This window comes from Bos mutus, chromosome X (assembly GCF_027580195.1).
Source record: "Bos mutus isolate GX-2022 chromosome X, NWIPB_WYAK_1.1, whole genome shotgun sequence".
Lineage (NCBI taxonomy): Eukaryota > Metazoa > Chordata > Mammalia > Artiodactyla > Bovidae > Bos > Bos mutus.
This window is the reverse complement of record NC_091646.1, coordinates 30,077,870-30,366,227: the sequence shown is the minus strand read 5'-3', so window position 1 is coordinate 30,366,227 and position 288,358 is coordinate 30,077,870. Positions and strand designations below refer to the sequence as shown.

Here is a 288,358-nt window from a genome sequence, read left to right as displayed (position 1 = left end):
AAAGTCCATTGGGTCACAAAGAGTTGGACACGACAGAGCAACTGAACCGAACTGAACTGACCAGTGGCATCACCATTACCTAGAAACTTGTAAGAAATGCAAAATTTTGCCCTCTGTCCTAGACTTACTGAGTCAGAATCTCTGGGGTGGCACCCAGAAGTTTGTATTGTAACAAGCCCTTGGATGATTCTGATGCATGCTCACATTTGAGAACTGCCCTCACAGACATTTGTGTAAGAAGTGCTTACAACATGTCAGGCACCACACTCAATGCTGGTCATACTCTCTTGGTGTTACAGCTGTTTTTTGAAAGCCTCCATGGGACCATGTAGGAGATTCAGGGACTCCCAGAGTGGTGATCAGTATGGCATGAACTAAGCAAAGGGAACTGAATTTAACTGAACAGAAGCAAAGGAAAAGAAAGAGCAACATATATGTGACTGACAGGGCTGAAGCAAAGAGTCAGTCAGTCAGTCCAGTTGCTCAGCCATGTCCGACTTCTTTGCTACCCCATAGATGGCAGCATGACAGGCTTCCCTGTTCATCGCCAACTCCCAGAGCTTGCTCAAATTCATGTCCATCTAGTCGATGATACCATCCAACTATCTCATCCTCTGTTGTCCCCTCTCCTCCTGACTTCAGTCTTTCCCAGCTTCAGGGTCTTTCCCAATGAGTCAGTTCTTCACATCAGGTGGCCAAAGTATTGGAGTTTGAGCTTCAGCATCAGTCCTTCCAATGAATAGTCAGGACTGATTTCCTTTAGGATGGACTGGTTGGATCTCCTTGCAGTCCAAGGGACTCTCAAGAGTCTTCTCCAACTCCACAGTTCAAAAGCATTGATTCTTTGGCACTCAGCTTTCTTTATAGTCCAACTCTCAAATCCATACATGACTACTGGAAAAACCATAGCTTTGGCTAGACGGACCTTTGTTGGCAAAGTAATGTCTCTGATTTTTAATATGCTGTCTAGGTTGGTCCAAAGAAGGCAATGGCACCCCACTCCAGTACTTTTGCCTTGAAAATCCCATGGATGGAGGAGCCTGGTAGGCTGCAGTCCATAGGGTCGCTAGAGTCGGACATGACTGAGCGACTTCACTTTCACTTTTCACTTTCATGCATTGGAGAAGGAAATGGCAACCCACTCCAGTGTTCTTGCCTGGAGAATCCCAGGGATGTGAAGCCTGGTTGGCTGCCGTCTATGGGGTCACACAGAGTCGGACACGACTGAAGCGATGCAGCAGCAGCAGCAGCAGGTAGGTTGATCATAGCTTTTCTTCCAAGGAGCAAGCGTCTTTTAATTTCATGATTGCAGTCACCATCTGCAGTGATTTTGGAGCCCAAAAGAATAAAGTATGTCACTGAAGCAAAGAGTATAAGAGAGGAAAGAGAAGGACTATTAGTGGTACTTGTCCAGAGCCGGGTAACAGATGTAATGGTTGTAGACTGTCTAAGATCAATAAACAGAGTCCTACAGGGGCTGGAAATCTTCTCAGATAAATACTTTTAGCCCCTGAAGCCTGGTGCTGGAGAGGTAACGGAAGAGGCAGAGAGGGTGTTATACATTTGCTGATACCAAGTGAAGTTGAATTGTGTCAGGACTATATCCATGCTGAGTAATTCCTCTTGACAAACAGTAGTTCAGCAATGGACCAATGCAGAAGGCATTTGCTGAGCTTCTCTCTGAGGATGCAGAAATGAAGTGTCCATGGTCCCTTCCCATCAACAGCTCCTGGTTACATGGGGGCAGACACAGAACCAGTGCCTATGGAGCAATGCAGCCACACACTCTAAGAGAAAGTCGTGGGGGCCCCAGGGGAAGGCTTTTGAGATATTTGAAGGATGGCTGAGAATCACCAGGCAGAAAAGAGCTTGCCAAGCAGAGGGGACAGCTTGTGTGACAATATATATAGGAGGGGGGTGAAAGGAAAAAAACATAAGGTTTGGGATGGCTGATGTGTGAAAGTAGGTATCAGTGAACATCAAGAGAAAAGGCAGGAGGCAGGTGGGATTGTAATGGGTTGTGGCATTGGGTTTCATCCTGTAGCGGGGGGAGTCACTAAATACTAAAGAGCAGAGAGGCGATGTGGCAGACTTACTGGGTTACCAAGATCATGTTGAGGACTGCAGAGACAGTGGCCCTGAGATTGGAGGCAGGGAGGCCAGGAAGCTCATGGGGAGGCTGTTTCAATAGTCCTGAAGAAAGCTGATATGGATCCGAGCAGGGTCATTGGCCCCAGCACAGAATGAAGGGAATGGATGTGAGAGTTCCTGTCAGGACCAGGTTCTGTGCAAGGCTCTGGGGTCACATCAGGTGAAGCAAATACATCCCCTCCTCCTTCCTTTAGGAGCTTAGCATGCAGGAGGAAGCCAAAGACAAGGGACATCATGCAAGAGAAATTGACTTCTTTCTCCTTGTGTGATGTACTACTTTCCTGTAACAAATCATCACCAACCAAGTGACTTAAAACAACATGAATGCATTATCTTACAGTTATGGAGGGCAGAAGCTTGAAATGAGTTGGTGGTGCTGTCTTCCTTATGGAGGTTCTAGGGGAGAATCCAATTATTTGCCTTTTCCAATTTCTAGAGGCCCCACAACATGGGACTTGACTCATGGCCCCACATCATTCTTACCTCCGCTTCTTTCGTCACAGTACTTTCTTTGACTCTGACCCTCCTGCATCCCTCTTATAAGGACCCTTGGATGATTAGGGTCAATCCAGAAAATCCGGGATGATCTCCCCATCTCAAGATCCTTAAGTCAATCACATTTGCAAAGTCCCTTTTGCCATCCCAGGTAACGTATTCACAGGTCCTGACGATTAGGACGTGGACAACAGTGGGAGGCCATTACTTAACCAACCACATATGAGAAGGATTCTTATGTTTTCATGAATAAATAATGAAAAGACAATGGTCCACTCTGCTGGGGGGCTTGCTATCTGCTGTCCATTTTCACATTTCATTCTCACAGGGACTCTAAGAGGCTGTGTTCTATTCTTATCCTTCCAGTTGCCAAAACAACCCAACTAGCACGTGTCAGGTTGAGGGAGTTCCTATTCTTGGGGCTCTACGTTCCGCCTCCAACAGTTCATTTCAGTCACTCAGTCGTGTCCAAATCTTTGTGATCCCATGAACTACAGCATTCCAGGCCTCCCTGTCCACCACCAACTCCCGGAGTTTACCCAAACTCATGTCCATCAAGTCGGTGATGCCATTCAACCATCTCATCCTCTGTCATCCCCTCTCCTCCTGCCCTCAATCTTTCCCAGCATCAGGGTCTTTTCAAATGAGTCAGCTCTTCACATGAGGTGGCCAAAGTATTGGAGTTTGAGCTTCAACATCAGTCCTTCCAATGAACACCCAGGACTGATGTCCTTTAGGATGGACTGGTTGGATCTCCTTGCAGTCCAAGGGGCTCACAAGAGTCTTCTCCAACACCACAGTTCAAAAGTATCAATTCTTTGGCACTCAGCTTTCTTTATAGTCAACTCTCACATCCATACATGAGTACTGGAAAAATCATAGCCTTGACTAGACGGACCTTTGTTATCAAAGTAATGTCTCTGCATTTTAATGTGCTCTCTAGGTTGGTCAAAGCTTTCCTTTCAATGAGTAAGCATCTTTTAATTTCATGGCTGCAGTCACCATCTGAAGTGATTTTGGAGCCCCCAAAAGTGAAATCAGCCACTGTTTCCCCATCTATTTCCCATGAAGTGATGGGACCAGATGCCATGATCTTCATTTTCTGAATGTTGAGCTTTAAGCCAACTTTTTCACTCTCCTCTTTCACTTTCATCTAGAGGCTTTTTAATTCCTCTTCACTTTCTGCCATAAGGGTGGTGTCATCTGCATATCTGAAGTTACTGATATTTCTCCCGGCAATCTTGATTCCAGCTTGTTCTTCGTCCAGCACAGCATTTCTCATGATGTACTCTGCATATAAGTTAAATAAGCAGGGTGACAATATACAGCCTTGATGTACTCCTTTCCCTATATGGAACCAGTCTGTTGTTCTATGTCCAGTTCTAACTGTTGCTTCCTGACCTGCATAGAGGTTTCTCAGGAGGCAGGTCAGGTGGTCTGGTATTCCCATCTCTTGAAGAATTTTCCACAGTTTATTGTGATCCACACAGTCAAAGGGTTTGGCATAGTCAATAAAGTAGAAATAGATATTTTTCTGGAACTCTCTTGCTTTTTCAATGATCCAGCAGATGTTGGCAATTTGATCTCTGGTCCTCTGCCTTTTCTAAAACCAGCTTGAACATCTGGAAGTTCACAGGTCATGTATTGCTGAAGCCTGGCTTGGAGAATTTTGAGCATTACTTTACTAGCATGTGAGATGAGTGCAATTGTGCAGTAGTTTGAGCATTCTTTGGCATTGGCTTTCTTTGGGATTGGAATGAAAACTGACCTTTTCCAGTCCTGTGGCCACTGCTGAGTTTCCCAAATTTGCTGGCACATTGAGTGTAGCACTTTCACAGCATCATCTTTTAGGATTTGAAATAGCTCAACTGGAATTCCATAGCCTCCACTAGCTTTGTTCGTAGTGATATTTTTGAAGGCCTACTTGACTTCACATTCCAGGATATCTGGCTCTAGGTAAGTGATCACACCATTGTGATTATCTGGGTCATGAAGATCTTTTTTGTACATTCTTCTGTGTATTCTTGCCACTTCTTCTTAATATCTTCTGCTTCTGTTAGGTCCATACCATTTCTATCCTTTATCGAGCCCATCTTCACATGAAATGTTCCCTTGGTATCTCTAATTTTCTTGAAGGGATCTCTAGTCTTTCCCATTCTGTTGTTTTCCTCTATTTCTTTGCACTGATTGCTGAAGAAGGCTTTCTTATCTCTCCTTGCTATTCTTTGGAACTCTGCATTCAAATGGGTATATCTTTCCTTTTCTCCTTTGCTTTTCACTTCTCTTCTTTTCACAGCTATTTGTAAGGCCTCCTCAGACAGTCATTTTGCTTTTTTGCATTTCTTTTTCTTAGGGATGATCTTGATCCCTGTCTCCTGTACAATGCCTCCATATCTGGTCCTAAACAACCAACCACTGTGGTTACAAAGCTTCGTGCTAATGTTTCATCTTCTACTTTTCTATTTTTGAAAATAGCTTTATCTTTTTTGCAGAAAAAAAAGATACATGCCATTTAAAAACAGCAAACAATACTGAAAGTACAAAAAATAAAAAATAAAAATCACACCCAGATCTCATTTTCCAAGGATAGTTATTCTTAACATTTGGTATACATACTCCAGACTGCTGTGTATGCATCATAGATATTGTTCTAGAAAGCATTTTATCTCCATTCTACATCATGAATATCTTCCTATATCAATACTTGTAAAGTCCTCAAAATGGGCTTGTTGGGTCAAAGGCTGTGCACATGATACTGCTGATATACATTGCCCAATAGCCCTCAAAAATGCATGAATTTATACTACCAGAAGTGCAAGAAATTCATCAGTTTAGTCAAGACTTTAAACTTTTGGCAATTTGATAGGTGAAAAATAAGATATTTTCTTGGCACTGCTTTGATTATTGGTGATAATATCCTTCCACATATTTATTGACCATCTGTACTTAATCTCTTGGGGAATGGTGTTTTCTGGGCCTTTGCCTGTTTTTCTTTGGGATGTTTGTTCTCTGCCTTATGGATTTCTAAGAGCTTTTTGTAGGAAGGACTTTAAATCCTGTGCCATATCTATTCGAAATATTTTTGTCGCATTGAGATATGACATATGTATTTAATACATTAATACATAGAATAGTCTATGTAGCATATAGCATAAAGATACATACTTAAAATACAAATGCATTACATGTAATATATTACATATGTATATAATATTTATATTTCATATAACATATCACATTTATAATAAATATGATAAATTATAAATATTACATATTGTTTATGGCATTTTTCCCTAAAAGATTTTTATTTATATGTAGTCAAATTGGTAACCTTTTTCTATATGACTTCAAGGTGTTTTTTTAAGCTTTTTATTTTGTATTGGAGTATCAGTTCATATCAGTTCAGTCACTTGGTCGTGTCTGACTCTTTGCGACCCTATGGACTGCAACATGCCAGGCTTCCCTGTCCATCACCAACTCCTGGAGCCTAATCAAATTCATGTCTATCGCTTCAGTGATGCCATCCAACTATCTCACCCTCTGTCATCCCCTTCTCCTCCCACCTTCAATCTTTCCCAGCATCAGGGTCTTTTCCAATGAGTGAGTTCTTCACATCAGGTTGCCAAAGTACTGGAGTTTCAGCTTCAGCATCAGTCCTTCCAATGAATATTCAGACCGATTTCCTTTAGGATGGACTGGTTGGATCTCCTTGCAATCCAAGAGACTCTCAAGAGTCTTCTCCAACACCACAGTTCAAAAGCATCAATTCGTCAGTGCTTGGCTTTCTTTATAGTCCAATTTCACTATTGGAATATAGCCTATTAACACTGTTATGATAGTTTCAGGTGGACAGCAGAGGGACTCAGCCATACATACACATGTATTCATTCTCCCCCATACTCCCCTCCCAACCCGGCTGCCACATAACATTGAGCAGAGTTTCCTGTGCTGAAATCTGCGATACAGTAGGACCTTGTTGGTTATCCATTTTAAGTATAGCAGTGTGTACATGTCCATCCCAAATTCCCTAACTATCCCTTCCCCCATTCTTCCCCCCTGTGACATCAAGGCTTTATGTCATCTTTGGAAAAGCCTCCCCAAACCCCAAAATATAACTTATATAATATGAGAAGAGTTAATATAACTTATATAATGAAAATTTGTGGCTTCCCTCATAGCTCAGTCGGTAAAGAACCTGCCTTCAGTGCATGAGACCTGGGTTCGATTCCTGGGTCAGGAAGATTCCCTAGAGAAGGAAATGGCAACCCACCCCATTATTCTTTCCTGGAGAATCCCATGGACAGAGGAGCCTGGCAGGCTATAGGCCACTTGGTCACAAGAGTCAGACATGACTTAGCAACTAAACCACCACCAGTGAGAAAAACTCTGTGATGTGATGTGACTTATAATTTTCTATGTGAAGTGAAAGTCACTGAGTCATGTCTGACTCTTCGCTACCGTACCATGGACTATACAGTCCATGGAATCCTCCAGGCCAGAATACTGTAGTGGGTAGACTTTCCCCTTCTCCATGGGATCTTCCCAACCCAGGGATCAAACCCAGGTCTCCCACTGTGCAGGCGGATTCTTTACCAGCTGAACCATAAGGGAAGCCCAACAATACTGGAGTAGGTAGCCTGTCCCTTCTCCAGGGGATCTTCCTAAACCAGAAATCAAACCGGGATCTCCTGCATTGCAGGCAGATTCTTTACCAACTGAGCAATCAGGGAAGCCTTATTTTCTATGTAGCCATTTTGAAATGGCCATCAGCCACTTATGGAATAATGTGGCCTTTCAACACTGATTTGAAATATCAACTTCATCATATACTAAATTTGCATATATATTTGGGTATATATGGGGACATTATGCTTTAATCAATTGATCTGTTGGGTGTTTTCTCTGTGTAAGAACTTTACAATATGCTTCTCTATCCAACATGGAGAATTTGTCCTCATTGCCTTTCTTTCTGAATATTCTTGCCATGTACTTTTTCTTCTAGATGATCTTTTGAATAACTTTATCCAGTTTCAAGAATGCTTCTAGAAGTTTTGAGATTTTATTGAATGTATAGATCAATTTTTAACAATTGATGTATTTTCAAGATTGAATCTTCATATCTAAAAACAAGGCATGTTTCTCTATATACCAGGCCTCCCTTTATGCCCCCTAATGGAGCTTTGTATTTCCTATTTTTGTTGGGAAAGATTGAAGGTAAAAAGAGAAGAGGGTGGCAGAGGCTGAAATGATTAGATAGTGTCACCAACTCAATGAACATGAACTTGAGCAAACTCCAGGAGATAGTGAAGTTCAGGCAAGCCTGGCATGCTGCATTCCATGGAGTCACAAAGAGTCGGACATGACTTAGCAACTGAACAACAGCAACAAGTTTCCCAAGGTCTGTAAGACTACCCAATAAAATGCTGCAGGCCCTTGACTGAGGTGTATTCCTAGGTGCCAACCCCATGCTCACCTGCTGCCATCCACCATCAGCAGATACACCAAACTGCTTTTGATTCACTGTCCCCATGGGTGCTCTGAAAATGAAGTGAAGTCGCTCAGTCATGTGTGACTCTTTGCAACCCCATAGACTGTACTCTACCATAGACTGTAGCCTACAGCCTTCTCCGTCTATGGGATTTTCCAGGCAAGAGTACCGGAATGGATTGCCATTTCCTTCTCCAAGGGATCTTCCCAACCCAGGGATTAAACCTGGGTCTCCCAAATTGCAGGCAGATGCTTTACCCTTTGAGACACCAGGGAAGCTCCAATGGGTGCTCTGTCTGTGTGCAAAGCACACATTTGACCAGTTCACTCTGTGGAAAGTCATGGCTTCTGTTACCCACCTAGTGGAGAACTGTCCCTTGCATCTTTCATTCACCTCCTCAGGACCAGACCAAGCCTCTCCAGGGCAAAGTGAATCAAGCAGCAAGCCTTCAAGGGCTCAGGACAGTGACTATTCCGTGGTCATTGGTCCATGACTAAAATCCAAGAAGCCGGAGCTAGTACAACCTCATCATTCTTCAGATGGGGAAACTGAGGCCCAGTTCAGTTCAGTTCAGTTGCTCAGTAGTGTCCGACTCTTTGCGACCCCATGAATCGCAGCACACCAGGCCTCCCTGTCCATCACCAACTCCCGGAGTTTACTCAGGCTCACGTCCATTGAGTCAGTGATGCCATCCAGCCATCTCATCCTCTGTCATCCCCTTCTCCTCCTGCCCCCAATCCCTCCCAGCATCAGAGTCTTTTTCAATGAGTCAACTCTTCACATGAGGTGGCCAAAGTACTGGAGTTTCAGCTTTAGCATTATTCCTTCCAAAGAAATCCCAGGGCTGATCTCCTTCAGAATGGACTGGTTGGATCTCCTTGCAGTCCAAGGGACTCTCAAGAGTCTTCTCCAACACCACAGTTCAAAAGCATCAATTCTTCGGTGCTCAGCCTTCTTCACAGTCCAACTCTCACATCTGTACATGACCACAGGAAAAACCATAGCCTTGACTAGACGGACCTTTGTTGGCAAAGTAATGTCTCTGCTTTTGAATATGCTATGTAAGTTGGTCATAACTTTCCTTCCAAGGAGTAAGCGTCTTTTAATTTCATGGCTGCAGTCACCATCTGCAGTGATTTTGGAGCCCCAAAAAATAAAGTCTGACACTGTTTCCACTGTTTCCCCATCTATTTTCCATGAAGTGATGGGACTGGATGCCATGATCTTCGTTTTCTGAATGTTGAGCTTTAAGCCAACTTTTTCACTCTCCACTATCACTTTCATCAAGAGGCTTTTTAGTTCCTCTTCACTTTCTGCCATAAGGGTGGTGTCGTCTGCATATCTGAGGTTATTGATATTTCTCCCGGCAATCTTGATTCCAGCTTGTGCTTCTTCCAGCCCAGCGTTTCTCATGATGTACTCTGCATATAAGTTAAATAAGCAGAGTGACAATATACAGCCTTGACATACTCCTTTTCAGGAAGGTCATATCTCCAATCACCAGCAGGGTTGAATCTAAGTCTTTTGATCCCCTGCACCCTCCACCCCACCAGCCTTCCCCAGCATCCCTCTCTCAAAATCGCCTTGACAAAAACTCAGGTTGCAACTAACAGCCCCATTAGTGGTACAAACGTGGCAGTTAAGGGGGGGCTGACAGGAGGGTGTCAGCTTATTACAGTGGGGCTCAGAGCCAACGGGTGCAGGCCTCGGAGGCCTGGACGCCCACACCAATGGTAGCAGAGGCAGACTTACCCTGGGAGTCCTGCATCATCAGAAGGGACTCCAGTAGGAGAGTATGTTTCTATCCTTTGAGAAGAGAAGGGGCTGTGTAGGTGTGGCCATGGGGAGCTACCGTGTTGAAAAGTGCCTCTCAAGTCTGCACCCCTGGGGCCCTTCCAGAACTGGGGGACAGAAGTTTTCTGGGTCTGGAGCTAAAACATGGCTCTAGCAGGAAAGCTTAGTACGAACTTCCTTGCTCTTCTAAAGCCCAAGCAACCTGTGCACAGGGAGCAGCTGAGCTAAGATGAAGACTCCTCAGGCCCCAAGCAGACTGTGCTGCCATGATCTTGCCATATCCTGATATTAGGGGCCCCTTGCTCCCATGGTCCCAAGGCAGGACCAAGCCGCAGTGGTGGCTCCTGAGCTGCACACAGAGTGTGAGAGCCAAGAGGACAGTGTCAGCATTTTCCCTTTTCCGTCAATGTCATTGTCATCATTGTAAACAACACCCTCCCTGCAAATGCCTGTCTGCCATCCAGTGCCTGCTATGGGCTGAGAACATTGTAAACATTCACTCCCACATTGATTCTCATAACTACCCTGCGAAATGGGTATTCTATTAGTTCCACTGTACAGATAAGGAAAGCAATGCTCAGAGTGGTGAAGCTACTCACCAAAGTCTTGGGGCTTGTAAACAAGAATGACAGCTGGCTCTTATTCTGGAAACATTGCCCATCACATCTAGAGGCGTAGTGGATAGAAATGGAATCCATGCTCCCTTCCGGGAGTTGATAGGAACTCCCATGTACTGAATGTATACTACGTTCCAGGAACTTAACATGCCTTTTCCCCTTAAATCCTCACAACAGCCCCATGAAGATGGTACTATGATCATCTCCATTTTAGGGGTCAGAAAATGAAGCTTCTAGGAATTAACCAACTTGACCAAGGTATCACAGCTAATAAAAGCAGAGCTGAGATTTGAAAGACTAAAGCTAATAGTTCTGAAACGGTCTGAAATTGGTCTCAGACCCATTTGTACTCTTAAAACTTACTGAGAGTAAATCCACTGAGACAGAAAGTGGATTAGTGGTTGCCAGGGGCCAGTAGGAAGATGAAAAGGCAAGTGACTGCCTAATGGGTACGGATTTCCTTTCAGGGTGAGGAAAATGTTCTGGACCCAGACAGAGGTGTAGTTACACAGTCCTGTCAATGTACAAAACACCAATGAATTGTATGCCTTAAATAATACTATGTCATGTGAATGTCACCTTAAAAAAAAAAAAAAAGCAGTGTAACAGTGATTTAAATGTTGATTTACAATGAGGTAAATGAGGGCTTCCCTGATAGCTCAGTTGGTAATCGCCTGCAATGCAGGAGATCCCGGTTTGATTTCTGGTTCAGGAAGATCCTCTGGAGAAAGGATAGGCTACCTACTCCAGTATTGTTGGGCTTCCCTTATGGCTCAGCTGGTAAAGAATCCACCTGCAATGCGGGAGACCTGAGTTCAGTCCCTGGGTTGGGAAGATCCCCTGGAGAAGGGAAAGGCTACTCACTCCAGTATTCTGGCCTGGAGAGTTCCATGGACTATATAGTACATGGGTTCACAAAGAGTCAGACATGACTCAGTGACTTTCACTTCACTTACAATGAAGTAAATGAACAACATCAACAAAGTTTGTTGAGGACTCCAAAGAGCTTTTGTTTATGTGGCTTTTAGCTCATCATGTTACCATACTCAAAATAAGATTGTTAAAGTATTTATTTATTAATAGGATATTACAATAATAAAGTGATTTCATGTATAAATATAAATAATGGAATTAAAATAAGTGTATTTTTCCAAACAAAAAGGTGTGTTGAAGAAATTTGCATTCCTTACATTTTTTTAAATTTCTCTAGTATCTAGCTTGATATAAGACAACTAGAGTCTCCCATGTCCTTTTCTATTCAGTTATTATGGTTGTTTCGGTTGAAATATATGAAGGAAATCTGTCCTCATAAAGATATGTAACTAGAAAAAGGAGGATTAAGGACTTCTCTGGCTTCCAGTGGTTAAGACTCCATGCTCCCAATGCAGGGGTCCCAGGTTCGATCCCAGGTCCAGGATCCCACATAGTATGTGGCGTGGCCAAAAAGAAAAAAGGAATATTTCAGTCGACATTTCATGTACTTGTGGACATTCTTCTTTGGTATGAGACAAAAACTCAGCCAGTGGTTGTTTCTTCCAGGTTAAGTGCAGTGTAGAGTGTGAAACCATATTAATGAAACTTCCACTGTTGACCCCACCGAGCCAAGTCTCTTATCCTCTGAATGGATCAGGAGCATCATGCACTGGTCACTGGAAAGTGGTAGTCCCTTGACTTGGACAGACCTTCCGTGTGTTGACACATTTCATTCTACATCAGAACATCACATTTGTTACTCTCACCACCCATCTCATTGGAAAAAGTCATTAAGTATTGGAAAGCTCTCAAGTTCAAAGTAGTGCCTTTTCAAAATTCTTAATGTTGCTTGAAATCTTAAATGTGAGCATTGGCAAAAATACTGTCAGTTGTTTTCCTTGAAGTGATGAGCTCACTTCGTTCATTTACAAGAAAATGTCTGCCAGATCTCCAAAACGGAATAACATTAGTTAGTCATTCTTTCAAGTAAATATGATGTTCTCTGAAAAATCAGCCAGTTCAGCTCACAACTCAGAATTGTCGCCAGAGTGCTCTGCCTTGACTCAAACTTGCACTTGAGTTTCTAGCAGAAAGTTTCTAAGTGTATTTCCCATTTTGTCACAAAGGATTTTTAAAATATGGGTACTCAAGGGTCAATATTTATAAAGTTAATTATTACTGCTTCTCTAACAACCTTTTTATGTGAGTCCAGCTTTTTGTTTCTCCACTGCAAGCTCGTGCTGATGAAGGATCCATCAATGGCTAGGAAGATCTGATGCCACCATTGTTATTTGTGCTCAGACCCCTTCTGTCTCACCCACCACTGCTTTTGCACCATTGGTGCTAATGTCAACCTGGTGGAAAAGTCCAAGAACATTTTAGCGGTGCTGTGACATCAAAGAGTTTTGATGTCATGCATCTCCTAAAAGGGTGTTAGGGGCCTCCATGGTTCCTCAGGTCTCACTCTGAGAACAGCTGCACGATGCTCTGCATATATCTGCTCATGCCACCTCCATTAATCATGACCTTGGATGGCTTCCGATTGTCTGCAGAATCAGGCCTGACCTCGACTCAGGATGACTGCACAGGACACAGTGTTCCAGCCAAGTGGGTCACTCGCCATTTTCCCAGATTGTCCTTCCATGCCCTGGCAAATGCTCTCCTCTCATAGAGAATACCTTCCTCGCCAACTCCTCACCAATACCTTCCTGACCATTGCCGTACTCTTACTTTTCAAGGTCCAGATCAATTACTGCCTCTTCCAGGAAGACCATCAAGGTTTTTAAGTGCAAACCATCCTGTTTTCCTCTGAGCTTCCTGAACCCACTCTCAGAACATCCTCTTTAGCACTTAGCCAGCTGAGTGTTCTGCGAGGAAGTATTTCCTTGTCTGTGAGCTCCCCAAAGGCAGTCACCAAGTCTTTCCTTTTCCCCACAGTGTAGCCATGTTCATCCCAGGCGTGGGGGATGTTAGTTGAATTGCACTGGGTCATGTGGCCAGCACCCACAATCTCCAACTGGAAAATGCTGGGTGGCTACAGCTGTGCCTGCTCAAAGCTAATAGAGCACATTCTGACATTTGTGAGTCTCCATGGAATGCTTCCATTGGTATTGATATTTGTCCATGCTTCTTAAAAATGATCTTATTTCAGGGATAAGAAAAATGGGCAACACTTCCAAACCACTGCAACTCCAGGAATCACCACTCATTGAGCTAGGAAAAATTCTTAAAGGAGAAAAAGCCCCCTAACTTCAGGCTTCACTAAAAATGCTATGTCTCTTGCCCCCCATTTTACAGATGCCCCTGTGGGAAGGTTGTGTGCTGTGCCATAGGGAGGCCCTGATGCCCCCCTCCTGGTTTCCATCAATGGCTTGCAATCCAAACTGGTTCCTGCTAATGGCATCCATAGATCAGCCAATCCTCTGCACCCATGTGCCCAGTCCAAACTGGGCTGAAGGACTTTATCTCATTTAAGGGCTCATTTTGGAAGGTTGCAAGATCATAGTTGATGCCTGCGGAGATGCACTTGTTTGTTTCAAAGGCCGATTTAATTTTGATGCCTTTGGCCTTGATAGTTGTTTCTTGATTTCCAGGAATTGTTCTCAATTTAGCGGTTGCCAGCTCATGGCTCCGTGCACCAATGCTTTGCTCGCCTGCTGTGCTCTAACTTTACTCAGTAATCATGTTGGCCTGCAGAGGCTGAAGCAGGGCTCAGTTGGAAGAGGGGACCTAGGCAGTGGAGACCAGGCAACTCTGAACTAGGGCCCAGAAAACACAGGGAAAGACATGGAGATGGGCAAGAAGAGTCAACTGCTCATCATGAATTGGTGTCACAAAGGAGGAGCCAGATAGACAATCAGGGCCCTGGGCCGTATCAACAGAGGCAAAGTATTCAGAGCAAGGGAGGTGAGTGTGCTGCTCCCCTCTGCAATTTAGTGTGTAAGGCATGGGCTCTAGAACAATGTGGTCTGATTAGACTTTTGACTCTACTGCTTATTATCTTTGTGACTTTTGGGAAATGACTTGACACCTCTGAGACACAGATGGCCTTTTTCATCTTTTCAATGATTGTGTGCATGCTCAATCACTTCAGTCATGTCCGACTTTTTGCAACCCTATGGACTTCAGCCTGCCAGGCACCTCTGTCCATGGGATTCTGCAGGCAAAAAATACTAGAGTGGGTTGCGAAGCCCTCCAGGGCATCTTCCCGACCTAGAGATCAAACCCATTTCTCTTATGTCTCCTGCATTGGCAGGTGGGTTTTTGACCACTAGCTCCACCTGGGAAGCCTAGGCCTAGCAGGATTCAATGCGATACTAGGTTTCAAATGTCTGGCAGTATCTGATGTGTACGGCTTGCCTTGGCTCTGCTCTGCTTTCACACAAACCAGATATTCTGGCTATTTCTTGGACCCATACTCAGAAGGACCTGACAAAGTGGAGCATATCTGGAGGAGAGAAGGCTGGGTGCCCACTGGGAGACAGGGCATCTCCTGATGTGGCTGGTAGCTTCTTTGAGGACAGGGATGGAGGTACCAGAAGTGACTGAGATGCAGCTTCCCATGCCATGGAGGGACTAAGACATCTCCAAAAGTCAGTCATACTAGTACTGGTTGCTTCAGAAGGAAGGAAGGTAGGTTTCTGCTGGTGGAGGCCTACCAGAGGGTGAGGCAGCCACAGGACAGAAGTGTTAGAGGATAGCAGGGTGTGGAGCAGCACCCAAGCCCAGGCCTCTGGGCTGTATGGAGCTTACCTCAGTCCTGTTTGTACCCTGGCTGCCACTCTGAAAGCTTTCTGCCCTGGTTTGGCTCACTGTGAGAGGAACATTCTTTCCTATGGACACTCGAGTCCCAGGCCAGCCAAGGGCATACCTGTTGGAATTGCGAAGGGGATGCCACCAGTGTATTCGCTCTTGACAACCTGAGTTCTCTGGATCCTGGAGCTGCCCTCCACCCAGCTGATCACAGCCCTCCCAGAAGCAATGGTCCCCATGGCCTCCTGAGCAGCCATGGCCTTTGGAGCCTAGAGAAGCCCCTGAGATCCTTCTCTAGTCCTCTCCTGTCAAGCTGAGGGAATAAGGCTTCCCAATGCCACACCAAGCCATAGAAGTAGAGTCACCTTGTGCCAGGGAGCCCATAGGCTTGCGCCCCTTGCAGGTGCCCATGCTGTGTGAAAGAGTTGGTCCTGGCCCTGAGAGCAGCAGGCTTATCCAGGCCATAGGAGCCTAGGGCTCAGGGTAGCAAGTCCCTGCTCTGCCCCTCACTTACCAGGGGACCTGAGGCCTCAGCTACTTCACTTCTGAGAAGGTGGCAGCTGGTCTCATCAATGGTCCCTCTGCCCTGACAACCAGACTCCTAGGAAGTCAGTGAGCTGTGATCCATTGGTGGGGATGGATGGAGTGGGGTGAATGGTGGCCCACAAAGAGATCTAGTCAAGCCCTAATGTCCAGATCCTGTGAACAGGACCTTACTTGGAAAAAGGTCTTTTCAGATGTGGTGAAATTCATCATCTTGAGATAGGGTCATCCTGGGTTATCCTGAGGGACCAGAAATTCAATGACGAGCGTCCTCACAAGAGACAAGAAGAGAAGACACAGAGCAGAAAAGAAGCCATGTGAAGAAGGAGGAAAAGATTTAAGTGATTCAGCCACCAGCCAAGGAATTTCTCTGATGCCAGAAACTACCAAAAGCTAGGAAAACAAGGATAGATCTCTGTCTGGAAAGTGCAGAGAGAGAACGATGCTGCCAACACCTGTATTTCCAACTTCTGGCCACCAGAACAATGAGACAATAAATTTCTGTTCTTTTAAGTCCAAGCCTTTGTGGTGAACTGTTACAATGACAGCCCCAGGAAATTCATCAGTGGGTTATGCTGCTCCAGAAACCCTGAACCCATTGACCATCCAAGGCCTGTGTGCTCTTGACTTTTTACTTGATTACTTTAAGGTGAGGTCAGCATATGAAACCTGTGACTAGATTATAATTCAATTCGTAAAAACAAAGCTGCGCAGCACCAGGGCCCTCACTGGGTGTGGAGCTCTCAGCTCTTCCTGATGCCTCTGCCCCTGCTGCTGGACTGGGGCTTTGGGCTAACGTGTGTTTGAGGAGCAGAAATTCACTAGGGTTACTATTAGTAATTTACCTTCATCTCCACTCTCCCTGGTTGACATAGGTTGAATGTTTGCATTCCCCCAAATCACAAGCTGAAACTCTATCCCCCATTGTGATGATATTTGGACATGGGACCTTTGGGAAGTAATGAGGGTTAGATGGGGTCCCCATGATGGGATCAGTGTCCTTATAAGAAGAGATACCAGAGCAGTGGCTTCTGTCTCCATGCACATGCACCCAGGAAACACCAAGAGAGGACACAGTAGGGAGGTGACTGTTACCAACCAGGCAGGAAGTTGCCCTCACCTGGAACCAGATCTGCAGGCAACTTGATCTTGGACTTCTGCCTCCAGAACTGTGAGAAATAAATGTCTGTTGTTTAAGCCAGCAGGGTAGCCCCAGTGAATAAAGACACTGGCCCAGAGGTTGCTTCAAGACAGCTAACTGAGTTCAAAAAGCAGGCACTGCCATCACTGTGTAGCCATCAGAGTTTCCAGGAGCAGAAAGCAAGCTGGCCTGGGGCCAGGCCTCCCTGGGGATCCTCAGCTTTGAATTTCCTGCAGGCCTGGGCTATGGGTGGGGGGTGGGTGGCATTGACAAGGCTATGGTCTGTGGTCTTGGGTTCTCCAAGTGGCCCTCCTCCTATCCTAGCCTCAGCCTCCTCCTCTTCAGATGGGATGATAACCCTTCTCCAGACTGGTTGGAGTTCAAACACACAAACTGGGCCAGCATTCTGTAAGCCCGAACACTCCAGACAAGGCAGGGTTCTGGGCCTGAAGGGAGTGATGCGGAGGAGGAAGAGACAAAAGAAAGATGATCCCCATCTTGGGCCTTTGGGAACAAAGTGATTCTCTCTTGAGAGAGGAAATTCCAGCAGTCCAGGGAATTTTGATTAGGATGCAGATTCCCTGGATGTCAGGCCACCTCCCAGGAAGACACTGGTAGAAGAGGCAGGTCCCAGCAAGACAAAGGCTGGGTCAGGCACCACAGCACTCACTGACAATGGCTGGCAGCCACCATGCTCACAGCACCGACCTGCACCTCTGCCTCCTGGCTTCTGTGTTGCCATGATGCCAGCCCAAGGTGTAGTGATACAGACATTATCCAGGGACCCTTGCCTGGCCCCACTCGTGTCCTCCGCCCAAGGCCACCTACCCAGTGTGTAGCAGGGAGTACCCAGCAGCTAAGCCAGGCCCTGGCTGCGACAGTGACACCCACCACTGTGTGTCCATGAGCCACTGATTTCTTGGTGTTCCCTGTAAGGGGGAAGAAAGCCAGAGAGGGTCAGACCACAGGCAGCAGGTGGCAAACCAGAGCTGCCAAAGAGCTCGTGGGACAGCTTCAGACCAGCTGGGCTCAGAAAATGACAGCTCTGACCCCTGGCGGCCCAGGCACACTGGTGCCTGGAATTCCATCTGAGAGCCTACCAATAACAAAAACCACTGGCATTTGATGCTGTACCTAGGTAGTCAGGGAAGGAAAAACCACAGAGGTTTCCCTTCGCCCTCAGAGTAAGGTCTTACCACCTCTTCTCATGTAGTCTTGAAATCCTGATTATATTATTGACAGCTCTTCTTTTGCTTTTTATTTCTGAGCCTTCAGAGGCTCCTACAGAAGCAGAAGTGGCAGAAAGATACATGTGGGGAGGTCATTCCTTGTGCTAAAGGAATAACATCCAGCATAGGGTCACCTTGAGTGGGGCCCAGGTAAAACTCACTGTGACTAACTTCCCCAGTTCATTTTGTGTTGTCTAGATGCTTTCTGAGAAATGTCTTCTCAAGGGTGGCAGGAAAAGGAAGCCACCCTTCTGACCTCTCAGGTCAGGTGCCTCCGGCCTCAGGGTCTCAGGACTGACATGTGCGGATCCCTGGGAGGGCTGACAGGAGAATGAACAGCGTTGAGCTCCCAGACAGCCTGGGTCCCCGGGAATGGGAAGCCATCTTGTAAAGCTGCTGGAAATCGGGGGTCCTGGCCTTCGAGGGCCCGTCAGGCGGCATCTGGAGTACAGCCTGAGACCAGGGACACATTTCCTAGGCCACTCACTGAAGAGCAGAGCCTGAGTGTGAGGACAGGGAGGCGGGCTCCAGCTGCTGCTTCCCCCAGGAGACAAGACTGCCTTTTCCTGCCTTCTGTGTGATTGCTCTTGTCTCTAGCCTCTAAATATGTTTGTCACATAACGAGACCCTGGGGTTCAAAGGGAGCTCTGAAAGGAGCTTTTGTCTGCTAGTTTTAGACTTTTATGAGTCACAAGCAGTAATGAGCTTCCCTCCACCAACCCAGAGGCACATGGAGCCAGGCAAGGCTCCTGGGGAGCAGGCTTCCCCCTGAAAGCATGGTGAGTACAGCCCGCAGGTGTCCAGTAGGCAGGGGTGGCCTGACTCAGGGGGTCAAGGTCCAAAGCTAAGGCAGGAGTGAGGCGTGGGAGCAGGGATACAGCCCCCTCCACTTCACAGAAGCCAGGGAAGCCCTATTTGGATAGCTTGACAAGTTGACCTACTGTATACAATTCCCTTCGGCACTAAGCAATCTGCTGCTGTAAAACATTTACAAGCAGCTGCTTTCATCCAGCTCTGCTGTTGAGCAATGGGGACACTGAGGCCCAGGGGAGGGGAAGGACCTTGCTCAGGGTCAGCATCCAGCCCTCCTCACTGGAGGCCACTGGCCTCGGCAGACCACGCTTGTGTGGCCTGCTCCAGAAAGGGGCGGAACAGGTTTGAGTCCATGGAGGGGGTTGGGGGCGGGCAGGGACCGGACGCAGGCTGGGAGCATGGTACACAGCTGTGGGTTCCCCAAGGGTGCTCACATTTCCCACACGTGGCAATGGCTGCCACATGCCTGTCCAGCCAAACCTCTTCCCTCACTTTCCACTGTATGTGGCTGGAAGAGGCAGAGACAGACACAGAGAGGGACAGAAGGAGATTGATTTTTAAGGAGATGGCTCATGATATTCTAGGGACTATTAGGTTCAAACTGTGGAGGGCAGGCCGGTGGAATGCAGGTTCCGGCAGGTGTTTACATTGCTCTCTTAAGTCTGACAGCTGGAGACTCAAGCAGGACTTCTACATCACAGTCTGGGGTCAGAATTCCTCCTTTGGGGAACCTCAGTCTTTGCTGTTAAGGCCTTCAACTGATTGGATGAGGCCCACCTACATTACGGAGGCTGATCTGCTTTGCTCAAAGTCAACTGATAACAAATGCTCATCACATCTAAAAACTACTTTTACAGCCCCATCTAGAGTTGTATTTGACCAAACAACTGGACAACCATGACTTGGCCAAATTGACACATAGAGCTCAGCATCATGTCCACTGTTCTTTCTGCACCAGCTCAGGTTGGCTTTGGCCAACAGATTGTGAGCCAGGGCCAGGATGCGGGTAGAGGGTGGCAGTGCCAGGAGGGCTGAGAAGCAGGAGGTCAGCTGATGGGGGCTGCAGCCTGGTGGACTTGGAGGCTCAGCAAGAGGGCAGACTCCATGGGGGTGTGTTCAGGGAACAGGGTACCTTGGCAGTGGATCTAGCTAATTCTCAGCAGTGAGCCATCAGGGAGGGGTCCTAAAGCCTGAAATGTAGAGGTGCCCAAGGAACCAAGACTCTTCCCGGGCCAGGGGAGGGGACTGGGGGGTATGAGGATCCTGACAGCAGATGACTTGCTCCACATTTGGTTTGAAGGGATTTGCTGGATGACCTCCAGGGGTCCTGCACACCAGGGCCGGGAGCGACCAAAAGCCCCAGGTGTAGGTTGTAAACCAGAGATGGAGAAAAACAGAAGGTGCTACTGGGTGGTGGCCTGCTGGTGTGGGGAGATAGCCTTGACGGGTCTGGGTAGCTTGAGGCACTCTGGAAGCTGCTTCTTCATCTCCCTACCTTCCACAGCTGCCCTTGGCCTCACACAATCGCCTCCTCCCAGGGCTCAGCATCCCAGGAGGCAGGCTAGGTATCGGTAATGTCACCTCAGAATCCAGGCTTGGCTCGGGGCTTGGCCTAACTCTGTCTTCTCCCCTGGGGATCCTGGTCCTTGCAACTCAGCCCTGCCTCCACCCAGTCAGTAGTGGCCACACTTGGATTCCAGCCCACAGCCTGACCTCTCATGAAGAGGAGGGAGCAGGCCAAGGCCAGGCAAGCATGGTTATTCAGGAGGGGGGGCACCAGATTTGTGCAAATACTCCCCCTTTCCCGCTTGCTGACAGTCTGCTCAGTGCCCCCAGGGATCCGCCCCCTTCTTGCTGTCCCCGGCGGTGAAGTTCTCTCTGCATGCCCTGGTCTTCTATGTACCCCCTTGGCACCAGCTAAGAAGGGTTCTCAGCAAGCTGCTTCTTCTTCCTACTCACTGCCCCTGCCCCCTCATGCCTGTGCCTGGGAGTGTGTTCTCTCCAGCCTTCCTCTCAGCAATTCTTGGTGGAGTTCTCTTCCCAGGGGCCTGACCTCAAGCCAGCAGGTCTAGTGGGGTTTCTCTTCTGCCATGAAGGACAAGGCCAGGAGGAAGGCTACAGAGTCTCCCTGGGAGAGGCCTGGAGCTGGGCTCTCTCTGCAGCCTCCCATTTAAGGTCAAGGCAGGTGACAATCATATCCCCATTTCACAGAGGAGCAGACTGAGTCTTCAGGAGGGTGAACAACTTGCCCAGGGTGGTGCAGAGGGGAAAGATGGGCTGAGAATTCAGAGCCTTGCGCTGGCCACCTCGGGGTCGAGCCAGCCAGTCCCTCTCCAGCACACAGCCCCAGTGGAGTAGGCATATTCCCTGCTTTGAACAGAAGCCCAGCAGGCTCGTCGGAAGCCCCAGCTCAGGTCTCAAGCCCCTGAGACCATCCCAAATTGGGAAGCAGTGTCTTTGGGTGCAGACTGCTGAATGGGGCAACCCCAGGAGGAGGGACTCAGAGGGACTTCAGACCCTCCCCAGTGCTGCTGCCTTGGGCTCCTAGAGCTCTACTCCCAGCAGCCTGTGCTTCTGGACCCATCCTGGCTCCCCAGGGACAACAAGGTCAGGGCAGGCTCCTGAGCTACTCAAAAACCATCCCCCACCCCCACCCCTAAATTCCCCTCCAGTTCTTGAGGTCCTCCAGACTATGGCCATGACCCCCTCATATTCGAGAACTTTCCTTTTCCTTCCACAGTACAATTCCCACCAGGCTTCTCATACTTGCCTGCACCCCCAGCCCCTGCCCTTCTCAATGCAGGGCCATAAGCTGCCTTCATCTCTGTAGTGACTTTCCCAGTGTATTGCTCTAAGTCCAACAGTGCCCCCACCTCGGCTTCCCCCGTGTGCACATCTGGAGGGGTTTTTCCATGTCCCCCTGCCTGCCAGACACCCTGGGTTTGCATCTGGGGGGGTTCCAGTCCTTATCGCAGTGTGTGTGGCTTAGAGGGGAAGTGTCCCAGGTGGCAGAGGGTCTTGGGCTTCCTTCCCTCCACTTCTGGGTACCCTCTAGGGGCCTGGCCCAGATGAGGTGCTCAAGGAAAAGAAAGTGAGCTGGCCTTTCCTTCCAGAAGTTTCTTGGAACTTGTGGTGGAAAGACATTATAGTATCCTAGAATTGAAAGCCTGGGGCAATGGACAGGGCCCCCAAAGCAGCTCTGGTGGGGCCTCCAAGCCAGAATGGGCACCCTGGGCACAGGGGCTGCTGGTGAAAATGCAGGTTCCCGGGCCCTGTGCCAGAGCTCTGAAATCAGCATCTCCCTGTGGGTGGGAGAGAGGGTGATAGCCAGCTGCATTTTTAAGAGTTCTACAGGTGGTTCTGACTAGTTCTACAGACTGGGGAGGCCAGAGCCCAGCTCACATGGCAAATCATCACAGACTAGAACCGGAACTGTGGCTCCCACCTCCCACCCCAGGGCTCTCTCCCCTGTGTCATCAGGCCCAGCCAGCTGCCAAGGCTGAGGAGCTGCATCCATGATTCACTGGCAGACAACAGCCATCCTGCCTGATGGCATGAGTCATGACAGGCCATGCTGACGATGGGCAACTACAAAGATGTCAACAGGAGACATCCAGGACTACCTGTCTGTTTTGCTGCCCTGGTTCTGTGGCTTGGAGTGACAACAGTCTGTGGGGGTGGGGGGGCACACTGTCTGTGTCCCTTGGACAGGAGTGCCTGTCTGTTGGCAAGAAGCCTGCATGTCCTTCAGTCCTTCAGTCCAGCCTTCATTCTGCTGCTTCAGACCCAGATGTACTGTTTGTCCAGCACTCAGCTGGATGCTGGAGATGTGGTGAACGCCATCATCAGGACACTGCAAGAAGCAGGAAGCCCATCACCTGGGTAAGGTGTGATGCAAATCTGTACCTGGGTTCCACAGAAGGCCCAGTGCAGCCCTGGGTGCTCCCACAGTACAATGCCTCATATAGATGGACACTCTACCCTGTCCCAAGGCTCTGTCCCACTTGTCTCTTTCCCAATTCTGATCATGCAACCAGTCTGGAACGTAGCCAGGATGCTGAATTTTGTCCCATTTTCCACACCAAAGGGCCAAAGTTTGGAAATAAGAAGTGAATTGGCTGATGTCACTCAGTCCTAAATTTTCTGCTACCTTTCACTGCTATTTCAGGGTCCTTTCCTATGAGGGGAACCTCAGGCAGAGGTTCCCCTAAGACTCCTAAGATGAAAGCCCCCTCTACTGGCCCCCAAGCCTTACCTGGCAGCTTCCCAAGCTACCTCCTGGCCCCCAGGAAGAGCGCTACCAGGTTGGAGCAGCACAGGTAAGTGTCAACCACTAATTTAAGCCAGGACCATGGGGGCCAAAACCTCCATAAAACTGTGAAAAATGTAATTAAGGGTTATAGTCAGTGCCCTAGGAATGCCCACAGAGTAATCTCCTGGCTCAGTCAGGGTTCTCCAGAGAAACAGACCAATAGGAGATGAGATAGATGAATAGATAGATAGATGATAGATAGATAATGATAAACTCATCAATAGGTAGATAGTAAATTATGACAGATAGATGACAGATGGATAGAGATAGGTGAGTAGGTGGATAGATAGATAGTACATGGATGGATAGATTGAGCAATTAATTGTTAAGGAACTGACTAGCTCAACTGTGGGCTCTGGCAAGTCCAAAATCTATAGGACAGGCCTGCAGACTAGAAACAGGCAGGGGTTATAATGCAGTCTGGAGGCAGAATTTCTTCTTCTTTGGGAAACTTCAGTCTTTCCTCTTATGACCTTCAACTGATTAGATGAGACCCCTCCACATTATCAAGGGTTAGTAGTCTTCTTTAATTAGAGTCAACTGATTATAGATGTCAAGTAACCACAACTACAAAAAACCTTCACAGCAACATTCACATGAATGTTTTGTTTTCATAATTTTGTTTATTTATTTACTTTTGGCTGTGCTGAGTCTTTATTGCTGTGCACAGGCTTTTCTCTAGTTGCAGCGAGCAGGGGCTACTCTCTACTTGTGGGGCATGGGCTTCTCATTACAGTGGCTTCTTTTGTTGCAGAGCATGGGCTCTAGGGCACAGGGGCTTCAGTGGTTGCAGGGCTCATTAGCTGAGGTTTCCAAGCTCTAGAGCATAAGATCAGTAGTTGTGGTGCATGGGTTCTGCTGCTTTGCAGCATGTGGTATCTTCTCTGACCAGGGATCAAACCCATGTCTTCTGCACTGGCAAGTGGATTCTTAACCACTGAGCCACCAGGGAAGCCCTCAGATGAATGTTTGATTGAATAACTTGGGACTATAGCCCAGGGCACAATGGCCAAGGTCAGGCCTTACTAGCTTCTTTGGCCACTTGAATCCTCTGTAATTACCCTTCTGCTTCCCTAACCAGGAAGGCCTAAGTCAGGTTCTCAGTGAAGAAGGACCTTGAGCCCCAGAGCTCAGTATCTGACTCTTTAGCTGTGTCATAGTGAAAAAGAGGGAGAAAACATAGCCCCCTCAGAGAGGAAGCCATTTTGAAGCAGGCTACCAGCACAAACCCCTAAAACCCCCACAGTGTCCTGGAGCTTAAGGACTGGCTGAATGCCCTGGAAGCATCTATAACTGTTTAAACTGCAACTTGTTACCCATATGTGGTTGTCCTAAAATTGAGTTAGCAAGTCTCAACAGAGGCTTGAGTTAGCAAGTCTCTGCATATATTTGGAAACATGAAACAGAATAAAAAGGAGATAATACAAAACATCCAAGTACACTGTCTTTCTTGTAACAGAAATACCATAGATTGAGTGGCTTAAACAGCAACATCTCAGTTCTGTAAGCTAGGAAATCCAAGATCAAGGCACCAACAGTTTGGTGTCTAGTGAGGTTCACAGATGTCTTCCTGGTGGATAGATGGCCATGTTCTACATGTGACTTCATCTGGCAGAAATGTTGAGGGAGTTCTGTGGGGTTTCTTGATAAGGGCACTAATCCCTTTCATGAGAACTCCACCCTCACGACCTCATCACTTCTCAAAGGCCTCACTCCTAATACCATCACATTGGGGATTAGATTTCAACATATGAATCCTGGGGGAGGGGACACAAACATTTAGTCTATAGAACTCTATCCTTGGACCCTCAAAATTCATATCCCTCTCATATACAAAGTACATTTCATTCCATTCAATAGCCCCAAAAGTCTTAAACTTTTCCAGCATTAACTAAACTCTTAGTCCAAAGTCTCATCTTAGTTCAGTCTCTCAGCCGTGTCCAATTCTTTGTGATCCCATGGATTACAGCACACCAGGCTTCCCTGTCCATCACCAACTCCCAGAGTTTATTCAAACTCATGTCCATCATGTCAGTGATGCCATCTAACCATCTCATCCTCTGTCACCCCCTTCTCCTCCCACCTTCAATCTTTCCCAGCATTAGGATTTTTTCCAATGATTCAGTTCTTTGCATCAGGTGGCCAAAGTATTGGAGTTTCAGCTTCAGCATCAGCCCTTCCAAAGAATATTCAGGACTGATTTCCTTTAGGATGGACTGGTTGGATCTCCTTGCAGTCCAAGGGACTCTCAAGAGTCTTCTCCAACATCACAGTTCAAAAGCATCAAAAGTTCAGGTGTCATCTAAATATCATATAAATCTAAATCAAATATGGGTTAGACTTGAGGTACTTGTACCTCAAGCTGGAGGAAAATTATCCAGCTATAAACTGTAAAACGAAATAAGTTATATGCTTCCAAAATCCAGTGGTGGGGGGCAGACATGGCATAGACATTCCCATTCCAAAAAGGAGAAATCAGAAAGAAGCAAGGGTTAGATAGGTCCCAAGTAAGTCCAAAACCTAACAGAGCAAACAACATTAAATCTTAAGGCTCAAGAATACAGTAAGTCCTGTACATATGAACCGTCAAAGATTCAAACGTGCAAACTTTCAAAGATGCAAACGTGCATCTGATTCCAGCAAGGAACCTGAACCTGTGCCATCCATGTCAGGTGTGAGTGAAATTGCAGCTTGCCCTCAGTCTCCTACTGCTGACAACCCCTCAGGTCTACCATCTCCCACCTCCTCCCTTCTCCAGTCAGTAACTCTTCTTGCCTGTTCACTCTATGCCAGCCCCTGTATGTCAGCTGTTGTACCATACTACTGTACTTTTCAAGCACTGTACTGTAAGATTAAAAATGTTTTCTTTATTTTTCTCATTTTTAACATATTATTTTTTTGAAAAGTATTAAAACCTATTACAGTACAGTACTATATAGCCAATTGTGTTAGTTTGGTACCTAGGCTAACTTTGTTGGACTTCCAAATGCACTCTCAGAATGGAACTCTTGCTTATGAAGGGGACTTACTGTAACCCTCTTTGGTGCCATGCTTTGCCTTTCAGACCCATTGGGATGCCGCTCTTCCAGGACTTGCTCCATGACAGCTCTTTGCTGGTGCCCTGAAGCTCTCCTGGGCTGGAGTCTCAAGCTCACAGCTTTGCTTGGTCACTCTGTCCTTTAGAACCTAGGTGGAGGCAGCCATGCCCACAGGCCAGTACACTCTGAGCCTGGGATAAGAGTAGCAGCCCTAATAACCTCTCCATCCCCTCTTGGGTCCTTCTTCGCTTGTTTTGAGGAATAGGGTATGTTCACAGCTGAATAGCTCTATGGTCCAGTCCTGTCAGGTCAAAGAAGTCAGCATTCTTCCTTTATTTTGCTCTATTTTCTCTGTTTCCTTTAGTCCCAGCTGGCAGTGTTTCAGCTGGCATAATCTTATCTCTATTCCTAGCTTTTGTAGAGAAAGTTGATAAGTCTGGAGTTTACATCTATACTAATTTCCCTATGAAACAGGCATCTGGCCACATCATTGGTATTCTCACTTTTTTGCAATATAAAGAGGCTGAGAATTTTCCAAATCTTTAAGTTCTGCTTCCTTTTTGCTTAGCAATTCCATCTGTAAGTTATTTCTCTCTTCTCACATTTTACTATAAGCAGTCAGGAGAAGCCAACCATACCTTCAACACTGCTTAGAAATTGCTTCATCCAATTTCATCACTTGAAAGTTCTTCCTTCCATAAACTACTAGGACTTGGACCCAACTTAGTCAGCTTCTTTTCCACTTTTAACAAGGATCACTTTTCCTCCAGTTTCCAATGACATGTTCCTCTTTCCCATCTGAGACCCCATGCCATCATTCTGTTCATTAATATTAGTTATTCTCTAAGAAGATTGAGGTTCTCTGTGAGCTCTCACCAGAACCCTCTTTAAAGATCTGTTCATGCAGTGTAGGTTTTTTTCTAGTCTGCATCTCAAAAGTCATCCACCCCTCTACCCATTACCCAAATCCACTTCCACACCCCGACTTCACAGTAACAATGTCTTAGTCTATCCAGGCTGCTGTAATAGAATACCAAGGATCAGGTGGCTTACCCAGCAAACATTTATTTCTCACAGTTCCGGAGGCTGGGAACTTCAAGATCAAGGCGCCAGCTATTTCACTGTCTGCTGAAGCCTGACTTCCTTGTTCATAGAAAGTCATCTTTTTGTTGTGACCTCACATGCAGAAGGGACAAAGAACTCTCTGGGGTCTCTTTTATAAGGGCACTAATCTCATTCATAAGGGTTCCACCCTCATGATCTAATCACTTCCTAAAGTCCAAATACCATCACACTGAGGATTAGGTTTTAACATACAAGTTTCAGAAGGATACAGACATTCATTCTGTAGAAGCATCTTATGTGGTAATGGTAAGTATTGGTTATTGAAACTTTCATTGTCCTGTATATTGATTTGTATGGGTATCTGTATTGAGTCTTGATACAAAATATATTTCTTACTATAAATATATTTGAAAGTCACCATTGTATCCAAACAAGACTTTGCAGATGAGGAGAGTGGGCCCTAAATTAGGGATGGTACATGTGTAAGGTGTTGTAATGAGAAAGGAGAGACAAGGATGTGAGTTCAAGTTGTCTCCTGACCAGAGCCCATGGGCTCCACCTCAGCTGCTGGGCAGTGGCAGCAGCCACCCAGGGCTCCAAGACTTGATACTACCAGGGAAGTTCAAGATCCCCAAACAAGCCTAAATACATGTTAGAGAAGCAAACAGAAATGGTTGCTTTTTATTGTGGGTTGGGCTCTTTCAAGTGCATTCAACTATACAATAGGGTACCGGGGAACATTTTACAATATATACATGTGTCAAAACAGCAAGCTGTGGATCTCAAGAATATATAATTATTATTTATCAATTAAACCTCAATAAAGCTGAAGACAAAAAGTCACCAAAGGAAAAAAATGCATTCACCTTTGAGTTGCAGTTGTATTAAATATATGCCAAGTGATTTTGCTCCTTAGAGGATGCTGGCTTTTGGTATGTTTCTGCCTGCTCATCATCCACTCCCCTGGTTTCTAACTTTTCTTTCTCTTGAGGTGTTTCTGCACCATCCAGGGTTCAGTTAGAGAAGTTAAGCAGTCAATGTGAGGTAGAACACGAGGATTATCATGGGAATGGGACCCGCTTCCTGTGCGGACTGGAAGGGTCTGCACATCGGGTATTGAGCCTGAAATTGCCCAAACCAACTATCAGCAGGGAAATGGGCCAAGGGCAAGTGCAAGAACAAAGAAGCAGCCCATCTGTCTCTGGCCACCTCCAACCTCAATACCATGAGTGACCTGCAAAGGAACTGGTCTCCATTACCAAGAGCTGCACCCACAGCTGGAGGAGGATATCTGGTGAGAATTGGGGGAGTGGCAGGGCCAGGGCTGCCCCACAACAACAAAAGGAGCTGGCTGATCAGGGACACTACCTGAGCTGCCATGGCACTGGCTTCTTGCTTTTCTTATGTCTTCCAAAGTCATCTGATTCTCATGTGGCTCCCATTAGCCCAGAACCAAACAGGGAAGGGAATTCAAGGCACTGAAACTCTAGTTTCACTCCAAAGCTATGGTTTTTAGCCATTTTTAGCTCTTTGAATAAATACAGTGCCTAAGTGAAGAAACAGTAGGGGCTAAAAATCTTGAATACCCCAACATCCTGAGACTGGTGAGTATTCTTCAGTACATGGCCTGATGGGAGCAAGGCATGGCAGCGGCTCTGTACCCTGACACTTCCTCTGCCCAGAATTTACAAGACCCTGTCATCTGCAGGTTCAGGGCCTCACCTGCCCGCAGATACAGGATCCTCAGAACACTAACAAGCCCCTGTTATGCATTGAGTGTTTGTGCCTCCCCCAAAGCCCTGACTCCCAATGGGATGGTATTTGGAGGTAAGGCCTTTAGGAGGTGATTTGGTTTTAATGAGGTCATGAGTTGAGCCCCTGTGATGGGATTAGTGCCCTCATAAGAACAGGAAGGGACCAAAGTTTTTTCTCTACCACATAAGGACATAGCAAGATGGCAGCTGTCAACCAGGAAGGGCTTCTCCCCAGGAACTGAATTTGCCAAATAAATATGTATTGTTTAAGCCACTCAGTCTGTGATATTTTGTTATAGCAGCTCCCATTGACTCATACAAGTATTTCTAGGAATCCCCAGAGAAGCTCTTGTTAGTGTTCACCATCACGTCTGTCTACTTCTTTCTTTCTTCCTCTTCAGAATCCATGACCGTTTGTTGACATCTGTTATCCAGGAAGTCCCTGACAGAAACCATGCTGCTAGTTGGTCAAAGGCCTTGCCAAGGATCCCAAACTGCCTAAGCTTTCTGGTGACAGAAGTGGAGGGGCTCTAGTGGGAAAAGGAAGAACAATCTTGACTCTCTATCTTGGGCATGTTTTGTGCTCTGAGAAGCAAGACGCTTTGGACCCAGAGCCTGTGGGTTTCTCAACAGAGCTTTAACTCAGGCTTCTTTGGATGAAGTGGTTGCGCTGGGATTCCCAGTTCCAGCCACTTAACTTCTGGGATGCCTCTGGGCATGTCTGGAAAGTTCTGTGGGCTGTTTGCAAGTCCTCAGGCTGAGCCCTTTGGCAATTCACCTGGAGTTTGAGTATTAGCCTACTCCCTTATTCTCCTTTCCTGATCTCAACCCCCAGTAGGAAAAAATGTCTCTCTGCTCCATCCTCAAAAGTAAACTAACTGGTCCTGATTTCTTCCCATCACTGGATGGTGCTCAGTCCGGGCACTCAGGAGGACAGCCCACTCCCAACACTGTTCATTCTTTACCAGATTAGGAAACATAGACATTCCAGCTAGCTCTTTACATTTCAACCATGTGCCTGGCTATCCTTATAACTTTCTGAAAACTTCCATTTAGAAGTGGAAAAATCTGCTAGGATAATGCAGACTATGTGGAGTGGTATCCACAAGTTGGTCCCATGTGAGCACTCCATATAGTGTGATAACAAACATAGGGATTGTCATAGTTAAGATGGGTGTCATGCAGCTTAGTGTGGGGCCCTGGTCTCCGGACCTTGTGAGAGATCACCAGTGGGGGAGGGAATGGAGCAGTTCACAAAATAGCAGCCCTTCTTGGAACAGCATTTCCTTGGAGTTTAAAGAAACAGGGATGCCTCTTTCCATCACAAGCAAACATTATTGAGACACATAACTATCAATGCAGCCCATCTCTTGGGCTATCTGCATCCCAGTCCATGTTGCCATTGGCTGTCATGATTATCCCTTTTAAACCTGACCTCAGTTCAGAAAGGAGAACGGGCTATTCCAAGCAGAACATCTGTTAGTATACAGGTCAGCAGCACTCACTTACACGAAGCTGTGGATCCAAGTGAGTTCAAGGCCCCACTCGACTTTTGGTCATGATATGCACTTAGATGGGTGCTGGGAAAGGAAGCCAGCCTTCTAGGTTCCCATTGGGCAGATATCTTGAGTGAGGAATCTGGCTGCTGAGAATATGAGAATCATGAACGTCTTGCAAGGACTCGAGGAACCTGCCTCCTTTGGGGACTGGAGGAGGTTGCCCCTTCCTTGGCCAGCTCCTGCCGTATGGAACGCTCATGTGGCAGAAGGGGATGGCTGGGACAGGCACCCACCTCTCAGGGCTCTGGGCTGACAGTGACCTCCAAGGTAGTGGCCACCTCTACTTGAAGAGTGCCAGCCCCCAACCTGGTGTTCTGTGACAACCTAGAGGAGTGGGATGAAGAGGGAGGTGGGAGGGAGGTTCAAAAGGGAAGGGACATATGTATACCTATGGCTGATTTGTGCTGACATATGGCAGAAACCGGCACAATATTGTAAAGCAATTATCCTCCAATTAAAAATAAATGTTTAAAAAAGAGCGCCAGCTTCAGGTAGCATCCTGAGCAGCCTCAGAAGGGTGGGGGTTTGTGGGGGATCCTTACCTGAATGAGTTCTGACTGCACAGCTAAAGGTGTTCCTAGGACCTGGTTTTAGGTCCTCACTAGAAATTTCAGCAAGACCCTCTCATCCTCTTTGCCACATGCTCTCTCGTGCCCCTCAGGCCCAGGAGGCTGAGTCCTGGGAACAGTAGTGGTGATCATTGTCACAGTAGCCCAAGTTGCTTACGTAAATAGGTGTGGTGTTTCATAGTCCAAGGAAGGCTTTCACCACCTTATTCCATGGTGGCCCTCCCAGATGTACAAGCTCTTCCTCTAACCTCCTCTAACCTGCCCTTCTGTCTGTTGTTGTTGTTCAGTCTTTTAGTCGTGTCTGACTCTTTGTGACCCCATGGACTGCAGCATGACAAGCGTCCCTGTCTGTCACTATCTCCCAGAGTTTGGTCAAATTCATGACCATTGAGTCGGTGATGCCAACCTACCATCTCATCCTCTGTTGTCCTCTTCTCCTCCTGCCCTCAATCTTTCCCAGAATCAGGGCCTTTTCCAGTGAGTCAGCTCTTGGCATCAGGTGGCCAAAGTATTGGAGCCTCAGCCTCAGCATCAGTCCTTCCAATGAATATTCAGGGTTGATTTTCTTTAGGATTGACTGGTTTGATCTCCTTGCAGTTTAAGGGACTCTCAAGAGTCTTCTCCAACATCACAGTTCAAAAGCATCAATTCTTTGGCGCTCAGCCTTCTTTATGGTCCATCTCTCACATCCATACCTGACTACTGGAAAACCATAGCTTGGACTATGGACCTTTGTTCACAAAGTAATGTCTCTGCTTTTTAATACTTTGTCTAAGTTTGTCATACTTTTCCTTCCAAGGAGCAAGTGTCTTTTAATTTCATGGCTGCAGTCACTGTCCACAGTGATTTTGGAGCCCAAGAAAAGAAAATCTGTCACTGTTTCCACTTTTCCCCCTTCTGTTTGCCATGAAGTGATGGGACCGAATGTCATTTTCTTAGTTTCTTTAATGTTGAGTTTTAAGCCAGCCTTTTCACTCTCAGCCAGCCTTTTCACTCTCCTCTTTCACCCTCATCAAGAGACTCTTTAGTTCCTTTTCACTTTCTGCCTTTAGGGTGGCATCATCTGCATATCTGAGGTTGTTGATGTCTACTTCACCAATTAATGGAGAAGTATACAAGTGGCTACATGGGTAGTCTATCTGGTGCCAGCTAAGGCTGTGGTCATGGCCTGAAGCCCCAGCTTGTTCTCTCCTAGAGGACTCAGCAGTGGAAGGAGTGGTACTATTAGCACACATATGAAATTATCCAGGGCCACTGTGCCACACAGCTCAAGCAGGTGATACCCACATTGTGTTCTAGGCATAACTGTGGGTGGCCTTTGTCCTGCGGTCAACCAGGACCAAGCTGTACTCCCAGCAGGCTTCCCAGAGGTACTGTCTGAGGCTTGGGAGCTACATAACTGCCCCAGGTTACAAATAAGAGCCCCTAAAACTTGGGTTGGATGACACAATGGCTCCAGAACCAACAGTCCTTCTTTTCATGCTCTGCTGGCTTTGCCCTGTAGGGCAACACTTCTTGAGAGAGTCCCTCTAATTCCAGCAGCCAGACCTCCCCTGAGTGCCTGCTCTGAGATGGGCCCTGTGCTGGGGCTTTTTTTCCTAGTTTTATTGGGGTATAATAGACAAAATTATAATGTAAAGTATACAATTGGATGTTTTGATATATATATATATATGCATTGTGAAAGGATTCCCACAATTTAGTTAATTAACACATTCATCACCTCACATATTTACTTTTTTTTGAGAGCACGATTTCTACTCCTCTAGCAAATTTCAGCTATACCATGCAGTGTTATCTAGTCACCATGCTTAGATTAGATCCTCAGACCTTATTCACCTTATAACTGAGAGTTTGTACTCTTTTACCAACCTCTTCCTATTTCCCCTACCCCTCAGCCCCTGGAAACCACTTTTCTACTTGACTTTTTTTTTTCAGATTCCACATGTGAGATTATGCAGTATGTCTTTCTCTGTCTGACTTCTTCCACTTAGCATAATGCTCTCAAATTTCATTTATGTTGTCTCAAATGGCAGGATTTCTTTCCTTTTTAAAGGTTTTTTAATCCTGTGTGTGAGTGTGTGTGTATCACATTTTCTTCATCCCTTCATCCCTCAGCTGACACTTAGGTTGTTTCCATATGTTGACCATCGTGAATAATGCAGTGATAAACATACGAGTACAGATATCTCTTTAAGATCCTGATTACATTTATTTTGGATATATGTATATCCAAAAGTGAGACTGCTGGATCATATGGTAGTTCTATTTTTATTTTCTTGAGGAATCTCCATACTGCTTTCCATAGTAGCTACACCAATTTACATTCCCACCAATAGTGCACAAGGGTTCCCTTTTCTCCACATCCTCTCCAGCGTTTGTTATTGCTTGTCTTGTTGATGAGAGCCACATCTTAACAGGTGTGGGGTGATCTCTTCTTGTGGTTTTGATTTGCATTTCCCTGATGATTACTGATGTTGATCATTTTTTCATGTGTCTTGGCCATCTGTATAACTTGTTAGGAAAACATGTTTATTCAGAGCCTTTACTTAATTTTTTAATCAGGGTTGCTTGGGGTTTTTTGTTTCTTTTTTATTTTACATGAGTTATATGTGCTCCTTTTATATTTGGATATTAACCCCTCATTGGATATGTGATTTGCAAGTATTTTCTCCCATTCCATAGGTAGGTTGAATTTTCATTTTGTTAATGGTTTTCTTGGCTGTGCAGAAACTTTTTAGTTTTATGTCACTCCACTTTTTTTTTTTAATTTTATTTTATTTTTAAACTTCACATAATTGTATTAGTTTTGCCAAATATCAAAATGAATCTGCCACAGGTATACATGTGTTCCCCATCCTGAACCCTCCTCCCTCCTCCCTCCCCATACCATCCCTCTGGGTCGTCCCAGTGCACCAGCCCCAAGCATCCAGTATTTCTGCCTTTGCTTTTGGTGTCAAATCCAAAAACTTCTTACCAAGACCAATCTCAAATCCCCATATTTTCTCCCAGAATTTTTCTGGTTTCAGGTCTTACATTCAAGCCTAATTCATTTTGAGTTCATTTTTGTGTACAAGATGGGGTCAGCCTCATAGTTTTCCATGTGGATATCCTGGTTTTCCCAGTACCTCTTATTGAGGAGACTATCTTTCCTTTAATGGGGATAGTTTTAACTGTTCAAAATGACCCCTTAGGGGCCCTCACATAGATGGCTGTAATTAAATCTTTTTTATTGTGTAATACAACACACACAGGAAAGTAATTCATACATAAATGCCCACCTTAAATTGTTGTCAATTCTTGTGTAACCATTACCCAGATGAAAACATATACCTTTGCCAGCCCCCCAGAAGCCCCCCACATGCTCTTCCAGTCACAATCACAGCTTTCATTCACACCCCTGACTTCTGTGATGATCATTTCCTTGCTATTGATTATACATTACTCTGCAAGGGTGCATCGTGGAACACCATGGATTACTTTTTTGAAGTTTTTAAAAATGGAATAATACCATACATACTTTTTAATCATATTTTAAAACTTCTTGTTTTAAAATCATTATAAATACGCAGTAAGTAGCAAAAAGAGTACAGGGAGGTCCTATGCACACTTCTCCTAGTTTCTCCCATTGGTATTATCACTCAGGACACTGACATTGGTACAATCCACTGACCTTAGAGTTCACTGCTCATTTGTGTATATACATGTGTATATTCTTCTGTGTCTCATCCACATTCTTTCTTTTCTGAACTCTTTCACTTAACATTGTACTTTTGAGTTTCCACAATATTTATTTTCATAGTATACTTTTCCTCTGAGTGCACCACACTCTATTTACCAATTCTACTGCAATGGGCTATTCGGTGGTTCCATGGTTTGGACATGTGAACATGGTCATCCATGTCTCCTGATACACATGTGTATTCATTTTCCTTGTGTATATAACTAGGAGTGGAATTACTGGGGCACTGGCTGTGGCTTTACTTGATAACATAAACTTTTTCCAAAGTGCCTATTCCATTGTACACTCCCCTTAGTGATGCATGAGTGTTCCAGGGCTCTACATCCTTACCGACACTTGTTAATTGTAGCTTTCAGGTAGGTAAGCAGTGAATTTCATTGTGGGTTTCATTTGCACTTCTCTTGTTACTAGGAAATCAAGCAGCATTTCACACATATATTGGCCATTTGGATTTCCTGGTTTGTAAATGACTTGTTAAGTCTTTTGCCAATTTTCCTATTGGGTCATCTGTCTTTTTGTTAGTAATTTGTAGAATTTGTAAAAAACATTCTAGCTTCAAGCCTTGTGTCGGTTTTATATGTTCCAGATACCTTTTCCCAATTTGTGTTTTTTTTTTTTTCATTCTGTTCATCAGTCTATTTATCTAGTCTTACACCAAAACCACAGCAGGCAGACGTCTCTCAACAACTACTGGCTCAGGCTGTGCTCATTAGGGATTAGAAGACTAAAAGTTAGGTATAGCCAGATTAGTAAGGATCTTGAAAATCAACGGAAAGGCTTGGACTTGACCCAGGGAGCAAAGGAGTTCCCCAGTATGTCAGGGAGCATGAGAGAGAGATTCTGAATAAGCGTTTTAGGAAGATAAATCCAGGAGTCAAGTTTCAGCACAAGAGCATGGAGCCAAGAAAAGAATGTGGAGGTTATTGAAGAGGTCCAAGGCTGAGATCCCAGGGGCTCGGAGGAAGGAGGTAGCAACAGAAACAGAAAGGAAGAGATGCATCCAAGAGACATTTAGAAGAGAAAGTTAGAATGATGGCACTTTGTTATGAGTCAGTGGAAGAGAGGGAGTTGGAGACTGAATAAATGATGCCAAGCTTTTCAGCCCGGAAACTGAGGGCTGCTTCTGCTTTGATGAAAGACACTCATAAAGTAGTCGGGGGAGTGTGCTTTCCACCACTCAATTCTGAAAGTTCAATTCATGTTCCAGAGAATCAATCAGAGGAGTCCTGACTGTACACAGATTTGCTCAGCCTGGCTATTGAGCAGTCACCCTTGGCTTCAGACTTTGGGGAGTTGAAGCGAGACTTAGAGCCCTGTTCAGGCCCCTTGGGCATTGTTGATTGAATCTGCTTTGCAGTCTGAACTCAGTTGGATCATAAGAACATTCTCAAGCATGCCACCTGATAATTCTGATGGCAAAGGTCACCCAGACTAAAACCAGTAGTGAAAATAGAGATGAAAACCCAAGGGAAAACTAACTTTTAAAAAAAAGCAACAGGTACTCTAGACTAACCCATGGTAGACTATAAAACATGTGTAGAAGGTACATTGAATACTTGTGAATACTTGTAAATGTGCTCTTTTCTGTTGGCCTGGTAATGTTTAAATGTATGTAGCACCCTCCCTTTCAATCTCCTTCCCCTATAGATATGTGCCAAAGCATTCAGGTCTAATATTCCTGAAAAGCCAAAAGCATATGTACAGAGACTGAATGTGTCTAAAGAGCAGATAAATCAAACCTCTTGAGAAAACAAAGTCCCGTAGCAGATTATGTTATGAAAAGATGAAAATAGTGCTCATTACTTGATAACGCCACCAACTGGGTTTTTAAAAAGAGGTCATTCACATGTTAGGTCATAAAGTCATTCCCTTAATCCCTGAAACATCAAATAAAATTAAGATTTTAGATAAATTCACTTGATTAGAATTGATATGAAAATCTTCAGCAAATAATTAAAAGGGATTTGGTAACATAATAACCAGCTAATTCCAGCACATATTTAATAAAGAATGGATTATGGGAGGAGTTGGTGTTTACTTTTTTTTTTTTTTGGCTATCAGAAAATGCAAAAGTATTTGTAGTACTACTAATGTTTGCAGAGGAAAGCAAAGGTGCTCTGAGAGCATGATGCCCTGGGTACAAGGTACCAAGTCAGGAATGCTAGATCCCTGGAGGTGCCTTCCCCTGAAAGACAGCCAGAACCCACAGTTGGATGAGGCTGAAGTGTGGTCTGGGCCATGAAGTTAATCTCTGGAAACTCTGTAGCCACTGCTCATTTGTTCTGTGGTATGAGAGCCAGTGCTGACTCTTCTCCTGGCTCTCTGAAATCCTGTGCTCAAGCCTGTCAACTTTAAAATGTAGAAGCCTTGTTTCAGAAAAGCCAAACACACATGTGTTCTGAGCCTGCATACTCACTTATCCATCCACTCACTAAGTCATTCACTCACTCATCCATCCACTCAGTCAGTCAGTCTCACTCAATTCATAAGCATTTCTTGAGTGTTTGCTGTATGCCTGGTGCTGAGGGGGGCTGCAGAACAGGCTAGTATTTGGTCCTGACTCTCAAGGAGCTCACCTTCTAGTGAGAGAGAGAAGTACAAAGTAACCACATGCGTGCTAAGTCACTTCAGTCATGTTCGGCTCTTTGTGACCCCATGGGCTGTAGCCCGCCAGGCTCCTCTGTTCATGGGATTCTCCAGGCAATAATACTGAAGTGGGTTGTCATGCCCTTCTCCAGGGGATCTTCCCAACTCAGGAATAAAACCTATGATTTTTTATGTCTCCTGCATTGGCAGCCTGGTTCTTTACCACTAGTACCACCTGGAAAGCCCCACAAAGTAACCAGAGCACAGGGCAAAGGAAAATAAGGGCAGCATGGAGGAATGAAGATGCATGGAGTGCAAGAGAAGTTCCACGGCTCACTTCTACACGGTTTACTTGTCTTGTTTTTTGTCTCTCTCCCCCACTAGACTATGAGCTCCAGGAGGGCAGAGATTTCTATCTGTCTCGTTCATTCCTGCATCCTCTGTGCCTAGAACAGTGCCTGGCACATGGTGGGCACCCATTAAGAAATCTGTTGAATAAATGAGTGACTCATGGGAAAAGAGAGTGAGTTGATGGAGCTGTCTTTGGAAAGGCTTCACAGAGGAAAGAATCCTGGAGACAGGCTTTACCAAAAGCGAAGACTCTCAGAGCACAGCAGAATTAAACAGCATCTTGCTTGGAGGGAACAGCTGGAGTAACAGCCTGGGGGTGGGAAATTGCCTGGTGTGTTCAAGGAACAGATGTGATTGGCAGAAATGAATAGAGGACACCAGGTGAGAATGATGCCAGAGAAGACTGGGACCAGATCACTGAGAGCATTGAAAGCCAGGTGGAGGTGCTCTGTGTTCTCCTGTAAGTGTTGGGAGTCTCTAGAGAAAGAAATTGCACAGGAATGCCAGACAGCCTGGCTTGCAACCCGGAAGATGGCAGAAGAGCTCTGGTCCTTTTATCCAGGACCTATGGAGCACCCATTGGGTCTGCGAGAAAAGACTAACACTGTGGAAGGAATGAGCAGCAGAAGGTGGAGCACGAAGGGCCCTGGCAGGGAAGGAGGGAAAGGGGTAGGCCTCAAGCTGGGCCTTCCATGCTGGCTGTCAATCCTGTGATGGGGATGAGCCAGCTGATCCCAAGGGCCCCTGCAGCCCTGACATTCTGGCACTCTAATTATAGAAGTGAAAGCTTCATTCCAGATAGCTGGGGAAATCCTTAGGTGCCATGTCACCTCCCAGTGCTGGGAGTTGAGCTGGCACTAAGGCAGTTAAAAAGGAGTGGAATGGACATGTGGAGAGCCTGTGTCAGCCTTGTGGTGGTTCAGTAAACTTTTAGCTTCTAGATGTCAGCAGCTCTTTCAGGAATGCACAACAGCAGCATCTGCACAGGCAAGGGTCTACAGGTTGGGCTGGTTTCTGATCTTTTCTTTCTGCTTTAGAAAGAGGATGGGTCCCCTAGGCCAAGAAAAAACCAAAGACCAGGTTCCTTCCAAACTTGGCTTTCAAAAAAGCCAGTAAGAGAGGTGGCACTGTACTCCAAAGGACCAGAGGGACACTCTTGCCATAAACAAGTCTCAGTTTTCACAGAAGTCTGTCCCCCAGGCAGCTGAGAGGAAAGCCCCCAGTCCAAAAGACTCAGCTGGGCTGCCCTGCCTCGGTCTGAACAGATAGGGCCCGTGGCAAGCCAGACGTGTTGGGCATCATTCCTAACACAGAAGTCGGGCCTGCACAGAGCAACCAGCTTAGGGAAAAGAGCTATGACCTGTCAAACAACTGGTTATTACACAATCACCAGAACCAGTCACTGAAAAGCAAAATAAATATACACCTCAAATAAACTCTAATTGGTCATTTCTCTGGTGTGACTGAATTCCACTGTCTGGGAAGTGTGAGTAGAATATGGTCTGAGCTGAACCCCAACACCACGGAGGCCCAGCAAAGCCACCCACAGTGTATTTAAGGTTGACAAGGAAAGGCCACCCAGGAACACAGAGAGAGGATGTGGGCAGGTGGGGAGGCCAAGATCCAGGAAGGGTTCCGCCTTGGCCCCTGGCACCAGTGGCATCATCGATAGATGGGGAGCTGCTCTGGGGTCCAGGTGGGAAATGAAAGGTCCAACTGGAGTCCAGTAAGATCCAGGAGCCCATGTACCACCCTTGGGGAGGGGCAGGAAAAGAGGTGGGAGTTCAGGTGGACACTACGGAGCTGCCTTGCACTGAGAGGCCTCTGTGTGGACAGCACACACTGAAGTTCAAGTTTGCCCACAGCCAACTGGATAAGCTTCAGGCATCTGCAGGGGGATGTGTCCAGCAAGCTTTTGGATGCACAATCCTGGCACGGAGGGGAGAACGATGGTCGGGGAGCCTGTGCTGGGAGCCCGAGGGAGTGATGGCCCCTCTCCCAGCCTCACCCTCTCCTTAGTCGCTGCGGCCACCGGGTCCCCTCTGCCATTTCTGGTTTAATTAGACCCCTCAGGATCCTGGGCCCTTCGGGTCCCTCACTGCCCTGGGTGGGGCTTCTCTGGGGGCTGCACTGCCTGCCCTGGAGGGGGCATCCCAGCGCTGGCCTCTTTTGCCCCCCTGCCTTCATCCTCAGGCCCATCCTGTGGGCATCTCACACGCCCACAACTGTCCTCTGCCCCGGGGCTGCCACACCCCCCTGGTTCTCCGTGATGGCCAGGTGGGAGCCCGTGGGGAGGAGAGGTGGGCACTGCCAGCTGTGTCACCGTGTCCTGTTCTACCTTGTGGGGACAAAGCCATCCCGGTGGCATAGGGGGGATGCCCCTTGGGAAGCTGGTCAGCCGCACAGGGACCTATGTGGGACCAGGACGGCTGCTTCTGAGACGCATCCTGACCTTTTAGGGACTGTGACCTCAGCAGATGCCACCTTCAGTAGGTGACCAAAGTTGCCCAGACTGGGCCCGGAGTCTCTGAGGAGAAAACCTCCCACCAGGTCCCAGCATTAGACCAGCCCCTCCTGGTGATCACGTATGGAGCTGCCGAAGCTTCCACAGTCCATGGGCACCTGGGGAGGCCCTGCCAAGGCCCTGGCCCAGGACACAGGGACCCCATGGTGCCCTGACTTGCGTGTGACCTTGGGCACAGCCCTGCCCCTGTGGGCCTGGTCTCCCCACCTGTCAGTAGGTTGGGTGGTGTGGGGGGAGGGGTGCTGGCTGACCTGAAGGGCCCTGCCTGTCCCACCCATAGGCCCCCGGGGACTGGGACCAACCTGTTCAGGGCTCCAGGTGTGCCAGGACCTGCCCCCTGGGCCAACCTGGTCGGTTCTGACTGCCTGCTGCCCTAGAACGGGAGGCCGCACCAGCCTGGGCCCCTCTGTGTCCCCCTTCAGTCCCACCACAGTTCTAAGGACAGGGTGCTCCCTCCCATCATAAGGGTGATCAAGAATGCTATCCCCAGTTTCTCCCCTCACCCCAACAAGTGACACCAGTCTGGGCACACCTCAGAGAACCCAGGGAGACCAAGGCCCCTCCCGGACTAGCCCAGGTGGGCTCCTGGGGCTGAGGATTGGTCCTTGGGCAGACGGTGTCCTTCGCTTGGGTGGCAGCTGCTTGCTTCCTGTCTCTTGTTTATTTTATTTTTAGCCCACTATGCCAGCCTTTCTCGGCCTTGGCAGAAGGGGAGCGTGCCCAGGGAAAGTGGTGGGCACATTAGCGAGGCGGGCAGCCAGGCTGGTCTACCGAGAGACTGGGAAACCAGCTGAGAAATTGTTTGCTTAGCTTCATCTACTTATTAGTGCGCTTAGAAATTGCTATTTATATTTTAACCCTCTGGGGACAGCTGTGGTTCTTTAAAAAAAAAAGTTTGTGTATCTCCAGCCCTAAAAGGAAGAAATAATCAGTAGTCACAGACATTACCAAGACTGCCAGGGTCAGAGGCTGTCGCCATGAGATGCTCGGGGAATAGCTGCCAGGGACTGAGGGCATCACCCATCATCATCAGCTTGTGAGTTCTGCGTTCTCAGATGTGAATTGGGGCTGTTGGCAATGAGGATCAATAAAAGCAAAGGACATAAAAAGCCTGGGAAAAATGTGGCAGGCAGTCGTGAAAGGGTTTCACACCTGCGGAAAGGGAAACTCCTCCCGGACCTCTACCCCGCAGCTACAGAAGGTGTAGGAGCAGAGTAGAGGCTGGCAGAGCTGGGGCCCAGGGTTGCTTCCCTCTATTCAGGAAGCTGGCATTCAAGGAGGTTGGTGAGCCCCCTCCTTTGCCCCAGGCCCCATAAGCATCTGCTCTGAGCAGGTGCCGACCACCCTGGCCCAGCTCCCTATGTGCAGCTGCCAGGCCCAGGCTGGCTGGGTCTGAGCCTCAGAGGTCCCTGTGGCATTGGTGTGGGAAGGGGGGATGAAAGGGCCTTTCTTTGAGGGAGGGCCATTCCAGCTCAGATCCACCCTGATTCTGCCACTGCCTCCCAGAGGGGCTGACAGGTGGGAGTGAGTCCCCATGGGTCAGGCTAGGGGTGGATGGTAGGTTTGGGGGACCAGGAATGCCTACTCCTGCCAACAGCCCAGCCCCAGCTGGGGGCTGTCATCAAATATCTGAACCTAAGTCTTTGCAAGCAAACGGAGAATCTTCCTAATACTAAGCTGTTTCCTCTGTAAGCTGTTAGTGTCTCAGATGCCCTTGTATCTAGTCTGTTATAAAGCAGCAGCTTATTGATAAGCACTTTAACAAATCGCCATGCCTCCTTGTGGTTTTTGGAACAAGGACTGCCATTTTTGCAACTACCGAACAAGACACAGTTTAAGGATGGGTGTAGACAGAACTGAGTTCTTCCAGAGCCAAGTTTAGCTTATAGACACCTTACAACTTCACCTGAGCATAGTTCTCCAGGTCTAGTGATTCACCCAGGAGATCTCTTTGCTTTGCTAATGGAACCAACAAGGTGAATTTCAATTCCTGGCAGAGTAGGGGCGGGGTGTGGGTTTCTATGGAATCTGATGGTTCTGACAGTCGCATTTGCCATGCATATGGCATCCCTCCTACTCCGCCTAGTCCAAGAGAGGTGACAGAAGTTCCCAACCGCTGCCCCAGCCCCATGGCTGCCCCAGCCTGATCAGATCAGCTAGCTCTCAGCTTAGCTCAATTAACATCTCAAACCCACAGTTTAGGGCTAAATCTACATACATCATTATATAAAAGCAGACATTTGCCTTTGATAGCTCTAATGTATGCATAAAATTAGTTTACTGTTCAGGAAATGGCAACCCACTCCAGGATTCTTCCCTGAGAAATCTCATGGACAGAGGAGCCTGGAGTGCTACAGTTCACGGGGACGCCAAGAGTCGGACACGACTTAGTGACTAAGCAGAACACATCTAAATTACTATTTTTTTAATTGTCTCAAGGCAGAAACTGAGTTTTATATCACATTCTACAACTTATTTTTTGTGTCTTTTTTTTTAATGCAAAACATCTGGAAACTTTATGTTTAAACCTTTCATGCTCATAAAACAAGCTGAATGAAAATGTGGCTAATTTGTATAGAATGGGGTTTTTTCCCCTTTTTTTGGTCTGGTTACATACATTAGCAAATAAATGGTGAGAGCAGGAATACCACCAGACAAAAAAGTGAATTCAATTCCAATCTGTAAAATATTCAAGGAGCTTTAGCACCCTAGGAAATGGTTCATATTCCAATAAAAAAGTTCAGTTAACACAATGCCAAATAGGGGCATCTTTCTTCCTGCAGCCTTAATTTCAGTAAGTATTCACTTGAGGGGGCCCCTTTGGCCTAGCACAGTTGGGTGAGGGCCCTGCAGCCAAGGAACCTCGGTCCCAGGTCATCGGTGCTGTGGAACCAGCACCTTCCTGCCCCAAGCCTCCCTTCTCCTCGCTGCTACTGCTGCTAAGTCACTTCAGTCGTGTCCGACTCTGTGCGACCCCATAGACGGCAGCCCACCAGGCTTCCCCGTCCCTGGGATTCTCCAGGCAAGAACACTGGAGTGGGTTGCCATTTCCTTCTCCAATGCATGAAAGTGAAAAGTGAAAGTGAAGTCGCTCAGTCATATCCAACTCTTTGCGACCCCATGGACTGCAGCCTACCAGGCTCCTCTGTCCATGGGATTTTCCAGGCAAGAGTACTGGAGTGGGGTGCCATTGCCTTCTCTGCTTCTCCTTGCTAACCTCCTGCTAGCTGCCTAGTGAGGCTGCCTTTCTCCTCAGCATCCCTGCCTTGACCAACCACTTAGCCAAGACAGGGCTTGTCTGCTGCCTTCAGTTGGCCCCTGAAGAAGCCACGAGACAATCTGAGAGGTGCCTGACTCCAGATCCTTGACTTCTGGCTTCTGTGACCCAAGGAAAAGCCCCTCAGATCTCAGTCTTTTTTTCAGCCTTGAGCTTCAAAATCCTTGAAGCATCTTGGAGAGGGTGCTGGAGGCAGAGGAAGGCAGGTTCCGGTCCAGGCACATCTTCAGCTTTGCAGAAGATCTCAATTTGGTAAACTTTGCCGCCCTCCGCTGTCTCCTGAGCCCCAGCCCTATCAGTCCCCACTCCCAGTCTGGGCCAGGGATCCAAATCCCAAGAAACAAAGAAGTTACTGAGATGCAAATATCCCTGATGAATAAAGAAAGGAGAGTCACTGGTCTAAGCCATTTCTCCTCAACCAGCACAGCAGCCCAGGGACCTGCAATGGATGCCCAGGGGATGCACTTGTTCAAAAGCCTGTCTTCAGAATCCCCCGTGGAACCAGTATCTGTAAGGAGGAATAGAGTAGCAAATTACAAATTATTACCCTGTGTGCTAAGTTGCTTCAGTCATGCCCAACTCTTTGTGACACCAAGGACTGTACCCCACCAGGCTCCTTTGTCCATGGAATTCTCCAGGCAAGAATACTGGAGTGGATTGCCATTTCCTCCTCCAGGAGCTCTTCCTGACCCAGGAAAGGAACCCAGGTCTCCTGCATTGTGAGTAGATTCTCTACTGTCTAAACCACCAGGGAAGCCCTAGGAGCAGCTGGTCAGGGTTCAGGTTAATTGGAAGATGCCCTGGGCTTGAAGTCCTGGTACTCTTCTAGTCTGGCTTAGAAAAAGGCTGTGATGGGCTTCAATTCTTCACCTGACATTCTTACTTCTTCTCCAGAATTAAAATGTTTTGCAGAGTCCATATGACAGCAGCTATCAATATTTTATCATCTCTCCATCAAGGAACACAAAAGGACAAATAGTCATATAGATGTGGAAGACACATTTGTCTATAGACAGACCTTGGTGTACACTTGGATCTGTGAACGCTCAGCGATCATGCCTTCACTTACTCACTCAGCCGACATTGACTGAGTACTCAGGTATGGTCTTCAAGAAAGTCAGTGTCACTGGGTTGAAATCTAAGTGTCGGCAGTGTCGTGCTCCCTCTCTCTGCAGGCTCTAGGGGAGGAGCCTCTTTTGTCTCCTCCAGCTTCTGGTGGCTCCAGGTGTCCCTTAACTCTTGGCTCCTTCCATCTCATCTCTGCCTCTGTCTTCATGTGACCTTCTCTACATTTCTCCTCCTCTGAGGACACTTGTCATTTAATTTAGGGGCTACCCAGATGAATCAGAATGATCTGAACTTGAAATCTTTAACTTGATGACATCTGCAAAGACCTTTGTCCCACAAGGTTACATTCATAGGTTCCAGGGAGGATATTTCTTTGGGGGCCACCATTCAGCACCCTACAGTATGAACACTGGGAATTCTGGGTGAGTGAACAAATGGATGCTGGAAATACAATCTTAAAGACAGTGTCCAGTGGCCTAAGTCTTCCCAGGGAGCAAAGAGGTCCCTTGGACTGCAAGGAGACCAAATCAGTCAATCCTAAAGGAAATCAATCCTGAATGTTCAATGGAACAGCTAATGCTGAATCTGAAACTTCAGTCCTTTGGCCACCTGATGCAATGAGCAGACTCATTGGAAAAGACCCTGATGCTGTGAAAGATTGAGGGCAGGAGGAGAAGGGAAACACAGAGGACAAGATGGTTGGATGGCATCACTGACTCAATGGATGTGAGTTTGAGAAAACTCTGGAAGATAGTGAAGGACAGGGAAGCCTGGCATGCTGCAGTCCGTGAGGTTGCAAAGAGTTGGACATGACTGAGCAACTGAACAACACAGGTCTTCCCAGAGCTTGCTGTCACTGCTATGGTGTTCCACCAGGCCCTTCTGTTTCAGGCCTGGTAGGTAACTGGCAATCTGTATGTCACCTGAATTCTAGTGTGTTAGATTCTGGAAACTGCATTTCCTCTGCATTGGTTATTTCTCTCAAGCACAAAGCTTTCCTGGGGGTGGGGGGAGTAAAAGAGAGAAAAAGAAAAGAAAAATGTCCTGTGACATCAGACTTGTTTTCCCCAAGGCCAGCTTGTCTGCAGCCTTGCTCCAAAGCCTTTGATGGTCCCCTGGCACCTGTGAGATGCTATGTGAGCTGCTTCGTCTGGCCCTCAATGTTCTCCATGTGGACTCCCGTCTCCTAACTCTGCAGCCAGTCTCTACCCACCCCCTCTCATCCTCATGCACATCCCTAAACCGGCCTGGCCCCTTTCCCCAGAATCCCCTTCCCTCTTCTGCTTCCACGTCTGCCCACTGCTTTCATCACATCAGGCTTGGCTCCAACTCCACCACTTCCTAGAAGTCTTCCCAGCCTCACAGAGCTGAGAATGACTCTGTCCCTATGCTCTGGTCCCTTCCCAATGGTCCGTATCAAGATTACAATTGGCCTTGTGCCTCACTCGCCCAACCCATTCTCCCTCTGAGGCTGGAGCTGAACTCACCCTTGGGTCCCTGATGCCTCACATACGGTAAGCTATGTGTGCATCTTATGGCTTCCTCCAGTGCTTAGTTGGCAAGGAAATGAACCAGTTTCAAAAGAGGGGTAAAGGTGGGAAAACTAGCTGAGAAAGATGGAATCTGGAGATATCCAGGGTAGCAGATGGCGCCCACGAAGCCTGAGTCCTGCCTTGGCCTCTCCTGCCACCCCTAGTCCAGACTCTCTCAGGTGCCCCCCTCGCCCACTCTTTGAAGGCCCGCAGGTGTCTTGGCCCAGGTGTCAGGGGAAACACTGTCTGAAACTGCTCATGGCCAGGTACTATAGTAACCATTTGCTTGAGTTATTTTACAACAGGAGGTCCTAGCAAGGAGCACAGAACAAGCCACCACAAACTGGAAGGGTCTTGTTATGTTAGTAGTTCAATCGTGTCTGACTCTTTGTGACCCCATGGACTATAGCCCACCAGGTTCCTCTGTCTGAAGAATTCTCCAGGCACGGACACTGGAATGGGTAGCCATTCCCTTCTCCAGGGGATCTTCCCAACCCAGGGATCGAACCCAGGTTTCCCACATTGCAGGCAGATTATTTACCAGCTGAGCCACAAGTGAAGCCCAAGAATACTGCGGTGGGTAGCCTATCCTTTCTCCAGGCATCTTCCCAACCCAGGAATCGAACCCAGGTCTCCCGCACTGCAGGCAGATTTTTTACTGTTGGAAAAAGTCAAATGGAGACACCACATGTCCTACCAACCTCCAAGAATCCTTCTTGCTGGCATCCATTTTGGCAGTTATGCCATCAGAAAGGACCCTGAGTCAGAATGATTGGCCAGAGACAACCGGGAAACTAATCCCATCACCATAAAACCCAAGACTTTGAGCCACTTGGCAGAGTGGTTCTCCTGGGTTCCCTTACTCTCCTGCTTTCTGCCTTCCCAATAAAGTCTCTTGCTTTGTCAGGATGTGTGTCTCCTTGGACAATTCATTTCCAAGTGTTAGACAAGAGCCCGCTTCTCAGGCCCTGGAAGGGATCCTCCTTCCTGCAACACAGGGATTTGGGGTTCATTCTGTCGACACCTCAGATAAATGCAGATGTTTCTTAGATTGTGTCAACCTCTGCCAATGTCTCAAAAGTCCTCCTCCAGTGTCCTCCTTGCTTTGAGCCAAGGTTAGACCTCTTCCTATCAGCAACTCCAGTGTGGGGGAAAGTAAGACTCCCAGGCTTATGGCTAGATGTCCCCCCAAATCCCAACTGAGCATCACCCCTGGAGTCTGTGCCCTGAACCTCCCTGACTTCGCTAGTCCTCCCCTCTCAGGATGTGCAGTTCCGGGGCAGCCATCCTGGGCTGCCCCTACTCGTGCCCACCAGCTCCAGGCCCTGCTGCCTGTGTCAATAGCTTCTTGTCAGCCCCCAGGTTCTCCCTCAGGAACATCAGCTCAAGGACTCCATTGTCGTCACTAAGGTATGGGGAGGAGACGGACCATGAAGTCTGACGTCAGCATTGGGTTTGCATCCCAGGCCTGCACTTCCCAGTTTGTGACCTGCTCTGATGTCAGTTCCCAGGAACTCATTCATCCACCTACCCAGTAAAACAACAACAACAACAACGTTTTTCAGAACACCTACTGGGTGTCAGACCTACTAGGTACTAACCATTGGGATGCAACAGTGAAAAGGACAGAATCTCTGCCCTCAAGGAACTTACTGTCCTGGTCTCAGGAGACACTAGCCATGAGAATAATTGTAATAGAAGGTGACCAAGGTTATGATGCTGGGGTCCCCTCTGTTCTGTGATTACTGAGCTCCTAACAATGTCCAGCTCTCAAGTATTATATTATAAAACACAGCAAAGAGTGAGGGTAGAGAATTATGGACTTGCAATAAAAACCCATTTTTCCTGCAAGAATTTCAACCAGAGAGATGTTTTTTAAATTGCTGTGGGTATATTTGGCTATCGCAAGCTAAGATAATCAGCTGCTCCAAATGGACAAAACAGATGTGAACACCACGGAGCCCATTCTAAACAGCACAGAAGCCAAAGTTGAGTTTCTCGAACACCTAGATATGGTGTGTTCTCAGTTTTAAGATGATGTGATTGATGAAATGCAAACAATTGTGTAATAGTTTTGCAGGAAGAAATAAAGAAGACACAAAACTGCATTAAGTTGCCCATGGATAGTGATGAGCACTGCAGCTCAAAGTTCCAGAAACTCAGTCAGCAGCCCACTCCTGGCACCCGAGGCCTGTGGTGCAGCCAGCCACATGCCAGCACAGAACAATCCACCCCTCGGTCACAGGTGACACTTCCTCCCCTACTCTCATAGCCCCAGCTCCCACCTCTGATCCTGCCGTCACCAAGAGCCAGTTTCAGGTGCTAATGACATTGTTCTGTCCCACGAGAATCCTAGTACGAGGAGTCCTAGACCTGGACTGCAGCAGTAGGTGGCACATGGCTTAGAAAAAGTGATGGTAAGAGAGAAATATGTAGGCGATGAGTAGAAAGGATTGGTTGCTGAGAGGCTGTGGAGAGAAAAGGGGCCAGGAAAGTCAGGGGAGGGCCCAGGTTTCTGGCCAATGACTGAGACATGGGCCCCAGAAGAGAAAAATGGGTGTCAGGTGGGCAGGCCACCCCCAAGGGCTGGATCCACTAGTTGTTGTTCAGTTGCTCAGTCATGTCCAACTCTTTGCAACCCCATGGACTGTGGCCCGCCAGGCTCCTCTGTCCCTGGGATTCTCCAGGCAAGAAGACTAGAGTGGGTTACCATTCCCTTCTCCAGGGGATTGTCCCAAACTAGGGATCGAACCCATGTCTCCTCTGTCTCCTGCATTAGCAGGTGGGTTCTTTACCACTGAGCCACCAGGGTAGCCCAGATCCACCTGCTTTCCACTTTCCTGTGAGGCCAACTCTGCAGTGTTTGGAGATGGGACCAGGGAAGCTCACAGGAACTGGGTTAAGCTTACCACATCCCATCCCTCAAAGGTCAGCTCCAGGGCGGCTTTCCCAGATCAGAGATGAATCCTTTCTCAGGACTTCCCTGTCAGTTCTGTGGTTAAGACTCCACCTTCCACTGCAGGGGGGCGCAGGTTCAATCCTTAGTTGGGGAGCTAAAGTCCCACAAGCCCCAGGGTGTGGCCAAAAATTAAAGAGGAAAAAGAAACACATGGTCTCTCTCCTGAATGCCCGGTTCATGATCTGTAGCAGGCAGTTCACACAGGCAGCTGGCTGGGCCCTCAGCAGCCCAGCAAGTGGTGCCCCTCTACACCCTTCTCATCTGGGCAGGCCTGCAGTCCCACAGCTGGGGCACACACCCAGTTCCCCTCTGCCTGTGCACTGGGGTCAAGGGAATTGCCTGCTTCGTAAGGTTGTGGTAGTGATAAGATCCTGGTCCTTGCATGTGACTTTCACTGCTGCTGGTGGCTCTGTCTGCCTCCTCCTTGGTCTCCCTGATACTGTTGCTATGGTCTGTCTGTTGGTTTCCTGTGGGTACTCTAACAAAATCATCATAAACTCGGTGGCTTTAAACAACAGAAATGTATTCATTTAGACAGAAATGTATGTATATATATATATATATGTATGTATCTCTCCTATCACAGTTCTGGAGGCCGGGGTCTGGAGTACCCGTGTCAGCAGCTCTGAAGACTCCAACAGCTGCCAGCGCACCCAGCTTCCAGGGCACCCAGGTATGCCTTAGCTTGTGGCTTTGTGACGCTCCTCTTTGCTTCTGTCCTCACAGAGCCTTCTCTGCTGTGTGTCTCAAATCTTCCTTTGCCTCTATAAGAACCCTTGTTATTGGATATAGGCCCACTTGGATAATCCAGAATAACTCTTCTCCAGATTCTTAACTTCATTACATCTGCAAAGACCCTTTTATGAATCACACCACATTCACAGGTTCCAAGAGGATCCATCTTTTGGGAGGACCACCGTTCAACACACTATAGTCTGAATGTTCAGACTTACAATCAACCCCAAGATCACATACCCACCTTTTCCCCGGGCTGGGTGCCTGGAGCCACTCACAGAGCCAGGTGCCCATAGCCCCAGGAGGCAAGATCACAGTTTGTATCAGCTCTTCAGAACTCAAGGGGAAAGTGATCCTGGAAATCAGGTCCCCAAGCTGTCACCAGCCTGGCAGGGGGAAGGGAGGCTGTTCCCCGAAGACCCTTCCGTGTGCCTGGCCCATGCTGGCGGCTGGGACAGTGTTAAATAAAGCTCCAGGTGTGTCCCAGACTTTGCTCAAGGGATGCTAATGGGCCCTCCCATTATCCTGAGGACCACAGAGACCAGCCAGCTGGAGGCACTGGGCCCTGACACCAAAGTCCTGTGTTCCAGCCTTAACAACCACGTCTGTCACTTCAGGCCACTTCAAAGAGGTAAAATAGTAGCAGTGAGCCTGATTTGAAGCCAACACGGTAAAAGAAGTAGAAGTGTTTAGCAACCTGCAAAGGGCCCTGCAGGGGCCTTCATAGAGACACCAGCCACCCTCGCCCTGCGTGGCCCAGGAGCCGACAGGCCGATCTGACTGCCACACTAGATGCGACAGGCTGATGTCCCCACACTGGGAAAGGCAGGGACTGGCGAGGAAAGGAGGGCAGGGAGGGGCTGCTCTTTCAGAGCTCAGTCCCCCTTGCACACTTCCAAGGACACAGTGATGGAACAGAACCAGAGAAAGACCATGGCTTTCCCCAAAGAGGGGAAGGGACAACCCAGTGACCAATTTTGGTGATTAGTGGCAAGAAGAGGACACTTTATTCCAGGCATGTGTGTGCCTTTTAATTTCCTCTTGTGGGTTCCTGAGGGGGCCCAGTAACCGTGCAATTGGTATTCCTGGCCAGCCTCAGCGGAGGCAGGCACTAGGTCAGAGAAGGCTCCAGGTGGCGTAGTGTGCCACTTGCCCTGCTGGTTTCCCAATTAACTGAGCCCGCACAACCCGCCTTGGGCGGGCCAGTGGGGTGGGCGGGGTGTGTGAAGGTGGCAGCTGAGACACTGAGCCCACTCCTGGGCCCAGGCAAGTCTCCTCCAGCCTTTCAGAGGTGGCAGGTCCAAATTGACCTCGAGCCTTTCCGGCTTTATGAGAAAGGAAAAAAAAAAAAAGCCTTACTATGGGTGACAAATGAACTTGGCTCCCTTAGGCAACTGAAGGCACAAAGTTGACCACGCAGCCGATTAGGGGGTGATGATTTGCATCACAAGAAGACCCTTGGCTTCCTAAACGGAGTTCTCCTGAGGCTGCTAGAGAGGCTGCCCCTAGGGGGTTGACAATTCAATAGACAAAACAGTGATCCGTCCTGACGTCCTGACTCGTGCACAGCAGACTCTGTTGTGTAGAACCAGCATCTGGACAGACTCTGGATCAGCTCCCAGCCCCAAGACGTGTGGTATCACCAAGCCCTGGCAGTTTCTCAGATACAGAAGATGTGGTTCCTTTCCAACCTGGCACCTGGCTTGGGAAGTGAATGCTGGAGCCAGGTGCTTGGGCCCAGAAAGGGAGGGCTCTTGGGGGAGAAGGGTGTGTGAGACCCAAGTCTCGGTTTCACTGGGTCCCCAGTAAGTTGTGGGGCCTGTTCCCTCTTTGGGGCCTCAGTGTCCAAGTGCATACAGCAAGGGAGGCTTGATGCACTTCCTATTTCTTCATTCCAGGAGCACCACCCTTGGGCTGGCAGGGTGACCCTGGAGATGCCCTTGACCTACCTATAAAATGGGATACGGACATTGCCCTGAATCGTGCCCAGGATAATGGCGATGTTAAAAATGAAATATGTCTGTGAGGGTACTTTAGAAATTGTGCCGTTCACAGAGCAGCAGTGGCCTGTACAAAGAGCATTTTCAAAGTCAGCTGCTTCATCATCTGAGGCCCAGGTGGTCTGAAGCCTGCTCAGTGGGTGCGTGTGCTCCAGGTGTGGAGTTACTCCAGGGATCAGCTTAGCAAGCTCTGTAACGTCCCATTTTGAATGAACACACAAGTGAACTCTTTACCCTACAGTGGGACATTTCGAGGAAAGAAGATTCCCAAAATGCTATGTTTGCATTTCACACAGCTCAACTGGCCTCAAGCTTGCAATCCAGTATGAGCTTATGTAAATAACTAAGAATTTTGAAATAGAATGAATTTTTCGAACTTGTCCAAGGTCTGTGTAACTTGGTGCAAGCCGTGTTCTTTGCCCTATCCCACCCCCACCCCAGCCATTGCTCACATTGAGAAGTTTGTACACATAGTAAGGATTCGAAGTGGTTTAAATGTTCTGAAATTCAAGCTCAAACCAGAGAATTGTTCTCAGAGGTAGGAAGTTTGAGGACTTGGACCAAGACAGGAGGCAGCAGAAGAAGGAACCAGAAAGACAGGGAGAGAGAGGCTGAGAGGAAAGGAGGTGGGAGAGGAGAGAAGGGAATGAACAAATGCCACCATTTCCTGGTGTGTTTAATTTTCACATCCCAAAGCACCAGGCAGCAGGCAATCATCATATTACCTACTGGGATCCCAGGCAGGGACCTCTGGGTGGGGAGGATGTGGAATTCATTCCTTCCCACTCCAGCCAGACCTGCTTGCTGCTGTTTGGACGCAAAAGATGATGGAAGAGACTCTGAAAAGTGTCAAGGGTTTGTGCTTGGCAGCTCTTCATTGCCTCTCACTCTTTTAGACTCAGAGGTGAACTCTCCCCTCAACTCCCCTCCTGGATTGTACTTACCTCAATGCCAGGAGCCTGGAGTTAGACAGAGGCTGCCTTGAGTCCTCCAGGGCACTAAGGTCTCAGGGAAGGAGGCAATGAAAGAATCCAAACGTCAATACTCCAGTCTTGGTCAGCAGGTCCCTCATCTGGTCAGTGATGGGCTAACTGTCCTGGCCTCTCTGGCCAAGGACAACCTGCAGCCTCCATGTTCCCAGGCCCTTCCTTGAAGCCATCGGATAAGTTACCTGATGATGAACCTCAACTAAGGGACTTTGTACCCTGGCCTCCCAGCAGCCTCCTGCTCCCAAAGCATAATTTTCTTTTCCTGAAGTCTTCCCATCCTCCAGCTGCACTCCCACCCCACCCCCCGCCCATGCAGGCTCTGAAGAGACTTCCACTTCTGTCTGGGTGACACGAAGACTGGCTTCTGCCCCAGTTTTGCCACTTAGTCACCTGCATTATTTTCCCCTTGCTGTTGTAACAAATCACCACAACTCTCACAGTTAAATATCTCAATTTACTGTAACACTTTTGGAAGGCGCAAGTGCAAAGTCACTTTCATTTGGGTAAAGTCAAGGTAACAGCCAGGCTGGTTGCTTTTACAAACTTTGAGGGAAGAATCCCTGATGGCTCAGACAGTAAAGAATCTGCCTGCAATGTGGGAGACCTGGCTTCTATCCCTGGGTTGGTAAGATCCCCTGGAGAAGACAATGGCAATCCACTCCAGTATTCCTGCCTGGAGAATCCCAAGGACAGAGGAGCCTGGTGGGCTACAGTCCATGGGGTCACAAAGAGTCAGACATGACTGAGGTGACTTAGCACACATGCATGAGAGAAGAATTTCTTCCCTGGCCCTTTACAGCTTCTGGTGGATGCCTGCATTCCTTGGCTCGTGACCTCTTCCTCCATCCTCAAAAGGCATCCATCATCTCTGCTTCCAACGTCACATTGCCTCCTCCTCTTCTGTACATATCAAGTCTTCCACTGCTTCTATTTTTCTTATAAGGACATTTGTGTTTGTATTTAGGGCCCATTCAGAAAATCCAAGATAATCTCTCCTTCTTGAGATCCCTAATTTAATTACATTTGCAAGGTCCCTTTTCATAGGTTCCAGTGACTAGCACATGAACATCTTGGGGCCAGGATTCAGCCTCCACGTCAGGTAAGGGTCTTTGAGCAACTAAGTTGCCTCCCTTCTCTGAAGCTTAATTTCCTTCTTTGTACAGAAGACATGAGGTTCCTCCTCCTCACCACTTGGGCTTAATAGGAGGTTCCAGGGAGAAAGTAGATGTCACGGCTTTTTGTAAACTGTCCTTAGGCTTGTTCTTGCTTCCCTAACCCATGAAGCTGAGGTCCCCTCAGTGTAGTCACCCACAGCCCAGGAACTCTGCCTCCAGAACTCTCTCCCGGCATGTCTTGATAAACACTCTGGAAGTTGAAATTGTTCCTAAACCATCTGACTCTGGCCACCCTGTCCCAGTGAATGACAGTGGAGAATGGAAGGTGCTTGGGTGGGTGGCAGCCATGGTGGCATTGATGCCACATTCCAATTGGCTAAAATTTTCCTTCCCAGCCTGCTTTGTTCCAGTTCCAATGAGGTCCCAGGATGTAGAAATAGGCTCCTGAGCACACTGCTGGGCACAGAGGAAGTGACACATGGCCATTTTTCTTCATGTAGCAGCTACAGCAGCCTGTGCTTGTCAGCTCTTCACTGCCTGTGGAACCATCCTTTCCTTCCTCCTCTGCAACATACCATCAGGTCATAAGCAGCAGCAGGAGCACGCACCCCGCAGCACTGGTGCCATCCCCGCCCTCTGCCAGTGGCTATCCATACTCAGTGTGGGGGACCAGGGCCTGTTCTCAGCCTCAGCTGACCAGGCTGCCTGAGGACAGGTCACAGTTTGTCCAGCAGCTGATAGGAGGTAGGCAATGGATAGCAAAGACTCTGAATGGAGAGCCTGGCAAAACCTCCTGGATGCACGGCCACAGCTGGCTCTGGGCCTGGCAGAGAGCATGGAGATTACCTGCAAGCTTTCAGGGGGCAACAGGTGTTTCTTTACCCTAAACCCAGGAAAATCACAACCACAACCACTACACCTGGGCACGGGTGGGGGGAGGGGAGGTGCTGCTAAGCTGGTGAGAAACTGAGAATGGAAAGACCCTTTCTGAACATGGCCACCTCCTCTCCCCCAGTATCGCCAGTGTGGAGACGGGATCCACAGGGAGCAGTGATGGGTTAGGAGGAAACTGCTGGGGGAAACTTGTCCATTATTCCCCAACACAGCCTGGCTGGCAGCTTTCATTCTGGGTGCTGCCTTTCCTAGTCTAGGCCCATGGCCTCTTCCCAGGGGCCCAGACAGCTTTGGAGTGTATCACCGTTTCTGGGGGCTTTCTGCAAACATCTCTGCTTGCTTGGATGCCCTACAACCTCAAAAAGGTGCAAGGCACTGACATCTTACAGACCGAGAGACAGAGCCAGGGGAGACTGACTCGCCTGGGTCACACACACGTGGATCTGGCAGCAGACTCCCAGCCTTTGTATGATAATCCAGTGCGTGATGAAATCCTCTACTGTCTGTCTGAATGCAAGAGCTGCCCGGCAGCGCAGGCTGAAGCACATCGACTTGTTCTGCTTGTGCATTCTGAGTGCCAGTCCACAGCGTCCTCATTCCACTTGAGGCATCAATGTGCCAGACGACCTTGATGTATGAATCAGTCGTGGTGCTTCTCTTACAGGAAATTGAAGATACTTTTGCGAACTGGTTTGCCAGTTTCTATTGCTTTTTAGCTTCTTTGGGATTTTGTGTGAACTGTATAAGGCAACTTGGCACCAGTTACTGACCCCAGGTTGATGGGTGGAGATGGGTAAGGGTTCTGGGAACAAAAGAACTCGTTTCTCTCAGGAGTGGGTGGGTGGGGATGTTGCCACTCCTGACAAAAGCTGTAGCATCAGTGTGTGGACACCTTATGCAGAACAGGACACCTAGTGCTGCACTTGATCTGGAGTGTGTCTGGGGGATACTGCTTCATACAGAGGGGCCCAGGAGCCCCTGAGACCCTTTCTGGGGCCCACAAGGTCAAAACCTCTTTGACAATAATGTCAATAATAAGATCAAGGACTTCCCTGTGGTCCAGGGGCTAAGATTCCAGGGCAGAGGCTCAGATTCAGTCCCTGGTCAGGGAACTAGATGCCACAACTAAGAGTTCTCAGGCCACAGCTAAAGATTCCACATGCTGCACCTAAGACCCAGCGCAGCCAAATAAATAAATATTTAAAGCAAAATAAAAAGAAGTTAAAACAATAAGATCAAGATGTGTTTGCCTTTGCTCTCCTCTCACAGTTGAATGGTGAATTTTTCTAGAGACGAAGGGATACGTGATATCACAACAGCTTTAACTCAGAAGCAGATACCAGAATCCAGCTGTCTTCTATTAAGCTTGACATTAAAGTGGTTTGCAAAACTGTAAAACAATGTCACTCTTCTCACTAATCACTTTTGTTCTGGAAAATAGTTATTTAATAGGTTTATTAGTGTTATTTTTTAATGAATTAATAAATGAATGTTTGAAAGCTTTCTCAGTTTAAATTCCTAAAACTGTACATTTCAGTAGACAGAGAAATTCTATAGAACCAAGAGCTCTTTTGGGGTCCTTGATAATTTGCTAAGAGAGTAAAGGGACTGCAAGACCAGAAACATGAGAATGGCTGTCCCAGAAGTCGGGAGACCGTCTGATTGGACATTTGGGGACACTGTGGGGCAGGAAATAGCCCAAGGTCACTCAGCGATTTCTTGGCAGAAATAAGTCTTCTGAGAGCCAAAGCCTTGATTTCCAGGGACTTTTTGTCAAAAGCTTCAGTGACTGGACGCGGGGGCACAGAGTGAAATGAATCCATGGTGCCACACTTCCCCCAGCTACCAAATCCCGGCACCTCCAGTGCCACTCAGCTCTTTACCCACCAAGGGATTTACCTACCTACCACCTTGAAGAATTACTATAATAAAAAGAAACTCACACAGATCAGGCAATGAGCCAGTGACCCAGCAGAACCAGGATCTGGGCTTCCAAACTCCCTGTCAGCTGCTGTTGTACAGGCCAGGAGAAAAACCCTCCGTGGTCCAACAAAGAGTATTCAAACTGGCCAGGCCTTGTCATTAAACTCTGCAGACTCTTGAAAAAGCTTATTTCCCCTCAACAGCCCTGTCCCCAACTCTGTCCACAAGAGACTGCCATCCCATTTTACAATGCCTCACTGTTCTGAACCCCTCCTGTGTCCTCGGGGTGGGAGTTTTATCAAAGGCCTGCACCTACACAGATGATCTCATGGTGCTAAGAGTGTCTGAAATCTGTAGACACCAGGTAGTTCCCTTAAATACCTCTGTTTTTTCATCAGTTTTCAAGCCACCACCATGTAACCTGTATGTACAGGTTGTTCAAAAGTGTTGTCTCTGTGCTCTGGGGACCCTTCCATCAAACCCCATTTGATTTTAATAGCACCAGTGCCCTTCTGTTATTCCAGACATCAGTCTATCTGAGTTGCAGAATTGACAAGCATTTTCTCTATGAATTGTTAGCGAAAGATGAGAGGGGAGGGGCTGTTAAGTTGGGTACCACTGACAGTCCCTGTTAGTAATGAGACCCCAGCCGTGTACTCATTAAACACTGTGGCTTTTAAACAAGTTTGATATTGGAGCATCCTTGCTGGCACTCTTCCAGCCCATTTGCAAGTTGCAAAAGGAGCTGTTGAATCTTGTTTTTCCATATACTTCTGTGGCCTCCGAGCCTGGAGTTTTCAATTTCCCAGTCTTGGATCAGGAGGAGCTCAGCATTGCTCTGAGGAGGGGAAGTGGTATGCAGGAGGGGAAAGGGAGAGCACATTCTGGAGGAGGAGGAGGGACCCAACAGCTCTACTCCCCCTGACATGTATCATTAACTATTAATCGAGAATCATTCTTTTTGTGGATTTGTCACAATTGCCTTCTACAACTGGCTTTCTCAATGCTGTGCTAATTATCCATATGTTCTCAGAGGCAATTTGTGAATGCCAATCATTTATTTCCAGTTTACATAACCACAGAGGGCTGTTGATAACACAGAAATGCTTTAGAGTCAATGCATTAGCATTTGCCTCCAGATCATTTTCTGCTCTGACTTGACAAGTCCATTCCTATCATAAATAAAGACCTTTTGCAACCCTGAAACAAGCAGGGAAACTGGCTGCACCTCTGCAAGGGTTATCTATCTCACGCGATAGCTCTAGTTAGCTACTCTCTTGTGCTTAGAGGTTTCTTTTTCTTCTATTTAAAAGCCTAAATAGATACAGCTTCCAAAGCTGACAGAAGAAGAAACAGAAATTTTGAGTAGTCCAATATCTATCAAAGAAATTGATTAGTTCAAAATAATCCCACGAAGAATCCCCAGGCCTACATTGATTCACTCGTGAATCCTTAAAAACCTTTAAGGAAGAAGTAACATTGACCTTACTTAAGTTTTTGCAGAGTAGAAGAAGTGGGAACACTTCTGCTTTTGATGAGGCCACTATAACCTTCATTCCCAAACCTAACAAGGATATTGCAAGAAAGGAGCACTATAGACCAATTTCTCTCATGAGCATAGGTTCACAAAACAGCAAAACGAAGCCAGTCACATCCTATATATATGTACATATAGTATTTATTGATGTGTGTGTATGTTCAGTCATGTCCAACTCTTTGCAAAACCATGAACTGTACCTCACTAGGCTCCTCTCTCCATAAGATTTTCCAGGCAAGAATACTGCAGTGGGTTGCCATTTCCTTCTCCAAGGGATCTTCCCAAGCAAGACATCAAAATTACTCAACCATAAAACAAAAAAAGGAAATTTTGCCGTTTGCAGCAACATGGAGGATATTATACTAAGTGAAGTAAGTCAAACAGAGAAAGACAAATACCATATAATATCACTTACATGTAGAATCTAAAAAATAATCCTGGCCCAGGGATCCTGGGCCCAGGAGACCCACGTCTCCTATGTCTCCTGTATTTACAGGTAGATTCTTTACCACTGCACCACCTGGCAAGTCTCTAATATTTATTGATATATTTATTTACATAGGTATCATATAAAAATATATATACACAGACATATCCCTGTTCAAATTCCATTTATATATATGCCCATTCACATACCACACAAATACGTGTGTGTGTGTGTGTGTGTGTTTAGAAAGAGAGAGGGGAAAAGCACTTCATCTCCATATTTCCTCTGGTGTCTTCAGGAATCATCTCCTTGTATTTCAGTTCTTGAGCAAGTATCTGCTTTAGGGGAAAGGACATAATTCAACAACTAACAGAGATTTATTCCAGGTATGAAAAGTTGGTTTAATATTCAAAAATTAATTAATATGATTAATTATATCAACAGGAAAAATGGAGAAAATGATACAATTATTTAAATAGATGTAGAAAAGTATTTGACAACATTCAACAGCCACCTATGATAAAACAAACAAGATCCTATTAGTACACTAGGAATGGAAGGTAACTTTCTGCTCCAGTAAAGGAAAGCTACAAAAAATGATAGCAACCATCACAATCAATATTAAAACATTAGAATCTTTCCCCATAGATTAGGAATAAAAACAAGTTGCCCCTTATCACCACTTTTGTTCCACCTTGTACCAAAGGTCCAACCTAGTTCATTAGAAAATAAATCCAGTATTCACAAACTGCATGATTGGACACATGATAAATCCAATAGAACCTACAAACTATAACGATTCATAAAGTTGCAGGATCAATTCAGTTCAGTCGCTCAATTGTGTCCAACTCTTTGTGACCCCGTGGACTGCAGCATGCCAGGCTTCCCTGTCCATCACCAACTCCCAGAGCTTGCTCAAACTCATGTCCATAAAGTCAGGGATGCAATCCAACCATCTCATCCTCTGTTGTCCCCTTCTTCTCCTGCCTTCAATCTTTCCCAGCATCAGGGTGTTTTTCAATGAGTCAGTTCTTTGCATCAGGTGGCTAAAGTACTAGACCTTCAGCATCAGTCCTTCCAATGAATATTCAGGACTGATTTCCTTTAGGATTGACTGGTTTGATCTCCTTGTAGTCCAAGGGATGCTCAAGAGTCTTCTGCAACACCACAGCTCAAAAGCATCAATTCTTCAGAGTTCAGCCTTCTTTATGGTCCAACTCTCACATCTATACATGACTACTGGAAAAAACCATAGCTTTGACTAGACAAACCTTTGTTGACAAAGTAATGTCTCTGCTTTTTAATATACTGTCTAGGTTGGTCATAGCTTTCTTCCGAGGAGCAAGCGTCTTTTAATTTCATGGCTGCAGTCACCATCCACAGTGATTTTGGAGCCCAAGAAAATAAAGTCTGTCACTGTTTCTATTGTTTCCTCATCTATTTGCCATGAAGTGATGGGACCACATGCCATGATCTTTGTTTTTTGAATGTTGGGTTTAAGCCAGCTTTTTCACTCTCCTCTTTCACTGTCATCAAGAGGTTCTTTAGTTCCTCTTCACTTTCTGCCATAAGGGTGGTGTCATCTGCATATCTGAGGTTATTGATATTTATCCTGGCAATCTTGATTCCAACTTGTGCTTCATCCAGCCTGGAATTTTGCATGATGTATTCTGCATATAATTTAAATAATCAGGGTAACAATATACAGCCTTGATGTATTCCTTTCCCAATTTGGAACCAGTCCGTTGTTCCATGTCCAGTTCTAACTGGTGCTTCTTGACCTGATTTCTCAGGAGGCAGGTAAGGTGGTCTGGTATTTCCATCTCTTTAAGAATTTTCCACAGTTTGTCGTGATCCGCACAGTCAAAGACTTTGGTGTAGTCAATGAAGCAGAAGTTGATGTTTTTCTAGAACTCTCTTGCTTTTTCTATAATCAGGACACCAAGTCTATATATAAGAACCAGTTACATTTTCATATATCAACAACAATTAAATAAAAATGAAAGTTAGAAAATAAACCATTTATAATATTAAAAACATCAAAAACCTAGAAATAAATGAAAAATGTGTAAAACTTCTACACTGAAGACAAGAAAACATTGAGACAAATTAAGATTAAATTAAAAAGAAGAATATGCCATTATTCATGGATTTGGTAGGCCAAATACCATAAATATGCTCATCTTTCTTATATTAATGCATGGATTCACCACAATCCCAATGAAAATCCAAGCAGGCTTTAAACAACTTTTTTCCACTGCTAGATAGCTGGATATCAAGAATGTTGTAATAAATCAGACAATGTGATTAATACTGATGCAAGGGCAGTAAAAATCAACTTGAAAATGTAATAGTATAATAAGGCTAGAAACAAAGCCACATATATATATCATTACCTGATTTATTAAAAAGATTGCCTCTTCAATAAATTAGTAAGGGTAAATTGAATATCATAGAAAAACCACACTGAGACTCTCGCTTCATGTCATAGGTCAAGTTGAAAAAGGTAATGTGTGCATATATATATATATATCCTTTTTTATTTAAATTAAAATATATATATATATATATTTTAGGAGAACATCTTTATGTCTTTAGGCAAAGACAGCTTAAATGAGACACTAAGTGCACTAGCCACATTAAAAATATAATTAGACTACAGTAAAATAAACAACTTTATTTTACAAAAAGCAATAAAAATGTAAAAAGACCAGCCTCAGAGAGTGGAGAAGATATTTGCTATATACATCTACTCAGCCCATTGCCACATTTTCTATTGGTATCTGTCTTTTCCTATTGATTTGTAGAAATTCTTTATACGTTATATATTCTGGATAGTTTTTTGGGATATACGTCCAAAATATAAATCCAAAGAACTATCTTGAATATGTGAAGAATTCTTACAATCAACAAGAAAAAGACAGTAGAAAATTTGGCAGAGGACCTGAGTAAACACTTCACCAAAGAGGCCATCCAAATGCCAAAGGATGTTCAACCTCAGGTATCATCAGAAAAATGCAAATAACAACTAGCATACAATGCCACTACTGTAGTGTTCTCCGTAGTGTGCTTCCCAGATTTCCCCTTCAGAACTGAAGCATCCAACTCTCTGCTTGCTGAGGGTGCTGACAGCCCACACCGAGTTCCCCCTCCTGCTGATTGTCCTTAACTGGAAAGAGCCACCCACCTCGAAGCTACCTCCTCTCCCTGGCAAAGCCTGCATCTAATGACTGGTTGAAAGGAGGTACAAAATCTCAGTATCCAGCCCTAATTTGGAACAATTCTGAAGGATCATTCCAGCTCCAGAGTTCTCCATGGGATTAGCTGAGGTCTTTGGTGTGACTGCATCTCAATCTAACCTTTCCCCCTGCCTAATCCTGTTTCCTCCACTCCGTCATAGATACTGCTCCTGAAAGAGCACCTCAATAAACTTCCTGCACACTAACATGTATCTTAGAGTCTATTTCCAGAGAAATGAAACCTAGGACAACTACACACACAGCAGAATGGCTAAAATGGAAAAGACAGATAATACAGTGTGTTGATGAGAATGTGGACTGACCACAACTCTTTTTAAAGCCATTTTTAAAGTAATTGTATTTAATTAATTTATTTATTTATATATTGGTCACCCTGTGCAGTATGTGGGATCTTAGTTCCCTGATCAGGGGATCAAACCTGCATGCACCCCCTGCAGTGAAAGTGTGGAGTTTTAACCACTGGACCACCAGGGAAGTCCCCAGCCACAACTCTTATAGACAGATGTAGAGCAACCAAACTGTGTATGTACTGCTGGTGACATATAAATTCTGCAGCCACGTTGGATTATGGCAGTCTGGTAGTATCTACTACAGTGAAACACACATACATGATGCAACTATTCCACTACCAAGTATTCTAAATTGCAGAAACACATGTATATGTTCACAAGCAGACATGAACATAAATGGGCATAATGGCATTGTTCATATTGTGCAAACTGGAAACAACCCAAATATTCATCAAGTGTACAGTGGGTAAATTAATTGTGCCATGTGCGTACTTGCATGCTAAGTTGCTTCTGTCATGTCTGACTCTTTGCAACCCTATGGACAGTAGCCTGTAGCTCCTCTGTCCATGGGATTCTCCAGGTAAGAATACTGGAGTGGGTTGCCATGCCATCCTCCAGGAATTATGCCATGTTCACATACCAAACTTACAAACACAATGTTGAGTAAAAGAGAAAAACTAGATGTGAAAAAAGCAAGTTCTCTATGAGTCCATTAACATAAATTACCTATACAAGAAAACACTGGTGGAACTCATGACACTGGTTACCATTGGTTGGGGGATTAGCGACCATTGGAGGCAACATGGTGGTTTGGGGGAAGCCCTAATGTCCTGTTTCTCAACTTGGGTTCTGGTTACACAAGTGCATTCACATTGTAAAATGAACCTAGTTGTACATACATGATCTGGGTGCTTTTCTGTATGTAATACTTCAATAAAACAACCTTGAAAAACTGAAAGGACACACGTGAACAGATGCATCCAGAAACTAGTGAATGTTCAGGCTCCCTGCTCTAAGTACCCTGATTCCTGAGGTTTGGGCTGGGCTTTGCAAGCAGGATAGTCTGACTGGTTGCGGGGTGGGAGAAACACTGGATCCTAATTGGAGATTTTATAGTCACCTGCCTTGGCCTATTGATGGGCAATGCGGGGGCGGGTTTGTCATCACTGTGCGGGTGGCAGCTTGGGAGGGGTGATGATTCTCCCTGATGAGTCAATGGAGATATGTACAAGCAGGGCATTTGGTGCTGATGAAAATAAAAAGCCTTCTTCCCTGTCTGTTGCAAAGGTTCAGCAGGTACACTCTTTGATAAATGGTCACAGTAATGAAATTTACACTCTTTAATCACAAAGGCTATAACTTAATTAAAAACACATTGAGGATTGATTTGGGTTGGAGAGCTTTCCCGTTTCCTAGGCTTTATTAAATTTTGTGTTTCTTTGCTCAGCCTCATCTGACAGGCTGAAGTGTGGAAGTCGGTGGCTGAGGAGTTGTCACCGTCCTGATGGGATGAATCCAGTTTGGGGTTCTGGGCAGACCAGAGTGAAGAGGGATGGAGCCAAGGGCCCCAGAAAAGGGGATCCAGGCCTGCAACCTCTCACTGCCTTTGCCTGCAGCGTTTTCCAAGCAACCTAGAAGTCAGAGTCTGCACGATTCTGAGTTGGAGGCAGAATTCTCTGTGAGCCCACTAACTGGGGTCCCTCAAGAGAGATCTGATGTCAGGGAAGCTGATTTAACGTTCAAAGCCAACTTGTGAGATAGGAACTGCCACTGTTACCATTTTCTACATGTGGAAACAGAAGAAGAAAAAAGGTTAGTGACTTGTCCAGTGCCCACGCAGTCAGCATCCTACAGTCCTCTGAAACAAATACAGTCCCTACACACACACACACATGAACTGCCTTCACATCTGCACCTGAGCAAATAGAGTTAGATACAGATACACATCCACACGCCCATCTCCACTCTCAACATACACATACATATACACAAATGCACGTGTGCACACACACACATATGTGCAGATACACTCAGATATAGACTGTACTCCAACACACATGCATGCTTTCACACATATTGTTATACATACAGTTCAGTTCAGTTCAGTCACTCAATCATGTCCAACTCTTTGCGACCCCATGGACTACAGCACACCAGGCCTCCCTGTCTATCGCCAACTCCCAGAGTTTACCCAAACTCATGTCCATTGAGCCGGTGATGCCACTCAACCATCTCATCCTCTGTCGTCCCCTTCTTCTCCTGCCTTCAATCTTTCCCAGCATCAGGGTCTTTTCAGTCAGCTCTTCACATCTACACACAAATATGCACACACACCCATGATAAACATACATGTGCAGATACACCTGGATTTGGAGACACACCTATACACTGCACTATACTCTCAACACACATGCACACATGCGTGAACAGAGAAAATATACATATCTTTGTACACCTAGTCAGATACATCCACATACCAGTAGTCATAGACCTGGATACAAGCACTCAGTCACACACTCATACATATGAACACTCTCACACACAGCCCCATGTACACCCCACAGCCACACTTGTGCAGATACACCAAGTCATAGATAAACATCTACACACCCATCCACATTCACATCCCCCACACACAGAGGAACAGAAACATCAACACCTGTGTTGATACATTCAACTCTATGAATACACACACAGGCACATACATATCTATGTCCAACACACACATGATACATGATACATTATCTGCATTCAATATACTCCATACCCACATCCAGGAAGACGTCCTCGATATAGACACACATCCATATACCCATACACACCCACACATGCATCCACACAGACATGAACACACACAGATACATAAAGACACATATACATGCACATACGCACATACATGACAATGCACTCAAAGATAAACATATACTCACACACCCAGACACACACGAATAGTGAACACTACATACTCATGGATGTGAGAGTTACCATAAAGAAAGCTGAGCACCAAAGAATTGATGCTTTTGAACTGTGGTGTTGGAGAAGGCTCTTGAGAGTCCCTTGGACTGCAAGGAGATCAAACCAGTTTATCCTAAAGGAAATTAGTCTTGATATTCATTGGAAGGACTGATGCTGAAGCTGAAATGCCAATACTTTGGCCACCTAATGCAAAGAACGGACTTATTGGAAAAGACCCTGATGCTGGGAAAGATTGAAGGCAGGACGAGAAGGGGACGACAGAGGATGAGATGGTTGGATGCCATCACCAACTCAGTGGCCATGAGTTTGAGTGAACTCCAGGAGTTGGCGATGGACAGGGAAGCCTGGCATGCTGCAGTCCATGGGGTCGCAAAGAGTTGGACACGACTGAGCGACTGAACTGAACTGAACATTCTCACGAGCAGTGTAAACACCCATTCACTCCCATGGGTTGTCTGTTAATGCTAAGTACACCAAGCACTCTCTAGAATCTGGGGCTGAAAAACAATGCTGAGAAACTGGATTTAAGCAGCATGATCCATGCTTCCCACCCACCTCAACCCTGGACACCCTGAGGCTGGCCTGCCAGGGCTTCTGCCTCCTCCCTGAGAAATCAGTGGTGTCAGCAGCTTCCTGGGCTCCCCAGGCCCCCACCACAGCAGCACACCTTCTGCTTTCTCAGAAGGACCCAGGCCACCATGACCCAGGGCCCCAAGATCACTCATAGATGAACAACGGCAATGAGGAGACTGGAAAAGGATGCCGAGGGAGAGCATGACAGGGCTACAAGCAGAGCGCTCTGCAGCCTGGCCAGGGAGCCAGCCCTCTGGCTGGGCTGTTGGAAGTAAGCAAAGCACGTAGAGGATCCCACTGGTGCCTCATAGAGCGAGGTAGAAGGTGTGCACTTTGGCAGCGGTGTGGGCAGAGTGGAAGTTGGCACAGCCATCCAGGTAGAGGCAGGGGTGCTGAGGCCAGAGTAGGGGGAGAAGCCATGGAGCCCTACAGGCTGAAGGAGGGTCTAGCCACACCCAGTCATGGGTTGGATAGAGGCATGAGGGAGAGGGAGGGGTGACATCCAGATTCCTGGGATGGGGGATGGCTGTCGAGGTGGGCAAGGGCTGGCCAGGCAGGCCCTGCTGGTGTGGGAGGGGGCTGGAACAGAGGCTTTGTCTGGGGGCCATGAGGAGCCATTGAAGAGTTGGCCGCTGAAGAAGGACTTGGTTGCATGTGTGAGCATCAGACCACATGGACCACATGGATGATACAGAAAGGCAGGCAGGGCTCCCAGGAACAATGTGTACCGGCTTGAGGGTGGAACTGGGCTATCAGACCAGAGCTCCCTGCCCAGCATCTCTACTGGGAGGCCAGATGTCCGAAAGCAAAGCATCAGTAGGGCCCACTCTAAACACCTCATCTTAACTTATCCCCTATGGACAGACCTTATTTCCAAATGAGGTCACATTTGGGCAGTTAGGACTTTGACGTCTTTGCATGCATGCTCAGTTGCTTCAGTCGTATCTGACTTTCTGGGACCCCATGGACTGTAGCTCACCAGGCTCCTCTGTCCATGGGATTCTCCAGGCAAGAATACGGAGTAAGTTGCCATTTCTTCCTCCAGGGGATCTTCCTGATGCAGGAATCGAACCCACGTCTCCTGCATCTTCTGCATTGTGGGTGAATTCTTTTCCCACTGAGCCTCAGGGGAAGCCCCTGCATCTTTAGCAGGGGGAGAGGAGGAACACAATTCTAACCATAACACTTGTCTCAGCTCAGCTGTGAACAGCAGCTTGCAGGACCCCTCCTGGGTTAGGGCAACAGGAGAGGAAGGGAATCAAGTTGCTGGATCCAGACTGGGCCTGGGAAAGAGGGGTGCCCAGGTTCAGGGAGCAGCAAGCTGCCGGGGACAGACCTCAACCTGAAGCCTGGGCCCCAGGGAAGAGAAGGCCTCCTGTAGGAGAGAGTTGCTGGAGAGCAGAGGCTGCAGGGGGGTCTGAGGAGAAGCCCACAGGGTCTGGCCTCGTGGGGACGTGACCCAACAGCAGGAAGGGTTGATGAGTGGCAGCAAGGGGTTTGTGAGGAGCAGAAGAGATGAAGCCTTTCCAGCTCCCAGCTCTGGGGCCTGCGTGATACACTGACACCCTTACCCTGGGTCTTTCCAGAAGGGGATCAGGGCACTTGTGCTAGGAATGGGCATTTCTAGGCCAGTGCCTTAAAGGCTGCAGCAGAAAGAGGCCAAGGTTGTAAGAGAACAGAGGCTGGCTTGACAGAGTATGCACATGGATCTGTGTATGGGTGTTTGTGTGTGTGTGTGTGCAGAGTACATCATGAGAAACGCTGGGCTGGAAGAAGCACAAGCTGGAATCAAGATTGCCGGGAGAAATATCAATAACCTCAGATATGCAGATGACACCACCCTTATGGCAGAAGGTGAAGAGGAACAAAAAAGCCTCTTGATGAAAGTGAAAGAGGAGAGTGAAAAAGTTGGCTTAAAGCTCAACATTCAGAAAACTAAGATCATGGCATCCAGTCCCATCACTTCATGGGAAATAGATGGGGAAACAGTGGAAACACTGGCAGACTTTATTTTTGGGGGGATCCAAAATCACTGCAGATGGTGATTGCAGCCATGAAATTAAAAGACTCTTACTCCTTGAAAGGAAAGTTATGACCAACCTAGATAGCATATTAAAAAGCAGAGACATTACTTTGCCAACAAAGGTCCGTCTAGTCAAGGCTATGGTTTTTCCAGTGGTCATGTATGGATGTGAGAGTTGGACTATGAAGAAAGCTGAGCACCGAAGAATTGATGCTTTTGAACTGTGGTGCTGGAGAAGACTCTTGAGAGTCCCTTGGACTGCAAGGAGATCCAACCAGTCCATCTTAAAGGAGATCAGTCCTGGGTGTTCTTTGGAAGGAATGATGCTAAAGCTGAAACTCCAGTACTTTGGCCACCTGATGTGAAGAGTTGACTCATTGGAAAAGACTCTGATGCTGGGAGGGATTGGGGGCAAGAGGAGAAGGGGATGACAGAGGATGAGATGGCTGAATGGCATCACTGACTCAATGGACATGAGTTCGAGGGAACTCTGGGAGCTGGTGATGGACAGGGAGGCCTGGCATGCTGCAATTCATGGGATCGCAAAGAGTCAGACACGACTGAGCAACTGAACTGAACTGAACTGTGTGTGTGTGAAAGGGGCGTCTTTGGATTCCCAGGTCTGTATATCACGACATACAGAACCTTGTGTGGCTGTGAGTGTGTCTGTGCCCACGTGCGTGTGGAGTGGTGGTGAGGCCACAGGGGCTCAAGGGAAAGTCCATCAGCTGAGCTGGTACCTGAGCTGCAGCTAAGCTTGGCTTTAAACCCCTCATAAAATATCAGGTAGCCTCCTGCATCGTCCTTTAGCCACCTTAATCCCTCTGCACCTGTCCCAGGCCCCTGCTCTCGTCCCCCAGGTGCATCAGCCTTTCAGGGTCCCCTGACCACCCGCAGGCACAGTTGCTAAGCCTTCACAGGCCACATTTCACTTGGACACATGCTAAGAGCTTATTTGTTGCCTGTCTTCTTACAATCCAGAAAGAGTCTGGCTGTTCAACTGTACATTCTTGTTGGGAAAAGAGATTACCTGTGTCCAGCACACCAGGTGTGCTGGAGTCAAGGTGAGAAATGGCCAGTGGTGAGGGACAGCCAGAGGAGGCTCCAGGGCACCCCCAGTCCTCTGGCAGTGAGGGGCTGGCTGTCTCAGCGAAGTGAAGAAGATCCAGATCTGGGTGCAGACAGACAGCAGGAGTCCAAGAAACAGACCCCAGGCCTCCATCTTCTGCTCACCCCTACCCCTGGTATAGGAGGGGAGATGGGCTCCACCCTCTGGTAAAAGTCCTGTAAGTGTAGTGGTGAGGGCACGAGTATCACAGGGGCTATGAGCAGTCAGCCTAGGGTAAGGGTCTTCTCAGGGGCCTCCCTCCAATCTTGGGACCTGGCTGTGTCTCTTTTTCCATCCACAGATGGGGATGTGAAGAAGAGCAGAGCTATCAAGCCTGGTGGTTGTTGGGAAGCCAGATGTCTTGAAGGCTGGAGAGCACTTTTGGAGAGCTCTTGGCCAACCCTGAGCTCCGTGCAGCTGGGAGGGTTTTGTACTGTTTGTAAAGGAGACGGCCATGTTGGGAAAGTAAGCATGAAGCCCAAAGAAGCACATATTCCCACACCTATATATGCCTCTTTTGTCTTCCAGGTAGATGAATGCCCAGGTACCATCAGCATCTCTTAATCTCTTAAATTAAAGAGTCCCAGTGTCAGTTCCCATCTCCAAAATCTTTACATCTCAGTGGCATCTCCCTTTGTCCAGTGACACTAGAAAGCCCCTTGAGGTGCTCAGAAGGCCAGAGGGAGGCAGTTATTTTGGATCCATGCTTTTTTGCCCACGTTGCATATGGTACAATCATTTACCAGTGAGCTGACAAACTCGTGACTCCCCCATTGCACCTCTGTAAAAGATCACATTGCTATCTCCATTTAAAACATTTCATCCACCTTCAAACTGTGTATATGCTTGATCGAAATGCTTCATGTGGTTCTGGGTTCTTCCTCTATGTATATAGATATGTATCTGTGTGTGTGCCTGTGTGTGTGTGTGTGTGTGTGTGTGTACAGAGAGAGAGAGTTGAAGAGATTGGTAGAAATAATCATGATACATTAGCAAGCAGAGCTCCTTTGGGTTGAGTGTCTTGGGAGTGTCTCCATGGTTCTCCCACTAACACCTCTTGTTCCTCCTCATATCCTGCCATTGGAAGTGTTAGCCCAGAGCTATCTGCTCACAAAGAATCAGGCTTTGTCTCTAGCAGTGAGATTGATGGCAAAGAAGCAAAGTTTACATTTAATAGGTCAAAATTAAAACTGAGACCATTTAAAAATATTTATCATGTCATTAACAATTATTTTTAAATCTATGTGTTAATTCTTTGAGTGCCCACACATTTGGTCAAACATTATTCTGAGTGTTTCTGCAAGGGTAATTTTGGATGAGGACATTTAAATTGATAGATTGAGCAAAGCAGATTGCTCCCTCCAGCGTGGGTGGGCCTCATCCACTCAGCTCAAGGCCTAAAAAGAACAAAGGCTGCCCCTCACCCAAGTAAGAGAATTTCTTCTGCTTGATGCCTTCCACTGGACAGAGGCATTTTCCTGCCTTCAAACTTGACCTGAAACATTGGCAACCACTAGTAATAAGATAGAGAGATATAACCACCAATTGACAAGGATGGAGGAAAGAGAGAAAGAAGTAATAAAAACAATTCATCTAAAAGAAGGTAAGAAGAGGACTTGTAAGACTTCTTTAAGTATATTAGATATGAATCCCTTATCACACAAAGGATTTGCAAATATCTTCTCCCAGTTTGTGACTTGTCTTAGCTTCTCTTAGCAGTGTCTTTTGAAAAGTAGAACTTCTAGTTTGGGGCCTACTGGACCCACATCATCATTTGTCCTAGTTCTCAAGCCTTCAGACTCAAACTGGAACTACACCTGGGTCTTGGGCTTGCCAGCTTCCCTTGCAGATTTAGGGACTTGTCTGCCTCTATAATCATATGATTGTGTGAGCCAATTCCTTATAATAAATATATCTCTCTCAATATATTTACATCTATCTATATACATATATATATCTCCTATTGGTTCTTTTTCTCTGGAGAACCCTGGATAATACACTATTACATGTCAACAGAAATCACATTTGTGTTATGAAAAATAACTATATTCTTCTAAACAAAAAAAAAATATAATGAGAAGAGTGATATTGCTTTACATTTTTGCAAAACTCTTTAATGTCTAGCTATTGTGGATTGGTTTGATATGATTTCAAATCCACTTGCTTATGACCTAAGTGAAGTTTTTTGTTTTGTTTTTTTTTTATTGAAGAGTAGCTGATTTACAATATTATGTTCACTTCAGGTGTACAGCATAGTGATTCTCATTTTTGCAGATTGTACCCTATTATAGGTTATTATAAGATAGTGGGTATAATTTCCTGTGCTATACAGTACACCCTTGTTGCTTACCCAGTTTATATATAGTAGTTTATATCTGTTAATCCCATACCCCTAATTTTTTCTCCCACTTCCCTCCCCGCTTTGGTTAACAGCAAGTTTGTTTTCTATGTCTTTGAGTCTGTTTCTGTTTTGCACATATATTTGTGAACATTGTTTTTTAGATTCCACATATAAGGGGCATTATGCAGTATTTGTCTTTCTCTCTTTGATTTATTTTACCTAGTATAATGCCCTCCAAGCTCATCCATGTTGCTGCAAATGACAAAATTTCATTTTTTGCTTTATGGTTGAGTAATTTCAATCCTTGAGTCAGGAAGATCCCCCGGAGAAGGAATTGGCAACCCACTCCAGTATTTGGCCTGGAGAATGCCATGGACAGAGGAGCCTGGCAGGCTACAATCCATAAGGTCACAAAAGAGTTGGACATGATTTGGCAACTAAACAACAATATTACATTGTATTTATATACTCCATCTTAATCCACTTCTCTGTTGATGGGAACCTGAGTTGCCTCCATGTCTGTGTCTTGGCTACTGTATGGCCAACAGGCACATGAAAGAAATTCTCATCTTCGCTAATTACTGCTGCTGCTGTTAAGTCACTTCAGTCATGTCCGACTCTGTGCGACCCCATAGACGGCAGCCCACCAGGCTCCCCTGTCCCTGGGATTCTCCAGGTAAGAACACTGGAGTGGGTTGCCATTTCCTTCTCCAATGCATGAAAGTGAAAAGTGAAAAGTGAAAGTGAAGTCGCTCAGTCGTGTCCGACTCTTAGCGACCCCACGGACGGCAGCCCACCAGGCTCCTCTGTCCATGGGATTTTCCAGGCAAGAGTACTGGAGTGGGGTGCCATTGCCTTCTCCGTTGCTAATTACTAGAGAAATGCAAATCAAAACCACAATGAAGCATTACTTCACACTCATCAGAATGGCCATGATCCAAAAAGTGTGCAAATAGCAAATATTAGTGAGGATGTAGAGAAAAGGGAACTCTTACATTGCTGGTGGGTGTGTAAGTTGGTGCAGTCACTATGGAAAACAGTATGGAGGTTCTTCAAAAAACTAAAAATAGAACTACCATGTGATCTAGCAATCCCACTCCTGGGTTTATACCTGAAAAACACAAAAACTTTAACTTGAAAAAACACATACACCCCAAATATTCATAGCAGCACTATTTACAATAACTAAAACTTAGAAGCAACCTAAGTGAAGTTGTTTTCATTCACCTGTTTATTATAATAGGGCTTCCCTGGTGGCTCAGACTGTAAAGAATCTGCTTGTAATACAAGAGATCCAGGTTGGATCCTTGGGTTGGGAAGATCCCCTGGAGAAGGAAATGGCTACCATCTCCAGTATTCTTCCCTGGAGCATTCAGTGGACAGAGGCGCCAGTCCATGGGGTTGCAAAGAGTCAGATACAACTGAGTGACTAATACTCAAGACATGGAAGCAATCTAAGTGAAGTTGTTTTCGGTCACTTGTTTATAACAATAGATTCCCCCCAAAAGTTTTTTTTTTTTCAGAAGTAGAACTGTTTTGATATCATGAGGAAATAAGCTGTGTCAGGATGTCATCACATCATCTGTTGCCTATGGTAAGCACTCAGGAGTTCAGATGCTGAGGGGCCCCGCCAGGGGCTTATCCATAAGAACAGATGAAGAGGCAACTATGGCCAAGGGGCATTTAGACTATAAATACAGAGAGTTTGTGAGGATAAGCCAGAGTTTCAGTTTGGGAAATGCTACCCTTTGCTATTCTACCTCCCGAAGACCTTGGGACATTAGTTCCTGCCCTGGTAAAGGCGACTTCTTTCCTGAAGTGGTTAGAAATCAAGCAGTGCCCCTGGAGAGAGATCTGCCCACTGGTCAACACCACGATGTTGTTCTTATTTTTGTGCTGGCAGCTGAATGTCAGCTCTGTTGACAAAGCCATCTTTCCATCTTTGGTTTGAAAAACCAAAACTCATAGAAAAGGTACACCTCAACTGAATTTCCACTTTTTCCTTTCACCTCTCCTTGCCTGCAACAATGGTGTGATTAATCTATCGTTGGCTTATTAGGAGATATTATCCTGAATGCTACTGGCTTCTGAAATTACAATTCCTGCAGTGAGTCTGTGTTAAATGAAATATTGGCAAAGACAAGCTCAGTCCCAAGGCATAATATGCTGTCCCTAAAACAAAACACGGGCTTGATGTTAACAGTAGAAGCTGAATTCTCCTCTCTGCTCCTGCATTCAAACTGTTGTGATCTCCCACATAACATTGTTGTTGTTCAGTCACTAAGTAGTGTCTGACTCTTTGCGACCCCATGGACCGCAGCACACCAGGCTTCCCTGTCCTTCACCATCTCCCAGAGCTTGCATAAGCTCATGTCCATTGAATCGGTGATGCCATCCAACCATCTCATCCTCTTGTCACCCCCTTCATCTCTTACCCTGTCTTTTCCAGCATCAGGGTCTTCTCCAATGAGTTAGCTCTTCGTATCAGGTGGCCAAAGTATTGGAGCTTCAGCGTCAGTCCTTGAAATGAATATTCAGACTTGATTTTCCTTTAGGACTGACTAGCCTCTGGAAAACTCAACTGTACGGGTGTGACGGAGAGTTGAAAAGGCAACTAATATTTTAGTATCATTTTGAAAATAGTTTCAATCTTTCAGACCCACTGGAAGTTTCTTGGAGACTCTGGGGGTTCCCAGACTACATTTTGAAAACCATGCCCTAGAGATTATAACACTCATCCTTGACTTCTGAAAGCCTAATGTTCATTTGTACATTTGCTCTCTTTCCAGAGAATGCACAAGGACCTTAAAGTGCTTTAATTATACTTCCTCTCTTCTAATTCCTATGCTTTTGTACTAGTGTACTTTAATTCTGTATATACTCTAAAGCCCAATGATATTGATATCATTCTTATTGTTTTATACAGCCCGTGTTCATTTACACTTACTCATAAATTTACCCTTTTGCACAGCTTTTCAAATTGTTCTTATTGAGAAGAATGATCGAAATGACCTCATCTACCATGATCAGAAATAGAAACCAGAAAAGCTTTTGGTTGGAGAAGAAATTGACAACCCACTACAATATTCTTGCCTGGAGAATCTCATGGACAGGAGTCGGACATGACTTAGCAACTAAACCACCACCAAAGCTTTTGGTAAGCTGTACCTGACACCTGGAATGGCACTTCCTCCATTGACAATGTAGCAAAGTCAGAGCCTTCCACCTCCTTTGATTCATTCCACATTCAGAAGAGATCCATTCAGTGCCTCCTCTGCTCCAGGCATGGTTCTAAAACCTTCCGTAACTTGGCCAGTACGACTGAGGATCTAAATTCTTTGTTGTTGCTATTCAGTCTCTCAGTTGTGTCTGACTCTTTGCAACTCCATGGACTATAGCACACCAGGCTTCCCTGTCCTTCACCATCTCCTGGAGTTTGCTCAAACTCATGTCCATTGAGTTGGTGATGCCACCCAAGCATCTCATCCTCTGTCATCCCCTTCTCCTCCTGCCTTCAATCTTTCCCAGCATCAGGGCCTTTTCCAGTGAGTCAGGTCTTTGCATCAGGTGGCCAAAGTATCAGCCTCAGCTTCAGCATCAGTCCTTCGAATGAATATTAAGGGTTGATTTCCTTTAGGATTGACTGGTTTGGTATCCTTTCAGTCCAAGGGACTCTCAAGAGTCTTCTCCAACTCCACAGTTTGCAAGCATCAATTCTTTGGTGCTCAGCCTTCGTTATGGTCCAATTTTTACATGTGTACATGACTACTGGAAAAACCACAGCTTTGGCTAGATGGACCTTTGTCAGCAAAGTAATATCTTTGCTTTTTAATATGTTGTCTAGGTTGGTCATAGCTTTCCTTCCAAGGAGCAAGAGTCTTTTAATTTCGTGGCTGCAGTCACCATCCACAGTGATTTTGGAGCCCAGGAAAATAGTCTGTCACTGTCTCCATCTATTTGCCATGATGTGATGGGACCACATGCCATGATCTTTGTTTTTTGAATGGTGAGTTTTAAGCCAACTTTTCAGCTCTCCTTTCACCTTCATCAAGTGGCTCTTTAGTTCCTATTCACTTTCTGCCATAAAGGTGGTGTCATCTGCATATTTCAAGTTATTGATATTTCTCCCAGCAATCTTGATTCCAGCCTGTGCTTCACACAGCCTGGCATTTCACATGATGGACTCTGCATATAAGTTAAATAAGCAGGGTGACAATATACAGCCTTGACATACTCCTTTCCCAATTTGAAGCAGTCTGTTGTTCCATGTCCAGTTCTAACTGTTGCTTCTTGACATGCATGCAGATTTCTCGGGAGGCATGTAAGGTGGTCTGGTATTTCCATCTCATTAAGAGTTTTCCAGATTTCATTGTGATTCACAAAGTCAAAGGCTTTAGTGTAGTCAGTGAAGCAAAAGTAGATTTTTTTTTTTTTCTGGAATTCTCTTGCTTTTTCTATGATCCAGTGGATGTTGGCAATTTTACCTTTGGTTCCTCTGCCTTTTCTAAATCCAGCTTGAACATCTGGAAGTTCTCAGTTCATGTACTGTTGAGGCCTGGCTTGGAGAATTTTGAGTATTACTTTGCTAGCATGTGAAATGAGTGCAATTGTTCGGTTGTTTGAACAATCTTTGGCATTGCCGTTCTTTGGGATTGGAATGAAAAGTGACTTTTTCCAGTCCTGTGACCACTGCTGAGTTTTCCAAATTTGCTGGCATATTGAGTACAGAGCTTTAGGATCATCATCCTTTAGGATTTGAAGTGGCTCAGCTGGAATGCCATCACCTCCACTAGCTTTGTTTATAGTGATGCTTCCTAAGGCCCACTCGACTTTGCAATCCAGGATATCTGGCTCTAGGTGATTGATTACACCATCATGGTTATCTGGGTCACTAAGATATTTTTTGTATAGTTCTTCTGTGTATTCTTGCCACCCCTTCTTAATAACTTCTGCTTCCGTTAGGTCCATACTATTTCTGTCCTTTATTGTGCCCATCTTTGCTTAATGTTCCCTTGGTATCTCTCATTTTCTTGAAGAGATCTCTAGTCTTTCCCATTCTATTGTTCGCTTGGGAAGGCTTTCTTATCTCTCTTTGCTATTCTTTGGAACTCTGAATTCAGATGGGTATATCTTTCCTTTTCTCCTTTGCCTTTCGCTTCTCTTCTTTTCTCAGCTATTTGTAAGGCCTCCTCAGACAGCCATTTTGCCTTTTTGCATTTCTTTTTCTTGGGGATGGTATTGATCACCACCTCCTATACAATGTCACGAACCTCCATCCATAATTCTTCAGGCACTCTGTCTATTAGATCTAATCTCTTGAATCTATTTGTCATTTCCACGGTATAATAGTAAGGGATTTTAATTTTGTTTAAGTTGGATGAATTTAGATCCAGTAGCTACTGGGTTGGGCAGCACAGTTTCAGATTCTAGAGAGTGAAAATGAGCACACTGGCAAATGCCTGATGTCCTAGGGCTTATATTTTTACGGAGGAAGGCCAGCACAAAGATGTCCTAGTCGAAGATTGCACCTCCAGATACTGGCCTAAATAGCAGTGACTCAGGAAATGTGGCTTGACTTGAAGGTGTTAAATGGGTGCAGACTCCAGAGGAGGTTTGATGGGGAGATTCTGAATTATTCACCCAGGAGCATTGGGTCAATTAGTGGGAAGAGCACAGGCTTTTGGAATTAAACAGTCTGCATTAGAATCCACCCTATGGCTACTTACTAGCTCTGTGATTTGGGGCAAGTTGCTAAACCCCACTGAGCTTCAAAAATCCCGTTCAGGAGGAGTGATTAACAATGCCTGCCTCCTCGAATGGGTGTGAGAATTGAATGCGGCACTGGACACTCCAAAATGGCTTGAATGTCCACAGGCCTCCCCCTCCCCCAAGCCTGTTCTGTTAGTAGTGGCCACCAAGGACACCCCCATGGAAACCCGCATGAGCTGCATGAAAGGCACAGAACTAAGTCAAAGAGGAGATGAAGCCACTCCAAGACAAAGGCTGCAAATGACAATGAGAGGAATGTGGCTGTTTTCTGGCCTGAACTCTTGCCCTGGGCATTGGCCCCCAGAGCCAGTCTTCTAGTGCAGTGTGGAGACCACAGCCCGCTAGTTAGGAGCCAGCTGAGGGGGCAGCCCAGTTCCTTCCTGGGTCATATCTTCATGTTGGTTTAGAGGGGGAGTGGATGAGACAGACCTTGGAATGTGTACTCCTTTCCTCACGTCTACAAAGTTGCATTTCTGGGGAAAGAAAATTGTCAGCATTTCTTGTGGCTGCAGCTGTAGGTCTCAGAACTTTCCTGTGATCTGTGGGTGCAGCTCCAGGTTAGTCCCCCAGACTGTGGGGCTGCCCCTGCTCCTACCTGAGGCCTTCCTCTGACTGGGGGGCTTGCAGACCAGACTGGAGATAGTCTGATCAGGCCCGAGGGAAGGCAGTCAGCCAGACATTCCCAAGCTGCTGGAGGGGGAGCAGCTGCAAAGCATGCTGGGAAGGGGATCAGTTAGGTGCTGGTATAAACACTCCTGCAAAATATATATATATATATATATAGGAAAGCTGACTTCAAAATCTGTGAGTCCAAAGAATGAGAAGAATAACTTGCATTTTGTATGGGCCTATGGCACTGACCCAGAGAAGGCAATGGCACCCCACTCCAGTACTCTTACCTGGAAAATCCCATGGACGGAGGAGCCTGGTACACTGCAGTCCAAGGGGTCGCTAAGAGTTGGACATGACTGAGTGACTTCACTTTCACTTTTCACTTCCATGCATTGGAGAAGGAAATGGCAACCCACTCCAGTATTCTTGCCTGGAGAATTCCAGGGACGGGGGGAGCCTGGTTGGCTGCCGTCTCTGGGGTCGCACAGAGTCGGACACGACTGAAGCGACTTAGCAGCAGCAGCAGCATGGCCCTGACCTCTGTCTGCCTCCAGGTTCCCCTGCCTCTCTGTGAAACTCAGAACACCTGTATCCCTCACCCTGGCCTCCAGTGTCCCCCCACGCCCCATGCCTCTCTGTCAGTGGGTTGGTGCTGCTGCTGGTGGGCCCTCTGTTATGCCTCTACTTATGTCTGCTCCCAACCTGTCCTGTTAGCTTGCCCTCCAGGTGAGGACCAGGTGTGGGCACTTGCTGAGTTTTCCACCTCTGGTGACCACTTCTGACACTGCCAAGAGCTCAGCAACTGCCTTCAAGGGCATCTAGTATGTTCTACATCTCTACCTGGCAGTAGGTACCACTTCCTTCCAATTCCCCAGGGCAGTGAGAGACCTGGGAAGACCACACAAATGCCAAGCAATAGGCAAAGAGCTTGGCAATGCCTAGGGACAGGGTACAGTGAGATAGGTGGAGACGTTTGAGGGGGCCTGGCACCCGCTCCTTCTTCCTGCTCATCAGTTAGCTTTCTAATTGCTTCCTCAATTAAGAAGCCAACTAACCCCAAGTCTCTCCTCTCCCAGTGAATAATTAGCCTATGTGACTCCCTTGTTCATGTTGTTCAGTCGCTCATTCATGTCCGACTTTTTGTGACCCCATGGGCTGCAGCAACGCCAGGATTCCCTGACCTTCACCATCTCCTGGAACTTGCTCAAACTCATATCCATTGAGTCAATGATGCCATCCAACCATCTTGTCCTCTGTAGTCCCCTTCTTCTCTTGCCTTCAATCTTTCCCAGCATCAGGGCCTTTTCCAGCGAGTCAGCTCTTTGTATCAGGTGGCCAAGGTATCAGAGCCTCAGCTTCAGCATCAGTCCTTCCAATGAATATTGAGGGAAGATTTCCTTTAGGATTGACTGGTTTGATCTCTTTGCAGTCCAAGGGATGCTCAGGAGTCTTCTCCAACACCACAGTTCAAAAGCATCAATTCTTCGGTGCTCAGCCTTTTTTATGGTCCAACTCTCACGTCTATACGTGACTACTGGAAAAACCAGAGTTTTGACTAGATGGACCTTTGTCAGCAAAGTAATGCCTTCGCTTTTTAATATGCTGTCTAGGTTTGTCATAGCTGTTCTTCTAAGGAGCAAGTGTCTTTTAATTTCATGGCTGCAGTCACCATCTGCAGTGATTTTGGAGCCCCCAAAATAAAGTCTGTCACTGTTTCCATTGTTTCCCAATCTATTTGTCATGAAGTGATGGGACTGGATGCCATAATCTTAGTTTTTTGAATGGTGAGTTTTAAGCCAGGTTTTCTGCTCTCCTCTTTCACCTTCATCAAGAGGCCTAAGTTCCTCTTCACTTTCTGCCATAAGAGTGGTGTCATCTGCATATCTGAGGTTATTAATATTTCTCCCAGCAATCTTGATTCCGGTTTGTGCTTCACACAGCCCAGCATTTTGCATGATGGACTCTGCATATAAGTTAAATAAGCAGGGCGACAATATACAACATTAATGCAAGGCTGTAAACTTTCCCAATTTTGAACTGGTCCATTGTTCCACGTGACTCCCTAGACTGCATTTTATAAGTCCAGGCCTAGCTTGGAGCCAAGCGTCATGGTCACATACAATGCAGGGGAGACAAAATCCTTGGGAGACAGAAAGCTGTGGCATCATTCTGGCTCTTCCTCCTCCTCTTCCTTGCACTGTGAACTTGAGCAAGTTGCTCTGAAATTCTGATATTCCTAGTCCTAGCTTTGTCCGTAACTCTGCTCCATTGGGAATGATGAATTTCTTGATGAGTTATTGAAGAGCAGAAGCTAGATCCTGCTTTCCACTATGCCACCAAGAGGGCCAAGTATTAATAGCTGTGGGTGCCCTCTACCAGCTTATCTGAGTGCCACTGTGACTTGGATGTCCACATCTAGAGACAAACTAGCCCACTCACCATGCTGAAACCCACCGTTGCCCACTGGCTCTGTGGTGAAGGCCAGGCTGGCTCTGGGTATCTGAGGTAGGGCCCCCTTGGCAGGGCTGGTCCAGGTGACCACCCTGCCCAGGACAAAGATGCTCCTGATGGCAGACTTCCCTATGGGTAGAGTCTCCTTCCCTCCCCAGTGATGCCCAGTGTGCCAGGCATTCAAGGGGAGCAGAATTTGCTGCCCCCAAATGTGCCTCTATTAGGGAAAACCCACTGATTGAAACTGCCCACCCTGGCCAGGCACCATAGTAACTATTTGCATGAGTTATTTTATGACAGGAGGTCCTAGGGAGGAACACAGAACTTATAAGCCATCACCAACCAGAAGAATTCAGGAAAAGTCAAAAGGAGATGCCATGTGTATGACCACATCCCAGAATCCTTCTCATTAGCATCCATCTTGGCTGAGTGATGTCAGAGCCAAGTGACACCAGGAAGCACCCTGAGTCAGAGTTATTGGCCAAAGACAACCTGGAAACGGATCCCATCACCATAAAACCCATGACTGCAAGCCACATGGCAGAGTAATTCTTCCAAGTTCCCTCACCCTCCTGCTCTCCAGGAATTCGTCAAACTGAGGGGACCACTTCCACTGCCTCGTGTCTCATCACAGAAGGTCTACAGTGTGGACCAATGGAGATTTCTCCAAGCAGGATAATGCACTTCTTTGCCACTCTTGACTTTAATCAATGAAGGGGAAACTATTGTAAAGTGGTGAAAGTTAATTTACCTATGTGCATTTATTTCATGATCAGAGTCTCCTGCTTCCTTATTTGGGGTTGCTGCAAATAAGGGGTTAACTCTACAGGTCAGATGGGCTGGTTTGCAGTTCAGCAGTGCCTGGTGATAATCCGGAGTGTGCTTCCCCCATCTCTGATTTGCACACATCGCCTTTGATGTCTCCATAGTGTGGACATGCAGCTGCCCAGCCCAGAAGCTGTGAGGCTCAGGTTCATCTCATCAGTTTATGAGCTGATGAGATGTCAAAGACTTTACGCTTTTTGAAGGTCAGTGAAGTCCCTTAACAAAACATAATCGTTACCTCTTTTGCTTGTCCCCAAGTTGCTTCATATAGCAAACTAGCGATCTTCATTGGCCTGGGATAAATGGTGACTGCAGGTGTCTTAGGAATTCCCTCTCATGGTGGGCTGGGTGGGGAGGCAAAGTAGGATGGTGGCTCATGGATCTTCTTAAATTTAACGCCAAATTGGACCTCAACCAGACCTTCCCTTGTGGTGTCCATGAGTGTCCAGGAAGGTAAGAAGGCTTAGGGGTGCTCTTTGCTTTGGGATTTCCAGGAAGGTAGAGGCAGAGACAGATGGAACCAAAACCAGCCCCAGTTGGAGCAGACAGCAGACTGTTAGTGCCCAGTACACACACCCAGATGCCAGGGCCAACCAGGAGACCCGAGATGGGCCTTCAACACCACAGGGAAAGCCAAGAGGTGCAGCCCAACAACCGTGGGTGCCAGCGGTGTTGGGAGTGTTGGAAGAAAGAGAAATGGCTGCTCCATAAGGGGTCTAAGGTGAAGAAGTCAAGTGGAGTCTAGAACTAAAGCACTTTGTTCTGTCTGGGAATCCATGCTGTCATTTGGATGTTTGACCCCAAGAATTTCAAGATTTCTCACGTTACTTTGGCAGAAGTTGTGGAGCTGATGGCATGGAACTGCATGGCTGGGAGCCAGTGACACTACCTCTGGAGCCACCATATTTCTGGGCATCCAGATGATGTGTTCTGTTTGGGGGATGAGGGGCCACATGCCTGTGTGTAGTGCTAGAGTTTTCTGAAGGAAATAAGAATTCTTTTTGCATTATGAGTGCACCTGGTTCTGAAATCTATTTTCTCCAATTTCAATATAAACGTTGACAGAAAGTTTATATGGGTCTATGCTTTCACAGGACTCCATTTCACTGAATTCTACCTGTCAAAGTGACTTTTTCAGCACAATAGAGTTTGCTGTATTTTTGACACCCTTTCTGTAGGGGGCCTGTCATATATAAATTGTTGAAAAAGCCAGTTAATAAAACAAACATGAGCATTGCTGTCCTTCAGCTGGTACTTGGCCTTGTGGGCAGAGGGTTTCTTGTGGGGGCTGGAGGCTAGATTCTCCATACTCCTTCTGCAGCCAGTCCCCCACTAGTTCTTGTCTCTTCCACTGCTCCAGCCTCCTCGTTGGTCTCTGTGGGTCCAGACTGGTGCTCAGCCAGCAAAGCCCCTTAAGTCTGCATCTGCCAGTGATGCTACCCTTCTATTGCATCCCATTGTTTGGAATAAAGGCTGAACCTACCACAATGGGTCTTCCTTGACCCAGTCTGGCCTCATCTCCCTGCTTCCCTATGTTAATGGTGGTAGAGGTGGGTCTTGTAGGTACCCTGGTCACAGTCACTAACAGGGCAGACCTACTGAGCACCACCTGTCACCAGGCACTCCACAGGGGCACTGGGACTATGACCATTCCTTCATCCCGCCCTCCAGGGAGGGGACCTAGGGCCAGTGGCAAAGATCTTTCCAGGAGAACAGCCCCTCTATTTGCTATTGCAGTTTTGTTTCAAAATGTGTGATGGTCCCAAAGCAATGAGTACAGAAATAAAGAACTGAAGTATAGAAGTCAGAAATCCTTGGTTCTAGTCCACGCTCAGCAAGTAACTCCCGGCAGGTCAGGGTAGGGAAGTACAGGGGTCAGGGTAATTCCCTTCTCGAGGCCTCTGTGTCATCATCTGTGAATTTGAAATATGGTGACCATACTTACCTATTAGGGGAGTTGTCCTCTCCTCTTCCAGGACCAATTAGGTGAATAAACTCTGACACTCAGTGATTTTCTGTTTGCATTCACTTTATACTCCATGTTTGTTAATTCAGCTTCTGCCTGTGCACATAGTCCCACCTTCTCTTTTCATTGCAAATCCTTTTAATTCATCACACACTGCACAGGACCCTGTAGCATCACTGGCATGAGAACTGGCTGTCTCTCATGACTCAGCAACCTCTGGGGCACTATGGAAGGTCCATTCTCCAGGATGTATCTGATGACCTACTCCGTGGTGGGGGGTAGTGGTGGCTGTGGGATGAGGTCTCCTGGGACAATCCAGGCACATGTATGAAGACGGCTTGCTCCCTCCCCTCCCTGAGCCCTCTGACACCATTGGCAGGGGCTTGTCTAGAAGATGCAGAACTCACTTGGTGAGACAGACCCAGCCTGCTTGGGGGGCTTTCCAAAGCCAGGCTCAAGGTGAATTGCTGCTGGGCCATGGACTCTGGGTCAGGATCATGCCTGTTCCTGTCTTGAATCCTGCTTCCTTGCTGCCCAACTGCTCTGCCCTCTTCAGGGGCACTCAGCTGCCTTCTAGAACCGCTATGATCCAGGTCAGGTGGAAACTGCAGCATTGGAAAGAGGAAACTGGGGAGTGCTGGGAAGCTTTCACTGGTGGAATATACATGCTGACACACACAGATATACACATACCTGCACATACTACACTCAAACATGCATGCACTCTTACACATTTATATGTGCACACCATCACACCCATGCACTTTCACACATGCACACATGTACATGTGCACGCAGACCCACACACGCTCACACACATAGCCAGCTTCGTCCTTGCATCTCTGGTTCTTGCAGGCTGGCAGTGGCAGCCCTCCCACCTCCAGGCCACCATCCTCTGCTGCAGCCCTCCAATCTGCAGGTGAGATGGCTGTGACAGCTTCCTCTGCCTCTTGGCAAAAGACCCTGACCTTGGGATTGACTCTTCTCTGCTTTCTCTTTGATAATTTATATTGTTCTACTTCCACCATCGTGTGGGCCCCACTGGGCAAGATGCAGTGCTTACTTGGATGGTTTAATATCATCCCACGGCCTCACTGGCTACTAGACCCTGTCATTCCATCACTTCCAGTCCCCTGGAGCCTGGGCCCTGGTGGTGGCCGCAGAGAAGCCTCAGATCACACCCCCAGACAAATGGCTGGGCATGACGACTGCTTCCCCTCACTGCTGGCCACCCAGGGAAGCCACGAATAGGAACAACTCAGCCATTCTGAAGGCATTGTGTCACTCTTGGAAACTAATCAATGTGCCCATTTGAACCCCCCAACTCTTGGACTTTTCCTTTTCGTAGCTTGGAAAAACTTTTCCATTTCCAAGCCAAGCATTTCTCCCACAGCCATCTTTGAGAAGCATGCATGATGTCAGGTTTGGGGGGCTCGTTTTAATTACTTTGTTCTAGCCTGTTTTCCAACTTCACAGCAACCTCTCCCACTTTTCTGGAACTCTGGGGGCAATGTCGCTGGGGCCTGAGTGTGATGAGGAGGACTCTGTGTGCATTTAGGCAAGCTAACAACCAGACAGTGGACACGCACAAGTTGCCTGGAGGGCTGGGCCACACAGTCCAGGCACACAGAAGCTGCAAACTGTAAGTCACGCCTTGGTTTTGGTTATTGTCCTTGAACATCATAAGGTTCACTATGTCTTGGGTTTGACCTGCTGGGATCCATCATGAGAAGCCTTCTGCTATCCTCAGGCAGGGGGCTTCCCTGGTGGCTCAGACAATAAAGAATCTGCCTGCTATGCAGGAGACCCAGGTTTGATCCCTGGATTGGAAAGATCCCCTGGAGAAGGAAATGGCAACCAACTTCAGTATTCTTGCCTGGAGAATCCCATGGTCAGAGAGCCTAGTGGGCTATAGTCCACAGGATCACAAAGAGTCGGACATGACTGAGTGACCAGCACTTTTTCATCCTCATGCAGACAGGTCACGTTTTGGGTCAGGGAGGCAACATGTCCTGGGCTATTGGTAGATTTGAGCAGGTTGTCCAGGCACCCTGACTTGGCTTAAGTAAACACCCTGACTTCCCAGACTTGATACCATTTTTGCAGGGTACAGTGAACAGGTGAGCCCCACTCACATACCGAGGACCCTCATAGAGCTTTCAAGGGGGGATCTGGGATGCCCATCACAAAGCCCTAAGCCAACCTCAGCAGCCATCTGAGAATACTGACTGCCTTACCCAGAGTGGCTCCGACTCTGGGGCCTGAGCCACCATCATGAGGTTTTGTTTTATTCTCAGGTTCCTGTGCTAGTTGCCCCTAATCATCAGCCCCATCTGTTCAGAACCAGTGTAGGTCTCACCAGGAGTGCTGATATCAGAGGGGCTGTCTTCATCCCCTGCCTGCCTCAGCCCTCAGTCCAGCTCACCAGGTACCCTGATAGATACACAGCTCTCATTTTTCCTTACTTCTTTTTTTTTTTTTTTTTTAAAGCAGCAGACGGTATCGGATGTCTTTAAAAAGAGAGTATAGGAGGAGATGCTTTCAAACTGTGGTGCTAGAGAAGACTCTTGAGACACCCTTGTGCTGCAAGGAGATCCAGCCAGTCAATCCTAAAAGAAATCAGTCCTGAATATTCATTGGCAGGACTGACGCTGAAGCTGAATCTCCAATACTTTGGCCACCTGATGCGAAGAGCCAACTGACTGGAAAAGACCCTGATGCTGGGAAAGATTGAAGGCAGGAGGAGAAGGGGGTGACAGAGGATGAGATGGTTGGATGGCATCACCGACACAATGGACATGACTTTGAAAAAGCTCTGGGAGATGGTAAAGGACATGGAAGCCTGGTGTGCTGCAGTCCAAACAACAACAACAACAAGGCCTAAGAGGAGGCTTGGGAGGTAGCTCTGAAGGAGATCCCAGAAATCCAACAAGGGGTTGATGCCTCGGGTGGCAGGGGCCTCTGTCTCTTCTTGGGGACCTGGAAGCGTCTCTGAGTGAGGACAAAGGGCAAGAACTCAGTCTGTGGGCAGCACAAGAGGGGACCTGTGTCCAAGAGAAAGATGGAGGATCTTGGTTCAAACATGGAAATTGTGGAAAATCAAAACTGGAGACACCACTGTTTTTCATCACTGACTTTCCCAAAATGAGACTACAAAGCAAATTTCAGTGTGATCCCTTCAGATTGAGATGCTGTGCACACATGGCAGTGAAAGCCCTGAACAGCTTGTTGACCTTCCATGCTTGGTGACCATGGTGGATGGATGTGGCTTGAGTGAGGAATAGCCAAGCTGAGAGAGCTGCTCTGTGCAGTATCTGCCTGATGGGAAGTCCTCAGAAGGGTTCTCACTGTTCCACTGTTAGCACACTCAGTCTCCAGCCTGTTGGAGGAAGAGGAGTTGTCCAGGGCCTCCGAAAGTTCCAGAGAAACCAGGAAACCCATACTCTCCACCATGCGCCTAGGCACAGTGAGCCTCAGTCCTTGGAGAAAATAGCTTCTTTCAGGTACTTGAGCTCTTTTGAGTTAAGTGTGTAGTGTTGCTGAGTCCTTTGCCCATATGCTAGGATGCAAACCCCAGAGGTAGCAAGAGTGAAATGGGTTTTTTGTTTACTGCAAACAAATTTGAAAATAAATTGAAAATGGTTCTTCCAAACCATTTCACAGTGTCTGGGATGCTGGTGCTTTGTTTTTTCCCTTCACCAATAACAGCACAGAGGTCTCCTCCTTGGTGAGAATTTGATCTCCATTCAGAAGAGCATCAGCCCCAGTAATGGCTTAGCTCTCACTTTCCTGTGTCTCGTGTTTTGGGTGCTTCTCACTCTGGGAGGCAAGCTCATGAGAAACTGTCCTCAGCCTCTTGGGGGTGGGGCTGGGCTGGCTCAGTCCTGCCCGCTGCTGACCAATTCCAGCCATTTGGTCCAGCACTGGATGCATGTGGCCCCTCCAACAAGCTTTCAAACCAGACCAGTGAGTGTAACTTCAAGGTGGCAAAGGGAGGGCTCTGGAAGGAGGACTGATGGGGCATCTTGGGTGCCATCCCAGCTGTGGTTTGTCTTCACATCTAGCTAAGATGCCATGACCCGGCAACATCTTCAGACCACAAACATCCACTTGGGCACATTCCTGGGGTGGACCCAGGTCCCAGCAGGGTCTGTGGTGGCAAAAGGCACAAGTCCCTGACTGATGTGAACATTAACTTTGGAATCTTCTCCAGAGCCAGGGAGCTCTGGCTGAAGGCAAGTCTGGGCAAGAAGCAGCTGTGACCAAGATGGACAGGGATCTATCTCCCAGGTACAGATTGCAGCACAAGACTGAGAGAGACATGCTCATTTTCCCGATATCTAGTACTCTTTGCTAGTTAACCTTGACGTTGACCAGGGACTTCCCAGGTGGTGCTAGTGGTAAAGAACCCACGTGCCAATGCATGAGATGCAAGAGACACAGGTTTAATTCCTGAGTGGGAAAGATACCCTGGAAGAGGACATGGCAACCCACTCCAATATTCTTGCCTGGAGAATCCCATGGACAGAGGAGCCTGGCGGGCTACAGTCCATGGGGCCGTACACAGTTGGACAAGACTGAGCGCACATGCATTCACATTGACTAGAGTCTGAGCTTTGAGCACAGCCAGATGGAATCTTCTTGTCTTCAGAGTACCATAGTGGGTTCTCATCTCAGGAGCTCCTTTGGTGACTCATTTTCAATGCAGGTGCTTCTACTTTCCAGCAGGCTCCATCACAGTCTGGCCGTTTTTCTAACAAGCCACCAAGTCCCCCTGCCCAGAGCCACACACAGGCAGGATACAACTCCCTAACACTGGGCCTATTTGAATGACCTCTGGGTAGACTCCCGCCCAGCTGGAGCCGACCCTATTTAAAAGGACTTAGCTTATTTGTTGGGGCTTGGCTCTGATTGAACACATGTGTTTTGCATGAGATTTTATTTAAATTTAAATTTCATTTGTAATGTCTCAGAGGTAAGGCTTTCCCAGCTAAGGAGATAAACAAGGTGGTTCTTACCCCATGTAAGGAATGGAATTGAGGCTTTGAGTGTTGCTGACTTGGGTAGGTTGTTTGTTTGTTGACGGTGGCTGTCTGTGGATGGTTCATTTGTTTTGTTTTAATCTATTTTCCTTAGCAGACTGGGGAAAGGTTACTTTTTTTTTTATTTTACAATTGTTTTTTTTTAAGAACAAATTACTTTGGCCATCATTCTGTGCCCTGTTTCCACTTGGTTGCCATGACAGCAGCTGGGATTCTTGAAGGGCCATTCAGGAACAGGGGGATCCAGAGACCAAGTGATCCCAAAGAATCCTTCCAGCTCTGATGTTTCCGGACTGTATGAAGCAAAGGTCAGTATGTGGGAGAAACTGTTTGCAAATCATATATTTGATAGGGACTTATATCTAGAATATATTTTAAAAATCAACAATAAAAAGGTAAATGAGCCAATTAAAAACAGACAAAAAAGATCTGAACAGACATCTCTCCAAACACAACACACACGTGGCCAATGAGCACATGAAAACATGTTCCACACCGTTAGTCATTACGAAAATGCAACTGCAGATCAAAATCACAATGAGAGAATACTTCACATCTACCATGAAGGCTATAATTTTTTAAAAGGAAAACACAAATAAGTGGTATGAGAATGTGGAGAACTGGACCCGCCCGCCCCCCCGCCCCTGGAAACACCACTGGTGGGAATGTGAAATGGTGCAGCCACTGTGGAAAAGAGTTTAGCAGTTCCTCTAAAAGTTAAACATACAGCTACCATATGACACAGAAATTCCACTCCTCAGTGCATAACCCAAATAACTGCAAACCCACGGAACCAAGGGGGCCTGACTATATCTGTGAATTATTTCTTAGGGTGACAGATACGCTGAAATCAGATAATAGTGATGACTGCACAACCATGAGAATACATGGAAAACTGTACAATTTAAAAGGGTGAATTTTATCATATGTGAATTATATCAATTTTTTGAATTGCAATAAACAAAGTAAAACAAATCAGTTAGGGGTGTGCACTGCCTATCAGACATGCGGGTTTTGGTATTAACTTTGGTGAGATCTGGAATCGGTACCATTTGGCATCTATCCTTTTCTAGCTTCTGAAGCTACCTAACTTCATGGTTAAGAATACATGTCCTGGAGCTAAACAGTCTGTGGTTGGAATTCCAGCATCCCACTTTATGGCTGTGTGATTTGGGCATGTCACCTAACCTCTCTGAGCCACCACCACCTCTTGTGTTAAATCAGGGTAATCCTGGCATCTATCACCCCGGTGTTGTTGCAAGGATTAAATATATATAAAAACCCTTGACCCGGGGCCTGCTGTATAATTAACACTTAAGAAATGATCACCTCTAGATCACTGGGTTCTGGGGGTGGGGTACTACAGCAGGCAGTAAACCAGAGCCCTTCATTTAGGGGGTTCTGGTCCTTTCTCTGTCACTTACTTTCTTTGACCTTGGGCAATCACCTCTCCTCACTGAAGATCCTCAGTTTCTTCATTTGTAAAAATCGATTAACTCCTCCCACTTTCCTGCCTATGATCAGCTTGCCTCTGGAGCCTTTTTAATGAGGAGAAAGAGTCTGTCTGCTTTGGGGCGAGGGGGTTGCTATTTCCACTTGCCTCAGATCACACCTCCTAGGCCAGCAACTGCCCTCTGCTGTAGCTCCACTCTGGTCCAGTGGAGCCTGGCAGGGCCCACCCACCCCAGAGAGGCCGCTGCCCCATGGTGTGGACCAGGGTCCCTGTCCTAACTCTGCCACAGACCCGTGCAGCCAGAGAGGAACCTGGGCTGCCCACTGTCTGGTGCTCTTCAAGCTTAGCCTTCAGGAGCCTATCTCTGGTGCTGCCCCCGTATCTGCCGCCTCCCCAGCCTTGGATTTCTGCTGGCCAGTTTTGTTGTTTGTTTTGATCCCCAGTCTATGCTGTTGAGCCCACTTGTCCAGCTCTCATGTACAGCTCTCACCATTTCACCCAGCTCCCGACAAGCATTGAAACCTCTACGCCACCATCAAAGAGTGCTTTCTGGCCCGAATCAAAGTGCTTTCAGAAAACAGTGGTTCCTGGCTGAAGCAAGTGTGAATGTGTGGGTTGACCTAAATGTCACTGAATTTGCCAGTCTCCCTTCTTTCCTACAAGCCAATCCAAGTAGCGCTCTTGCTTTAAAACTGTTTATTGTGGTAAAATTATGTAACATAACATTTAACATTTTAACCATTGTCCAGCCATAACCACCATCCATGTCCAGAACTCTTTTCATCTTGCACAACAAAATTGTCCCCATGAAATGTTAACTCCCCTTTCTCCCTCCCCTAGTCCCTGGCAATTACCATGCTAGTTTCTGTCTTTATGATTTTGGCTAATCTGGCTTAGCTGGTAAAGAATACACCTGCAATTCAGGAGACCTGGGTTCAGTCCCTGGGTTGGGAAGAAGGGAAAGGCTACCCACTCCAATATTCTGGCCTGGAGAATTGCATGGACTGTATAGTCCATGCAGTCGCAGAGTCAGACACAACTGAGCGAACTTTCACTTTCAAGCACCTCCTAAAAGTGAAATTATACAGTCTTTGTCCTTTCGTGACTAGTTGATTTCACTTAACCAAATGTCTTTAAGGTTCCTCCATGTTATAGCAGGTGTCAGGATTTCTTTTTAAGGCTGAATAATATTCCACTGTATGGAAAGAGCAGATTTTGTTTATCCATTCATGTGTCAACAGATTTTTTTCCCCAGGAGGGACTCTTTTATATGAGGAGTCCAACAGTGGGAGGCCAGAGGGGTAGGCATAGGCAAGGGAAATGGCAGGGAAATAGGGTGTCAGCCTACCCCAGGCCTCATCCTGTTTCCTTGCTTCTTGGTCCCCTGGCTCTGGCTGAGGAGGATGGGATGCAAAGGAACCCTTGGGAGAGAAGGATACTGTGCTGAAAAGCAAGAGGCCTCTCCCACCTCTGCCCAGCTAGGCAGCAGTAACCAGTGTGAGCATCCTTCTAGGATTGTTACTGTAAGAAGATTGCTGTCATCCTCCCTGTTCTGGAAATGATCCCACCAACACCAGTCCTTCAACCCTTGATCTGGAATCTTGCAGGAGAGTGGCCTTTATGCCAATCAGAAAGCAACTTGGTAGGACAGGAAGGCTTCTGTCTGTACCTGTCTACAAAAGGCTTTAATGCTTAGCATCTGCTGGGCTGATGCTGAGGCTAAAAAGATGAGAACAATGGTCCCCAGGTTGGTGCATGTTAAATACATCACAGACACTACACCATCTGAAATGAACTTTGAAAGGACCCCATTGGCCAAATCTGAAATATCCAGTTGAAGCTAGGATCTTGACTGCACACATATTTGTGGAATCACAAAACATCCCCTCCCTTCTTGTATCCCTGTCCTTCTCTAGCACAAGCCCCTGGACCCCATGTCCACATTCACAATTGATTTAACTTACATGCTTACTTAACTTATATGCAGAGTACATAATGCAAAATGACAGGCTGGATGAAGCACAAGCTGGAATCAAGATTGCCAGGAGAAATATCAACAACCTCAGATATGCAGATGACACCACCCTTATGGCAGAAAGCAAAGAAGAACTAAAGAGCCTCTTGATGAAAGTGAAAGAGGAGAGTAAAAAACTTGGCTTAAAGCTCAACATTCAGAAAACTAAGATCATGGCATGTGGTCCCATCACTTCATGGCAAATAGATGGGGAAACAATGAAACAGTGACAGATTTTATTTTTTCGGGTTCCAAAATCACTGCAGATGGTGACCATAGCCATGAAATTAAAAGATGCTTGCTCCTTGGAAGAAAACCTATGACTAACATAGACAGCATTTTAAAAAGCAGACATTAATTTGTTGACAAATGTCCATCTAATCAAAGCTATGGCTTTTCCAGTAGTCATGTATGGATGTGAGAGTTGGACTATAAAGAAAGCTGAGTGCCAAAGAATTGATGCTTTTGAACTGTGGTGCTGGAGAAGACTCTTTAGAGTCCCTTGGACTGCAAGGAGGTCAAACCAGTCAATCCTAAAGGAAATCAGTCCTGAGTATTCATTGGAAGGACTGATGCTGAAGCTGAGGCTCTGGTACTTTGGCCACCTGATGCAAAGAACTGACTCATTTGAAAAGACCGTGATGCTGGGAAAGATTGAAGGCAGGAGGAGAAGGGGACGACAGAGGATGAGCTGATTGGATGGCATCACTAACTCGATGGACATGAGTTTGAATAAACTCTGGGACTTGGTCATGGACAGGGAATCCTGGTGTGCTGCAGTCCATCGGGTCACAAAGAGTCAAACACGACTGAGTGACTAAACTGAACTGAACTGAAACACTGGCTGATTACTCCCCAACTAAAGGAGGATGCTGTCAGGGAATCTGTCCCCTGTCCTAGGGCCCCCTTCCCTGGATTCCAGACAGATGGGGAAATTATGGCCCAAAGGTCCCAGAGGTACTGCCCATGTTTCACATTATGACCCCTTGGGGAATTTCAGTTGGTCTGGGAAGCCTTTCCATCATGGAACGTGAAAGGCACAAGCATTCTGTTTGATGGGCCCAGCTCTAGACACAAGCTGCTGACTTTCTGAGGAAACTGTCCATGCAGAGAGCTCTCTCAGCTCTCAGAGGCCCCACCCATGGTTCTTCAAGTAAATCACACTTGAAGAAGAGGGTTTAAGACACAAACTTGACCAGTTGAGACTGGGTTGGGCCTCTGGGTAAAAAAAAAAAAATATGCTGCTCTTCTTCAGAGATAAGGTTTAATGGACATGCCCATCCGCTGCTCCCAGGGCTCACCATCCAGAGGGCTCAGGCTCCTCCAAAGAAGGACTAGAAGGGCGTGGGGCCAGGTCTCAGAACGTGCTGCACAAGGAGTGGGCCATGGAATTCAGTGACATTTCCAGAGATCCTCCTGCAGGCCCAGCACCACAATGGAATTGTGGGAGGCAAGTTCACTGTGATGACTTGGGTGGAGATTGGGAAATATACTGGGGTGGGGGGATGAGGAGGGAGGCCAGTACCCAGGGCTCTAACTAGCCAGAGACTCTGAAGAGGGCCCCAACCAACCCAAATAAGGGGTTGGGAGGCCAGGCCAGCCTCATTTATTTTTCCTGGCCTGGTGCCAGCCCAGGGACAGGGAGGGGTGGCGTGACTGTGGCCTCACCTCTTCTCTTCCCACCTCTTGTTTAGGATCCTTTCTTTCAGAGCCTGAGAAGGGAAGGCATTCAACAGCAAGTCTGCCATATGGCATCCCCTGACCACTCTCCAGAGAGGTTATGGGGTGAGGGAAGAGGAAACATTTGTAATGGCCCCACAGAGTCTTTTAAGAAAATTTTTAAAACTTTTGAGAAGTGCTTCCCCTATGGCTCAGCAGGTAAAAATCCGCCTGCAATGCAGGAGACACAGGAGCCTCAAGTTTGATCCCTGGCTAGGGAAGATCCCCTGTGATAGAAAATGCAACCCACTCTAGTATCCTATGGACAGACAAACCTAGCAGGCTACAGACCAGGCAGTCGCAAAGAGTCAGACATGACTGAGCACAGCATTAACATTAGCTTTGAGAAGTGCTGGGGAAGGAGCTAGTAGTTCAATGGGCCAGGAAGGTAAACGTGTGTATGTGTGTTATCATTCAGTCATGAGACCCTATGGACTGTAGCCCACCAGGCTTCTCCATCCATGGAATTCTCCAGGGAAGAATACTGGAGTGGGTAGCCATTTCCTTCTTCAGGATATCTTCCTGATGCAGGGATCGAACCTGGGTCCCCGCATTGCAGGCAGATCCTTTACCATCTGAGCCACGAGGAAGGCTTAGGCAGGTAAGGAGAGCCCTAAAAGGAGTTAAAAACACCCTGTTAGGTGAAAATGTAAATACAAGCTTCTGCCTGAATAAAGCACTCAATGAAATGAATAATTTAGTCCAGCTGTGCCTTTTGTTTTGCTCCTAAGTGGGAAGACCCTGTCAGCTCTTCACCAATGACCCCCAGTGACTTCCTCTGAGGCCAGGACATGCCCCAAATGGTGCACTCAGCTCCTACCCGAGCTTACTACATTCCCAATTAACACTTTTCAACATGAAATTTAGGCTGCCTTTTCCCCCCTTCTTCCTAATGAGGTTTCTTCTTCCTGACTGCCTTGCTACAACGCTTGATGCCATCTGAGTGTGTTCATATGGTGCTCGAGTGCGTTATCTGACCTTGATTGGTGTTTGGGGAGCCGGTTAAATAGATTACATGGGGGTTACCTTGGCAACTGTCTTCGCTGATTTAGCAATGCGGTTCATTCTTGGACACAGGACTCTCGGCAACTCTGTGATCCCACCGCTGTGCGTTAATCATTAACACCAAGTTGGACATCGCCTCTGCCAAGCAGCAGCCAGGAGGAGGCTGGGGAAGGGCTGGACAGTCTTTTTAGCTATGACTGAGATGGTCACCCTTGGGAGCCCTAAATATGATGCCACAGGGTGGCCAGGAACCATCCTGGGATCTGTGTGTCCCTTGGCCCACAGTCCTCAAGGGAGTTGAGAAAGATCACATGGTTTGGTCCGTTGGGCCATAGATGGGCTTGTTAATGGAGATGCTGCCCATACAAACTTCCTCTTGAAGCTGTCAGGGCAGCTGTGCTGGTGGCAACCTGTAGGCAGTTGTCCCCTCCACTGGCCCCAGGGGACAGCAGGGACACAGAGACAGGCTCTGTGGTGTGCAGGCTCTGGTCCCAATCTGCCACCTCATTCATCGTGTGACTTTGGGCAAGTCTCACTGCCTGCCTCCCTCCTAGCACTGGTGAGGACACAGAGAGCGCCTGGCATGCAACCAATGCTAGTGATGATTATTACCTGGCTCTGTGGCTAGCAGAGTGGGTGCCTAGTCATTGTATGTTGAAATCATTTTAATTATTTAAACTGAAGCCAAAACTCACTGTGTGCCAAAATAATTCTTATCTATTTGATGGATGTGGCTGAGGTCTGAGTGGCTAACTGGTCCAGGCCGCACAGCAGGTAACAAACAGAGCAAGGATCAGAACTCAGTACAAACTGATTGCCATCTTGGGCTCTGGACCGGTGTCTGCCTGAGAGCAGACAGGTGGCAGGGCCAGAGGTACCCACTGCTCCCCTGTCATGTGGGTCAGGGAAGTGGGCTCTCCCTGAGCTGGTGGTTTGAGGCTGGGGCAGAAAGCAACCAGAGAATTAGCCCACCAGGCCCATAGCCTATTTAAGCTGGTAAACGTCAGATGACAATGGACCACACCACAAAGCCAGCTCACTGGCTCTAGGGGACCACTGCTTGTCTACTAAGCGGAGACAGGAAAGCAAGAGGATTCTGTCTAAAAAACTAAGAAATTCACACACCCATGAAGCACTTCCTGGTTTGCAAAGCATGTTCATGTCCACCTTTTCCTTAGCTGATGCAACAACCTGGGGCAGAAATGGAGCAGAGAATAGTTTTTCTATTTCATTGCTGAAGAAGCCGAGGGCAAGAGAAGTTACCTCCTCGACTCTGGACTTCCTGTACATGCACTCATGTTTCATTCTGAAGAGCTGATGCCTCAGTATTTTGTGAAGCTGAAAACAGGCCTCAAAGAGGACAAAGAGCCAGACGAGTAGTCCTTCAAGTTTTGGAGTTTGTGACTATCCAAGCTGGGATCACCCTTGGAGCTCCCATCTAAGCCCCCAAGTTCTCTTCCTTGTTTACCGGTTTTCCAATCCATGTGGAACAGGAAAAGAGCATGAGTTACATTTTTATTTATTTATTTATTTGGGGGTCAGCACTTATGTGTGAACCGTGTGTGTGTGTGTTAGCTGCTCAGTAGTGTCCAACTCTTTGCAACCCCATGGACTATTAGACTATAGTCTGCCAGGCTCCTCTGTCCATGGGATTCTCCAGGCAAGAGTACTGGAGCGGGTGCCCCAGGGATACCCAAGTGGTTCTGTTGATTTACTGCTGAGATCAAATAACCCAAAGAGAATTTCCACTCCCACCACTTGCCACACCAAGTCTTAAAGTATGAGTTGGAGCAAAGGAGGGTAGTGTGACAAGGGATGTCATTTCACCTCCACAGTATTCTTTTGCATATTGTAGAAACATCTGTCTTGGTCTTTTAACCTGGCTTAGATCATCATGGAAAAGGAGAAACAGTTCAGCACCAATCCCAAGGAGGAAGATTCAAGGACATGACAATTCCAAGCAGCAAAAGGCATCATTTAAGGAGACAGAGCTCCGCTAAAATAGGTAGATTATTCACCATGTATCGTCTCATTTGGATCAAAAAGTAAAATGAACTGAGGGGGTTGAAGGCTTTGGGAGTTAAAGGAGTTACAGAGGAGACAGTTTCTGCTGTTCACCCTTAGATAAATAGCTGCTGTTCTTACTTGTTAAAATGTAAAATTTCCAGATCTAAATGTCAGAGAATTCTAGGAAAAATTGTAAAACCATTATTTCATAAGCATGTAATTGTGCTATTACTGCTAAATGTGATGGCATTCTATAAATATCACAGTTCAGGCCTCATAGTCTATAAATAGACCCAGTTAATCACTGGAAATACATTTTATTTTTTGAATTATAATGGAGTCAATTACAGCCTCCATTTTCCAATGGCAGAGTCCACTCCCAGTTTTGGCGGTGTCTTTCCCTCTGCTTGGGCTCCTCTGTGAGATATAATACTCTCCAGTGACTATTAGGACAAGGACAGTGGGAGGAGGGGCTCAGTTCCAAAGACCAGAGCCCCAGCCTAGAACCTCGAGAAGTGTTTAGACTATGCGGCTGAGGCCTGTTGCCCAGCACTGGGATAGGCGGGTGTTGGCATGGCTGAGTGCCCTGCTCAGGGTGCCATTGTTAGCTGTGTGTGGACAGCTGATTAGATAAGCATGGGATGCTGTGGACTCCGAAGTGGATGGGAGGGCAATCTGGAATGCCTTCTATTCATTGCCATGCAGGCTGGAGGGCTGACTCAGACAGCGGCTCCCAAGCCATTGAAACTGAGGGTCCTCAATGTGTGGTTGATGCTATCCCAGAATCCCCTGCTATAAACACCTCCCTGGGCCACAGACTTGGCTATTCTGTAGCTTCAACCATGGCCCTACATACACAGCGAAGACCAACACATGGGTCACCAGAGAAGAGCGTGGATTCTCTCCTTCCCTTGAAATACACACATCAACACACACACACGTGCCATAATGCAGGCAGATCAAGAAGCTGGGCACCTTTGGGGATCTCAGGAATTCTGTGGCCAAAGAAAGTTATCAGCCACTTGTTTTCTGAGCCTCAGTTTCCCCATTTGTAAAACTGGAGGGCCATAGGTCTGCAGAGAGACAAAGAAGTAACTGAGACAGGAGATTTTCATTCCTTGGGCCATGACCTTGGGTAAGTTTTATTGTCTCTCTTGGGCTCAGTTTCCCCAACCAGGTTGGAGAAAGGAAGACGGAGGATTAAGGGGAGATTGGGCAATGTACTGTATTGATAAACTATGAATACTGAGAAAAAGTAAAGAATTAGAAAGAAAGGAACCTGATCATTCCAAGTGGTAACATAATTTGAGGACTAAACATAAAATTATGTCAGGAGTTTACTGGCAGCCAGAGTGAAAAAGGAAAACACAAAGAGAATTCCAGAACTTTCATTATCAGAAAAAAAGAAAGCATATTTTTTTTTCTCTTCAGTGGGGTGTCTTTTTCCCCAGTAGCCCCAAGGTCAGAAGGAAAAGAATTTTTTTCAAACCTGGTATTTAAAGTAAAGATACTGAATGGAACGCTAGTCAAGTATTTCATAACAAATTCAGATGACATTCAGGATGCTGCTTCAAAGACTTAGATTTTGCCCAGCTGAGGGCTCAGGATTCAAGCATAGCTTCATGGGTACAGTCCCAGTGGTGGCAGAGCTGGTGGACCCCCCAGGCTTTTTAATGCGGGGTCAAATGTGTTGAGATATGACTCTTTGCAAGGCACATCAAAGTAGGGTCATTATTTCCCTTTGACAAATGAATCCCCTTTCCTTTGGGTTGATAATTTGAAATGATTTGTTTCAATGGCTGGAATCAGTTTACATTCAAAGGGGGCAGCACCCAGCTAAGTCCTATGGGCTGAGATGGGAAGGAGACATGTGGTCACATCTCAAAGGGCTGTGCTCAAGGGGAGAGAGAAGACTTCTCCCGTAGAGCTGCAATGTGGTTTCTCAGTGTCACCAGCTTCTCACTACCCAATGCTGACCAAAGTCAGAGGGAAGAAGAAAGGCTACCAAGGTGTCAACAGTTCTCAGGACTCCACCCACATGAGGGTGAGTAAGGACTCAGCAGAGGCTCCCACCTCAGCGTGAACAGCAACTGGGTGTTCACTTGTGCATGGCTTCTCTTGTGCACCTTCGGGGCTAGCTCCATCCTGCGGGCCATGAGAGTCAGCTTCTTCCACAGCACACTCACTGGGCCTGAGAATTCCAGCCTTCAGGGATCTGAATTTCATGTGTATCAATGCAGTCCCAAGCTCATTGGGTTGGGAGGCAGTGGGAACATCAGGCCATCAGTTTTCAGTCGAATGGGGTAGACAGCCATGGGAGTGGATTATCCCACCAAGGTAGTAGGCAACAGAGAAGAATCTTAAAGCAAAAGACTGGGAATCCAATGACAAGCAAGGCTTAGTGGCCCATGAGGGCCAGGTTAGTGCAGAGCCAGATCATGCAAGGCCTTGCAGGCCATTCTAAGAGACTTGAAATTTACCTTGAGGACAATGGGAACCCAAGGAAAGGTTTGGAGCAGACAAAGGCCAGAGAGAGTTCAAAGCTGAGGTCAAGGAACCCACCAAAATCACACAGCTAGTCAGGACAGGGGAAGGGATGGTGGGGCCAGGGCTCACCTCCATGTCATCAGATGTCCCATCTGGGTCTCCAGGCCACTTTGCCCTGACCCTCAATGTCAGCCCCTTCCTCACTGGGTATGCCAGTGCTAGCGAACTCAGAAACATTGGGCAGAAATTATTCAGAAGCTATTTAGAAAATAACAGTCTTAAAGGCAAGGAGTGAGGCACACCTATTACTGACAATGGCCTCTCTCCTGGTCCCCCACCCCTTGGCTCCCCACCCCCAGTCTGCCCACTCCTCCGTGCCTCGCTCATGGAGGGCAATGCTGAGGCTGAGGGTCTGTTTGCTCTCATCTGACCTGATGCGCTTTTCAGTCAGAAAATATGAGTGTCCCCGGAGGCCCAGCTGGTTCTTTGTTCTCTTTGTTTGGAAATTAGTTTAGAGATATCAGCTAGCAGATTAAAAAGCACATATCAGGTCTGCTAAAATCTCTTCTCTTCCAGATTTCATTTCTGCTCCTTCAGGAAATTTCGGCATTCTTTTAGAATGATGGATTTTCTTCCTGTTCAACTCTGGGAGAAGATGGTTCTTCTTACAGATGCATCTGGTGAGACTCTGTGCTGGGGGGGGGGCACTGAGAGGCTGTGGCAGGACTTACCTTGCCTTCCAGGTCTGGGCCCCTACAGGCCTTATCTTGGAGGGGCCACAGCCCCTCCCAGCCCCCACCTCCCATCTCAGTTTGCTCTGCTTCTCTGTCACCTCCCATCCTCCCAAGCAGTACCTACCCCTACCAGTCCTCCAAGTCTCAGTGTTTTACCCTGGAGGATCTGGGAGGAATCTGTCCAGATTCCCAAATTCTGCTGGGTTCACCATCCACAGCGCCTGAAGTGGGAAAGGATGTGCAGGAAGCAGGCTGCTTGTTGATGCCTTTGACCAACCTTACTTCATGGTGGCCCTAGCACACACTGGAGTGTCCCCGCGGGCTGATTTTCTGGGGATGGTGGTAGAACAAGGCCTCGCTGACCACAGCTGTTTCTCCCATTAGCCTCTCTTGCTACCAAAAGCACCTTCGCTGAGGTACGGAGTTCATAGTGGAAGGACACCAATGCCTTAGAGTTTTCGGTCGTTTGTGAGAACCACAGGCAAAGGGCACAATGATTGACCAAGTAAGATGCTGAGCTGTGATTCACACCAAGATCTGTCTGGTACCCCAAAACAGGACCTGTTCCATAACTGGGCAACTGTGACCACTGCCCGGGTGCCAGGGTCTGTCTGCAGACTGTGTTTGCCTTCTGAACACTCAGCAGTAAGGAGCTTCCTTGTGCTGAGGAACAGAAAGGAGCTGCAGGCGAGGCAGGAATCACCCAGGAGACCAGCAAGTATGGCATCGAACAGCTCAGGAGGCAGTGGGGAGAACGGGTGCCCAAGGTGGTAAGTGCACCAAGGAGGGTATCACTGGGCACTGGTTGTTTCTTCCAAGGAGAGTTGGAGGAGAGAAGAGCAGAAGCTGGGAATCTTGAGGGCCAGAGAGGCAAGGCGCCCATTGGAGAGCCAGTCAGAGATGGGTGGGAAATCCTATTGGGTGGGCATGGAAGACCCAAGTAAGGGGCTCAGTTTCACCCAGTCCCCTCCTTCCTTCCCACTGAGCAGCTTAGCTTCCTCGTCTGTGGAGTGGGCCTGGAAACCCTGCCTGGCAGGCTGTGGGGACGACTTAAATTCCAGAGAAATATGCTGTCTGGGCAGGGGAAGATGCACAATGCCAGTCTGAAGGGCAATTAGCTGATCTAGTCACTCAGTGAGTCTATTTTGAGCCCCTGCTACATACACTAGGCGGAGCTTTCGGCAGACTGAATCCATCCAGCCTCACGCCCTGCATTCTCTGCCTATGGTCAGAGAGAGAGAAGATTCTAGGCACAACTGAGAGCAGCTCATTCATTCTTTCTGGATTGAAAAGAAGCCTTTGTCTGGGACAGGGACTTTGGGGGCTCTGGAGGCTCTTTCTCCCTCTCCCTTGGAGGGACAGCATGTAATGGATTGGGGTTGAAGTGGTGCAGAGGCCAGGCCAGCTTGTGGGTGGGTTCTGAGTCGAGTAACCATGATACACAACCTCCCAGCTGACTCCTCTCTAGGGAACTGTACCTTTCCCTATGTTTGGACCTGCTCTTTCATTAATCTGAAATTGTCAGATCTAGTCAGAACTTTAATATTATGTATTCAGGAACTACATTCTTCAGCCTAAACAAAATTGTACTTCTCTGAAGCCAAAAGAGAGGCAAAAAGAGAGGTATGCGGCTGCACACAGGACCATCTTGACCTTGCATCTGACCAGAACACGTTGTCCTTGCTTCCCATTGTCCAACTGCGCTCAGCCCAAGCACCTATGCCTGGCTCTCAAGGCCCTCTGTGACTTGACCCCACCCACTTCTCCAGCTACCCTTCTCCATCTTTTCATGGCCCAAGGTGGTGTCCATTTGGCGAGCTCTCCCTGTGCTTTCCAGTGTCTCTGATTTGACTCATGCTGTTCCATCTAACTATAATTCCTTTTACTTCTTTTTCTGCTGATGGAAATTCCACTTATCTCCTAAGGAGTAGTGTCAACTCCTCTGGGAAGCCTTCCTTGAAGCCATGACATGTAAATGACTGATACAGTGCTTAAGCGAGAGTAGATGCTCAAGAAATGTGTGTGCCCATTCCCTTTGCTGACTGCTGCCCTTTTCCCAGGAATTACTCATCTCACTTTCCTCTCTATCCCCGCTGCAATTTGTTTGTTCTTAGATCTAAGGAGCCTTTCATCATGGAGGTTTATGATGGAGCTCAGGAGTCAGATAGCTCTGGGGCAACTACTAGCTATGTGACCTTAAGTAATTTCAACCCTGAGACTCAGTTTTCTCATCTGTCAAATAGGAATGCCAATACTTGCTTCACAGCCTTGTTGGATGGATGGAAAGAGATGGCATACAGAAAGCTTTTAGAAGACAGAATACCTGGCCCATAGCAAGCATTTAATATGGATTTGTTGCTCTTCTGATTGTTGTTACTTTAATAAAATATAGGGACTTCTAGGTCTGGCCAAGATGGAATAACCCCATTCTTCCCAGGTTCTCTCTGCTTGGGCTGCAATGACAGAAGACCATAGACTGGGTGGTATAAACAACACAGATTTATTTGCCAGTTCTGAAGGCTGGGAAGTCTGAGATCAGGGTGCCAGCATGGTTGGGTTCTGGTGCAAATCCTCTTTCTAGTTTGTAGATGGCTGTCTTCTTGCTATGATCTCACATGGTGAAGAGAGAGATGATCTCTTGTGTCTCTTCTTAGAAGGTCACTGATCCCATTCATGAAGGTGCCACCCTCATGATCTAATCACCTCCTAATGGCCCTACATCCAAATAACATCACATTGGGGATTAGGATTTCAACATATGAATTTGGGGTGGGGTACACAAATATTCAGTCCATTGCAAAGCACAATGATCTGAATGGCAGTGTATTTCTCTTCAGAAATCACACAGGTAAGAAGAAGGTGGCATAACATTTTTCAAATGCTAAAAGAAAAGAACTGTCAACCTAGAATTACATACTCTGGGAAAATAACCTTAAAGAATAAAGGTGAAATGAGCAAATAAAACAGATAAAAATGAAACAAAACAAGCAAACAAAAAAAAAAAACAGATAAAAGAAAATTAACAGAATATATCTTTCACCAGCACACTTACCCTATAAAAATGGCTAAAGGAAGTTCTCAAAACAGGAAGTAAATAGTAAAATAAGAAAGCTTGGAACATGAGGAATGAAGAACAATAGAAAGAATAACAGTATAAGTATTAATAATAATCTAATCTCTTCTTACATTTTCTAAATTATGTTAGATGATTGAGTCAAAGTTATGACATTGTCTGTTGGGATTCTAAACAAATATAAATAAAATATCTAAGACAATTACACTACAAAGTGAGGAAAGGCAAAGGGACAGAAAAAGAGGTAGGATTTCTACATTTTTCTAAATTGGTAAAGTGTTGACACCCTTTCCTGATAGATACTCCCAAAAACACTATAGAAAAACCAAAATGAACTTATAAAAAGAGAGATACTGACAAACTGAATTGAAACTAATGACCCAACTATATGATGTTTATAAGAAACTCATTTCAATGTAACAATAAAAGCAGGTTAAAAATAAAAGGATGGAAAAACAATATCATAGGAAAAGAAAGAAGTGACTATGTTATTATCAGATAAAGTAGACTTCAGAGCAAAGAAATTTACCAAAGACAGACAGAAAGATTATATAATAATAAATGGGTCAATCCACCAAAAAGACACTGCAATCTTAAATGTTTACACATCAAATAACAATGCTGCAAAATATGTGAAGCAAAAACTGATAAAATTGAGAAGAAAAATAGGTACATCCACAATTATAGTTGGAAACATCAACAGCCCTCTCTCAATAACTGATAAATCAACCAGACAGAACATCAGCAAGGATGAAGAACTCAGAAACACCATCATCCAACAGGATCTAATTGATGGTTACAGAACACTTCACCCAACAACAGCAGAATTCTTTCCAAGTGCCTACAGAATATTCACCAAGATAGACTATACTCTGGACCATAAAACAAATCTAAATAAATTTAAAAGAATTGAAAATATACATAATGTATATCAAAGTAGAAATCAAAATACAACATATCAAAATTTGTGAGACACAGCCAAAGCAGTGCCCAGAAGGAGATTTATTGCACTAAATGCATATATTAGAGAAAAGGGAGAGTCTCAAATAAACAGCCTAAGTTCTTACTTTAAGAACCTAAAAAAGAAGAACAAAATAAGGCCAAATAGTAGAAATCAATGAAACTGGAAACAGAAAACAAGACATAAATCAATGAAACAAAAGCTAGTTTTCTAAAAATATCATTAAGGTTAACAAACATCTAGCAATATTGATAAAGAAAAAGACAAGATACAATATACCAATATAATAAATGAAACAGACGCTATCACTACAGAATCCATGGTTGTCAAAAGAATAACAAGGGAATACTGTGAATAACCTATATGCATAAATTTGACAACTTCGATGTAAAGGACCAAGTCTTTAAAAAGCACAAATATCCAAAAGTTACCCTTTATGAGAAAACAATATAACAGTCATGTGTATGTTAGTTCTCAGGCATGTTCGACTCTTTGTGATGCCATGGACGGACCATGGGTTTTCCCAGGCAAGAATACTGGAGTGGGTAGCCATCCCTTCCTTCAGGGACTATTCCCCACCCAGGGATCGAACCCAGGTCTCCTGCATTGCAGGCAGATTCTTTACTGTCTGAGCCACCATAACCATTAAAGAAATGGAATCCATAGTTTAAAAAAAGACCCCTGAGAAATTTCCAGACCCAGCTGGTTTAATTGGCATATTCTACCAAACAACAACCGAAGGTTTAAAGAAGAATTAATATCAACTTTATAGTGTCTTCTAGAAAGTAGAAGAGGAAAGAAAATCTAAACTCATTTTATGAGGCCACTTTTAACTTGATACTAGAAATGCCTTATGATCCAGCAATCCCACTGCTGGGCATACACACTGAGGAAACCAGAATTGAAAGAGACACGTGTGCCCCAATGTTCATCGCAGCACTGTTTATAATAGCCAGGACATGGAAGCAACCTAGATGTCCATCAGCAGATGAATGGATAAGAAAGCCATGGTACATATACACAATGGAGTATTACTCGGCCATGAAAAAGAATACATTTGAATCAGTTCTAATGAGGTGGATGAAACTGGAGCCTATTATACAGAGTGAAGTAAGCCAGAAAGAAAAACACCAATACGGTATACTAACGCATATATATGGAATTTAGAAAGATGGTAATGATAACCCTGTATGCGAGACAGCAGAAGAGACACTGATGTATAGAACAGTCTTTTGGACTCTGTGGGAGAGGGAGAAGGTGGGATGATTTAGGAGAATGGCATTGAAACATGTATAATATCATATATGAAACGAGTCGCCAGTCCAGGTTCGATGCACGATACTGGATGCTTGGGGCTGGTGCACTGGGACGACCCAGAGGGAGGGTAGGGGAGGGAGGAGGGTTCAGGATGGGGAACACATGTATACCTGTGGCTGATTCATGTTGATATATGGCAAAACCAATACAATATTGTAAAGTTAAAAAATAAAATAAAGCTAGACAAAAGCAGTACAAAAAATAGGAAACTTTATACCACTATCCCTTATAAATATAGAAATAAACACTTTGAAAATATGTTAGCAATGGAATTTAGCACTGTATGAACATATTTATAAACCATGACTAAGTGGGGTTCATTCCAGGTGTGCAAAGCTAGTTCAATCTATGTAATCCATTATATCAACATGCTAAGGAAGAAAAATCACATTGATCAATGCAGAAAAGCATGTGTCAAAATCCAACAGTCGTTCCTTCTTTTAAAGAAAACTCAGTAATTTAAGAGTAGAGACTGTTAAGGACTGAAATATGTCTCCCTAAAATTTATACATTGAAGCCCTAACCTGCAATGTGACAGACTGTGTTTAAAGTTCAGGCCTTTAAAGAGATAATGAAGGTTTAATGAGGTCATAAGGGTGGAACCCCAATTCAATAGAACTGGTATCCTTATAAAGAGAGACACCAGAAATCGACCTCTCTCTCTTTCCCTGTCTCTGTCTCCCCTGCATACACACAGAAGAAAGTCTATGTGAGGATACAAAAAGAAAGTGATATTTACAACCCAGAAGAGACCACTCTTACTAGGCACCAACCCCACTGGCATCTCGATCTTGGAATTCTAGTCTCCAGGACTGAGAAATAAATGTTTGTTGTTAAAACCACCAAGTCTGTGGTATCTTTGGCCCAAGCAGATTAAGACAGAGGGGAGCTTCCTCAACTTTATAAAGAACATCTACAAAAAGCTTACAGCTAATATTATAGTAGTAGTAGCGTTAGTTGTTCAGTCCTGTCTGACTCTTTGCGAACCCGTGAACTTAGCCTGCCAAGTTCCTCTTGGATTTCTCAGGCAAGAATACTGGAGTGGGTTTCTATTTCCTTCTCCAGGGGATCTTTTACTGACTCCAGGGATGGAACCTGCATTTCCTACATTGCAGGCAGATTCTTTACCATCTGAGCCACCAGGAAAGCCCAGCTAATATGATACTTAATGGTAAAACAATGAATATTTTCCCTCTAAGATCAGGAAAAAGTCAAATCTCATTCGACAAAGGCCTGAAGTTCTAGCCAGCTTAATGAGGAAAGGAACAGAGATACCAGGAATACAGACTGGAAAGGAAGCAATAAAACTGTCTCTATTTGTAGATGGCATGATTGCTCATGTAAAAAAATTCAAAGGCATCTACAAAATGAGTAATGAGTGAGTTCAGCAATGTTGCAGGATACAAGACCAACAAATAAAAATTAATCCTATTTTTATACACTAGCAACAAGTATGTAGAAACCATAATTAAATGCACCCACAAAACAAAAACATAATAACCTTTACAATCACTCCAAAAAAAAAGAAAGAAATACTTAGCTATAAATATAACAGCACAAGTACAGTACTTTTATGCTGAAAACTACATTATGCAGATGACAGAAATCAAAGAAGAACTAAATAAATGAAGAGACATACCCTTTTCAGAGATTAAAAGACCCTACATAGTGAAGATGTCAATTCTTCCCAAATACATTCACAGATTAAAAGCAATTCCTATCAAAATCCCAGAAGTAAGTTTTTGGTAAATGTAGACAATATTATCCTTACATTTATATGGAAAACAAAGGAACTAGGATAATTAAAACAATTTTGGAAAAGAAAAAAATAAAGTAGGAGTAATTACTCTGCTCAATATTAAGGCCTGCTGTATAACCACAATAATTGGGAGAGTGTGGCATCAACAGAGGAATAGAAACATAGATCAATGGAAAAGAACAGGGAACCCAGAAGTAGACCCACACAAATACATCCAACAGATTTTTGACAAAGTTGCAAGAGCAGTTCAATGGAGGAAGGATTATATTTTCAAGAAATGGTGTAGGAACATCCATAGGCAAAAAGAAAAGGAAAGAAATCTAGACCTAATCTCCATACCTTATACAAAAAGGAATTCCAATAGACTTCAGTGTAAAACATATAACTAAAAAGCTTTCTGTCCAATATGCTACTGGGAAAAAGCAGAGGGCAATTACTAATAGCTCCAGAAAGAATGAAGCAGCTGGGCCAAAGTAAATGACACTCAGCTTTGAATATGTGGTGGTGAAAGTAAAGCTGTAAAGAACAATATTGCATTAGGAATCTGGTCCATGAGTCAAGGTAAATTGGAAATGGTCAAGCAGGAGGTGGCAAGAGTGAAAATCAACATGTTAGGAATCAGTGAACTAAAATGGACAGGAATAGATCAGTTTAACTCTTATGACCATATTATATCTACTACTGTGGGCAAGGATCCTTTAGAGGAAATGGAGTTACCCTCATAGTCAATAAAAGAGTACAAAATGCAGTACTTGGGTGCAATCTCAAAAACGACAGAATGATCTCGGTTCATTTCCAAGGCAAACCATTCAACATGACAGTGACCCAAATCTATGCCCCAATCATGAATGCTGAAGAAGCTGAAGTTAAATGGTTCTATGAAGACCTGCAAGACCTCTTAGACCTTCTAGAACTAATACCAAAAAAGATTTCCTTTTCCTCATAAGGAATTGGAATGCAAAAGCAGGAAATCAAGAGATACCTGGAGTAACAGGCAAGTTTGGCCTTGAAGTACAAAATGAATCAGGCAAGGCTAACAGAATTTTGTCAAGAGAATACACTGATCATATGAAACACCCTCTTCCAACAACATAAGAGATGACTCTACATGTGGATATCACCAGATGGTCAGTACTGAAATCAGATTGATCGTGTTCTTTGCAGCCAAAGATGGAGTTCTATATAGTCAGCAAAAACAAGACCTGGAGCTGACCGTGGCTCAGATCATGGGTTACTTATTGAAAAATTCAGGCTTAAATGGAAGACAGTAGGGAAAACCACTAGGCCATATGACTTAAATCAAATACCTTATGATTATACAGTGAAGGTGATGAATAGATCCAAGGGATTTGATCTGGTAGACAGAGAACCTGAAGAATTATGGATGGAGGTTCGTACATTGTACAAGGAGGCGGTGACCAAAACCATTGCCAAGAAAAAGAAACACAAGAAGGCAAAGTGGTTGCCTGAAGAGGTCTTACAAATAGCTGAGAAAAGAAGAGAAGCAAAAGGCAAAGGAGAAAAGGAAAGATAGACCCAACTGAATGCAGAGTTCCAGAGAATAGCAAGGCGAGACAAGAAGACCTCCTTAAATGAACAATGCAAAGAAATAGAGGAAAACAATAGAATGGGAAAGACTAGAGATGTCTTCAAGAAAATTGGAGGTATCAAGGGAATATTTCATACAAGGATGGGCATGATAAAGGACAGAAATGGCAAGGACCTAACAGAAGCAGAAGATATTAAGAAGACTTGGCAAGTATACACAGAAGAACTATACAAAAAACTTCTTAATAACCAAGATGCCACAATGGTGTGGTCACTCACCTAGAGCCAGACATCCTGGAGTGTGAAGTCAAGTGGGCCTTAGGAAGTAACACTACCAACAAAGCTATTGGAGATGATGGAATTCCAGTTGCTGCTGCTGCTAAGTCATTTCAGTCATGTCCGACTCTGTGCGACCCCATAGGTGACAGCCCACCAGGCTTCCCCGTCCCTGGGATTCTCCAGGCAAGAACACTGGAGTGGGTTGCCATTTCCTTCTCCAATGCATGAAAGTGAAAAGTGAGAGTGAAGTTGCTCAGTCGTATCTGACCCTCAGTGACCCCATGGACTGCAGCCCTCCAGGCTCCTCTGTCCATGGGATTTTCCAGGCAAGAATACTGGAGTGGGGTGCTGTGGAATTCCAGTTGAGCTAGTTCAAATCCTAAAAGATGATGCTGTGAAAGTGCTGCACTCAATATGCCAGCAAATTTGGAACACTCAGCAGTGATCACAGGACTGGAAAAGGTCAGTTTTCATTCCAACGCCAAAGCATGTTCAAACTACTGCACAATTGCACTTATCTCACATGCTAGCAAAGTAATGCTCAAAATTCTTCATGTTAGGCTTCAACAGTACATGAACTGAGAACTTCCAGATGTTCAAGGTGTGTTTAGAAAAGGCAGAGGAACCAGAGATCAAATTGCCAACATTCGTTGGATCATTGAAAAAGCAAGGGAATTCCAGTAAAATATCTACTTCTGCTTCATTGACTATGCTAAAACCTTTGTGTGTTTTACAACAAACTGTGGAAAATTCTTAAAGAGATTGGAATACCAGACCACCTTACCTGTCTCCCAAAAAACCTGTATGCAAGTCAAGAAGCAACAATTAGAACCAGACATGGAACAACGGTCTGGTTCAAAATTGAGAAGGAGTATGTCTAGGCTGTATATTGTTACCCTGATTAACTTATATGCAGTGTACATTTGTGTGAAATGCCAGATTGGATGATTCACAAGCTGGAATCAAAATTGCCAGGAAAAATATCAACAACCTCAGATATGCAGATGATATCACTCTTAAGGGCAGAAAGTGAAGAAGAACTAAAGAGTCTCTTGATGAGGATGGAAGAGGAGAGTGAAAAAGCTGGCTTGAGACACAACATTAAAAAAAAATTAGGTCCTATCACTTCATAGCAAATTGAAGGGGAAAAAGTGGAAGCAGTGACAGATTTTCTTTTCTTAGGCTCCAAAATCACTGTGGATGGTGACTGCAGCCATGAAATTAAAAGATGCTTGCCCCTTGGAAGGAAAGCTATGACAAACCTAGACAGCATATTAAAAAGCAGAGACATCACTTTGCCTACAAAGGTCCATATAGTCAAAGCTATGGTTTTTCCAGTAGTCATGTATTGATGTGAGAGTTGGATCATAAAGAAGCCTGAGCACCGAAGAATTGATCCTTTCAAATTGTGGTGCTGGAGAAGACTCTTGAGAGTCCCTTGGACTGCAAGGAGATCAAAGTAGTCAATCCTAAAGGAAATAAACCCTTAATATTCATTGGAAAGACTAATGCTAAAGTTGAAGCTCCAGTCTTTTGGCCACCTGATACAAAGAATCATCTCATTGGAAAAGACCCTGATCGTGGGAAAGATTGAAGGCAGACACAAGAAGCAGCAGAGTCTGAGATGGTTAGATAGCATTACCAACTCAATGGATATGAATTCACACAAACTCCAGGAGATAGTGAAGGACAGGGGAGCCTGGTGTGCTACAGTCCATGGGGTCGCAAAGGGTCAGACATGACTTAGCATCTGAGCAACAACAAAAAAACTTCAGAAGAGAACATAGGAGAAAATCTTCAGGACCTAGGGCTTGATGAAGAATTCTTAGTCTTGATACCCAAAGCACAATCAATAAAGAAAAAATTGATTAATTAAATTGCATTAAACCTAACTAATTTGTTTATGAAAGATCAAGCTAAGAGGATGAAAAGACAAGTTACAGACTGGGAAAAAATATTTACAAACCACATGTCTAACAATGGGCATGTATCCAAAATATGTAAAGAGCTTTCGAATACAATGGAAGGAAACCACTCCCATTAGAAAATAGCAAAGATATGAAAAGACATTTCATAGAAAATAATCCAAATCGGGTAAATGAAAAGATGCTCGGTTTCATTACTCATCAGGGAGTACAAATTAAAGCAAAATAAGATATCATTGCAAACTATTAGAATGGTTAAAATAAAAACAGTGAAAACCCCAAATGCTGGAGTGGATATTGAGAAACTGGATCACTTAGACATTATTGATGGGAGTGTAAAATTGTATAGCCCCTTTGGAAAACAGTTTGACAGTTTCTTATAAAGTTAAACGTGCAGTTACAACATAACCCAGAAATTGCTCTTTGGGGCATTTCTTCTAGAGAAATGAAGCTTTATTGTTCACACACACACACAAAAAAAAAACCCTGTACACAAATATTCACAGCAGATATATTTGTATTAGTTTCAAACTGGAAACAACCCATATATCCTTCAATGGGTGAACAGATAAACAAACTGTGGTCCTCCCACATCACAGAAAACTGCTCAGTGATAACCAGAAATGAACTGATACATGCAAAAACTTGGATGGATCTCAAGGGCATCACTCTTAGTGGGAAAAAAAAAACCATTTACATAGCATTTTCAAAATGAAACAGTTATGGAGATGGAGAAGAGATGAATTGTTGCCAGGGGTAAGGGGTGGTGGGAGGATGGGAAAGAGGGAGAGAAGGAGTGGAAGAGAGAGAGAGACAGAGGGAGAAAATATAGCAGAAGGAAGATTTTTGTAAGGTGAAATAGTTCTGCATTTGCATTGTCATGGCAGTTACCAGAGTCTATAGATGTGATACAGTGACACAGAACTATACACAAGTAGTACCGATATCGATTTTCTGATTGTGTAATTGTACTGTCCTTACATGAAATGGAACAACGGGGGGAAATTGGATGAAGCCTACACAGGATCTCTGTGTAGTATCTTTGACACTTCCTGTGAGTCTATGATAATCTCAAAATTTTAAGTTAAAAAGAGAATAATAGGCTCCAAGGTGTGCTATTGTGGAGAGAGCATGGGCTTTGAAGTCAGCCAGTCCAGAGTCTGAAGCCCATGTCAACTTCTTCCTAGTTGGGTGTGAATTTGAGCAAGTGACTTCATTTTTCAGAGCCTTGGCTTCTTGGTTTGGAAAATGGTACTAGTAATAGGGCCCATTCCATAGGATTTGGGAGGAGATCACAAAAGTGCTTGGCTCAGGGTCTGGCCCATAATGAACTCTCAATGAGATGAGCTACCTAATGGTAGCCTGATTTATTGTGACTTGTCACTTGTGTCATTTGTCCTGATGTGAAAGAGATTGACAGCAAGGAGATCCAACCAGTCCATCCTAAAGGAAATCAGTCCTGAATATTCATTGGAAGGACTGATACTGAAGCTGAAACTCCAATTCTTTGGCCACCTGATGAGAAGAACTGACTCATTTGAAAAGACCCTGATGCTGGGAAAGATTGAAGGCAGGAGCAGAAGGGGACAACAGAGGATGAGATAGTTGGATGGCATCACCGACTCAACGGACATGAGTTAGAGTAAGCTCTGGGAGTTGGTGATGGACAGGGAAGCCTGGCATGCTGCCATCCATGGGGTCATAAAGAGTCGGACATGACTGAGCGACTGAACTGAACTGAACTGAAAGAGATTGGATGGCTAGGCCACCTCTCACCACCAAATAAGAAACACCTTAGATGTTGAGCGTGTACCATTTGGTTTTGTGTGCTCCCCCGCCCAGGCCATAGCCCACGCCCTGGCCCGTGGCCTATCCAGCAGGTGCCTGGGCAGCAGACACTGCCTGGGATAGCTCCCCCTGCAGGTGGGCCCTGTTCCAGGGGCCTGGTGCACATGCCAATAGTCGAGGAGCTCTGGAGCCGGAGGCTTGGCATGGTCTGAGATCTGGGCACAACCCAGCATGACAGGACTGTTGTCACAAGCTCTCTTGGAATCTGCACCCTATGACTCAGTTGAGCCCATTAATCATGGCAGGGTTTCAAATCGCTTGTCTGGAAATGCACACTGATAACAGATGTTATCAAAGTGTTGTCATGAAGGATGGTTGGGAGTGGAAAGTAATCCCACTGTTTGATAACTCTGGTGATGTTGCACTCCCCACTCTGCTTTTGCTTAAAAATGCTACTTTTCCTCCCAGAGCCCTTCCTCCAGCCTTGCAGGTCTTCACTGAGGCTCCAGCCTTACTCCCTCCCTCCGCCACCACTTCCCTACTCTCTATTCTGGACAACCACTCCTCTTCCCACAATGGAGCCTTCCTGGCCTTGGCCCAAGCTGTTCCCAGGGCCCTAGTAGGCTTTCCCCACTCCTGTCATACTCTGCAGGTCCTTCTCAGCCCTCCACAGCCAGCTCTCCTTCCCTCCCCCAGCATCTGGCTGGGCTCTGTCCCTCCCCAAGTCATACTGAAGGATCCCCAAGCTTCCCTCAGCCCCACACCCTGTGCTGGTGAGCTCCTGAGCACCTAGTGGCTCCTCAATAAATGTTTGTGGAATGAGAGCCCAATGCCCACAGCTCACATACAATGAAGAGTGGCCTGAGCCCTGCCAATGGGCAACTGTGCTTGCAGTGTCCCCACTGACGCCGTGGAAGATGGAGACTTTCCAGTCAACGTGAAGGGGGAGCGAAGGCAAGAGAGTGTGAACTCTATCATTGGCTTGGCAGTTACCCAGCATGCCCCTGGCCAGGAGGTGGCTGGGCAACCCTGGGCTCACAGACGGCCATTGAGCAAGCCTCATAAAGGGTGTCTGTGTCTCTAGGCCTGACACATCTGTGCCGGGTGCGTGCAAAGCCAGTTGATATGCTGCATGGCACAGGCAGTTTCCTGTGAGCTGTTGTGGCCAAAGATCTCTCCCTGCCCCCACCCCTCAAAGCTTCAGGCCAGCTCACAGATATTCTATTGGGCTGCTGTGGGCTGAGGGGCAGCAGATGAGGAAAGAGCACTAGATGCGGAGTCCAAAGCCCTAGATTCAGTATGCAACTCTAACTGCTAAAAACATTTAGGAAAAGCATACGTACGTAGTTCACATATGCAGGTGCCCTACAACTGCACGATTGCACACTGGGGCATTAATCCCAGAAGAATAATATGTATTTTCATGAAGGCTCGAGCAACTTTCTTGGAAATAGCCCCATACTAGAGTATCATCCTATGGGAATGGTTAAATACGCTGTGGTACATCCATCAACAGCATAGTATACAACTTGGCAATAAGAAACAAACCTTTGATACAATAATTTGGATGCATCTTCAGAAAATTATGGTGAGTGGAAAGATTCATCTGTAAAGGCGACATATGGTACAATGCCACTTATTTAACATTTTTGAAATGACAAAATTTGAAAATGGAGGATAGATATGTGGTCACCAGAGGCTTGAGGACGGGTGTGGGTGGGGGAAGTGGGAGTACTTAGGTGAGGAGTCCTTGTGGTGCAAGAATTGTTCACTCTGTTCACTGTGGTGGTGGCCATACCAACCAGACAAGGGATACATTTGTATGCTCTAGAAATAAATACACATATGTACTCACAGATGAATACAGCTGACACTGGAGAACTGGGAATACAATTTGTGGGTTGTATCATGGGGATACTTGACTTCTCCCACTCCTCCTTCATTTATCAACTTGACTCCTTCCATAAAAAGAAGCTATTTGGTTATCCTGAAGAACAGTTTGCATAGGAAAAGCCAGAGAAATGTTTCCTTTTCTCTGTATTTACCAGTTTTTCAAATCAGGAGTTGGTTCCATGCCATCTTCCAAAGATGAGGACCAAGGAAACCAAGGTCTTTTAAAAAAACTTTCTGGTATCATGAGGCTCCCACAGACTTCAACACGGTTAATGTGCTCCTTGTTGATGTGCAGTGTCCTGCCTTTGGCCAGGAGGAGACTATACGGATTGTTTCCTGGGTCCTTTTGCCGTAACTCCTGCAGTCCTTGAGAGCTTCCTTGCTTTCTGGTGTGACAAGATGTTCTGCGATTGTCTGCTACATTTCCTGGCTCGGATCTAGTATCAGTTATTTCCCCAAGAAGTTCTGGCTCCTTTTAGTGACAAGTGGTATTTAGAAATTAAGATCTGGATGCCTGAGGTAATATTGCCAGTGGGTTTGCTATTTGTTCCTAGGGCATTTCAGAAACAGTAAGGGCATATTTTGGGGAGAAAATAAGTTATAAATCCATATTGATATTTCCAATTCAGACTCAGGACTGCATGGTTTTTTGTTTAACTTCATCCCTCCAATAAAACAAGAGTACTTGGTTGACTTATCCCACAAAACATGCAACAACAATCTCAGAATAACAAAACTAATACTACGTCTACCCAGATGATTTCAGAAAACACTAAGATTTTTCTGTTGTTCTTTTTTCCCTTAGGTTAAATCCAATTAGGGATGCTTAGTCAAATCACTGTGTTTTAAAGTCACTTGGAATCATTCTTCTACCCAGTTTTAATTTTTTGTTTTTCATTTTATTTCTGATATTTAGGGATTTTTTCTTTAAATGTATCTAAAGTTTTTTTCAAATGATGGGAAAGATTTACTTGGCTCCAAACTCAGTCTTTGGAGTTTGGCCTGTTTGTAGTAATGGTCACTGCCCTATCATGAAGTCTGGTTCTTTGGGTTTATTATAATTTCTTGCTTACTCATTATTCTCTCTCCTGCTTTTGCACCCCAGCACCTGACATACAGCCTGGCATGTGGAGCAGTGCTCTCTGAAGAAACTTGGAGTGATTGTCCCCACTTTTGGAGGAGAGATCACCTCAGTGATTCCACCTCCGGTGTCCTTACCAGCATCCCAGAAAAGGCATGTGACCCTCAGCCCTCTCATCACTAAGGGAGCATTTCAGTCCACTCTGCCTAATCTTCCCAACCTCCAGCCAGGTTCTCAAAGCTCCTAAATGCCAGTGTAACAGGAACCCAAATGTCGGTCTTGGTGCTTCTCCCAAGAGACCTAGAGTCCCCTGTGGACATGACTCTAGGTGGTAAATCTGACATCCCGGAATCTTCAGAGTGGACACGTGCATGATGCTATTCACAGTGAATGTGTAGATAAAACATAATCACTTCCCTGTCCCTAATTTTCTGGTTGTTTCTATGGAGAACACAATCTAAAGATGGCAAAAGTTTGCCCCACACGTTTTCCATGTTGATACACAGCGTTACAATGGGATATGGAATTGAGACTCTCTTGATTTTCCAGTTGTGTGGATTTTAGATTTATTTTGTTTCACGTACAAAGTAAGAAGCCATGAATAGATCTCCTGGAGCTGGAGCATGGAGCCAAGGTTCTGATTCTATTCCCAGGAGAGAAGCAGCCTAGTCCAGTTTCATGAGAAGATGGAAGTATTAGTAGCTAGAAGCCCGGGGTTGCAAGCCTACCTCTGGCTCACTGGTCCCATCTGTGCCCCACAGAGGGAGAACGAGGTGGCTTCCAGGGCCTTCCTGTCCTTCCAGATCTGGTCAGCTGAAGCTTCTGTGATGACTTGCTTGCCACTGGAAACTCTTATGAGTGGGAGAAGATGAAGATTATCTGGGAACCTGGCAAGTTTCTCCATGCATTAGCCAGGCATGGCATGGGCAGCCTGTCTTGGGGATAAGCCTGTCTTGGGGAGAATCTCTAAGATTCTTAAGATCTACATGCTATCTCCAAAGCCTATACTTACAAAATTCAACTGTTATCAACCCCACCCCCAAAGATATTATTTATCCTGAAAGTATTCTCTCCTTCCCATAGGGACTGCCCACGAGGTGTGGAGCTGTAGTCAGGGAAATTAAAATATGCAAATGAAAATGAAAATGCTAAAAGCTAGGCATTGTTCGCCATGGTGTTCCCAGGGTTTTTTGAATAGCAACAAATTAAAGAAATGCTATGTAATCAAAGTTTATATCAAGCCTTAAGAAAGAAAAACTCCATTATCTCTAAATATAGTGATAGTTTCGATGTGTGACTTTGCTGACTTGAAATTGTGCATGCCTGGCTGAGTCAGTGCACACACAGAGCATCAGGTTTCCTCAGAATGTAGGGATGGGGAACCTCGCCTTTTTCTACCTCTTTCTCAAAAGTAATTAACAGATTACAATTAGCAGAGAAATGCAATTTGCACTACAAACCCTTTTGCCCCAGATTTGGCCCCAGTTTTTCTCTTGTGCAACTTGGTTTGCCAATTCCCAGTTAAAGTTCCAGTCTAAAGTTCCAGTCTTAAGTTCCAGCCCCAGAAGGAGAGGCTGGGGCTAGAGTGGGAAGGAGGGATCTCCACAAACTACCCCCTCATTTGATCCTTGCTTGACAGGAGTGGGTTTAAATGCCACCCTCCAGAGACCACCTAGGCTGCATGGACCTCCCTGGGATTCGCACATTGTCACGTTAGATTTAGAATCAGCAGGAGTTACATTGAACAAGTCTTGGCAGTTCATCTCACACGATGGAGTCAAGTTAGCCAAGATCTTCACCTCCAGTACCTTGATAAGAGATGGAGAACTTATCAAGGAACTTGGGCCCCAAAGGCTGAGAAGCAGCATAGCTCAGGAATGAGTTCAACAGCTTCCCTTGGGGTAAGCATTTGTTTTGGGCATTTGGTAACTCCTGACATAAACAAGGTTGACCAGGGGTAAAAATGCTAGTGGTGTAGCAAAGGAATCTCAATGCCATTCTTCTGGGGAGAGCTTTGAACATGGAGATGGAGATGGAGAGTGACCCTGTGCTTAGGAGGCAGGAGAAGAGCTGGCAATAATGTCCCCACTTCTAAACAAAGAAAGAGTGAAAAACAGCAAGTTTATAAATGTCTTTCCATTTACCCTAAGTAGACAACACAACCTCTCTAAAAGGGTTTATACAGCTTTCTGATTTTTAGACCAAATTCAGATGATCTGTCTTCTGATCAGGAAAGTTACTACTACAAATTTTGCTACTTCTACAAATCCAAGGTAGACTCCTCCACCCATGCATCTGGATTTTACTTGACCAACATTTATGTAGCATTTAGTGCATATACAGTACCACTCTAAGACCTTTCCAAATATTGACTCATTTATTCCTCATAATGATCCTAGGAGGTAAGTGCAATTACCAACTAGATCTACAGAGGAGAAAACTGAAGCACTGGGGGACTAAGAGGTTCCTGCAGCTGGTCAGTGGTGAATGGACACAATTGTGGTACATCCATCCCATGGAATGCTACTCAGTAATTAAAAGGGAACAGACTTTTGACAGTCATGACTCATGGATTTACAGAAAATTATGCTGAGTGAAAAAGTCAATTCTTATCTGTTACCTGCTGTATGATTCCATTTGTGCAATACTCTTGACATGGAAAAATTACAGAAGTGAAGAACAGACTAGTGGTTACCAGGGCTTAAGCATAGAGTGAGGTGACCAGGGGAATAAGTGAGGCTATGTTAGGGCAACAAGAGGATCCTTGTGGTGATGGGACTGTTGTGTGTCTTGACTGTATCAGCATTGATACACTGGTGGTGATACAGCATTATAGTTTTGTGAGATGTTACCATCACAGCAAACTGGGTAAAGAGACTGTGGTGTCTCTCTTACAATTGCATGTGAACCTATGCTGCTGCTGCTGCTAAGTTGCTTCAGTCATGTCCGACTCTGTGTGACCCCATAGATGGCAGCCCACCAGGCTCCCCCGTCCCTGGGATTCTCCAGGCAAGAACACTGGAGTGGGTTGCCATTTCCTTCTCCAATGCATGAAAGTGAAAAGTGAAAGTGAAGTCGCTCAGTCGTGTCCGACCCTCAGTGACCCCATGGACTGCAGCCTTCCAGGCTCCTCCATCCATGGGATTTACCAGGCAAGAGTAAGACCCCACTGGAGTGGGGTCCCACTGCCTTCTCTGATGTGAACCTATGATTATCTCAAAATTAAAAATTTAATTACAAAAATTCATCTCATGTGTTGTCTCTTCCATAAATCTTATCCATGAATGCTTTCCCCATATCCACACTATATTTAACCTTCACTTAACCCCTCTGTGCCTCCGTGGCCATATCCACAAAATGAGGATCCACCTCTGAGGGATGGCTGTGGAGCCTGTGTGGGATATGGCTTTTGTGGTCACAAGTAGGGTGGGTTGGGGGCAAAAGCTAGAAAGGCAGCCGAGCAGACTCCATCCTGGCCTTGCCATACCGGTAGGTAATGGGATCATGACAAGCCCCTTCTTCTCTCTAGGCCACAGGTTCTTTCCCTGTAACAGGTACACAAGGGGATCGGGTGACTCAATACTATGGAAAAAAAATTGCTTTGTGCAGAGCCAAAGCCTGTCCAGTACTCACACAAGTTACTTTGCTACTCTATCCTCTGGGCAGAAGCCTGCCCCCTGACATTCAAGTGTCAGTTAAGTCTTTGCACTTGAATTGCTCATCTGGCTCAAGTGACTCTTGTCAAGATATTTTTTCTCAAAGTAATACTTGTAAATAGTATTTACAAGTCAAATAGACTTGTATATAGTAGTATAAAAAGTCAAATAGTATAAAAAGTCAAATAGATCATCTGTGTGCTGTGTGTTCTCAGTCGCGTCCAACTATTTGCAACCCCATAGACTGTAGTCCACCAGACTCCTCTGTCCATGGGATTTTCAGGCAAGAATATTGGAGTGGGTTGCCTTTTTCTCCTCCAGTGTATCTTCCTGACTCAGGGATCAAACCCATCTCTCCTGTGTCTCCTGCATTGCAGGCAGATTCTTTGCCACCAAGTCTTCAGGGAAGCTAAATAGATCACCAGACACGTATTTAAAAAAATGGTATCCATTGCCCCCACCCAATCCCAAATGCCTACTCATAGAGGCAGCCACTTTCAACTCTTGCAGCTCTTAATATTCTAGAATATACTTTCATATTTCTACATAACATGTTTTGACTGTTGTTTCTTGATTTCACAATTTCATAAAATTGATTTCCTACCACAAAAAAATAAGCCTTTGTCTCTTGGATCATCCAGATTCTACCCCAAACTCCCAGTAAAACCATAGCACCATTGTTATGTAAGTCAGGTTTCGCTGTTTCAGTTATTGGGCTGGCCAATTCCCCTACAGAGGTGTCTTCCCATCTTTTGCCTGGAAGAGTATAAAGCTGGCTGTATAAAGAGTATAAAGCTTGGCTGGAGGCCAAGCAGAGAAGGCCAGGGATCTTCTCACCATCAGTTATGAGGCTTCCAAGTAACCTCTGTTTTCAGTCAGCTCTTCCCCATGGGCTCACCTGGGTACCTGTCCAGCCAGTGAACACCCTGTCTTCTATTAGGGTGGTGGTGCCCTGGTTCAGAGAGGAGATTCAGTTCAGTTCAGTCGCTCAGTCATATCTGACTCTTTGCGACCCCAGGGACTGCAGCATGCCAGGCCTCCCTGTCCATCAGCAGCTCCCAGAGCTTACCCAAACTCATGTCCATTAAGTCGATGGTGCCATCCAACCATCTCATCTTCTGTCATCCCCTTCTCCTCCTGCCTTCAATCTTTCCCAGCATCAGGGTCTTTTCAAATGAGTCAGTTCTTCTCATCAGGTGGCCAAAGTATTGGAGTTTCAGCTTCAACATCACTCCTTCCAGTGAACACCCAGGACTGATTTCCTTTAGGATGGACTGGTTGGATCTCCTTGTAGTCCAAGGGACTCTCAAGAGTCTTCTCCAACACCATAGTTCAAAGGCATCAATTCTTCTGTGCTCAGCTTTCCTTATAGTCCAACTCTCACATCCATACATGACTACTGGAAAAACAATAGCCTTGACTAGATAGACCTTTGTTGGCAAAGTAATGTCTTTGCTCTTTAATATGCTGTATAGGTTGGTCATAACTTTTCTTCCAAGGAGTAAGCATCTTTTGATTTCATGGCTGCAGTCACCATCTGCAGTGATTTTTGAGCCCCAAAAAATAAAGTCTGCCGCTATTTCCACTGTTTCCCCAACTATTTCCCATGAAGTGATGGGACTGGATGCCACAATCTTAGTTTTCTGCATGTTGAGCTTTAAGCCAACTTTTTCACTCTCCTCTTTCACTTTCATCAAGAGGCTCTTTAGTTCTTCACTTTCTGCCATAAGGGTGGTGTCATCTACATATCTGAGGTTATTGATATTTCTCCCAGCAATCTTGATTCAAGCTTGTGCTTCTTCCAGCCCAGCGTTTCTCATGATGTACTCTGCATATAAGTTAAATAAGCAGGGTGACAATATACAGCCTTGACTTACTCCTTTTCCTATTTGGAACCAGTCTGTTGTTCCATGTCCAGTTCTAACTGTTGCTTCCTGATCTGCATATAGGTTTCTCAAGAGGCAGGTCAGGTGGTCTGATCTTCCCATCTCTTGAAGAATTTTCCACAGTTTGTGGTGATCCACACAGTCAAAGGCTTTGGCATAGTCAATAAAGCAGAAATAGATGTTTTTCTGGAACTCTCTTGCTTTTTCAGTGATCCACAAGATGTTGGCAATTTGATCTCTTGTTCCTCTGCCTTTTCGAAAACCAGCTTGAACATCTGGAAGTTCACAGTTCACGTATTGCTGAAGCCTGGCTTGGAGAATTCTGAGCATTACTTTACTAGCATGTGAGATGAGTGCAATTGTGCAGTAGTTTGAGCATTCTTTGACATTGCCTTTCTTTGGGATTGGAATGAAAACTGACCTTTTCCAGTCCTGTGGCCACTGCTGCATTTTCTAAATTTGTTGGCATATTGAGTGTAGCACTTTCACAGCATCTTCTTTTAGTATTTGAAATAACTCAACTGAAATTCCATCACCTCCTCTAGCTTTGTTCGTAGTGATGCTTCCTAAGGCCCACTTGACTTCACACCCACTTCACATTTTGTGGATGTAGGCCTTTCTTTATTTCTTTACCATCATGTGAGTTTGGAGAGGGAGCAGAGAGAAACCTGGGTATTCAATCCACTATGTTTACCCACAATCCTCATGAGTCTCTTGAGACCAGGAGTTTGTCTAAAAGGGGGAAAAATGTATTTTTTAGTCTCAATGATTGAGGCAGCCCCCACAGAGCACCCCTTCAGGGTCAGCACCCTCTCTTGGTTGAATGCCACACATTCAGGCAAGGTTGGTCAATGAAAGGTGGGCAGGGTCTTTGGGACCTTCTCAGCCACCAGTCTGACTGATCACAGCAGAATCACCAGGCCTGGAGAATCACTGGCAGTGGCAGCCACTGAGAAGCTTTCGATTAGAAAAAACAATGGCTTTTCTCAAGGGATATTGATTCTCTTTCAATTCTAAGAAATAACTTTGACCTCAGTTGCTATGGAAGAGAGAGGCCACAGGGGGATACGGGAAGAGGCATCACATAGTGGTAACTCAGTTTTCTTCCCCACAGAAAAATGCCAGCCCTCTTGTCTGGTGTCACTGCACCTTTGGGGCCCAGAGCTGCCGCTACCATAGCAATGAAAATGCGGACCCATCTGGCATTTTTGGAAACAAGGGGGTTGCTGGTAAACACCTGTCTCCCTCTTGCCTCCACCACAGAATGAATATGACTTAGGAAGTGGCATCAGAGGCCAAGGTGACCTGGCCTTAGAAAATTTTGACATGCTCTGCACATCCCCAGGAGTCTCCCTGACCAAGGATGGCCAGAGCTCTAAACACTTGCCATCAGCCCCTTCCTGCTGGCCGGGCATGCCTGGCATCACTAATTAATTACAGCGTTTATCCCACTGAGCCTGGACACAGCCACTTAGAGTCTGTCCATGTTCGAGCCTAAGGAGAGACCCAGTGCCCTCCTTCTCCTGGAGTTTAAAGGTCTTAGTTGTTTAGAGGACCTTCTCCTGTCAGCAAGTGGAAGTGCCTCGAGGGTGTGTATGGGTTACAGGTGTCTGCCACGTGGTCTGTGTGCCGCATACTCCTTGAAGGGTGAGCCACAGCAGAGCCAGATCGCTGCCAATCGATTCCAATGGGAGTGGAATCGTCTCCCACCTCAGCCTCCCAGGCATCATGGGCCCTGAACCCTCACGTCCAGGTGAGGTGGAGTGACAGAGCACACTCTCCAAGATCCAAGTGGGAATCGGACCTGCTCTGTGCCCTCAAGAAGCTGAGATACAAATGGAGGCTACACACCATGTCCAGAAACCTTGGCCTCCCTCCCAGATGAAAAGACATGACTTCCAGATGCTTTCAAGCTGCCCCACCCCCATCAGTCCTGACAGAGTGATGGGGCCACCTGTCACCTGGCCAAGCCTGTCAATCTCTGGATGCTATGCCTTGCCAAGAATATGGGCAAGACTATTCCTTGTCACTCTGTGGCCCCAAGAGGGTCACCAACAATGCCCAGGCTGGTGAGGAAAACCTCTGCCCCAGAGCCCCAGGTGGCATTTCTGCCTGGCTGGGCATTTGTTGCTTCTCTTCTGACAGATGAGCAAGGGCCTACCCACCCAGCATAGAGAGGGCTCCCAAATAGGGCATTGGGGCTCGAAAATGGAGAGAAGAGCTGGTATCTGTTTCTTGCATTCTCCAGCATCTCACCTCTCTGTTCCCCAGACCATCCTGAAGGCACATGCCTGGAACTACCTGCCATGGGTGACAACAGGTGGGGACCCTGGGGACCAGGCAGCCTGGCCTGTGTCACAGCTGCAGGCACAAGGCCAGAAGCAGAAAACCATGAACCAGTGAGCTGGCCCCATGCCCAGGGGCAGAAGCCTGCTGACCAGCCAGGGGCCCCAAGTGCCCACCTGCCTCGGGAGCCAGGGATGCAGCCAACGAGTGCACAGGGCCGGCTTTCCAGAGGCCAGACAGGGCCCACGGGCCGCCCAGAGCCCAGAGGCTTCATGGGAGGACAGCTTCCCTGCAGAGTGACTGCTGGATTCTGGTCCCCAGCTCCTCACAGGCACCCACTCCCGACCTAAAGGCCCACGTGAGAAGAGAGCCTTTAGTGGGTCTGTGGCCCCAGCCCACATGGGAGCCCGTGCTCCATCCAGGAGAAGCCCCGCTGTCCTCCAGGTTCCTTGCCTCTGCCTATCAGGGCTCTCTGCCCTCAGGGATGCTGTCAGTTCAGCCTCTTTCAGACTAACTGGAGTCAGGTCCAGAGAAGAAAGAAATTGTCAGCTGGTCAGACAGGACTCTGGCTTGGGGAAAGCAAGGCGGGCAGAGGGCTCCAATTTCTTTTCCATTTCCTGTATATTCTGTACCCCTTTCAATGTGTTAATTCATGACCTCACCCATGCTCATTTCCCTGGACAAATTGGTCTTTACACAGAAGCAATTACCTGGGCCTGTTCCATCCTAGTCAGCAGAGCAGGCAGGAGCCTCTTTGGGGCCACACAAGATTATATTATCTAAAAAGACTCTGCGATTCAAAATGAGGGCAATTATTTCAGCCTTGTAACCTTTTTTGTTTGCCTAAAAATATCTGGCACCAGTGCAGTTCCTACAAGACAGGACAAATAGTGGCCTCAGTCTACCCAAAGACCTGAGCTCAAGAGGCCATGTGGGCAAACAGCAGATAGGGAGAGGAGAGGGATGGAGGAGGCAGAAATACAGCAGAGTGAAGGGTTGGGGCCAGTTTATGCTCTACCACCTGTAGGCTGTGTGGCCGTGGACAAGCTGCTTACCCTCTCTGAGCCTCAACTAACAAATCCAGGATAAGTTGCTAAGATTCTCTGCCTTGCCTCCCTTAAAAGGAGAGCAGGAGGCCCCAGGTCTGATGGAGGAACCCTCGGGAACAATGTGGAAGCCACTTTCTTTGCCTAGGTCCTTGGCTTGTCAGCAGAGTGGGATGTGGGAGTTGGTGGCTGGGTCCCGGGGCAGAGGAAGGCTAGGGTCACAGGCATGCCTGGAAGACTTCCCTGCATCAGTTGGGAAGAGCTTGGGGCAAAGCTGAGGCAGGTGCTGGTCAGGACACAGGCTATGCCACTGTTTCAGGAGGAATGGCTACATCTGGCCAGTGCCTGAGGCCAGGACAGACATGGGGCTGTGTATTAGCTTCCTATAGTAGCTATAATGAATGTCCACAACACGAGTGGCTTAAAATGATGCAAATTTGTTCCCTTACAGTTCTGCAGGTCAGAAGTCTAAAATCAAGCTATCAGCAGGGCCAATTTCTCCTGGTGGCTCCAAGCAGAATATCTGTCTTTGCCTTTTTCAGGTTCTAGAGGCACCCACATTCCTTGGCTCATGACCCCTTCCTTCACCTTCAAAGCCAGCAGCAGAGTGTCTTCAAATCTTTCTTTCTTTTCTATCTCCTTCTTTGGCGTATAAGGACCCTTGTGACTAGATTGAGCCCACTCAGTTAATTTAGGGTAATCTTCCCCTGTCAGGATCCTTAATCACATCTGCAAAGTCCCTTTTGCCATATCAGGTAGAATTCACAGATTTTGGGGATTAGAACACAGACGTGGTTGGGGGAAAGAGGCATTGCTCAGTCTATCGTAGGCTATGATGGGCTCCTGTCTTGGTCTTCTTGACTTACTGTGACAAAACATCATAGACTGAGTGGTTTCAATAACAGAACTTCATTTCTCACAGTTCTGGAGGATGGAAGTCTGAGATCAAGGTGCCAGTATGGTTGGGTTCTGGTGAGAGCCTTGTTCCTGTGACCTCACATGGTAAAGACCAAGAGGAAGCTTTCAGTTCTCTCCTTATAAGAGCACTACAGTAAATCCCCTATATATGAATGAGTTCCATTCTGAGAGTGCATTAGTAAGTCCAATTCATTTGTAAGTCCAACAAAGTTAGCCTAGGTACCCAACTAACACAGTCGGCTATATAGTACTGTACTATGTAATAGGTTTGGGCTCTCCTGATTGCTTAGCTGGTAAAGAATCCACCTGCAATGAAGGAGATGCAGGAAGATGCAGGTTCAAACCCTGGGAAATCCCTTGAAGGAGGAAAATCCCCTGAAGGAGGAAATGGCAACCCACTCCAGTATTCTTGCCTGGAGAATACCATGGACAGAACACAAATGATACATAAACCAACACAAAAAATAAAGAAAACATTTTTAATCTTACAGTACAGCACCTTGAAAAGTACAGTAGTACAGTACAACTGCTGGCATATAGGGGAGCATTCACATCTTTGAAAGTTCCCAACTTCAAGGTTTGTGTGTAGGAGACTTACCGTAATCCTATCATGAGGGCCACACCCCCATGACCTCATCCTCCCCTAATTACCTCCCAAAGGCCTCATCTTCAAATACCATCTCATTGAGAGTTAGGGCTCCAACATATTAATTTTAAAGGCATAATTCAGTCCATAGCAATCCCCAAGCAAGGCAGAAGCAGCCCTAAGGAGGACTATTAGAGTAGGAGCCAAAGCTGAGCCCATTGCAACAAGCAAGTAAACTGAGGCCAGCAGTGGCTCATAAGCAGGCCACATACCAGGATCTGGAGATCAGTCAGCAGGGACAAGTGCTCCAATGCCTAGGCTGAGATGGAATGAACTGGGCTGGGCTTTAAGGATGGCTCCAGGCCCCATGAAGGCTCTCGGGTTCCTGGGACTGAGCCTGTAGACTGGGGGCAAGCTGCCCCAGAAGTAGGGAGAGGAGGGAAGCAGGGACTGGGAACCGGGCAGAGCCTGACCCCAAGCCTCATCCTCATTCCAAGAGAGCTGCAGCTGTGTCTAATTCAGGCATGATTAGATTTGAGAAAGGTCACTCTCTCCCTCAGTCAAGTCCATTTTGCCATCATTTATTGAATACCTGCTGCCTTTCAGGCTCTGAGCTGGCTGGAGGGGGCTGGAGTGAAGAGCAAGACTTGGTCTCTGCCCTTCAGGTTTGCTGGAGAATCAACACAAACACACACACACACACAATAACTAAATAACCACAGAAGGGGCAAAATGAATTAAAACAGGTTCTAAAGCAATCAGGAAAGGCTTCCTGGACAGGGCAGCTCCCAGAAAGACTGGGGAAAGATCTGACTTGGCAGAGCAGAAGGCAATCTGTATGATAGGACAAGACGCATGAAGGCACAGGGCGAGGGTGTATGTGGAGTCATTGAAAAGACTTCAAAGTGCCAGTCTGGCCAGTGTGGAAAATTGAGGTATCAATGAATCAAGGAAAGGCAGACTGACTAGCTGAAGCTGGCAGGGCATGCAATCCCCCATGAGGATTCCAGACTTCATCCTTCACCCAGCGCCTCCCCACCAGGTCCCCTGAATGGCTACAGGCAGAGCTGATAGCCAACTGGTCCACCCACATGGCCTTGCCAGCTGGTGTCCAGTCTGATGGCTGGATCAGGCCACTCCTCCCAGTTTGAGTAGCTTCATCTGCTGGACAGCTGTGATCACTTTCAAGGGGATCCACAACACATAAGAGGATGGAGAGGACCACTTTTCACAGCAAAGAAATAGGCTACATTTTCTTTAGTCTGCTGACTGTGAAGAGGGAGGAGGAAACCTGACAGAAGGGTCTTCTACTGATCCAGGCAGAAGCAGATGAGTGAAGGTTCAGAGTAGCTGGCTTGGGAGGGGAGGGAAAGACAAGACCAGAGTCTTCTTTCCTTGTCTTCCCAATGGGGGAGTCCAACAGGAAGCAACCAGGAGTAGGCCAAGCTCAAGGCCACCTCTATCTGAAGAGCTGCATAACTTATGTGCTGTATGGACTATTATTACGGCCCCCAGTTCTGGGTTTGACACTTTGAGGGTAGCCCATAAAGTCATTGTCTGTTCTGCTACTGTACCACTTTTCAGCCCCCTGGGGCATTTTCTGGGTTTACAGGTCCATTAAGAAACCCATGTTGTCTTCCAGCCCTAGGTCCATTGGCACTTAAAGATGAACAGCCGCTAATACTCACCCTTCCTCAGACAAGCATCCTCCCCTTGACTGCATGGACCTACAACCCATCTCCTTCTGGCCCATCCACCTGGCAGCCTGGCAGATGCTCACCCACTTGTGGCGATGTCATGCTACAGCCTCAGTTTGCACATCAGATGGGGAACTGTCAACACAGGAAGTGGAATCAGGGCCTTCCCAGCACAGCAGTCAGAATCTGGGGTTACCAGGGGATCCTGGAGGTTTGTAGTGGGTTGAATAGTGGCCCCCAAATATGTGCATGTACTAGTCTCCAGATCCTGTAAATACTGTCTTCTATGCCAAAAGATGTTATTGAGTTAAGGATTTTGAGATGAAGAGATTATCATGGGTTATCTGGATGGGTCCTAAATGTCATCATTTGTATCAAAGAGACATACAAGGGAAGATAGCCATGTGGAGACAGAGGCAGAGAATGGAAGGATGTGGCCACTAGCCAGGGAATGCCAGTGGCCACCAGAAGCTGGCAGAGGCCAGGAAGTATTCCCCCCTAAGGACTCCAGAAGGAACGGAGCCATGCCAACACCTTGATTTCAGATCTCTGGCATCCAGAGAAGACATTTCTGCTATTCCAGGCTACTCAGTTTATGGTACTTTCCTTCAGGAGCCACAGGAGAATAATAAAACATAGGAAATTCATGCCAAGGGGACATGACTCTGGCACTGGTCCCAGCGTAAGATCCCCTGGGACAAGACCCCATCTTAACCCAATCCTGACCAAAAGGATTTTAGCTCAGACAACTAGAAAGTATCTTTCCTCCTATAGAAGAGCCTACTGGCAATCCATATGAGAGTCAACACTGTTCCACAGAGACATGCTTGGCAGGCTCCTTTGCTGGAATTGACCTCTTCCTTGTAAAGGTTGGGGTCATATCATCCCCTCCGAGTTCTTACCTGGCAGGTATACTTGTAGGTTTTGGAGCTCCCATAATTGTTTCAGTTCAGTCGCTCAGTCGTGTCCGACTCTTTGCGACCCCATGAATCCCAGCACGCCAGGCCTCCCTGTCCGTCACCAACTCCTGGAGTTCATCCAGACTCACATCCATCGAGTCAGTGATGCCATCCAGCCATCTCATCCTCTGTCATCCCCTTCTCCTCCTGCCCCCAATCCCTCCCAGCATCAGAGTCTTTTCCAATGAGTCAACTCTTCGCATGAGGTGGCCAAAGTACTGGAGTTTCAGCTTTAGCATCATTCCTTCCAAAGAGCACCCAGGACTGACCTCCTTTAGAATGGACTGGTTGGATCTCCTTGCAGTCCAAGGGACTCTCAAGAGTCTTCTCCAACAACACAGTTCAAAAGCATCAAGTTTTCAGTGCTCAACCTTCTTCACAGTCCAACTCTCACATCCATACATGACCACAGGAAAAACCATAGCCTTGACTAGACGGACCTTTGTTGGCAAAGTAATGTCTCTGCTTTTGAATATGCTATCTAGGTTGCTCATAACTTTCCTTCCAAGGAGTAAGCGTCTTTTAATTTCATGGCTGCAGTCACCATCTGCAGTGATTTTGGAGCCCAGAAAAATAAAGTTTGACACTGTGTCCACTGTTTCCCCATCTATTTCCCATGAAGTGATGGGACTGGATGCCACGATCTTAGTTTTCTGCATGTTGAGCTTTAAGCCAACTTTTTCACTCTCCTCTTTCACTTTCATCAAGAGGCTCTTTAGTTCCTCTTCACTTTCTGCCATAAGGGTGGTGTCATCTGCATATCTGAGGTTATTGATATTTCTCCCAGCATTCTTGATTCCAGCTTGTGTTTCTTCCAGCCCAGCGTTTCTCATGATGTACTCTGCATATAAGTTAAATAAGCAGGGTGACAATATACAGCGTTGACTTACTCCTTTTCCTATTTGGAACCAGTCTGTTATTCCATGTCCAGTTCTAACTGTTGCTTCCTGACCTGCATATAAATTTCTCAAGAGGCAGATCAGGTGGTCTGGTATTTCCATCTCTTTCAGAATTTTCCACAGTTTATTGTGATCCACACAGTCAAAGGCTTTGGCATAGTCAATAAAGCAGAAATAGATGTTTTTCTGGAACTCTCTTGCTTTTTCCATGATCCAGCGGATGTTGGCAATTTGATCTCTTGTTCCTCTGCCTTTTCTAAAACCAGCTTGAACATGAGGAAGTTCATGGTTCATATATTGCTGAAGCCTGGCTTGGAGAATTTTGAGCATTACTTTACTAGGGGAGGTGAACCTGACCCCAGAAGGTGAGAGGGGAAATATAAGCATCAAATGTGGGTGATGCCAAGGTGAAAGGGGCAACCAAGTATACAACTCCAGCCTCAGGGCCCCTCAGGGGGACTGGGTCAAACAAAACATAGTCAGAGGGAGAAATAGGAGATCCTGAAATGAGAGGCCCCAGAGCAGGTGCCCCAGAACATGGTGATGGATGTGGGCCTTGGCAGCAGGGAATCCTGGCAGCCAGACAAGCTGTGGTGTGTGTTCATAGAGATGGAGCCCCAGAACAAAGGAGGTGAGAGTCCTGCTCCCCAGTTCTTTGTCCCTTGATGGCTCAGCTCACTCTGGATTCCAGATTCTAAGAGGCCTGGTGACAGACAGTAGTGTTCTAGGGGGATAGGCCCCCGACGGGAAGAGGATGCAGGCCCACAGTCTCCAAGGCAGGCATGGAGGACTGTGAATGGGGTCCTCAGCTCTCCAGGGGGCTGGCCTGGGACTGAGAGCAAGGTGGTACCCTGAGGTCTCTCTTGTGGAAGCATCCAGAAGCAGGTCGGCATTCCCCCCAAAGAAGCCCTGGATGGCAGCAGAGCTACCCAAAAGTAAAAGTTTCTGCCATTGCATGAGTCATTTTCAGGCCAAGTTGAGCATGAGGCTAATCATGATTTGATGCTTTAAGAGGTAGAAAGCAACAGCTCAGGAAACCAACGTCATGTCTCTGGAGCAGTGAGTGGGTCTCCCTGACAGCTGCTCTGTCACCCAAAGAGACCTCTTCCAAGAGGCTGGGTGTTGGGCAAGTGTGTGTTTTGAACATTCAGGAGCCTCATCTGCAGATTTCCAAGTGGGTTCATGAGCGTCAATTTTTGCATAAGGACAAGTTGAAGGTCATCATCATAATTCAGAATCTAGGCTTTGTTTTCCTAGGGATTTACAAATAAAATTGTGATCCTTGAAGAAAAATAAGATAAAATCCAGAGAGCCAGGAAACCCATCCTGAACAGGACAGTTGGTATCTTCCTTAGGAAATGGCATTTATTTTTAAGTGAGCAGTGGTAATTTTTCCATCTCTCCCCAGGGATAAATATAGCAAAGCAGGCTGACATGGTCCAAGGGAGGCAGCAGCCGCGGGGGCAGTGCTCAGGACCAGACAGCCAGACCATGGTGCCTGTGAAGCAGGGTGTGGGCAGGGTGTGGCCCAGGATGATCAGGGGCCACTGTCACCTGAGGGCCCACCATGTGCTATGTTGTATGCCAGGTAGCTAGGCTGCCACGCAGAGAGGTCACAGGGAGTGCCAGCCAGCCTGCCTGCCTGCCAGCCTGCTCTCTCGGCATCTGGACTGGGCAATCCTAGAAAAGCTGCAGCCTACAAAACAGGGGGCTGGCCCTCTCAGTAGCCAGCTAAGGAGAACACACCACTTGAGGCTGCAGACAAGGAGCAGCTTTGTACATTTGGTGTTAACATCGGTGTTCAGTGTGTCCTGGTGCCAGGTGAGAGACTGCCTTCAGGCAGCACAGTCAGCTAGAACACAGCTTGTCCACAGCCAGGGAGTGCTGGCCAGGGGAGCTGAACCTAGGGCTCAGGCAAAAGTCTAGAGTCTGAGTGAGGGAGCAGGCCCTGCCCATGAGAAGCTGGAGGCCCAGGTGAGAGGCCAGGAGAGCTGTAAAGAGATCAAGGATGGGGAAGCCATAGGCAGATGGAGATTCCCTGGATAGCAAACAAGAATGAATCAGCAGGCGACACCCCCACCAAGCCCGGGAGGTGGGACACTGGAGTTGGTCTCTGCTAGCCACTGCCTGCCTCTCTGAGACCCTTCCCCTCTCTGGGCCTCAGTTTCCCCATCATTGAGTAGCCTGATCCAGATTGTTCCAGACCATTCTGGCATGGTCAATTCATGATCTTCCCTCCTTTTCCCAGAGAAGGGCACTCACATCAGCACACCAGTGTTAGTGTCATAGGGCTATCAACTGGGGAGCTAAAAACAACAGAAACTTATTCTTTCATGGTTCTAGAGGCCAGAAGACCAAAATCAGTGTCACTGAGCTGAAATAAAGGTGTTGGCAAGGTCACATCTTCTCCTGAGGCTCCAGAGCCAACTTGGGGCCCTGCCTCTTCCTGTCTCTGGTGGCTGCTAAGGCTCCTTGGCTTGTGGCCTCATCCTTCTGGTCTCTACCACCATCCTCACTTGACCTTCTCTTCAGCATGTCTGTGGCAGATCCCTCTCTTCTAAGGAAGTTTGTGACTGCATTTAGGGCCCACTCAGATGATTCTGAGTGGCTCAGCAGCAAAGAATCTGCCTGCAATGCAGAATATGCCGGAGACCCAAGTTTGATCCCTGGGTTGGGAAGATTCCTTGGAAAAGGAAATGACAACCCACTCCATTATTCTTGCCTGGAGAATCCCATGGACAGAGGAATCTGGCTGGCTACAGTCCATAGGGTCACAAAGAGTCAGACACGACTGAAGTGACTTAGCATGCACAAAAGATGATGTCACAATCTCACTTCTGAAAAGCAGCACCTAGGCTCCTGGGACTGGCTTCTCTCATCAGAGAGCCAGCCCCGACCAAAGGCTGAGGGCAGCTGGGCACGTTGTCAAGCGGCCAAACTCAGGATGCACATGCTGGCTGCTTACATGCGACAACATGGCCAGGTCACAGTGCCCAGGTGTTTGGTCCAACACCAGACTGGATGTTGCTGTGAAGGTATTTCTTAGATGTGATTAACATTGAAATTAGTTGACTTTGAGCAAAGCAGATAATAATGTTGCTGGGCCTCATCCAATCAGTTGATGGCCTGAAGAGCAAAGACAGACCTATCCTGAAGAGAAAGGAATTCGGCCTCCAGACAGCAGCACAGAAACCCTGCCTGAGGGTCCAGCCTTCAGCCCCAAGACTGAAACATCAACTCTCACATGAGTGTCTGGCCTCCTGGCCTGTCCTACGAATTCAGACTTGCCAGCCTCCAGAAATCATATGAGTCAATTTCTTAAGACGATAGATAGAGAGATAATCTCCTTTGGGGTCTGTTTCTTGGGAGAATCCTGACTAAGGCAAGACCAGAGCGGTCTTGAAGAGCTTCTGATCTCTGAGGAGGGAGTGAGTGGGCCCTGGACACAGCCCACACTTCAGCACCCTCTTCCCTCTCAGCCTTCTGAGCAGCTCATTTGCTCCCAGACCAGCCCTGCCCTGTGAACATATCTGTGCTTCCTTCCAAGGCTCCCTCCCTGTGCACACTCACGTCCACATAGGGACTGGTCCTCTGCAGCTAGTTCCCCACTCTCCCTGGTGGGCCCAGCCTTGGAGAGCTCACTTTGAAGAGCTGGGGTTCAAGGTCTAGTCATGCCCCTTCACATCCCACAGAGAACAGAGGAGGTCCCTGTATTCACTGATGGTCATTAACCCATTCAGTTCCCACAATAACCCTAGAATGTAGGGACCACTGCACCACCACTTTCAGATGAAGAATATAGGGGCTCAGAAAGGTTCTGTGGCAGGCCTGATGTCACACAGGTGTCAGAGAGGTAGTTGAGAGACAAGGGTCTATCTGTGACTCAAGAGATCCATTCTTTCTATTATATCCACCACACACAATCACTCGTCTCTGTAGAACTGGCTTAAAAATAAGGCTCAGACTCATAGAGGGGCGGCTTCAGAAATGTGCTCTGCCTTCCGAAGGCACTCAGGGTTCAGGCTCAGGCTCAGACACAAGCGTTGTAACTGATTTGAGTGGTTACCTCTGTGTGGCTGAACGTTGTGGCTGTCAGGAGCTTGAGGCTCTCAAAATTCAGAAATCACTTGGGAAGTGGATTCTGCTAAGTGCAGTGACAAAGTCCCAGACTCATTTGACCAAGTTGGGGAGGAGTCTAAAGAGAATGGGACATCTGGGAAAGAGAGAGAGAGAGACTTTCTTCCAATGACAGTGTTGTCATTGAGCTTGAATTTCAATAGAGGTGGTGAGGGCTCCATGGAGACTGGGGCATGCTCTCTGGGGGAAGAAAAGCCTGAATTCAGCTCCAGCCAGGACAGCAGCCACGCTAGAGGGGAATTCAAGAGAGATTCAGAGAGGCCTTTCTGCCAGGACTCCAGCCTTCCCATGAAACTAGTCCTGGAGCAGAGAGAGGTGCACACCCACCCACGTGGCATCTGATCTCCATCCTTGCTGGGCTGGGGAGCATCACCCAAGAGACTGTTGATTATACTTCTAAAGGCATTTCAGCTCTGAATCAGAAGCAACGAGCAGAGCAAATGAGGAACTTTGGATCCCAGGGAAGAGGGACCTTGGCTGGGCGAAAATGCACTCCCGGGAGACATGCAGCCATCCTGATGATGGGGAAATGCTGACAGATAGGATGATGGGTTCAGGACCTGTTGGTGGGTCCAACTGTTCTGCACTGTCCATGGATCCACACTTCGTTTGGTCTACCCACCCTTTCCATCCATCCATCCTCCATCTGATGCCTCTTTCCTAACCTATCTGAACCCTGATTCTGGGTCTGGCTCTGGTCTGAACTCTTGGGTGGGAGGTAGAGAGAAGAACCTGACGTGGACCCACTGTCTTTCTGCACCTCTGTCCTAACGTGGCAAGTGTTCACAGCTCCATCATGCTTCTGCCAGGGGGCCATTCCCTACCTCATCTCCCTGAAGAACTGGCAATAAATGTCCCTGTGTGGCAGGTGGGAAAGCATCGCCCAAAGATACCAGGCTTGAATCCCCAGAATCTGGGGTCATTTCTTTACATGGCCAAATCCCAAGATTAATTTTTAGGATCTTGAGATGGGAAAATACTCCTGAATTATCCAGATGAACCATGAGTGGAATCCCAAGTGTACTTCTAAGAGGGAGATTTGACACACACAGAAGATGAGGTGAGGCATCCACGGAGGTGGAGGCAGGGGTGAGGGGTGGATACTTCCCCCAGATCTCCCGGAGGGACTGTGACCCTGCTGACACATTGATAAGTCAAACAATCTAGAGTTTGGACTTCTGGACTCCAGACCATGAAAGAACACTTTCTGTTGTTTGAAGCCACCCTGGCTGGGGGGTGGTCAAGAGTCAGGAAGAACCTATGTCAATATGCAGGCTCTGGCACGTGCTCAGCGAATGGTGACTCAGGTGAGCATCCACAGGAAGTACCAGGCCAAGGGGTATGGAGAGTTCAGTCAAAAATTTCAGGAACTTCCCTGGTGGTCCAGTGGTTAAGACTCTGCACTTCTAATGTGGGGGGAGGGAGCAGGTTCAATCCCTGGTCAGGGGGATCCTGTATGCTGTGCTGCAAGGCCAAAAAATTTAAAAATAATTTTATAAACAGAATTGCAAATGCTTCAGGCTCCACAGTCCTGGTTAAATGAAAATCCTCACTGATCTCTGAGGAGAAATAAGAAACATTACGTTGATCCAATTCATCAGTAGAAGACTTTCTTCTTTCTAAGTAGACTTTTGTCACACCAAAGCCACCGTGAGCTCCATCGCCCCACAGCCACCCTCCAATGCTGTAAATAGCTCCCCTCCTGCCTGAGGGAGAAAAACAACAGCAGAGAATTGCTGCTGGTGTGTGTGTGTGTGTGTGTGTGTGTGGCCATGAACAACAAATTGCTAGGCTTATTAGATGCTACCAAGAGCCTCATTGTGGAGGGGCCAGACGAATCCTCTTCCCTCAGTCTCCTGAGCTACTCCCCACTCTGAGCAAGCAGCAGTTTATTATGAATCTTATCCGATAGCAATATTTCCATTTAGCAGCACATATATAAGCTCAGCTTAGTCCAAAAAGATGTAATATGAGATATGTCTGTCTTAGCCACTGTCTGGGCTCTGTAATTGAAGGCTTGTAATTAGTGTGAAGTCACTGCCTTGGTACCACTAGAAGGGCCCAGGGTGGGGTGTGGAGGAGAGGTTGCAAAAGGCACAGACACAAGAAACATTTCCTAAACACTGGATAAAGAGCCCCTTGGTGCCTGGGGACCCCCACTGTGCCCCTTTGGGCTAATACCAAGCCTTGGGTCATCCATTCCCTGGTCTCTCTGCAGTAGGAGGCCATGTGTCAACAAGCCCCAAGGTCAGATGGCCTGGGATTTTAGCCCCTCATTTTTGCCTTCCACCCACACCTAGTCCTGGCTTTTTGCACATGAGTGAGAGTTGGTCTAGTAGTTGCCAGCTCCTGCCTGGACCCCATCTACAACTGAGCTAGGGTAGGAAGAAAACAAAAAATTCTCCCTCAGTGCTGTGACAGGCACTGAGTTAGAAGCTGATGACTTGTCTGAATTAGGTAGAGCAGCCCACACCCAAGGGTCTTCTCAGTTATGTGGTGGTGGTGGGGGAAGAGGGGGGCAGGTAGCTGCACAAGCGTTTAAAAGCTGCAGAACTTTTAGTAAGTCACCTCATCTCTCTAGCCTCAGTATCCTCATCCATAAACTGGGGCCAAAAACAGTAACAGAAGATGAGTTTCTAATGAGATAAGGCATAGGCTTGGCATATACACACTACCATGTGTAAAATAGACAGCTAGTGGGAACCTGTGATATAGCACAGGGAGTTTAGCTTGGTGTTCTGTGATGACCTAGAGGGGTGGGATGAGGGGAGTGGGAGAAAGGTCCAAGAGGAAGGGGGGATATACGTGTACATATAGCTGATTCACTTCATTGTGCAGAAGAAACTCACACAGCATTGTAAAGCAATTATACACCAATCAAATAAAAAACATGTAGGCAAGTGCTTCTGGGAACATAAAGAGGCAGTGGCCATAATAGGTGAGCCCTACTCATTCCCCACCACACCCACTAGTGCCCAAAGAGCAAGAGAAGGGCCCAGGAATGTTACCGCACATCTGATGCTTAGAAATCCCTGTCAGTCTTTGGCTTGGTTCTCAACCTGATGCTTCCATGGCCTTCCCAGCCCTGTCCCTGTTTGTGAACCTGGATCCTCTGCTGAGAAATATGGAGCCACACTGTCCATGAATGAGGGCAGGGGAGAGGTTCCCATTCCCTACCCCAAGAAGACATGGAAAGTAGAGCCATTGCCTACTCCAAATTGGCCCCAGAAACCACCACGTCTGGGACAAACCTCCTCTGATTTGAAACTCTATAACTACTGCCCACCCTGGGCCCTGTCTCTGATACCAAGTCCTCAAGTTACCTGCTGACAAGCTGAACTCTTCTTGCTATGCCCTACCCGAGTGCAATTGGGCATCAAGAAAAAACAAAATTTATGGAGATGTGCCTCATGTCACAGGACACATTCTGCACCAGGAGTTAAGAGCCCTGGGTTCTAGCCTGGCTTTAGTACTTGGTATTTGGGTGACCTCCTTGAACCTCAGTTGTCTCATCCATAAAATGGGCATAACATTAATACCTGCCTTACAAGATTGTTATAAGGGTCAAAAAAGATCAATTCCCATTGGGATAAAATGGATACTTCTTCCTATCCCTCTCACTAAAAACTGCAAAAACCAGTGGACATTTTGTGTATATATATATATATATGAAGACTATATATATATATATATATATATATATAAGAAAACAAATATAAGAAGACTCTGAAAGATGGAGAGAAGAAGTAGACCAGCTAGGAACTGGGGGACAACACTGTGCTGGGTTCCCTAGGTTTGGGGGATGTTTTTTCTGTCTCATATTGTCCTAAACTTGAAGAAGCCAGCAACCAGAAACTTCAACACAAGCAGATTTTTTAAAAGCCCCAACAAAAGCCTGCTCTCTCTGGCCAAACGACCAGGAAAGGAAGAGAATACAAAAGCAACAAACTTTTAGGAAGTAGCTGCTCTAATTCAACCACACATCATGGAAAACCTGTGACCCTCACCCACCCGACACTCTGTGATCCACAGAGTCTGAGTGAAAAGCCTATACTTCCACCCTCGAGAGTGGGGTCTTATTCCCCTCCAGCACTAAAGCAATCTCTCATTGTGTCATGGAGGCCACAAGGGGAGCAGTAAGGAGGTGTCCCTTCCCCTTTCAGCCAAGAAGGAGTCTCCAGAAGCCTAATAGAGAACCTGAGTTCCCACTCACCCATTGTCACTGTCACCCGGCAGTGACAAGGTGTCCATTCTCACCCACTCACCCTCTGGGGGTCAAAGAAAATTGAATGGAAAGCCTGATGTTTCAAACTCCTCCCCAAGCAATAACAAGGCAGCGCTCCTTTTTGCCCAGTGAGCAGTGTCAGAAAAGAGAAGGTCTAAATAAAACCCAGAGCCTCACAACACAATGCCTCAAATGTTTAGGATAGAATCAAAATCACTTGCCACACCAAGAACTAAGAAAATCAAAACTTGAATGAGAAAAGACAATCAACAGACATCAACATTGAGAAAAGCAGATATTGGAATTATCTAACTAGAATGTGAAAGCAGCTGTCATGAAAAGGCTTCAGCAATCAGTGACAAACATGCTTGAAACAAATAAAAATATAAAAAAAATTAGCCAAGAAATAGAAGATATAAAAAAGAGATGCAAACTAGATGCAATTTTAGATCTGAAAAATGTGATAAGTGAAATGAACATCTCTCTGGATGGACTCAATAGTAGATTTGACATGACAGAAGATTTTTAGTGAACTTGAAGATAGGACAATAGAATTTACTCCATCCGAACAACAGAGAAAATTGACTGGAAGAAAATGAACAGAGCCTTTGGGGGCTGGTGGGACTATAGGGAAAGACTGTTAAAGATTCATGTTATTGAAGTCCCAGAAGGAGAAGAAAACGAATGTGGGTCGGAAAAGTATTCAGAAAATAATGACTGGAAATTTTTTCAAATTTGTCCAAAGATACAAACCAACAGATACAAGAAGCTGAGTGAACCCCAAACAAGATAAATTCAAAGAAATATATGCCAAGACACACCAAGTCCTGAAAAATAAAGACAAAGGACAGTTCTGGAAAGGAGTGAAGGAAACTAATACCTTCCTTATTGGGGAAAAAAAATTTGAATTACAGCTGATTTTTCATCAGAAACCATGAAGACCAGAAAGAAGTGACACAGCATTTTTTAAGAACTGTCACTCTAGAAATCTAAATCCAGAATACACATCTTACTGTGGGAAAACTAACAGATTTTGTCTCCAGTAGACATACCTTAAAAGAATGGCTAGAGAAAGGTCTCTAAATAGAAGTGATAAAAGGAATCTTGGGGCATTAGGAGGAAAAAAGTACAACAGAAAAAGTAAAGACATGAGTAAAAACATTAGGTTTTCCTCCTCTTGTTGTTCAGTCGCTCAGTCATGTCCGACTCCTTGTGACTCCATGGACTGCAGCACACCAGGCTTCCCTGTCCTTCACCATCTCCCGGAGTTTGCTCAAACTCACATCCATTGAGTCGGTGATGCCATCCAACCATCTCATCCTCTGTTGTCCCCTTCTCCGGCAGCCTTCAGTCTTTCCCAGCATCAGGGTCTTTTCCAATGAGTCAGTTCTTCACATCAGGTGGCCAAAGTGTTGGAGCTTCAGCTTCAGCATCAGTCCTTCCAATGAATATTCAGAATTGATTTCCTTTAGGATTGACTGGTTTGATCTCCTTGCAGTCCAAGGGACTCTCAAGAGTCTTCTCCAACACCACAGTTCAAAAGCGCCCTCCTTTTGAGTTTTCTGAATTTTGTTGATGGCTACAGCAGAAATTATAACATGAATAGGTCTCTGTTTCAGAATACAAATTTGTATATACAGCAAAGAAACTATGTATGGAAATAAAACTAGAAAAAAATATGGCAAAATCTTAACAGTAGTTGTTTCTGGAAAGGCAATTATGGGTGATTTTCTCCTTTAGCTTTTCTGTTGACACTTTTTTGTTTTTGCCTGATTGTCTCCATAAGCATGCTTGCATAATTAGAAAACAGGAAGCACACAGCAGAACAAAGAAGAGTTAAATGAGAAAAAAGCAAATTGCTCCTGGAGAAGAGAGTGCGAAGCAATTCATTACCCTCAGGGGAATTTAGGAGGACTTCATGGAAGAGATGGCATTTGATTTACTACCTAGAAGGGTGGATGGGGTGGAGAGGGTCAGGAGAGAAATTTCAAGTTGGAAAAATGACAAAGATGAGAAAGTAGAGGACACCTCAGCAAGGATGTGAGGCTAACCTGGAGGAGTTATGAGGGACACACAGGAGGAACACTGCAATTACTGGAAGGGTCCCAAAAGAGCCTCTGTACTTGGCAGGCACCAGAGTAAAAAACAAATCATGTGTGAATCTTGTGGACTGAGAGACCTTAGGACCTTGGCCCTTCTGGTAAATATGACACCTCCTGTTTGGACCCAAGTTTGAAGCGGACAGATGCTAACGAAAAGCACACTCACCCAGCCGCCTTCTTTCATAAACGAAACCCGGATGCCTAGTCCCAGCTTGAGCTCATTCCTGCCCTTGCCTTTCTGGACTTTCTCCTTTCTCCTTTCCTCTTGTGCTGACAGCATAGCTTCCCTCCATTGTTCTTCCCATCGGCTCTCCCCATCATGCGTGCTAAGTTGCTTCAGTGGTGTCCAACTCTTTTGCAACCCCATGGACTGTAGCCCGCCAGGCTCCTCTGTCCATGGGATTCTCCAGGCAAGAATACTGGAGTGGGTTGCCATGCCCTTCTTCAGGGGATCTTCCTGACCCAGGGATCGAACCCGGGTCTCCTGCAGACCTGTATTGCAAGAGGATTCTTTACCACTGAGCCAGTGGGGAAGGCCACTGCTTTCCCCACTGAAACCAAATGCCCCTTTCCCTCGTCTCCCCCAGGTCTCTCTGTCATCACATTCTTCTTCACACTAAGACCTGTTTTTACCCGCCTGCCCCTCACACAGGCTCAGTCTGTCTCTGAAAAGCTCTCTCACTCCCATACTCCGTCTCTGTCAGTGTAAGTGTGTGTGTGTCTGTCTCTCCCTCTCTTACCCTCTTTCTCTGCGCTCTGGAGATGGCCTGGAGGAAGCAGTTACCAGTGTGAGCCTAAAGATGTGCAACGGAGTGAGATTGTAGAAAAAGCCTTAGAGGTGCCCATCCAGCCAGAAGAAGGTGGACAGTGTTGGGACCTCGGGACCAGAATAAAAGTAAAGGTGGCAGTCTGTCCTTGCCCTTGGAAGCAAGAGGTGAAGTATCTTTGCTGGAGGTTTGCTTTGTGACGGCACATGAAAAAGAGAGGTTTCTGTAGAGCTGGGATAGTTCACATCTTGCCAAAGGCTGTTCTGTGCTGCCCTGAAACAGAAGGCAGAGCCCCAGATGAGCCAGTCAGAGGAGGTGGACTCACAGGGGATCAAGCACAGAGAGGCAGTGACCAGGCTGGGAGCTGAGTTTGCAGTCAGCCTGGAAGGTGAGCAGTGACACCAGAGACGGGAAAGCTGGAGGACACCTGGGAAAGTGTGTAGCAGCCATGAGAATGCACTTCACAGGCCTCCACCTTCATTTTAGTGTTACAGCCACTGAGGCTCAGCAAGAGCTAGTGATGAGCCCAAAGTCACTGAGCTAACAAGTGGCAGAACAGGGACTGGCACCAGGCTTCTGAGGTCAATCTGGTGTCATTTCCTGGGTGTTAAGCTGCCTTATGTGTGGTCAGAGTTGGCTTCATTCTCTCTTAACAGCCAGAAATGCTCTGAGAAGATTTTATCCTAGCCACTCCCTGAACAGTTTTTTTCTTTATTTTTTTTTCAGTACAACAGTGTTCTCTCGTGCTCTGTATGTGTGTATGTGTGTGTGTGTGTGGTGTGTCAGTTCTTAGATCAACAGCTGAATCTGGATCAGGGCCGCATAGCATAAGGAATGCCATTTTTCTTTAGGCGCTGAGGTTTCCAGTGTCATCACCCCTTACTTGCCCTTCAACTACAAGCAGGATCATGGCCCAGAAGCCAGGTTGAGGCTGTCCATGGTTATTGGGGTGAGGCTCCTTGGAGACTGGAGGTGGAGGGCAGCCTGAAGCCCATTCCTCTTCCAGGGCACCTCTGGAGCTGGCCCCTTCAATAAGCCTCAGGAAAACTGGCTTCCCTGGCCATCCGTCTTCCCAAATTTGGGACTGCCATGGTCATCTAGGGGATCTAGGCAGGGCTTCCTGTTTCTAGCCATTGTCAGGGGCACACCAGGCTGGACGAAAGGGGAGCTGGCTTCTCTTGTCTCCCAATTTCAGGCTCCTTAGCCTAGAAGTGGCTATGACTGCTGCCAGGCACCCAGTTCCTGAGGAGCTGGGGGGTGGGGCTGTCGCACCCTCCTCCACCCCGTTATCAACCTGGCAGTTTGTATATTTAATAGTATGACTAAGTGACAATTACATAACTCTTCTGCCTGAAGTTGCGCTAGAAAATGTTGTGGCTGGGAGATTTTTGTTTCTTACTTTCCAAGCTTGCCAGGACAGCCGCGTGTAAGTTCTCTCACTCTGCTTTGTGAATCAAACAGGATACTCTGCCAGATTCAGAGCACACCTTCTCTCATATACTTGAAGCTCATGTGGACTTGCCCATTCTTTCCCTGACCCCCTGAAATCAGAGGCACACCAGCCCTGACCCAGGGGGAGCAGGAAGACCCTGTATTAAGTGACTGGCTTCAGGGCTCCTGAATTCCCCTGAATTGAGGGCAGAAAACACATTTCCTTCAATGACAGGCAACCTAAACACTGATAACAGGGCCTTCCTGCCCACTTGGCTTGCAGCTGTCTTCTTGGTCTCTGAGCAGGCAGTGGAGCTCAGAATTCTGGGTGTGGCCTTCAGCCTCCAGCTGGCTCCGCCCCCTCTCCTGCCAACCAAGGATGCCAAGTCAGAGGCTCCTCTGCCCACTGACAAGCAATGTTTCTAAGAGCTTGGGGGAGCTCTGCCATGAGTTAGTTGTGTGGCTTTATACAAGAGCCCTCACCCCTCTTGTTCTTGTCTGCTGTCTGTTGAAGGGAGGGGACAGCAAGTTCACAGGCTCTGATAGAATGACAAGATCCAGTGGCCACATGGACCCAATCCGCATCTGCTGGCTCCAAGATGTAACCTCCAGAGTAGTTCCATCTCCTTAAATGCAGAGCTGTGGTGTGAGCATACTCGTTCGCTGAGGTCAGCCGTCACTGGGATTCTTACCTTGTTGTATGTCTCTGCCTCGGGAGGTTGGAGGTCACTCCCCACATCCCTCTGGCTTTGCCAAGTTTGGGCTATGGAGAAGGCATGGGACTCCAGAGTACCTGGTCCCAGGCCTGACTGCGGCTTCCTTGTTCTGTGACCTCCGGGAAAGACCTTTGTCTTCTCTGGGCCTCAGCATCCTCTCTGAGAAATGAGAGATGAGCTGGCTGGGCCCTAATCTGTGGTTCTTCTGATCTTGCTGGGGGTTCTGCACTGGCGAGGACCTGTGCTTGGCTCAGGAAAAGCTTCACTCCACATCCACTACCAGACAGGGACCATGGCTCTCTCGACCTATAACTTCCCAAGTGCTTCTGTGGCTGTGGTTTGAAGGAGGAGTCTTGCCTAGTTCTCGCTGATTCCATGGAGGTGCAGAGTTTCCAGCCTTCAGCCCAAGACTACAGCATCAACTGTCACCCGAGTGTCTGGCTTGCAGGCCTGTCCTGCAAGTTGACTTGCCAGATCCCAGAAATCATGTGAGTCAATTTCTTAAGATGATTTATTGATAGATTAGATAGATAGAATGTGACCTTACTTGGAAATAGGGTCATTGCAGATGTAATTAGTTAAGATGACGTCATCCTGAAGTGGTCTGGGTCCCTCATCCACCATGACTGGTGTTCTTATATAGAGGGGAAATTTGGAGACATCATACATACAGAAGAATGTTACGTGAGCATGAAGGCAGGCATTGGAGTGATATTTCTAAAAGCCAAGGAATGCCAAAGATGGAGCAAACCCTAAGAAGCTAGGAGAAAAGCATGAAACAGATTCTCCATCATAGGCTTCAGAAAGAATCAGCAGTGCCAACATCTTCATCTCAGACTTCCAGCTTCTAGAAGTGTGAGGCAATACATTTCTGCCATTTAAGCCATTCAGCCTGTGGTACATTTTTCTGGTAGCCACGGGAAACTAAGACTTCTGTGTTCCCACCCCCTGCCTCTGACTTGATCCTGTCACGTACGCTCAGTGGATCATGTGAAAACTGTGTCCAGGCCATACTTCTTGCACCTTCAGGCCAGGAGAGCTTCCTAAGAGGCTTTCTATCAGTGAAGTGAAGCTTGCTCAACCAGTTGAAAGCTGACTTGTTCTTTAGACAGTGCAGGATTGAGAGCCTAAACAATGCTCAACATTTTGACCCATGAATTCTCTCTCTCGTATTCTGTCCTGGGAAATTGACTTGTATATAGGAAAGCTTCACACCCAGAAAGATCCACTTTGGTATAAAACCAAGAAAAACTGGGAACCAATCAAGTGCCTACAACTGAGAGTGGGTCAGACAGCAAAGCTCTACCCACTTGATTGGAAGAATATTATCAAGGCATGTAGTCCTCTCACAAGGAGAGTCTGACACAAGTTTCTTTAGAGAAGTGCTCCTGGGGAATAGGAGGGGGTACGGGAAAGAATGAAGGGAGGTATGTTATTTCGTTGGTCACTGCTGTGGGCAACTGGGTCTCTGACTAGCTGGGGACATTCAAAAGACCCAATAGTATGTGTTTGATTGTCTGCCCAAGACATGGAAGAAAAGACTATCTGTTTATCAAAGAATGCCCTAGTGAGTGTTGACTCACATGTCTAGATTTGCACACATGCTGAAAGTGGTTAATCAGACTGCTATGGCAAAATAGCTCTGGGACAGAAAGTAGGGGTTGTCTGATGCAACTGAGGTGAATTCAGACCACCACAACAAAGCAAAAAGGTGGGGGGAGAGGATACGAGAATAAAAGTTGGCCAACACAGGTACATAGCCATTATAAGTGATATTTACAGCAAAGAGGTGATGACACAGAAAATGCTTCCGATAGCATGTTAGTGAACAGAAAAGGGTATGCTCAGTGGGATTACATGTGCATATAAAAATCCAAAACCTGTGCTTTAAAAAAAAAAAAACAAACAGGAAGGAAATATGATGCAAAGTTAACAGTTGATTGTCTCTGGGATATGAGATCATCTTCGGTTCTGTTAAATTTTCTTCTTTGTATCTTTCTGTATTTTCTAAAATTTCCTTAACTCATAAGTACTACTTTTCAAATGAAAAAATCTCAACAGAAGTAGTAGTCCTCACTCGTGAGCGAGCATCAGATGACTTGAAAGGCTTGGGAAAACACCATGGGCCGAAGGCAGGTTCATGGGCATGTGATCTCTGCTTGGTTGAATGCTCTGCTGACACTTTCCTGAAATTCTTACAATTTTTGAAGTAGGGATCTGGCATTTACATTTCACACTGAGGTTTTCCTGGTGGCCCAGATGGTGAAGAATCTGCATGCAATGCAGGAGACCCAGGTTCAACCCCTGGGTCAGGAAGATCCGCCTGGAGAACAAAATAGCAACCCCCTCCAGTATTCTTGCCTGGAGAATTTCATAGACAGAGGAGCCTGGTGGGCTACAGTCCATGGGGTTGAGGAATCAGACACAACTCAGTGACTAAGCACACACCACCAGTGATGTAGCCAGTCCCAGGTGGGCCCTAATCCTAGAATCTCTGCTTCAATCTATTTGGGGCTGGAGCAAGGCCTGAGAACTTACATTTCTAAGGAGCTCTAGGTAATACTATTACCACTGGTTTGTCAACCACACTTTGAGAAACACTGTATTGGAATAATAAAAAAAGATTGTACTGACTAAATAGCCGCCAGGTATATTTAAGAATGTGTTTACAGACCATTAACCACTTTGGAATCAGGAAAATATATTGAAGATTAATCAGAAATGAAGATACAGCAATGCCCAAATGAGGATGCATGTCAATGAGAAACCCCTACCTGTGGTGCAGAGGACAAGGGGCCCCTTGCGGGCCTGTCCAGCACGTGGCTTACCATTGGTCCATCTCCTCTTGGTGGGGTCCCATCCCTGGTCAGCTCCACTCTGGCAACAGTCTAACTTTCATCCTTCATGAAATGGGATAAGATCCATTTCACACACTTGAGGGTGATTGTTGAAAGCCTTGAGACCCTCACCCATGATTCTCAGGGATGTGTGCCCTAGGAGGACCTTAGCTCCCTGTTTCTCCTCCACTAGCTTCTGCGTTTTCCCTGGGAGCAGGACCTCAGCTCTGACCATCTGAGATCCACTGACCTGGGGTTGCCCCTGAAGATGGAACTAGGAGTGGGGGACCGAGGATACAGACCTACTTTCTGCAACACCAGTTAGAAACTGCAGGACAGCCTGCAGGGTCCCCAGTGAGTTGGAGCCTGCATCCATCTTTCTGTTTTCCTGACACAGCTGCTGCTATCCGTCTGTCTCTGGCTTTGCCCCAAAGGAGGGTCCTGGCAGCCAGAGGAAAGTGCAGGACCCCAATATGGGAGGGTCTCTCCCTGGTCTGCTTCTCCTCCCCCATCCCCCCAGATTCGAGTCTGGTGAGATGGAAGCTTGTGCAGCCCTCCTCTGCTCTGGCTCTTCTCCCCATGGGGGTGTCACACAAAGGAGAAGGTAACATGATCCATAATGTGAGCAAGCCAGACAGTCATCACTGCTAACCCAAGCAGCTAGGAAGCGAGCCTCCCAGATCAATGCTAACACCTTCTTGCATTATTCAAACAGCTCTCATAAGGGCCAGTGAAGAAATTCACTTTGCCTTGCTGGCCACCACACTAACAGGCTAACTGGGTGTCGCTTGGGCCTGCTATTGAATTGGGCCTCTTTGACCCATAAATCATGGCCAATGATCTCAGCCAACAAGTGTGAGTGGCTGGCAGTCAGGAGCCTCAGGCTGTGCGGTGATCTGACACTGACCCAATTGGGTGAACTTTGGCAAAGGCCCTTTCCCTCTCTGAGGCTCAGTGTTTGATCTGCCAGGCCTGAGCAAAGGCGTTTAAGAATCCCCTTGGTCGAGACAAAACGAGGCTGCCTGGCCATGGTGGTGGCTGCCTCACAGTTTCCTGAGACGTTCTGACCAAAGCTTGAGATCAACATCCAGATATGGTGCTAGACAGAGAGTTGCTGCCAGGGCAGGGGGCTGCCAGTGCTCCCTGATGCCTGGCCAGCCCCAGGCGTTTGGAGGAGTGGGTGACAGAAGTTGAGTCCCACCAGATCCAGAGCAGCACCTTCCTGCCCCAGCACCGGATGACCCAAGAATCTACCCTCTGGCCTTGGTGGTCCCCTTCCCCTACATCTCAGAGAGCAGACGGCCCAGGCCCAGCAGGCCCAGCTCGGGCCTTGTGCTGCCACATCTTTGCTGGGTGAACATGGACAAGCTGCTGTCCCATGATCCCCCTCTGTCACATAGGTATTGGAGTGGGAAGCCCATTGGGACCATTCTGCAAGTCAAATGAGAGCAGTGCTGTGAACCCTTGTGTGCAGGGCCTGGCTCAAAGTTAGGCCTAAAGAGCCCACTCCTTCCTGTATGAATTCCCTGTGGCTGCTGGAACAAGTTGCTACCCAGCTTGGTGGCTTAAAACAGCACACATTTATGCTCTTACTGTTCCGGAGGTCAGGAGGCTGAAATGGGTGTGATCAGGCTAAAATCAGTGTGTCAGCAAGCTGTGTTCCTATTGGAGGCTCAAGGGGTGTCTGTTTCCTGCCTCTTCCAGCCTCTATAGATAGCCACATCACCTGGCCCTTCATTATGTCCTTCCACAACTCATGGCCCTTCCTCATGTCACTCCAACCTCTTGCTTCCCTTGTCACATGTCCTACTTCTCACTCGGACCCTCTTCTAAGGACCCTTATGATTACCTCTGGGGCCCACCTAGATAAGCTGGGAAATCTTCCCATTTCAAGATCCTTGATTTCATCCCATCTGCAAAGTCCCTCTTGTCACAGAAGTTGACAAACTCCCCAGTTTTGGGAATTAGAATGCTGACATTTTTAGGGGGAGGCCATTTTTCTGCCAACAATGTCCTCCAGCCCCTCTAATGGATTTTGAGGTCCCAGAACCAGTTCATCAGTCCCCTAGAGGTGCTTACATTAGCCTGAACTGGAGGGCAGTTTGGGTGACTCAGCGTTTTCAAGGGTGCCCAGCAAGGGCTGCTGCCTACAGTTCACACGCACTCTCACATGTGTGTACATTTACACACACACACAGACACATAATCATATATACCCACAGTCACATGCTGGTGTGCATGTGTACACAGATTCTGATACACATGCACACACACACACACGCCCATAGGCCAGAGTCAATCCTGCCTGCCCTCCCCTCACCCCAGAGTTCCAGTTGCTGCTCCTAGGACCCTTCCCAGTGCCCCTTTCTGGGCACTCCAGGCCAGTGGCATTGGGAGTGGGGTGGTGCAAGTGAATATGAAAGCATGGACTTAGATGCCCTCCCTTTGGGAGTGCTGTCCCATCCAGGAGACCTAGGATAGGATTTTCCATGTCTTTCTGAAAAGGCCACTCAGAGTCTCAGCCTGCAGGATGAATGGGACACTGCAGGTCTGCTTGGACTTGGCTTCCATTCCCAGAGTGGAGTCTTTTGACTGGACACCCAGGAGCAGAGAGGTCTGGGGTACCCAAGTTGGAAGGTGAGGGTTGACGTGTACGTGCTGTGTGCATGCATCTTGTGGTCGCAGGCACATGAATGTGGGTGTGCTTCTGGATGTGGATGTGTCTGCAGGCGGACATGTGAATGCTTCTCTGATGTGTACATGTGCACATATGCACCTGTAGGTTTCATGCAATGTGTGTGTGTGTGTGTGTGTGTGTGTGTGTACCATAGATGGCGGCTTAAACAACAGACGTTTTCCAAGATCAAAGTGTTGGTGGATTTGGTTCTTGGTTGTCACCTCTCTTCCCAGCTTATAGATAGACGCCTTCCTGCTGTGTCCTCACATGGTGGGTAGTGCGCTGATTTCTCTTTTTCTTATAAGGACACTCATCCTATCAGGGAAGCTGCACCTTCACAACCTCCTCTAAACCTAATCACCTCCCAAAGGCCCCACAGCACCTGACTGGAGCCTGATCCATGCCCCAAGGAAGGCCATCCCACAAGCCCTGTCCTGCTGCCAGGGAGCCAAGGCTCTGGGCACTGATTTTCCTGCCAGACATGTGGGCAGCCAACAGACAGGGCAGCCAGATCTGAGGTTCTGGAAATGCCACTGCAGCTCAGGGCACCACGGCCACCAAGGAGATGAGTCTACAGGGCTGCCCTGGCCACGAGCACTGGTTTCTCCAAAGGGAATCTTAATGAATGAGCTGCATGCCATATTGCTCATGCCAGCCACTAGCCTTCCCACCCACCCCCGGCCCTGTGAACTTGGTGAGCCTTCCAACTGCTCATTCAGTGGACACTGGGACTTCTAAATCCCCACTGTTGGACAGGGAACCGAGACAGAGTCTGACCAGAAATGGGGAGGCGGGGGAAGGAGTCTTTGGAGGTTTTATTACTTTTTGCTTTGTGATGACTGGCTCTGAGCCCACACACTTCTTGAATACATAATAGGGATCTGGGCAAGACCGCAGAAATAAATTGTATTAACAAACAATCACTGCAGTCCCAGACAGGGCCTTCTTTCACCAGGTCAGGTCAATTAGCAGAATAATGCCAGGCAGGTTTTCGTTTTAAAAGGTTTAATTAAAGTTGGGGTACAATGACCATGCAAGCAACCAATCTGTCTTTCAAGGCATATATTATCTGCAAATGGATTGTAACTTATGCTTATCTCTGGAAGTGAAATTCCTCGGAAGACATTGAAGACAGCCCCCCTCACTCCTCCCTACCAGCCCCGCCCTGCCCCCAAAATTTAGTCATTGGGGCCTAGTGGTTTGATGGGTTCTGGGGTTCCCTTGGGATCTAATGTGCACTTGAATGGGTGCTGGGAGCCCACCTGGTCTTCTTCCTTTCCTCAGAGAGCCCAGGGCCTCTGAGCCTGTTCTCACCACCCTTGAACCAGCCCCTGCTGCCTGGGAAGGCAAGAGAAGCCCCTTTGCAAAAACAGGCTGCCCCGCTGCAGACCCCACGGGTCAGGACAGTCCTGGACAGGGCAGTGCTTCCAGTCTAGCGGGCTGATGGCTCCTGTACCCAGGAGATCTATCCAGATGTCTGCCATGTGCCTGGAACAATGCTGTGCACTGGGTGGGCCAGGCATTCAGATAGGGTCTCAGTTCCCAGGGGTCTCAAAGCACAGCGAGAAGGCAGCAGTTTAAGGAACTGGGGTCAAGCAAACCTGGGTTGGAATACTGGCTTCCAGCGCCACCCCCACTGGGCATTGTGTGCCCGTAGGTAACTGTTTTCTTATCTGCACAGTGGCAACAGCAAGAAACTGCCTCCCAGGGCTGCAGTGGGGACTCCAGAGTGTGGTAGCCTGGGAGGTGGGGGCATCGTTCAGCCCCAGCCTGAAGGAGGCTGACCAGCTTTTGTTCTGCTGTGCCCTTTGTACCTGTGGCTTCTGGTCACCACCCCTGCAGAACACAGGGTATCCCCGGGTGCGCCCTGGGACCCACACGGTCCACAATGTGGACGGTGGCTCCTGTAGATGTGGTGGGACTGAAGGGGGATACAGAGGGGCCCAAGGCTGGCATGGCCTCCCATTCCAGGGCAGCAGGCAGTCAGAACCGACCAGATTGGCCCAGGGGGCAGGTCCTGGCACACCTGGAGCCCTGAGCAGGTTGGTCCCAGTCCCTGGGGGCCTATGGGTGGGACAGGCAGGGCCCTTCAGGTCAGCCAGCACCCCTCTCCCCACGCCACCCAACCTACTGACAAGTGGGGAGACCAGGCCCACAGGGGCAGGGCTGTGCCCAAGGTCACACGCAAGTCAGGGCACCATGGGGTCCCTGTGTCCTGGGCCAGGGCCTTGGCAGGGCCTCCCCAGGTGCCCGTGGACTGTGGGAGCTTCAGTAGCTCCATACACAATCACCAGGAGGGGCTGGTCTAACACTGGGACCTGGTGGGAGGTTTTCTCCTCAGAGACTCCAGGCCCAGTCTCGGCAACTCTGGTCACCTACTGAAGGTGGCATCTGCCGAGGTTGCAGTCCCTAAAAGGTCAGGATGCATCTCAGAAGCAGCCGTCCTGGCCCCACATAGGTCCCTGTGCGGCTGACCAGCTTCCCGAGGGGCGTCCAACCCCCCACGCCACCGGGATGGCTTTGTCCCCACAAGGTGGAACAGGACATGGTGACACAGCTGGCAGTGCCCACCTCTTCTCCCCACGGGCTCCCACCTGGCCATCACGGAGGACCAGGGGGGTGCGGCAGCCCCAGGGAAGAGGACAGTTGTGGGCAAGTGAGACGCCCACAGGATGGGCCTGAGGATGAAGGCAGGGGGGCGAAAGAGGCCAGCGCTGGGATGCCCCCTCCAGGACAGGCAGCGGGGCCCCCAGAGAAGCCCCACTCAGGGCAGTGAGGGACCCGAAGGGCCCAGGATCCAGAGGGGTCTGATTAAACCAGAAATGGCAGAGGGGACCTGGTGGCCGCAGCGACTAAGGAGAGGGTGAGGCTGGGAGAGGGGCCGTCACTCCCTTGGGCTCCCAGCACAGGCTCCCCAACCACCCTTCTCTTGATGACACCAGGGTTGGGGCTGAGGATACAGTTTTATACTTCCCATCCCTTCTTTCCTCAACCCCAAAATAAAAAAGGTGGGATCTGAGAGCCTAAAGAATTCCTCGGATTCCTCCTGTGACAGATTTATCCCTGGAGTGGATGGGACTCCTCGTGATGGAGATACTGAGATTGTCTGGGTAGTGACAACAAGCCATCATGTCTGGGTGTGGCTGGCTTTCTGGCCTGAAACCATAGGATTTAGCACAGCAAAGGTAAGCCTGAGTGCCAGGGTCTGGGGCCTACCTGTTAGCCCCATCCCGAGAGGGGAGGAAGGCTGATGGGTCTGGTCACAGGGCTGAGGACAGGGCTCCCTGCTCCTAGTAGACCTTATCAGTAGGGCAAGCTGCTGGGAGAGTGAAATTAGTGCAGCAGCAAAGGGAACAGTACTTTAGTGGGAGGGGTCTGTCCCAGAGTTCCAGACTTTTCTGGGAATTTCTGGTAAAACTGGCTCAGTGGGCGTGAGCCAAGCCCCCACTCTATAGAAAGTCACAGGTACAGACTGACACCTCTGTAACGGGTCAGAGAGGCACAAGGAGGTGGCTGCAGAGACACACAGCCTCACCCTCCTGCCCCTTTTTGACACTTTGATGCCCTCTGAACTCTCTTATGCTGGGGACAGTCAACACCAGGTCCTCTTCCCTTCAAAACCCTCTGAAGCAGTATGGCATAGTGCAGATAAAATAGACCATGGGGCCCAATGAAGTGGGGTCAGCTCCAAGCTTGATCATTATTAGCCAAGTGACACTGGGCTAGTCACATGCCTACCCATTCTAAGTCTTGGCTTCCTTACTTATAATATGAAAGTTTCTTGTACACAGGAGGGACCCAACATGGTTGCTTCCCGTTATAGGCTAAATACATGCACATCCATGATACTCCCTATTGAGACAGGTCACTCTATCCCCACCCCAGTCCAACAGGGCCCCTTCAAGTCTCTGTAACCCTGTCCCACTCCCAAGCATCAGGAGTCCCAGGGCTGACCCTGGCCCTGCCAGCCAGCATGGATGCCAAGTGAAGGTTGGTAAGTGGTCTTGATTACCCATGGCTTGGCCTTCTTGTGACCTCGCCAAGGTCTCGGCTTCATCACCTGGTTTAAAAGGAAGCCAGTGCAGGACCTTGTCATTGGTCGAGGTCAGTGGATGAATGAGACAGGACACGAGGGATCCAATGCTCCAGCTTGCCTTGTTCTAACCACACCGTGTTGACCATGGTGCTTTCCAACTCCTTTCAGAACTGCTGTAGACCTCCGTAGCACTTGAAACATGTACCCCTCTTGGAATTCTTTGTTCCTCGTCTGTCTCCCCTGCAGGATGGAAAGCATCAGGAAGGTAGTGATGAGGTGGGTCTTGTCATCACTTCACCTCTGATGTCCAGCACACAACCAGGTCTTGATAAATTACGTAGCAGATGTTAAGAATCAACGGATGAATGGATGAATGGAATGGGCTAGAACATGTCTGGCAACCTGTCAGGAACTGTGCATACCTGAGGGAGTCCTCTTATAGAAGTCCAGGAGGCCAAGGCAGGAACAAGAACTAAGGCTTCCAGGCTCTTCTTCTTGCAGAGGATGCCTCCCTGGAGCACCTTGACTGAGCCAGCTCTTCCTTCTGTATTTGGCATGGGTCAGGGCTGCCTGCCAGGGTGTCTCTTGCAGTCCCTGTGATCAGAGTCAGGGATCAGCCACCCTGGGGCCCAGAAGGAAAGAGTGCGTGAACACAGCTTTGGAGGGCAAGCTGCTTCCATGGCTCTGGGGCTCCAAGGTCAACACCCATTTGCACTGCTTCCTGGAATCCTGGCGTTTTTCTTTCAGCAAAATGGGGGAGGGTGTGTTCCGTGTGAGGGGTGACATGGGAACAGTGATGTTGAGTGATGTTGTTCAGCCCCCTCCCCAGACAATCCAAGAGGACATGTCTGGTGTCCTTGTTCAGCTGTTCGAGTTCACCTGTGCCCGGGGAGGAGGGAGGGAGGCCAGGATGGAGGAATCTTAGAGGCTGGGCCTCCTGAAGGTCTTGATTCCTCCCCAGTCTGATCTGTCTCAGCATTGCCATCCCTCGTGCCCGGAATGACGTGCCTGACCTTGTGGGTTTGTTTGTTTTACACAAGTGTGCAAACAAGACATGCTTAGCCACTAGCCATCTACAGCCAGTTCCTGAGACCCAACTCCAGAAAGAGTCCTCCATAGAACTCTCTGGAATACCTCTCTCCATACCTGGGAAAGAGAGGGCTTCAAATTCTGCTATTAAGACCAGTTTTAAGATGGAGAGCACCCTGATGATCATTCTTGTCTTCCCATATCATTATACAGATGGGATGGCTGAGGCCACAGAGGGGGCTGGTCTCTTCTGAGGTTACTGGGACAGGCCCAATCCAGGGGACACCCACTCCTCTGCCCCCCTAGCCCCAGCCCACCAGCCCGGACAGAGGGCAGTTTGGGGCAGCTCCTGGAAACGTGTCTGTTTGGGATCTGTGGAACCCACAGTCCTGGCTTGAGATTCAGGCTCCAGGTCTTTGGGACGGCTCATGAAAGGGGTATTGACACTCTGCAGCCCAGCCAGGCAGGAGGTCTGCATGTCCCTCCCCACAGGCCTGAGTACACAGGCCCCCGCAAAACACCACCCAGAGACACTTCCAAACAAACACCCAGGCAAATAAAACCCTTGGGGGCTGGGCCCAGACTGTTGCCAAGTTTCTACTGCTTTTGTAGGAACATCTCCTGTTTGTGGAAAAATCTTGGGGAGGGGTGCATAACAGCCCCCTTGGGCTGAGACCATGGCTGGGCCTTGAGCTTCAGCCCCAAAGCCTGACTTAAGAACAAGAAGGCTGCTGCCCTGAGACGTGTGACTCTCGGTCAGCAGGCCGCTTCGAGTGATAGCTGCACCTTGTGGAGCTGGCTGTCCCGCCTCTGTCACCAACTGCCCTAATCAGTTGAAACTCTGCCTCGAGACTACACCATCAACTCTGCCCACCTTTCTAGCCAGGTGACCTGTCCTCCAAATTGGGGGCTAGCCAGCCCCCAGAATCTCGTGAGCCAATCCCATGGTAAAGCCCTGAGCCCTGCTGGCTATCATAAATAATTATCAAGTGCTTGGGGTGGCATCTGGGACCAAAGTCTTCCTTACACTAGGGGTGGTGAGATAAACGCCCCCATTTGCCCCCACCCTCCACACATCTCCAAGGAAGCTCACATGGCCAGCAGAGTTCTCCAATTAAATAGGGAGTGAACAGATCTCCCCAAATCTCAGGAAATGGTTTCTGACACAAACCTGGTCAACGGAAGACTGCTATTCTGCCAGATACTCTGCAAACGCATCTCAAAGCACTTTACAGTTGAGCAACACTCTACCTCCCTCCTGCAATTCACAGCTTCCATTATCTGATGATGACTCTGAGAAGTCCTACTGGAAAGAGTACCATTCAGTGTTGTTTAAAGCAGAATCTCCTGCACTTTTTTGATCTCAGAAACCTATTCTCTTAGAACAGCCATTCTATTAACATCTGGTACAACTTGTGTTCCAGAGGGCACATTGCTAATAATATTGGACTTGGTGGCCTTTAAACGGCCTTCTCCAACTGTGAAAGGTTAGTATTTTTAAATTTCTATTAGACTCATAAACCTGGTTGGGTCTCCATTAGTTGTCATCCATTCATGGGGATATTTAGGAATGTTATGAGTGGCTTCTGCCTGAGTGCAAATATCTATGGCCTCAATACCCTTGGCAGTGGCCCAGGGACTTGCGAGCAGCAAGCATTTGACTGTCTGGATTCGACACTATAACAGCCAATGAGTTGTGTAGTGGGGTGCAGGCCCCCCACAGGCTATGTCCTCCAGGAAAAGTTTACAGCAGTGATTCTGGGCTGTTTGGGAGTGACAGACGTTTTTGAACAGCTGAGAAAAGTTATGGAACTTCCCCCCAACAGAAAAAGACACAGAAGCACACATATGCACTCATATGTATACATAATATCCTGCATCCAAATCCAAAGGTCTCAGGAATGACCTGAAACCCCTACTGGACGTCCTAGGGCTGTCTGGACTTGGCTTAAGAACCCCTGGAACAGTCTTGTCCTTCTGGATCAGGCTCACCTCTGAAAATCTTTGACCCCTCAAGGAAGTCTGGAGACTTCTTTCCTGTGTATTTGGGAGGTTGGGAGCAAGAGATTTGCCCCTGCCCTTCAGAGTTGACACTCTAACAGGAGCCCAGAGCTAGGCCCTGGCTAAATTCGAAGAGCAGCAGGAATTACAGGAGTGCATAGGACGCTAAGCTTCTGTTCAGAGGTTCGAGAATGGTCAGTATTAATCACAGAGATAGCTTCTTAGAGGTGGGGCTCTACACTGCAATTTGAAGAATGTGCATTGTGGCTTGGTGGGGGGTGGATCTGAGACCAGTTGTTGCTTGCATGAGGGACAACTCAGGCAAAGGCCAAGGGGATGGGGAACGGGAGCATTTGAGAGAGCGGAAGGGGTGGTAGAAAGAGAACGCAGTGGGATCAAGAGGAGGGAAAGGTGAACTCAGAGCAAATCAGGGTGTAGAGGGTGAGCCCTCTTTGTTCAGCAGAGTTACACAGCCTTCCTCTAGGGGCAGAACCACTCCTTCCATCTATTTGATCCCCTGAAATCCTCCATAGCAGCTGCCCGGAGTCCACCACCAGCCTCCTCTGGCGCTAGCCCCACCCAACTCCGCCAGCCACAGGCTAAGCTTTGGCTTCGCTGAGAGCAGGCCAACTCAACTTGGGCTTCACAGAGAAGGGCCAAGTTGGTCAACTTGAGGCTTTTAGGTCCTTGCTACTTCTAAGTTGGCATACCCACCCTCTGCAGCCTCCCCTCCTTCTTTCTCTTCAACCTCAGAGGGAAAAGGGCTGCTGCTTCCTTTGTGGATACAGACCTATCCCCCTGGGTCCTGAACCCCATCTTGCCTCATCTCCTGCAGGGCCTCACTTCTTCTAGAAAGAATTCACAGCTCCAGCTGCCCCCCTTCCCCACAGCCAGCTCTGCTTCTAAGACTGAAACATCCAACAGTCTTGGACACACCCCCACTCCCTCAGCCCTGAAAAAACACTCCCCTCAAGAGCAATGGCCCATACTCCTTTCTCCTGATGAGACATGTGTCACAATTTAGGGAAGCCCTCCTAGGCCTTAAGGCTGCTGTGATCTCCTGCATTCCTGCCATACTGAATGAGAGACATTACACCAGCTACATAATGTCCTGTTTCCTCTCCAGTCAGTCTGGAAGCGCCGTGAGGCCTGGCTTGTGCTTACTCCCTCAGCCTGCACTCCCTGGAAAGTCGAAACTAAGACAAAGCCTTATGTATGAGGATGTGGCGGGGAGAATGACCCGAAGGAAAAGAAGTGAGGGGCCTTCCATCATGTCCCCTCCCATGGGACCATATGGGGCCTTCATTTCTGAGAAAATGCTTTCAATTCTTCCTTAAGACATTTAAAGTCCAAGACTACTCTATCTACCCAGAGGCCCCTTCAAGGTGCTGACCAGCTGCAACCTCTGCAGAGACTTTAATCCAAGAGGGTTTGTGGAAAAGTGACAGTCCCTGCTGCAACAGCTGATGCCAGGGCCATAACTGCTAGTCCTTGTGCTCTCCTTCACCCTCTGTTCCTCTGGCTGCTCTGTATTTTTTTGCCTGGGAAGGCGACTCACACCTGTACCCCTGAGGAGTTAAAGCCTGTGGCTGCCTTGCCCTGAGCCATGGTTCCTACAATTGCCTGTGCGCATTTATTATTGGACACGGAAGCACCAAGAAAATGCCCCCATGGAATTTACTGGGCTCTAAACATACTTGTCCCCACCACTGCTATAGCGAGCCCTAATCCCTTGTTTCTTTTCCTGCTGGCTTGCAGGGATGAGAAACACAAACTGACCAGATGGTCACTGCAGCTTTAAGTTCAATGGAATTGCTACTGTGACCCCTGGAGCAAAAAATCCATCCCAGCAAACCAGAACTTCTAATCTGCCTGAAGGCCAGGAAGCTTCCTGCTTCAGGGTGAGGAAGCACGGATTTCACAAAGGAGTCACTGGAAGTGACGGTGAGAAGGCCCACTCCTCCGTAGGTCCAGCCCTTGGCTTCCACACCTGTGGGTCCTAACTATTGGAGATTGTATATCAGCCATTGGGTCCATGCCCTTACTGTGTCCTGGAGGACAGCCCCTCGAGCCAAATGTGTTATTCCCAAACTATCATCTTTGATAAGCCTTTAATGGGCTATTCTATCAGGCCCAGTGCTACAAGTGATGCTTGGCCTCATGGTCATCCTGGTGAATCCCATGCCCATTCCTGCATCTTCTTGGCCATGAACATGATTTTCCAAGCATGTTCCCTCTGGGCCCCTAGCCAACTAGTGTGTTAATTTGCCTGGACTGTCATAGCAAAGTGGCTTAAAGGGCAGAAATGTATTGTCTCCAGATTCTGGAGATTTAAAGTCCAAAATCAAGGAGTGAGCAGGGTTGGTTCTTCCTGAGAGCTCTGAAAAAAGGATCAGTCCCAGACCTCTTTCCTTGGTTTATAGATGGCCACCTCTCTCCGCATCTCTTCACTATATGTGTCTCTGTGTCCAGACTTCCCCTTCTTATACAGATGCCAGTCACATTGGATTAGGGCCCACCCTACTCCAGTATGACCTCATCTTAACTAATTACATCTGCGATGACTCTATTTCCAAGTAAGTTCATAATCTGAGGCACCAGGCTTAGGACTTCAACACATGAATTTGGAAGGTGGGCAAAATTTGACACATGACCATAGGCTATGGCAATCACTCCCATTCAGTGGTCTATAGACCACTTCTCCCACCACATCAGGTTGATAACCAACTCTGTCACTTGCAACTCCACCCACTAGGAGTATTTCCCTTTATCACCCTTCTTTATGTTATCACTGAATAGAGTTGGAATGGAGCTGCAGTCCACTTGTTTCTGCGCTTTTACCAATACATTGTGCCAAGCCAGTTGAGACCCAGGCCCAAATCATTTTAACCTCCATCAGCGGGGCACTGGGAAACTCCATGAAGCTGTAGGGATGAGCTGATGGAATGGTATGGTCAACACAACAGATGTAGATGACACAAGAGTCTGGACCATCTGTTTGTGTCATTTACTTGAATCTCTGTACCTTCTTGGATCCAAAGTCCAGTTATACTGTTTTCACCATACAAAGGATGTACTTACCTGACCTTATGATTTATTGGATTTAATAATACCTAGTTCATGATGGGCAACTGCAGACTTACGGTTACTTGGGGTTCCACGGTCAAACACTCTCTACCAAGGCACAGTAGCACTCCAAGAGCTGTTTTCTAAAGGAAGGAAAACCTCTGTCACAGAAGGTATGACTTTGCCTCCACACCTTAGGAGTCTGCACTTAGGTGTCTCTGCTATTAGAGCTTGCCAAAGACACCAGCCAGCATTTCCTCCAGGGGAAAATGAGGGCAGAGTGGGTCTTGAGATCAGTCAGAGCCATGGGAAAAAAAAAAATCATCAGTGCCTCCACTTAAAGCCCTATCTGCTCCCATCTGTAGCTGGGACTTTGGAGGAAGAGAGATGGAGGATTCTTGAGAAGACAGTGAGTGGAAGGAAATGAAGAAGCAGGAAGATACCCTTTGGACCATGGTTGAGCTGCACCTGTCCTAGCCCACAGCCTCAAGTGAATGGATGGAGATGCCATCAATTTGCTCCATCCCACAGTCCCAGGAAACCACAATTGAAAATCAATAATCACTAATAAAATCAGTAACATTACACAGGCAAAATGGCCATTTCATTATCAGGAACAAGCAGACAGCAAGAGGGGTTGGCGTGGTGTTGGCTGGGAGAGTGGGCAGGAAATGTTTGGCTTGCTGTTCATCCCACTGCACAGAAACTCAGTCCCTCATGGCCACCCTACAGAACTTATACTCCATAGCTTTCTTGAGGCTTCTGCTCTGATTCCACCAGCTTCACTGAGCACGGAGGAGTGGCACCCATGATGTGGTATACTGCCATATTTGGTCTTTAGGAATGAGGAGCCAAACAGGGCCAGGACTCAGGGATGGACGATGACACGTCTTGGGAAGGATAGCTTCTGTGGGACAGGGCTGGGGACAGGGCAGGACAGGAAAGAAGCTGAGCCCTGCTTGAGGCTCAGTGTGGCACCACATCTGGCTTGCTGACCACCCCAAAACTCTAAGGCGACCACTATGGCCCTCCCGAGCCAGCCAGGCATCTGCCACCACACCCAGAGGACTTGACTACTAACACTGTTTGTTTTGCCGCTGAGGCAATGTGACACCAGCCTGTGTGATCTGGCTCTGGGCATCACGTTGCCAGCACACATCAACGAGATGGAAATTTGGCTGCTGCAAAAGGCACCAATTTTGCCATCTTCTCTGAATCTCCTTTCTCTGAACAGTAGGGACATTTCAGCCCCATGTAAAGCACATACTCTCTTCCTCCTGGCAAGTGCCCAGTACCGTAATTCCCCATATAGTGCCACCTTGGAAGAGCCTTGGGCAACAAGGCAGGGGCAAGAAGACTGCACCAAATCTTAGGTCCTGAGGCTCTGGGGCAGAGATGAGGTGCCCAGAGAGAATGCACTTGGGTAGCGAAGCAGCTTCTTGGTCTCTCCTGCCCCTGCGCTCAGGAGAAAGGGCTGGGGAGACGAGTGTCCCAGCTCACAGGGTAGATCAGCAAGGCACTGCCTTGCCCTTTGGTTTCATTACTTGAATTGCACCAGGTGACATCTAGACTCATTCCTTAAGGCAGTAGCACTTCCCTGCTGGCAGACACACTGTGTGGCTGGAAGGCAGGATGGTGGAGGCATAGCTCCAGCTCCAACACAATCGGTAGCTTCCTGCAACCCAGGACAGGTCTCTCAACTACCAAGGCAAGTAGGGGGCCTTTCTGGAAAATGCCTCAGTTGGGAGGTCTGTGCCTGTGGAGAGCAGGAAGTAAAGCCCAGGGAGAGAAGGGAGCTTGCTCCAGGTCCTACACTGGGTCAGGCACAGGCCTGAGCTGGGAACCCAGGGTCTTGCCTCCCAAGCCAGAACTCCTATCATTTGATGGAGCTGCCACCAACAAACATCTGGCGTCACCATCCCCCTCCCCACATCCACACATTTGTTTGTCCATGTTGCCTGTTGGTGCACTCTGGTCATCTCATGCATGGAGCAGATGCCCTGTGAGGGCTGGAGGGGCCCTTGAGATTCACCTTTCCCAGCCCTGTCCCTGGGCAGATGAGCATGCTTAGCCCTTGGCAAGCATTTTGCATCAGCAGAAGCAGCAGCTCAAAACTGGCTGTAGCTGAGTGACAGCTGACACCTGAAAGATATGAAGTCACTGAGTCCACACAAGTCCTTTGAGGTAGGTACCCCATGAGCTCCATTTTATAGAAGAGGAAACAGAGGCACAGAGAGGGGAAAGTCACACAGCTACGAAGTGGCAAAGCCTGGATTGAAAGTCGGCTGGCTTCTGGTTGCTTGCCTTTACACTGTGTCGTGTAATCTCTGGATCCCATGAGTTACTACGTGTCAGGTGTCAGCGCCTACAGCCAAGGGCCCTGCGGCTCTGCAAAGTAGTACTTCTGTTGGCTCTAATGATGAGTGTGAGATGGTCCGTTCTTGTTCTCCCAAGCATGCTCAGCCTAAGTCCAACACTCTGCACAGGAAGTGCTCAGCAAAAGCATTTATGTATGGCACAACAGCTCTGCACCTGGCCCTGGGCTGAGACTTGATACACAACAAGTTGAATTCCTGGGGTGCCAGTCTAGTGTGGCATATCCGCAGTTACAGGGCAGAGTGGTGAGGACCCCACTTCCCACCACCTCCACCCTCCATCCCATCCCCTCATCCCTCACCGGTCCCCCCTAACCCACCCCCACCCCTCCACCCATGTCAAGGAGCAGCTCACTTGCCAAGGTGCTTTTTGTAAACAGGCAGCTCCTTCTCCTGGCCTCTGGGCAGGGGTGGGGGGTGGGGGTCCATGAAGGCCACACAGATGAGAACAAAAGCTCTGGCTGAGGCCTGATGGCTGAGAGGAGTGGCCCAAGTGAGCCATGAAAGGAGGGCCCTCTGCAGCCCTTGGGGAGCACAGAGTGCACAGCATGGAGGTATGAAAGAACAATGTGTTTTGGAACAGCCACTTGTTGGCTATGTCCACTGCCTGAGTTGTTTTTGTGGGGGCTGAGGGACAAACCTGGAGGGAAAACCATTGAACCAGAGGATTATTCAAAAACCTAAAATCAGATGGAATTTACCCTGCTAAGTTCCAGACTTTCCTGGGACCAGGTGGTCCCTATTTTCCTGCCAATCTCTCCCATGTGGAATGGAAATGGCTATCCTCTGCCTGTCCCGCTGTATTAGGGTTCTCCAGAGAAACACAGCCAGTAGGAGATGACAGATTATAGATGGATGAAAGAATAGAAGATTTATGATAGAAATTGGCTCACATGATAGGGATGCCAAGAAGTCCCACGATCTGCCATCTGCAAGCTGGAGACCTAGGGAAGCCCACAGTACAATTCAGTCCAAATCCAGAGAACCAAGGAGCCACTGGACTAAGTCCCAGAGTCTGAAGGTGGGAGAACAAGGAGCTCTGAAGTTCTAGGGCAGGAAAAGATGGCCATCTGAGCTTAAGAGAAGAGTGGGGTCTGCCTTTCCTTCACCTGATTCATCTGGGCCTTCATGGGTTGCACGATGCCCACCCTCATTGATGAGGGTCAGTCTCTCTACTTAGTCTACTGATTCAAATGCAAATGTCCTCCACAAATGCCTCACAGACACACTCAGCTCTCTGGGCCTACCTTAACCCAGTCAAGTCAACACATAAACATAACCATCACATCCATCTTGAAAGCAGATAACTTGTTGCTTGGTTTCACAAGTTCACAAATGAAGAAGAATGTTGGCCCAGGATGAATGATACCTTGAGTCTCACCCATACCTGATTTAGATGATATGTGGATGAGATTTTAGATTGAAAGTTGATGCTAAATTGGGATAAGACTTTTGGAGATTTTGAATGTATTTTTCATGTGAGAAAAACACATGAACTTTTGAGGGACCAGAGGGTGGATGGTAATGGGTTGAATTGTGTCCCACAAAAATTCATGTGTTGATGTTCTGTCAGTACTTCAGAATGTGCCCTTATTGCTACTGCTAAGTCACTTCAGTCCTGTCCGACTCTGTGCGACCCCACAGACAGCAGCCCACCAGGCTCCCCCGCCCCTGCAGATGTGATTAGTTAAGGTGAGATGCTAGTAGCGTAGGGTGGGACCCTAATTCAATACTGTCCATGTCCTTATAAAAAGGGGAAAATTTGGACACAGGGTGTGCAATGAAAGAAGAAAATGTCAAGAGACACAGGAAGATGATGGCTGTCTACAAGCCAAGGAAAAAACCTGGAACAGATCCTTCCCTCACAGCCTTCAGAAGGAACCAAGCCTGCTCACTCCTTGATCTCAGACATCTACTCTCCAGAACTGGGAGACAATGTATTTCTGGTGTTTCAGCCCCCAGTCCAGGGTACTTTGTTCTGGCAGCCCAAACAGACTAAGAGATCTTGATATTTTGGAGCAGCAACTTTTCCCTGAGGGTAATAGGGAGCCATAGAAATATTTTGCAGAGAAGACAACAGCAACGCACTCCAGTACTCTTGCCTGGCAAATCCCATGGACAGAGGAGCCTGGTGGGCTGCAGTCCATGGGGTCACTAGGAGTTGGACGACTGAGCAACTTTACTTTCACTTTTCACTTTCATGCATTGGAGAAGGAAATGGCAACCCACTCCAGTGTTCTTGCCTGGAGAATCCCAGAGACAGGGGAGCCTGGTGGGCTGCCGTCTCTGGGGTCGCACAGAGTCGGACACGACTGAAGCGACTTAGCAGCAGCAGCAGAAATATTTTGAGCAAGGGAGGAACAAGGTAAGATCTGTATTCTAGAAATTTACCCTCGCATCTGTGAGGAGGATGCACTGGAGGGTACAAGACCAGAGGCAGAGAGAATATTTAGGACATGTTGCTGTACTCTAGATGAAGTAATAATAAAAATAATAGTATTTATTAGCAGTTGGAGTATACTTATTTTTACAAACAGTAGCCCATCACTTCTACTGTGGCAGGTGCTTTATATGGATTTATTTTTATTTGAAAGATTTCAACCAGCCAATGAGACAGGCACTGTGATTATCTCCCTTTGGCAGACTAAGGTCTCCATTTTTCCCCAGGCCATATGGCAAGTGGTGATCCCAGGATTTGAACCAGGCAGTCTGGCTCTAATGTCTGTATGCAATGGAATGTTTCTTAACATTTATAACCAGCCTGGACCTGTGCCCATTTCTGGAAGTGTAGCTACTCCCACCATGGTTAATTACAAGCTACCAAGACCTATCAACAAGTTCACAAAATTGCTGAAAATGTGACAGTCCTTTTTCATGAGGCAGTGCAAGCCAGCAAACTAGCAAAGCTACAGGTACAGAGTTGGTAACGTGAAGTGCATGTTATTTCCCATCTCCCTGGTGAGTTTTATCTTCATGGAATTTTTTGGAGGCTGCTGTAGCAGACCGCCTAGGTCATTCAAATCTTGGTTTCACCAGTGAGCAGCTGTGCGATCTCAAGACAAGTTGCTGAACGTCTCTGAACCTCAGTCTGCACCACTCTGAAATTAGTTCTTATGAGGCTTCATGAGCTCATGATGTGAAGTACAGGCCCTGGTGCACAGTGGGTATGCCAACAGTTTGGGCTGCTTTTAATTTTAAGATGATTGTGTTTTCCAAACCAAGAACAGCAGGAGCACGTTGTCCATTTGTGTTTTTGTTTTTGTTTTTTCCCAGTGTCTGCCTGGACAGTATGCCTGCTTGATGCTGGGCTCTGGCTGGTCCCCTGGCGTTAGGTCATATTAACCTTCTGAACCCTTGTAGCGATGGTGCAGCAGTAGACTAGCTGGTTGCTAGGATAGCCACAGGCCTGGATTTTGGTGGGTGTGTGTATTTCTAATCACAAAATTGCAAATGTTCTGAAGGGTCCTAGAATAGTGGATGGAGCCTCTTCCCATGTGAGGCCTGAGTCGTGCCTGTGCTGTTGGAAAAAAAAAAAAAATGTCATCGCATAGAGAGTAATAATTAGCAAGCCATCTGCATACTTTTTTCTATATAAAAGCTTTGACAGTGTCTTTCAGTTGTATGTATGGTGCAAGAGGAAAACTGGCAGTCATCTGGATTTATGTTAATTACCTAAATTATATTTCTATGTTTCCAAAACCATTTCCCATCCTTATCTACCCTTTGATGATACTACCTATGGCATTCTGAAAGTGGCATTTGTGGTAAGCAAGGAGCTTCAGGGGAAAAATTGACGTGTAGCCACAGCTTTCTGGTTTCATGGTGAAATCGATGCAAGCCATTCTTTTGATTAACTGCTCACTTGCTAATGAGGGCTTCTTTCTTAAAGGTTCCTATTTTTTAAACCAGTGAAGTCGCCAGGAAATTATAATCAATATTTTAATAATTTCCCATTTGTTTCCATTGTGAATCTTAAAAGTGCTTACCACCACCAACATCCCAGAGAAAATTAAAATTAAGAACATGGTGAAGAGAACTAATTCAACTCAAAATGATACTTCAACTTAAAAGGATTTCCCAATGGTTCTCGTCCACCCCACCAGGGCAAAATGCTACATGTCCTCAGCAAGTGCCCCAACCTGACTCCTCACCTGGCACACAATCACCTTTTGCCAAACATAGCAAAACACTCACCATTTGCCTAAATCATTTGCACATGGCTTTGGACCCACATGCAGAACTGAGCTTTCATCCTAATATATTTCACCTTACGTTCAATACCTGCCTTCTGTCTTTGGGGGTGTTTGGGGCACATAACAGTACCCTCTTCTCTGAGGACAAACAACCTATAGACCAGGTACCCTGCCAAGAGTAGTTCCGTCCAGAGGGGGCTGCAACCCTGACTATACCTCAGTAAGGAGATGCCGGAGCGGCCGCACCTGGATCTACAACAGGAGACAGTCACCACCCTGGGCTTCCCCACAGATATTTGTCTGTCCCGGTTCCTGTTGGTTGTGGACACCAGTCTGCTGTGGGCAGAAAACGCAGGTCATCGCGGTTAGGATTCTATGCAGAGGGGGCATTATTAATAACAAGCCCTGAAAGAATGTTCAGGGAGCCTAACACTCGGAGCCTGGGCTGTGGGGTGTGGTCTCTGCACCGGGTAGGGGGCATAGCTGCAGGGGGCCAGGAACAGGGGAGAGGCTAGGAGAGTGTAGGTAGGGGGTGACTTCCAGACACAGCCAACAGCCTCTAAGCATGTGCAGCAGCTGGGGGCGAGGGGTGGCAATGTCAGGCCCTGTGCTGAGCTCTGCCACTGTGTATCACCCCATTTCTTCCCTCTGGGTCTGGATTCTGTCATTCAGAGGACACCGTGAACCCCTCTTTGTCCCAGCCATGAGTCAGCCGTGAGTTTATCAGGGAGGCTTTGGGGGGACCCCAAACGTCTCTGGTAAAATAGTGGAACAGGAAGAGCTGAGGGCAAAGGCGTGCGGAATCAGAGAGACAGACAGGCTCACGGCTGGCAGAGGGAGGGAGAGAGGGCACCGGTGCTGTGCTGTGATGCAACTTGAGCCAGGCTTCATGGAGGATGAGCCTTTTGAGAGGAGCCCTGAAAGTCAGGTGGAATTTTGACAGGACAGCCAGCATCCTAGGCAGAAATGCATAAGCAAAGTGTAGAGGTCAGAAGAACCAGGATTGTTTGGTGTCCAGTCAACAGTTCAACTGGGCAGAAGGCCCAGGAGCATGTGTGAAAACACCAGAAGATGAATCTGGATGAAGGCTGAGGCCCACCTGTGGGACACCAGACTGAGGAGTTGGGACTTAGTGCTATCGGCAGTAGAAAGCCACAGGAGGCTTTGGAGCAAGGGTGTACTGACGAACAGAGCAACTGCTATACTTGCAGTCAGCATGCCTGCTCTCCAAGGGCCCCCACCTACGCAGGCAACACAGAGTTCCAGAAGCTGCCCAGTTAAAGCTCCACACCTGTCACATGAATGTGGAAAAACTTATTGTATGTTCACAGGATTCTGCCTATGAATAAGAGGTGTCTGCTGACTGTTTTCTTATCTCTCGAGCTACAGGTTTGTGTCAGACCAAAGGCAGGGCCCACATTGGCCTTGCCATGGTGCCCCTGAACTCCCATAGCCCAAGTCTGACCCTTTGCTTGGCAGCTTCTCAAGCAACAGGGCCAGGAGATCCCTGGGGAAGGGCAGCCCCTGGAGAGGTTGTAGAATTCCTTTCCTTGCCTGGACCCGCAGTCCAGGGCTGCTCCCACTAAATGTGAGCAGCCACTTGACAGGTGGAAGCAGCCCAAGTTTTGAGGCCCAACTGCTTACTGCTCGGCCACTCTCTAGTCGCATGACCCCAGACATGCCCTCCCATCTCTGAGCCTCTCATTTCCTCATCGAGAACACAGAGATGACAACAGCTTAGCATCTACTGGGTAAATAGACTCATGCAGGTAAAGTACACGGTATACCTTGATGCATGGAGAGAGCTGTTAGCTCCAGACCTGGTTCACATTTGGGGCAACAAAACGGTCTCATAGCCAGTCTATTCAATGAGTACAAAGTCCTCTTCCTCACTGCCTCCCATTTCTCCATTAGCCTTGGAGTACTCAAGGCAAAAACCACAAGGGAACCTCTGTTTCCAACAGGAACTGAAAGAACCACAACACATCTGGGCCACAATGCCCCTTGGTGACATGATCCGAGACTGGTCTCATAAACCTCCTTAAAATGTAATGACAGCTATGGGTCCCTTTCCCCATGTGTTGTACACTCCTGTGGCTCCCAGAGTTTCCTGAAATGTTCCAGGAAAACAGAATCCTACTAACATTCAGTGAGCAGATATTCTGTGCCAGGTAACATGTCAGGAGCTACGAATTTAACAGTGAGCAAAACAGGCACTGATGGCGGCTCTCTTGGGATCTAATCTATTGGCAGGTCAGTTAGTTAAGCTAGTTAAGTACTAGAGAGAAAACAAAGGGAAGTGGAGTGGAGTGCCAGAGATGGGTATAGGGCTTTGAACTGTTGCATAGGTTGGCCAGGTGACTTCTGCCAGGGTTGGTCAAGATGAAAGGAAAGGAGGGAGCGGACCCAGTGGCCATCTGGTAAAGTGCATTCCAACACACAGAAGAGCCAGTGCAAAGGCCCTTAGGACAGATGTACCTTGTGTGTTGAGGAAGAGTCAGGAGGCCTGGAGCAGAGCAAGTGAGGGCAAGAAGGAAGATGGTGTCATCCAGTTTGGGAGAAGTGGGGAGCTGCTGCAGAAGACCTTCCTGGGGCAGGGGAGAAGAGGGCGAGGGAGGTAGGAAATGGCAATCTTTCAGGTGGCTACTGCAATAATCCAGGCAGGAGATGCTGGTGGCCAGGCACAGACGGTAGCAGTGGCAGAAGGGAGAAGGCTGGGAGCGTGGAACCATTTTGAAGATGGAGACAAGAGAACTATCTGCCTCTCTGGATATGGGGTGTGAGCGAAAGAAAAGCATCCAGGAAAACTGTAGGGAATTTGTAGGATGGAGCCGCGGTGAACTAAGGTGACAGACTATGGGAGGAGTGTGTTTCAGGGACGGTCAGGAGTTCGGCTCAGGCCTCGTGGAGCTGGAGATGTCTAGCGGCCATCCAGGCCCTTGTGCCAAGCGGGCCGTGGATCCTCTGGCACGGGTGCGCCTGGGATCTCCCTGACTCCCAGGCCCCACGGGGAAGTGAGGACCACCTGGTCCACTGAGGAAGCGGAGAAGTGACACGAGGGTGGAGGGAAGGCTCCTGGGAACCGATCCCCGTTTTCCACCCCAGGATCAGTGCACTTGGAGGTGGGCGGGAAGCAAATTTGAAAACCATTCGCAACACTCGGTAACAGACAACAGTTATGCCTGCTTCCGTTTTGTTTAATCCACTTTCCTTCAAGATGCAAACTTGCTCTCGCTCTACGGGGACGCGGTGGGTCTAGGATGACCCCGGTCCCCGCAGGACCCCGACCCGCCAGGGCCCCGGGTCTCCAACTGCGGCCTAGTGGGGACCGGAGGTAAGGAACTGCGATCCGTTTTGATCACCAGAGCACGATACGTTCTCCTGGCAGGGCAACCCTAGCGGGGCCCGGCCAAGGTGGATTCCTTCCCAACAGCCCGGCAGGGCCGCCCTTGCCCCGGGACCGGGACGGAGGAGCAGGACTCCGACACCTGTGCCCGCGGCGGGGCCCGGGCGTGGCTCCTCCGTCAGGAAACTTCGGGAAACGCTCCGAGGCCAGCGATCTGCTCGGGCACACCTACGCAGCCCACGAAAGGACTTCGTTCGCTTCTGGGAGGGGGCTCGGCGCTTCTCTCGGACCGAGGGCGTGGGCGTGGAGGGAAGGAGGGGCCGAAAGGGAGGCAGGTCCTCCCCTTTATTCCCGGCCCGCAACTCGGCCGAGTCGTGACCAGATGTGCTGCTAACAGGTCGCTCCTCGGAGGTGCAGGCGGGAGCCCACAGGCCACTCAGGGGCTGCACTCGGCGTTGCTGCTGTCGGACCAGACGCGGCGTCCGCGGGCTGGGCTCGGCCCCCGCCGCCACTCTGGAAGTTTAGGTTAGGAAATGCAGCCCAGACGGGGACCCCGGATTGGGGGGCGCGGGCCAGCCCCCGGGGGAGACGGGGAGGGGAGCCACGGGCCTTGGTGCCCCGGGGGGTAGGGGGTGGGTAGAGGGCGGGCGGCACGCTCCGGCTCGCCGCCGGGCAGTTCACGAAGAAGCCATGTTCCTGCAGAAGCCGCAGGTGTCTGCCCCGGGATAACCCCGCGCGGCGCGAGGCCAGGCCAGCCCAGCTCCCGCGGGGGCTCCGCCGGCCCGGGGCCAGAGAGGCGGGAGACTGGCTGGCACGCCCGGGCTTCTCGCCGAGCACGCCGGCGGGAGGCTGAGACAGGGTCCGCACCCGGGTGGGAGCGGGGGCGGCGGGGGCCCCCGGGGGAGGGGCGCCTCTAGGCCACAAGCGGGGTCGGGTGCAGTTCGGTAGTCGCCACCTGAGAGCCCGGGTCTCCACGGCTGTCACCGCGGGACACCTTGGCCGTCTGGGCGGGAGCCGGCGGGCCGACGCGGCGGCCGTGAGACCTGCGCTCCCTGCCCGGCAGCGGCCCGCGGAAGGTGAGCGCCCTCCCGGGGCGAGGGAGATGAGGCCAGGGCCGCGGCTGGGGGTCGGTCTCTGCGGAGGAGGGAAAGGGGGACGGGCGTGGAACTGGCTACCTGAAGCTGTTACTCTGTCCCGGGTGACAATAGGGGTCCTCCGGGGAGCTGCCAGCTCTTATTCTCTCTCCCCCCCGACCCCCACTGTCTCTCCCCCACGCCCCCACTGTGTCTCTTTCCCCCACCCCCGACTGTGTCTCTCTTACCTCGTCCCCCACAGTCTCTCCTCCCCCGCCCCCACTGTGTCTCTTACCCCTCGCCCCGCACTGTTTCTTCGCACCCCCCGCCCCCCACTGTCTCTCTCTGCCTCCGCCCCCCCCCCCTCGTGTCTCTCTTCCCCCGCCCCCACTGTCTCTCTCCCCTCCGCCCCGCACTGTGTCTCTCTTTCCCGCTCCGGCCCCCTCTCCACCAGTGCCACTCTGGGATTCGATCTCGCCCTCTCTCTGGCCTCCCGCGGTCTCCGTTGGTCTGGCACGCGCTCCGGCCCTGTCGCTGGTGAGTGCTGGTTCTCCCGCTCTCCCAGCTCGCTCTGCGTCCTACCAGGGCGCACACCGCCGGCTCGCTCGGCCCAGAAGCGGGAAGAGTACCTGCCGCGCGCGCGGGGCCCCGCTTGCTGCCCTCCGGCCAGCTCCATCCGCTCGTGCCCGGGGACGCTCGGTCACCCCGCTGTCGCCTCTGGCCAGCGGCGCACCGTCTAGGCAGGCCACCTGCCGCCTAGGGCACCGACCGTCTCCCGCAGCGTGCGGAGCCACCGAGGTGAGTGTCCCCGTGCCCATTCCTTGCCTCCCGTTGCTGCCCGGCTGCCCAGCTGGAGTTGACTGGAGAAGCGAGACGACCACAGGGAGGCCAGCCTGTGGCCGCTTTCCTGTTCAGAGAGTGGCTGGACGGCCCCGTAGGCCCCTCTGGCGGTCGCCGCCTTCTGCTGCCCCCGGCCCGGTGCGGGCCCGGAACTCGGTGTTTCAGGACTCCCTGTCCAGCGGGGTCGCGGGCGGGGCAGCGCGGCTTCCCCTTTAAGGCCGGAGCCGTTCGTCGCCTTGAGTGTGAGGGTGTGTGAGTGTGCGGCGTGCGTGTCTCCTCCTCCCCGAGTGACACAGCAGTGAGAAATGCCTATCAGTAACTTAAACCCCCGAAACTCCACCTTCCGGGCGCGCGGCGCGGAGCCGGGCGGTGGGAATGGAGCGAGCAGACTGAGGCCGCCGCTGCAGCGCCGCCGGCATGAACTTGGCCGCGAGCTGAAGCGGCCGGCGGCGGGCGGGCTCGGGGGGCACCGGCCACTAGCCCCGGGAGATCTGCCACCAAGGAGGTCAGGTTGCCCGCGCTGGCGGCAGCCTGCCCCTTGGGCACTGCCCCCGCCGCCGCCGCCGCCGCCGCGGGAGCTCCGCAGCACGGTAAGGCTGAGGGCGGGCGCGGGAGGTCCGAATGCTCTGGGGGCGCCGAGCTGCACTTGTGGCCCCCACTTGTGGCCTGCGTCGCGGAGGAGCGCAGGCCCCGGATTACTGAGGGCCGGGGGACCCCGAAGTTTGCTCCGAGCACACGGCCCACCTGGCGCTGCGCGTGGTCGCCCGCTTCTCTAACTGGCCGGGCCGAGCGGAGCGCAGCTCGCATTGCCCGGGACCGTGGCCTGTGCCTGCACCCCGACGCTCGCCGGGTATCTGGAATCGGGCAGGGGCAGTCAAGCACTGAGGAGGGAAGGCAGAGGGGCGCGGGCCACAAGGGCTCACCCGGCCGCGCTGGGCCACCAGGAGGCTCCCGCTCGGTCCCGGCGCACCCGGAGCCGCTCGCTGCCGGGAGGCCACTGGCGACGCTGCCTTCGCATCCCGGCTCCCAGAGCCTGGACCAGTCGGCAGTGGGCGCTGGGCGCAGGATTCACCCCCCACCCCCACCCGTAGCCAGTTTGCCGCCACCGAACGGGAGTGTGGAGTGTGCGCGCGCCGAGCCCGCCGCCTCTCGCTCCCTTCCCTGCCAAATTCTCCTCTGGAGAGCAGCCCCGAGCAGAGCTGGCGGCCGGAGGCAGCCCCGACTGGGCTCCTGCCCGGAGCTCCCGGCGCCCCCGCGACCCGAGCTCCCAGGCCTCGGAGCAGCGGCACAACCCAGCGCCAACAAGGGCGGGTGGGAAGCCCCCCGGAGCGCCGCCAAATACTTTTCACGGCCAGTTGGCTCGGTCAGGCTCCGTCCCGAGGCAGCGTGTCGGAAGCCTCTTGGAAAGCTGGCCGTACCGTCTGATTTTGATCCGTGATTAAATGCGGACTGAGCAGACACTAATAGGATTAGATTGCAGAAAACTGCCCTGAAGTCGTCGGAACCTGAGCAGACAGACGCACTTCGGGCCGGGGTTTCGCCCCGTCGTGCCCCTGCAGCCGGGTGCGGCCGTTTGGGGCGCCCCGATTGTAGGTGTGAGTGTGTACGCGGGCGGGAGCACAGGATGGCTCAGGGACGTGGAGAGAAGTGACTTCACTTGCTGGGGTGGCTTGTCGTTGTTCGGCAGCAGAAGGAATTCCCCCCAGGGCGCCGTCCCCACGGCGAACGTGCCATTTGCAGGTAGCCGACCAAGGCCAGCTCCGGCACTTTGTGAGGGCGAGCGAGCCGGTTGTACGAGAGGCTGCCTCGCTGGAACAAAGACGCAAACTCTCCCCAAGCCTGAGCAATTTCGAAAGAGTTAGCTGGGAAGAGGAGAGGGCCCGCGTCTCCCAGGGGAGAACCCGCGGGGCTCGCGCCGCCCAGCCTGGGTCCCGCGGCCGGGGCGATCCGGTTCCCAGGCTTCGGCGAGCCGGCAAGCAGCATCTCAACGGGGCAGCCCAGCCTTCCGCGAGCGCGGGCCCCCACCCGAGAGATCACGGACCGGGGGGTCGGCCGCGCTCCCGCTGGGGCTTCCTGGCCGCCACGGTCGCTTGGGGCTCCCGGAGGCCGTTCAGCTTCGTCCCTCACCCCGCCTCTTGTTGTCTTTATAGATTCCCCCCCCCCCCGCCATCCCCGTCGCCGCCGCCGCCAATTCGCTTTATAAAAAGCCCCTTTGTTTCCCTGGAGGCTAGAGAGAGGGAAGGGGAAAGGGACGCAGAGGCAAGGGGCGGGGGCGGCTGCCTCCCAGTGGCTTCGAGTTGCTTGGGACAGGAGGGCAAGTGTAGGCGGTGGGGGAGGGCGCTGGGTCTCGAAGCCACTCGGCAGGAATCTCGGAAGGTGTGGGGAGCCCCTGGCTCCTGGCGCCGGCAGTGCGCCGGGCGGTCCGGCCGTGGACACCCGGGGCCCCCCGCCGCCAGGACGGCTGGGCGGGCGGCTAGGCTAGCGGACTGGCGCGGGGGCCAGAGGCGGCGCACGCTCCGCAGGATGGGCCGACGCCGCTCGCCGCTCGCCACTGCACTCCCCGGTCCCGGGCATAGGGGGCGCCCTTGCCTCGGTTTCGCTTTGCAGCCCGCGCCCCTCGCCGTTAGGACTCAGGGTGGCTATCGCACCTGCTGGTGGCTGAGATGACGGCTGAGACGATGGCGGCGACTCTGAGGCGTTCGCCACCCCGCGATTGCACCCCTCCCTCCTCCTGCGCCCTCCAGCCGCCCGCAGCCCCTAACACAGGGGTTCAAACGCTCCGCTGGGCCCCTTTGCATGGAGGGAGGGAGTCGGGACTGCCACCTCCCCTCCGAGATTCGTGCAGCCCGGGCCAGCAGTGGGGACAAGGGCGCACCTCTGGACTGTGAAGAGTCGGCCGCCTGAGTAGGGATCCAAGGCCCGGCGCTTGGGAGTGTTAAGAACCCACGGGTTCCCAGCATTAGTTGGAGTGAGGATTCAGCCGGCCCCTATCCCTGACACCTGCCCTGCCTCACCCCACCCCCAAACTTGCGGGAAGTCGATTTTGAGCTGAGGAATGTTAAACATACTGTTTAAGGTAACCTTTAGCCAGCCTGTCGGCCTGACTGGCCCCGACCCCGCCCCCCTGACGGGTCCGCGGGTCTATTTGTGAAGTTTGTTCAGAAAGGGAATACTGGCCATAAGAAAAATTGACAAATCAGGAGAAGTAGGTGGGGCCCGAACTCGACTGGTCGGTCTCCTGAGCAGATTCCTCCAGATCTCTTTTGCCCGCCTCCACCCCATCTTCCCGTTCAATGTCCTGGCCACGTAGTATGTGTGCCTTTTCACTGTCCTTCCCCTACTGCACTCTCTTCCGATCTCTGGAGGGTATTCGTAACTGTTGATCCGACATTTGTTCTCTGGTCTTTGGAATAGAAGGAGAAGCGTTAACTATCCCCAGCCTCGAAACATACACATCCCCATTGCATCTAAAAACCACAGGAAGTACTCAGAGGGTAAACACGGGGTCCACCTTCTCCTTTCCCTTTGTGCTTCCCTTCTGGAACAAGATCATTGGAAAATAAAGCTGCTGATGTGCGAGATGGAACATATGGTGCCTCCATAAGAGAGAAGCTGAAATGGCCTTGAACCTGCCGGACAGACCAGCTGTTTGCTGCCAGCCCGAGCAGCTAATCAGCGACTTCCCCTTAAAGTAACAGCCCTCTTTTCTCTCTGTGACCAATGTGCATATTAAATAGGATATTCTCCAGAGGAGAAACGTCATGGGCGCCTATATTGCTTTGTGCTTCTTTGTGTTAGTTCTGCAAAGATCGTCCCTGGCCCTGAGGGCCTTTGGCCTCGTCCCTGGCCCTCGGCCTCCTCCCACGCGTGCCTCCACTGCTTAAGCGTGTTACCTTCAGCACTGGTGTATGAATGTTGCTCAAAGTGGAACTTGGGAAGGAGGCGGGAGAAGGGAAAGAGAGCCAGGCTGAGAGATTCCAAGATGCCCAGAAGGAAATCTCTGTTTTGTTGGTACTGGCTTTAGAAAAACTAGCAATTCTCTCCCCACCTCTTAAAAATATCACAAAGAGCTGCAGCTTTTCCTTGTAAGATCTCCTTAGAAAGCATCATCTTGTGCCTGGGACCATTTTCAGTTTTCCTTCAGTACAATGTGTTTGAGAAAGGGGGGCGGGGAGAGAAAACAGTTTGGCATTGGAAACAGAAAGACTTGAGGAGATACGAGGAAATTCCATGTTAGGAAATCATTAGCAAAGGGTTACTTCTGTTTTCCTGCCACTGACGCTGACAGTGACACAGATGTGTGGGTTGAAATAGGAACGTCATTGAATTTTTAAACTCAACTAGGAAATAGCCTGTTGCTGGGGTGGGGGCGGGGGCCATGCACTCATTGCATCTTAAGGTAAGAGATTTACTGTGGTTGATTCTTTGCACTAAGGAAAGGGATTTTGTCAAGGTTGGCCAGCACATTTAATATCATTTTTTTTTTCCTTTTAAGCGGATCACCTAAAGGCTTAAAATACGCCTGTTAATAGATTCTCCCTAGGAAACTCAACTGCTGTTTAGGTTTTTGAAATGGGCAGAAACTGATCTTGGGCAAGTGGTCCTTCTGACAGCAGAACCACTTGCCTTCTTTAAAGGGGCTTCCTATCTGCCGTAAACTTTTTCCAAGATTCTGATTTTTCTTTTTCTGCAGTGATGCATTCGGGAGATCATTAGCCTAGGAGCTGGGAAACTTGTGTTCTAGAACAATCTCCCCACTAACTGGCACAGTGATCTTGGGCAAGTCCATCCTCCCTCCTTGCCCCCCTCCCCCCACCATGACCTTGGAGTCCAAGTGCCTTCCAGCTCTAACATTCTGTGATTTGTGAATGGAATAGTCATTTTCTGGCGAACTGAAATACTATTGGGGTGGGGCGGGGGCTAGATAGGTAAAGAAATGGAGCTGAGATTTTGAGGGGCATCAAGAAGAGGGAGGAAAAAAAAGGACAGAAGGTCAATCCAAACAACACAGAAGTGGAAAGTGTTCCCTCTCTGAGTCTTTCACCCATGTGAACTTCTAACCCAGACGCGTGGATGCTGGAGGCTGGAAAGCAACCTGCAGGGCTTCCTGTCTGGTACCCCTAATCTGGTGGTCTGAGGACCTGCTGACGGCCAGCCACCTCATCACTGGTTGGTTTCCAGATAACGGGACTCAAGCTCTTTGAAATTAGACTGGCATGTCTCCAAAGGACTCATCTAGTATAGAACAGATTTGGTGCTTTGCAGTTACTCAGTCAAGGTTTCAAGGACAAAAAGGCTTTCCTCCTCCACACATGTGCCCCACTGGAGTATGGGCTCTGAACTCACTGCTTCCTAGTCCAGCTGGATGTTTTTTAAAAAATCACATTTCCAACTTGGAGGACACAGCAGTCATGTAAGAATCTGCCACTAGCCTGCTTGATGTTAATATTGATTTTTTTTCTTTTTTTTTTACCAATCACATTATGAGGGAGGACCTTTTGTCCTCTGAGCTCTCTGGCAATTATTTTGCTGCCATAAATGTTGATACACATATAATGGATGTAACTGAAAAATCTCCTTATCCAAGCAGAAAAGGCTGAGTGTTTGTTGGAGCAGATAGAATGCTGAGAGCGTGAATAGACCGACCCAGATGTGGTTGGGGAGGGAGATAAATGATCAGGGAACAGGAGTCACTTACTATGGATCAGCACAATAAACCAATTCCCATCATACATCTCTCAGAACGCCAGCCACTGGGGTAACCTAGGCAGCAGCAGTCAACTGTACGGCAGGAAAGCAGCGTCACCAAGCTCAGTGTGAACAGTCTGATTTTGCAGACACTGAGTCCTGAACTGTCTTCCGGACTTTGAGGCGAGAAACTTCATTAATCTGTACGAACCTGACTGGGTTTTATGGCAGTGCTTATTACTTGTTTCTGTCATCACTGTGTCATAATTTCATCTGCAAGTGTCGCAGAGGAGGAACATCGGGCTCTGGTGAGCCCTTGGGCAGTTAGTGGGGGAGTTCCCTGAGGAGATGAGGGGCTTGGCTTGTTATACTATTTATCTGCCAGGATTTCAGTGCGTAGTCCCATGGGGTCCTGCTCGCAGGAGACCAGCCTGGCAGCTGAAGAACCAGGAGCATTTTCTGCAAGGGGAGGGGATAGGAAAAGAAAAAAACAGTTGGATTCCCTCCCTCTCCCACTCCATTGCTTTCTTCTTTCTCCCCATTCACAGAAGTGCCCCAATTTTATCTGACCTCTTCATAATTCCCAAAGCAATCAGATTTGTCACTGTGGGGTGAGGCATAGTGGAGGGCTTTGCTGACTGTGGGCTCCCCAGAGTGAAGCCTTCCAGGGACAGGGCTTAAGTCCTGCCCTGGCTGCCCTCTGACCCACACCATGCCCCTGGGCACACAGCCCAGCCCCAGCTTCGACGGGGCATCCCAACCACCTTCACCTCCCAGGGTGCCCTGCTGCTTGCTTTGCCCAGGAAGTAACCCATTAAGTGGGAAATGCTGCTTTCCTAAGACTGAGAATTGTTCCACAAGGCCCAGAGGAGGATGAGCTGAGCATGAGCTTCCACCCTGCGCTTCTTCCTCTCCTCCACCTGTGGGAGGATCTGGACTTGGTTTCTGCTGCTTCTAGAAGAGGCCCCTGAAGGCTGCAGGGCCTGAGCTATTGAATGACATCTGCCTTGGAAGGACCCGGTGACCCCGGCTTGTGCCTTCTTCCATCTCTGGAGAGGAAGTTTGGGCCTTTTTGAACTAAAGGCCTGATGACAGCTCTAAGTTGTTATCCTGAATGCTTCAGACGATCTCAAGTCCTCTGTCCAGCTGTCCCAAGCCCTCTTCCCCATCCTTAACAGTGCTTTTCCACTTTGCCAGTGTTTGAACCTGAACCCCCCACATCACACGAATGGCACAGGGGACAGGATCCAGCCTTGCCTTCCTTTTTGGAAACCCCCTGGCCAGGTGACCCCAGTTCCTGCAAAGAATTGGCACTGGTGAACTAATGCACCTGGACACTCAGATGCTTACAGAATGTTCAAGCTGGAAGAGGAAAGTCCCATGGGTGCTAAGCAGGCATTCCAAACTTGGTACTTACCTGAGAGTGGGAGACTAGACTTTTCCCTTAGGTCTCCCCTCATTGTGCCGCCTCAGGGAAGTCGGGCCTCCTCTCTGGGCCCCACTTCCTCTTCTATAAAGTCACAGGGCTTTTCTCTTCCAGCTGAAATCGGAGGTTGTAAGTGAAGGATCAGACAGGGCCAAGGCTGTGGTGCCTCCAAAAGGCGTGTGTCATATCTTGTTTTCAAGTTGCTGATGGAGTGTGGGGCCACCAGCCACTCGGAGGGCTTGGCTGGGTGGGCTTTGTTGGCAGTGGCAGGGGTTGTTTGGGTTTTGTTCTTAATGAGACCTCAGTGTGTAAGATCTGCCCCTGGAGGTTGCAACGCCGACTTTGGAATTTTAAGTGGGACAGTAGTTTCAGTGCGGTTGCCAACGTCACATGCTTTGTGTGTCTAATTCTGAAAGACTGGTGTGCTTTATGCTGGGTTTGGGGAGGAGGGCGTTTCTAAGCCGCTTGTCTGTCAAGGATTAATTTAACCTCTAATTACTACATTTTCTTCACAGTTTGCCACATGAACATGTTGTAACAAAAGCTCAAAGAAGTATGCCATTTCATTTTGCCACCACTCTCACATCCATGTGGAGGGATATGGAGTCAAATCGGACACACTTGGTGTTAAAATAATGGTGCTGACATTTGAATGAAAGTGAACAGTCTGGTTGTTTCTAGCGATCTGCCAGTGATGGGGTACAGAGAATTATAGTTATACGTTATGATATTATTGTAGTCCTCGCAGCCACAGCCCTCAAAAAGAGCCCTGAAAATATGGAGAGTGTCTCTGCACTAATCCCAGTGGGGCAGCCAGTGCTCCGACTTATGGCCTATGTGTTGCCTTTGGCACATTACTAATACCCTGCACAGGAGGGCAGCCTGGGAGCCCATCCTGTCTGCTAATAGGGCAGGTGGCAAGGTCTGGTTCTTCGGCAGAGGTGAGGCCATTATCAAATTGGAGCCTCCCAAGGGCCTGCTCCCAAGGCAGAACCCGTTCAGAGTGCAGTGACAGCGAAATTGCAGGATTAAGCTACAGGGATGCTCCAAGCAGGCGACTCTCCTTCCCTCTCCATTTGCCCCTCCCACTGGAGCAGCAGCCACCTGGCAGCCCTTCAGTTCTCTTTATCCCCAAACAGCAGCGGTGGCTAATACTCAGAGACCCCTTCCCCACCCCAGGGTGGCTGGGAAGTCTGGCTTCTCAGACAGGAGTCCTTCGCATCTGGACACATGAGCTAGTTGTGGGGCCTCGCCTCCCTGCCCGCCCGGGGAAGTCATGCAGAGCTGAACTTGTACACACACACACACACACACACACACACACACACACACTTGTCTCAGGAGCTGAGAAGCATGATCCCTGTTCATTTCCTCCCCAAAAGGGAAGGCCCTTTGCCTTTTAGAACATGCTTTGACCCAGAAGTCTAGAACTAGAAGCTAGCATTGCCTCTCTTAGTATCCTCAGTACGTCCTCTCTGGAAGGCAGCACCCAGACAGACAGAGCTAGGTCTGAAACCCTTGTTCCACCCGGGGCTGAGGACAGCCTTCCTGGCCTTTTCAGTTGTGCCTTTGGGTTGGCCCTTTGCAAAATTCTAAGCACACTAGTTTGGGTTCAGTCCCCCAACCTTTCCCTTCCTGCATCCTAGATCTGCCCACTCACCCTTACCTGAAAAGGCACCGTTCTCACCCTCTGTGCCTTCATTTGATTCTCTTGTGCGTGTGTGTAAATTGCTTCAGTCATGTCCAGTTCTTTGCGACTCTATAGACTGTAGCCCACCAGGCTTCTCTGTCCATGGGATTCTCCAGGCAAGAACACTGGAGTGGGGTGCCATTTCCTGCTCCAGGGGATCTTCCAGAGTCAGGGATCAAACCCATGTTTCCTTCAGCTCTTGCATTGCAGGTGATTTCTTGACCACTGAGCCCTGTGATTTCCTTACTAGGGAGAATCTGGAACCTCTTACTGGAATTATGGGATGTAAGGGTTGTCATTCCTTGGCGAGCATGTGCTCTTCAGGGTGCAGGTAGGAGGGGTTCAACAGTTGGAAAGACCCTTTTGGGGAACCCCTCCCCAGCCCCATGGCATCCTGCCCACATAAAGCTGTTTCTGTCCTTGAGATTGGAACATGGCCAGGACCACCTGGCTGCCAAGACTCTTCTGAGATTGATTTCATAGAAGCCAACCCTGGCTGGTCTCTTGATCCCCAGTTCAGTTCAGTTCAGTTCAATCATTCAGTTCTGTCCAACTCTTTGCCACCCCATGGACTGCAGCATGCCAGGCCTCCCTGTCCATCACCAACTCCTGGAGTTTACCCAAACTCATGTCCATTCAGTCAGTGATGCCATCCAACCATCTCATCCTCTGTTGTCCCTTCTCCTGCCTTCAGTCTTTCCCAGCATCAGGGTGTTTTGAAATGAGTCAGCTCTTTGCATCAGGTGGCCAAAGTATTGGAGTTTCAGCTTTAGCATCAGTCCTTCCAATGAACACCCAGGACTGATCTCCTTTAGGATGGACTGGTTGGATCTCCTTGCAGTCCAAGGGACTCTCAAGAGTCTTCTCCAACACCACAGTTCAAAAGCATCAATTTTTCAGCGCTCAGCTTTCTTTACAGTCCAACTCTCACATCCATACATGACCACTGGAAAAACCATAGCCTTGACTGGACAGACCTTTGTTGGCAAAGTAATGTCTCTGCTCCTTAATATGCTGTCTAGGTTGGTCATAACTTTCCTTCCAAGGAGTAAGTATCTTTTAATTTCATGGCTGCTGTCAACATCTGCAGTGATTTTGAAACCCCCAAAAAATAAAGTCTGCCAGTGTTTCCACTGTTTCCCCATCTATTTGCCATGAAGTGATGGGACTTGATGCCATGACCTTAGTTTTCTGAATGTTGAGCTTTAAGCCAACTTTTCACTCTTCTTTTTCGCTTTCTTTAAGAGGCTCTTTAGTTCTTCTTCACTTTCTGCCATAAGGGTGGTGTCATCTGCATATGTGACATTATTGATATTTCTCCCGGCAATCTTGATTCTAGCTTGTGCTTCATCCAGCCCTGTGTTTCTCATGATGTACTCTGCATATAAGTTAAATAAGCAGGGTGACAATATACAGCCTTGACTTACTCCTTTTCCTATTTGTTGTTCCATGTCCAGTTCTAACTATTGCTTCCTGACCTGCATATAGGTTTCTCAAGAGGCAGGTCAGGTGGTCTGGTATTCCCATCTCTTGAAGAATTTTCCACAGTTTATTGTGATCCACACAGTCAAAGGCTTTGACATAGTCAATAAAGCAGAAATAGATGTTTTTCTGGAACTCTTTTATTTTTTTCGATGATCCAGCGGATGTTGGCAATTTGATCTCTGGTTCCTCTGCCTTTTCTAAAACCAGCTTGAACATCTGGAAGTTCACGGTTCACGTATTGTTGAAGCCTGGCTTGGAGAATTTTGAGCATTACTTTACTAGCATGTGAGATGAGTGCAATTGTATGGTAGTTTGAGCATTCTTTGGCATTGCCTTTCTTTGGGATTGGAATGAAAACTGACCTTTTCCAGTCCTGTGGCCACTGCTGAGTTTTCCAAATTAGCTGGCATATTGAGTGCAGCACTTTCACAGCATCATCTTTCAGGATTTGAAATAGCTCAACTGGAATTCCATCACCTCCACTAGCTTTGTTTGTAGTGATGCTTCCTAAGGCCCACTTGACTTCACATTCCAGGATGTCTGGCTCTAGGTGAGTGATCATACCATCGTGATTATCTTGGTCATGAAGATCTTTTTTGTACAGTTCTTCTGTGTATTCTTGAGTCCCATTTCATACCTAAAATGATTCCTGTCTCTCTAGAGCAGGGTCAGCTCTTTGCCTTGTGTGGCTCATGGACTTCTTTGAGAATTATATGCAATGGTGTATCTAATTTCAGGGGCTTGTATACCTTTCTGGAAGCCCATTCATTGCTCCTTCATGGGTCCTTTGAGATGGGTTAAGAATGCTTCAATGTGGCACCATTGCCGGTTACCATTTGGATAGAAATGCTGCGATGTGGCAGAGAAGACAATAGCACCCCACTCCAGTACTCTTGCCTGGAAAATCCCATGGGTGGAGGAGCCTGGTAGGCTGCAGTCCATGAGGTCGAGAAGAGTCAGACATAACTGAGCGACTTCACTTTCACTTTTCACTTTCATGAATTGGAGAAGGAAATGGCAACCCACTCCAGTGTTCTTGCCTGGAGAATCCCAGGGACGGGGGAGCCTGGTGGGCTGTCGTCTATTGGGTCACATAGTCGGACACAACTGAAGTGACTTAGCAGCAGCAGCAGCAGCTGTGCTGTGGTGGGAAGAACAGTGAGTTTTGCCATTGGTGCCAGGTGTTGACCACCTGTGGGATTTGTTCAAGTTCATGAAGCTGCCCTAAGTGTCTTCATTTGTCAGATGGGTATATGAGAAGGCTGGCTTTACCTAGCTTAATGGTATGATGGCAGATTCCAGCAACATGGTGTTGGTAAGATAGTCTTACAAACAGCAGGTGTGGGCACGCTCTCAGATTGCTGATTGGTTACTCTTCATTTTGCCTTCCCATTTGGCCCAAGAAATTAAAGAAAAGCAGGTCTCTTTTGACATGAGCGTCCTATCATCCTTTCCTTTGAGATCGTGTAATTTACACGCAGGCAAGTTAGCATAAAAGAGTCTGGCTTGGGAGGGATAGGGCACATGTGTCTTGGGATTTAGACAGTTCCCAACGCCATGCCTGGTTAAGGGTCCTGCTTGCCCAGCCCTCTTTGGCTCTGGAGTGGGGCCAGGGGGTGTGTCCCTGGCCCAGCGCCGTGGAGGATTCTCCACATCTGCCTGCCATGGAAATTAGCAGATGGGATCTGCGAAGGAGCTTGGGCTTTCCCTGTCCTTTATAAAGAGCAGTGCTGGTTGGCTTTGGACTGGATTGCAGACAAACTGAGGTGTCCCCACATCCTTTCTTTCTTTAGTTGAACCAGCCGATTCCCCAGGCTGGCTCAGTGGCGAGGATGATGAACATGGATGCTCAATACCGGCTCATCATGTGGTGTGGTAACCGCACCCCATCCTTTGCTGGAATGTCTCGGCCTTAGCTTCATTGTTTATCTGGAGGGGAGGAATTGTACAGGCCCCTGGAAAGCAGATAGCTGAGTGGTGAAAGATACTGAAAGTGTTAGTTGTTCAATCGTGTCTCTTTGGAACCCTATGGACTATAACCCACCACATTCCTCTGTCCATAGGATTCTCCAGGCAAGAATACTGGAGTGGGTAGCCATTCCCTTCTCCAGGGGATCTTCCTGACCCAGGGATTGAACCCAGGTCTCCTGCATTACAGGCAGATTCTTTACCAACTGAGCCACTAGAGAAGCAGATGCCACCTGGTAATTTCAGACATCATCACATCATCAACTGAAACAGCAGTGCTTCTTCAATCAGAAAGTATGGCAGTTTGTGTTTGGCCTTTGGCAGATTCCCTGTTTGCAACCAAATTTCTGAGTCTAGTTCCACAGTGGGAAGAATATTCACCTAGGGGTTGGCCAACTTGTGCTCCAAGTCCACTAGGAGCCTCAGTTTCCCAATCTGTACAGTGAAGGGATTGACAAGGGGAATCTGAATGCTCTGCCCCCCTCTGCCATTTCATGCTTCTCTGAATTGCCAGGCTTCCCTGGTGGCTCAGTAAAAGAATCTGCCTGCAGCGCAGGAGACCCGGGTTCAATCCTTAGGTCAGAAAATCCCCTGGAGAAGGGAATGGCTACCCACTCTAGTATTCTTGCCTAGAGAATCCCCACGGACAGAGGAGCCTGGTGAGCTATAGACCATGGGGGTCACAAAAAGTCGGACATGACTGAGAAACTAACACTTTAATTACAATATTTGAAAAGCAGAAATCATAATTTGTTTTTGAAACGACCTGAGGATTGAAAGCGTGGGGGTTTCATTTTAGTTTGGTAGGTGGAGACTGTGACTCTTAGCAAAAGTTTGGGTAAAAACAAAAAGTGGATATGGATTTATGTAGGGCCAAAGAATGGGCTTCCCTAACAGCTCATTTGGTAAAGAATCTGCCTGCAATACAGGAGACCCCGGTTCGATTCCTGGGTTGGGAAGATCCCCTGGAAAAGGGATAGGCTACCCACTCCAGTATTTTGGGGCTTCCCTTCTGGCTCAGCTGGTAAGGAAACAGCCTGCAATACGTGAGAACTGGGTTCAATCCCTGGGTTGGGAAGATCCTCTGGAGAAGGGAAAGGCTACCCTCTCCAATATTCTGGCCTGGAGAAAGAGTGGGACACGACTGAGTGGCTTTCACTTCCAAAGAATGGGGAAAGCATGAATTCCCTTAGAGACCCCTGCTTTTACACATGAGGATGCTGGGGCCGGATCACCCAGCAAGCCACCAGGAGCTGAGCTGATCCTGGACTCAAGTATTCCTGCTCTCAGCCCACTTGGGGGCTCTTTGTCCCACCCCATAGGTCATAGACCCTTACAGAAGAAGCACCCAGGCTTCCAGCTGGGGTGGGCCTGTAGTCAGTAGAATAGAGGACTGAGAGATTTTCATTTCTAGCCATCAAATAGTAGCTTATCAAAAAGGGATTTTTGTCCCCATCTCTGTCCCCAGCATCTGAGTTTTTCGCAGCTAAATACTTTTGATGGCCTAATTTTAAATAAATCAGATTTTTTTAAATAACAGGGGGGTGTGGTCCTTAGGACCTTATTATTTTAAATGATTTTAATTTAAACATGTAAGATGCTTTGGGTTTGACTTCATATTTGCTAATTTTCATTATGAGAAAAAAAAAAGAACCCAGCCCCCAGCCCCGCCCCACCCTGATTTTTGCAGTGACTAACAGTTTGTCTTGTCTAAGAGAAGATTTTGCACCACTGTTTGCACCCATAGTACTTACCAGGTTTGCTTGTTTGTTAGTTTTCTAACCATATAAATGTATTGGCCACCTGTAGTTCATGGGGTTCTTACAAACTCTACCCAGCTTGTCCCCACAGGGCCAGCAGTTCTAGGACTGTTTCTCTTGCTTCCGGCCCAACCAACCACCTCTTCTCTGGGCCTGGCCACCACCTCCTCTGGCCTGGGACAGGACTACTATGGGGATGTAGAGTTGGAGAGATCCTGGTCTGAGAGGGAGGCAGCCTGGATGCCCGGCTCAGCTCTGCTCCCTCACTGTGTGGCCTTGGATAAGTCCCTTCCCCTCTCTGGGCCCTGTAGGTCCCTTGACTACAGTGAGGGGCTGGCCTAGAGGGATGGTGGGCTCTCTGAGATTTTTCTTTTTATTGGTTTGGATTGTTCTATTTGGAGAATGTGATTTGACCAGTGGATTATATGACCTTTTAATCTTTTCTAGTGGTTAACTTCAGTAATTGTCTGAAAGAGGAAGGGGGACATCAAGTCCAAAAAAAGGATGAAAATCGCTCTAGCACTTTTAAGTATATGTGCTTCTCTGCCCACATAGTTCCTGAAGGCTGTCTGCCTTTTGGAAAAATGTATCTATTCCCTCCTCCTCACACAGATTTGAGAGCATTGGCCTTGAAATCAAAGCAGAAAGGGAGGTGGGAAAAGAGGGCAGTGCCTAGGATCCTTCTTTCTCCTGTGGACCCTCTCGGGGTTGAGGAAAGGGATAGCAGGCTGCCTCTCTTTTCCCTCTTGAACAGAAGGAAAGGTGGGGTCAGGATGAAACTGGAACTTGGATGCTGGTCAGTTCAGGAACTGTTCAGGAATCATTTTGAAAAGCTGATTGAGCAAAGATTTTGTGTGTATGTGTCTATTTTGTGCCAGGCACTGTTGGAAAATGGATGGGTGGGGATGAATGAATGGGTGGAGAAATGGATGGAAGGTAGAATAAGCAGATACATGAGAGTTAAGATGTAAAAGGCTACTAAATACCCACAGTGAAAGAACTTATGCCAATTAATGATGTGTCAGTACTCTTGCCTGGCAAATCCCATGGACAGAGGAGCCTGGTGGGCTGCAGTCCATGGGGTCGCTAGGAGTCAGATACGACTGAACGACTTCACTTTCACTCTTCACTTTCATGCATTGGAGAAGGAAATGGCAGCCCACTCCAGTGTTCTTGCCTGGAGAATCCCAGGGACAGAGGAGCCTGGTGGGCTGCCGTCTATGGGGTCGTACAGGGTCGGACACGACTGAAGTGACTTAGCAGCAGCAGGAGCAGGGATATAAGAGTGACCAAAACAGAAAAAACCCTCATGGACGATACTCTAGTGGGGGAGACAAGTAACAGCAAGATTAATATGTAAAAACTATAATATGTTTGAAGTGATGTATCTTGAAGCAAAATGAGTCAGGGAAGGGAGTTGGGGGATGTTGGGCAAGGGTGCACTTTTGTTTTCTCTTTAGTAGGTACTTTATTTTTATTAAGTACAGTTGATTTATAATGCTGTGTTAGTTTCTGGTGTATAGCAACTGTTCTTTTCAGATTCCTTTCCATTGTAGTTTATTACATGATACTGAATATAGTTCCCTGTGCTATACAGTAGGACCTTGTTGTTTGTCTATTCTGTATATATTTGTTTGTATCTGCTAATCCCATACTCCTAGTTTATCCCTCTCAGACGCTTTTCCCCTTTGGTAACCATAAGATTGTTTCTGTGTCTGTGGGTCTCTTGCTGCTTTCCAAAGTTCATCTGTATCATTTTCCTAGATTTCACATATGTGATATCATACGATATTTGTCTTTCTCTGTCTGACTTCACTTAGTATGATAATCTCTAGGTCCATCCATGTTGCTGCAAATACCAATATTTCATTATTTCTTAAATGGCTGAGTAGTATTCCTTTGTGTATATACACTGCATCTGCTTTGTGTGTATACACTACATCATTCATCCGTAGATAGACACTTAGCTTGTTTCCATGTCTTGGGTATTATAAATAGTGTTGCTGTGAACATTGGAGTGCATGTATCTTTTCAAATTAAAGTTTTCATCTTTTCCAGATATATACCTAGGAGTGATATTGCTGGATCATATGGCAACTCTATTTTTAGTTTTTTAATGAACCTCCATACTTCTCCACAGTGGCTGCACCAATTTACATTCCCACCAACAGTGTAGGAGGGTTCCCTTTTCTCCACACCCTCTCCAGCATTTATTATTTGTAAACTTTTGACAATGACCATTCTAGCCAGTGTGAGGTTATACCTCATTGTAGTTTTGATTTGCATTTATATAATACTTAGTGATACTGAGCATCTTTTCATGTGCTTGTTTGCCACTGATATGTCTTCTTTGGAGAAATGTCTTCCCATTTTTTATTGAGTTTTTTTTTAATTTTTTTGATATTGAGCTATATGAGCTGTTTGGATATTTTGGACATTAATCCCTTTTTGGTCACATTGCTTGAAAATATTTTCTCTGATTCCAATTTTGTTTGTAGTTTCCTTTGCCATGCAAAAGCGTTTAAGTTTAATTAGGTCCCATTTGTATTTTTGCTTTTACTTCCATTACTGTAGGAGACAGATCCAAAAAAATATTGCTGTGATTTATGTCAAACAGTATTCTGCCTATGTTCCCTTCTAAGAGTTTTATGGTGTCATGTCATTTTGAGTTTGTTTCTGTGCATGGTATGAGGGTATGTTCTAACTTCATTAGTTTACATGTGGCTGTCCTGCTTTCCCAACACCACTTGCTGAAGAGACTGTCTTTTCTCCATTGTATATTCTTGTTTGCTTTTTCAAGATTAATTTACCATGGGTGTGTGGGTTTATTTCTGGGCTCCAGTCTGTTCCATTGATGTTTGTTTTTGTGCCAATACCACACTGTTTTGATTACTGTAGCTTTGTAGTATTGTCTGAAGTCTGGGAGGTTTTGTTCTTTTTCTTTATTTGGCAATTCTGGGTCTTTTTCAGTTCCATAGAAATTTTAAGATTATTTGTTCCAGTTCTGTGAGAAAGCTCATGGTTAATTTGATAGGGATTGTATTAACTCTGTAGACTGCTTTCAATAGTATGGCCAGTTTAACAATAGTAATTATTTCCAGTCCAAAAGCATAGGATATATTTCCACTTCTTTGAATCATTTTCAGTTTCATTTATCAATGTTCTGTAGTTCTCAGTGTATGAGTCTTTTACGTCAAGGATACACTTTTAAATATGGTGGACAGGAAGGACCTTGCTGAGAAGGTAAGATTTGAGCAAAAACTTGCAAAACTATTGATCAACTAGGCCAGTTCTGCCTACAAGAAATATAATGCAAGTCATAAACACGAGCCATGCATACAGATTAACATTTTTCTAGTGGCCACATTAAAAAAGTAAAAAAGAAACAGATGAAACTAATTTGAAAAATATATTTTATTTAACCTAATCTATCTAAACTTATGGCGGTTTCCTGCATGGCTCAGTGGCAAAGAATTCACCTGCAATATGGGAGACACAGGTTTGATCCCTGATTTGGGAAGATCCCCTTGAGAAGGAAATGGCAACCCACTCTAGTATTCTTGCCTGGAGAATCCTGTGGACAGAAGAGCCTGGTGGACTACAGTCCATGGGGTCACAAAGAGTTGAACACGACTGAGCAACTAAACAACAATGACAATTCTAAAATTATGATTTCAGCATATAATCAGTATAAAACTTATTGAGATATTGTACACAGTTTTTAGATTATGATTCTATGTCTTCGCATTGCAGTGTATAGTTTACATTTATAGTGCATCTCAATTCAGACTAACCACATTGCAACTGCTCAGTAGCCACATGTGGTTAGTGGCTACCATATTGGAAAACACAACTAGACTATTCAAGTTAAATGTTCTCCTTTTAGCAGGTCACTGATGAACTGTACTTTATAAAATGCTTTCTTTGTTCTCTGGGCTGAAATTATTTATAATAACTAATACTGCTAATAATCACTAATTGATATAATTTTTTCAGCAAGAGTATTTAGTAGCCTTTTATATCTAAACTCTTATATCTACTCTCCATCCATCCATCCATCCACCCACCCATCCATCCATTCTGCCAATTGGCTCTACCTGAAAGGAGCCCTCCTATTCTGTTTTTCTGTCTTGTGGGCCAGGTTCTGAGTGCGGACCTAGAAGGAGTTCAGCAGACCACCTGGTGTCTGCCATGCTGAGCCAGGTTTGAGGGGCGTTTGCAACAGGTTGTTTGTTGAGAAGAAGGCTCCGTTTTTTTTTTTTTCTTTTGGTTTTGTTTTGAAATTTATCAAAACAATAGTTAGTATTCTCCAAATGTGTGTGCCTGTGACACCTGTCCCATTGCCTCTTATAAACCCATGTATAAACTGTGAATACTTTCTAACAGTTGGCCCTCAGGCTTCTATCTACACCTGCTCTCCACTGGGTTAACTGATCACTTCTAAGCTTTCTAAATTTAATTTTTAGCTTGACATGAATTCAGATTTCAAGCCAAGTTGTCAGGAAAATACAAATAATTTCTGCATACCTTCTCAATTCCACAAATACTAGCATTTTACCACATTTATTTGGTTTTATCTACTCCCCCCTCTACACATGCACACAAACACATTTCTTTTTCTAAACTGGGTGAAAATAAATTGCAGACACAATGTGCTTTTATCTCAAAATACTTGAATGTGTATTGCCTAAGAATAAAGACATTCTCTAGCGTAAGAATAAAATGTTGATCAAAATCAGGAAGCTAATATTGTGTTGTTCAGTTGCTCAGTCATGTCTGACTCTATGACCCCATAGACAGCAGCATGCTAGGCCTCCCTGTCCTTCATCTGCCCGGAGCTTGCTCAAACTCATATCCATTGAACCTGTGATCCCATTCAACCATCTCATCCTTTGTCGTCCCCTTCTCCTCCTGCCTTCAGTCTCTCCCAGCATCAGGGTCTTTTCCAGTCAGTCCATTCTTCGCATCAGGTAGCCAAAGTATTGGAGCTTCAGCTTCAGCATCTTCAGCAATGAATATTCAGGGCTGATTTCCTTTAGGATTGACTGGTTTGATCTCCTTGTGGTCCAAGGGACTCTCAAGAGTTTTCTCCAGCACCACAGTTTGAAAGCATCAGTTCTTTGGCACTCAGCCTTCTTTATGGTACAACTCTCACCTCTGTACATGACTACTGGAAAAACCATAGTTGGGCTATATGGACATTTGTCGGCAAAGTGATGTCTCTGCTTTCTCAGTTCAAAGTGTGACATATAAATCAAGATTCATCTTTTTTTTTTTTTTGGCGTATAAATGGCCAATTGCTCCAGCACCATTTGTTGAGAAGCTTGTCCCTCTATTGAGTTGCTTTTGCATCTTTGTCAGAAATTAATGGAGCACACTTATGTGGGTCTATTTCTGCTCCATTGATCTGTGTGTCTATTCTTCTGCCAATTCCACACAGTCCTGATTAATGTTTTTTATATAATAAATGTTGATACCAGGTACAGTGAAAACTCAGCAGTGGCCACAGGACTGGAAAAGGTCAGTTTTCATTCCAATCCCAAAGAAAAGCAATGCCAAAGAATGTTCAAATTACCGTACAATTGCACTCATTTCACATGCCAGCAAGATTATACTCGAAATCCTTCAAGCTAGGCTTAAGCAATATGCAAACTCAGAACTTCCAGATGTACAAGCTGGATTTAGAAAAGGCAGAGGAACCAACCTATACTGGGTCATAGAAAAAAACAAGGGAATTCCAGAAAAACATACATTTCTGTTTCACTGGGTATGCTAAAGCCTTTGACTGTATGGATCACAACAAACTGGAATATTCTTAATGAGATGGGAATACCAGACCACATTACCTGCCTCCTGAGAAACCTGTATGCAGGACAAGAAGCAATAGTTAGAATCGGACATGGAACAACAGACTGGTTCAAAATTGGAAAAGGAGTATGTCAAGGCTGCATATTGTCACCCTTTTTATTTAACTTAGATGCAGAGTACATCATGGGAAATGCCAGGCTGGATGAATCAAGCTGGTATCAAGACTGCCAGGAGAAATATTAATAAACTCAAGACATGCAGATGATACCACTTTAATGGCCGAAAATGAAGAGGAACTAAAGAGCCTCTTGATGAAAGTGAAAGAGGAGAGTGAAAAAAAACTGACTTAAAACTCAACACTCAGAAAATGAACATCATGGCATCCAGTCATATCACTTCATGGCAAAATATATGGGGAAAATGTGGAAACAGTGTCAGATTTCATTTTCTTGGTCTCCAAAATCAATGCAGACAGTGACTGCAGCCACAAAATTAAGACACTTGTTCCTTGGGAAAATAGCTATGACAAACATAGTGTATTAAAAAGCAGAGACATCACTTCACTGACAAAGTTTCATATAGTCAAAGCTATGGTTTTTCCAGTAGTCATGTATGAATGTGAGAGTTGGACTATAAAGAAAGCTGAGCACTGAAGAATTGATGCTTTTGAACTGTGGTGTTGGAGAAGACTCTTGAGAGTCCCTTGGACTGCAAGGAGACCAAACCAGTCAATCCTAAAGGAAATCAGTCCTGAATATTCATTGGAAGGACTGATGCTGAAGCTGAAGCTCCAATACTTTTGCCACCTGGTGCAAAGAATAGACTTATTGGAAAAGACCCTGATGCTGGGAAAGATTGAAGGCAGGAGGAGAAGGGGACGACATAGGATGAGATGACTGTATGGCATCACTGACTCAATGGACGTGAGTTTGAGCAAACTCTGGGAGTTGGTGAAGGACAGGGAAGCCTGGCGTGCTGCAGTCCATGGGGTCACAAAGAGTTGGACACGACTTAGTGACTGAACAACAACAGTGCCTTCTCCTATTATATATTCTTGTCTTTCAAAATCATTTTATTCTAGGACCTGAACCTTTCCATACATATTTTAGAATAAGCTTGTCTTGGCTACAAAAAAAAATCTTGCTGAGATTTTGATGGGAATTGCATTAAAATCACAGATCAATTTGAGGACAATTAAAATATTTACTATGTTGAGTCTAATCAATAAACACAGTGTCCCTCTTTTGTTTCAATCTTTCTTTTATAAGCAGTTTGTAATATTCTCAATACAGATTATATGCACATTTTCTTAGATTTACTTCACATTTTCTTTAGATCAATTGTAAATAGTATTGTGTTTTTTGAACACAGATTTATTGATATAGTTCACATACCATAAAATTCATTTAAAGTGTTAATTCAGGGCTTTGTAGTATATTCACAGAGTCATGCAGCCATCACCACCACCTAATTTTGGAACATTTTTGTTACCCCAAAAGGAAATCACATCACCAGTAGCAGCCATTCCCCATTCCTCCTCACCTTCCGCCCCTAGCAGCCAGTAGTCTGTTTCAGGTATCTACGGACCTGCCTGTTCTGTACATTCTTATAATTTGAGCCATACCTAGGCAGCCTTTTGTGACTGAACTTCTTTTTGCTTTACTATAGTATTTTCAAGTTTCATCCATGTTTTACTACTTCATTCCTTTTTATTGCCAAATAATATTCCACCAGCTGATTGAAATATGGGTTGTTGCCACTTTTTGACTATTATTATGAATAAAGCTTACTGTGGCTCAGATCATGAACTCTTTATTGCCAAATTCAGACTTAAATTGAAGAAAGTAGAGAAAACCACTAGACCATTCAGGTATGACCTAAATCCAATCCCTTATGATTATACAGTGGAAGTGAGAAATAGATTTAAGGGACTAGATCTGATAGATAGAGTGCCTGATGAACTATGGATGGAGGTTCGTGACATTGTACAGGAGACAGTGATCAATACCATCCCCATGGAAAAGAAATGCAAAAAAGCAAAATGGCTGTCTGGGGAGGTCTTACAGATAGCTGTGAAAAGAAGCGAAAAGCAAAGGAGAAAAGGAAAGATATAAGCATCTGAATGCAGAGTTCCAAAGAATAGCAAGGAGAGATAAGAAAGCCTTCCTCAGAGATCAATGCAAAGAAATAGAGGAAAACAACAGAATGGGAAAGACTAGAGATCTCTTCAAGAAAATTAGAGATACCAAGGGAACATTTCATGCAAAGATGGGCTCAATAAAGGACAGAAATGATATGGACCTAACAGAAGCAGAAGATATTAAGAAGAGGTGGCAAGAATACACAGGAGAACTGTACAAAAAAGATCTTCATGACCAGGATAATCATGATGGTGTGATCACTCACTTATAGCAAGACAGCCTGGAATGTGAAGTCAAGTGGTCCTTAGAAAGTATCACTATGAACAAAGCTAATGGAGGTGATGGAATTCCAATTGAGCTATTTCAAATCCTGAAAGAAGATGCTGTGAAAGTGTTGCACTCAATATGCCAACAAATTTGGAAAACTCAGCAGTGGTCACAGGACTGGAAAAGGTCAGTTTTCATTCCAATCCCAAAGAAAGGCAATGTCAAAGAATGCTCAAACTACTGCACAATTGCACTCATCTCACATGCTAGTAAAGTAATGCTCAAAATTCTCCAAGCCAGGCTTCAGCAATACGTGAACCGTGAACTTCCAGGTGTTCTAGCTGGTTTTAGAAAAGGCAGAGGAACCAGAGATCAAATTGCCAACATCCGCTGGATCATGGAAAAAGCAAGAGAGTTCCCGAAAAACATCTATTTCTGCTTTATTGACTATGCCAAAGCCTTTGACTATGTGGATCACAATAAACTGTGGAAAATTCTGAAAGAGATGCGAATACCAGACCACCTGACCTGCCTCTTGAAAAACCTATATGCAGGTCAGGAAGCAACAGTTAGAACTGGACATGGAACAACAGACTGGTTCCAAATAGGAAAAGGAGTATGTCAAGGCTGTATATTGTCACTCTGCTTATTTAACTTATATGCAGAGTACATCATGAGAAACACTGGGCTGGAAGAAGCACAAGCTGGACTCAAGATTGCCGGGAGAAATATCAATAACATCAGATATGCAGACGACACCACCCTTACAGCAGAAAATGAAGAGGAACTAAAAAGCCTCTTGATGAAAGTGAAAGAGGAGAGTGAAAAGTTGGCTTAAAGTTCAACATTCAGAAAACTAAGATCATGGCATCTGGTCCCATCACTTCATGATAAATAGATGGGGAAACTGGAAACAGTGTCAGACTTTATTTTGGGGGGCTCCAAAATCACTGCAGATGGTGATTGCAGCCATGACATTAAAAGATCCTTACTGCTTGGAAGGAAAGTTATGACCAACCTAGATAGCATATTCAAAAGCAGAGACATTACTTTGCCAGCAAAAGTCCATCTAGTCAAGGCTATGGTTTTTCCAGTGATCATGTATGGATGTGAGAGTTGGACTGTGAAGAAAGCTGAGCACCGAAGAATTGATGCTTTTGAACTGTGGTGTTGGAGAAGACGCTTGAGAGTCCATTCGACTGCAAGGAGATCCAACCAGTCCATCCTAAAGGAGATCAGTCCTGGGTGTTCATTGGAAGGACTGATGCTAAAGCTGAAACTCCAATACTTTGGCCACCTAATGCGAAGAGTTGACTCATTGGAAAAGACTCTGATGCTGGGAGGGATTGGGGGCAGGAGGAGAAGGGGACGACAGAGGATGAGATGGCTGGATGGCATCACCGACTCAATGGACATGAGTTTGAGTGAACTCCGGGAGTTGGTGATGGACAGGGAGGCCTGGCATACTGCGATTCATAGGGTCGCAAAGAGTCGGACATGACTGAGCAACTGAACTGAAGTGAACGGATTAATAAAGCTGCTATGAAAACTCATGTACAAATTTTTGTGTAGAGATACCTTTCGTAGATACCTAATAGTGGAATTTTGGATCATATGATAATAATATGTTTAATACTTGAGGAACTACCAGACTGCTTTGCAAAGTAGTTGTACCATTTTACAATCTCACCAACAATATATAAGGATTTCATTTTCCCACATCCTCACCAACACTTGTAATTTCCTGTCTTTTTCTTTATAGCCACTGATATTAAGCATCTGTTCACGCATTGATTGACCATTTGTGTACCTTTGGGGCTTCCCTCATGGCTCAGTGGGTAAAAAATTTGCCTGCTATGCAGGAGACACAGCAGATGTGGCTTCAATCCCTGGATCAGAAAAATCCCTTCGAGAAAGAAATTGCAACCCACTCCAGTATTCTTGCCTGGAGAATCCCATGGGCAGAGGAGCCTGATGGGCTACAGTCCATAGGGTCACAAAGTCTCAGACATGACTGAGTGACTAAGCACACACAAATACCTTCTTTGGAGAAATGGTTGTTCAGATCCTTTGCTCATTTTATTATTTTTAAAGATTTTTTAACAATGTGGACCATTTTTAAAGTCTTTTATTGAATTTGTTATGGTATTGCTGCTGTTTTCTCTTTTTTTTACTTTTTGATTTTTTGGCCATAAGGCATGTGGGATCCTAGCTCCCTGACCCGTGATACAATGTGCATTCCCTGCATTGGAAGGTAAAGTCTTAACCACTGGACCACTAGGGATGTCCCTGCTCATTTTAAAATTGGGTTGTCTTTCTATTGTTGAATTTTAAGAGTTCTTTATATATCCCAAACACTAGACCCTCATGGGGTGGTGGTGGTTTTGTTTCTAAGTCATGTCCAGCTCTTGCATAGCCCGCCAGGCTCCTCTGTACATGGGATTCTCTAGGCAAGAATACTGGAGTGGGTTCCATTTCCTTCACTACTAGACCCTCATACATTATATAAATTGCAAATGTTCTCTTCCATTCATTGAGTCATTTTCCCACTTTTATGATGGTTATTATTTGTAGCACAAAAGTTTTCATTTTGATGAAGTCTGATTTATGTATTTTTTCTTTTATCACTTGTGCTTTTGATATCATGTCCAAAAAAGCCATTGCCTAATTCAAGATCACAAAGATTTACTCCTGTGTTTCTTCTGGGAGTCTGATAGTTTTAGTTCTTACATTTAGGTCTGTCTTCCATTTTGAGTTAATTTTTGTGTATAGTGAAAAAAGAATCATGTCATTCTTTTGCATGTGGATATTGAATTGTCACAACATGTTTTACTGAAAAGACTTATTTGTCTTGACACTCTTGACAAAAATCAACTGAGCACAAATGTAAGATTTATTTCTTGACCCTCATTTCTTTTATTTTTAAATTTGACTATAGTTTATTTACAGTATCATATTATTTCAGGTTATAGGTTATTATAAGATAATGAATATAGTTCCCTGTTCTATACAGTAAATCTTGGTTGTTTATCTGTTTTATATACAGTAATGTGTATCTGTTAATCCCATACTCTTAATTTACCCCTTCCCCTCCCTGTTCCACTTTGATAACCATAAATTTGTTTTCTTTGTGAGTCTGTTTTGTAAATAAATTCATTTGTATCATTTTTTAGATAATACATATAAGTGATAACATAGAATATCTGTCTTTCTCTGTCTGACTTAACTTAGTATGATAATCTTTAGGTCGATCTAGGCTGCTGCAAATGGGAATATTTCATTCTTTTTATGACTGAGTAATATTCTGTTGTTTATATATTTAACATCTTCTTTATCCATTCATCTGTTGATAGACATTTAGGTTTGCTTCCATGTCTTGGCTATTGTGAATAGTGCTGCTATGAACATTGGGATGCATATATCTTTTTGAGTTAGAGTTTTCTCTGGATATATGCCCAGGAGTGGGATTGCTGGGCTGTATGGTAACTCTATTTTTAGTTTTTAAACCTTCATACTGTTTTCCATAGTGGCTGCACCAATTTATATTTTTACTAACAGTGTAGGAGGGTTCCCTTTTCTCCACACCCTCTCCAGCATTTCTTATTTGTAGACTTTTTGATGATGGCCAGTCTGACAGACATGAGGTGATACTTCATTGTAATTTTGCTATGTATTTCTCTAATAACTAGTGATGTGCATCTTTTCATGTGCCTCTTGGTCATCTGTATATCTTTGGAGAAATGTCTATTAAGGTGTTCTGCCTATTTTTTTTGTTGCATTTTTTTATTTTTTGGTATTGAGTTGTATTAGATGTTTGTATATTTTGAAAATTAACCCCTTGTTGGTTGTATCATTTGCAAATATTTTGTCCCAGGCTGTAGGTTGTCTTTTCATTTTGTTTATGGTTAAGGAAATTCAACCAGTCCATCCTAAAGGAAGTCAATCCTGAATATTCATTGGAAAGACTGATGCTGAAGCTGACAGTCCAATATTTTGGCTACCTGATGCGAAGAACTGTCTCATTTGAAAAGACCCTGATGCTGGGAAAGATTGAAGGTGGGAGGAGAAGGGGACGACAGAGGATGACATGGTTGGATGGCATCACCGACTCAATGGACATGGGTTTGAGTAAACTCCGGGAGTTGGTGATAGACAGGGAGGCCTGGTGTGCTGCAGTCCATGGGGTCGCAAAGGGTCGGACACGACTGAGCAACTGAACTGAACTGAACTTGTGCAAAAGCTTACAAATTTGATTATGTCTTGGCCCTCATTTCTGTATCATTGATCTATCTATATACATCTATCCTTATGCCAGTAGACGGCTTCCCTGATAGCTCAGTTGGTAAAGAATCCACCTACAATGCAGGAGACCCCGGTTCAATTCCTGGGTCAGGAAGATCTACTGGAGCAGGGATAGGCTACCCATTCCAGTATTCTTGGGCTTCCCTTGTGGCTCAGCTGGTAAAGAATCCACCCACAATGTGGAAGGCCTGGGTTATAGACCTGGTGGCTCAGATGGTAAAGCATCTGCCTGCTATGTGGGAAACCTGGGTTTGATCCCTGGGTCAGGAAGATCCTCTGGAGAAGGAAATGGCAACCCACTCCAGTACTCTTGCTTGGAAAATTCCATGAATGGAGGAGCCTGGTAGGCTGCAGTCCATGGGGTTGCAAAGAGTTGAACATGACTGAGCGACTTCACTTTGGGTTGCAGAGTATTCTGTTTTTAATTTTAGAAATTTTATTTGGAATTGAACATTACCAAATGTTCATTGTTGGTATATAAAAATATGATTGATTTCTTGTTTGTGGATATTATATCCTCCAACCTTGCTGAACTTGCTGAACTACTATTAGGTAAGAGTTCTAGGAATTCTTTTGTCAAGTCTTTGGACTCTTCCATGTAAACAATCATGTTTTCTGCAGATAGGGACAGGCATTGTTCATCCTTTCTGGTTTGTATGGCTTTTGCTTCATTCTCATACCTGTTACAGTAGCTAAAATTACAATTATTTTGTTGAGTAGCAGTGGTAAGAGCAAGCATCCTTGCCTGGTTTCTTCCGATCTTAGGGAGAAAGCATCCAGTCTCTCTCCGTTAAGTATAATGTTAGCTATGGAGTTTGCAGATGCTTTATATCAAGATAAGGAAGGTTGTCCTTTTTTATTCTTTTATGAGAGTTCTTTTTTTAAAATCAAGCACAAAACAATCCTGTGATTTTTCTTATTTAGCCTGTTGATATTATGTATAACATGAATTAATTTTTTCTTACTTTGTTCTTTTTTTTAAATTATAGCTGATTTACAATATTTTGTTAGTTTCAGGTATACAGCAAAGTGATTTGGTGTGTGTGTGTATATATATGTGTATATATATATATATATATATATATATATATATTCTATTCTTCAATTAGTTTCCATTATAGGTTATTATAAGATGTTGAATATAGTTGCTGTGCTATACAGTAAACCCTTGTTGTTTATCTAATTTATATATAGCAGTATGTATCTGTTAATCTCATACTCCTAATTGATCCCTTCCCCTTTCCCTGTTTAACCATGTTTGTTTTCTATGTCTGTGATTCTGTTTCTGTGTTTTAAGTAAGTTCATTTGTAGTATATTTTTAGATTCCACATACAAGTAATATCATATGATATTTGTCCTTCTCTGTATTAATTTTTAGAAAGTGAAACAGCCTTGCAATCCTGGGATAAACCTCAGTTAGTCATTGTGTTATTCCTTTTAGATATTCCTGGATTCGATTTGCCAATTTTTTAAAAATTCAGTTCTTTTAAATTGGCTTGTAATTTTCTTTTTCTGTACTGTACCTGACTGGTTTTGGTATCAGAGTCATAAAACGAAACGGGGAGTTTGCCTGCCTTTTCTGTTTTCTGAAAGAGATCGTATGAAAGCAGTACAGATTCTTCTTTAAATATCTGGTAAAATTCTTTCATGAAACTGCCTAGGTTTAGAGATTTCCTTTGTGAGAGTTTATAAACTACTAATTAATCTTTTAAATCAGTATAGGGTGACTTGGGTTCTATAATTCATATTGTGTGAGTTGTGGTCGTTTGCTAATAATTTCTTGAGGATTTTTGCATCTGTGTTCACGATGGGTTTTGGTCTCTAGTTTTTTGTCCTGTCTTTATCTATTTTTTATATCAGGGTAATATTAACCTAATAAAATGGATTGGAAAATCTCTCTAGTTTCTGTAAGACAATGTATAGAATTGGTATTAATTAATCTTTAATGTTTGGTAGAATTCTTCTGTGAAACTACCTGGTTCTGGTGTTTTGGGGGGAGATTTTTAAACTATGAATCCATTTTCCTTAAGAGTGATAAGGCTATTCAAATAATCTATTTTGGTAGTTTGTGGTTTGCAAGGAACTGGTCCATTTCATTTGAGTTGTCAAATTTATGTGTGTAGAGTTTTTCATAATATTTCCTTATTATTCTTTTGCTGTCTGCCAGGTCTTGTAAGTGTTATCCCATGCTTCATTTCTGATATTGGTCATTTTTGTCTTCTTTATTTTCAGTCTTGATAGAGGTCAGTTTTACCGATCTTTTCAAAGAACTGGCTTTATGTACGTGGATTTTTCTCTGTTTTCAGTTTCATTGATTTTTTAAAAAATCTTTTCTGTATTTCTTCTGCTCCTTTGGGTTTATTTTTCCATGACTCTTGAGGTGTAAGCTTAGATTATTGATTTAGCTTAGATACTGATTTGGGACTGTTCCTCTTTTCTAATATATGCATTTAGCACTATATATTTCCCTCTTAACACTGCTTTAGCTATGTTCCATGTGTTTTTATTACTTACATTTTCATTCTCATTCAGTTCAAAGCATTTTTATTTCCTTTGAGATGTCCTCTTTGACCCATGGGTTACTTAGAAGTGTATTGTTTTATTTTCCTGATTTTCCTGAGATTTTCCTGATTTCTTTCTGTTGTTGATTTCTAGTATGAGTCTGTTTTGGTTAAATAATATACTCTGTGTGGTTGCAGTTCTTTTAAATTTGTTGAGGTATGTTTTAAGGCCCAAAATGTGGTCTATCTTGCCATATGTTCTATAGTATCTTGAGACAAATGTATAAGTGTTTTATACATTAGATATTCTTGAGTTCAACTATTGCTAAGAGTGGAGCATTGAAGTCCTCAACTGTAATACGAATGTGTGTGTCCTGTTAGCTCTCTCAGTTTTTGCTTCATGTGTCTTGAGACTGTTGAGTGGCACATTATATCTTACTGGCGGATCCTTTTATTATCACATAATTTCTGTCAGTTTCCAATAGTTTACTTTGCCCTGAAGTCTTTTTCTGATATTAATAGAGCCACTGCTGGTCTTTTAAAAATTATATGTTTGCTTGGTATATTTTTTTCCATCCTTTAGTTTCAACCTACCTGTGCTGTTGTATTTGGAGTATCTTGTAGATGGAATATAGTAAAGTCATTAAAAAAAATCTACTTTGCCAGTGTCTGTGTTGTATTTGGTATGTTTATACCATATAAATGTAAGGTGGTCATTGATATCCTCCAGCTTAAGGGTGCTATTTTATTATTTGTCTTTTTACTTTCTCTGGTTCTTGTTTCTCTGATCTCTTTTTTTACATTCTTATGGGTTACTTAGAAATATTTTAGGAATCTATCCTGATTTTTGTTCAGTGTTTTTGAGTATATCATATTGCATAGTTTTATTCATGGTTACTCTAGTAAGCACTTAGTGTTACTCCAATAACAGTGTGCATAAGTAATTTATCACAGAACCCTGGGTCGAAAAGATCCCTTGGAGGAGGGCATGGCAACCCACTCCAGTACTCTTCTTGCCTGGAGAATCCCATGGACAGAAGAGCCTGGCAGACTACGGTCAGTGGGGTCACAAAGAGTTGGACATGACTGAAGCAACTTGGCACGGCATGGCACAGTCTACATGTTAATCACTTTAAGTATAGAAATATTAATTCCATCTAAACCCCTTTAACTTCCCCACTTTTTAAGTGTAATTGTGTTAACCATTTCTTTTGTATACATTGAGTATCAGATGAAATGGTGTTATAATTTTTCTTTCACCCATCAAATGTGATTTTAAAAACTCACGAGAATAGCTTCTTATGCTTATCACTATTTTCACCTGTTCTGAATTTCTTCTTTCCTTTATGAAGTTTGAAGTCATTTCCTTTCTGGTAAGAGAACTTCCTTTAGCCATCCTTTAATGGTAGGATTATGAGCAACAACTCTTAGTTTTCCTTCATCTGAAAATGTCTTGATTTCCCCTTCATTCCTGAAGGATATTTTTTGCCAGATATATAATTTGGAGTTGACAATTCTTTTATTTCAGCACTTGAAAAATGTTATGCCACTTCCTTCTGCACCCCATGGTTCCTGAAAAGAAATCCCCTGTCATTTTAATTGATAGCTCTCTATGCATAATGTGTCAGTATTGGCTGGTTGTTCTCAAGATGTTTTTCTTTGTCTTTTAGTTTTCAAAAGTTTGATTATGGAATGTTTTTGCATGAATTTCTTTGGATTTTTCCTATTTAGGATTATCTTGGATTCAGGAGTCTGTGGGTTTAGGGTTTTGCCAAATATTGAAAATTTTCAGCCATTATTTCTTTGACTATTCAATTGTTCTCCTCTTCTTCTAGGCCTCCAGTGATGTAAGTGTTGGAACTTTTGTTGTTGTCCCAGATCCCTGAGGGCCATTTCTTCCTCCTCCTCTTCCTTTTTTATTTTCTTTCTGTGTTTCAGATTGGGTGAATTCTATTGATATGTCCTCAAGTTCACCAGTTCTATCTTCTCTCATCTCCACTGTACTTATTAGCCCATTCAGTGGGTTGTTTTCTTTTTTATTGTATTTTTTGTTTTATAATTTCCACTTGGTTCTTTTTTATACATTTTATTTGGTGAGATTTCCTGTTTTTTAATTTGATCCAAGAGTATTTGTAATTGCTTGTTGAGCATTTTTATGATAACTGCCTCAAAATTCTTTCTGAATAATTCCAATATTTGAATAATGTTGGTGTTGGCATTTGTTGATCATTATTAGTCATTCACACAGTGATTTTTCTGGTTCTTGGTATAATGAATGATTAAAAAAAAATCATATCCTAGACATTTTGCATATTATATTATGAGACCTTGGGTGGTATTCCATCTCAATTTCTAGCAAGTGATCCCCCTGCTGAGGCATAATGTGAGGGCTTGCTGGGTATGTATGTGTTCAGTTTCTTGCTGGTCCCCACTGACCCCAAACTGGCAAAAGTAGAGAGCTGAACTGATACAGCCTTCTTGCTGGTGGCTGAGGTGGATGTTTAGCTACCCCTGGGCTGTGCTGACACCTTACTTGGCAAAGTGGAGCATGGACTTTGCCTTGCCTTGCCTCTGAGTGGGGTATAAGCTCAGCTTCCCCATTAAGTTCTGCTGGGGAGGGGGAAGTGGGTGGCTGACCCACACTGTCATTTTGCTGCCGTATGAGAAGAGGAATCTCAGATTCCTTCTGGGTCCAGCGGACCCCAGGTGAGGAGAGGGGGAAAGAAGAATGCAGTGTCAACCTGCTGCACTCTGCTTCATTCAGTCTTGTTGCAGGTGAGGGTGTGGTTGTTCAGTTCCTCACTAGTCCTTTTTAACTCATGCCAGTGATCAGATGGAGATGGGAACCTTGAGAGGCCCTGACTTGCAAGACCTTATTCAATTTTGTTGACACTGGGTGGAGTGGACATTAAGCTTCCCATTCAATCACCCTTATACCTGGGGAGAGAAGGACTTGGTCAGGTCTACTACTCATGAACCCCAGCTCACACCAGCTGTTTCAGTCTGCCAGGTGGGTATGGAGGCTCAGCTCCCTTCTGGACTTTGCTGACACTACCTGAGTGAGGGAGGCATTGTGAGTCTGCTTGGATCCCTGACACCTCTGGGCAGAGGAATCCGAGTGCAGACATGTGCTCACATGGGGCTGGGGCTGGGCTGACATGGAACCCACTTTGCCTGGCTGAAACCACAGGACAGGGGTGGCTTTTTTGTTGGTGTTGGTTAGAGTAGAGTGAGGATGTTCAGGAAACTTTTCTGTCGTAGGCTACCTTCTTCACCATCCTCTGGGGGGAAGTCTTTTATTAGAGGGTGTTTGTGTGTGTGTGCATGCGTGGGCGTGCATGCGCACCTGTGGTTCCCTGCTGGAGGCTTTGGCACCATTTTGTTCAGGATATCTGAGAGTCAGTGAGGCAACCCAAAAAACTCAAGCCTATAGAGTTGACCACCTTTGCTTTCTACCTTCTAGAGTCCTCCCGTGCTTGTTTGTTGTATTATGCCCAGGTTTTGCTTGTCTCTGCAGTTTGTTTTTGAAAACATTTCTAATTGTGGTAAAATACACAGCATGTGGGGCTTCCCTGGTGTTTCGATGGTAAAGAATCTAGCTGCAATTCTGGCGACCTGGGTTTGGTCCCTGTGTCAGGAAGATCCCCTGGAAAAGGGAATAGCTACCACTCTAGTATTCTTGCCTGGAGAATTCCATGGACAAAGGAGCCTGGAAGTGATACAATCCATGGGGTCACAAAGAGTCATACACGACTGAGCAACTGACATTCTTTCACACACATAATGTGTGAAATTTATCCTCTTACCCATCTGTAAGTGTACAGTTCAATATCGTTAAGTATATTCACATTTTGGGGCAATGTGCAAGGTTTTTTAATTATGTGAGGGAGGACCTGGGAGGAATGGAGCTACTCCACCTTGGTGGGAACCAGAAGAGCCCTATAATATGTTTTACTGGCTACTTTTGTATGTTTATGTTTCTCATATAATTTAGTATTAACTTGTCTAGCAGCATTAGAAAGCTTGTTGGTATTTTCATTTGGATTACATCTGATATTTATAAACTAAGTAAGCGAGAACTGACATCTTTATAATGTTGAGTCACCCTATTCAAAAGAATAAGTGTCTTTCCATTTGGTCATGCCTCCTTTCAAGTCATTCCGGAGTGTTTTAGCATTTCCTTCATAGAGGTTTTGTACATGCTTGTTTTGTTGCTTCCTAAGAGTGTCATTTTCTTCGTCGTTTTTTGTAAATGAGGTTTTCTTTCCTATTGTGTCTCCTCCTTGCTCAGTTGTTGTAGGAAGTACACCTGTGACTCAAATCTGGGTCTCCAGCCTGTCACGTGAGCTCAAAACCCAGATTTGTCTCAGTCCATTCCACCTGCTTACCTGTAGCCCTCTTATCCCCTCAGCTCACTGTGTGCAAGGATTAACTTCCCTTCCTCCCTGCCCACCAGCACCCTCACTCCAATAATAGTAACACTCACCAGAAACTGGGGCGTTATTTCCAACTTGTGCTGTTACACCCCCTCACTAGCTGATTGGTCACGCAGTCCTGATTCTCTAGCATTTTAGAAGCTGTGATCATGAATTCCCTGTGTTAGACAGAATCATAAACTTTCCTAGCCTCACCAGACTTATGATGCCTAAGTTCTCCATTCAGTGGTTTTCCTGGCATATGCTTAAACATACATTTCTGGGGCAGGAAACCCCCACTCCCTTGTGTGGCAGTCCATTTTGTTTCTGGTCGTGTCTGATTTGATGTACATATGTATTTCAGACACATCACCTTCTTTTAAAATCATCCCCCCTGTGCTTGTTCAGCACCCTCCCCACACCCATGCCCTTGCCTAACTTACTGCTCCCTCATTCAATTGTGCTTTCCCATCTCTTTGTATGCTTCTGATGTCTCCTACAACACGATTCTGGCCTTAGCTCTGCCAGGACCCAGGACACACAGACTGAAGGCTAAATTTATTTGGCTAATATCCAGAGCATTTTCTGAGGTGACCCCAACCATCCTCTCCCACAGTATCTCCGGTGGCTCTGAGGTTGAGGGAAGGGAGAGGGAGAGGAAAAGAAGAAGGAGGAAAAAGAGGATGAGGAGGGGAAGAAAGAGGAGAAGGCAGAGGGTGAGGAGTAAGGATCGAGAAAACACTAACTTTCCAAAAACCTTTATCAACACTGCTTGTGGATGGATATTCCTTCTTGCTCCACAGACAGGCTTGATGGATGTTTCATCTGGGCAGAGATGCGGGCTAGAATCTGTGATAGAACTACTGTTGTGAACAACTCAGACATTTGAATGGTGTCCCTCAAAAGATATGTTCTGAAGTCCTGACCCCCATAGCCTAGGTATGTGACTTTCTTGGGAAATAAGGTCTTTGCAGGTGTGATCAAGTCAACATCAGGTCATTAGAGTGGGCCTTACACCAATATAACTGGTGTCCTTATAAGAAGAGGGAAAGTTGGACACAGACCCACAGAGAGAAGAACCAACTCTGTGGACATGCTGATTTCAGACTTCTGGCTTCTCAAACTGGGAAAGAATTAAGTTCTGTCGTTTAAGGCCCCCCAGTTTATGGTGATTTGTTATGGTAGCCACAGAAAACTAATATGAGTGGTATGAAAGAACAATTGAATGGGCTCTCAGGGACTCTTGAGGGGATGTGGAGGAAATATTCATGGTGTAAAAATCTGGCAGTGGCTGTATTGGTGGCTTAAGAAGAGATTATATTTCTGACCCACCTTGCCCTGTTTCTCTCTAAAGAGATGCTCATTAGAACAAAAAAGTACTAGGTGTTGGTCAGAGGGCTTTGCCAGTGGCTCAGCAGTAAAGAATCTGCCTGCAACGCAGGAGTCACAGGAGACACAGGTTCAATCCCTGGGTTGGGAAGATCCCCTGGAGGAGGGAATGGCAACCCACTCCAGAAATCTTGCCTGGAGAATCCCACGGACAGAGGAGCCTAGCAGGCTATGGTCCATAAAGTTACAAAGAGTTGGACACAACTGAAGTGACTTAGCCTGCACATTGGCCGTAAGTTGTCACATGCTATTGTCAGAGAAACAAGATGGTAGCCTAAGAGATCTACAGATTCCTTCTGCCCTGTGACTTAAGTGGTATGTCTTGGACACAGACCGGAAGTTCTCTGAGAAGGTTAGTCACTGCATTACATACAATGGAATATTACTCAGCCAAGAAAAGGAGTGAGATACTGAGCCATGCTACAACATGGATGGACGTCCACAAGGACAAGAAGCCAGATGCAGATGATTATGTGCTCTGGGATCCCATTTATAGGAAATGTCCAAAATAGGTAATCCCACAGAGCCAGAAAGCAAATTAATGGCTTCCAAGAGTTGTGGTGGGGTGTGGGGGATGGGGAGTGGCAGCTCATGGGTACAAGGCTTATTTTGGAGTCAGGAAGATATCTGGGGACTGGGCAGAAGAGGTGGTTGTGCAGCCTTGTGAATATACCAGCAAATTGTACACCCTAAAATGGCTAAATTGGTTACATGATTTTTGCCCCAATGGACAGTCATTGTGGGCTTGAAACTATATTTATTACTTGGTTTCTGAAAATTTGGAGATATGTACTCCTGTCTATGACCCTGTGGAGGGCCAGGCAGCCCAGAAGGCCTGAGTGAGTGGAGACCGGCTCTCATTTATTGATGTGGAATGAAGGGCCAAATTGCCCGGCTCTCCTGGATTTCACTCCTGGGTGGATCAAGTGCCCCCTGTGGTGGACAGGGGCAAAATGGCACTGGAAAGAGGCCAGGCCCACTGCATTCACACGATGACTTCCTGGGAGCCTTCCAGAAAGTCCAAGTGAAATAGTACCAGGCACTATCACCCAGGAAGCTGGGCAAGCACAGGCGCACCAGAATGCCAAGCAAAGTACATCAACACATCCTATGAAAGGCCAAATATCGCCCACACTCCAGCTGAGCTGCTGGTGGGATGGTTTCATTGCTTTGTTGAGGTGTAATTGAGACCTCAACAGACAATTGACAGACAGTAAACTATGTATTTGAAGCAGCATTGGATTAGTTTTATCACATGTATACACCACCACAGTCAAGATCACAAAGATGCCCATCACCTCCCCAAGTTTCCTTATACCCAGTGGTGACCCCTCCCTCTTGCCTCTCTCCACCACCTCCAGGAACCACTGATCTGTTCTCTGTCAATCCTGAATAAGTGCCTTTTCTAGAGTTTTGTATTAATGGAACCACAGAATAAGGATTCTTTTGGGGGGTCTGGTTTCTTTCATTCAGCTTAATGACTGAGTGCCAATTCATGTGTGTATCCATCATTCATTCTATTTTTTTTTTAATCACTGAGGATTATTCTGTTGTATGGATTATGTCACAGTTTATTTATCTATTCACCTGTTGATGGATATTTGGGTTATTTCCAATTGGGAGTGACCGTCAGTACAGTGATGGTCAATATAAGTGTGGACATTTACTCTTCCATTTCCCTTATGCAAATACCCAGCAGTAGGGTGCTTGGGTCCTAAAGTATATTTCTTAACTTTTGAAAAAAATTCCAAAACTGGTTTTTTCAAAGTAGTTGTATAATATCACATTCCGCACTGGTGTGATTTTTTTTTTTTTTTAATCCATGGCTTTCTATGGGGTTGGCCAAGGTCCAGGGCTTTTCACACATTCTGCAGCAAAGTAGACATTGGGCTTAATCCAGAAATCAGCTTTGCTCTATATTATGAAACAAGATGGGAAGTGGGGGAAAGTGGTGAAGGGAAAACTGGATGAGGGGGGTCAGAGATTTGGGAATAGGGAATGTCAATGTGGCTCAAAGTGGCCCCTTTGAAGGGGAGGCTGAGAGCTGTAGGGGCCAAGTGGAGGGAGGGGACCACCAAGTGCTCAGAGCCTGGCTCTGGCGGCTTGCTGAAGAAGCAGAAACTCTGCAGAGAATGAGTAGGCAGTTTTCTGGGCCCTGGAGCCCACCTGTGAAGCCATGTTACTGGGTGGCATACAGCTGGCCTCTAACTTGGAATAAGTCAGAAAGAAAGGGTCATGGTGCCATGTTTGCTTGGAGCACTGACTGTTTTGTAAGCACTCCTGTTTCCTGTTATCTCTCTAAAGGCTTGTCAGAGAGAGGCAAGGTGGGAAGGAGGCTTGCATGACACCATGCCTTCTCATAGAAGTCCCTTGCCAGCAGGACAGAGGCCTTATGTGCCAGGCATTGCTCTGTGACTCAGGAGTTGTGTTCAGAAAGCGCCTGGGGACTGGTGGCCTGAAGGCTGGAGACCTCTGCTCCAGGGCTGGTGCTGTCAGGCCACTCCCCTCTTTGGGCCTCAGTTTCCTCTTCAGTACTTGACTCCAGGGACTAGAACTTGAGCCCAGCTCTGAGGCCTCATCCTACTTGATTTGCAGAAAGAAGTGTGTTGCAGACATTTCTTAGCAAAGTTCTCATCTCTGATATTTACAAGACCAGCACTTACTGGAGGCTTTCCTGCCCTGGTGCAGTGCTATCACTTCTCGCCACACTTGGGTTAAAAGTGAAGGGATGAAGAGGAAGAGAAAGCATTCTGTTTCTGAACCTGTATTGGGCCTGCACTCTTAGCCAGGCCTGAGTGCCAGGTGCCACACAGAGCAGTGGCAGCAGCTGGTCCTTGGCACTTTATGCTTGGTGCCTTTAAAAAGCACCTGATGGGTAGATTCCATGATTATTGCCTTTTACAAAGGAGGGGCACCAAGGCACAGAAGGGTAAAGTCTGATCCGTGTCACATAGCCAGAGTGGTAGGGCTGTTCAGAAGAAAAAGAATTCATGCAAGGACCTCCTTTTCCAGCACAATGAAGTCTAAACATGCAAGTCAGGAAGGAAAGGCACACTGCCCTCGGACCTCCATCACCTCACAGAGCCTGGGGAGAAATGAGCAAAAACAAGCGCCGCCCAAAGTGAACTGCTCCAAAAATCCCAAACTGTAGCTTGGCTTCCTTAGTCTGTTAAAATGCAAGTGCCTGGGATCCTGCAGGCATCTGTGGGATCTCTTGATGCTCAGCCAAGAGGAGGTGGGTCGCCTATTGCCTGATGACCCACCCTGTGCTTATTTTTCCACTAAAATAGTAACACACTCGTTCTAGACTTTCTCTGTGGCAGATACTGGCCAGGTTTGAGGCCCCACTGAGAGGATGCAGGCAAAGGAGCTAAGCTGCCCCGGGATGATTCAGCCCTGAGAGGGCAGGACAGAACCCCCTTTTCATGGAACAGCACTTCCAGGAGAGCCTAGGAGAGTGGTTAGGGGTGTGACTCAGCCTGTCCCCAGCCCCTCCCTCTGTCACCCTCTCCACTCCAGCTTTCATCTCTGAAAGTTGCTTCTCAGCCATTTCCCAGGAAGGACTGAGTCACGAGACCAAGCTGTCTCACCCAGGAAAAATGCTGGAGTACCCATCGATGAGCCCAGGCTATGGGCACAGCCTCTGTCCAGTTGGGCCCAGCCATTCTAAATAAACAAGCATGCTTGTTTCTGGGAACCAGACATGGAGCTCTCAGAAGAACCTCTTTAATGAGCCATCAAAAGACTCATTATATCTGGGCATGGTGCCACTAGTGGTAAAGAACCCGCTGGCCAGTGCAGGAGACACAAGAGCTGCGAGTTTGATGCCTAGGTCTGGAAGATCCCCTGGAGGAGAAAAGGGCCCCCTGGAAAATTACATGGGTAGAGAAGCCTGGCGGGCTACAGTCCTTGAGGTCACAAAGAGTCAGTCACAACTGAGTGACTGAGCACATGCACACATAGGGCAAAGGGGCTATAGGTCATAGGATCCTTACAGCAATTGTGATGGGTGGTTTCTGAGCTTACTGGGGCCATGCTGGTTCTCAAACCTGGAAGGGAAGATGCTTAGTACTAGATGCTGTTTAAATTCCTTTCCAAGCCTGGGATTCTTAAGCCTTTTTGTGCTACAAATGCCCTTGGCTTTCTGGTGAAACTTAGGGACCTTTGTAAAAAAAAAAAAAAACCACAAATGGTTTAAAAATGCACAAAAGAAAACAATGGTATCACAAAGGATACCAGTCAGATCAAAATAGTCTCAAAATGATTACCTTACTAAGAAAACAAATTTGTGACATAGTTATAGAAGTGTTTGTTAGTGCATTAAGTAAGATCTAGCAGTATGTCTCGCAACTACTGTAACTTCAAAGTGGTGATATTTGGAGATTCCTGCTATGACTACAATGTGAAACAAAAATATCTCTGATTTCTCTTGGCAACACAGCCACAGGTTATGTAAATATTACTGTGGTTTGTTGCCAACATTCATAATTGAAGGAAATGCTAAATTTCTGTTAGAGGTTAGTGAAAATAGAAATGTAATTTTTTTCCCCACTTGAGTTTATAGACTCACTGGATTGTGCTCATGAGTCCTGGGTTAAGAATCCCCTGCTAAGGCAACACTGAGACCTATTTAATTAGGAGGTATTTTTTTTCCCCCTGACTCCTCAGCTGAGTCAAATTGTCGACCTTGCAGCTTTTTCTTGTACTGCACTTTCCTCTTACTGCAAAGCACAAGCAGGGAACTTAGATTCCAGTGCTAGCTCCCCTGCTTAGGAGCTGTGTGACTTTGGGTGAATTGCTGAACCTCCCTGAACATCAGTTTTCTCCTCTGTGAAACAGGGATGATAACAGGACCTACCTCCTAGTGTTGACATGACGATTAAATGAGAGAATATTTGTCAAACATCCTGGCACTATGTTGGTCCTTCAAAAAGGTTCATTATAATAATTATTTTCATGGGAAGAGTTTATCAACCAAAAGGCAGCACATGTGGACCATTACGGGTGCTAAGTTACTTCAGTCATGTCTTGACTCTGTGCGACCCTATGGACTGTAGCCTGCCACACTCTTCTGTCCATGGAATTCTCCACGCAAGAATATTGGAGTGGGTTGCCATTCCTCCTCCAGGGGATCTTCCCAACCCAGGGGTCAAACTCTGGTCTCCTGCGTTGGCAGGCAGATTCTTTTTTTTTTTTTTTTTTTTTGACATCTCAACTTATATTTTATTTTTTTATTTTTTTAAATTTTATTTTATTTTTAATCTTTACATAATTGTATTAGTTTTGCCAAATATCAAAATGAATCCGCCACAGGTATACATGTGTTCCCCATCCTGAACCCTCCTCCCTCCTCCCTCCCCATACCATCCCTCTGGGTCGTTCCAGTGCACTAGCCCCAAGCATCCAGTATCGTGCATCGAACCTGGTCTGGCAACTCGATTCTTTACCATTAGTGCCACCTGGGAAGCCTGTGGACCGTTGTAGCAACCTGCTTTATTCCTTGGTGATTTCTCTTTGCCATCTCCATGATCCCAGAGTAGAAGGCACAGAGGACACACACAGCAGAGGGGACAGTGGTGTGCTAGAACTCCTACTGGCTCCCTGAAGCCAGTTGCTTTCAGGAAATTTACCAGCTTGTTGATATCATGTTGGTAGCTCAAAATCAGCCACAGTGAGAACATTTTCAGCAGAAATCCATCAAGTGCTGTGACAGAACCTTGAGTCAGAGCTTTTTCCCCCCAGAAAGCTGCTTGTTAAACACTTAGCAGCACACTTCTGGGGTGAGGGGTGGCCACTGTTACTGTAATAATGGTGGGACAACCTATATACTGTATCTGGGGAAAATGTAAAACATCAGGGTTTGGGGGGAGAAAACTAAGTGTTCTTTGTAGTCCAAGTTAATTTCATTTTCAGTCTATTGGTTCTTCCAGCTACCCAGTTTTAGATCAAGGAAAGAACAGATTTTTCTTGATGAATGTTCTCAGTTCTTGATAATTACTTCCATTTCAGCAATTCTGTAGAAGAATGTGTTCTCAGATAAGAAAGAAAAATCTCTGTTCTCTTTATCTTCAGAGTACAATATTTTTTAACTTAAAATCCAAGATTTCTGTGTACTGGTAGCTTGCTTCCACGTCAACATTTTTTCTGTAAGATTCCAGTGCATCCTTCCCAGAGAATTTTATAAAGGCACACAGCAGAAATGTGAGTTGCCTGATTATGTAGTCCTGTTAACGTTCCTTGAGTCCAAATGTTGACTTAGATGGTGTTTTTGGAACTCATAAGTGGATGTTTATGTCTGTGAATGGAAGTACTGAGTAGCTTGACTTGCAAGGCCAATGGGTGGGGGAGGGGGCGGAGGGGGAGTCAGTCCTGGGATGGTGGTTTACTCAAACATTGGGATTTGATTGTATGAGCTGTTTTCAGATGCTTCTCTGCTAGCTTGCCACAGTCTATAAGTCACTTGTATATGCTGCTCTCCACCTGTGAATTGTGCTAACACATGGTGGAGAAAGGAAATACAATGCAGGTGGCCAGCCAGAGAACTTAAAACATGGAGATGTGCAATCTGGCAGAGGAGGAGGGCTATAGAAATTGTGAGCTCCCTCCAGTTTTGGCAAGGACCAGACAGCCTCTCTTGTGAGGATGTTGTGGGATGATCCAAAAAAGAAAGTGTACAGCAAGCACCTTCTCACCTAGAGGAGCTCTGCAAAGACTGTGGGTGGCCTGTTGAGCTTTCCCCACCTGGGTGAAGTTTCTGTGGAATCGAAACCATTCTTATGGATTGTGGGTACCATCAGTTTGATGCTCCTGGGCACGCCACTCCTTCCCTTGCCAGGTAGTCAGCCTTACATAGTCCCTACGCCAGTGCAAGGTCTCTGACTTTTCCTCTTGATAAAACTCCATTCATTGGGACCATTCCTGACTGGCTACTTGGCAGCATGGAGTAAGCCAGGCCCAGCATCCACACTGGCCATTCCTGTTGTGATTATCCAAAGATGACAAATACAGACAGGGATCGTTGCTGCCAAGATCTGGTCTCTGGAAGCATTAGTGGTCAAGTTAACAACCTAAAAGAATTTGAGCCCTCTTCTCCAGGATGGCTTGGTCCATTGCATTTCACATCAAGTGCAGGCTATGCGGCCTCTCCACAGACTCTGGGGCTCTCATAAGTAAACCAAACAACTGTGTCTATACTTGTGTTTATACCTGTGGCAATTTCAAATTGTTCTTGTCAAAATATACCTGTTTCCCAAAATGTCTTTGAATGTAAGTTAGGAATTGGGGGAAGGGAAGTGAACATTTTATAAAGGAAGCCCAAGAAATTGGCTCCTAGAGTTGATGTAGAAATGGTGTATGGATATGGCTATCAGAAATTGAGCCTGACCTTGAATTTGACAGGAGTGAGCCCAAGCCTTAGCCTAACTTGTTCAGCTAGTGCCCTGTGTGTTTGGGGCTCTAATGGAAAAGGAGCTTCCTGGACGGCACAGTGCAGGGCCCACCTTACATTGTTTGTCATCCAGAGAGGATACTGAGGCCAAGGCCCAGGGACGGCCAGGCCCTGCAGCAAGGGAGCAGGGCCCCGACTCCTAGGCCATCTCGTGGTTCTGACCCAGTAGAATGTCTGAAGCCTGCTTCAGTGTCTTTTGCTGTCACCCCAAAGTCTTTGCAGCCAAGTGAGTACGTTTGAGTGTTGACACATGTTTCCAGGTCATCCACCACAAGGGGGAATTCCACAGCTGCTTATTCACTGGTCGTTGTGTGCCCACCCTGCAATGGGCTTTCTTCTAGGGACTGGCAGATAGCATGGGCTCGTATTCTAGTGTGGAGAGACTGGACAGAAAGAGTGTCAGCATGGCTCTCTGTGCTCTGACGTTTTACTCCACCCAGTGGCTAGGGCCACCGTGGCCAGGTTCCTTGCCTGGACCTAGAGGGGGCCTAGAGGAAGACCTGCCAATAGTGAATGTTTGGTAGGGCTGACCACACAAAGCACATGATGGATACTGTGTCTTTGATCTTCATCACAACCCTATGAGGCAGATGCTATTACTATCATCTCTTTTATAGATAAGGAAATAGACACACAGAGAGGTTAAGTAACTTCACCAAAGCCACACAGCTCTTAAGTGGCAGAGCTAGGATTCAAACTCAGGCCTTTGGGCACCAGAGTCCATGCTTTAACTGCTTAGCTACTGCACTGCCTCTTGTGTGTGTCTGTGCTCAGTTGCATCTGACTCTTTGTGACCCCATGGACTGTAGCCCTCCAGGCTCCTCTGTCCATGGGATTCTCCAGGCCAGAACACTGGAGTGGGTAGCCATTTCCTCCTCCACAGGATCTTCCCCACCCAACCTCTCATGGTGGCAGAATCTGAAGCCTGGCTCCCACAACCTTCAAGGAATACCCAGGTCTGGATCCAGCCCTAGGTTCTCTCTCTAAGGGTGTGTGACTTCACCATGGAGGGGACACCAAGGCAGCCATGTGCTCGCTGGTGTCACCAGGCCTGATCAGGGCCCTGTTCCCCTTCCTCCGCCCAAATGCCCTCCTCAGGGAAGGAACCCCAGCTCTGTCTGCTTCACAGAATGAAAGCTCCAAGGCACCAACTCTGATCACACCAGCTTACCTCTCCCCACCCAGAAGTGTATTAGCACCACCTCCCCACCCCCACCCCCACTCTGGGACACAAGGTTTACAGAGAAGGGGAGATCATTATCATGCTGGGTCAACTGGTTACCACCACTGCCTGTGCCAAGGCACAGTCTTGCCAGCTGCAAGGCCACTTCAGCCTTTGGTGCACCCAGTGCCTCTTGGATTTGGCCTCCAAGCCAGGTGGGGAAGTGCTAGCCAAGGCCAAATAGTGGCGTCATCTGCAACAAGTTGGAGGCTGCCTAGAAGCCATCTGTCACTGCGTCTGGGAGGCTGTCACCATATCCCACACTGCACCTATCTCAGGATTGCCCTAAAGACCTGGGCAGTGGAGCCCTTTGCTACCAGGGTGGCTTTCTCTGGCCTGGTTCCTCCTTTCCTGGGTCACAGCAAGTCAGCTGGTGGGAGCTGTCAGAGCCCCAGGAGCAGAAACTGCACTTCCTGATGGAGAAGCAGGCAGGCCACTGGGGAACTGAAGCCACTTTATTTAATGGACCCATTTGCCAGAGGCACAACACAGGGAAGATGAGAAGAAATCCTGTTCCATGAACTCAAACCAACCAGACGTAAGCTCAAAGACTCCAGACCGTCTAGAGATGCAACACAGCATCAAACCAAAGCAGCCAAGATGTATCCGAGTCAGAGGTGAAGCACTGGGGTATGTGACTGAAGGGAAAGAAGAAGGTAAGGAGACCCCACATTCAAGGAGTCCTGGGCTGGCGAAGAGACTCATCCGCAGGAGGAGAAGCCAGGCTCTTGGGAGAAAAACTTCAGACTTCTTTGTCGAAGAGAATGCCCTTCAACCTGGGAGTCATAGATCAGCTGGTTATATGGTTTAGCTCGATGGGAAGATGGTGACAAATGAAGGGGCTGCATAGCATTCCCATTCCTTGAGAGCTGGGACGAATGACACCCCCATGGCACAGAGCAGGGGAGAGCATTCTGGATCATGCAGAACTGCCAAAAAGAACCATAAAGCACCAGGTGGGCCAGCTACTTGCAAATTTCCAGAAAAGAAACTCCTTAAACTGGATATCTTACATGATTCTAATTAGCTTGATGCAGCTCCCTGGGAAAATTGTAGAACATGCTCTTGGAGCAGTTGCAAACATGGGGGTGCTTAGAGAAGGAAGCCAGCCCAGAGCAGGTCTGAAACAAAAGCAGAAGGAGTGGGGCTCCCCCCTAGTCCCCACGGGCTCATGGGAGAGTGCGTTGGGTAGAATATTCTTTTCTGTTGGAGAAGCTCCCTAGGCAGGTAGGGCAGAGAAAAGCAGGCAAGTGGTTTTGGACCTCAGCAAAGCATTTGGCAGCAGGGCTTGTGAAATCCTCATTTATAGCCCAGTTATGTGATTGTGTAACCAGTGAAATGACCGAATCCAAAGGCTGTGGAGTCTTGTCCCCCTTGGAGAAGGAAGTCTTGGGGCACATTCCAGGCAAGTTCCTCTTGGCCTGCTTTGCTTTTTTTCTCAATGATCTGGATGAGATGAGAGAATCACTCTTAACACATCCGGCCCTGACATAGTCCCAGACGATGGATTCTCTGTAGCGTGAAAGTATTGTAGGATCCAAAGAGATCTTGATGACCCAAGATTGTCATGGGAGGTTCAACAGAAACAAAAGGCAAGGTCCTATATTTGGGTCTTGAATTCATCTGCCCAAGAATGGGATGGGAGGACTGTGGCTTGAGGAAAAAAAACTGGGAGCTTCTAATTGACCTCAGTGATGGTGATTCAGTACTGAGCTGGGCCTGCTGTCAGGGTGACCATGCCTTAGGTCTCAGCATCTGCTCTGGTGCACCCCAGCTTCCATCCAGCAATATAGACAAGTGGGGGTCATCAGGTTGGAGAAAGACAGGGTGATGAGCACACTCCAGATACAGGCAGTGTATCCCATGACCTCCCCAAGCTGGGACTTGAACCCAGGGCTCTTGATTCCAACTTTAGAAGTTATAATGAGCGCCTGTGTGCAACCCTGCAGGCAGCATGTAGACTGCCATGTACTAGATACAAAGCCTTGGGCTCATTTCATTCTGATTCTTCTGAGTACAAGTGCTTTGACAGTGGAAAACATTTTCATAGAAACCAGAGACCCTATCGGCCTTTAAAGGTGTGGGGGCTTCCTCCTCTAACTTCCAGTGCCCAAGAGAAACTCAGCAGAGATCCTCTCTCATAAAAAGCAATTTCATATATGAATATGAAATGAATTTCATGAACCACCAGAGGGTTCTTACCATTAAAAAAAATAAAAAGCATTATTAAAACAGTACCTTCTGGATGCATCAAGGTTATAGAAGTAACAGGACTTTACCAAACCTTAACTGCAATACAAAATGAAAAGTTTGTCTCTTTTCTTACACCTTCTCCACAACTCTCTCATACTTGCTTAGTATAAGGAGAAAGAGAAAGGACAGCTCAGTGTAACACAGGCAGCTTGATTGCATGAATATATAGATGGCTGATGGGATGAATGAACTGCAGAGTCTTGGCACAGAAGTGTTTATCTGGTAAATTTCTGAATTCCATATCTTCTTCCCTGGTAGCTCAGCTGGTAAAGAATCTGCCTACAATGCAGGAGACCCCAGTTCGATTCCTGGGTCAGGAAGATATGCTGGAGAAGGGATAGGCTACCCACTCCAGTATTCTTGGGCTTCCCTGGTGGCTCAGCTGGTAAAGAATCTGTCTGCAATGCAGGAGATCTGGGTTCAATCCCTGGTTTGGGGAGATCCCCTGGAGAAGTGAACAGGTACCCATTTCAGTATTTTAGCCTGGAGAATTCCATGGATTGTATAGTCCATGGAGTCACAGAGAGTTGGACACGACTGAGTGGCTTTCACTTTCTGTGCACAGTTGAGGTTCAGTAATGGTTGATACTCCTCTGAAGCATCTCGAGTTCTGTGGGTTTGTAATGTATCTTGGTAATGTGGCTTTTAAGCTTTAGCTGTTTGAATTAAGCACAGAAATATATATTTGTATTTGACCCACAATGGAGTTAGATATTCATCCTTGAAAGAATTAGAGCAGGAAGGACTGCTGAGATTATGGAGGTGGTCCTGATTTGGATTTTGAAGACATTAGTATAGAAGAAATACAATGGATAAAACTAAGGAGAAAAGTAATACAACATTGTACAGAAACTATACTCCAATAAAAACTTAGAAAATAAAATCAAGGAGAAACCAGAACCCTGGGATTCCTGGCTGCCTTCTTGGTGCACAGAGCTGCCTGGGTCCCTTGAGCACTATAGGGTAAGCCTGAAGCAGGACATGGGTCTTTTTCAAGAACCTTCTTCCTTCTGGTAGACTAGAACACTGCGGTTCTAAACCCCAGTTTTAAGCTCCAAAATGGCATCATTTTTTTCTGACTCAGGGAAGACACTTATGATCAAGTAAAAATGTCTTATTCACCCTAGTATTATTTAGCATTTGGGCTTATGGATTGGAGTAGTTTTTGCTTGATAAATAGGCTAACTTGGCATGGGGCCAGCCATAGAACTTGTGTAGTTTGAACTTTAGAAATCCACTCTCACTATCAACCCAAGTAGCCTCCTAAAGGTATTTGTGTCCATGTTCCCTTCCTGCTCTTCTAGAGGACAGGCTCATTTGTACCACATTGCTCTTGCCTCTTTATCATGCCGTGCATCTGAATGGCTGCCTGTGAAATTGCATTCATCTTTAATGCCTGCTTCTGTGCATTTTTGTTGACTGTGTTCTCAAAGGGAAGTGTCTGGGGACCATTTCTGAAATGCACAGGCATTCTCCCGCTGTCTTTAGTAACCCGAGCCATTGTTGCCAACTTGCAATAGATAAATATCTGGAAAATTAGATTGTTTCCTCCAAAGCTGATGGTAGCAGCCTTGACTGTTTTCTTTCATTTGTGAAATAATATCTAAAATACTTGCAGAGAGGCATTTCCAAGAATGGAGATAATTTATTACATCATAGTAAGTGGTGAAAGCACATTTCCTCCCATCAAATGGGATTTCATATGAAGTCTTTAAGAGCAACCCTAGTGCTTTTCTTATTATCCAATATCCATCTGGAGAGTGGAATGTGTTCAGGAAGACTATTTTTTTAAAAGTTTTATTTATTTATTTGGCTGTGCCAGGTCCTAGTTGTGGCACACAGAATCTTTAGATGCAGCATGTGGGATCTAGTTCTCTGACCAGGGATTGAACCCAGGCCCCCTGCCTTGGAGCACAGAGTTTTAACCACTGGAACACCAGGGAGGTCCCAGGAAGACAATTTAAACATGTTGTTCAGTTGCTCAATCGTGTCCGACTCTTTGCAACCCCATAGACTGCAGCACGCCAGGCTTCCCTGTCCATCACCAACTCCTGGAGTTTGCTCAAACTCATGTCCATCAAGTCAGTGATGCCATCCAACCATCTCATCCTCTGTTGTCCCCTTCTGCCCCTGCCTTCAATCTTTCCCAGCATCAGGGTCTTTTCCAATGAGTCAGTTCGTCTCATCAGGTGGCCAAAGTATTGGAGTTTCAGCTTCAACCTCAGTCCTTCCAATGAATATTCAGGGTTGATTTCCTTTAGGATTGACTGGTTGGATGTCCTTGCAGTCCAAGGAGCTCTCGAGAGTCTTCTCCAGCACAGAATTCGAAGGCATCAATTCTTTGGCACTCAGCTGAACTCTTCACAAATCTTTTCTAGCCTAGTTGTCTTTATTTTTTTTTAATTGCTCTCTTCTTCTTTTAATTCACTGCTCCTCTATGCCACATGTTACACACCCTCCCCTCCCGCCACACACCCTATTAAATCATTTTCTCAGTTGAACCCACCACAGTGTAGATGGACACAGAAGGCTGGACTGGGGTGCAGACCTCCTAGGATGCCTCCTTGCAATGCCTGGTGACAAGTGCCACATTTCTTGCCTGTCACCTTCCTTGTTTCCTCTTTCTTTTTAGAGTGTTCTGGACTCTGAGGTTGGTGAATTCTCCAGCCTTGTCCTAATTCATTGTCCAGGGCTCTGATCTCCAGATGGCCTTGTTTAGAATCTGGGGTGGGGATCCCATGAGTGTTTGGTTGAGTGTGGAAGGTGGGGACCCCAAACCCTGCCCAGCCCCACTAGGAATCTGCAGGCAGCCACTGAAGGAGGTCTGCACTGTGGCTTCGGAGTCCTAGTCCATGAATGGCCATCGAGGCAGTGCCAGTTGGCAAGGCTTGTAGGGTCCTCCAGGCCAAACTCTTTGGTCTATTGAAATAAAGTGAACAATGGAGAGGTGAAGTGGTGTGCTAACCAGCCTTGGCAGGGAAAGACTGCACCCTTAGTGCTGTTGATGGTTTGAAGCGAGGTCAGGTCACTGTATGGCCTGGGAGGCAGCCTCAGGGGTATATTAGGCTTCTTGGCTCATTCCTTTTGGAATGTGGACCCAAGGGCACATTAGATGGGGTGTCTGTCTCCAGCCCAGCTCACCTTAATTGCACCCTGACTCCAGATTCAGTGAGCCTAACAAGTAGTATTAGCTTTCTCTGCCCAACACTCCATGCCATCCTGGACTAGTCTCTGCCTTGATTTTCCTCTTTGTTCAAGAAGAAGGTCGCCTTCTCATCTGTAGTTTTCCTCCCCACACTAACATTGTAGGACTCTAACCAAGTGTGAGTATATAGAAGCTGGGGACAAAAGTGACAGCTGCTGTTCAGTTTCGTTGCTCAGAAATGCAGAAAGGGGCTGGCTCCCCCCAGTCCTCTTCCCCAGGGACTTTCAGGTTCTGATTCTCATCTGGCCCTCACACAGTACATGTGAAAGGCAAAGAGCAAAGGGCATCAGCCGCACTTTGCAGATGAATCTGAGGGTTAGAGAGTCCGTGATTTGTTTGAGATAGAAGTGGACCCCAGGTCTCCTGACTCCAGTGTTCCGCTCAGGATGTCTTTTGGGTCACCAACTCCAAACACTTTGTAAATGTTCACTTGCCTGCTCGTTGATAAGCTTGAAGCTATTGCCTACTGAAATTGCCACAAAACCAAACCACGTCCTCCCTACCCCAGCACCTCCAGTGATTCTTGTATGTTAAGTCTAGGGGAAAGGATCTTGCTTGCATGTCTGCCTTTAGGGCCAGGGCCAAGGGGTGAGCAGGGAGGGAAGAGGGTGAAGCTATGTTTCTCTTCCCTGTGCTGGTGGTACTGGAGCTGCCTGAGAGCTTCTGAACAGAAGCCCATCTGGATGGCAAGATCGAGGGGCTGGGTGCCCTGGGACTGGGACTGATGGGAACATCCTCCACTGAGAAGGGGAGTCTTTCCCCTGGGCCTCTAGTGCTTGGGTACTTCCTGGGACAGGGAGAGAGCGAGCAAGAGAGTCTCTGTGTGTGTCTCTGAATGTGTGTGTCTGTGTATGCCTTTGTATGTCTGTGTGCACATTTGTGTCTGTCTTCGTGTGTCTGTGTGCACCTGTGCATCTGATGTCTATTTGTATGTGCATTTGTGTGTACATGTGTGACTGTGGGTACCTGTGTCTGTGTATGTTTCTCTGAGCATGTGTGACTGTGTGCATCTGTGTCTGTATGTGTACCAACGTATGAGTGGCAGGTTTGGCCTTGGAGAGGACACTGGAACAGTTTCCAGACACGCCCCCTCTGGCACAACACCCACCTTGGTCATCTACTGTGGGAAAGCTTGGGGGAACTCATGGGGATTCAGCACCTAGGAATGCCGGCATCTAGAGGGCCCGTCTGGACTACCACTTTAAATCCCAGTGAACTTTCAATTTTCAAAACGCATGATGTCTAAAACAGAAAAAGATGATGGTGGACAAGTCCACTAAGAAATGAGGTCTTGACAAAACTTGGCCTCGCATCACTTCGCAGGCTGTTTCTGCCACAGTCGATCATGTGATAAGATCAGCATTGTTATCCCTGCTCTAAGACTGTCTTGATCTGCCCTCATTTCTGGATGTCCCCAAGTTGCAGAAAACTCTGTTCTGATTGATGTCACGGATGGACACTCTGTGCCACTCGGTCTTGGAGTCAAATTTGTTTCCAGGTGGGGCCAGCTGGAAACACAGTGATCCCAGTTGACTTGTTGGTTTGTACAAGTTTCGGCTCCTTTTGAAGCAGAAGTCTGCTCTCTGGACCTACTGCATAGGACCATGGGACGTTTGTACTTGCCGGAAGCCCCCGGCCTCAAGCTGATTCATCACCAAGCAGTGCAGGGCACTCAGGGGTGTGTGTGGTGGCCGGTCATTTATAACTTCAGTGGCAGTATCTGAAATGCAAAAGGAGGCAGATTGCAGTGGTTCCCTGAAGCAGAATTTGCAGCAACCAGATCTTGAGGTATTATTTTGAAACCAAGTCTGTAAGTTCTTTATTGATAATGTGGAAAAGGTCCCAGCACCTCTGTGTCATTTAGGGGCTAGTCCTGCTCAGAGTACAGGATAGAAACTTTTTCCTCTCCCCAAACTTATAACCTTGGTTTATCCTTTTTCTAAAAGGAACAACTTTCTAAAACCCCAAGTTAGAGAGTGATAATAATTTGGTCTTTATTATAAAAGCTTAATTAATATATAATTTACATACCATATGATTCACTCTTTGAAAGCATACAATTTGATGTGTTTTTACTGTTTTGACTTGTCTATTCTGGACATTTCATATAAATGGAATCATACTCTCTGTGGTCTTTTGTGATCTTTCACTTGGCATAATGTTGTCAGGGTTCATCCATGTTGTAGCATGTACCAGTACTTCATGCCTTTTGATGGCTGAGTAATACTCCATTGTATGGAGAGCCCATGTTTGGCTTAGCCAGTTACCAGTTGGTGCACATCTGGGTTGTTTCTACCTCTTCACTGTCAGAAGTAGTGCTGCTATGAACATTCTTGTACAAGCTTTGGTAGAGGCCTATTTTCATTTTTCTTGGCTGTATTATACCCAAGAATGGAATTATAAGGTCATATTTGGGGCTTCCCTGCTGGCTCAGACAATAAGATCTGCCAGCAATGCAGGAGACCCGGGTTTGATCCCTGGGTCGGGAAGATCCCTGGGAGAAGGAAATGGCAACCCACTCTAGTATTCTTGCCTAGAGAATCCCATGGACAGAGGAGCCTAGTGGGCTACAGTCCATAGGATCACAAAGAGTCAGACATGACTGAGTAACTAACACTTTCACACTTTCATGGCTATTCTATGCTTAACTTATCCTGGAACTGCCAAACTCTTTTCCAGAATGGCTGCACCATTTTACATTCCCACTGGCAATATGTGATGGTTCCAATTGCTTCACATCACTTTGGGCTTTTTCAAGTCAACTTTTAAAAAAAGGAAAGCAGTGTTTTAGAATATTGAGGTATTTATTAACCTGTAATTACATGCCTTGTGGCTCTTGGATACTCTCAAAGCACTCTTTTCAAATGCACAGAAATATTGAACAACGTGTCATGCATTCCTAGGGACATATGGACTCCAATCCAACAAGTCATCAAGACTCTAGGCTGACAGACTCCTTCAGATGGTTCTAGGCCACCCAAGTTTGAATCCATTCACACTCAGTGGTAGCTGTTAGATTTCTATATAGAACTTTGCACTTTACATGTGAAGAAACTGAATCTTCAAGGTTAAGGAGTCATGACTGAGAAGCCAGTCTTCCTGCTTCAGGGCCTGTTCTTGGGCTTTGAAGCCCTGACTCTCCTAACATCTAGAAGGCCAGTCTTCTTCACCCTTGAGCCCAGCCTGGGCTCTCCCTATTTTACCCAGGACAAGCTCCTCTGGACTAGGGCATCTCACTTGACTCCTTACACCTTCACACCAACATCTCTCATGGCAAATCGGAATTCACAGCAGCCAGTTCCTTTTAGAGCAGGGTCATCTGCTACGATTAGAGCCCACCATGGCTGTGATTGATGGCAGTGGGTTGATGGATCTGTTCCCACCAGGCATTCTTTGCTGGTGGTCTGGATAATAGCAGTGGCCTTGGCCTCCTGGCATGTATTCAGCTCATCCTGTGATTCTCCAGTGGTGGTGCCTCCTTCCTGTTGCTTCCTCTTACTTTCCACACAGCCCTGCACCCCAGCCAGTTTTGTCTACACAAGTTTGTGATGCTCTCGCCATAAGCAGAGCCCTGGGCTGGATGCTCCAGCTCTTAGCTGCCTGGGTCCCTGTCTTTAGGTGGTGGGACAGGCCAAATAATAAGAGTCCAGAACTGGGTGTTCTTTAAGTGCCGAGAGACAGATGGCCCTGGGCTCAGAACACTCCAGCTCTTAGTCATCCAAACAAGAGGATCCTTTACCTCTGAAGAGTAACAAGCCCTGAAGCTCCCTGAGGGAGCCCCCCTTGGCTGTGGACACAGGCCAGCCTCACTGGCACCTGTGCCTTCCCTTTAGCATTTTTCTCCCTGGTATATGAGTTTGCTAGCGCTGCTATAACAAAGCTCCACAAACTTAAACCAAAGACAAGAATTTTCTCACATTTGCAGAAAGCATAAGTCTGAGATCAAGGTATCAGGAAGGCTACCCTCCTGTGTCCAAATGTCCCCTTTTCATAAGGACACCAGCCCTATTAAATTAAGGGCCCACCCTACTCCAATCACATCTGTAACTACCCTATTTCCAAATAAGGTCACACCCTAAGGTACTGGGGTCAAGATATCAACATGAATGGGGGGCCACAATTCAATGTTAACACCAATGTACATGTCTGAAGACAGACTTGAATTATTTTGCCGTCCTATTACCTCCACCTGCCTGGCTGGGTTCCATCCCTCTGTAAGCCCGTTTGAAGTCCAGAGGTCTTTTGACTTTTTCTTTCATTTGGAAGCTAAATTTCACCCTTGAAAAAAAATGAGAACTCTAATATCCCAGTGTCTCCTATCCTAACTCAAAATACACCCAACAAGCCAGAGACCTGGGATGGGATCTCATGGTCTCAGAGATTCCTATGGGAATGGCTGAGCAGGACCCTTCTCCTCACCCAATCCAGGGACCATAGGGGAAGAAGCAGCTAGGATGAGAGATGTGGAGTCAACTTGGCCTTCCTGTGTAGCTTGCCTTTGCACCTTTCAGTCTGAAGCCCAAGGCTTTCTGCTCCTTAGTTCCTTGGGGGAGGGCCTTGGACTCTGTTGCTTGGAAAGATTTCAGTCCTTCAGGGTTGCTCCATCCTCATGCTCCCCTTGCCTCTTTGCCAAGTGCCTCTGATTTGGTTTGTTTCCTTCCTCTGTCATGCCCGGAGATCTGACCCCGAGTGGCACGTTGAGATGGACATCAGACTTCTGGCCGAGTCCACAGTCCACAGCAAGACATCCGGTACTAGAGCCCTTGGCTAAGGCAGGGAGCAGTGAGCTGGTGATAACCCTGGGGTCCCTCGGGTGCCTTCAAAGCCTGGGCTGAAAGGGAGAGAGACTGCCTGCAATCTTCTGCCCTGAACCTGAGCTTGGAGGACACCACTCACCCCACACCATTCCCCATGTCAACAGGCTACTGAACCCCAGAGCCAAGCCTCTCCCTGGAGCATGGACTTACTTGATGATGCAGGCAGAGGGGTGGCATTTTCTCTCTGTATTAAAGCCAACGTGAATAGAGAAAGCTGGATTCACGTGGATTTCTGAGGCTGAAATCCAAAGTGTGTGTAGCAGATGATTTGGGAGTTCATCCACAACCTTGGATTGTGCTTGGAAACATTGCTGGGGTTGGGTTTCTGTTAATGGGGGGCATTAGGCTTCCTATCTAGCTGTTCATGGATATTGCCAGGGCAGAAGGAGCCCGAGCTGGCGTCGTGTGTGCTAAGGTAGCACACCGCTGCTGTGGCAGAAAGGTTTGCCTGAGGGCTGGTTCCCAGGCCTGGATTCCTCTAGAGGCAAAGAGGAAACGAGGTCACGTCTGGAGAGGCTGGGGTGCTGGTGGCGGGAGACCCCTTCTGACTTGGACCAAAGTCAGTTTCCAGGCGGGGAACTCTCACCTGGGTTTCCTGTTGGCCGTGCTCCCCTGGCCCAGCTGGTCCCAAAGCGTAGTGATGCAATGCTGAGTCAGGAGGTTGCCTTCATCCACACAGCTCCGACTGCTCTATCACCTGTCCTGTCTACACTGGGCTGCTGGGAACCGCAAAGGGGCAGGGCAACAAATTGGTAGAGTGGAGTCTTTAAGAGCCAAAGCAGCATTATTTTTTTCAATTTTGTCTTTTTTCCCTTAGAGCTAAATGGGTAGCTTGTTTGATAATAGTAGGTTTTGTGTGGACATAAATTTTCATTTCTCTGGAATAAAAGCCCTAGAGTGCAAGTGCTGTGTCATCCTATAGCTGCGTAGCTAGTTTTACATTTCCAACTGACAGTGAGTGGTCCAGATGATCCACATTCTCACCAGCTTTTGGTGTTGCCACTGCTCTTTATTTTAGCCATTCTGATAGGTAGGTGGGGCTTCCCTCATACTTCAGTTGGTTAAGAAGCTGCCTGCAATGCAGGAGACCCGGGTTCGATTCCTGGGTCAGGAAGATCCCCTGGAGAAGGAAATGGCAACCCACTCCAGTCTTCTTGCCTGGAGAATTCCATGGACAGAGGAACCTGCAGGCTAAAGTCCATGCAGTCGCAAGAGTTGGACATGACCTAGCGACTAAAGAGAGAGAGAAATAGGTAGGTAGTGGAATCTCATTGTGGTTCTAATTTACAATTATTTAATGTTTAATGATATTGAACATCTGTGTATGTGCTTATTTGCCTTCCTTAGAAACTCTTCAGTGGAATGTCTTTTCATGTCTTTTTCCTATTTTCTAATTGGGTAGTTTGTTTTTCTACTGTTGAGTTTTTGAGATTCTTTATATGTTCTGGATACTAGTCCTTTATCCAATAGGAGGTTGGCAGGTATTTTCTCCTATTCATGTTTTCATCCTATTCACAGGGTCTTTCACAGAGCAAATATTTTACTTTCTATAAGGTCTAATTTATCAATATTTCCTTTTATGAGTCATGCTTTTGCTGTCAAGTCTAAGAAAGAACTTTTTGCCTAGCTCTACATCCCAAAGATTTTTCTCCTACCTTTTTCTAAAACTTGTGTAATGTTACATCTTACAATTAACTCTTTGGTCTATTTTTAGTTAATTTTTGTGTAAGGCATGAGATTGACTGTGAAGTTTATTTTTTGCCTATAGATGTTCAATTGTTCCAGACCATGTGTTAAAAATGCTGCCATTCCTTGGCTGCGATCCAAAAGTCTACAAATAATAAATGCTGGAGAGGGTGTGGAGAAAAGGGAACCCTCTTACACTGTTGGTGGGAATGCAAACTAGTACAGCCACTATGGAGAACAGTGTGGAGATTCCTTAAAAAACTGGAAATAGAACTGCCTTATGATCCAGCAATCCCACTGCTGGGCATACACACTGAGGAAACCAGAAGGGAAAGAGACACGTGTACCCCAGTGTTCATCGCAGCACTGTTTATAATAGCCAGGACATGGAAGCAACCTAGATGTCCATCAGCAGATGAATGGATAAGAAAGCTGTGGTACATATACACAATGGAGTATTACTCAGCCATTAAAAAGAATACATTTGAATCAGTTCTAATCAGGTGGATGAAACTGGAGCCTATTATACAGAGTGAAGTAAGCCAGAAGGAAAAACACCAATACAGTATACTAACGATATATATGGAATTTAGAGAGATGGTAACAATAACCCGTGTAATGAGACAGCAAAAGAGACACTGATGTATAGAACAGTCTTATGGACTCTGTGGGAGAGGGAGAGGGTGGGAAGATTTGGGAGAATGGCATTGAAACATGTAAAATATCATGTAAGAAACGAGTTGCCAGTCCAGGTTCGATGCACGATACTGGATGCTTGGGGCTAGTGCACTGGGATGACCCAGAGGGATGGTATGGGGAGGGAGGAGGGAGGAGGGTTCAGGATGGGGAACACATGTATACCTGTGGGGGATTCATATTGATATTTGGCAAAACTAATACAATTATGTAAAGTTTAAAAATAAAATAAAATTTAAAAAAAAGAAAAAAAATGCTGCCATTCCTGCACTGAATTGCTTTTGCATTTTTGTCAAGACTCAGTTGGGCATATTTATGTGGATCTATTTCCGGAATCTGTTCTGTTCTAGTAATCAATGTGTCTGTCCCTGTGCCAATACCACACTATCTTGTTTAATGCAGTCATATAATAAGTCTTGAAACTGGGCAAGTTGATTCCTTCCACTTGATTCTTCTTTGTCAGAATTGTTTCATCTCTTCTCCTTCCCTTACATTTCCATAGAAATTTTAGAATAATTTTATCTATATCTACCAAAAATCATGCTGGGATTTTGATAGGAATTTGATAAAGCTGTATATCAATTTGAGAAAAATTGATATCTGTACAATGTTGAGTCTTCCATTCTGTAAACACAGAATATCCCTTTATACATTTATAGCATCTTTGATCTTTCATTAGTGTTTGATAGTTTTTAGCATACAGTCCTGGATGTGATCTGCTTGATTTTCACTGTAGAAGTATTTGAGCAATAGTAAACTGTACCGTATTTTTAATCCCAGTGCCCATGCATTCTTTGCTGGAATTTATAAGTGCAATTGATTTTTATATGTTGATCTTGTATTCTGAGTCCTTCCTGAACTTGCTTATTAGTTCCAGGATATACTTTGTAAATTTTTTAAGGTTTCCATGTAGAAAATCAAATCACCTACAAATAGAGAGAGTTTTACTTCTAATATGTGTGCCTTTTATTTCATTCTCTTGCCTTAATGAACTAGCTAGAACCTCCAGTACTGTTTCTGGTTTGTTTTTTGTTTTCTTGGGAATATATTTGATACACAACATGGGGTAAGTTTAAGATGTTCAACATATTGATTTGATACGAGCAATGGTGAGAGTAGTTATCCTTGCCATGTCACCAAACTTGGAGGGAAAGCTTTCATCTTTAATTATTAAATGTGATGTTAGCTGTAGAAATATTGCAGATGCTTTTTGTCAAGTTGAGGAAGTTCCTCTCTAGTCCTGGTTTTCTGAGAGTTTTCATCATGAATGGGTGTTGAATTTTGTGATGTGCTTCTTCTGTATCAAATAATATGATCGTATGATTGTAACTGTGGATTTCAGACAATTGTAGATTTACATGCATGTGTAAGAAATAATGCAAAGAGATCCCTTGTGCCCTCTTAACTAGCTTTGCCTAATGATAGCATCTTGCAAAGCTATATTACAACTGGGATGCCAACATGGGTACAGTCAAGGTACAGAACATGTCCATCTCCACATGAATCCTTCATTTCACCGACTGATGGACACATCCACTTCCCTTCCACACCAACCCCTTCCTTACTCCTTGGCAACATCTAATTAGTCCATTTCTATAGTTTTGTCATTTTAAGAATGTTATATAAATGGAATCACACAGTGGCTAAGTTTGGGGGATTGCCTTTTTTTCATTCAGCATAATTCTCTACAGACTCATCCAAGTCATTATCAACAGTCATGTCTTTATTGCTGAGTGGTATACCATGGTATGTAGGTACCAGTTTGTTTAATCATTCATCCATTCAAAGATTTCTGGGTTGTTTCTGGTTTGAGGTTATCTTGAGTAAAGCTACTATAAATGCTTGTTTGCCAATTTTTGTATGAATACAAGACTTCATTCCTCTGCGATAAATACCTAAGAGTGCAAATCCTGGGCCATGTAATAATTACATGTTCAGTTTTTAAGAAACTGCCAAAAGAGTTTTCCAGAGTAGCTTTGCCACTTTTCATTCTCTCAAACAATGCATAAATAATCCAGTTTCTCTCATTTTTGCCAGTATTTGGTGGGTTTTTCAAACAAATAAAGGTGAAATTCAAATGACAATTAGTGGCATTCGTCCATTCACAATGTACTATACCATCTCCTCTATCTAGATCCTGAAAATTTACATCACCCAAAGTAAAGCCTCATCTCTAGTAAGCAGTTAGTCCCCTCTTCTCCCCTGCCCTCAGTCCCTGTCAACCACCAATCTGCTTTCTGTCTCCATGAATTCAGCTATTCTGGATATTTTGTATAAATGGCATCATATAATATGTGACCTTTGGTGACTGACTTGTTTCACTTAGTAGGTTTTATCTATATACCAATAATTTATTCCTTTGTATGGCTGAATAAGTCAGTGGTAAGGACAAGGCAAATTTTGTTTATTTATTTACACATTGATGGCCATTTGGGTTGTTTCCACCTTTTGATTATCATGAATAATGCTACTGTGAACATTTGTGTAGAAATATTTGAATATCGATCTTCATTTCTTTTGGGTATATATGTAGGAATGGAATTGCAGGATCTGATGGTAATTCCATGTTACTTTCTTTGGAAGAACTGCCAAACTGCTTTCCCTAGCAGCTGTAATGTTTCAATTCCCACCAACAATGTATGAGTGTTCCAATTTCTCCACATTCTTGTCAACACTTGTTATTTCCCTTTCTTTATTATGCCATCCTACTGTGTATGAAGTGGTATGTCATAGTTTTGATTTGCATTTCTCTAACATCTCTTGCTGAAGCCCGGCTTGGAGAATTTTGAGCATTACTTTACTAGCGTGTAAGATGAGTACAATTGTGCGGTAGTTTGAACATTCTTTGGCATTACCTTTCTTTGGGATTAGAATGAAAACTGACCTTTTCCAGTCCTGTGGTCACTGCTGAGTTTTCCAAATTTTCTGGCATATTGAGTGCAGCACTTTCACAGCATCATCTTTCAGGATTTGAAATAGCTCAACTGGAATTCCATCACCTCCACTAGCTTTGTTTGTAGTGATGCCTTCTAAGGCCCACTTGACTTCACATTCCAGAATGTCTGGCTCTAGGTCAGTGATCACACCATCGTGATTATCTGGGTCGTGAAGATCTTTTTTGTACAGTCTTCTGTGTATTCTTGCCACCTCTTCTTAATACCTTCTGCTTCTGTTAGGTCCATACCATTTCTGTCCTTTATTGAGCCCATCTTTGCATGAAATGTTCCCTTGGTATCTCTAATTTTCTTGTTCTGTTGTTTCCCTCTATTTCTTTGCATTGATCTCTGAGGAAGGCTTTTTTATTTCTTCTTGCTATTCTTTGGAACTCTGCATTCAGATGCTTATATCTTTCCTTTTCTCCTTTGCTTTTCTCCTTTGGTTTTAGAAAAGGCAGAGGAACCAGAGATCAAATTGCCAACATCCGCTGGATCATCAAAAAAGCAAGAGAGTTCCAGAAAAACATCTATTTCTGCTTTATTGACTATGTCAAAGCCTTTGACTGTGTGGATCACAATAAACCGTGTAAAATTCTGAAAGAGATGGGAGTACTAGACCACCTGACCTGCCTCTTGAGAAATTTATATGCAGGTCAGGAAGCAACAGTTAGAACTGGACATGGAACAACAGACTGGTTCCAAATAGGAAAAGGAGTAAGTCAAGGCTGTATATTGTCACCCTGCTTATTTAACTTCTGTGCAGAGTACATCATGAGAAATGCTGGGCTGGAAGAAGCACAAGCTGGAATCAAGATTGCTGGGAGAAATATCAATAACCTCAGATATGCAGATGGCACCACCCTTATGGTAGAAAGTGAAGAACAACTAAAAAGCCTCTTGATGAAGGTGAAAGAGGAGAGTGAAAAAGTTGGCTTAAAACTCAAGATTCAGAAAACGAAGATCATGGCATCTGGTCCCATCACTTCATGGGAAATAGATGGGGAAACAGTGGAAACAGTGTCAGACTTTATTTTTTTGGGCTCCAAAATCACTGCAGATGGTGACTGCAGCCATGAAATTAAAAAAGGCTTACTCCTTGGAAGAAAAGTTATGACCAACCTAGATAGCATATTGAAAAGCAGAGACATTACTTTGCCAACAAATGTCCGTCTAGGCAAGGCTATGGTTTTTGCAGTGGTCATGTATGGATGTGAGAGTTGGACTGTGAAGAAAGCTGAGCACCAAAGAATTGATGCTTTTGAACTGTAGTGTTAAAGAAGACTCTTGAGAGTCCCTTGGACTGCAAGGAGATCCAACCAGTCCATTCTGAAGGAGATCAGCCCTGGGATTTCTTTGGAAGGAATGATGCTAAAGCTGAAACTCCAGTACTTTGGCCACCTCATGCGAAGAGTTGACTCATTGGGAAAGACTCTGATACTGGGAGGGATTGGGGGCAGGAGGAGAAGGGGACGACAGAGGATGAGATGGCTGGATGGCATCACTGACTCGATGGGTGTGGGTCTCAGTGAACTCCGGGAGTTGGTGATGGACAGGGAGGCCTGGCCTGCTGCGATTCATGGGGTCGCAAAGAGTCGGACATGACTGAGCGACTGAACTGAACTGACTGAACATCTGTTGATACTGAGCATGTTTACATGGGCTTGTTGGCTGTTTTTAATATCATTTCAATATTACTTTTAATATCTGTTTTTTTTTTTCCCCTTCTTTGTTTGCTTTGGGTTTATTCTCCTTTTTCTTGGTTCCTTGGGTGGAAACTTATAGATTTTAGACTTACCCTCATTTCTGTTATAACTGTAAATATCTCTCTCAGCACAGATTTACTTGTGTCCCACAAATTTTGATGTAATATATTTTCATTTTCATTTAGTTCAGTTTATTTTAAAAATTTCTCTTGAGACCTCCTCTTTGACTCCTGAGTTTTTTTTAAAGTTTGTTGCTTAGTTTCCAAGTGTTTGGAGATTTTCCTGTTGTCATTTCTGTTTTTGTTTCCTATTGTGATTCCACTGTAGTCAGAGAAAATAGCATATATTACTTCAATGCTTTTAAATTTTTGTAGATTGTTTTATAGTCCAAATGGTGTCTGTATTGGTATATATTTCTTGGATGCTTGAAAAGAATGTAAATTTTACTGTTTTCTTGATGGAGTGTTCTATAAATATCAATTAGATCTTATTAAATGGTGATGGTGTTGAGTTCTTTTATATCTTGTTGATTTTCTAATTGTTCTATCAGTTATTGAGAGAGGACATTGAAGTCTCCATTATAAATGTCAAATTTTCTATTTCTTCTTTCAGTTACTGTTAATTTTGACGTGTATATCATGTAGCTATGTTGTTTGGTGCATACACATTTAGAATTACTTTGTCTTCTTGGTAGACTGATCCTTTGCCCTTCTCTGTATCTGGTCATTTTCTTTGTTCTGAAGTTATTTGATGTTACCAGAGCCACCCCTGCTTGATTTTAAAAGTTTTTTCATCCTTTTACTTTCTACATGTCCATATCATTATATTTGAGGTGAGCATCTTGCAGACAGCATATAGTTGTGTTATGTTTGTTTTTTTAATTGACTCTGTCAACATCTCTTTTTAATTGCTGTATTTAGATCATTTTCACTTAATGTACTTACTGATATTAGTGCTTAATTCTGCCAATTTATTTTTAATTTCTGTTTGCTTTCTGTATTTGTCCCTACTTTCTTTTTCCTGTATTCCTGTAGGTGACTTGAAAATTTTTTAGAGTTTCATTTGCTGATTCGTGTATGGTGTTTCTGCATGTATCTTTCTGTATGCCATTTTTTTGGTGTTTCTTGGTACTACATCATATATACATTTCTTCAGCTGCCAAATATAATTTAGAAAACTTTTTAAGGAAAAGGAAAGTCTATTCTATTTACCCATGTTTTTTCTCTTTCCATGGTTCCTTTTTCCTCAGTGATGTCTAAAACATCTTCTTTTATCACTTCCTCTCTGTTTAGAGAGCTCCCTTTAGCCATTCTCTTAGGAGAATCTGTTCTTAATGAATTCTTTTAGTTTTCGTTCATCTGAGAATATTTTGATTCCCCTTCCCTACCTGAAGTGTGATTTTCAGCACTCATTTAGATCTTCTGTTTAGCTGGCTTTCTCTGACAATGCTCTGGCAGGGAAAGGGGTGCACTGTCTCATTTCTGCCAGGTAACTATGGAAATCCAGATTCTCCACTTAGCCTTCATTGACACCAAGGAGGTTGGAACTTCTCATTGTTGCTGGGCAGTGATGATAGTTCCAGCTCCCCACTGGGCTTCTGCTAATGCCACCGTGGGTGGGATGGGCAAGAGTGCCTCATTACTGTTCCCCATGTGACCTCTGCTGACATTGGAAGGGATGGGATGTGGACTTATGACCCTGTGCAGGGGCAAAGGTCCTGACTCTGTGCGGCATCCTCTAACACCACCCTGGCAGGAACAGGGGAGATGACTCATTTCTGTTCGGGGGGGTGGAGTCTAGGCTCCCAACTGGCCTTTGCTGATGGGACTGGGTGGGACCACCCTTTTGTCTGTGGTGTTTAGCTGAAGAAGACTGGCTCTTGCATAAAAGTTTTCAGTCTTGGGAGACTGCCCCTTTACTGGCCCTTTGAGTAAAGAGAGGAGACTTTTGCAGGAGCTGTTTTGTCTGTGTTCACTGGTACTTTGGGTCGTCTGCTTCTTCAGTCCCAGTCTGGGATCTGTGAGGCAAAAAGAAAACCCAGGGAGTTTGCCACTGCGTCGTTCCCTATGTCCCAAGGTCTTTATCCAGTTTGCTTTCTTCTCCCCACCTTTCAGGGTCTTCTGGTGCTTGTTTTATATGTAAGGCCCAGAGGTTTCAGTTGTCTGCACTGGAGGAATGGGGAAAGTACGTCTGCACTTTTCCAGAGCCAGATATGTGGATACGGAAATTTTAGACCAGTATTTGTCCTGCCAAGGAGATCTAGGGAAGGAGAGCTTCCCTCACAAATGAATCTCTTGGCAGAGCTCTAATTCCATGTTGACATTCTGAGAAACAAAAAGAAATAAAACACATCTGCTGTCCCTGGGTTTGCATGTGTCTGTTCGTCTGTCATAGAGGGCATCAGCTGGCACAGCCGTGATCGTGATTGCAGCTGGTTCTGTTACCTTTTTGTAAACCAGTGCACCGGAGTTTCGTGAGCCCCTTCCAACAGCCATTGCTTCCTTCCAGTGATTGTCGGGTTATGACCTGTTAGTCTGCTCACTTGGTTTGGTGCTCACAGGGGCAGAGTTGGCAGGTGCCCCTTCTATGGACCGAAGGCTTCAATAGAGCTGAAAGGGCAGTTAAGCCATCACCTGATCCAACCACCTTGGTTTTCATATTAAAAAAAAAATTCTGTGTTAGAGAACAGAAGATCTCATGGTGTCCTGCAGAAAAGCCTTCCCTGCCTTGAAGCCCGATGTCATTTAGTCACATCGGGCTGTTCCTCTACCCATCCCTCAGCTCTCCAGAGACTGCCATCTCATCCCAGCCAACTGCCTACCAGACGTGCCCCTCATCCCTGGAGGTGGGAAGGGCTCAGTGAGGGTGGTGGGGTGGAAAGAGAGGCAAGAAAAATGCACGTAGCCAACTCCACCCAAACCTGTCCTCAGAGTGCAAGTCTGTGATTCACGGGGTCAATGGTCTCATCTTTGTGTCTGAAAGACAGTGTACTTTTTGTCTCCCTAAGCCCTGTGTCTAGGTCGTTTGGGAAGCGCCTGGGAGAGTCAAGAATAAAATTGCAGGTCAAACAATGGATGACTGGAAAAGTCGACTTGTAGTCAAGAGCATGCTTCCCCATTTCGCCATGGTGGGAAATCGTCAGGAGCCCAGAAAGCTCCAGGAATCGGTCAGACAATGGGCTATGGGGGGAGGGGGGCTTTGAATGTTTCTAACCTTAAATTTGAACATAAGATGTGTTGTTGAAGTTCTCTGTGCAAACTTGGTGGCAAGATACCAACCCCAAATGTAAAGAAACTGAAATATGACCTAGAAAAGATCCAGGAGATGAGCTGACCCTGCTCCTTGTGAGTTTCAGGAAGAGCAGGAGAGTCCAAGGCTCCGTCTGGATTCCCAGTCCAGCTCTCTCTGCGTACACCCCTTTAACTAGGAAGAGACAAAGGGTGAAAAGGGAAAAAAGTATACGTTTTCTCTTAATGGAAGCCAGGAATTTGGGGATGACAGGCACTGGATATATTACATTAGCTTCCTAGTACCACTGAGAACAGGAAGCCAGTGAGTAGGGCGCTGAAAGATACTCCCATTTGACTCTCTGGCCCTGATGTCCTTTTAAAAACTCACCTGACAAATTTCTGCTTGCCTCCCTCAGAACTCAGACATCATCCATGAGTGTGAAACTCAAGGGTTAGGGATTCCAGAAGTAGTTTGGGGAGCCAGGATTCTAGAAAGAGACATGGGAGCCATTGGTTGGTTGACAATAAAAGCCTACAACCTCACTAGTCTACCAAGTTAGCTTAGTTACTAGGAGGTGCTGTAAGCACAATGGCTGTTATCTCAGTGCATTAGGTCCACAAAGGAGTGGCTTGCTTAATCTCAGCAATTAATAGAGCAGAGCGGAAATGGCTCTTCTAGACCCGTGGGTCTGCTTCCTTCCTGTTCAGAGAAATGGAAGCTGGGGGCTTTGAGGTAATGTCATTTCACGTAACTAGAGGGCCCAGCTTCTCCAATTCCAAGGGCAGTCTACTTTGAGTAAGTCAGTTTTCTATTTAGGTGAGAATTCTGATCTTTGCACAGCTGTCAGGGAGTGAGGACATGGTTGAAATCTTTTTTCTCTTTTTTGACCTTGTTGTCTGTCACTAAAAATATATTGAGAAAGTGATAGTTGAAGACATTTACAAAACTTTGTTTACTGGAGTTCCACCTCGAAAAGGATACCAATCAGATGGGATGGCAGAGAGGGAGCAATTACTTACCCATATCCTGTCCTCCAAATTGCCAGCCATCCCATCAGGCATCTTTCCAAGTCAATCTCCACCCTCCATCCTCATTACCCTTTCTAGCTCTTGCTTCTCTTTTATGGTCAAGAACTAAGTCTGTGAAGGAAAACCTCTTGGTGATACATCCAGAGACCAGGCTCAGTTTCAGCGGGTCTTGCAATTTCTCCTTTGTTCCACACTTGTTTCCATCCCAAGGAGAAAAGATTGTAGTGGGGGTTGAAGGTGCAGGATCCTCTTCCTCTTACCCTGTGAGCCCCACCACCCCTGTGTAAAGTGTGACTAGTTAAGTAACCGGCTTGGTTTTGACGGGTGTAGATCTGGATGCAGGATGGGTTCCTCCTAGAACACGTCCTCCGAGCAGCCACCCATACCCTCACTCTGGAGAAATAGACTTGGCTCACACCATTTCTGGGCTTGGCTTCTCTTTGCAGGTGGCCTTTAGAGTCCTTTGTAAGCCTGGCCAAAAATGCACATGCATTGCTTTAGCGTTTCTCCCTCCTCCGCAACACCCCTTGTTCTGTAGCTCTGAGTGAGCTGGTTCCGAAAGTCCAAGCTGTCCTAGAAGACCAAGGACCTGCCTCAGTTGAGCAGATCCAAAAAAATAAGCCTTAGGCTCCAAAAGCAAGTCTCTCAGATAAGTCCTCTTGGCAATAAAAGCCACGTTCATCTTCCTGGAAGATGCCTGTGGCCTCTGAAGGGCCTGACACTCAAGGAGCCCACTCTCTTTGCTGTGCCTGATGGGTAAATGTGGAGCCTGACCGAGCCAGGCACTGCTGATGTGGCCACCAGTAGCTGGGGCAGCTCTTGGTTTGAGCATAACTGACTTCTCTTGGCTGGTCAACCCCGGCAGCTTCAGTAAGGTAACCAGTACCCACGTGGAGCTCTGCCCTACAGGCCCCACATGCTGAGTAGTTCAGCAACCCCTTGATTGTGGACAGAGACAGAGAGTTTCAAAGCATAATGGCCAGTCAGTTCACCATGAAACCTGCTGTCCAGACAAGTACAGGACCCAGAATGGGAGCACCAAGAGGCGGTCCTTGGCAGGAGCAGGGCTAGTGTTTCTGAGTGTGGCCTGGACTGGGGTCTTGGCTGTTTCCTGTGCTTGCTTTCCCTTGGATGTTTTCTAGTGTCCAGGGATGATACCCCACAGCCCCATCCTGGGAAACTGTGTGCTTCTGGAATCACGTTCTTAACACCACCCTGTCTCTTCCTGCCAGCAGCCTCAGTGGAGAAGGTCTGATACAGACATCAGCTTACTTGGTTTCCTTGTCCTTTTCCAAGAAATGGACTAACAAAAAAACTAATTTCAAGTCAAGATCTGCTCATAAAATTATATCAGTCCCAAAGGAGAGTTCTTTTAAACAGCCCTGGGATCTCCATGTGAATCATTGTGAGTTCCCATTCAGGAAAACATGCATGCGATGTGATGATCGCTCTTGGCTTAAGACCAGGACTCAGGACACCTGATTCCAGTCTTGCTTCTGCTCCTAACTAGCCATGGGGCTTTGGCCATCCTTTACCCACCCTGAGGACAAAGATCAAATTAACCAGGAGTAAGAATAGCCACTTTTATTTGAGAATTGACTAGGTGCCAGGCACTTGCTAAGCATTCAAGGTGCCTTATCTCCTGTAATCCTGAAAATAACCCTGAGATAAAGAGGCTATCCCCAGGAAACTGAGACTCAGGTTAAGGAACTTGACAAAGTCACAGAGCTAAGACACAGCAGAGCTCAGAGCCTGCTTTCTTTGCTGATGGCCTCTGCTGTCTCTTGGCTCTGAATCATGTTGAAAACCACAAAACCCTGAGTACATGTCAGGCGGGAGTAGTTATCATAAGAAAGCACAGCACCCTCTCAGCATTTGTTCATTCATTCAGCTGCCTGATTGCTTAATGACTCTTGTGTGATCTGGAGTTTTACCTTTTGAACGTTTGGGCATCCACTCAAGCTTAATAAGGCATCCAGTCCCGGCAGTGAGTGTATGGAGTTTTAACAAGAGGCAAAACATTTGGCCCCTCTTTTTGAAGTTAAGATCTCCATCCATTCCTCCCCCAGCATGGTGAGTGGATTGAAGACTAGCACACAAATCTCTCAAATACTAGCATGCCAGGTGGGTGTGTTTTGGAGCTCGGGTGGAGTTGGAACTCAGTTGTCTCTGTCTCAGTCTACACCCCGCCCAAAGTTGTAAAGATTCCCCAGCTCTGAGCAGCCATCTATTCCCTTCATAAGGCAGCTCCAGATGAAATGGAAGCTTTAAGGTATTAGATATACAGTCAGAAAAGGAAAGGCATGCCGTGCTCCTGGCTTGTCCTCTGTCCTCTGCATGTCCTCTTTCACCATCTCCCAGAGTTTGCTCAAGCTCATGTCCATTGAGTCGGTGATGCCATCCAACCATCTCATCCTCTGTCGTCCTCTTCTTTTGCCTTCAATCTTTCCCAGCATCAGGGTCTTTTCCAGTGAGTCAGTTCTTTGCATCAGGTGGCCAAAATATTGGAGCTTCAGCTTCAGCATCAGTCCTTCCAATGAATATGCAGGGTGTATTTCCTCTAGGATTAACTCATTTGCTCTCCTTGCTGTCCAAGGGACTCTTAAGAGTATTCTCCAGCACCACAGTTTGAAGGCATCAATCCTTCGGTGCTCAGCCTTTTTTATTGTCCAGCTCTCACATCTGTACATGACTACTGGAAAAACCATAGCTTTTTTTCCCCCACAGCCAGTCCCTCTCATCAGGAAGCTTGCACAAGCCTCTTGTCCTCGTCCATCAGAGGGCAGACAGAATGAAAACCACAATCACAGAAAACTAACCAAACTGATCACATGGACCACAACCTTGCCTAACTCAATGAAACTATGAGCCATGCCGTGTAGGGCCACCCAAGATGGATGGGTCATGGTGGAGAGTTCTGACAAAACGTGGTCCACTGGAGAAGGGAATGGCAAACCACTTCAGTATTCTTGCCTTGAGAACCCCATGAACAGTATGAAAAGGGGAGCTATATCAAGGGTCCCCATTTGGGTGGCCCCAAGTGCAGCCTGCTTTGTACCCGTGGTATGACCTTAACCAACCGCTCACCCCTTCTTCTTTTCACCTCTAAATGCAAAGGGAGCTGAAGAAAGGGAAGAAAGGAGCCTTGTCTGTCTGTCTGCTTCAGATAAAGGAGGAGGGCCATTCACTTGCTGCCGTGCTAAGTTTGGGACTTTGTGCCCAGTAGGGGGGACTCAGTGAGGAGACATCGCATTTCATCCCCAGGCTCTGCCTGGCACTTTGTATGAGTAAGTTCTTTTCCTCCTGAAGTCAGAGGGCCCATCCTGCCAATTTTATGGGGTCCTTCCTGTGCACCCAGCCCTGTGCTAGACACTGGGCTACAGCAGCTCCCAGTCAAGGGCAGATTTCTCAGGCTTCCTTCACGGGGAACAGATCTGTCCTCAGAAGCTCAGAGGAGAAGGGCATGCTCCTTCATAGACAGTAGTTTGTCTACTCCTGTGACACGCGGACCAAGATCTCCATTTCACCAGGGAGGGGACCGAGGGGCTTTCCCAGTATTATATGGGCAGTAGGTTGGAAACTCAGATCTCAAACCCAGGTGCCCTGACTCCAAAGCCCCTCTTCCTTGCCTGCTTTCCATTCCCCAGTTGGGACTTAAGACAGACAGAGTCCTCCCCAATCAGGCACAACTTGGGGTTCAGGCTATAGCAGTGGACAGAACAGAGCCCTAGATTGCCTGGACAGTCCACTCCAGTAGCAGACAGCCCATAAACAGAGATAGAGTGGAGAGGCATCTTGACTTCATACTCGTGGCTCCATGGAATCTTCTGACTGGCATCACCAGCTGCCCAGCCTGGGAGCTAAGAGCCAGTATAATTAAAACCCCACAGGGAGGTAGGGACAGCCACCCAGGTCCTGGGCTAAGTGGTCAAAACAGCTGTCTTAGAAATCTGGAGAGGCAACCTGGTGTCCCCTGCTTCATGCAGGCTTCAGGCATGGTGCCTGTGCGGCTCCAGCCCCAGGAGAGGGGAGCTTTCTGGACCCAGGGGTTGGGGGTGGGGCTCCAGGCATCAGCTCCTCGGGGAGGCAGCTGTCCCTAAGAGTTACTGGAATCCTGCATGGGACTCTGCCCTCTGTCCGCGTCAGATGACTGTGAACAAGGTATGGGTCTGAACTCAGTGTAAACCACACAGGTTATTACACTGTTAGCACTTTGAAAAAAAAAAAAATGATCAGAGATGGGCATTGACTCAGAAGGGTGATGGGAGACAAGTGTCCTTGGAGCTCAGGGTGGTGCCACTCTGAGCATTCTGGGTCACAGCCTGCAGTGTGTGTGCGCCTTTCTATTTGGGGATTCCCCCCCACGGAGCACGCAGCTGTTCGCTTCCTTTCCTCCCGCCCCTTTCTCCTGCAGGGAGGGCTGGACCCTGTTCCAGACGCCCTGCCAGGCAGAGGCCTTGCCTTCAGCCTGGCCTCTCCATGAGAGCAGTACACTGCTGGCCTGGCAGGATACCACTGGGCTCTGCATCCGGGTCCCGCCTGGGTAGCACCGTCCAGCACAGCGGTGACCGGAAAATCCACCACAGTCCATGCTCAGGGGAGGCTCCTGAAAGGGGCAGGTCTACTTGGCAGCTGGCACTCACTGGCACTGCCTATTTCTTAACTTCCAGGAGCCCACACTGGCCGTGGCTGCATTCCTGTCTAGCCCCTGGCCCCAGCTTTCTTGACGTCAGGCCTGAGGTGACAGGTGTCTGGAACTTGAGCTCCCTGGGGTGGGGGCAGGATGGACAGTGTTGGACCCCAGGTCAGGGAGACAGGAGAGCCCACTAGGGTATGTACAGGCTGGCATGGGGCAGCCCTGGTTCACAGGCCCTGGGCACATCAAACTCTGGGTTGGCCTGTGCAGGATGGAGCCTCTTACTTTCATTGAAAATCCCCAGCTGGAGAACTCAGCGTGGCTCAGATTGTGGAGATGCATGTCATAAGCTGCCCCTGGCGTGCCCAGTTCTAGACCTGGGGACAGGAAGCATGAACTTTTAAGGTTTGGCCTACAGATTTTAATGTCTGCAGTTGACGTATAATAATTTGTCAAAACCCTGCCTTCTGCCTCTTGGCCTTTCCTTTCTGCTCATCATCTCCCTCCTCCTCCCATCACCAGATCACCAAACCCCAAAGTAACAAAATTAGAAAGGCAGGCAGGAGCCCAGGGTGAATTTGGCCACCAAGGACCCAGACCCAAGACCCATATGTGGCTGGTGCCACCCCTCCCTCCCTCCTGCCCCTATCCCTCTGCACCAACCTGCCTTTGTCTGCATCCCTCTGGGGCTGCAGGGCACAGTCCCTCTCCTGATCCCCATCCAGAGCTCTTCTCCAGGCCCATTGCTCCCCAAGGCAGTCAGCTGGCAGGTGCTCTCATGACGCTGAGACCTGACTCCATCCTCGACATACACTGAATGCTCAGTGAGCAGTGGCTGCCTTCCCTTTTGGCTAGAAGATCCCTCAGAAAGTCTCCAGGTCACCCTCTTTGTTGAACACAAGAGGCCCTGAACACACAAAAGGCGAAGAGGTGTCCTTCATGGGGCCAGATAGTGAGTTCATCATAATTTCTGGAAAGTGCTTGCCTCTTGGCCTTGTGCTGGGAATAGAAGCGACCAGGGTCATTTGCAGGAAATCTTTTGTTCCCTGGCTTAATTCACATCTGCAGATGCCAGCTGAGCCCTGTCACAAGACTAGGCAGTCTGGGGGTACAGAGATGAGGAGGAAGCCCCAACCTTCCTTTCATGGAACCCACAGAGCACCTGCCAACAGATGGGCAGTAATAACAACTGTCATTAGTGAAGGTTAAACAGGGCATTTGAGACTACTGCATGCCTTACCCAGTTCAGAAATGGTCACCTAGCTTGTCTGATGGTTGAAATCTTGAAACTTTTCAGCTCTGAAAATGTTGCCTGCTACTAGGCCTATGTATGCCCCTGCAGTGTGAGGAAGGCAATTTGGAAATAACCTCTGTGCCTTGGGGTAGATGCCTGTGTGGTAGGTCAGGGCTAGGCAAACTCCCACCCATGGACGAAATGCGGCCCACAGCCTGTTTTTCTAAATAAAGTTTTATTGGCACAAGCCACACCCATTCATTAACATATTGTCCACTCTAGAGTTTCAGCAGGGAGTACATGGCCTGCAAAGTCTAAGATAGTTACTCTTCGAGCCTTACAGAAAGTTTTACAGCCCCTAATCTAAGTCACTGGGCTTTGGATCTTTTTTCCCAAGGCCGTAGTTTCCTCTCATAAGTCTGTGCCACTTGAGGGACTATCACAGATTTTGACACCTCTCCAGGAGTTCTGCTTCCTCTCCTGAGCCACAGCTCTCCCATTACCATCCAGGCAGACCTTTTACAAATAGACAGAGCTGGTCATTCCTTGGTGCAACCACCCCTGACAGTGGTTTCCCATTGCAAATATCTTCCCATCCACCCCCTTCCCAGGGTGGCAAAGCTCTCTGTGAGCCACAGGTGTCCCCCTGGCTCGCTATACACCAAGCACACTGGCCACCTGCCTGTCCCTGGAACATGCTGTGAGCTTTCCCCCAGGACCTCTGTCCTCCTGCCTGGAGCATTCTGCACCCATCCTCCTGAACACTCTGTCACATCACTCCCCTTCGGTCCTCTGAAGGATCCTACTCACACTCTGTTCTTGTTCTTGCTCTTTGTGTACTGTCTGTACTTGAATTCCAGCTCCTTTGGAGTCTGGTTCCGCACTCCTCTACCCAGTGTGTGCTTATTCTGAGAGGGTCTCTGTTCTGGGTCCCCTAAACAGCCCTGCTTTGTACAGTTAGAAGCCTCCCTTTCTATAGTGAACAGATGCTCCATGCCACTCTCTTTTTCTAGAATAAGCTTGAGACACTAAAGTTGTCCAGTGTTATGGCTGCCTGCATGACACCATCAGAAAATCTCAGCATTGTCTTGCCTCTTTTTCTTTCTCCTTTAAGTCAAGCCTTTGGACTTTAGAACAATGAACTTGGCCAATATAAAATATCTCCAGGAAGCCAGCCCCCAGACACCAACATCCAACGTCTGCTTTCTGAATATATGGCTTCAAAGAGCTAAGAGTACAGTAGCCGAGTGCTGTCCATCCTATTATTTTTAAGCCACGTGACAGCTAAGGAACTTAAAGAATGCCTTGCCCTTTCCTGTACTTAAATCTGACAGAATTACTTTATTGGCAGCATTTTAACAAACAAAAATCTCTTGTGTTTTTGCCAATAATTCAGCTTCAGTTTTCCAAGTGAGAAAAAGGTAATTATGAATGATGACAAGGAGACAGTTTTGAAGTTTCTGTTAATAATACATTCAGAATTGTTAACACTTTCAGTCTTCCCCTGGCCCAGTCAGTGCAGCTTCTTACAGTGAGGTGGACCAGAAAGGAAGCACTCTGTAGGAATGGTGCCTTAACCATCAGCACCCAGGCCACTACCTGTTAAAGCCTCACCACCACCATTAGCACCCCCACCAACACCACCTCCACCAAACACCAACACCTTCACCTCCACCAAACACCAACACTTTCACCTCTACCAAACACCAACACTACCATCTCCACCAAACACCAAGACCACCAACACCACCTCCACCAAACACCAACACCACCTCATTTACCAGCACCAATACCACCTCCATCACCAACACCATCACATTCACACACACACACACACACACACACACACACACACACAGGCAGGGGAAATTTTTCAGGCTGTCTGACATATTCTCTGGTGCCATAACAGACACTTTCCACACACAGTGAAAGAAAAGAATAGTTTCAGGTTGTCATTATTCTCAATACGTAAAACTGCTCTTATTGCTGTGCGCCTTGGAACTCTGGAACATCAGCACATGTCTGCGGCTGAAAGTCAGTAAAGATTCATTAGGAGAAAGGCCAATACCTCTGAGTGCTACACCTTTAAGAAAGATAAGTTTGGATGAGAGATCTTCCACTTCATAAAAGCCTTTACTGAGGATTTCCTTCCAATGGCAAATTCTTGTTGCATTTATGATGTGGTTGACAAGAGTTAGCCTTGCACACAGCTGTTCAGGAATGCCGCCAATGAGTAAAGGCAGGTCTGCCTCGAACGGCAAATGCTGCTGAGTAACTGTGTTACAGACTATTTTAGGACCACCAAGAAAGTGTTTGCGTTTTCAAGAGTGGAAAGACAGAGACTTATGTATTTGATATGAGCACCTTGCCAGACCCTACGCTCACGTTCCATCTCTAAGCTCACATGATTCTGATAACAGATTGGTGAGCGGCCTCACTCTCCCCATCTGGGTTGCAGAGCACTGCAGACATACCAGAGGCCACAGACTTGTACACTCAAACAAGCTTAATTTTATGCTCTATGAATTTTGCCTCATTTTGAGAAAAAGAGGACCTAAATCATTTCACAGTGTATACTTATAGTAAATCATCACATTGTGTGCTTTAAAAAAATTCTAATTGTACAACCTCAAGAATTAGAATTTTATTGTCGAGCATACCTCAATAAATCTGGAAAAAAAGAGGACCTAAAGCATGTGGAGGGTCTGTGCACTGACCCGAAACTCGTCATCCCATGTTCCCTCCCAGCCTCTGCTTTTATGACATCAGAGCTAAAACAGCCTGACTCGAAGATCTCTTCATTGAACTGCGTACATCTGCAGGCAGTTTGTGTATTTTAGAGCCAGGAGTTGGTGCCCAGCCACTAAAATGTGCTTATTCGGTAAGCATGTGACCTCCAGAATACACCAGATGAGTCAGGTGTCTCTGGATTCTTCCCGTGCCTACACAGCTGTTGAGTTTCCCATGCAGGAAAATTCCTTCCTGCCATGGTCTAAAGCCTGTCTCCATCTTATTTAGCCCATTGTTGGGGCAGAGGCAGAAGTGAAGTCCCCTTCTGCTTACGCTTCAAGACCTGCCTTCAACCTTGTCAAATCCATCCTGGTACTTGAAAGTGACTCCATCTTTATCTTCTCCCCCAAGTAGTCATCTTTGTCCCCCTGATGATGCTACTTGGGGAGGTGTTTGGAGGAGTCCAGGGCAGGGTTTCTTCCAGTGGAAAGAGGCCAACCTGGGAGTCAGAGAAACTGAACTGGTCCATGGGCACATCTCTTCCTGGCTCTGCACCTCATGAACCCTCATGTGAAAGGGAGGGGGTTGGCCAGGCATTAAGGGCCCAGCAGTCCTGACAGTGTAGGAGTGCAAGGCTCGGACTCGAGAAACACTTGGTCAATGATGGACTATTTGGAGGCTTCTTAGGGGGTGGTACAGGATGAATTATGAGCCCCTTAAATCCATATGCCTCTGTGAGTTTGAGGCCATTCTTAGAACTACCGATTTTTGCACCTGGTATGCCTGCACTACATAAAGGGAGAACACAGTTCTAGAAAATCCCCATCTGTGGGGGCTGCTGTTGAGATCACTCAGGTTGGGATGGCTGAGGGTTGCAGAAAGGGTGGTGGAGCCCAGAGTGGTGGGTGGTGGCAAGCAGCACCACTGGCTGTCAGGTCAGTGTCATCAGTGCCAGGCTGCTCATCTCCTTCCACTCTCAGCCTCATGTCCAGATCCTAGAGGATGTGACTTCATCTGCCAGAGAGCAAGCTGAGGCCCACACTGGAGGGCACTGTGGCAGCCTGGGGACCAGGGCCTGGGGAGTGACATCAGTGACAATAAGTGCTTCTGATGTGTACTCCTCAAGGATACTGTGAGGCACCCAGGGCAAGCAAACTGTGTACTCATTCTGCAGAAGAAATCGAGGCTCAGAGAAGGGGAGTGACTTGCCCATAGTCACACAGCAGATGGAGGTGGTAAGACTTCCATCAGGTCTGCTGGTGCCACTCCAGGGCTTGCTCCTCCAGCCCAGCCTGTCTCTGCCAAGCATGAAGCCTGCCAGCTCAGGGCAAGCCTGGGTGAGATTCTGGCTCCAAACCACCTCTTAGCAGAGATTCATTCCTGAGACAAACTGACTCCTCTAGAAGCCAATCAGCATTCAGGATTCCCTGCCATTCCCATCCACCCCGGGATTCTCCACAGCCTCAGGTCTTTATAGTTCTGAAAAGTCTTTCTGCTGAAAGTCCTGTTTGTGCTACAGAAATGTCAGTTTTAGTTTGTCGGGATTTAGTTCACCTCCTCTCTCTTCCTGCAAACCCTGTCCTGGTCCTGCCGCATCTTCCCTTATTCTATTCTGGGGCTGCCTCGCCCAGGCCCCACCATGTCATCTCTGTTCTGAGCAAGTCTACTTGGAACACTCTTGTCTCAAAGGCCTTGAAATCCAAGCTCGTTGGCCAGCATGAGGTTCCTGGCAACTCACTGGAAGCATATGTAACAGCACATGGAAGGTGTTGACGGTGGGTGGGTAGTCTTGTGAGAGAGCGAGCCTGAGAGAAGCAAAAGCAGACCGGCCTTGCTGAGCCGCAGGGGGCGCTAGTGAGGGAGGAAGGGGAGACTGCACCACCACAGGCGATTTCCAGCTTTGAGATGCTTTTGCTCAGGGCCTCTGGAGGGAAAAAAATGGTCTCTCTTGGACACGTACACCCTCCTACATTCTTAGTCAAAACGGATAGTGTATATTTTTGCTGGCCTTTTGTAGGTGTTCTTGTTAAACCACCAGCTACAGTGTCCAAAATTAAGTGTTTATAGCAGCCTGCCAGACTTCCTTGGAATGAGTTATATACATATATATATGTATATATATATATATGAAATAGTAATATATACATATATATGAAATATTCTTTCTTCTATTTATGCCTGTTTTCTGAGCCCAGACTGTACTCTTATAACCTAGACCTTTTTCCAAGATTTTGTTGCCTTTTTCTTTTTTTTGCCATTCCAGACTAAAATGTAGAAAGGGAAGAATTGCCATATGTCATTGTTCAGACAGAACAGAAATAATGTTGACTTCAGAGCTGAAGTTGGCCCCTATCAGAAGGGTTGCCTTTGTTTTCTCATTATTTAGGGGGTGGGGAAGGCATCACATGCTTTGAAATGCATTTTAATGAATGTTTATCAGGTCGTGAGGATCACATTGGTGGCTTTGTCTACCCGATTATGAAATGGGACTCTGCTGGTCCTGGTGGATGGAGATAAAGTCATTCCTTTCTAAAAGACGCCAGGGCACCATCCCTCACTTGCCCTTCCCCCCTCCACACCACAGGCCTCTGGGGGTCTAGTGCTAGTGTTAGCCCCTAGCTAGCTGTGGATCATGAGCAGATCATAACCCATTCTGTTTCATGTAAACAGGGAAGGTTGAGATGTGGTCTCTGGCAATCCTGCAGATGGCTACTGATTCCCTTATTGTTAAAAAAAATAAAGCCCTCCCAGTGAGAGGGCGGGGTCACGGGTAGTACAAGGCCCACCTGGAGGAAGTAGGGGCTGCCTGGCAACTGGGTCCACAGCTTGCTGTACGGAGTCCACAAAGACTGGAAAATGGCCATAGGTAAAGCTATTTAGAAGGGTTTGGAAGTTTGGTGGGGACCTGCTGCCCCCAACATGACGCTGAGAAGGGAAGTCATTCCAGGGTAGCAAGCTCTCTGTGGCACTTGATCAGAAGGGTGGCCACCTATTTCAGTCAAGCACCCCAGCCCAGACAGGCTGACCTCAGTGGCGGCAGCACCCAGGTGTCCAGGTGACCCAGCCATGATGTCAGCGTGGCACCAGCAGCAGGGAAAGCCAGGCCGATTTCTCGCAATAGAGATGAGTAAGCAGTCATGGGATCCTGATGGAGGAGACACTGAACTTGCAATAGATCGCCACGCTTCCCAGAGGCCTGGTGAGAGCAGATGCTGGTGTAGCCTGGCTAAGTACGTCTGTCCACACAGCCAACTTCCTTCAGCTTATTTAGGCTTGGCTGGGGATCTGGCCATCGAGCCAGGTTACTTTAGGCCAACCATTGAAAGCTCTCCCTATAAAATCTGAAAATGCAAAGCTGCAGCCATTAGCAAAGTGGAACTGAGTGGGGAATAGTGGCTTGGCAGCACTCAGTGAGTGCCTGAAAATTTGGGGGCACATACTCTCATTTCAGAGAGTTGGAGGCCCCTTTCCTTGCCAGTGGTTCCCACTATTAACTTTAGCATCTGGTGGTTGTGGCCTACCTTCCCTACCTCTTGCTCCTTTAATCCCAAAAGGATAATGGCCAACCCACAGTTAAATGAAATACCTTGAAACCTACAGTGTGAGCCAGGAAGTCCAGGCCCTTACAACTCACAGCCCCTGCCCTCCCTACTTTCCTTCCCATCCCCCCAACCCCATCCTTCCCCAACCTGGTCCTATGCAGACTTCCCTGGCATTCAACTTCCGTTGATTCCAAGACATTAAGAGCGTCATGTTGGGCATAGCTATTGCCAGCTCGGACTCCCAGCAGGGGATCCTATGTAAAGCCCACACTGAGTCATTCCTTACTGATCCATTTTAGACATTTCTATTTTCGATATATTGGATTTCCTTTTAAGTCTTCGGGCAAAAATATAAGAGACCAAATTTCAGTCTTAAACACAGTAGCTTGTCTGCAGCCCTTAACTTATTGAATGAATGGCCAGGAAGACACGAAACAGCTAGCTGGGTGCTAGGTCATTTGCGTTCATTGGCCATGCATTCATTCAGCTGCTACTGTTTACTGAGCACCTGCCGTGGGTCACGTCCATAGTAAGCACTCCTGAGTGGAGTGGAGGGCCTCTCGTGTGCCTCCTGCAGCCCACCCCAGCCCCTTCCCGCCCACCCCTGCTAGTCAGGCCTCATTAATCTGGTGATAGAGCTACCCCCGAAAGTGTCTTTGTTGGGGTTGCAGACTTCTTAAGAAGAAAGGCAGAGAAGTAAGCAAGTCCCCTCTCTCAGAGAGGGGGAGCCCACCCTGCAGGGATGGGGTGGTTGGCGTCCTGCTGTGGGGGAATGAAGACTGTGAGTCCAGAGGTAGCTGAGTGGTGGAGGCAGGCCCTGCATCTGCGGGCGCCCCTGGGGCCCTCTGGCCATGCTGCCCATCCCTGGGTCTCAGGGCCCCCGTCTTCAAAGGACAGGGTTGGATTCCCAGAGCACTTCCATATCTGCCCTCTCTAATGCCAGCCAGCAATTAATGAGGGTCCACTAAACGTCAGAGATTGTGTCCCACTTCCCATTATAGTCTGAGCAGCATCATGAGATGATAACTAAAAGGACACTGATTATATAAACAAACTCAGGACTCAGAGATTCTGTGTTGAGGCCAATGCATTGTCATGTCTGCCTTGACACCAGGGCTCTAGGCCATCCTGCCCCACCCATGCTCTAGGCTGGTGGTTATCAACTTGGCGGTCCACTGAGAATTAGCCAGGGAGCTGTGACAGAGCTTGGGGGCCTGGGCCTCAGCCTGGAGGAGACAGTGGTGGTAGAGCCAGGAAGCTGGGGGTTTCGAGGTGAATCCGATGGGCAGCAAGGCCCTGGATGTGCAGCCCCAGGGGACCTCTTTTGACGTCCACTCTGCTGTGAGAGTCATAACTACTGTCACGCTAGCGGGTGGCCCACACACACACGCCTTGGCCCTCCAGTGAGCCAAATGTGAGGGCATGTCTCAGGACCATCACTGGATGCCCCGGTGAGCCTGCCAAGTCAGAAAGAGGTTTCTTCATGGGAAAGGGCTTCAGGGGAAATGGAGCTGCGAGCATTGGCGTTTAGGTGGTTTCCACAGAATCCTGTGCTCCACCCCCTTCACTTTCACATGCAGGTCATGGTCACTCACAGGTCAGCTGTGGATGACCGTATGAGCCTTAAATGAGTAAGAAATACTGCATTACTAAGTGCTTTGCTGTATTCCTGGAGGCTAGACTTTTATGAATGGTAGGCAGCTCCCCCAAGTGCACATCACAGACTAGGGCCATTCCCTGTTGCTTCCTATTGCCCCAACCTGATGATGCATCTGCACACAGGCATTTCTTATTTAGATAGCTGCATATTTGGGGGGAGGGATTACAGTGAAAGTGTTAGTCGCTCAGTTGTGTCCAACTCTTTGCGACCCCATGGACTGCAGCCCGTCAGGCTTCTCTGTCCATGGGAATCTCCAGGAGAATACTGGAGTGGGTAGCCATTTCCTTCTCCAGGGGATCTTCCCAACCCAGAGATTGAACCCACATCTCCTGCATTGCAAGCAGATTCTTTACCATCTGAGCCACCTGGGAAGCTTTATACATTTGAGGGGGGATTACAAGTCATTCCCGTTAAAAACGATCGATATTTTTAAAAATACAGAGACTAGACTAAATGGAGTTGCCAGTCACCCTCGAGAGATGAGCACTCCACAGAGTTGCACGCATGCTCTTCCAGTGTGTGTCCTTGGAAGTGTTTGTGTATGCATATGTACAGATGCACAGAGCCTTGCTACAGTGACTGTTTTGCACGTTGTTATTCTCCAAAGAGTGTCTCTCAGACAGCTGCCCAAAAGAACATGCCAGGTCTACTTCATTCCTCCAAAGCCTGTGCTGTAGCCAGTTTTCTCACTGGAGCCTGATGCATGTAACCCAAGACAGGGAAACAACCTAAAAATGTTCAGTATGTATGTTCAGTGTGTACCTCATGGTTTGATTTTTAAAAATCAGGCTATCCATAAACAGGTGTGAATTGCAACTTGCTTAGCAATTTCTTCTTTGCCCTCCAACATCTGCCCGAAAACTCCTCCAAAAGGGCAGAGAAAATCCTATGCGTGACTTTCTGTACTGTTTGGTGCAGACAGCATAATGCTTCATTTGAAATCTAACAAGATAGGCTAAATGAAACAGCAACCAAAAAAGCATCATGGTTCTAAAAATAGACTGTATTATATAGTTTGCACAACTCTTTCTAAAACTGTTACAGAGGCAGCATAATGCTTTATCTGAAATCCAGCAAGATAGGCTAAATGAAACAACAAAAAAGCATCATGGTTCTAAAAATAGACTATATTGTATAGTTTTCACAACTGTAAGTCTTGAAACTGACACATCTGTTTTATCTTATAAGTTTCCTGTCCAATAGCATTAATGTGCCAAGCCTTTATAAACACTCTCTCTCTTTCTTTCTTTCTCTCCTCTTCCTTCCGTCTCCTCTTTTCTCTCCCAGGCACAGGGAACCACTAAGCGGAGACAGGAAGGAGAAGATTTCCAGCTTTCAGGCATGGGCGACGAGGGTTACCCTAATCAAATCAAGAGACCATGCCTTGAGGATGTCACCCTTTCGATGGGCCCGGGTGCCCATCCCAGCACAGCCTGTGCACAGCTGCAAGTTCCTGCGTTACCCATGAACCCTGGTTCTACAGCAATGGCAGCCCCTGGCCATCCGTTACTACTGGACAATAGCCCCAGGAACGGCAGTGTCATGGGCCCACCATTTGCAGGGCCACCGACAGCAGAAATGGGAGTGAAAGGCCCCTCTATTCCTTACTATGACAAAACCAACAGCGCACCGGCTGTGGATCAGGAACTTCAAGATCTGCTGGAGGAGCTCACAGAAATTCAAGAATCTTCTCAGAGTGAGCTCGATCTTGAGAAAATCCTGGGGACCAAGCCGGAAGAACCGCTGGTCTTACAACACCACCCACCGGCAACCTTAGGCGCGACTGCCAAGCCCACGGTTCAGATGCCACGCTTGGAGAGCCTCAGTTCCAGCAAGGACTTTGCTTCCAGTTGCAGCCTGGACACTGGGGTGTCGCTTCAGATCCCACCCTCCTCTGCGGGGTTCAGCTATGCAATTACGCCTGCCAGTAAGCAGATGGCCTCCCCAAGTTCCTCGACTGGGCAGGCCAAGAATCAGGCCCAGGTGACACTCTCAGCTGCCCTGCCGCCACTCCCAGTGTCTCAGTGGCATCATGCCCACCAGCTGAAAGCGCTGGCGGCCAGCAAGCAGGGCTCCAGTAAGAAGCAGCTGGACCCCACCACCAGTTGGTCTGGCCTGCCTTCTCCTGGCCTCTCCCCACCTTACCAGCCAGTGCCTGTGGTCTCACCACAGCCGCTGCCGCCCTTCAGCCCTCAGGGGCTCATGGTGTCCTGTATGTCATCGAGCAGCCTGCCGGGGACCACCCTCCAGGGCTCTCCCAATACCTTACTGTCCAGCCTGGCACCCAGCAGCAGCACCGTCCTTGGGCCAGCCAGGCCCTATGCGCCAGAGAAGTTCCCTAGCCCCACGCTCCAGCAGCCGCCACCATTCAGCACGCAGACCTCCATCCTTGCCAACCTGATGTCCTCTACCGTCAAACACCCTCAGGGGCACCTGATGTCTGCTCTGCCCACCAGCAACACGGGGCCCTTAACCCCCTATCGCCCAGAGACACTGTCCAGCCCAAGCCTGCCCCAGCAGTCCTTCACTGCACAGTGCCCCCTGATCCAGGGCCTCACCACCTCCGCTCATCCGCTCTGCCAGCCACAGCCACCAGCCAGTGCTATCTACAAGCCCAAAACCCTGAGCATGATCATGCAGCAGGACCTGAGCAGCCCCAGCCCAGGAGCCTCAGAGCCCTTTACTTTCGGCCACACCAAGCCCTTGTCACATTTCATGTCTGAGCCAGGCCCCCAGAAGATGCCATCAGTGCCCACCACATCTCGGCAGCCTGCCTTGCTCCACTACCTGCAGCAGCCCACACCACCACCGGCCTCTTCTGCCACGGCCTCATCCACGGCCACCTTGCAGCTGCAGCAGCAGCCGGATCTTTCTTCATTCCTCCTGCAGCACGTGACACAGCAACCACAGCGCTTTCAGCGGTCTCTGGCCTTGGGGGATTCCATGCCTTCTCTGCCCAGACAGGTAAGCCAATCTCATCTCTGGTTTTGTCCCTTGGTTTTGGAAATAAGAACTGTGTTTCATGCTATTGAGAGCCGGCTTTGGAGGCAAATTCAGGCTCTAGCTCTTTAGAGACTGGGCTTGACTCTGAAAAAGTCTATTTAAGTTGGCTTATTCTGCACAGTCAAAGCACAATATTAAGGAGGCCAAGGTTATAGTCTCACTTTCTGTGCAGGTCACTTAGCTTCCCTGGGAGAAAACTGCACCCAGAGGTGCTGCCAGGGGAAGGAACCAGGGCAGACAGGTCAGAATTGCACAGATCCACTTCCCCTGAACTGGGCCATGAGGCACGTTCCCTCACCCAGGACCAGTGAAGACTTCATAGGATGCAAGGAAATTGCTCTAAGCACTTGAATCTTGTCCCTGCTGGCATAAAGCTGCAAACTGGGCCTTCTAGAAGCGCCACAGTGAATGTCTGCTGGGCAGTGTGCTGTTTGTTGACCCCTGCACCAGATGCTGAGGCAGGTCCTAAATGAAAAGGTTGGAGATGTGTCAAGTAGTTATTCTTACATCCCCATTTTACAGATGAAGAAACTGAGGCTCAGAGCACTGAAACGACTTGCCCAGAGTCACACAGTTAGCAAGGGGCAGAGCAGGAACTTGAAGGCAGGCGGTCTTGCCCCAGAGCCCGTGCTTTTCTCAATACCCCTATGACTTCTCTTTCTTCTCCTGCAGTCTTTTCAATTACTCACTTCACCTACTTCTCACCAGGTGATATCTATCACAGTTTCCATTTTTCATGCTCTGATCTTTGTCTGTATTAGTTATCTATGGCCATGTAACAAATTGGCCTGAAACAACCACTTTTAAGCAGCACACGTGTACTATTTAATACTTCACAGTTTCTGTGGGCTGGGGATCCTGGCACGGCTTAGCAGGCCTTCTGGCCCCATGTCTCTCACAAGGCTGCGGTCATCTCAGGGCTCAACTGGGGAGGACTGGCTTCAAAACTCACTGCTGTGGTTGTTGGCAGGAAACAGTTCCTTATGGGTTGTTGGACTGAGGCCTCAGTTCTTCATGAGCTGTTGGCCCGAGGCCTCCCTTGATTCCTTGCCACATGGGCCTCTTCACAGAGCTTCTCCTAACATGATAGCCAGCTTCATCAGAGTGAGCAAGAGAGAATATGCCAGCAAGAGAGAATATGCCAGCTAGAGAGGTTGAGGGGAGGTTGCCAGTGAGTCAAAAGCCCCAGTCTGTATAACCTAGTCTGGAAAGTGACATTGCATCACGTGTGCAACATTCTGTTCATTAGACTTGAGCATGAAGTGGTGAATACTAGTGGGGAACCACAAGGTAGTGAGGGTACCAGGAGGCAGGGATCGATCAGTGGGAGCCACATCAGGTGTCTCCCTGCCCCGGCTCCAGTCTTCATGCTTCCTCTTTACCATTGCTCTCTTGATCTTTGTTCAAACTCATACACTTTGCCCAATAAACCATCTTAAACTCGTTGCCCCAATAAAACATCCATTTCTCTAAGCATAACCTTGCTATAAGACAGACCTGATCATGTTCACACTTGCTCAGAAAATTCTGGAGGCCCATCAGCTGGCTCCATCTATCTCCTTAGACCAGTGTCCTTCAGGTCTTTAAGTGCTTACAACTGGCTCACTCTGTGCTCTTGACCTTGACTCCCACCATTGCCTGTGTGTAGCCTTCCCTGCCCACCTTTCCTTTCCTGTCCCACTCTTACAGCTCCTAAGGCTCAGGCACCATTCCCCCTGCTAGAAAGCTTTCCACAAGCTTTCCCCCAGGACTTTGGTCTCCCACCCTGCCTGTTTCTTCTGTAGAAAAGCTGAGGAGGTGGCTGTAAAGTGCTAGGCTTGGGTATGTAGCAGCGTGAGGGATACTCCTTGGGAAGACTGACCTCTTTTCTGAGGGCTCTGGGTGACCATGGCCATGACAGTACCAGGAGGAGAGAGACCGTGTCTTTTTCATCCAGGTTTCATGAAGCCTCATGAGCCACGCGCTCCACACCAAGGATCAGTCTTTGGTTGGGTGCACCCGTGGGGGAGGCCAGGGTGAGCGGCCAGCCCTTGTCCACAGTTCAGGAGCACTTAGGTTTGATTTTGTTGTAGGCGTGTTGCCAACTGTTCTCGTGGACTTCCGTGGCTGGCTCGATGGAGCACCAGCTGAATCACCACTGGGACCCTTATCCTATCAGGCAGCATCCTCAGCCTGGAGCCGTGTCACCATCTAAGATTGTGAGCTTTTTTGGTTTCTTTTGTTTTCAGTGGGGAGTGTTTGTTGTCTGACTGTGTTGCCTCAGAGCCGGAGCAGCTGGCTCAGAGAGAGAATCCTTAATGTTCAGGGTCTTGAAAATCTACCCACCCCCCCCACAGCTGATTCCCTAGGTGGGGCTGGGGAAAGGCTTGGGAGAAGGAGCACGTGGCTGAGCTTCCCGAGGCCAGGAGGGACACCTGTGACCTCTGCCAAGCCCAAGGGGCTACAACCGCTGCCAGGGGCCGCATTCTGGGCCCCTGCTGCCTGGGGCTGAGTGTGCTACCCAGTTCTTCCCTCCTGCTTCTCTTTGTGGTCCTCAGAGGTAGAGGCTGTTAGCATTCCCTTTAAAGCTGAGAAAACTGAGGCACAGAGAAGTCCGCAGAGTTGCCCGCAGTCACACAGCCAGTCGGGGCCAGAGCAGGGAGTGTGGCTGTAGAGGCCACACTCATAACCCTGCATGCAGGGGCCTGGCCTATCCTGCCTGACCCTCCTCACTTCTGCCTCGTCCACAAAGCAGGTGTGATGGTAGGTTGTTCAAGGAGTAAATGTGTTCATTCAGTGCACCTAAAGTACTGCCAACAGATGCTTGCTGTCATTATGACTGTCTCCTAGGCCTGAGTCTCTAGATCTGGTTCTCTTTGTGGGGCTATGTTCCTTCTTGTGGCCTTTCCACATTGAATTAGAGTCCTAAGAATTCAGTGCTGGTCCCGTGATCAGGAGAAGCTGGGAGAAAGGAAGAGGTGAGTGTTTAGCATGGTCACCTGCAGGACGGACAGGAAGTCCATGCTTCTTGCTCCCACCATGGTGGACTTGGCCACGCTTTACTACCACCCAAACCAACACTCAGAAAACACTCTTGTCCTCCTCTTTGGCATTGACTAGCTCATCACACCTCTGTGGGTGGTAGCAGGAGGATTGGGCATTCATTTTTAGCCAGATCATAGTTGCCTTAAAGAGTAGTTTCTAAATGGAACATGAGAAAGCAATTCTCGAGTCAGCAGAAATGCCAAATCCAGTTGTTGATAGGAGCGCTTTCTTATTTGCAAACTAGTCTCGCTCAATTTGGGGGATTCCACTTTACCAGCTAAGTGATTGATCCAATTTCAATGAACTGCTTGCTTGCATTGGAGGTAAAAGGTAAATGCCATCTGGTGTCAGGGCAGTGGGTAAGCGTGGCAGAGGCACTGGAGATAGTCGGACTGAGGTTCCAGTCCAGACACCATCACTGTGTGGACAGTGTGCCAGGAGCAATGTCACTTAAGCCCTCTGAGCATCAGCTGAACCTGGGCAAATGGCTGGACTTCATTTTGATGGCCTTGGAAGATAAGAGATGCTGAACCAAGCATACTCGGGGTGCAGCCTGGCCCACACTCTGCAGCTCAGCAGGGCCAGCCCAGGCTCCCAGACTTGGGTCTCGGAGCCCTGGAATCAGATGTGTTTCTCAATTCAGAACTTTAGGGACTTAAGCAAGGTAATATGCTGCATATGCCAAATATCACACAACCCTGTGGTGGAATCTGGGGTAGCATTTTATTATTTTTGCAGAGAAATAAGAATATTTAACCGAGCCCGGGTCAAGTTTTGCTCCCAAATAAATTTTGGCACCAAATTTACAAAAACAGAATAAGCTTTCAGAGCTTTTGGCCTTGAAACTACAGATAAGGGATGTGGACCAATGATTTCTAAGGGAAGGACTTTGAAGTCGAGACACATAGCCCTGGTGTGTTGAATTTCAATGGCCCTAAATCTCCTCACTGCATTCCCCACCCTACTCCCAAGGCTGGGTGATTTCTGTTTTTAACTGAAGTGAAGCAAAATGAAATTTGCTTTAATAATTGCATGCCCCTTCTCACTGAAAACTATTGAAGATGCCTTAGGGCATTGTGAAAATCGGGGTTAGGACTTCAGTTTTAGCATCAAGCCACTGGAGGATGACACTAACATTTACTCAAAGATAAAACAGTTCTGTCCAAGAGATGGGAGTTGTGCTCTGGAAGACTCAGAGTGGCAAGAGGCAGCAGGAGCACCCTAGGTGCACATGGGCTTGCAGAGCTGGATGGGTAGCAACTCAGGGACGAGGGATGTAGATGTTGGCCATTTGGAATAATGCCTGAAATCTGATCTTGAGGCAGGCCAAGGCAACCGAGGGGAAGGGGGCAGCTGCAGAGAAATAGACCATAGAGGCCCGTGATATGGTTTATACAGATTTTGAGAGGGGACCCGAGCCTGCCTTGGCGAAGGCTAGACAAGCCCTTGCCTGGGTCTGTTATGGTTTCTGCCTTTAACTCCAAGCTGCACATCTCTGGGCCTCAGGGAGCAGTGAGCCCCCAAAAGTGGTGGAGGCCGTGGGCTCATGAGGAAAACTGCCATCCACCCTCCTAGAGGGCTAGGCCTGGGAGGGGGCTCTGAAATGGGACCTAGAGGAGGCTCTCTTGTCACCCTCACTTGTGGGTCCCTCTTGTTCTTAGAATGAGACAGCTCAGAGCCAGGAACATTGTGGCCTTGACCCCTGGGTCTTGGCAGGAGGTGAACCAGGGGCTGGGCTTGGAGCCTGGATGACTGGGATCCAAATCCTGGCTCTGCCACTTCTTTGTTTGGCCTGCTCTGTCCCCTTTCTGGGCTTCAGTCTCCCCATCTGTGAAATGGAGATGCTAGTATACCTATCGAATGGGGTTGCTGGGAGTGTTCAATGCAATGAGGTCAGCATGCTCGGCATGGGCCTGGCACATGATCATGCTCTGCCGAAGTTATCTCTGCTGTTGAAAGTTCTGGAAACTCAGAATACCTCTCTGGCTTCAGGGTTGGGAAGTGGCTTGCAGAGGAGGGGTGGGGAGTGCCCTCCCAGTGTGGGTGTCAGGGAAGACATTTACCAGGTGGCTGAGGAGCAGCCAAGGGGTGGACACAGACTGGTGACCCCACAAAGGGGAAGAGCAGCTTCCTGAGCACCCTGGCCAATGGGGAGGGGACAGTGCTGGCCCTTCTCCCTCCAAGCAGAGATGGCAGGAATGCTGGGAGCCAGGCAGCGGTGGCACCATCCCCACGTGGGTGCTGAGTAACAAAGGGACCACAGGATGACTTTAGGCGGGCAGAGGAGGAGTCAGGAGTGCCCGTTTCTGCCTGCACCAGCTGGACCCCAACCATGCCACCTGCCGCAGCCCAAGGGCCACCTGCAGCATCTAGATGCAGAGGGCCTGCTGCTGATAGGCTGACAGAATGGATGGGAAGGCGAGTAAGGGCCAGCTTTGCGCTGCAAATGACAATCTATCCCTTCACCCTGCGACCGCCCACTGAAAACCAAAATTATAAAACCAGGTTAGTTAGACTGAGAGAATTCCCTTCCCTTGTCAGAGTGACAGCGGCTCCATTTTCCACTGGAGGCAGGCGGTCAAGATGGCAGCAAGTGAGTCTGCTCCTAGCCTGTATGTCGTTCATGACCCTCTAAAAGCACGTGACCACTACCTTGCCAAAATACCCAATCCCCTTGGAATCAGATGTACCAAACATTGTCGAGGAAGGGCCTATGACCTTGAGCTTGAAGTCTTTTTTTCATCTGCTTCTGTTAATTCTGCCGTTTTGAGGCTAAGAGGCAGGGCAACACCCCCTGTGTTATGAGAAAAGTTTCTTTGCATTTGTCTCTTACTAATTCTGGTGAAAAGCATCACAGATTTTGCTTCAAAGGTTAATCCTGCTGAAATGCAAGAGGAAGGTGTCTGGGGGAAGCTTTGGCCTGCAGTGAGCAAGGAGCGGGGCAAGCAAGTCAGATTTCAAAGAGCCTCTGAATCAGAGCTGGGCCTCACCTTCCACGCACCTTCTCTACCAGAGATAAGAACATCTGACTAAATAAGCATCTTTATTTTGTATTTAAGCACGATTGTATGTACAAGCTTAGTGTTTCCTTTCTTTTTAAAAATTGGACAGCAAAGAACTGTTTAGTTTGGGGAAACACTTTTTAGCTGCTTATGAAGGAAATAAAATTAGATACAGTGTAATATAGATTTTGATAATTTAGGGACTGACATCTGCATGTTGAACAAATTTTAACTACTCTCGATTGCGAGGAAATGAAAGTCCATTTTGGAAAACAGTCAGAATTTGGTACTGATGTTATCAAAAATTGTATTGTTTTCTCAGTTTCTTTTTTGATTTCTAAGTACCATTAATGGTCCTCCACCTCACAGAACATGTCACAGGTCCTTTTATTTTAAAATTAATTTATTTATTTTAATTGGAGGCTAATTACTTTACATTATTGTAGTGGTTTTTGCCATACTTTTGACATGAATCAGCCATGGGTGTACATGTGTTCTCCATTCTGAAGCCCCCTCCCACCCCAACCCATCCCTCAGGGTTGTTACAGGTCACTGGCTTTGAGTGCCCTGTTTCATGCATTGAACTTGGACTGGTAATCTATTTCACATATGGTAATACACATGTTTCAATGCTATTCTCTCAAATCATCCCACCCTCGCCTTCTCCCACAGAGTCCAAAAGTCTCTTCTTTATATCTGTGTCTCTTTTGCTGTCTCACATACAGGGTCATCATTACCATCTTTCTAAATGCCATACATATGCATTAATATACTGTATTGGTGTTTTTCTTTTTGACTTACTTCACTCTGAATAATAGGTTCCAGCTTCATCCACCTCATTAGAACTGATTCATATGTGTTCTTTTTAATAGCTGAATAATATTCCATTGTGTATATGTACCACTGCTTTCTTATCCACTTGTCTGCCGATGGACATCTAGGTTGCTTCCATGTCCCAGCTATTGTAAACAGTGCTGCGATGAACATTGGGGTACACATGTTTCCTTCAATTCTGGTTTCCTCAGTGTGTATGCCCAGATGTGGGATTTCTGGGTCGTGTGGCAGGTCTATTTTCAGTTTTTAAGGAATCTCCACACTGTTCTCCATAGTGGCTGTACTAGTTTGCATTCCCACCAACAGTGTAAGAAGGTTTCCTTTTCTCCGCACCCTCTCCAGCATTTGTTTTTTATAGACTTTTTGATAGCAGCCATTCTGACTGGCGTGAAATGGTACCTCATTGTGGTTTTGATTTGCATTTCTCTGATAATGAGTGATGTTGAGCATCTTTTCATGTGTTACCCATCTGTATGTCTTCTTTGGAGAAATGTCTGTTTAGTTCTTTGGCCCATTTTTTGATTGGGTCATTTATTTTTCTGGAATTGAGCTGAATGAGCTGCTTGTATATTTTTGAGATTAATTCTTTATCATTTGCTTCATTTGCTATTATTTTCTCCCATTCTGAAGGCTGTCTTTTCACCTTGCTTATAGTTCCTTTTGTTATGCAAAAGCTTTTAAGTTTAATTAGTTCTCATTTGTTTATTTTTGCTTTTATTTCCAATATTCTTGGAGGTGGGTCATAGAGGATCCTGCTATGATTTATGTCAGAGAGTGTTTTGCCTATGTTTTCCTCTAGGAGTTTTATAGTTTCTGGTCTTACATTTAGATCTTTAATCCATTTTGAGTTTATTTTTGTGTATGGTGTTAGAAAGTGTTCTAGTTTCATTCTTGTACGAGTGGTTGACCAGTTTTCCCAGCACCACTTGTTAAAGAGATTGTCTTTTCTCCATTGTATATTCTTGCCTCCTTTGTTGAAGATAAAGTGTCCATAGGTGCGTGGATTTATCTCTGGGGTTTCTATTTTTGTTACATTGATCTATACTTCTGTCTTTGTGCCAGTACCATATTGCCTTGATGACTGAAGCTTTGTAATATAGTCTGAAGTCAGGCAGGTTGATTCTTCAAGTTCCATTCTTCTTTCTCAAGATTGCTTTGGCTACTCGAGGTTTTTTTGTATTTCCATACAAATTGTGAAATTATTTGTTCTAGTTCTGTGAAAAATACGGTTGGTAGCTTGATAGGGATTGCATTGAACCTATAGATTGCTTTCGGTAGTATACTCATTTTCACTATATTTATTCTTCTAATCCATGAACATGGTATATTTCTCCATCTGTTTGTGTCATCTTTGATTTCTTTCATCAGTGTTTTATAGTTTTCTATATATATAGGTCTTTTGTTTCTTTAGGTAGATTTATTCCTAGGTATTTTATACTTCTCATTTCAATGGTGAAAGGAATTGTTTCCTTAATTTCTCTTTCTGTTTTCTCAGTGTTAGTGTATAGGAGTGCAAGGGATTTCTGTGTGTTGATTTTATATCCTGCAACTTTACTATATTTATTGATTAGCTCTAGTAATTTTCTGGTGGAGTCTTTAGGGTTTTCTGTGTAGAGGATCATGTCATCTGCAAACAGTGAGAGTTTTACTTCTTTTCCAATTTGGATTCCTTTTATTTCTTTTTCTGCTCTGATTGCTGTGGCCAAAACTTCCAAAACTATGTTGAATAGTAGTGGATAGTGTGGGCACCCTTGTCTTGTTCCTGACTTTAGGGGAAATGCTTTCAATTTTTCTCCATTGAGGATAATGTTTGCTGTGGGTTTATCATATATGGCTTTTATTATGTTGAGGTATGTTCCTTCTATACCTGCTTTCTGGAGGGTTTTTATCATAAATGGATGTTGAATTTTGTCAAAGGCTTTCTCTGCATCTATTGAGATAATCATATGGCTTTTATCTTTCAATTTGTTAATGTGATGTATTACATTGATTGACTTTGAATATTGAAGAATCTTTGCATCCCTGGGATACAATCCACTTGGTTATGATGTATGATCTTTTTAATATGTTGTTGGATGCTGTTTGCTAGAATATTGTTGAGGATTTTTGCATCTATGTTCATCAGTGATATTGGCCTATAATTTTCTTTTTTTGTGGCATCTTTGTCTGGTTTTGGTATTAGGGTGATGGTGGCCTCATAGAATGAGTTTGGCAGTTTACCTTCCTCTGCAATTTTCTAGAAGAGTTTGAGTACGATAGGTATTAGCTCTTCTCTAAATTTTTGGTAGAATTTACCTGTGAAGCTGTCTGGTCCTGGGCTTTTGTTTGCTGGAAGATTTCTGATTACAGTTTCAATTTCCATGCTTGTGATGGTGTCTGTTAAGACTTTTTATTTCTTCCTGGTTCAGTTTTGAAAAGTTGTACTTCTCTAAGAACTCGTCCATTTCTTCCAAGTTGTCCACTTTATTGTCATACAGTTGCTGATAGTAGTCTTTTATGATCCTTTGTATTTCTGTGTTGTGTGTTGTGATTTCTCCATTTTAATTTCTAATTTTGTCGATTTGATTCTTCTCCCTTTTTTTCTTGATGAGTCTGGCTACTGGATTGTCTATTTTATTTATCTTCCCAAAGTACCAGCTTTTGGCTTTGTTGATTTTTGCTATGGTCTCCTTTGTTTCTTTTTCATTTATTTCTGCCCTAATTTTTTAGAGTTCTTTCCTTCTACTAACCTTCGGGTTCTTCATTTCTTCTTTTTCTAGTTGCTTTAGGTATAAAGTTAGGTTATTTATTTGATTTTTCTCTTGTTTCTTGAGGTAAGTTTGTATTGCTATGAACCTTCCCCTTAGCACTGCTTTTACTGAGTCCTATAGGTTTAGGTTGTTGTGTTTTCATTTTCATTTGTTTCTATGCGTATTTTGATTTCTTTTTTTATTTCTTCTGTGATTTGTTGGTTATTCAGAAGCATGTTGTTTAGCCTCCATGTTTGTATTTTTAATAGTTTTTTCTCCTGTAGTTGATGTCTAATCTTACCACATTGTGATCAGAAAAGACGCTTGGAATGATTTCAAGTTTTCTGAATTTACCAAGGCTAGATTATATGGCCCAGGATGTGATCTATCCTGGAGAAGGTTCCATGTGCACTTGAGAAAAAGGTGAAATTCATTGTTTTGGAGCGAAATGCCCTATAGATATCAATTAGGTATAATTGGTCCATTGTATCATTTAAAGTTTGTGTTTCCTTGCTAATTTTCTGTTTAGTTGATCTATCCATAGGTGTGAGTTGGGTATTAAAGTCTCCCACTATTAGTGTGTTACTGGTAATTTCCCCTTTCATACTTGTTAGCATTTGCCTTACATATTGCTGTGCTCCTATGTTGGGTGCATATATATTATAACTGTTAACATCTTGGATTGATCCTTTGATCATTATGTAGTGTCCTTCTTTGCCTTTTTTTATGGCCTTTATTTCAAAGTCTATTTTAGGTGATATGAGTATTGCTACTCCTGCTTTCTTTTGGTTTCCATTTGTATGAAATATCTTTTAAGTCTGTATGTGGCCTTTGGTTTGAGGTGGGTCTCTTGTAGACAGCATATATAGGGGTCTTGTTTTTGTATCCATTCATCCAGTCTTTGTCTTTTGGTTGGGGCATTCAACCCATTTACATTTAAGGTAATTATTGATAAGTATGATCCCATTGCCAAAAGCAGAAGTTTTAAATGTGCTGCCTATCAAATGCTAACCTTTTAAACATCAAGCTTCTTTTCTGTGGGAACCTGGAGAATGAGTGAGATGTCACGTTGCAATGAGGCATCATTACATTTTGCCCCTGGAGTAATCATTACTCAGTGAGGTCAACACCAGAATTTACAGGAATGCAAAAAGCGCCCCCCCCCAGTTCTGATGCCTCTTTTATGGTGATCAATAGCCTTAATTTTTAATTGCTTAACAATTGACTCATGAAAGCTAGAAAGGCAACCGTTTTCATAAACCTCCTGTGAGTTGCTGTTTGGCTTTTTGTTTGTTCGTTTTCTTTTAACATACCTGAAAAACAGTGAACTCAACTGAAGTCAGAATGCCCCAAATGAGGTGTTTTAAAAGTGAAGTATATAATTTTTTAATACTAAATTTCATTGAAATACCTGTGAATTTGTCACTGTAGAGCAAGGAAAGGAATCTGATTTCAGTTTTCAAAGAGTCATAAAGAGGACAGAAAGAAATCATTGGGTTGTCTTCCTTTAAACTGTAACTCCTTATGAATATCTATTAATACAAACCCAAAATATAGACCACCTCACAGAGAGGCTGTCCACTTCCACACCTAAAACAGATTTGAAAGTGAAGCACTCAGCTACTGTTATGACCACAAATGAAAAGTTTGCAAAATAGAAAAACTGTCTAGGGCAGATGGCAAGTCACAATGGATTTGCCCCATTCAGCTGTGGCCCTAATGCCTATAGCCAGCATTGTCACTGAGGGCAGGATGGTGCCAGAGGAGCATTGTGGGTCAGAGGTGTGACCCAGTGGGTGAGCAAAGGATGTGCCTAAGGGGCTCTGCTGAATCACTGTCCCTCCTTCCTGTGCCCTCCCCAGCTTCCCTCTCTCAAATCCATTAATGGTCCCACAGCCATTAATAGCTGTTTCCATCACCCCAGCTTTATGGAAACCTCTCCTGAGTCTGTTTGTACTTTGAACCTCTTCTGTCCTTTGGGAGTTGTCAAATCCCACAACCTGGGCCCACGGGGCAAAGTGACATTGTGTGTATGCTCCAGCCTGGCAGCTTAGAGTGTGAAGGGGGCACCAGATGGTGGAACACTGCCTGCAGAGAACCCAGCCTGCCCCTGCCCCACCCCAGCCCCAGAGAAAGAGTTTCTGCTGCTTCCAAAAGAGTCAGTCAGAAAAGTTTAGGTTTTGATTTGATCTTATGAATTATGCCCACAATGACAAGCACTGCTTTGTTGTTGAATGTGGGCTTACCTTGTTAGCCCCTCCCTTCCAAAGCAGTGAGGTTGTTGAAAGCTAAAAGCAATGTAAAGGTCTAAAGAGATCACATCTCCACCTCAGGCCCACGTGCATGGCCTGGGCTCCTGACTGCCAATGGAATAACAGCTTCTAAGACAGAGGGTGGCATTTCTCCATTTCTTGCATCCTTTGGTCCTTCTCCCAATGTTAACTGAGTTTCGTGTTAGGTTAGAAATTGAACCATGGCTCACACACAGCTGATAGACCTTGACTCAGTGATGGAATGCTAGATGCACAGGAAAAAGGGAAGTGGGCAGCCCAAGAGATGCACACAAAGGCCTGAGAGATGCATAACCCTACATCAGAAATTACTCCAACTCTTGCTTTGCTTTGGGGAGCTTTGGAGTTGAAGCTAAGCATGCAGGTTCTGTCTGACCTTTTGTTCCTGTCACATGCTACCATATTTGGCCAGTTTTGAGCAGAGGAATTGAGCAGAGTTGTGGTGGACCCAGAGTTCTGTACAGGTCCATATCTGGGTAGCATATGAAGACTATTTGCCAAGCCAGCCAATTCAGAAGGCCAGTAATTGAATGGAGAATACTCCTTATTTGCCATTTTGAGTACTGATCATTTATTTCCATGTGACAAGGCTTTGAAAGGTGTGGGAGGCCCCCAACCCTCCTTGAGTAGGAATAAGTAGGGGCAACTCCATGACATTTCCCTCTACCAGGCAACACTTTCAAAGCTGAGTGCTCAAAAATGCTAACAGGCAAAGCTCTCAAATACCATTTTCTAGTTTCATGTTGTCAAAAAACAAAATCCTGACACCCATTAGGGTGGCTATTATATCCGTTGTGGAAATGATCTTAGTGGACTTTCATTTTGATTTCTTTTTGTCATTTGACAGCTATATTGTTAGCTTCTTTTATTTTCTTGATTCACTTTTTATTTGGAAGTGTCTTTCTTAGTAGAATAATTACATCACAGAGATTCCTTCCTGTCACCCTCCAGAAAGATCTCCTGATCCCCACTCTTGCTGTATTTAGCTGTTAGAGTTTGAGATTGGTACAGATCAGAGGAGCAGAATGAGGTGGAAAAGGGCAGCCTCTGGCAATGGCCTTGACCCTGTCAATTCCCTCAGAACTCATAGAGATCCAGCATCTTACAGATCTGCTCTGCCTGGCTCTTTCCTCTGCCACCAATGGTCAGTATCACTCTTCCAAGCTCTATAGTTACCCCACCAATCGTATTGGACCAGGGATTGAGAAAGAGAATGAACCCTCCTCCTAGAGCCATCAGCATCCAAGTCAACAACACCTCTTACAGGCTTTTAATTTTTTTGTGTATGGCTATTACCTCTGAAATCAAAGTTCGACTTTCTGGTATGTTCTTGGACTTTTTAAGGGATTTAAAAATTTAGGAGTTCAGTGCCGATAATTGCTTTTAGGAGGTAGCACTGGTTATTTACTATAGATGAATTCCAGTTTGGATTGTCAAATATTTTCATCACAGAAACCCACAATGTACAATACATATTTGAGTTTGCATCAGAATTGATTTTGATCCAGGAATTCTTAATGCTGTTTAAGATAGATTATTGCTACTAAAATGTGGATCACATGCAACTAATGCAAAATAAAGTATTTAAAAGCTTGAGTACCACACTTGAGATGTGAGTGAAGCAATTTTGGCATCCGCATTCAGTGTGTTTGCTGGATCATGTTGTACAGACAGCCGAGGGATGCTGGAATTTTCTTTAGATAAACTAGTCTGTGGATAAAGAAAGATGACACAAGGCTGAGTCGGGTTCCACAGGCCCCAGGCTTTGTTGCTAGAGATAAGCTGTCCCCCAGGGCGTAATGCAAACCTCATAAAGGGCAGAGGGGCCAAGCTAGTGCTTAGGATATACTGAGTCGCAAGTCACAGGAAATGATAAAGGGGAACTGACTGAGTCCTATAAGTGCACGTCCAGCACTTGGGCAGACTTCAGTAGTGTCCCCAGAGATGCAGTTTTCTGCCTCCTGCCTCTCTGGCCTTCTGGAGCATTGGCTTCATCCTGAGGCCAGCTCCCCCTTGTGGGCACACGGGTAGCCCTCAGCAAGTCCAGGAGCTACACCCTCCCTCCTGCCCTCTTCCAGGGGAGCATAAGAGAGAGTTGCTTCTAGAAGCTTTGTCAGAAGAGCACAGAAGCATCTTTCCCAGAAAGCCCTTGGTACAGTCAGGCACAGTGGCCTGTGTTGGTCCCATATCCACTATGCTGCTTTGTGTAAGTGGCTCTCAATGGCTCTCCAACCCTGGGCAGAGCCATATTCCCAAAGCACTTGTTCAATGTAGGGCAAGTGAGGCTGCCTGAAGGGAAACTGCAGAGAATAGGAGGACTAGGTGCTGGCCAAGTCACTATATTTATACCCTCCCTCCTTCCCTTGCATGTGCCTCCTGAAATGCTCTGTCCTCCTGAAAATCTATGTTCTTCCTCCCCAAAGGGATTCAGTTTGGTCAGAGTGTAGCTTCTTGTGTTCCCGGGAACCCTGGCCATAACACTCACTTTGGCAAAGAAAAAGCAGAGGTATAGTAAAGGGGTAAAAAAAACAGTTCCCGTGTGAAAAGGGGGAGTTGGAAAGCAGCACATGGGAATCACTGGCCCAGCATCCACGTCACATCACGCTGGATAGAGTTAGCAAGGCTGGACCTCGGCTCAAGGGATCCTTGTTTCTCTGGCCCTCAGTCTCTTCTTCTGTATGCTGAGAGGGTTGGATTGAAGCAGTAGTTCTTTCTTGAGTGTCCTGAAGGGTTTGTGATAGTACAAAGTCCTGGGCTCTGATTTGTTAGGTCTGAGTGGGACCCAGGGGTATACATTTCTATCAGGTTGCCAGAGGCTGCTGCTGCTGCTGCTGCTGGCCCAAGCACCCCCACTTTGAGAACCTCTGGTGTAGATGAGTCCCACAGTCCCTTCTCATTCTGACATGAAACAAACACACTGATAGAGAGGCCTCAGCGTCCCTGGCAACTGCAGCCAAAGCTTTCACACTCCTCCTACCTGCACTCTGGGAAACCTGGTACCTTGGAACTAGGTATCTCCTTCCCAGGCACCCTGGGCCTCCTGTCTCCAGACAGCAGCCCACCTCCCCATTTTCCCATGCCCAGAGTCTGGAGATAAGCATTTGGGGGAAGGCAGTGGAAGCCCCTGCAGCTCACAGCACACCCCACCCAGCAGGGCCTAAAGAGCCAGTCTGAGTGAAGCCCCACATTTTCCCTCTGCTGTGGTATGTAAATCTAGTGAGACCTTGGGATGTCTGGCCCCGAGGAATACCTTAGTCTCTTGACTCCTAGCTCAGACTCTGTGCTCATGAACTCTGTATTGTGAAGCAAGCAGGTGGCTCCAAATCAGGGAATGAAATGCAAACTTTGTATATTCTTTATCCCCAATGTTCTAATTCTCTATTATTGAATATAAATTTATAATGAAATTAAACCAAACCCACAATTTCTTTATTTAGAGAAGGCAGATCATTTATTATAGATGAAGTATACAAACTTGACTAGAAATACACCCTGCAGATGTTGACTTTAAAGACTGTGCTTATATTTGATGTCACCAATGAATCCATTCTCCTTCTATGAGCACACATCAAAAAGGATATCTGGGGACTTCCCTGGTGGTCCAGTGGTTAAGAATCCACCTTGGGATACAGGAGATGCAGATTCCATCCCTGGTCAGGGAACTAGGATCCCACATGCCTCCAGGCAACTAAGCCCTCGAGTCATAACTGAAGAGCCCACACAGAAGTGAAGACCCAGGGCAGCCCCCTAAAAAGGATATCTGTCTGTCCAGGCATAGTAGTAGATTATGCTTGTGCTTACCTTTTCGATTCCCAGAGGTAGCTGCAAGGAGACAGAATAGGTCAGAAGAAAACAGAAGGTGAGGCCTTCAGTTAAAGGAAAGCAGAGAAGGATGCCCCCTCCCAGGCCAGTAGGAAAGAAGAAAACCTGATAGGTTGCTGTGTGATAGGGACAGCAGGAAGGCTGACTTGTCATTGGAATACCTACTTGTGTATCTATATGGTCAAAATCTTGGGGGAAAGAAGGCAGAGACCAAATCATGAACCCTGGGATGGTTGGCATTCCTGGCAAGAATTCACCAGGCTACCCTCGAAGTGTGCTGAACTGGGTCCTTATAGTATTGACCCTGTCCTCTTCAACAGCGACTGGAACATCTCTGGAAGGAGCTGGGTTTGACAGCAGAAAAAAAAAAGACCTAAATTCCAAAGCAACTTTTTTAACCTCTAAATGATGATACCTTTACATGAACTTGAGTTGTTTCCTTGACATAACACCATATTTTTTACTTACATGAGTCCTAGGGGTTTTTTGTTGTTTGTTTTAAAATCTATATGATACGTACAAATCTTTGATGGGAACTTTGTCTTTTTTTCAATATGTTTTAAGATCTTTTGATTACAAGAATAATATATTCTCTTTGTAGTAAACTTGGAAAATGCAGAAACGTGCAGCAACAACACAAACCCTATGAGATAGCAAAATATATAAATATAAAGGGACTTCCCTATAGCTCAGACAGTAAAGAATCTGCCTGCAATGCAGGAGACCAGGGTTCAATCCCTGAGTCAGGAAGATCCCCTGGAGAAGGAAATATCAACCTACTCCAGTATTCTTGCCAGGAGAATCCCATGGACAGAGGAGCCTGGTGGGCTACAGTCTATGGGGTTGCAAAGAGTTGGACACAACTAAGTGACTAACACACACACCATAAACATAAAAGTTATAAATAAGCCAGGGATGACCATTGCTAGCATGCTAGAATACAGTAGCTCATTATTTTTTTTTCTATGCCAAAATATATATATTTCACATGACTGGCATCAAGCTGCATATGTAACTTTTTCCTTTTATTGTGAAATATGGCATAGATACAGAAAAGTGTGCAAGGCCTAGATGAACAGTTGAAAGAAAAAGTGTGGTCAAAGCTAGGTTTTTCCAGAAGTTATGTACATATGTGAGAGTTGGACCACAAAGAAATCTGAGTGCCAAAGAATTGATGCTTTCAAACAGTGGCACTGGAGAAGACTCTTGAGAGTCCCTTGGACAGTAAGGATATCAAACCAGTCATTCCTAAAGGAAATCAACCCTGAGTATTCATTGGAAAGACTGATGCTGAAGGCTGAAGCTCCAATCCTTTGGCCACCTGATGCTAAGAGCCAACTCACTGGAAGAGGCCCTGATGCTGGGAAAGATTGAGGGCAGGAGGAGAAGGGGACGACAAAGGATGAGATGGTTAGATCGCATCACCAACTCAATAAACATGAATTTGAGCTAGCTCTGGGAGATAGTGAAGGACAGGGAAGCCTGGCATGCTGCAGTCCACGGGGTTGCCATGAATCTGACACTACTTAGTGACTGAAGAACAACAACAAAGTGAAAACTTGTGTCACCACTGGTTAGGCTGAGGAATGGAACCTTGTCAACCCCCTAGTAGACCCCATGTGTGCCCCTTCACTATCATGCTTCCAATGTTCTCTTGCTTTTCTATTTGTTTCACTATGTATTACTGAGTTCTTCAACAAGCAATCAGGTTTTTTTGAAGAACCAAGTGGCAAGCACAGTCTGGGTGCATAGGCAACAAAGGGTCCTAGTGTCACTATTCAACAGAGGCTTCCCTCTTAGGGGAGTCAGTGACTGAAAGCACAATGGATCTGAGTGTTGGTAGAGCCCACCGCCATCAGGACCCCTGATAGGCAGAAGAAATACAGCCCGAGGGGTTGGGGTGCTGTCTTGCTTTGCTGTGCTTGCCACAGCCTACCTCCAGGCACTGTAGTTTCCAGGTGGAGGTCAACATAATGCCTCTGTGGGGTGAAGTGAGAGTCTTCAGCTAATCCAAGTAGCAGGATATGGAAGGCAGAGCAGGGAATTCAGCAATTCAAGTCAAACCTCCACCAGTGTGGAGGAGAGGCAGATACCCAGGGATGTGGAGGCAGGGCAGTCATCCAGGCATCTACCCCATTGTGTTGGCCATACGTGTCCACTTCACCCACCAGTGCTGGAGACCACCTGGGGCTCCTGTTCCCAAGCCTGCTGAACATCCTGCCATTTAGACCAAGCTGCTTTTTCACTTTCCCTCTGCCAGCCTGTGATTCAGCTTCCCTGGGTCTGTGGTGTCAGTTAACCCTGGTCTAGCTACTTCAGAGCTTGGGAAAGGCTGCTGCTGCTATGTCTCCTGAAGCATTCACCTTGTTCTTGCCAGGTTGTATCTTTAAAAACCACACCAAACCAAATTCTCATGGCACTTTTAGTGGGGCTTCGCAAGGGAGTGAATTTAGATGCATGCATTAGATCTGCTGTCTCAATCCGGAAGGCTCCAGAGGATATCCTGCCTCTCCCTTCCTCAGTTGCCTGAATATGGTGGTTAGTTGGAGGGCTTCTTTGGAACCCCATGGCCTGGCAACACACCTTACTGTAGCCAATGAGGAGACACTGCAGCCAAGGAGGGCAGGGGGGAGGATTTGGTGTGCATAAGCAGAAGGGTTATGCTTTGGACATTGCATTCTTTAGTATTTGTAATTAAGAGTTCTTATTTTGGAGCAGGTCAGACCCAGATTCAGCTTTCAGCTCTGACTCGGACTTTGAGCAAGTTACTCTGCTCTCTAAACCTTCTTTTCCTCAACTAGAAAATGAACATAATAATGGTACCCATCGTCCAGGGTTGCCATGGGGATTAAGTGAGAGAAAAACTGCACAGAGTTTCACTCAGTGCCTGGTGCATTGCCTTTGTTCATACGTGGTAGCTGTTATCATCACCCTCATCATCATGAGACAATAGGAACCTTCCAGAAGCTGTCAGAGCCTGGCTTGCAGAGGCTCTGCCCTCTGGAGAGTTTTGGTACCCTTTGACCCAGTCCCTGATGTTTCTCATAGCAGTGCTGTTGACCTCACTTTGCTCCTAGTGTGACTTCCATTGGCCCACATAACCTGACCAAACAAACACACAGTCTTCCTCCTCCATTACCCATTGTTACTGCTGCCGGGCATGGCTCTGGTCATCTCTTAGAACTGCCCCATAGAAAACAATGAGCCTAAATTTCAGAGTGTATTGTAGACCTGCTCTGTGTCTGGCACTGTGGGAGACAGAGAGGAGTACCCATTCTCTACCCCAGGGAGTTAATAGGTCACAGGCTTATTCATTGAAATTAATGTTGTGTGTATTAGGGGAGGTGTTCAGTTCAGTCGCTCAGTCGTGTCTGACTCTTTGCGACCCCATGAATCGCAGCACGCCAGGCCTCCCTATCCATCACAAACTCCCGGAGTTCACTCAGACTCAAGTCCATCGAGTCACTGATGCCATCCAGCCATCTCATCCTCTGGCGTCCCCTTCTCCTCCTGCCCCCAATCCCTCCCAGCATCAGAGTCTTTTCCAATGAGTCAACTCTTCACATGAGGTGGCCAAAGTACTGGACTTTCAGCTTCAGCATCATTCCCTCCAAAGAAATCCCAGGGCTGATCTCCTTCAGAATGGACAGGTTGGATCTCCTCACAGTCCAAGGGACTCTCAAGAGTCTTCTCCAACACCACAGTTTAAAAGCATCAATTCTTCGGCACTCAGCCTTCTTCACAGTCCGACTCTCACATCCATACATGACCACAGGAAAAACCATAGCCTTGACTAGACGGACCTTTGTTGGCAAAGTAATGTCTCTGCTTTTGAATATGCTATCTAGGTTGGTCATAACTTTCCTTCCAAGGAGTAAGCGTCTTTTAATTTCATGGCTGCAGTCACCATCTGCAGTGATTTTGGAGCCCAAAAAAATTAAGTCTGACAGTTTCCACTGTTTCCCCATCTTAGGGAAGGTGTAGAGATGCTTATTCCTTCATTCCTTGATTGATTTAAACATTATTGACTTTACCTTTTCCTCTTCTTGAGTTATTTCTCTTTCTTAGGCAAAATAGTGGGCTTCCTGCGTAGCTCAAATGGTAAAGAAAGTGAAAGTCACTCAGTCGTGTCCAACTCTTTGCGACCCCATGGACTATACAGTTCATGGAATTCTCCAGGCCAGAATACTGGAGTGGGTAGCCTTTCCCTTCTCCAGGGGATCTTCCCAACCCAGGTCTCCTACAGGTGGATTCTTTACCAGCTGAGCCACCAGGGAAGCCCAAGAATACTGGAGTAGGTTGTCTATCCTTTCTCCAGGGGATCTTCCCAACCCAGGAATAGAACTGGGGTCTCCTGCATTGCAGGCAAATTCTTTACCAACTAAGCTATCAGGGAGGCCTTAAATGGTCAAGAACCTGCCTGGAATGCGGGAGACCTGGGTCCAATCCCAAGTCAGTAAGATCCCTTGGAAAAGGTTGTGGCAAACCACTCCACTATTCTTGCCTGGAAAATTCCATGGAGAGAGGAGTCTGGCAGGCTACAGTCCATGGGATCACAAAGAGTTGGACACAACTGAGCGAGTAACACACAGGCAAAATAGCAGTTTACCAGTTGAACTTAACTGGTTAATTTCTGAATACTTGATTGACTAAGGAAGGGAACTTGATTTTGAACCCCGTCCATTTTAGCCAATCCTAGATCCAGCAAATAGATAGGATAGGTGCTACCCTAGAGTTTTTTGCAGAATCTCTCAAGTGAACTTCACACTCCCTGCACCACATGTATCCAAACAGAAATCTGTCAACCTGGAGTTCTCATTTCTTGGTACAGTTGTTATAAAAAGAAAAGAACACCCAGGTGGCACAACAGCCTACCCAGTGGCCCTTGCACAACTATGGAACCATAGCAGCCCTCCAGAATCTTCTTCCTGCAGGTCTGCTTGTATATTGAATTAAGAAAAGTTCCAGTTGGGCAATTTGAGCAAGCAAAACTCAGGGTATAGCCTCTGTAGTTTGACAGGTCTGGGTTCTAGGCCAGGCCATGGCACTTACTAACGAGTGACCTCAATTAAGCTAGTTGCTTAACCTCTTTGTGCCTCAGTTTCCTCATCTTTACCATGGGATCATAACAGTGCCTCCCTCTTCAGATTGTTCTAAGAATTAATTGAAATGACTCCAAGAAAGGGCTGAACCCAGTTCCTTAGATTCAGTGCTCAACAAATCTTTCTAATATTATCATCATTGTAATTTATTACTGTTGTTAGTCTGTTTTACCAAAAGATAGGAAAAGTAACAGCTCTGCTGAGCTATTGATCAGACCATGCCTAGAGCATGTTTGGTTCTAGGAGGAGTGGATCAAGATGGTGGAATAGAAGGACCTGGAGTTCACCTCCTCCCACAAATCCAGGCTAGCCCATGTAAAACTCACAGGACAGTGCCTGGAATATTGTAAAAGTGCTTGATACATGGTGGAAGTGTTATTGTTAATTAAGATCATCACTAACTAACATTCAGAGAATATAACATGCAGACACTGCATGTGTGTTAACTCCATGAAGTCTTGTAACCCCCACCACTCTCTGAATGATGCATGTCTATGACTTCCCCTTTACAGATGAGAATATAAAGGCACAGAAAGGTTAAGCAGCCTCCCCACAATTACATAGCTAAGAAGTGTTCAATCCATGAGTCAAGCCCAGGCCAGATCCTCTTTCTCCAGAGCCTGCACTCTTAGCCAGTAGGCCAAAGGGCTATACTCTCCATACTGTTGTCAGCATTCATATGTGGCTCTTTAAATTTTGATTAATTAAAGGTACATTCAATTAAGAATTCAGTTCTTCGTTTGCACCTGACACACTTGAAGTGCTTTTGTACATGTGGCCAGGGGCTACCATATTGAAGAGCACATTCTCTTCCTTCTGGAAGGCTGAGTCCCATCTCAACATTCTGTGGGACATGCTGCTTGTTGAACTTCTGGGATTCTATTCCTTACAGAATCTCAGGCTAGAGTTGTAAAACTTCTTGTAGTGTTATCAATAGATGCATGCTTGTAATACAGTGAAATCCCATTTGCATTTGGCCAAGAGTGTAATGGCAAGTAAGAGGCCAAGAAGTCTGACTCACATTACCTTTTCCTGGTTTCCCAAAGCACTGCTTCATATTTACAAAGTTGTCTTCTGTCACTTCTCTTTGACATGTAGGGACAGTCACCAGTTTGCTCAAAGATCCAGCTTCTTCCACAGGTCTGCCTTGCCCTCTTTGGGCTGTCTGGATGGCATTTAGTACCTTAGCATATTCATCTCACTGTTGACTTATCTGGCATCTTGACCTCTGAGAGCCTCTAGCACATGCACAAAGTCTCCAGTACCTCCGGAGCTGTCTCTGTTCACCTCTGTTACATGGTCAGTGAAGAAATTGAGTTCAGGATTTGTTGCCTAAACTTTCAGAATGAGTAAGTCTAGAAATCTACAAGCTCCTAGAAGCCACTGGAGTTATAGTGAACAACTGTAACCTTGCAAATGCACATGCACCTCCTTCAGACCTCCATGGCAAAGACTGGGCCAAGATCTAACCCAGTTAGTAATTGATAAATCCAGAGCAGTCACCTGCTACTTGCAGAGCATCCTGAGTGTCTGTGGGGGAAAGTCATAATCTGAGCTCCTCACACCAGGGCCTATTTGCGCTATGGTGAGGTCACAGAATAGCCAACAACATGGAGTTACTTCAGTGTGGATGAAGGACACCCAGCTGCTTCTCTCCACGTGCAGAGAAGGAGCCCTATTCTCCCAAACCCAGCAGATGCTTGGGTTTTAGTCACTCTGTAAATCAGATCCAGGTCTGTACCCACCTTGTCGTTGTGTGTCCTGGGTAAACCTATCTCCACTTCCTTGTCCTGTAAACTGAGGACAGCCTCAAATACATGTGTACATGCACAGTTAGTCCAATAAATATGTTAACAGATGTTATTTCCACAGTGTGTGATTATGTTTTCTGTTCTGCTGATGGGTTTTATTAACCCAACAGCATTGAAAAGTGATGAGTCGATGTGCTTAAAATGAGAGTCAAGGCTCAGTTTATCATTAATGATCATCCCAAAAAGAAGCTAGCACAGCCTTCACTAGGTTATCATTTCCCAAGTGCCAGGGACATCATGCCAAACTCATAACAGAGTCAAGTTGGTTGGATTTTCCAAATATTTGTTGAACATTTTGCCTATGTCAGGCACTGTCTGGGCACCAGAGGGATTTAATTTTGATTAAGACTTGGCACAACAAGGATGTTCAGTCAGTCAGAGGTGTTCAGCCATAGGCGCTGGACCAAAAAGTGTTAGTTGCTCAGTCCTGTCTGACTTTATGCAACCCATGAACTGTAGCCCACCAGGCTCCTTGTCCATGGGGATTCTCCAGGCAAGATTGGACGAGTGGGTTGCCATTTTCTTCTCCAAAGGAGAGACAGAATTCTCAGGGTGGATCTCCAAAGACATGCAGGACCCCTAAGGACCATGAGCACAGAGGGCTGAACGCACGTGGCAGCCTGTCTGGGGAGCTCCAAGGAGATGGTATGACTGGAGGTTAGAGTACAGGACACAGTGGGGCGGGAGACCTGGCTGCCAAGAAGAAGGGAGGCCCAGGGACAAATAACCCTAATAACAGAGCTTACAGGATGTGCTTGGGGCTGTAAGTATCTGCAAGCTATTGGAGAGGCCCAGAGACAACCTTTTTCCAGCAGGTTCTCTAGCATGTTCTGTAGCATGGGAGGCCTAGTGAGTGTGAGCTCTGTGAAGTTGGGCACCAGCATCAGACACTATTCATCCCAGGGTCTGATTCTCTGAAATTTGGAATCACATGGAACCAGCCAATCCAAGAGGTAGTAATCATTGTCTACCAGTTATGGACTGACCTGCTTTCTGAGATTTTCAGTGATTCCTAAGAGACAGATGGGTTTACCTTATGTGTGGAAATCTCTAGGAGTTGAAACATCCCTACCACCTTTTCTTTGGAACCTGGGCCTCCTGCTAACAGGGTGTGGGACAGAGGTTTCTTTGCCAAAGTAAATAAAACAGAGAAGATGCATGAACATCAGCTACAAAGCTCCTTGTCAATCAGAGTCTCGACTGAATCTCTAGTTTATATCTTTCTTTTTTTAACCAAGGATCCCATTGGTCTGCCAAGTGTCTGCTCCCATTCTGCTCCATATGAATGGGTGGCTGCTGGCCTGTTCCAAACTGCTGTTGAAACAGAACTTCCCACACTGCTGGGGCATCTTCTGCTGATCATAATTTCCATGTGCCATCGGCAGGTTTTTTTCTGCCTGATGAACTACCAAGGCACTGGGAGCATATGTTCCTGCTGATGAGGGGCCTTGCTTCTTGACCTGTCACTAATATCCTACCAGTCACATGAAGCTACCAGGGACTCCTGAGCAAAAGCTTACAATGCTTCAGTTCCCTACAAATAAGCCCCGCTCATTGCTTTCCGACTGTGTCGTCATCTGGTGGGCAAGGAATGAGACCTCTAGGAATAGTTGTATATCAGGATTGCAAAAACCCCTCCATGGTTATAAAACATTGTTTTAAATTACCAAGGTGCTCAGTATGCAGGCATAAAGAATAGCCCATTGTAGAGAGTGATGTTTCTGCTCATGTCCCAGATGACCTTGGTTCAAGGACAAATTGGAGCTTGACTTAGCAAAGCTGCAGGTGGTCAGTGAGATTGGCTCTGCACTGATGCACCCACCTGAGTGGAGGGGTGCCGGGCCCTCCGTGGTGGGTATATCACCAGGATGGCAAAGGCATTTTCTCTCCCACATGTACTGAGTTCAGTTGCTAAGCATATTCCATGTGGTTTTTTGCTTTTGTATTTCTTTGGGGAGAGGAATGTCATCTCTAAAACTCTCAATCCCATCTTTGTGTGTGTGCTTAGTCACTCAGTCATTTCTGACTCTTTGTGACCCTGTGGACTGTAGCCCACCAGTCTCCTCTGCCATCGGGATTCTCCAGGCAAGAATATTGGAGTGAGTTGCCATGCCCTCCTCCAGGAGATCTTCCCAACCCAGGGATCAAACCCAGGTCTCCCACATTGCAGGTGGATTCTTTACCATCTGAGCCAAATTTGTTCTTAAAATTTTACCCCGAGGCCCCCTTGTAAAACCTGGCCTGTACTTCTCTTAATGACACATTTGAACAGTTGCCTACATTTCAGACTTGTTTTCCATATGACAAGCTAATCGCATGCACACATACACTCACCATGCCAAACTCCATGTAGACTTGAGAACCAGGCAAACCTGCATTTGCATCCTTCTCTGCTACTTACTAGCTGTGTGACTTTGGGCAACTTTGTTAACCTCTCTGGGCCTCTGTGTCCTCATTGTAAAATAAGGACAGTAATCGTTCCTGCCTCACATACAGCTGTTTCAAGGGTTGAGTGAGACTAAGGATCAAAAGCACTTGGCTTAGTGCCTGTACATAGCAAATGCTTGATCAGTTCAGTGGTAGCAGTTTTTACCATTAATTCAATGAGGCATCCAAATATCTAGTGTCTTGTCATCCATCCAGAGAATTGTCCACTGTAGGCGCTTAGTCATGTTTACTGAATTGACTCCATCTCTTTAGCTGAGGATCAGGAGATAAATATTTCCCTATCTACTGGGATGTTTGATAACACATGGGTGATCACTTGAAGCTCAGGTATGAAAAGCATGCGAATGAAGAGGCTGCTTTACATACAAAGAGCTTCTCCTCAGGGCGGGCTCTCCCTGCTCATCTTGGGCACCCCGTGGTCAGGTGTTCAACAGGAGGTCAGGGTTCCCTCAGCACCTCCGTGGAGTCTTGAGGCTTCCTCTAACATGGATATCAAGTGTGAGGGTTTTAATTGCCTTTGGCTGAAAGAATGGGGTCAGATGTTCAATTCAGATGAAATCCCTGTCTTCTAAAACATTATGAGGTGCCACCCACACGAAAGTCACTAATCCTCGGGGCCCTGGCAGGGTGAAGTGCCTGAGGGCTGCAGCTCAGGGCTGTTGGGAGATTCCTGCCTGACTGCCTGGGTGTGCACATTACTCAGCACATGTACACACATGTACCTACAGACCAGTGTAGAATGGTGTGCTCTGTTGGGGGGGAGAGCATGGGGACGGATTGGGATTGGGCATTGATGAACCAGTTATCTGACCTAGCCTGATGCCCATTTCCAACCAGACAGTGACTGATGGAGGCAGAGTCTCCTTAACTGAGACCCATGGATGGGTAGTAAGTGGTCCAGAAAACCCCTGAAATTATATGTAAAATGTTGGTGGGCTGGGAAGGGAGAGACACCAGCATAAATGCTTTTTCTGTGGAGAGAGACTGTAGCTTTTAAGAGACTTCTCAGAGGAGTCTGTGACCCAAGACAATTAAGAACACAGAGCTGCTGGGTTTGGTTGGCCCAGGCTAGTTGGTGTGTCTAATCAAAGCCCCAGATGACCCACGTCTAGGCGGTCAGGGCAGTGACAGGAGTACTCAGAGGCAAGTCGTGGCCACGCCACTGACAGACTCTTCAATGGTTGTTGTAGACTCATGTAGACAAAGCCTGCAAGCTTGGGGAAGCCAGGCCCCCCCAGGTCAGCCTCGGGCGACAGCCCCCGTCCTGCCAGGCCCTGGGGAGTGAGTCCTTCCTGCCCAGCAGCTCCTTTGCTCATGAGCTGGCCCAAGTCACCTCCTCGTACAGCACCTCAGAGGCAGCGCCCTGGGGCGGCTGGGATCCGAAGGCCTGGAGGCAGGTGCCCGCTCCACTACTGCCTAGCTGCGACACTGTTGGTAAGTCACTCCCCCCAGCCTCGCTTTCCTCATCTGTCAGCTGGACGCAGTCCCCTGCTCAGCCTGCCCACCTGCTGCACAGTGTTGTTGGAGGAACAGAGGAGGTGACAGCCCAGCCCGTAAAGCTCTGTGCACCTAGGAGAGATGTCCAGAGCTTTCTCTGCTGCATCCCAGTCAGTCTTTGGCAAAGAGACCACCCAAGCCAGAAGAGGGAAACTAAGTGGGCATCACCCTGGGGACAGTTATTCCCTCCCTGCTGTTGGCCATCCAACACCCCAGTTCCTTCCCTGCCTGTCTGTCCCTGTGACCAGACTGTGAACTGGAGGTAGATAGGGCCTATGCCTTTGGAACTACAAATCTTCCCCCCTACTCCATAGCTGGCACGCACTCGGGAGCTGCCTCTCCTCCAGCCATCTGCTGTGGGCTTCACAACCCGAGGTGTTCTTTGACCCTACCTGGGATTCGTGTGCACCTCACGAAGTGGGAAGTCAGATGGCCCCACTCGAGGAGGGCAGGCAGAAGAAAGCCAAGCCAGGCCTGGCCAAGAGGGCTGTGAGTTTGCATCGTCCTCCAGATTCTGGAAGAAATGGCTTGACTCATCCTAAGGAGTTGCCTTAGTGGTCATGACAGCAAGATGGTGTACAAGCAGACATTGCAGAGACTTTTGTTTGGCTCATGAACTTGTTGTTCTGGTGCATGACGTATCAGTTTGTGCAGGACGTCAGCCCTCTCTGCAAAGCAAAGTAGAGAAAGGAGCATTTGCTGAGAAAGAGTGATCAGAGGATGCTCATCCAGCTGAAATGACCTCTGGGATTCTGGCTGCTAATGGAAATGCTGCTTCTATCTGCGTGGCCTTGTTCTCCCATCCCACAGGCCTTGGCCCGCAGGAACAAGCAGTGCTTTCCATTCAAGGGCTATCGATTTCTCTGTCTCTATTTTTTTTCACCCTTCTCTTATGTGCTGTCAGAGTCACAGTGCTCTTCAGCTTGTCCAGCACAAGACTGCCAAAGAAAGAGAACTAGCAAAAAAAAAGAAAAAAATGGGGACATCGTCCACTCAGGATGTGTCTGAGTTCCACCCTGGTGTTCCATGTCCCCAGAAGGCAAAGAATGACAGATCCGAGTGAGCTGATGTTGAGAACTCCTTTCCCCAGCATGTTATCTCTCTTCAAAGCAGTGGAGGGTGAGGCAGAATCTTGGCCCTCAGATCCTCACTATTGAGCTATGGAAGTTGGGCCTGCCTTGGGGCCGGGTGGGGAGAAAGGCTTGGAGGGACAGGACCTACAGCTCAGCCCAGACTCAGGAAGGCCAGACTTTCTGTGAGACGGAGGACGCAGGCCCCCACCTCTGGGGGAGAAGAGAGGCGAGCTGCAAAGACATTTGTTTCCTCTGCCGCCAGATCACTCACAGCATGGAAGTCTGGCCCTTCCGGGAGAGGTGCCTGGAGTCAGAAGTCAACTGCAAAGCAGAAAGTGGAGAGGAGAAAAGGCGACCTCCAGCTCTCTGGCGGTCATTTTCAACAGCAGTGATTTTTGTGAAGTTACCAATGGCAGCTTCAGATTGGATCCAACCCAAGGATAGTGTCATCACTGAGGGGAGGTCCCTGACTCATGCTCCAGGGGTCCCCAGGGGCAAAGAAAGACCCTCAGCTTTCTCCTGTCTTAGCACCCGCATGTTCCCATGGACCCCCTGGCCCCAAGCCCTGAGCCCGGGTTTCTGCCATGCCTCCCCTCCCCATCCCTTCACTTGGTTGTGAGGTTGTGATTTCCTTTGATTGATTTATTTGTTGGTTTCTCCCTCCATGGTGAGCTTCCTGAGAGTAGACACACACATTACCACCCCAGGGCTGGGACAGAGCCCCACCCATGGTAAACCCACTAGGTCCCATGGTAGACCCACAAGACGTGTTTGACTGGCACGGGGCCTCACTGGGCTGCCAGGTAAACCCTCTTTACCCACCCAGGATCCAGCAGTTTGCTTTGGGGACCCCAGAGTCTGTGAGGCTGCCCTCCCCATCCCCCCCACTGGGCAGGGAAGGGCATGGAGCTGAGGCCTTCAGAAACAGCAGGTATGGCCTGCCTTGGCCTTGGCTTCTGGGGTTCCCTCAGCACTCCCATCTGGAGGCACTCCAGAGAAACTGAGTCACAGGCTCCAAGAGTTAGGAGGGAAAGTTAGGACATGGTGAAGCGGGCCTGCATTCACTGTGGGCAGCCCGTGTTGTGTCTGAAGGATGCCTGAGGACAGTGTCAGCCTGAGAGCATCCATGCCCTTCAAACAGGGCTTTGAGTGGAAGCATCTTCATGGCCCACAGGTCTGAGAAGTCCCCCTCCAGGGCCGTTGTGGGAGCCCCTAGAACTCAGATCTCCATGCAGAATGCTGTCTTCCTGTCATTCCAAAGGAAAAGTCAGAAGAGTCAGTGAGCCGTTTCCAAATTTGGCTTCCAAAAGCTACCAAAGAAGGTACTTTTCGTAGTGGAGTATTGAACAAAGCAGCCCACACGCTGGAGCTCCTTAACCTTTGAGCCTCTAACACAGAGCTGCGTGTTTTCTGCTACCTGCAGGCTGCTCTGTGCGTGGCACTCAGGGGCACATCTGCTGGGGAGGAGGCAGGAGTGCCCCAGTGCTGGAAAAAGAAACCCCTGCACACAGCCCTTTTTTCTCCTCTTCCACCCCTCCTTCACCACCCCCACTTTGTCCCTTCCCTCCCTCCCTCTCCCTTTCTCTCCCTTCCCTCCATCCCTCATCTGTCAGAGCTATTCGTTTTGAAGCCCTTCCCAGTCAGAACACACTCCTCCTGGGGATCATGGGCCAAGTAATTTCAGGCTGAATCCACCTGAAGCCCAGGAAACCAGTGTGGGCATCCATATGGGGGTCTTGCCAACCCTCTGCCTCTGTCCCATCCCCCATCCAGTTAACGTGTCTGTGGGCTTTACAAAGGGGTTGAATCTGTCATGAAACCATGAGTGGGCTGCAGTGGAGAGAGGGTGTATCAGGTGCTTGCTCGGGGGCTCACAAGAGACCCCCACCCACAGTGGCTGAAGGCTGAGGCCCGCAGGGCAGCCTGGCCTCCTGGGTAGCTGAGTGTTGGGTTCTGCTGTGTTGGGAGGCAGTGGGGGGTTTGTGCCAGCCTTGCGCCTGTCTCTTCCACCTATGCCTAGCACACTTGGATGGAGTGCTATGCCTCAAGTGAGCCCCAGAGCTTCCTTGGCCTTAGCATGAAGCTTAGAAAAGCAGTCCCAGGACTTCCTGGATTACCATCTTGGCTGAGGCCTCTCTGAGGGTGGCCCCTTGGCCGGATGGAAGGAGGAGCTGGGCCCACGTTCGTTGGGAAAGTTCCTTCCTTCCTTCCAGGGACAACATGGGGAAGCACACCTAGGCTCCCGGAGGGCCCACCTGCCACTGCCCCCTCAGTGTCACCTGTACAGCAATCCCGAGTGCCATGACAACCACCCGCAGTCCTAGGAAAAAGAGTGCTTGGCTGAGCTCCTCTGTAACCCTCCTTCAGAGTGTCCGTCACTAAGCAGCCACTTTCAGCCATCGCTTCCTCCGGGTCACTGAAAACATTTGTCATTTCCTGTTTTCTCTATTTTCCAATGATCCTAATTGTCAGTGTCAAAAGGCAACAACTATTTTCTTGGGGCTTATCTTTGGAGCACACTGATTGAGAACAAAGGATGGGGGCCTCTGTCTGCAAAACAAAGGAAGCCGCCTCCAGGGGGGCCTGGAGAGAACGGTCTGGCTGCTCTGCCAGGGACGGGGGCCAGGCGGGCAGCAGAGGGCTGGCGGTGCCCCCCCATGCCCCAGTGGCATGAAGAGGTTCCTGCCTGACAGCAACACCCCAGGATGGCCAGCATCAGCCCTTCTGTTTGGACTTGGAGTTTCTGTGGCCCTGACCAGACTTTCCCTTCAACTCTGGATGTTCCAGATTTTTCTGCTTCCTTGGATGAATGCTGGCCAACATCCCACTGTCCCTGTAAACCTGACCCTTCAAGAAGCATTTTCTGTCATCTGGCAGACACTGCCCACTTCCTCCACTCTGACCCCTGCCCCAGCCTCGCCTTCACTCTGGTTTCCCAGGCCCTGGGGGTGTCTTCCTCTCTATCTCCTTCCCTTTGGACTCTTGGGCCCATCGTCGTCATTCCCTGCTTTTTCTTGCGTCGCCCTCTGTAGCCGCCACCTGCCCCTCTCCCACCCTGTACAACTGTGTAATTTGGTGAATCTAATGGAGCAGCCAGTGGGGATGGAGTTAGAGTTGGTATAGACAGAATTAGAGCTGGTGTAGACAGAGGGCCCAGGAGCCGGTCCCGGAAGCAGCGGGCTACAGAGATGGAAGCACTGGATCTGCAGTTAGGAGACACTGCACTTACCCAGCCGTGTTGCCTGGATCACATCACTGACCCTCTGTGAGCCTCAGCTGTCACACTAGTAAGCTGGGGTCATAGATCTTCGGCCTGGATCTCCTGGCACAGTAGGAGGGTGACTGGGCACACCAGAGGTGAGAGCTGCCTTCAGAAATGCCTGCCCACCCTAAGCATCTCAGGCAGAGCCCAGCACCCCCCACCCCCCATCTCCCCCACTTCGCAGAGGCATGGCCTTGGCGATCTTATGACTCCTGTGATCCTCGGGTCCTGCCCTCCTCCAAAGGCATGCTTTAGCAGGAAGAGGGCCGCCCCAGGGGAAGGGAGGCAAGAGCTTGGACAGGAAGCAAGCTAAGGGCAGGATGCTGAAATGGCTCGCCATGCAGTCCGCCCACTGCCACGTGTTCGTGTTCGTCCTCTGCCTTGGCAGGAACTGAGGCTGGGAACTGCCGCCAGACCTGGGAGCTGGGCACTCTCCCAAGCACCGGCCCTCCGCCCCAGCCCCTTCCCACGCCAGCCATCCAAGAGCAGAGAAGCAGGCCACCCGGGCAGCCTGTGTTGTCCAGTCAAGTCTTCTTCTGGCATCTGCAGGGGTGTGGGGGATGCAGTTCTGAAGTAAACTCAGGGAGATGTGCTCCCTGATGGAGCTGCCTTGGATGTTGGCACACAGAGGAGCAGAGAAGGGGAGAGATATGGCAGCGGGTGAGCAATGGACTGCGAGTCATACCCAGGGCCCAGCCACAGCCTGGCACCAAAGGGCTGAGGGTCTTGGGGCAAGTTATGCCTTCTGCAGGCCCTCAGCTGGCTCTCTGGTGGGGGGCCTCTCGAGGCGCTCCCAGACCTGGGGCTGGGACTGCAGCCCTGAAGCTTGGCTCCTCTCTGTGCCCACCCAGCTTGGAGATGGAAATCAGAAGCCCATTCCCATCACCCATGCTGCTGCCCATCAGGAAAGCAAAGGGAAGCTGGGAATGAGTGACTACTCCGGGTGTTGGGCAATGCATCCATGTGAGCAAGTGATCACCACTGCTCTTCATGCCAGGACCACCCAGAACAAGCCTTGGCCCTTTTTCCCATGACAGCCCGGGCACCCACCACCACATAGCCCAAAGGCTCCGCTCTGCCCCACCCCTGACATCCCCAGTTGGTTCAGCCATTCTTTGCTTGGGAGCCCAAGCCCCATTGCTTAGTGTCCTCTGGGTGCAGCCAGTTTGGGTCTCCCTGAGACTGGCCTGCCCAAACTCTTGTCAGCACTGCAGACATGGTCTGGCCAAAGCAGAGGAGTGTAGGACTGTCACCTCCCTCCTTCTACATACTCTGCTTCTATTAATGCAGCCTAATGTCACATTTCCTCCTTTGGTGACTGCATCTCACTGCTGCCCCATCCCGAGCAGAAGGACATCGAGAATGCCTAAACCTTTTCTCTCCATGCTCTTGCTGTTTAGCTCTGTATCTCCGCCCCATCCTATGCTGTCGCAATTGCTTTTTAACTCAGGTGCCGAATCCTACTTGTATCCATACCTGTGGAGTTTTGCTTGGGGGGGTGGGGCATGCATGCGAGTATGTGTTGGTGTGTTCACTCATGCTTTCTGCTACACCAAAGTCACGTCCTGAGTCCCCACACAGCGACACCAAGGCTAGAATTTATTGGTAGCCTGAATCTAACACTTCTTTTTCATCTTCTACTTAGCGAGAGAAGCAGAGATCAGGTCTTATGGCAATGACCCCTGAACAGCGCAGTTCACGTATCGCCCAACGGATGAGTCAATTTCAAGGTAAACAGTTAAAAGTCCATGTTCTCAAAGGGGTGAACGGTGGAGACTGTGTGAGGTTGGGGGAGAATTCCCTCCAGCATAAACCATTACTGAGATGATTCTGGAAAGCATTGATGAAAAGAGAGTAGGTCTGTGAGGCACTTCCATGGCACCTTGGTTGGATCTGTCACATGGAAAGTGTAAGTAGAGTCCCAATTGAAGGCCCAGTCTTAATGACTCTGAAATCACTGTTTGATTGAAGACATTGACTCAACCATGCAATCAACATTGATTGGCTGAAGATACAGCTGTTAGCCAAACACTACAGATGATCTCTGCCAAACTAGCCTGGGAGACGTATTAAGCAGTCGTCCCCAGCCAGTAGTGACATTGGGCCAGGACAGGGGTGTTCTTGCCTGGGGCTCGGAGGAGGCTGCTTGCCTTCCAACGGGTGTTCAGCATCTTTGTTGTAGCCTGGTGGCGCCATAGCACTATCACTCCTCCATTCTCTTGCAAAACCCCCTTTTCCTTCGGGCCTGATACCAGCTGAAAGCCCCCACCTGTGGCATGGAGTGGCATGTCAGGTGTGCCTTAGCCGCAGGGACCAGGCAGACAAGTTCCAGGCCAGTGTCAGGAGGTGGACATCCTTCAGGGGGTGGGTGGTACCAGGCCTGTGTACGGATTGTATGAAGTTTATAAAAGCAGGCCCAGACCCTGTTCATGGAGCTTAAAATCTATGGGCATTTTCAGTCCAACGTGATCTACTCTTGGGTGGAGGGGAGCTGTGAGCACAGACCTGGGGGGTCTAGGAGGGCTTCCCCCAAGAACTGCAGTCCAGGCTGAGGGTGGAGGGACAAGGGCAGAGGAGGGTGCTCGGTAGGAGCCAAGGGCAGGAGGTGAGAGGTCAGTGCTGGGCCAGTGGCTCCCCACTGGCCACTGCAGCCCAAGTGGAAGACACCTTTGGAACTGACCCCCACTTCTCTCTTTCGGTAGCCATCCAAGATCAAGTCATCTCTAAGTGTAGCCGGACCAAGGCAAGCTCCCCACCCAGCCAGCGCATGATACCACCCAGAGATGGGCTCCTTCATAGCAGTCTGAGTTCAGGAATGGCCTCACCCATCAGGCAGCAGAGCCAGGAGACCATGGGCATGCTCTCACCAATCCCCTGCAGGCAGCAGGGGATTTTCAGCTTCAGACCCCCATTTCCCACACCCTCACACTTGGGCCACAACCCCCTGGGCAGCCTCGGCTCCATTGACCAGCACATGGGGATGCCCAAGGCTGCTCCTGCAGGAGTGCCCCTGCCTAGATTCTATCCCAGCCCCCTGGGCAGCCAGGCCCTGGGTCCTCACCAGCTCAGACAGCCGCATATGTCAGGAATGTCCACCGTGCTCCACAGCACTTCCTGGGTGGTGGCAGCAGCATCTCTGCACACCCCAGTCTTGAGGGAGCCACCCCCAAGCCAAGCAGCTCATGGCATGCAGCAGCATTATGATAGCAGCACCATCTTTGCCAAGGCCCTTGTGACAACCTCCCTGGAAGCCCCAGTGTTTCCCTTGCAGCAGGCAATTGTGTCCCCTAGTCAGGTGGCCCCAGAAGGCAGACCTAGCCAGAAGGTGGGTCCTGCCCCCGCCAAGCCCAGCTTCAGCCTTCTGGGCAACAAGAGTGTCAGGCAGAGCCCGGTGCAGGGCCCCGTGCCCACACCACATGCCACCAAGTCCCTCCAGCAAAGTATGGTCAGCTTCAGGCCTGAGAGTCCCATCCAGGCCATTGAGCCACCAAGCTCTGTGGTTGCCGCTGCTGCCACCTCCGTCGTGGCTGCCAGCCAGTCCCTGGCCAGTCCTTGTGACAGAACAGGGAGCCCCTCTGAGTTGTCGTCCCAGTCCCCACTGGACGATCTTATTTCACTCCCTGACTGTTCTGAAGTGGATTTCGACACTTTCATGATGGATTCCACCGAGAGCCCAGATGAAGACTGGATGGGCAACCTGAGGCTGATCAGTGGCACTGCAGAAGACCAGGCTGCTGACAAGGGTGCCGAGGCCCAGAGTGCAGGCCACGTCCCCCAGAACGCTGACAAGCTTTAAATGCCCTAAAAACCTCCACGTGGCTATCACCCCAGGGAGTGATGTGAGTCCTTAGCAAATTTACCACTGGCCCCACACAGCCACATGCTTATTGCCTCATTACAATTTGAGGGGCGGCAGCCCACACCCATCCCTCTCTCTACCTGTGACAAAATGGAAATCTGGTGATTTTTTTCAAGCTACCTGTACATATCTGAAAATTTTGTACATGGTTTTCCTAAACGTTCATGACAGAAGTGTTTATACTGCGTTTTGTGAGTTTGTAATTAAGATGACGGCTTTTGTTTCAGCAAAGTTGTGTTTATTATGCCATTGTCCGTGTGTATTCTACATTGTTCAAATATGCAGACTGTGTTGTTCAGTCCAGCCATACCTTATCAAACCAGGTGGCTGAGTTGCTTGCGCTTTTGATGCAATGGTGGATGTGACCAAGAGGTGTTGTGCAAACTGACAAATGCCAAATAGAAACTCACTTGGCCATCTATTCCCATTTCCACTAAAACTTCTATCACCCAGTGTGATTCTTAATGTCTTTTGCAAACCTTGCAGCGTCTTCTAGCTCTTTCCAGATGAGCCTGTTACAGCACAAGCTGTTTTATCATTAAGTAGCCTGCAGAGGAATTATTTGCCAGGAGGTAGAGAGTTCTGGTGGAGAAGGCAATGGCACCCCACTCCAGTACTCTTGCCTGGAAAATCCCATGGATGGAGGAGCCTGGTAGGCTGCAGTCCATGGGGTCGCGAAGAGTCGGACACGACTGAGCGACTTCCCTTTCACTTTTCACCTTCATGCATTGGAGAAGGAAATGTCAACCCACTCCAGTGTTCTTCCCTGGAGAATCCCAGGGACGGGGGAGCCTGGTGGGCTGCCATCTATGGGGTCACACAGAGTCAGACATGGCTGAAGTGACTTAGCAGCAGCAGCAGAGAGTTCTGGAGATTTGAGAGAAGCAAAGAGAGTTTGTGAGCTGGGCATCTCTGAGGGTTCTACCCTTTATCACTCAGACAGTTTGCACTACTCTAACAGGCACCTTGCAGGGTGGAGGCAAGATGCTCCTGATTTAAGGCCTTTCAGTATTTGTTCTGATGTAAGGCTCTGTGGTCTGGGGAAAAAAATGAATCTGTAAACATGAATAGTTGATTTGGGTTTTGTCACTGATGTTTTCTATTTGCAGTTATCATCACGTATGTTTAAGTGTCTATTATAGAAAACCCACACCCACTGTCCTGTAAACTTTTGTCAATGTCCAGACTCTGTGTAATGACATTTTAATTGCCACCTGGTATTCTGCCTCTGCTTTTGAAATCTGGCATCTGTTTCAAGCAAGTGTGTTTTTTTCTTCGTTCTGTAATAAACAGGAGAAAAGTACCTCTGTGTTTTCATTTTCCCAGGGAGCATTCTGAGTCTACAAACCCGTGTCAGTTAAGCCTGCTGGTGTCTTTGGTTCTTTCTGATGGTGCTCCCTGTCTTGGGATGCTTGGGCACTGAGAAGAGAGGGGCAGGAAGTTTTTGTAGCCTGCACCGTGATCCTTTCACATCACAGCATAGAAGCACATCCTTTACGGTGTAGGCTGCTAAGATGACTGACTGCACTTGGGGCAGGGGGCAAGGGAGGCTTGCATTGAGAAGCTAGTTGTCCACCATCCTCTTTCCACTGAGACGGTGACAGCCAATTAAAGATCCAATGTCTCTCATGTAAGGGGTACCCACATAGGGTGGCTGGAGGTTGCGGGGACCTGGAGACTGAAATTCCATCACTTCACACAGAGATCCAGGAAGACCCT

At 47.0% G+C, this 288,358-nt stretch overlaps 1 protein-coding gene and 1 long non-coding RNA gene across 5 annotated transcripts; one reads left to right on the top strand and one right to left on the bottom strand.

The window, feature by feature from the left end:
- Positions 1-163,126: 163,126 nt before the first annotated feature.
- LOC138986381 (uncharacterized) lies at positions 163,127-170,256 on the bottom strand. Its single transcript, XR_011463221.1, has 3 exons — positions 169,805-170,256; positions 164,973-165,092; positions 163,127-164,080 (listed from the first exon to the last, which is right to left on the bottom strand). It is a non-coding gene; the product is annotated as an uncharacterized lncRNA (long non-coding RNA).
- Positions 170,257-170,355: 99 nt separating this feature from the next.
- Positions 170,356-287,942, top strand: MAMLD1 (mastermind like domain containing 1). 4 transcript variants are annotated; one of them, XM_070365764.1, is made up of 7 exons: positions 170,356-170,605; positions 233,829-233,987; positions 250,170-251,846; positions 253,958-254,083; positions 278,139-278,382; positions 284,426-284,510; positions 285,483-285,620. In XM_070365764.1, the coding sequence occupies exons 2-6, from the start codon at positions 233,892-233,894 to the stop codon at positions 284,464-284,466; spliced, it is 2,184 nt and encodes a 727-aa protein (XP_070221865.1). In that variant the 5' UTR covers positions 170,356-170,605; positions 233,829-233,891; the 3' UTR covers positions 284,467-284,510; positions 285,483-285,620. The 4 variants fall into 4 exon arrangements, with proteins under 4 accessions (XP_070221865.1, XP_070221863.1, XP_070221866.1 ...); XM_070365762.1 differs by lacking the exon at positions 278,139-278,382 and having other exon boundaries at positions 285,483-287,942; XM_070365765.1 differs by lacking the exon at positions 253,958-254,083.
- Positions 287,943-288,358: the final 416 nt, after the last annotated feature.

Bases quoted from the DNA above. Each gene is read 5' to 3' on its own strand.
- MAMLD1 (XM_070365762.1), top strand. From the start codon at position 233,892: ATGGATGACTGGAAAAGTCGACTTGTAGTCAAGAGCATGCTTCCCCAT. The intron at 254,084-284,425 runs GTGAGCTTTTTT...TCTTCTACTTAG, and splicing joins CCGTGTCACCATCTAAGATT to CGAGAGAAGCAGAGATCAGG. The intron at 284,511-285,482 runs GTAAACAGTTAA...CTCTTTCGGTAG, and splicing joins ACGGATGAGTCAATTTCAAG to CCATCCAAGATCAAGTCATC.